This window comes from Lepidothrix coronata, unplaced genomic scaffold, assembly GCF_001604755.1.
Source record: "Lepidothrix coronata isolate B3197 unplaced genomic scaffold, Lepidothrix_coronata-1.0 Scaffold5, whole genome shotgun sequence".
Classification (NCBI taxonomy): domain Eukaryota; kingdom Metazoa; phylum Chordata; class Aves; order Passeriformes; family Pipridae; genus Lepidothrix; species Lepidothrix coronata.
This window is the reverse complement of record NW_016690185.1, coordinates 10,847,065-11,084,716: the sequence shown is the minus strand read 5'-3', so window position 1 is coordinate 11,084,716 and position 237,652 is coordinate 10,847,065. Positions and strand designations below refer to the sequence as shown.

Here is a 237,652-nt window from a genome sequence, read left to right as displayed (position 1 = left end):
TCAGTACTTCAGATACTAATACGGTTAATGTTTTGAAGTGGCACAAATTAAAGATTACCATCACTTCATAATACTATGATCACTGAGAGCCTAATTTAATAATTTTTGTGGTTTAAAATGGTTGGCCTGACTTTTAATTTGCAGAACGATGAATTTTCACTACTTTCTCCTTGCATGAAACATTATTTTCTTTTGTTTTAACATTAATCCTGAATTTGCTAAATAGGGTTTCTAAGATGAGCTCTGAAAGTAGCAAGAATGACTTATCCGCGATGCTGCCATGTGCATTTGTAACCACAGCTTTGGTGCTTGAGAAAGAATGCCTCATTTTCTTTCTGAATTTGTTCCCCAGAACGCATTAGCCTTCTCCACATGATGACTCTCTCTCTGCCCACACAGAGCAGAGGCCGTCTCCTCTCTTTTTTCACAGCCTCCTCTTTTCCCTAACATGCTCCTCTTAACTTGTGCATGTCTGGAAATCCCAGGGGATACTGCCTGGCAGTGCACAGCTTTGGAAAAGTGCCTGGCAATAAACAGTAGCAGCAGCCAGCAGACATAACCCATTGCATTCATTAGAAATAAAAAATGGCTTTTTATTACAAGCCTATGTTCTATAAGAGACCAATCTCCAATCAGTTCTAAAATTGTCAGTGTATGCAAAGCACAATTCTTTAAACACTCCAACACACAACCTGGAAGACTACAGAAGCTTTGTTAAAGCTTGGTTGTGCAGGGGTGACTTCAAGGTAGAGAATACAGTGGAAGATACTCCCGTATGAGAGGAGATGGCTCCATTTAATGGCCAAACTCTCTTGCTAAAGTCTCAAGACTTTTCACATGGCTCCCATGGAAATGAGGGGACAACCTCGAGCAGTGTGATGGCTGGGCTATCTCCAATCCAACACACAAAACAAACCAACTGCCATTTTAAAGATTCAGTAGGCCTCCTGAATGTTTTTAGTTTCTAAGTGAATTTGTTGGGCGCAGTTTTTGTAACAGAGGTGGCTACACCCAGCTACCTCATCACATAGGATACAAAAGTAAGGATTATATATGCCCTCACTATTGTATGTGATAGCTGTATGAATAAAAAATTGGGCTCTTTAACACTTAAGTGAGCTTTAGTCTACATCTTATAAACACTGTTAATTCAAACCCATTTCTTAAACCACAATACTTTGTAAGTAGGTGTATATAAAAATTCAGGGAGCTGCAAACATCCCCAAGTAATCTCTGTTGAGCTGCAAGTCTCCTCACTGGTTATCACTGCAGTCTATAGACCTGGCACACAAGAGACACATAGAAGGTAAAGGAAAATAAACTACATGGAAGTACAGAATGAAAGAAAATGGAAGAATTTGACATTTTAGTGGTCTGCTAGTGCAACTTCAGCTGCTGCCGGTGACAAAGTCCAGGTCTATAAATGGCATTCTGACTATGACGGCAAGGGCCCTGTAAGCCTTAGGAGTAAGTGCCAAGGGAGAGGGCAAACAGGAGTAGCCAAGCTGCTCTTTAAAACTCATGGCCACATTAAGCTACAGTGAGGAATTACTCCACAGTACCATCAGGAACAGCTGGGGTTCATGTGGGAATCCTGGGCACAGACAAAGGTAACAGACGGCTCCAGTTCAGGTTTTATTGGTATTGTAGTACAATAAGAGTGCAATTTGAATGTACAAATATTCAACAAAATGTAAAAATATTATTTATGCAATGCTATGGAAGGAAATTAACAGAGCAACGCAACTTACTTCATACTGACCCTGTTTCACCTTGTATTATGGCAGGTACCAGTCACCTACACGATCTGGAAGGGGCATAGAGTTCTTGAAAACTTAAGAACTCCAGCCAAAGAACAGCCTAGCAAAATCTGTGGGAAGATGTAAAATTCTCCCAGCTCTGTGCAACGGAAATACTGTTTGTTCTCAGCTCTAAAGGCTGAGCAACTGCCCGCTGCAGCTCTAAAAAGAGGGCTGCCAAAAACCTTGATCCAACTCTTCTCTCTTTTTTTTCAAAAGTAACATTCTGGAACAGTCCTTGGTATACAGGTAGCTAGGCTTTCTCCCATATAAAGTGCATCTGGTTTACATCTTATGTATATATACCAAGTGCAACGACTGTCCCTGACTTTCCCTGACAAATCGTTATAATAATCCTCCAAGAAAGGAGGTTGCCTCACCCAAGTACCTGCTGGTAGCATCTGCAGCCTGCTGATGACCCAGTGAAATGCATGCATTTTACACCTAGGATGTGCCGTGCACTAAAGGCATTTAAGCATCCTTTTCTTTGAGCTTTGTCTTTCCCCTTATGTTTTATTCATTTACAGATCAGACTTTTCAGCTAGGAAGTGGTGAGTGAAGTAATTCTCCCATCACTGGGAAAACAAACCTATGCTGAATATGAAGTCAGAGTAGCATGTTTTTTCTCCACTGTTGTGGTAACTGTACTGGAGACTGAGAAATGCAGTCATTATTAAATGTAATTTCTGTTTTGCTAATCTCCTTGTCTCAAAATCCACCTATTTTCGTTCATGTGCTGAAGGTCTGTAGCAGGCTCCCGCATAAAAGGCTGGGACTCTACTGCGCAGCATAAACAAAAGGTCTTCTGTGAAGTCAAACTTTATTTTTCAGTTGCAGCCTTCTCTACACTGGACTTTTGATAAAATACATTAAAGATGCTGGTGGCAAAACTCACGTAACATTTCTGTAATCGTGCAAAAGTAAAAACATTCAGTTATTAAAAAAGCATTGTAATTTCAACCCCAACAAGGTTTGTTTTGTTACAAGCAAAAAGACAGTTTTATAATCTGTAAAGTTATATGCTGTAGCATAAAGTGTCACATATGTAACATTAAGTGTTTCATTTTTAAACTGTGGCACAAATACATATTAGCCATAACAGTCTCATCTGGCTACCTGTAGCCTAATTTTTGGCTAATCAGTTTTTCTTTTGATAGAATGAAGTAAAAGCTTCTGAAAAGTAAAATGGATACATGAAGTAGTATTCAAGAATCCTTAGAAAATATTAACGTTCCCTTATATAATACAGCATAAATAATTTTTCTTGAATTTTCTTGATGTCCAGAGAAAGTTAGGGATCCTAACCATCCACAAGAATTAGCGCCATTGGTTTGGTAAATAAGACCAGCTGACTCAGTTGTTACACAGTACCTTCTCAAAAGCTTGAACACTTCCCAGAAGGATTCAGATATGTACTGGCTCTAGGAGAATATAAACAGTCCACCAGTGCTGAACTTATGTTTCTTCCTTTCTGAGAGTCCTTAGTCAACAGTTCTAGTGAGTCTTTGTGCTTTGAATAAAACATGAGCTCCAGTGCAGAAAGCTGGCTCGTGCACATTTTCCATTATCTTCAAAGTTCATTGTGTGAGTTTTTCTCTGCAGCTTTGAACATCAGAATGGAATTAAAGATTTTTAGGGCTGGTCCCAGTTTAATGCTCATTATTTTCACTATGTCTGATTGGGTCATTAGCAGAAATGCTTCTCCATCAATTTGCTTTAAAAGAAAAACACAAAGCTATTAATAGGTCTGACAGTGCAGCAGTATAGACGGTTTCAGAAAACATGAAAAGTCCCAGCAATTTCAGACAATGTAAAGGACTGTCTGAATACAAACATTTTCAAATGCTTTGAAGAGAGCTTTGACTTCAACCTTTTAGGCAGATCAGCTAGTCCAAAAGAACAGGATGATCTTCCTTCTGCTTGAAAACAACTGTCTGGCTAATTTTTAGCTAAACAATTCTCATTTTCATACTGACAGTTTAAAAGCTATTGGAAAGTAAAATGGGTAAATGAAGTATAATTCAACTGTACCAAAGCACAACACTGCTCTTTAACCTCTTAGCTATTCCTTTTATGCAAGCCTCCACAGACAAAGCTGCCGGATTTCACTCCCAGCTACAGAGCTGGAACCCCCTTAAGGCCACCACTTTCTGTTCATTAAACAATAAGTTAAAATGAATTTTGATCCCACATGAAAACAGGGGCCAGGCTACATAAAACTGCCTCTTTGACATGAACACAATAGAACTTTTAAAAACGTGGAGTATTTTTTTCTGCCAGCTTGGTACTGTTGCTATTTTAGTAAACAATAAAAGTGATCATTCTCCTGTAAGCAAATCATTCTGTCAGCAGGAGTCCTAAATCTGAGCATGAAGAGACCCAAGGTTCTCCCTTCCAAGGGCTTCAATGGGGCCAACATTTTCTGTGTATACTTCAGGTCACTTAGGTACCTAGAGGTAAGTTTTCAGTGGAACCTAAGCTGGATAGCTATACATAAAAGGCAACTGTGGTTAAACCAGGAGTACTGATTAGGCTTAAAAATACTAACCTGAGATAAAAACAGTGTAAGTTTCTGTAGGACTAGAAAACAAACTTTCTGAATCAGACACACTGCAAAGGTATACCCCAGCACTGTAAGTTAAGGAACACTGCAGTCAGAACAGCATCACGTGTCACTACAATTACTTTCTACTCATTTTGTACACAAAGCCAGACTTGGTGGGCTCAGAACCTGAAGTGTGTGAAGCTGGGTGTGCCCAGATAAAAAGCTGCAGCATCTTAAAATAAGCAGGATGAGGGTTCATTTCCATAGCAGAAGTTTGAGCCAGCATCTTCTTCCTACTGAAAGACCTACTGATGTCAGCCAGTCCATGCCAGTTACTAGTCACAGAGGAAGCCTGAGGCTGAATTCTGAAGAGGGGAAGTATTTTCTTATATCTCTGAGAACAGAAGCGTTAAGGATTCATCCACCTCCATGGCACTTGCCACTTGCTGACTTGATTAGCAATATGCCAGCTTTTATTCTTAAACTCATTGATGAGACACCCTAAGTGACACAGGGGATGATCTAGCCTTGCATATCTGCTGCAACCCTAAAACACCCAACATTTGAGCAAGTGCAAAATGCCCAGAGATTCAGCCTGTTCGTCCTTTGATATGCAGCCGTATTAGCCATTACAATCTACAGCACAGCCTGAAAACTTGTTGCAGGAGATTGGCAGGGCCATCTGTGTGCATTTTTCTCAGGAGGTGCCTTCTCAAGTCTAAATACCACAATTATTCTTCACTTGAAAGGCTGACTGACTCTGCCTATTCACATTGTCTGGCTGGGATAAGCACCTCAGCTATTCACTCTGGCATCTGTGATCAAACTACCTTCTTCAAACTAAGCATTAACAGGAATAACAAACTTCTGAGCAGAAAAGAAAAAGCCAACCTAGTTTAAAATGGCCTATTGTACCTAAAAGCCATATCCATTTCTAATGACAACTTTGGAACAACAATCTTCTCAGATACTAGAAATGCAAACCTGGCATGCTCAGAAAGTGAATAATTCCCCTTTGAACTTCATCAGAACCTTCAGATCTTCTCAATTCCTGCTCACTCAAATCATATTCATAAACTGACTATATGAGGAGGAAGAGCATCAGGAGCCAAGTGTGATCAGACAAGATGCAAGGAGTTACGTTGAACCACTGTTCTGCTTTATTTTACTTATTAACATCCTGCAGAACTAAAATTACATACCTGCTTATTAATTTCCTCAGACCAGATTAAGAGACAACAGTAGTCAATCAGAAAGTTCCTAAGTAATTTCAATTGGCAGGAAAAAAGCTAGAAATGCACAAGAGACCTCACTGACACTTTTCTTTCCTCCCACTTCACGAGCTGCAAACCAACCTAATCTTCCATACATTTGCATCTGACTTTAAACAATGTGGCATTGGAATTGCTTGCCCAGGAAGGTGGTGGATTCACCATCCCTGGCGGTATTTAAGGAGGTATCTGAATTTACAGGGTTACGGTGATAATGCTGGGTTCAGGATTGGACTTGATGATTTATAGGTCTCTTCCAACCGTGACAATTCTGTGATTCTGTGCACTTCATCCTACTTCTTTATATGCATTTTTAGTTATGACATAAAATTAGTATTTCCACCAAGCTTTGTACTCTGTGTCTTTTTGAAATAAAATTCACCCACCTCATCTTTAAACACCTTGCCATGTTCTTCACATCCTGGTAAACTCCGTATAAACTCAGAGACCTATCACCAAAGTATACAACAGAAGATTTATTAAGACCTGTGTTTTCTCAAATGGTCTTTATGATTGACAATCATTAAAGTCTTTTAGCTATTGTTTTTATAGCCTCATATTTGGTGTTCCACCTTCTTCGGTAAGTGCATGGCGTCATGCAGATGGGTGTCTAAGGACAGGATTCACAAAATCAGCAAACTAAAGGAATACATCCCACTCTAGTCCACAGGACTTTTTTCAAAGTCCATGCTTCTTTTTTTCTCTGATTAGAGGAGATCTGACTGCCTCAGGCACGGAAAACTGCCTTAAGTCATATGTGCTTCTGAAAGTAAAGCAGTGACAAGACTGCCAGTGCAAGCATTATTGCATACTTGAACAGAGGCAGGGCTCTAATCTTAAAATCAGGTGTTATGGCCTGACCATACCCATACCATTCCTCTCTGGACTATATTCTCACCCTCCAAAGCAGTGTGCCACATCCAAACTATGAACCAGGTTCATAGTTGGTTCATGTTGACCCCTAAACCATTCCTCAGAACATTTGTGTGGGTACTAGCTATTAGTAGTGTAGACTGTGAGCACTTGATATGCTGGGCTGTACATTTAGCACTTTTCTTTCCCTTCCCTTATTAATGCCAGTTAATACGTTTTTATATACATACACATATTTATCTGTATCTATACATATATGAATTAACACTTCTGCTTCCAGGCTGGAAGGAAGAAGAACAGGCATTTTGGGGATCAGTTACATTAGGTCTCGCTGAGTCTAATCCTCTGAGTACTAATATATTATTCTTAATATATGGGAATAATTTAAACCTCTGAATCAACCTTCAAGGGCAGTGGTAGTAAGACAGAAGATAAAGGGTGAACCTACCTCATCAGTACTCCACTTAGAAACTTTACTGGCTGGAATTCCAGCTACACTTGGAAGGAGCTTGCTCTGCTGTTCCCAGCGCAAGGGTAGGCCAGGGATTTGCAGCTTGGAAGACACAATAACTGGTTGAGAAAGAAGCCTCGGTGCGCTGGGTTCTTCAACATCTTCAACAACAGGAAGCAATAAACAAGCATTAAATCCTTCAGTCAACGATTAAATCAGTCACAGTAAAAGCACGTTCATTTCTATTGATAGATATGGGCCTGCCTACACAAGCTGTACAGTTTTGACTACACCAAAATTAGAGTACCATGAGCATTCTTCCACTAGTATGACTATCATTATATTGGCTCTATATAAATATAACTACTCTTACTTTCAACAAAACACAATTCTATGACAACTGTTAGCATACCACACCATAGGTCAAATAATTTAAAATATTTTAGTACAATAAATCACACACATATTTAATAGTTGTACAGCAGTACAAGAATTAACTTAATTCCAGGGTTGAGCTGTTACAAATTCATCAAGAGCAGAAATGCACTGCTACAAAATTCCAAGTGAATCAGTTATACAGTTCCAGCCCACGCAACATTTATGGCTCATTCACAAGAAAAAGTTTTTCAGTTCTTCTGAGGAAAAAAACCACAAATGTCTGCAAATTCTCTGCTTTAATGGAATGGTTTTTTTTGGAAAGTAACATTTAACTCCTTCATGCTGATTTTTATCTTACTCATCCATAACGGAACGGATGATCTCCCACCCCCCTGGCCTCACAGGTAATGTACTGGATGGGAGGGTGTCTTCAGCCACATGCTGCTGTTGCTGCTGTTGTCTGGATAAAAGCAGCAGTCGCAGATGTGCGTAGGAGGAAAGAGCGAAGAGACATGCCTCGAATGATGTCAAAATGCATAAGACATCTATGTTCATTTAGATCCATTGGAAATGCACAGTGAGGCTCCTCTAGAATATATAATATGGCCAACATAGGATGTTATTACACTTGCTTGGGCTGTTCTGCTCCTCTGGCTTAATTTTTTGTTACTTTCAAGACTTATTCTCATTTTATACTGATGTCTATTATTCAGAAGTTGGCTGATAAGCCATTTAGTCAGCACTGTCAGCCTACTCATCAATTTTTTTAAACAGACTCCTTGATTTTTTACTATCATCATACTCTCACTCTTGGAAGTGAGTTCTCCAAGCGTCTGTTTACATTTCACTGTTGTTCTTCAAATGTTCCTTAGAGACTCTAATACTAGTAAAAGTCTCAGTGAGAAAAGAATGAGTCTTGTAAGGCAGCAAGCATGCTGAATGTAAAGCCTATTTTACAGAATAGTATCTTTTTAATTGTTCCCTTGAATCTCATTCCCATGCTTATCCTCTGACTTTTTCATTCTAAAAAAGATCTCTTAATAGTTGAACATAAGTATTTCGCTATTTTTCTGTCTTTCATTCACAAAACATATAATTCATTGATACTGCCACATAAATAGCAGACTACAGTACTGTGTGAAGATAATATCACACAAATTATACCCCATATTCACACATCTAAACAAATTGTACATAACAGCATGTAGGTACATGCATAGCAGCAATGACAGCTGAGGTTATTTATGTCTCTGTTTTCAATACTTTACAGCTGTGTCAAACCCTAACAGTACCAGATGAAAAATCTATGCTGGTCATCTGTCCGTGCTTTGGGTTTTAAATTTCAAGCAAACACAGGTCAGCTGTTTATGAATGAGGTTAGCAGGAAATAAGTTAGCTAAGGTAACACTGCAAAATGCCAAACCTTGTACTTCATCTACTCACATTCAAGAGCTCTATTTACTGACATGGAAAAGAACGCAATACCTAATGCCTTTGAGGATTCGGACATAAATAAATAACTCTGCTCCTCAGCCTGTATGGTATCTGCCTCACAGATAAGATGAAGAGCATGAAAGGACCACGTAAAGTGCCAATTAACCCAACTAGATGGGAGGAAAGAAAAGCTAAAAGTCTCTAACCCTGCAGCAGGTATAACCACGTCACTGACAAAAGGAAGTTCAGGCTTAGTGTGGGTAACCTTCTTGTAACAAAAAGTCCAAACCACAGCATTTTGGCTACAATCTATGTAACACCAGACACCTGAAAGTTCTCCCCACTCTCATTCTCTTGTATTCCTTGCTCTGCAAGCCCTGCTTCCCATTGAGAGGCAATCTCTGTTTCTGGGCCAGGGAAAACAGGACATGTACTCAAACTTATGTCTCAATTGGGACATTTAGGAGAGGAGTAACTTGAGGCGCAAAGGTTAGCCAGTTTCATCACAGAGCCACAAACAGCTTCTCGAACTGTTTAAGTGACTGAAGAAACAAAATCTGCTTGCCAGCTTCACATGAGATAGCAGTCAGAGGCAGTAAGTTCACACTTTTAAACCTGACCCATTATCTGCTGACATTTTGCTTCAGCATCAGCCCACTTGCCTTTACATTCTTCTTCATACTTTATGTCACCTCATTATCCTTCTCTCTGGACCATATCATTCTTAATCCATCTCTATCTTCTTAGCGAGAACAAAATATAACCTTACATTTCAAAGAAGCTAAACAGCAAATACTTTCTAGCATTAACGAGAGACCATTAACACTGCTCTATTTCCTCCTGCATGGTTCTAGTCCTTACCATGTATAAAGTTTTTAAGCGCAAAGTTTATGTCCATAAAAAAAAGTTAGTATGAACGGACCATGATTTCCATGAAGTTCTTCACCTCCAAATAATCTTTCTCCAAAAAAGGGAAGATAGCAGTACACATTTATAAAGTTACCAGTAGAGAAATAGTCAAGAGAGCATGGCAAAAGCAGGTTGAAGAATAATTATGTAAGTGACAGGCAGGAAAAATAAGGCAACAAGCACAGGTACCAAGAGTCACAGTTCCCAAAACCCACAATTATTTTATCTTGAGCTTTCCATGAGTATGATAGCAAGAACTCAATGACCCATTTTCATCCTACAGATTAAGTATTATGGCACATTTAAACACATAACAACACAACATTACATTTATAAAAAGGACAACTTTTCTAGACAGTAATGTAAGAAAGTGTTTTATTTTCATAAATCTTATTATGCAAGAACCTAACAAGCAGAGCTTGTTGGTGAAACTTTATCCAAATAGTCAATTCTGTCAAACTCAAAATGCTTCACAAAATCAGGTCAGTTTTCTTAGAATTAAAGAAGAATTCCAGACCATTTAAAATGCTCCCAACTATTTGAATTTTTTTTCTCTTTTGAATAATGCAAAGTCAAACAAAAACTGCATGCTTCCTTTCTGCTGAAACAAAATACTTAAAATGACCAAAACCTCTCTTTCTTTATTTGCTTTAGAGACTTTCTTCTTTTAATGCTTCATTTTCTCTAGAATTCTGAACTACATCATGTTTCAAAACACCATAACACCTTTTTCACAGCTCTTACAACAGATGGAATCTCTCACACTTTACACGTTCTTTAGAGTGCCTCTTAGATCTATCTCAAAAGTGCTGGCAGATAAATGATATTTTAAGATTAAAAAAAAATGCATCAGAGGTTAATAATTAAAAATAAACCACTACCTTAATTTTATTTTTATGCAATGCTCTACTAGTCTCAAAGAATTTTCTGAATTTTACAAAGATGAGATCACTTAGAAGGTAAGATACATAGCCTTTAAAGAACCACAGTTACTCAAGACCTATGAATTTTGATAAAAGCCCTATAAACTTTGTGTTGTTGCACAAAAATTGCTGAATAAAATCTAAAAATTTAAGGAACTAAGATTAGGAAATTAAGACATTTAGCTTTGTACTGACCTTGCATGAGTTAATAAAATACTGCAGCAAAAGCTGCACTGAAACAATGCACTGACTCAATCCAGTAACTAGCTTGACATATTAAGTTTCACACACACAAAATAATTATCAAATATAAGACTGTGATGTTCTGCATTTGTGCTGTATTCTTTCTGAACAATGAGGATAAAAATGAATAATGAACAGCTACCTCAATCTGCCCAACTGGATCTGTGAACAGCCAAGAGTTTTGACAGAGCAGTACATACAACCACACAGAATCACTGAACGAAAGCAAAGTCCATGTTGGAAGGGGCCTTTGGAGACCATAGGATGCAACCTTCTGTTAAGAGCAGGGCATTAGACTAAGTTACCCAGGGCCCTGTCAAGCCAAGTCCTAAAGATTTTCAGCAAGAAAGATTCCACCTCTTTTCTGAGCTGCCTGTTCCAGTTTTCCTCAGGGTGAATAGTTTCTTCCTTATATTGACACAGAACTTCCCTGAAGCAACCTCTGTCCATTCCCTTTTTCCCCACCACTGAGCAGCCTGGAAGAAAGCATACCTCCATTTTCTCTGTAACTACCTTTTAGTTACTGGAGGACCGACACTACATTGCTCCAAGACTTCCTGTCCCAAATTCTTTCAACGTTTCTTCACATGTCAAGTCCTCCACTGGACTGTCTCCAGTTTTTCAGTGAGGTAAAAATTTTAGCAATTCTTTAACACTCATGAAAAATAAAGAGTCTGCTCTGCATATGGGCTGCTGGAAAGTATCAGACTGCACAGAAGACTGTTAAGAAATTTTCCTGTCTGACCAACCAGGATCCACTCTGGCAGTCACCCTCAACAAGATTGAGGCTGGGCTGAGTAAGTGAATGTTATACTTTTACAACTTGGACTGGTTTAATTACCTGTTTTTAAAAGTCATTGGAAAAACATACTTAAATTGAAATTTTTTATATCAGTATTTATTTTGCACTCCTCTTTACAACTGCGATAAAATTCTTGGCAAAGCCTTTGATGATAAAGAAACAGTGCTGCAAGGGTTGCTGTCAAGAAATTTTTGGACACAAATAGTGAATGTGGAAAATAAATTGTAATGAGAATTCTCATGAATAAGTTTCATGAGAATTTCAAGGAACATCACACTGCTTCAATTCTGCAGATTTTAATACGAAACAAATGAAGTACTGACAATTTACCTTTAATTTCATTTGAAATTAGCAGGTTATTTTCTGTCTCCTCATCTTCACATTCTTTGTTCTTTATGGTGTCCTTTGTTTGTAATACTCCACTGAGGAAAATAAGATGTTCAATTTTTATTAATACATCATAAAAATCACTAAGCATGATGACATCTCTTGCTAACAATGCTATTAATACACCAGGATTCCCACATAAAGGATGCTGTATCACCATAAAATAAAAAAACAGAGAGGATGTAATTTCTGACTTGATTTCCGGTATGACTACAGGCATGAATTTTGTGAAGTCTCAAGAATACTGTAAACTAAGATTATGTAAATCACATCAACACATTTGACTTCATAATTGAAACTGGAAAATATACAAATAAAGGCAGTGGATGTGTCCACAGCACAAGACGGGAAGCGTAAACCCACATATATACCTGCATGTCCTACAAAGCCTTACTGGTTATCCAGGCCATTTTCAGGAGCTGTCTGAAATAACATCTAATATTTCTCTGCCCAACCTTCATCTCCACCCGACATCAACTCCTTTACTATACTGACACCCTATTGTGCAGCAGTTAAATATCTACTGAAAATATCTGTATTCCTTTGTATGTTTTTGCATTACTTCTTACCCAGCTAGAAAAGTCACTCTTTGCCTGCTGCCTGTGGCTCCTCCCTCAGCTTTGCCAGCCCAAATATTTGCAGAGGGAACATCTTCCCCCTATTGAGAAAAATTGGGCAAGAGAGGTGGAAATAAGAGAATTTCTCAAGGTGGGTCTGGGTGCATTTGCATCTTAAAATCAGACCCTGGGAAATTCCTTTTTAAACTCTGCCTTCAGAAGGTATTCCCAGCCTTGTTTCTTACAGACATGAAGCTGATATGAGCTTGCTGACATTACGTGTGTATTTCCTTGTGCTTTTAAGAACTTGAGAACACTTTGGCCAAGTCTTACTAAACCATCACAGATGCAGAGCTCTCGGCGATACTAAGTACATAATGAGCGTTTTCTAAAAATAGGCACCAAACAGAAATCTTAGAGTCAAGACTACAAGAAAGCCTACTACTATATGAACGGATGCTTCACCTACGTACCAGAGAAGCAGTCAACAAGAACCCCTTTACAAATGTCACAAACACAGATAAAAAGCCAGTCTAGACTAACAGCTTGTTAGACATCAAGATTAGCTAACCTCAAAACACAAATCCACAGAAGAAACAGACTTGTTTAATTACACTGTTTACATTTATGCTATTAAATATCATTTCTATATTATATACAAGAAAGTATTTGTCATTAAATCAACTAGGAGCTTCGAGGTCACTGACATCAATAATAATGTAATTAACACACTATTAATAGTGAAAAAATGAACACTGAACACAGCAAATCAGAAAATCCAGCCTTTGTAGTATAGCAAACAATACCAGTGGAATGCGTACAGCAGGCATGCCTTCCTGTGCCACAAAGGCCTCCTTCACAGTATCTTCATCAGAAACGTTACCTTGACTTATTTACCTAAAAATTATTTTCCTAACTCCACAAACACAGACAACTTCTAAAGTAACCTGCTACAAAGTAGTGCAATTGATCCAAAGGCAAAGGAAATGACAACTGCAATTCAACGTGAGGAAAAGAGATCACCAAAACCTGTGAGGAAACAGGTACCTCCCTATTTTCCTGAAGACGATTTTCATAGCAACATGCATCCCGAAATTTTACCTCACTCGTTAAATACAAGATAGTAGCATGAATTGAAGGTTTTGGGGAAAAGGTTAGAAGACAAACGGAATTGCCTTTTAAGAAGCAGTATAATTTGATTCCCAAGTGTGAGTGTTCACCTTCTTTCACCGTAAAGATTTCCAGAGTGGAATTCCTATTACAGGGAAATTCTTCTGCTACTTGGAAGATTCTTTAAAATTAAACTTGAATATGCTATAGGCATGTAATTTTTATACTGAATTTTCATCCTAGGAACATTCCAGAGGGACAGACAGCAAGCAGTAATTACATACCTAATTCTGCAAACCAAAATATTCTAGTATAATTGTTTGATGCACAGAAAGCTCAAAAAAAAAAGAAGAAAAAAGAAAAGGAACAAGTGGAACTGGAGATTAGCTGAGTACCACTTAGATTTAACACAACATAATAAAACTCATGTCTGGTTTCCTGTGTGGTTGGATCCTCAACCAAGGACTTCTTTGAAAAAAGAGATTACCTGGAATATGAAGGTATACACAACTGAACTGAAGTCAAACAGAATTAAACCCACACTGTGAACTCAGCAGCTAAAGAGCACACAAGAGTATGTATCTATGTCGTCAATTATGCATGTGTACTTTGAATACACATCTAAAAAGATCCACTGGGTACTGCAATAACCAGATGCTCAATATTTTATAACCCAAGCAGTTCATACATACCTAATGTTGTGAACATTATTTTTTATGCCCTTTTCAAAGGAAGATTACTCATATGAAAGTCTTCTATGACTATGCTGGATATGTAATTAATATGGAAAGCTAGATGATAAAATGCAGACAGTCATCAGTGTATTCAAACAGTTCAAATACAAACTGAGAAGTCTCTGGGTAGTTCAAAGTTGGCACAGGACTGTTAATTCTCTTAATGAAAATGACCCAACAATGAACAGAGAGCACATGTATTGGTTATCTTAGGTCTTCCAAGGATAACACCCTCTATAAAAATCAAAGACAACAAAAAAATTTTCTTCAATTAATTGTAAGAGATAGTCTGTAAAGCCAAAGTATATTTAAAAAAAAAAAAAAGGTGAATTTACTATAACGATGGTTAAAATGATGAATGACAACTATTTTGTAACACAGGTTATTTCAAAATTACACTTGAAACTGTCTTTTTCTTTTTCTGTTTATATTAACTGGAGTATGACTACTTTATGCTGCTTATTTGCAGTATAAAAATTATACCAACACTGCTTGATGCTCCTACTAGAACTTTTCCAATATAACTTGAACACTATAATCCGACTGAAATAACATGAAAGAATGTTTTAAAGAAAAGTTGGTCAAAACTAAAAAGACGCAAAAAGCTATACACTAAATTTAGGATAGGTTTTTGCAACAAAGGAAACAATTAATAATAGTCCAGAAAAGAAAACTATCTAGTGGAAAAAGGAAGGGAAATCATAAAACACTGCCAGATTTGGTTAACCCAATTTGAAAAACAAGTTTTTAAAAAAATCTTGCAGTGTCTTCAGAGGATTTAATTATGGAATATCCTGAGTTGGAAGGGACCCATTAGGATCATCGAAGTCCAATCCTTAAAAAACAGTTAAGTTTCAATCATCAGCTTTACTGTGGGTTATTTATCATATAATACCAACTCTCCAGTGTTTGTCTCTCGAGACACTATTATTGCTAACACAGTTCATATATTATGAGCACAAAATAACACCACATGTAAATATATAACACATAACACTTCTTGTTCCAGGGTGTCATCTATTTCTGTATGAAAACAGCCAATAAAATAAAGCAGCGATACCATAACTAATTAAAAATGTAGGGAATCCTATTGCCTCACATATTTACCCCATGAAAAAACCGAACTGCATCTTTTAACTTCAAAAATAACTTTTTTTATACCATAAATATTATTTTCCAGTGCAAGCTTGGAAACTATCTCATGTCATTTTCTGTCAAAAATGTACTCCAGATGCTGAAAGTTAAGGAACTACTTTTAATTTTCCCACATTTCTACGTGTTTATTCATACACAATAACATATTTGTACACAGACCTAGGAAGAAGGATCTCAACTTCCAATAACTGATCTGTATTGTAGGTATTTTTCCTCTCGTCTGATACATGTTTCTTATTTATTATATACGTTGTGATACTCCCTTTCCCCCTATTTCTAATATAAAGACAGATGAAGAACTTCCATCTCCTTCCCTGCTGCTTTGAAGAATTCCACGGACAAACTACTGGACTGCATTGCCTGGTAAGTTACATTTTACACTGACTGACTCCAAACAACCAATAGGTTGAAAGGAATTGAGAGTTACCCAGGTGCCTTCTTTTCTTTCACAATGCACAAGAGGGGCTTCTTGCAAGGAGATTTACTTTCTGCATCTTCCAGCTTAGTTGTTTCTGGTCCAGTCTTCCCAGATGGTCGATTGTGAGCCGAAGATTTCATACCTACGTGACCAGGGCTGGGGCATTTTCTGTCACTGTTTAAAACAAATTAACACAGCGTTTAAAAGTTGAAGCAGCTAAGCTGTTGTTTAAGTTATTTTCTCTATGGAGAAAGAGTCATTAGTATAACAGAAGACATACAAGGTGGGTTTTTTTGGTTTAAGAAATACATGGTTTACTTGCCACCAAGAAAATTGTATACCTGGGATTTTCAGAAATCACAATACAGAATCCTCTTCTTCATTAAATCAATGGTAAAATGATTAGGCAATTCAATAGGAACAGAATTTGTCCAATAGTATTTTTGATAATAAGCTATCCACTTCAAATACTTTTAACACAAGAACACTTCGAAGTATCATTTTCCTCCTATCCCTTCTCTCCCATGATATACCGCTATGCATCCTTTAACATGTCATATGTAGCCTCTTAATTGGGACAATGAAAAAAGTAGCACTTGACACAGTTCCCATCACAGAGGACACTCCTCAAACTGCTACTGGATTCACTGGGATGGTACCCGAGCTACCTGGCAGTGAGTAATTAGATCACTTCAGATTTCTAAAATCCTACATTTTATAAGAACAATTGAATCAAGCAGTGCTCTTTGACAGTGTAGTATTTTGGTTTTTAAAGCATGAAGCTGAAACTGTCTCCAAGAATGCAATTTAAAATACCTTCTATTGAAAATATGTGGTCATTACAATGGGAACTGGAAATCTTCACTACAAAAATTCACATTTTTACATTTATATTAATGCAGCCCTGAAAAAGAATGGAAAGCCTCTCTTCTTCTCCTTTCCTTCTTAAATTCTCTGTGTATTCCCATAGCCCAAAATAAGCACAGGAATCAGTATCCACAATGTCTTACATAAAATCATCATCAGAAAATAATCATCTTAGTATCACACTCCTTTGTTTTTTCCCAGTGCTCCTGCTTAAAAGCTTCAGCTACAGACTTTAGCATTGTTCTTGCAAAACTTAGTCACACTAGCTTGATTCCTCAGTCCCACCATAATGACAGAACAGTGGCTGTTCCTCACAGAGCAACATTACTTTACAGTCATGTCTATAAGGCCACTCCAGCAACTAAAGAACCACAAATAATTTTCTTAAATGTGAAACCAACTGGTAAACATTCAATTTTAAATTCCAATTAACCAACTAGTGGTCTAGATAGTTACACTGAAGATAAAATCAAACTCTTGTTAAATCCTAGACAGTAAAATCAGTATCAGTCTTAGACAGCTTGGTGACCTTTTTCATAAGCACAGAAAAAACCATTTTTCCTCCCTGTAAATGAAAACGTAGATAAATAGGAAGGCCTTTCTCAAACATTCAGCCATTGCACAACTATAAACTGCACTGCAGAACACAGAAATAAAGTACTGCTGTTAGTCATGGACATCGCTTTAATCATAATTACTTGATTACAGGAGAGGTGGATCTTTCACTTGCTTCTGCTTTTCTGTTTCTGGGGACAGGACTGGCTGCAGGCATCTCCCCACTCAACCGGTCAGGTAAGAGGCTTTCTTTGTTCAAGTTCAACTCTGAATACGGGCAGCTGAATGCACTAGAAGTTGAAGAAGAAAAATGACTCCTTATTCTCAGACACTTTACAGACTTCATTTACTTCAAACAAAATGACATTTGAGTTTCCTAGAAGCAGATGCAATAATTTAATATAAAGAAGATTAGAAAAACATGCAGTAAGTAGTCATACTTCAAAATGTTAAGAATTCCACCAATTAAAAACCTCAGTCTGAATGACTTTTGCATCTCCTTTCGACGGCAACTTATGTAATGCAAATAGTATTAATCTGTATTATAACATTCATTGCAGAAAATTGCTTGATGAATATTTAGCCTGTTCTCCCCTAATCTTAATGGTATTTATACATAAAATACAGGGCGTCTTGGACTAAAACCATCTCTCTCCAAATGAAGTCATACTACCATTTTTATTGCGAAGGAGGGTATTTCTACTATGTAATGTCTACACAGAAGCTGCATTGCAAGGCCACAACATGAGGAATGGTGCACATCCTCTTACTGCAGCGAGTGCCCCATCTTTGCAAATGCCCTTTTGTGATATTCCATTAAGGGACTGTGATATTTTCCCAGTCTTTCTTAATATTCAACACTTCCTATTTCCCTGCACTCCAGCTAGGGAAAGAATTTGACACTGTGCATTGATATAACAACTTGTAAATATTACTCTAACAAATGTGAAAGCTGTACCTCTCAAAGTCAGAAAAAACTGTTTGCATAAAAAGTAGGGGAAGGAAAAACGGCAACACAAAACAAAACACATAGGGCTGAACTAGGATTTTTTCTTTAGAAGAGTGCTCTGCAGTGTTCAACTGATCATCAGCCAGGCTACATACTAAACACATCAATGATAATATCTTAAACTCTGAATAGTATATATATGCCACAACAGTGAATAACATCATGCTCAAGTTTTCAAAACATGAGCTACGACACTAACTCTAATATGAAATTATGCTTTCCTACTCCTCTGCATTATTACAAGCGCCTCTATAATGTTAACTGGTAAAAAACCTATGTTTTGCAATTTCACTTATTTTCTTTTCAAGAATATAACTACTTGCCTTTCCATAAACCACTGCAATGTCTTATTTGTTTCACTGATAGTTACTTGCATGATTTCCAAACAGAACTGTCTACCTTGACAGCCATATGCCCTGCCACCTCCAAATTACAAAAACAAAGAGAAAACCAATAGCTTTCACTATCATGTTCTGTTTACAAAGCACAGCATTTTAAAAAAGCGACTTTTTTTCAAAATATGCAGTACACTTTTCTTTTCCTTTACCAAGGCAGGTCTGGATTCAGGAGTATCTAACAACTCCTATAAGGGGGCTGGGCTGCATCAGTGATCTAATTTTGGTCTCACCAACATAAACAACAAGTTGGTGGAAATTTACATTTCTCTCAGCACTAGCATAAAAGGAGAAAATTCCTTAAGGCTACACAGGCCAAATCAGTCAGTTCTTGCTAAGGTTATCAAGACAGGAGTCCAACAGCATGTCTGATTTTTTCAGTTGGTTCATTTGAAAACAAGAACTTTTTAAAATCCTTGAATAGCTATGCTGAATTTGAATTAAAAAAAAAAAAAAAAAAGAACACAGTTTCTGCTTTTCTAATCAAGATGAGATCCCTGTTAAAGGGCACTCTGAGCAGATGTTGTTCCACAATAGCCTGTATGGTGTTTTCAAGGGTCATGCAGTCATATCCCCAGGTGATCTAATGAAGCACAGAACAGTCATCTTTGCCTTCTTCTGAGGAACTTTTAGTTTACAAAGCCAAGTAAGATATAGTCAAATGAGTGGCTGGACTCTAAAACACTATACTTGAAATTGGGTATTTTTTTTAATGAATTTTTTAAAGACACGGAACAAAATATACAAACAAAAATTAACTTGGAGCATTCACCTTTTATTTCCGCTTTCTCTTAAGAAGAATCAGGCATTTTATTTTAAATCTATATATATATATATATATCTACTTACATTTATTCTTCAATCTACTGTTTTTGTCTGTCTGAGGACTAGCCTCTACCAAATGTCTTAAAAGCACAAAAATAATTAACTGAAATATGGGGAAGAAATCAGGAACATTAGGAAAGAAGGGAAGTTGCTTTATACTCCCCATTCCTTATGTTGCTGCATCTATCACAATGATGTCTTCTTTCCCTTTCAAACAAACTACAAGATGAAAGACACAGGCTTCTACTCAGAAAGAGGTTTTAAGGTACCAATGCTAGTGTGATGTAAGTTCTTGCTGTGACAAACACATACCACTGTGATGAAATACAGTTATCAGAAACTCATGGATATATTGGTTAATCTCAGTTCTGCCATTGCTATAAGGCAAAGCATATAATCATCTTTTGGCTTCCTATGTTTACAGGGGTGTTTTAAGACTTAGTGTTTCTGAGCAGTTAAAGGGCTGGGCTGTCACAAGGAAACACTGAACACGAGCAATATGGTATTTAACTTCAGTTGTGTACTATTAAGCAAGCCTTACACCACAATGAAATCCGACAATAGGATTGTCAAACTCCAGCAAGTTTTCTGTTTATCAACACCAATAATGCATTTTAAATTAAAAGAAGGAAAAGAAAAGAAAAGAAAGAGCCTCAATATTCAGTCCTTTATTATAACTCACCTGCTTATATAATGCCTTTTCCTTTAGTATTTTCTGGAAAAACAGAAGCTGAATGACAATTTCATCAACAATAGTTATAATATTAATGATGTTTTAGAACACTAGATTCATATGAGTTTTTCTTTGTAATTAATCATTCAAGTTGTTGTATTATTTTTTAAAAACTCATTGATAGCCCTTAGATGTTACTGTTACTTGAGGCAATAAAAAGAGTCCTTATGGTTTCCACCGTTACCTTTGGTACAACAAAACACAGCATGAATGAACCTGTGTACAGGTTACACAGCTTCCAATTAATCAGTAAATCCTCCTGAATCTCAATGCCTCCAGCCTTCAGTTCTGTTTAACTTGTCTACTACAAAGAATAAAGAAATTAATATTTCTATTCCTTCACAATAGAAGTATTTGATTTATATAGGACTAAGTTTTTAAGACAACTCATCTCAAGGGCTCAGAACTCTTAGGTTATTTAATATTAAACCAGGACTTTTAACTCTTCTGTCACCTTTAACCTAGATTTCTATTCCAGCTTACAGTTTGCTTTAGCACACCATTTTGAAAATAGCAGAAGGTCAGAATGCAAATTCCAAACTGATCAGATGTCCTTGGCTTTGGGGTACCAAGGTCTGCCAGAGGCTCAGGAAGAATAGTAAGAAGCAAAAGCAGCAGGTACTTAATGTGAAACCTCTGCTATGCATCTGACAGGGCTGTACACCCTCCAGCACTGCTCCACAGCTTTGAAACCAGTCCAGCACAAACATCTCAATTATCATCTGAGCTGTTTCAGTAAACAAACATTCACATTCATACCACCTGACACATACACACCGCACAGGAAAGCAATCAGCCATCTCTAAATGTTGAAGGAACATAGCATAGCAGTTAGCTGCCTACAGTACACTACTAAAATGGCAGCAGATTGGCTGGCAATATGTACGTCCATGACATGGTTTTCCGAGGAAAGGGAGCCACTGTTTCCAGGGTCCTGCATACACTGAGTAAAAACTGAACCTTAAAATTAAGTTTCTGTCCTTACTGAATCATGAAAGACGAATTAAGGAAAAAGCCAATGCATGCATTACTACTTGTATATACAATTCTGATCACAGGCCTGGGATTTTCAAGTCAACAGAGGTTTTACATAACCAGCCCTTTCCAGAACTGTCCGATGGAACACAAGTGTTGAAGTAGCATATCCCACCTGTGTTTATTTTGCAACTGCTCTTCTATCATACTCAAGATCTATGTCTAGATAGAGTCACACATATTTCTCTTTTCTATAAAGTTCAAGAGTAGGAAGATAAAACTGGGCTACTAATAGGTAGGCATGGACCTTGGTCTTCTCCAGACATTTGAAGATGCTCCTATATTGTAGCAGTATACAAATTTTCTGATGCAGAGTTTAGATGGATTACTCAGCCTCAGCTACACCTAATATCAGAAGAGAACATAAACCAGGATTTTCTCCTAAAGTGAAAAAGAGTAAGGTAGCACTCTGTTCAGTCTAAGAACTTTAATAATGAAGTACTTTTAAATTCAGATTATTAGTCTTTATGACCACTTGGACTTTGCAAACCTGCATCAAGCCATAGACAGGTCTCCTGATTTAGCTGTATTGGTAAAATGACACTTGAGACTGGCATCAAAATCAGACAAGTTACTTTAGCAGACACTGAACAAACAGGTGCAACATCCTGCTGAACTCAGGTTTCCTGTGTTTCTGTCCTGCGGTTCTCTTACAACACGGCCTCCACTGTGGCACATTCAGTTCACTTCAACTTACACAACTAATACATGTGAAGTTTCTGGCAAAAATCTTTATTCACGGAGACTCAAACCACTAATGAAGTATTTACAACTGACCTCTTTGCATTACTGCTTGAACTGGAGAATTACTGCATGCATTAAACATCAGAGTATACAATTCACAACCATAAATATGCAGGTGATCTGCATAATGCTAACAACCTGTACACCAGGTTGTTTCAGCTGCACGGCACATAACCCTAGATCAACTGTTGATAGATATTTAGTCCTTATTAACATCAGCTTTTCCAAAAAGTAAGTGCTTTAGCCCTGCTACCTAATTAATCACCAAGGCTTTCATCTCATTCCTAAGGAACAAGCTCTCAAATTATTTCAGAACTACTTAGCATTTTAAATTATCATCTTTTCTGCACACAGGCATTTATGCTGGAGACAGATGTTGTACCTCATCATGAAAAAAAAGATAAGCATGGTTAAATACATTTCAAGGTTGCCAAGATCAAAGAGTCAAGGGAATGGTACCTGATGTGGATAATTACACCAATTTTAAAACCTCTCTGTTAATTCAGGAAAAAAGTGACAGTACAATGTCAGAAGTTTTGGGGTGACCTAGACCCTCAAGTTTGTATGCTCCAGATGAATAACAAATCTCTTTTACTTTCCTCAAAAATGCTCGAGAACAAAACCAGAATATCAGCACAGAGAGCAAACCAATACAGCTAATGAATAAGATACTTATCGGTGTTAATTTTTTTGCTATGGAACAGCAAATGGCTGTCTTATAATCAACAAAGTCTCTTTGGTTATATTTTTATACCCTAGAACTACCAGTTAATGTGCAAATAATAGGATTGCTAAGACTGCAGTAAAACTAAAAGACAGTAGATTGTCATGAGTTTATTTCTTTTCTTAATATTGAGAATGAGTAAGTATAACAACTTTAAATAGCATGGAAAATGTAGCTATAAAAGAAAGGCTACAAAAAGTAAATAGACAAAGCTCTTACTCATCCCTTCCTCTAAAACATTTGAACTTTTAATGCCAATGTTTATTTAGAGAGATCATAAATTAAAAACTTCTGAGACATTCATTTTCTTTTATTTTAAGTTTCAGCCTTGGGCTGAAGCCCATAGTTATGTTCACCTGATTCTAAGTAATCGAGATAGCACATGTAAGGAATTGGAATTTATTGCCCTTACAGATCAGGTGCATTAATAAATCATACAAGACTCAAGTTTACTAGACTGTGAAATGAAATGAGTTTCAGACAAGCAGCCAGGAAGCTTTTTAGGCAAGTCTAGTTTACTGCACATTTGCAATGGACTAAGCACATGAATGCAGTAGGTTACCATATGATAGCTGAAAGATGGTAACCTCTTAAGGACTGACTTGGTTGTTTAAGGAGTTATTCTAGTTATTATGTGAAATAAAAGAAAGGTATTAAAACTGGGAAAAAAAACAAAGAAAAATAACATGGACAGAAAAATACAACAGGAATAGGTTGAGAATAGCCTGAAACACAATGATGTGGCAGACTGCATCATGACAACTTCACCACAGTCCATACTGAAAGAAGTTCTGTCACTGGAGCTAACCTAGCTTTGTCCCCTTCCTGGGGACAAAGCTTGTCCTAGCATCAGGAGCTCTTTTGCCTCCTAACAGCACAAATACCATGCTTCTGCTGTAGATAGGGAAGAACTTGCAACAGAAGATGCCTTTCGCACACCAAACATGTAAGAACACAGTGGGTTTTGCTGGTCAGGTACCTCTGTTAGGGATTAATTAGGACTTCAGCCAGTGCTGATATACCATCAAAACCTTGTAGCATAATTCTATTCGACAGGACATAATTCTCTCATGAAAACCAAAATACTGCAGAGCTAACTTTTGGATCACAGGAGTTTAAAAAGATACTTTAAAAACACAAATAACCAAAGAGCAATCCCCTAAACATATGAGAGCAGAAAGAACAAAGTGGTATGACATTTGAGAATCCTATGACTGTGTAATGGAAAAATTAGAAGAAAACTTCTGGAAGCTCTAATTTGCAAAAACATAATAAGATGATATTTATGACACTTAATTCTCAGCATAAAATATTACCACTGTATCCGTTACTGACATATTCAGGAATCACCTCACACTAAATATTTTTAAAATAATAGAAGTTTCACTTGGCAAATATTTCCCATTTACTCTGTTTTTGTCTCTCTGTCCCTCCATTCCATTCTCCCATGCTACTGCTTTTCCTATGTCAACTCCTCTCTAGGACGGGATGTCCACATTTCTGTATTATACTTCAGAAGGGGTTCAACAAAGCATCTTTAGAAACACCAGATACAAGCAGCAAGCTGTCATTTGGGAATATGTCAGTTGGAATTTCCTTTCTAGCATTTTTGCAAGCCAACAAGCAAATCCTTACCCCTACAAACCAAGCAGAACAAATACATCCAAGCCATAATAAAATCAGTGGCCTCTTATTTTAAAAAGTTCAAAAGTTATTGCTTTATACATATCTGTGTAATATTTGCAATCTGGACAGCAAGACAAGGAATCCTCATAGGAACAAAAGACAGAGTAATGGAATCTACCAATTGTGACAAAAAGTAATGTACAACAAATCTCAGCACATCCTGATGAAATGAAGTTACAGATTGCTAATGTTTATTTCAGCATGCTCACCATGGCAACTGAAATCATGGCATATTTAGGTTTACAAGATTTCCTTATTCTTTCCAGCTTGGATCTGTTTTCTTGTGAATAACAATTTAAAAAAACCATCTGCACACATCCCTCAAATGAAAGAATAAAATTAGTTTCACAGAACATACCTATGATGGCCAATATGTCTTGCTCTTTTAATGTGTCCAACTCCCTTACATCCTGCTGTGGGACATCCTCCATGCTCTAAAGCTTCCACCAATTCCAAGGGACCTGCATGTCAGGTGAAATTACAAATGAGATTTTAAAAAAATTATCTAATATTTAAAAGCTATATAAATATGCAGAAATATCAGCGCATCGTAGCAAACATGAAGAAGTAAGTAAACAGAAGTACTTTAATAATGCATTCTGCAAAAGCATGATGGAGATTCAAACAACCTAATTCACTGGAAGAATGATTTTATTCTATGTGAGTAAATCTCTATGAGAGAACTACATCTATATAAAGAACACAAATCTTGGAGGAACTGCATGACATCAAATTCCTCTTCTACTAACTACATTTAGTTGGAACTTCATTGTTTTTCAAGAGCACAGAAGAAATAAGTTACTCTATCCTTGTTCCTGAAGACAGGGATGTCTTCATAATGGGTACTGACCTCATACATTTTTTAGCTAAAGTTTTCCAGTGAACAAGATGTGAAAACAAAGGCTGAAAAATACTACTAAAAAGAACCAGCCATCAGGAGATTGACATTTTTGCTTATCTGAATTTATGTGTCTATCTGATTTTCATCAACCTGTAACAATGATGCCTGCAGAAACATTAAAGCATATACCTGTCAAAACTGCCTTTGACACTCAAGCAAACGTAGTATACAACCCATAGCTTCATAGCAAGTGAGAGACAGACGTACTCCGGTACATAAAACTGAGAACATATCCTGCACATCTGCAAGCATGCACTGTCCCTCTCCAGTACTGGTTTTACTCGAAAAGTACATGAACCTGTATCTCCCTCTACAGACAACAATATAGATATGAAAAGGTCTATTTACATAAATTTTTCTAGATGAAAGACAGATTCTTGCTCGCAAATGGATAATGAAAGAGAGAATTATTATGTATAATTAGAACAGTCCAAAAGGATTTTTTACCAAATGTTCAAGCCATGCAAATGTTGCAACACTACAACTACACTGAAGTTCAGCGACTTCTCTAGCCTTTAAATAGTGTAATGAATGAGAGAAGAGAGATTTTACCTCTTGTACCTTTAAGAGAAAATTGATGCTTAAGACGTAACAAGTAAGTGGACTCAGAGAAAGAGTTATCTGAATAGGGGTGCTTTTGTAAAGGGAAGTCCTGCCTGACTGATGTTCTGGTTTTGCAAAAACTAGCTCCCTATAAATCTTGTCTTCACTTAAAAAATTGAAACTCTTTAAAAATGTAATTTAAAAGAACTGCAACTGGTTCTCCCTGTTGTGAAACAATATTAAGAGCCATGTATTGGTGATTTTAAGTCCCTAACTGCTATCAAAAAAGTCATAATCCATCATGACAACATTACATGTGAAAAGACTATGAACACATAAATACTGGTAACTGCTCTAGAATAATACTGCTAACATTGCACAGAGTTCACACAAAAAGCTTCTAGTGTTATAGACAGACCTAGACCTCATTGGTAAAAGGACTATCATACTGACTGAGGCAAAAATACTGTCTTGCAAAATATTTTCTTCCCTCCTTATGAAACTCTTTCACAAGTCTGGTAATGCACTTTAACTTACTTGGAAACGACATTAATATTTTTATAATATTCTATATGGTAATAATACAAAGTCATATTGTTGGAAGACTATATTATTCAGCAATCATCCTATTTTATTAGTGTTTGTGTAGCTTATTTTTTCTATTTCATAGGCAGTCAACTTTCTCTCCTGTCACATTATCCATCTTCATTTTTGTAGCCTAGCAAAAAGTCAATTCTACCAGTTACTTCCTAAAAGAGATGAAGCATGCCTCCTAAGCCATCACTTAGAGGAGATGATATGTTGTATGTGATGGATATCTGTACCTTGCTTCTTTTAATATCTCAAAAAAAATCAATTTATATATTTTATATTCCCACCTAGGCTAAGATTTTGATTTTTATTTTTGCATTCTTAGGTAATAGAAATGCTGCAACCTTATTCAGCTCTTTTGCCATATGATACAATTTTTATTTATGTGGCCATAGACTACTTTTCCTATTGGGCTGCTCGTTCAACACACAGGACAAACATGTCAGATTAAGAAGTGGATATGCAGCACCCTATCTTCTCCTCATTACTCACTTTGTGCTCTGGCATTTACAGCACTCTATTCAGACTCTGAAGGCAGAATGATTAACTTCCTAACAGGCAGTCATCACTGCACTGTTGGAGTGCTCAGAAAAGTAATGAATATACTCTGATCACACTCTGGATAGGAATTATTTCTTCTTGACATTTTAGAGACACTGAATTGAGGTACTATAATTTTCAGGTAATACATTCACACAGTCTGTGCGTGACTTATCCCGGTTATTTCACATTTAATTTTTTCAGAGTACTCGGCATTGCTCAGCATTTCTTATTTTCCAAGTACAGTTCTTTCTGATCTTGTTACAGCTGTGAATGCTCAGCACTTGTGCAAACTTTACCTCAGAGTCACTATATAAAACAACCTCAGAGAAGAGCACTACTTAAAAAATCACCTGTTCAAAGTTTGTCTAAAGTGATTTCACTGCTGTTACCTAGAAACACAGTGGCATAGGCAGGGATATATTTACTACAAAAGTCTCTTCTTCCTTTAACCTTCAGTCTCATTTATCAGATATCTCCCACTTCTTCAACAAGTAAAAAAAAATCCCCACAGAGAGCAAGGTGGTAAATACAGTGTTATTCTTGGCACCAAGCTTCTGTTACAATTTATTTTTAACACAGGCATCATTAATCCCTCTTTGCTCAGCTGAAGAAGAAAATGAAGTTAGCTGGTTTTGAGGATTTCTCACAGCATTTGAAAGGAGTGCCTTCTCAATGCAGTCTGCACTCCTGGAGCCAGAAGTCCACTAACCATCAAGAGGATGTGAACAAAGGAAACAAAGGATCTTAAGAGTGATACCCTATCCCTACTGAGTACCACAGCAGTTTCATGACTGGCTTTGAGAGGGCCAGGATTTTACAAAACAGATCTTTAATATTACTTCAGGTTTTGACTGTGGTTCTTATGCGTACCAAGAAACATTGTATTTCCATTACAGTAAGGGTCAGTAGAGCAATCTACTAAAAAGTGATTAATTACTGACTGTTGATTTTGATCTAAATGTCACATTTACATTATTTTGCATATTCTAGTTGCTTCTCTTCCTTAGATGGCACTGACAGGGAAAAAGACAGCACAGTACATATGCCTTTTACCATCATAATATCACAGTGTGTTTCTCTTACTAAGAGGGGGCTGAAGAGGGTGTCCGGTTTTTGCACACCAGCCTGCAGGATGGATATCAGGGCTATCTACATCAGTCCAATAATCATAAATATTATCCCAGCCATCAAAATGAACCTAAAATACAAAAAGGAGAATAATACATTTTAGATCAGGAATATTCTTCATAAAATTAGTTTACCTAAGTAATCTCTAGAAATGACATGTCCATTAGAGAAATCACTTTCAGAGAACTATTTAAGTTACACAGAAAATACATGTACATTACATTTGGGATCCAGGCATATTCTAACTAAAGTAAAGGGAATAAACAACCCTATATTATATGGTTGTTTACTGCATTATCAAGCTCAAATCCCAGGAATAAAGCAGTTCTCACATTAGTTCTTACATTAATACTTAAATTAAACATGAATTTCTGCCCTTTTCATCTCTCAAAAAAAATGCCAAACAAAAAGCCAAACGTTTTTTAATCTCCTGTTTGAACAGGATTTAAGAACAGCAGAGCAGTAAGCAAAGGCATTTGCTTACTGGCATAAATGGCATTTATCTATAAAAACCAACAACCCCCCATCATAAAAGAAACAGTATTATTAAAATCAGACTACACATGATGTAGAGTTGAAACTGAAGAGAAAACGAAGGATGTGACTTCCCAGAAAAACACCAGTATGGGTTATACATGCTTTTTTTTCATGCGAAAGCTAAATATCTTCACATCTTACATGACCTCTGTCGTAGTAAATAGCTCAGATCTCTCATGCACGCATGTGTGGATGCACGTAAACACAGATACATACAGAGCTCTTTCAGCATATGCTACACAGTTAAATTACTACCCTAGAAGTGACAAATTCTGTCATATAATAAATTAGACTGAAGAGTGGGTTTTTTATTTGCTTTGGTGGGGTTGTTTTGGGGTTTTTTTCCATCACCACCTTAAAGTTAAGGTAGAAAACATGTAAGTGTGAAGATATTAGTTCTGATGACTCCCTACCACCAGTTAATTCAAATGATTCAAAATGAAACATCAGCTGCATTTCCTACTTGAAATAACAGGTATGCCTAATAAACCTGTACAAACTGCAAACACATATAACCTTCATTCCTATCTAATTGGGTATCTGGTATATGCTAGCCCTCCCAACAGTTAAGGGCTTCAGAGTGTAAACTGGTTTTCTACAATAAAAGAAAATTAATTCAAGTATACAACTTCTGCAAAATACATTAAAAACACATTAACTTTGATTTATCCAATCTAAAGTCCATAATTAATAAAAACCATCAGAATTTCAGAAATCATTGATGAAGCACAAGAGATCAGGGTTATTTCTATCATATCTCACATATATATCTCTCTTCTCCCTTTGGAAGTTTATAGAGACAGATTCAATTAACCTAGACCAAATATTTTATATTTTATGTAATACAATTTTATTTTATATAATACAAATATCCAAGCAGCCCTTTGACACTTGATATTAAATAATCACATTTCTTCATAAAATCGACAATTGTCTTCTATCAACTATTCCCAAAGCAATTTTCCAACATACTCAACTCTGCTCTCTAATTACTTACCTCAACACAAGTAACTAAGAGCACAATAAAAAACCTCCTTCTGAAGGAATTATATAATATTAATCAGTGAAAAGCACGAGCAGAGATTAACAGTAGAGAGCAGTGTGACTCAATTCTTTCTATAGTTAATTTTACAACTATAGGATTTGAATTGTACAAAGTCAGTTAAGCAGAGTAGTACAATAAGAAAGAGAAACTTACTTTTATTCTGTAGTCATCAGTATCTACAATGGTTGCTACTCTGATAAATACTGGATTTCTCTTGTCAACCACTTCAAGTTTCATGTTTTTCTGAAAGCTATGAGAAGGTTTCTAGAAAAGAACAATATTATACGAAACAGAACAAAACCTCAAAAATCTTCTGTAGCTGTAAAATACATAAAATCCATCAAAAACTTTCTGCCCTTATTTTCTCAAATCTGCCCTCCCTCTACAAAAAATTCAAGTATAAAAACATAATTCAAACCAATTAAACTAGCAAAATAAAGTAATTACTTTGGAATTCCAGGTTCTCCTGGAATGGGCTGGATTCAATTCATCTAAGCAAGAAAGTGGGAATCTGTATTTTTAATCAGTTTTTTTCCTAAATTCTCTAGGAATGTTTTCCTAGACATTTCAGCCAACAGTTTCAATGCAGTATTTAATAAAGTATTATATACTAGCAGCCTGAAACCTTTATGAAATTATCTACAGGAAACATAGTTGTGCTCTTTAGTATGTGTTTTTGTTTCATGAATCAAATTTTTTTAGATTCATACTGAAAACATAACTAATTCATAGTATAATAGAAAATACTCAGAACAAACAGGACCAAACACGAGTTTTTTAAACACTATTTTGGCAAAAATGGTGTCTTTGGTAGGAGTATCAGATTTTATCTTTCTCATCTACAGCTATGAAAGCTAAAGCAAAATTATTTCCATTTTAAAGGAGCATGCACAAGATGTTAAGGTTTTTATTCTAGTTTTCTAGGAAAATAATGTATCTGTCCCTCTAGGACCTTCCAGACCACTGGTGTTTTTTCTTCATCTGCAGCTTAAGGACTCAATTTTCTCCCATAATACTCAGATATAACTAAATACCTTCCTAGTCCTTGCTCAGGGTATTCTTGGTGAGAATGTAAGATTAAGAAATGTTATTAAGCCAGATGCACCTTGGGGTGATAAAACTGCAGGTCATTAATAAACTCTGGTAATCTGCTGACCCCAGGAACCACTATAAACACCACAGTTTTGCTTTTGTTAATCCAGCTGCTCTGGACTAACACTCTGCGAAGTGTTATTCAAAATTAGTGTCCCTCATCTGAAAAGCTGAGGCAAATGTGCTTTAGTGTGCTGTGAGACAAGGGGCTGGGAGCTACCAGCCATCTGACACTGGCTCCCACTATCAATCCAAGATGATTAGAGAGATGGAGCATCTCTCCTATGAGGAAAGGCCAAGAGAATTGGGTTTGTTCAGCCTGGAAAAGACACAGTTTGGGGGTGACTTAATTGCAACCTTCCAGTACCTGAAGGGAACCTACAAGAAAGATGCAGGGATTTTTTTACAACAGCATGTAGTGATAGGGCAAGGGGGAATGTATTCAAACTAGAGAGTAAGTTTAGATTATATATTAGGAAGAAATTCTTTCCTGTGAGGGTGGTGAGGCATTTGAACAGGTTGCTCAGAGAAGCTGTGGATGCCTGATTGCTGGAGGTGTTCAAGGTCAGGTTGGATGGAGTTCTGAGAAACCTGGTCTAGTGAAAGTTGTCCCTGCCCACAGTAGGGGGCTTGGAATTAGATGATCTTTAAGGTTCCTTACAAACTAAGCCATTCTATGATTTTAAGATTCCTTTCTGCATTAGTGACCATCACTGAAATCTTAAGAGCTCAAAAAAGACAGCTGTCACTGAAAGAAACCAGCAAGAACAAAGATAAAGGAAAAGGATGTTGCCCATGAGCACCACAGCTAAGCTGGAGAAGCTGCCTGTGGACACTGCCCATGGGCCTTAGCTGCAAGCTTGTAGAAGAAGAAGTCTACTAAACAGTGTTAAATACAAGCTCTCTCTTGGTTACTGCCCAAGGCAGTGGACTAGATGGACAAGTAGACTAATCTCTTACAATCATTTTTACACTGTATTTATTGCATTATATAAAATGTACAGATAAAAATATGTATCTTCAAAACATGTTATCATGACTCAGTAGCTACCTCATTATTTCTAATAAGTAGGCAGTAATTTTCCATAGCAAATTACATTAATTGGTAATATATTTGTAGCATTTAATCTCATTTACAATAATTAAAATAATAAAGTAATAGTGATTTATAATAATCTGATTTCTAACAGTGAACTGCAAATTTGCATAAAAATAAACCACCTATTATGCAAATAATTAACTGGACACATTTGGAAACACAGGAATACCATATATGTATTTTCTTCTTAAAGTACTTAATTACATGAACTTAAAAAAATATAAGCATTTTCTCACCACTTTAAAAGCCCTTGCAGGTGCAGGTAATGAACTGGTTTCTTCCAAATACTTCTCCCAAGAAAAATGCTTAGCATGTGGATAATCTGGCACAGAAGAAATGTGACCAAAATTAAACACAGCAGTGCAAAAAAATAAAGTTAATGTCTAATTTACAGAGTGCCTAGCACTTTTATAATACTGTTCTCATTTATGGTTTGGACTTATAAAATAATTACAAGAAAGGCTCTTCTAAAGTGTCTTGGACACATTCACCATACAGGTCAAAAAAGCCAACAGCCTTCTAATACACAATACTGAGAAGCTATTGTACCCAATTGCTTTGGATATGGCAATATTCTCTGATTCTCTCACTAATATAAATAATGTGGACTGGAAAAATCTGTCCATTTAATTAAACAAATTAATTCAAGTAATAAGCAGTCATCCACTGGCAAGGACAATCTAATCAGTGATAAGTTTGTACTACAGTTGAGCACACCTTACTACTTGTTACTCTTTTAGTGAGCTCTTTTTAACTAAATTTCTCAAGAAATACCCTGGACCTTTATGATAAGACTAATCTACAGAAAATGTTGCCTTTTTCAGCAAGTGTTGTGTTTATAAACACTTTATGCAAGAAACACAAAGATATCTTGGCAGGGCCTGTCCTTCACCTTTAGTCTGCACCAAAAGTTTAGCTTGAAGTTTACACATCATGATTCGCAATCTAGAAGAGAACAAAACCTATTCTAATTTGTTTTACAAGGGATTTAGCTGAATAATGGGCTGCAATAAACCTCCTGACAGACAGGCTGCTTATAACTTTTCAAGACTGCTGGCTATTAGAATTACTGCCAAAGTTGGTTTTAACCAAGTAAAATTTTCCATGTTCTCAGACCATAGATGCCAGATAAGGGTTATTTAGATCATCCAGCCAGACACAACAGTCCTGGAAAACAGTGGTGGTCTCAAGTTTCATTCTAACGAATACACTTCCATTCTTCTGTATTGTCTCTCTCAGTGTTTTCCTCCCTTCTAAAGACTCTTACAAGTTTGATTCCTTGATCAACCTTGACCACGTAGGGCAATTTTCTCATCAATCCGTTACCTTGCATATTCAGTTTGCATGAACATGTTTTTCTTATGCAACGGTTTCACACACCTGGAATATGCTTTATCAGCATTTTTAGAATGTGAGTCTTAACAATAAGTGGATACAGTCAGCCAAAAACTTATTCAGATTTCAAGGGATATCTTTTGTGAATAGACATCTCTACTAAAGCAGTATACATCTGCATACTTAACACTTAACATCAGTTACACTTCTACTTCCAATATATTATGTCCTGTAAAAAAAACTTACAACTCTACAAATATTAATTTTTAATTGCAGAAAGAAAAAATTCAGGAGAGGTAACAGTAAGATTATTATAAGTTTTAACGATGTTAGCTGATTATAACTCTTTAAATCTTTCAGATATGTAATAAGATACAAACCTGGTGGGGTGATGAGAGTTCTTTTATGTTCTTTACACCATCCAACAGGATGAATATGTGGGCTAGCTGCCTCACACCTGGAGGAGGGGGAGAAAAATAGGGCATGATAATGCAGTTCTTCAGACATCTTATGCTTTCAAAACTAAACATACAAGAGAGACTTAAATTCCAAACAACCCTCGACACCTTCAACTTCCACTTAAAACTGCAAACATAACTTCTTAAACTGCAAACATAACCTGCAGACATGAACACATTTAACACAGATTTGTTACCACTTATACAAGCATTAGGTTTTATTTACAATTTCACTGGAAGATCAAAAAAATCAAGTCCTTTAAGTCTGTGGTAGATTTCCATCGAGAAGTTATAATGCTGGACCTGAAAAATTCACATATAGAGATTCTTGGTAGAATCATGTTGGCTGGTTGCAAGAACACAGTAATCCCTGTCCAAGACAGATGGAGTCTTGCAACGCTAAGACCAAAACTTTAAACCAAAAGCTTAAGTATCTTGATTAATGATCCAAGTTGTACCTGAAGACAGAGGGGAAAATCACACATAATTGCAATGCATGTCAATAACAAGCAAAAATTCAAAACTGTATTCTGAGTAGTTTAAATGGAGCTATAAACGATTTATTGTAACCCAGCAGCACATAAGCAAAGTCTGAAAAAAACTGTCAGGAAAAATAAAAGCATTTTAGGTCCCAAGCTGCATGAAAGAATCCAGAACTAATCCATGATCCAAGACTGCAAACTGCTCTAAAAACACTGACCAAACTCTTTTACTTAAGGGGTTAACCATGTCCCATATTTACTGTCAAGCGCATCATAATTTGTATTAGTGCTGTTGTCTGTGGCATGCCACAAGAACCACAGAATACTAACAGAGGCAGAGTGAGATACACTTGATGTGTTGGCATCTGTCTGAAGCAAGGAGAGATCGCTCTCACCGTGCTCACTGAGTCAGTTACACTGTGCGTAGAAGAAAGTTGGGTGCTGGCTATCAAGTTCTCTTACAAAAACAAAACAAGACACACACACTAGAAAAAAAAAATTTATATAAAAGTAGATGAGAGTAAACCCATTTAAGCGTTTTGTAATATTATATGTAGAACTATACATTCATGCTACATTTTGTTATATTATTTCATAACAATACATTTTGCACAATAGAACACACATTGTACATAATATATAATGTATATACTATAATTATTATATTACTACTCAATATTATTAGGAATGGCAAAAAGACAGACTGATATACAGGAAAAGTAAAAAGCTATCAGACTCTGCTGTGAAACATGTCTGCAGTGATACTTAATGATTGTTTTTGAGTTGGCCAAACAATTAACTGGGCTTTTTTAATGAAGAATACAGCATTTATGTAGTCAGGATGACTAAGAAACATGATGCTAACATAAAAAGCCAGCATTATTCTGGATGGCACTGTACTACACTGTGCAAACATACTATTTGCCCCTGCAGATCTGCCCTTAAGGACCTCACTTCTCTGAGGAGCCTGCCCCACCTAATTTCTTCTTTAGTTAGATAAATTCCATATTACAGAGCACTCTCTCTCTTTTTCACTATTTTCTATGCCTAAAGGTATTTCAGTAGCTGACCTTAAATATTTCCATCTACACCCTCTCTCTCTCTTCTGGAGAACCCCATCAGCATTTTCACCTCTCTAGTGATCACGAGCTCAATTTCCCACTCACTACAAGGACCCATCGAGACGAACAAACTGAAGCCTGAGTATGTGGAAGTAGCTAAGTCCTTCATTCCTGGCTCCTCAGGGAAGGATCGTGAAACCAACCTTAAGTAGCCAAGCAGTGGTCCAGACTGAAACACCATCTCCCCCTCCTGCTGTTTTCCAAACACTTCTCAAATATTTAATGAGAAAAGAAAAGCAGACAGCATCCATGCATGAAGACACTACTTCATACACAATAATAACTGCATAAAATACCTAAACACTCACGATCCAGTACCTATTTAATCCCTCTCTGAAGTCAATGTCTCCATCATTAGGCTGGAGAATAACAGGTATTCTCTCCACTTTCCCTCAACCCAAGAGTTACTAATGCAAAATATCTGAACAGTGTGGATCTGCTCTCTCTGAGTGTTATAAGCATTATTTGTATCTACCCAGAAAGTATTAGCATGCTGGAAGTTTAAATTAAGTTCCCTTAATTAGCAATACTAATTTATATGTTTTTAAAATATCACATGCTGATAATCTGCAATACCTAAGAGGATGCAATAAACCATACATGACAGAAAAAGGAGTTAAAGGTAAATTAGCAGGCACTCTACCATCTTAAGGCTCAGATTAAATGTGAGGTCTGTAGATCTTGAACACAAACATATTTTAAGGATTGCAAAAGGAAACACACCACAGAAAAGACTGTAGACTGAATGCTGGGCTATTACCACATCAGAGTTTTAAACCCAGGCTGCATAAAAGAAAAACGAAGGAGAACTACATGGAATAACACTTTTTTTTTTTTTTTCTGAAAAGTACTTTTACAAGATGCCTAAAATTCAGTATGGATATACTTCAACAACAGAAATGCAGGTTGGGTATCTCAGAACGTTGTCTCACAACAAGCACTTCTCTAGCCTTCTACCTAAACAGGGTCAAACACTAATGATGAAAAATACTGGCCAATGTAATACAATTATCTTATGGCTATATGTATAAAACAGTTCCACTAGTATTTCTTTGTAATGATGGCAAACAGAAAATTCCTAGTAGATGACACCTTGAAATCTACCTTTGATCCAGTCTGTAATGGCTCTGACAATAGCTAAGGATTCAACTTAGTTCAAGAATACCAACCTTTTTTCCTATTACACTACATAAAGCTATGCTGTATGTATTTATAGTATCACACCAGGTACTCTCTACATCACTGAACTTGCCATTAGCAAAAAAGTAGCAAAGGAAGCAAAAGAACTTTTGTGATAATCTTGCACTGTTAAAACTCAGCACCTGACTCCTAGAAATAGTTTGCCCCAAACAAATAAGAGGAAAAAGGTGAGTGCTTCATGCTCCTTCCGGTCTCTTTTAGTCTCATTACAGTAGCTAAAAAGAAAAGCAACAAGCCTGTGGGGCAGCACTTCTCTCTTCCATCTCTCTCAAGTCAGAGTTTTACATGGGTAAGGTATGCTTCTGCACTGAGAAGGCATACCCTCTTACTTCCTAAAATGTTTTGGAGTAAAGTCCACAAATTCTTTTCAAAAGTCTCCTGAGTTAAATTTGGGAACAAGACCGGTGCTCATGAGTCACTATGGTATTATCAGTATTATACTTAAAGTAACTAGGTAGAAATGTAAAAACACTTACCAGGACAAACCTTCTAAATGCATTTGTTTTGGTTTGCCTTTTCAAGCATAGTTTCAATACAAATTTTAATAAAATTCTGAAACGTGAATGCCACTGCACACACTTCTTGCCTTGAAGATTCAAGAAGAAAATGACCAAGGTATGTAGCAATGAAAGATGCACTCCTGGAAGATGCTCTGACATTACAGCAATGGGTGTGAACACGGAATACAAAGCAACATGTGCTACAATATCATTGCACAACATCACTACAAAACATGCACTAATTTTGATTTGCTTTAAAACAAAACCCCAGTCATTACAGATAAGCCTATATGAAGATTCTGGAACCACACTGGCCTCAGGAAAAAAAACCCAAAACTGTTCCAGCAAAAACAGATCATACAGTTCATCCTCACCTACTGATTTCATGTAGTCTTTTAGCTTCTAACAGTTCATTTAACGACAGAAAGTAGAGATCAGTAAAAGTCACATACAATTTGAAGTAGAACTATTATGCTTTAATGTGTGTTACTAAATGGACATAACATCTAGTTTTGAAGAAAAACAACAGTCTATCAGACTAAGCCCAAGTCTTGTCAACTGGAATGCTAAGGGCTACGCTGACCTTTCACAATCAATTTGTAATATCCCACAGCTTTTTATTTCCTTTGTTCCAAAACAGAAGGCAGATCACCCAGCTCACACGCTTCATAAAACACAATTATCCACAAATTGGGAGGATGCTTGCTAGGCCAAAAAAGGTTGCCAACACTCGCAGGAGCTGAAGGACTTTGCACCTCCAAACCTTCCTAACCCTGGACCACAGCAGAGCACCAACACCACCTTCCGCCAGTGGAGAGGTGACAAACACATGCTCAACTAATAAAACGAGATTACAATGTCCACACAATTCATGCCACTTGTGAACCATTCTTTCTGTTGTGTGAGAACACGCAGACAGAAAAAGGTATCTATTATCCATATGGGAAACTGAAGCTAATCCAGGAAGCTTGAAGTGGAGCCAAAAGTAGCAGAGTGTGCCAGCTGAATCTGTAAGAGAGCTATGCAGAGGGACAGAACAAGTGACAGCTTGCTGAGTTATGGACATCTTAACTGCAGAAAAAACCTCAAAGCAGGTAAGAGCTACATAATGTAAAAGGCCAGGAAGTAGTTCTGCAATAAGGAAAACTGAGGGCAGCTGACAACATGACCCCCTGGTGCATGCACTACTTTGCATGAAAGGAACATGTGTGCAGTTCAACAGTCCTTAACTCACAGCAGGAGAGCATATCCCAATGGGAGACTCACACATGTTAAAAGACTTAGTATTTTTCTATTGATCACTTTCAGCCCTGTTAATTTTTCCCCAAAATCTGTTCTATATAAACAGCTCATTATAACTAGATCAAGAGAGATGGATAATAATGCTAGCTGTTGAAAAAGTTAATAGGCAATTATTTTAGAAAAATATTTTCCAAAATAGGTCTCCACATCAAGTTCTGGACAGACTTTTTTACTAAATAGTCAACATTTCCTTTAAAATAAGCTGTATGTGTCATACTCATTTTCTGTTTTGAAATAATTTATGATTTTCCCTTTTGGGGAAACAAACCCTTTGATATTTTGATTTTCACTTTATTAAATGTAGATACAATCCATAATGCAAATGTTAACTATAAAAAAACCACTCAGACACATGCCCCATACAACCATAAATAACAATATGCCCTCAAGAATCATACAAGTTCTTGATTGTGAGATGTTAGTCATTGAACTGTGCATAAAAAAAAAAAAAAGGAAAACGTAAAACTCATCCTGCAGCCCCATCTAGTGCATAATTGAGAATACTTCATCACTGGCAAGTATAAAACTGGTATTATTTTACGTCATGACTTCCCAAAACATGGTCCATGAGGTTATGGCATGCATCCAGAAGTGGTATAGCAACATTACCATATTTTCTATTTAATGTCTGCTAAGACAGCTGCATGGTAATTTGCATAAAATTTTAGAGCTTCAGGGTCAGAAAATGGTTCATTATTTATATCATTAAAAGCACGCACTATGACTCATGGTTCTATAAGATTGTTTTACCTTCTTTTTGACATAATATAACCCCTTGAAAAAGGCTGTTCCTTTCAAAGAGAGAGTGGAGCACATTAATTATCTAAAAAATGAAACAAGCAGAGCACAACTTTTAAGGACTTGGCTGTTAGCAAAGTAGTAAATACTGGTGGAGAACAAGGCTGGCCTCTTAGTCTCACACCAAAATCCAGTACGTTCCAAAACTCAGACTGACCAGAAAATGGTTCAGAAAATCAAAACCTAATTTGTTTTCATGAGACACTTCAGAAATCATTTTTCTATGCAAGACAGACAGGAACAGAGCAATGAGTGACACATAGCCCATCATATTTTCTCATACTCCTGGTAAGCTGATCCCAAAAGCTGACTGCACCACCTTCTCTGCACGGGAAGTTCAAACCAAGACAAGGATGAGTGAGGGCAGCCAAAGCCCTATGACGCAGCAGGTTTGGCTGCACCATGGCCAGCAACGGCCATCGCTCCACTTCCCCTGTGGGCAAGCAGCAACAAGCTAGCACAGCTTGACCTCTTTCAAAAGCTCTGGCTGTGTTTGGATTTGGTCACAAAAAAAAATTAGGAAGCTGAGGCAACAAAGATCTGTGTGTAAGCAAAACTGGTGTAAGAGAATCGAGGAATATAGGATGGACCTGTAGTTGATTCATAGTTCTGATATACTCAAAGATTCCCAATGCTATTTCCAGATTCAAATACCAATAAGAAAATTTGGAAGTTCCATTCAGAGGGATGTTTCTGGTTTTTAAAGAAGTATTACTTGTTTCATCAAAAGAGATGGGACAGATGGAAACGACCTGAAGGCTTGTGTCATATAGGTCAAAATTCTCCTTTGAGAAGTAAAGTATTACATTTGACAATTTTGTTCACTTTTCTTCCATCTAAAAGCCACTATTCAAAGGAAAACTTAATAGGATTTATAATACAGTGGAAGTATCATGACAATGCATTAAAGAGCTGGTGTAAAGACTAATTCTAGCCAGACTACTTATTTTCAACCAATAATGTATTTTCTAATGCTCAGAAAAATAGTAAGGAAGAGTATCTTCAGGTTGAAAGCCTAAAGCCTAAGTAAGCTTAGGTGATGGTTAGATTTTTGTTGCCTGAAGTCCAGTAAAATCAGTCCAAGAACAGGAAGGGTTTTTGTAACCTCAATGAAAACGTTCAATCTACTCTAAATAAATCACAAAAGGTATAGAGGAAAAAAAAAGGTTTTTGTTTGAAAAGAACCAACATACAGTAAATACATTTTTTCACCTTCATTATAGTTCTGAGGTTGAAAATTATATGCAGGTGCAGGGAAACTGTGAGGCTCTGCACTAGGTAATCTCAAAAAATCTTTTTGGTTTTAGTTACAGACAGCAGTTGATAGACATGACATTTATGCATCTAAGATATCTTAAGGCCCCAACAAACCTGGTATCTAAAATTAAAAATGTAAGTGGGATGTATTCAGATTGCATTTTCGCACACTCTGTTGGTTGGACATTCCACTGCTACTTTCATTTGCTGTTCTTTTCTCCCATTTTCTTTCCTTCTTCCTCTATTCACTCTTGTCCTCAAGCCCATCAATGCAGAAGTAGGCCACACTACTCAGAATTTCCATGCACAGTACTTCCAGTACCATCTTCTTGCCACTTCTTGTGTTTTACAATTTCATCAAGAGATCAAAACTTAAGTTTGACTTCAGTGTAAATACAGCTCCAATAATTTCTCAAAACCTAGAGGAAAATCTATAGATTTTCCACTTCAATTTTCCCTCATCCTTTAAGAGGATATTATTTCACATATTCTACACATGGAATTCAGAAAACCCAGTTCAGAATACTATAACTGCAAAAATGTAAAGCCTGGTTATGTACTTAAAAACTGCTTTTCCATCTCCTGAGAAGATTAGTGGACAAAATTCCTGCTGATATTGGTACATTAACAAGCCTGAAATTCAGTGTATGTCTGCTATATACAGTGCACTATCTTAGAGAGATATCGATGCCACCTCTGAACAAACTACGGTTATATTGCATTGTGTTTCCCCTAAAAGCCTTGCAAACTGCCATTTTAATTATTAATTAAGGGCATAACATATTTTAGTGAACGTTCAAATATCAGGAAATTCAGAGTACCTTTTCCCAGTCCCCAGTTTCTTGATGCTTTGTAGAAGAAATGTATGTTCTGTGTTACTTCTTCATGGAAATAATTATTAATCTGTCTGGTCTTTGACTCATATGGCCTATTATCTCAATATTCAGTTCTTGACTTCACTGAAATGCCTGTTCACCACTGCTTCAATAATGCAGCCATACTACAGTTGATTTGTCACACAGGGCACACAATTATTATTTCAAGAGATGGACTCACAAAGTTTTGAAGCTATGTAATAGTCTTGTGCCATTTTTATTGACACAGTGCCTGAGCAGTCATCAAATACAGATGAAGAAAATTTCCTTCATTTATTTTTACAGGCTCACCTATACAATTAAGTTGCTACTGATGAACCCCAGACATAGGCTTACAATGCTCTACCTGTTCTGCAGTAAGTTACTCTTCAAAGACTGTAAGATATACTACATTGCTCTAAATTATCTCCTAAATGAAGAACCAAGTGCAAATACAAACCTGCACTGTGACAGCCTAAATCTACTCCATTATCTTTATTCTCCTAGTATGTCCTTCTCCATCACTGACTTTTCCGTATAGAAACACAGAGCCCCTCTACCATCCAACGTGCAGAAAGGTCATCCCTAACACAAGTCAGGACAGCAGGATTCCAGTTTTCAGCAGAATGCAGAACACAAAACACTAAAACCAGGTTTTGCCACTATTCTGATGCCTTATGGAAGATGACTAAGGTTCAGTTTCAACAACATAAGTGAATCAAGAACCTTATGAATAAATGCAGCCTTTCTTTCAATTTACAACTATAGGTAAAACTAATTCCAAGTACAACTACATTATCATAGTGCATATTCTGCATTGAAAATATCAGACCCGGAGATAATATGTAACTGAAATAAGAAATCAATCCACAACTCCAGATGCAGCAGCACACATGAAGCTTCATTTAAGACAATCTCAGCATTTTTTACATGCAACTTGACATGGGACATTTAATTCCTTCAGTCTGCCACTGAGACATACTTTGGTGGCCATAATTACAAATCTAGCAAAAGTTGGTATGGTAACTGTTTCAACAGTCTGGAAAGTATCACAGTGCTCAAAGCTAACACATTTCTGATAGGTCTCACTAGGAAACAAAACAAAAACATCATACCAGTAGTCATAACTCTCATCCCAGTTGTCAAAATGAACCAGAAAACGATTGTCCACCATGTCTGTTACCGTAGCAACACAAATGAAAGTCGGGTTCTTCTTGTCTACGGCTTCCAGCTTCATCCCCACTCGAAATCCCGATGGGATCACTGTCTACATGGAGAAAGACATTTAATTGAAGATAAATACTATAAATCCAGAAATCTCCCCAGTGTCCACAATCAATATATTCATGTCATTTCTAAGTTTCCCAATCAGCTGTTCCAACAGTGGCAGCAGCCTAATTAGTTGACATGAGAGATGCTCAAACACAAAGACCTGCGGTTTATGAAAACGAAAGTCCTGAACGTGCTGCTAAAATTAAATTCATTAGTTTTAACTCTGCCTTAGATACTCTCTCTGAAAGACCATGGTTGTTGCACAACACTATGGTGCAAGACCCATCTTAAATTTAATTTATTGTTTTAGAATGTACTGGAAGTTTAAACGGATAAGTCAAAAAGTAATGAATCAGAATTGCAGAGGTCAGCTGTAGTGGAGATTGTTATTGAATTTGTTGTAGATGTTTTTCTTAAATTTCAGGTCTCAAGTCTGCCATCACTGAAATGTGCTATGAGTCTCTACCACACACATGAGCAAACCAGGAACTTTCCACACCTAAGTTACAAGTGAGTACTTACTGCATTCTGGTTTTCAAACAGTGATTTAGGAGCAGCTTGAGCCTTGCATGCCTTCAAGTAGGAGGGCCAGCTGAATTCTTCTTCCTTATATCCTACATGAAGGTCATAAAAGAAGGACAAGAAATGACAAGTATGAGACACTAGGTGCATGTATCAGTAAGACATCAATTTTTTACTACAGTCTTCTTCCCTTTGAACAAACATCTCCAAGCAGCACAGGCTACAAGCCACCTCTTTGTCTCTCCCCAAGAAAACTGCACCTTACCACTTACCTGCCTTGCAGGTACCAACCAACTTCCCTTTGGTGATCTGACTGACACACGCAAAGGCATTTCTCCGCGTCTTTTCAGTCTGTTGCTACTACTTCAGAAACAGCAAAAGACCTACAGATCCCAAAGCCCTCTCCTCTATGCCAGTCAGTCCAATAAAAACACCACCTCCTCCTCCAGACTTCGCCCTACTACATCCTCAGGCTATCACCAATACAGTGTGATCAGTACTAGCTTTAATACAAACCCCCTAGGTTACATCAAAACAGTTGCTTACACAATCAATGCTCCTTATGTATTCACAGCGTAAACTGTCCTCTGCATAGACTTCATGCATTTTTTATTCTGTGTATACAGCACTTGGAAAGAAATCTAAGTTTCTGTTGATGGAATGCCTCTTTTAGTTTCTTAGGGGAAAAAACCACAAGCAATTCATAATATATTGATCTGCATAAAATAATCTACAAGAAACCATTTGTAGTTCTAATCCACAAAACAATGCCAAGAGTCGGAAGCAAACAGACTCCCTTCTTCATTCTTCTGTTACGAAAAAGTTATAGAAACATCTACTTTAGTCAATATGTTACAATCCAGTAAAGCAAGCTCAAAACCACAACAAATTTCAGTGACTGACTGCCTTTACCAAAATGTGTCACCTCTTGACTATTTGAAGTATTACTTAAATATGCCAGAGATAACTGCTCTGTTTAACCTGAGAATCTCGTATTACCCGAGGAACCATCTGCCACTCTTACCTTTTTTTCTCACTACTGATCTATTCATTCCTCTTTTTGTCTTTATTTCAAACTTACTCTTTGTGGAAAGTGCAGTCTTTATTAGTCTGTGCCAACGCATGTACAGTAATGGTGATCAATATCCAATAACAAAAATGTGCTAAGACCTTCCACTAAAGGATTCTCAGTTGCTTGTGAGACCTCAGTTTAAGCATATGTGTCACCAATATGCTGCAATTTTACTGGCAATAAGCATTCATTTGGGGTCTAGGTTTGTTGCTCAATTTTTTTTCCTAATGCTTTATAAATTACTCTTATGGTGCACTTTGTTTTCTTGGTTTCTCTGAATTTCCATTGAACAAAAAAGGTAGGATTTTGACCTTGAAATTTTAGGCAAGACTTAGTGTTTAATTTGCCATTTTCAAATACTCTTGACTAAATAAACCATAACATTCCTGCTCCCCCAAAATTACAGCATCACACAGGTAGTCTCGATCTCAGAACTGTGTAAAACTAAGCAATACCTTTAGGTGGATGAAGCTTGTGACCTGTTTTTTCACACCATCCAACAGGATGAATATCTGACGAATCAGCGTTTACCCAGAAATCGTAACAATCTGGGTATCCATCAAAATGGAGTCGTATTCTGTAGCCACAAACCTAAATGCAAGAATTGAAAACATAAGACACTATGTTTTAACATGGTCGCCCTACATATAACAGCTTCTGTTCAATATTATGTATAATCGCTGCGTGTTTTCAGTCAGCTTTTTACTTCTGCTCAATCCAGCACTGGATTGGAATAAATTCATTTGATAAAAAGGAAAGAATGAAAAGACAAAGCTATTCTCAGTCTGAGTGCATCCTCTTCTGGTCAAAAGAATTAACTAAAAGCTATTAGTGTTCCAAAACTTGAAAATGGTTCAACCCAGCATTAGAATAAAAGAGAAACTCCACAGAAGAGCATGATACAGCCATGGACAAACTGCAGATAACGACATTCTCAAGCTATCACGATTAACCAATATACAAGGGAGCACTGAACAATAACAATGTTTGAGAGGTTCTCCAGAGAGATACTGAAAACTGTAACTAAAGATGAGAAGTCAGTGGAGGTATCCCTCAGAACTTTATTATTCCATGAAGTAGTAAGTCAACTACTGAGAGGAAGAGAAAAACAGGACACAATACTCTCTCTCTACAAAAGTTCTCTACATCTGCCTGAGTGCCAAATGCCATAAATTTACTGCAGTCATCAGTGAAAATCTCTTGACATTAATGTCATCCTATCTTATATTTAATTTGTATTCTGACATAACTTTCAGTTTGCCATCTCATAATTCTGTGGAATTCAAGTGGAATTCAGGCAATCCTACTGTAAAACATGACCCATCACCTAGTGCTGAGCACAGGGTACGCAGGGAATATTCAACCACTGACACACCATCTGCAAGAAAATGAAAGAGATATCCACAGAAATGGGATATGACTACAGGCCATGAAGAGATCCTGAAACAGGAACACAAAAGCCTAGACTATTAAAATATAAACTGCAAAATTACAGCTGCCTAGAATAACAGTGCTACAGAGCAAAGTACCTACCTGTTTTCTGTTTCCCCATTTTAATTCACAAAACAAATCCAGAAACTCGGTAAAACTATGTAAAAACTAAAGTAAGGTATGTTTGAAAGATATACAAAATGTACCTGAGAAACAGGTTCTCTAACAAAAGTAAAGAAGTTATTTATTAGAAAAACTATTTTATAAACCACAGCAAAAAGAAAAACTGAGTTTGTATTTTATGTTAACTTGCATAGGTTACCAATATAGGCAATTTTTGAAGCCATCAGTCTGAAAAAGTTGTAGCACAACAGCAACACAAAAAATTATTTATTTGTGTCAGTGAATGGACCAACTGTAAACACTATCAAACTTCTATAAAACTGCTATATATCAGTTGTCATACTTGGGGTGGGGGTAATTTATTTTCCCTTTTAAATACAGATTTAAACTACAGGATTACAGATAAACCCACACATCATCCAAGTAGTCTAATACTGTTTTCTCTAGCTGTCTATGTTAAACATATGTAAATAGTCACTGCTGCATTGGCACTGGATTCTGCATATTCTTTGTATGTCTGTCAGGCAGAATTAATACAGCATTATTAATTTAAAAGCCATCTTCCCACATACGGTTTTTCTTAGGAAAGAGTGAGCGTCTTCATTTCTGTCTCTTCTGTAATCCTGCTCCATAGCAGTTTGCAACCTCTACTTACCTCAGCTACTGTGAGAACACAGTATATTGACTGGTGCTCGGGATCCACGCCCTCCAGCTTCATCCCTACTTTGAATCCATTTTTGTTGTATGGGAAAGACTGATACTGCAATGGAAAAGAACAGTTTCAGTACTTCTGATTATTTATTATTCATGTTTCCGAGTGAACTAATAAATCACTTAAAGTTTCGCATTTTCAAAAACGCAGAGCGGAAAAGAGAAATTGATGACTGTTTGAAAAACACATTGATACTAGAATGACTTGAAACTTGAGAATATGTAAGAAAATTAGAATCAGCAAAAGAGCTAGTCAAGAGAAAGATGATGACATGATTTGTCTTCAATTTTTTTCATTAATTGTCAATAAAACCTTTTAACAATTTAATTTTTTATTTTTCAGCCTGTACAGTGACACTGACCCCTTCCTGGTAGACATCATTCCTACAATAATCACAACAATGATGCCGTATTGCCTTTTCCACATTTCAGGCCACGAAAGATGAACTGAAAGGCAGAAATATGAAACATTGTATACAGAGATGGCCTATTTGATGTCCTTTATATGTTGAATACAGACTAGTTTTCCAGGAGTATTTCTGCATCATAGGAACATGACTACCCTTACATCATATTACAGAGAACCCAGTAGAACATCTTTCAAAAAACAGAAAGTGAAAACAAGGCTAAAAATTGATGTTTTCAATCAGAAGGCCTCAGCATCCCTCTGGTAAAGATGAAGGAAGGTAGTAAATATTAAGGTTAAATTGGAAAGAATAACAGAAAAAAAAGTTTTTCCACAGGTTTGCAAATTCACAGCCAGACCGTTTTTATGTCTCAAATGGTTACAGAAAAAACCACAGGAGAAGCATCCTAAATGTTCCCCCTTCCTTCTGTTCCTGCCTAAAAGCTACACATTCTCCCCAGTCAACTGCAGTATCTCTTCAGTTAATGGGAAGAGAAGGATACCAAGGGAGGTAGTCAGAGAGGTATCACCTACTCAGAAGGAAGGGAAACCTCAGTTTGGTGGCTTTGGGTGCAACTGATACAACTGAATAATAAACCCAGGAAAAAAAAAATGCAGTGCATGGAACAAGAGCAGGAATATGGAGTCAAGGGGAAGGGAAATGGAGAACCAAACCAGTTTAAACTGGCCTGCAGTGGCCAGCTAATAGATGTTTAACCACAGTTCTAAGTCCCTGTCTAAAAACAGCTTAGAACATCTGGTAGGCCAGAGTTAAGGGATCAGAGTACCTGTCTGCAGTACATGCATTTGAAAAGTTATTTCATACTAACATCACCACACTTAATATTTTTATTATCAATGAAAGTTTAATGAAGTTACATTATGCACAATTCTAGATACTTCCTCAAAAGGAAGGTATCAACAGGAGAATTTTTCTTAAAAACAATAAACTGATATAATAAATTCAACACAGTCCATATTGTTGCACAGACTTCCAGCTAAGACATCTACATAATAAATAGTTTACAGATAAAAAAATGTCAGTGGAAAACTGAAATGCTAGAAATACTGACACACTGAGGAATACTGCTCAAAAATATAATGGAAAGTTTTCAAAAGCAAGCGCAAGTAAAATTACAGAGAGAGGAAACAATTAAAAAGTCACACATCTATTATTTCACTTTTATAATAAACATTACTGTACAAATTGTACAAAATTCTGCAAAAAATACACTAAAAATTAAGCAATTAAACACGTGTATTTCCTGAAATTTAAGACATGAATTATTTACTATTCTTCCTATTGCCAAATCTATAACTTCTAGTTTGGTTTCTGTTACAGCCAAATTAACAGGTAACTTTTAGAAGACTAATAACCTTAATACTATTGAACAGATTTCAATTTTTTGCACAAATCTCAATACATCACCAAAAGTAAAGCTATGATAAACTTAATAATCACACATTATTTTTACAACAAACATTTAAAGATATTTTGTTCAGGAGGGATACAAAAAGCAAGTAAGATGAAAGGTTAAAGTCAACAAATAAGCAGATGGCACACTGAGGAACAGAAGAGTCAATAATTTTGTTTTAATGGCGTAACCACAGCTTGTCAGACACAGCTTAGAAATTACTCTAAGTACCAGGAAGTGGCAGGGACTCTCCATCATCCTGACCATTTCTAACTAAGGTTACGAAAAACACAGTGAAAAGTACCACTTCTGAACTGGAAAAACAAAAAGAAAAAAAAAGTAATTCTCACAATGAACACAGAAATAAAAGGATTCAAAATCATTTGGTTTAGGTTTTTTTAACGTTTCTGTACCTGTGGCTTGCTTGTTCATCTCTAAAATGGAGAAATATTTCCAGACCACTTCTGGGTGTTGTTAAGAACTCTCTTTCTGCTACAGGCTTTAAATACCGCACACTAAATCAAACCCTTGCATTACTCAGGTGCTAAAGACTTGGAAAGAAAATACTAAATAAGATGCACTGAACGAGAAAGGTACATGGTGGAGAAAAGTACAGGAGACATTGTGTAACGCGACTTTACCACCATGTGCAGTGCCCTGAAAGGTTGGTGGTATATATGTCTGCGCATTGCTATAGCATTTCATGAACTTCAGACAGGGAGAGCAATGCTTTATAAATGTACCTTCCCACTAAGACACTCATTATCCAGTTTGTTCTCTTGTTAATTTTCAAACCAGTACATAGCACAAGGGGATACAACCNTTCTGTAGAATGCAATCCTAGTTCTTCACTTTTCAAACTCAGTAACATCTAAAAATGCCAATTAAAGGTCAGCATCACATGCATATGTAAGCTGAAAAGCTAATTCCCAAACAAAAGATTTAACAGTTGAAGTATGAAGCCTACAGAAAGAAATGGATGCAAGAAACAGACTACAAGTAAGAACAGAATTATCAAAAAAACCAAAACATAGCAGCAGTACAGTAGCTGAGACACATTCACATTTCCCCCGGTTTTGTAAGAGAAGATAATAGCAACGAAACTTTGTGGAATTGCACACAGAGCTCTCTTCCAAGTAAGAGAGACAGCAATAGCAAAAGCACTGAAATGACAAATGAGAAAGACTACCATAGCAGGCAAAGGACAAGCAAGAGATGATGATGTGACATCCAATCAGATGGCAGGCAAAACGGGAACAAGACAAACTAACATCTGATGCAGTAACAAAATATAATGTCAGCAGGAGCTGCAAAAAAGACAGGTAATGTAATTGAAGTAACAAGCCAAAAGATGATCTTTATACCAGCTTTCTAAATATATTTAAAGAACATTATATGGCATGAAAAAGTGTGGGTATGCATCAGATTTTTAGCTTTAGAGACTAGAAGGAAAGGCTAGCACTTGCAGATTTTGGAAAAGCATCTCCTTTCCACAGTCTGATTTGACAGCATTCACTTACAACAACAGAATTCTCTGAAAAAGAAGAGAAAGATAACTACTTTCATATTTCCCACTCTCTTGATGACTGCTGATGGACAGCATTACTTTATCATGTGGGTTTTCCTCCACAGAAATGTAAAATCTTCAAATTATTTTTGTTTATTGATTTCCTAGAAATTTTACAATCTTAGTTGGTTGACTGACTTAAACTTCAGAAGATCATACCTCTTTAAAAAGCTTAGTAGGTACTGCAATGGCCCTTTCTTCCTCCAGATAGGATGCCCAACACCATGCTTGCCTTCCTTTAGAGGGTACAGCTGTAAAGAAGCACACAACAGTGAAATAATTCTGTAACTGTTAAAGTCTCAAGAAAAAAAAAACCACAACACTTTGAAGTATCAAATCTACATTTTATTAAATGCACTCATGGTGTTGCTCAGGACTTATTTGAGAAAAAGAAGTAGCTCTGCAAGTTTAAAGGCATCAGGAACACGAAGGTTCCTGGTTTGTCCAGAAATGTTTCCAGCAGTTCAAACCTTGATTAGGAACAAGAAAAAGCACCTGCAGGTGACAAGGGAAACTTAACAAGTCCAGCCTCAACCCCTTTTCATTACTGATATTAAGAAGCACTAATGTATACAATTTACAAATGTGTGAAGAGATCGGTTCAAATCACAAGATATCTCAATATTTTAATTTTTTTTCCCCCAAGAATTTCTTTTACTGGAAAGCATTTTCAACTGGATAGCACTCGTAACATGTTTTTTTTATCACAGTTGAAACACCCTGTTCTTTAACAGTACTCACAATGTTTCTAACCTACTCCATCACTTGGTAGTCTGATGTTTTTGGGTGGAGAGGCAGTTCCAAGCCATCAGAACTGTCACCACTGCTTTTTCCCCCCATCATGTAATTAGCACGTGACAGAAACCTCCAGTTTCAGGTTTGCTCATATAGTGTGAACACTTGCATACGCTTGCACAGTAATTGTAATATTGCCTACAGTCCAGCTTAATATTGGCTACAGTCACATCAGTGAGTAACAGTTTTCAGGCCTTGAAAATAAGGCACTAACTGCACCAGCAATAGCGAGGAACTTCAAAAACAGATGGCCTGTGAGGCTGGCCATGTATGTATCTATGTTCATACACTTCCACTCTGCTTTACTGATCTTCACCTAAAATGCCTCCTCTGCATATGCAGCTTAGCATTTCAGACCATAAGCTCACACTGCCAGTAGGATTCATCACAGTTCACACTATGATTCTAGCTAGATCCAGATTGTAGGCTACTCATGAGAAAAATAAATCCCTTAAGTAACAGTCTGGCTAAGCATTTTTATTATTAAAACATGAACCATAACAATAGTGATGCCAAACTCTTCAGAAGAAAGCTTATAACATAACCAAAAGATAAGAAATTTCAGAACGACAGCAATCACTCAACACTATTAGAGCACATTCATCTTATTTGGGATTTACCTAGTTTTTATCTATTCTATGTAAGAGATTAGTGGCTCAGCACAATACCACAGTTTCATAGTTGGTTCTGAATACAAATTGGTCTTTTTTACCATATCTCTTGTGCTGAACCGGTATTTTCCCAAATAGAAATAAAAAACCTGAACACAACAGAAGAAATCTGTACAGATCATTCTGTCAGTGAACAGCAGTGATTTCCACAGAGCATCAGCTCTGTGCTTGTGTCTCACACACTTCTTATCTCTTCAGACTTGAAAACAACTGTAGAAATAACATTTCAAGAGTGATTCTACCTTGGGAGGGGGATTTTCCATAACTTTTATTGTTGCATCTTCAATCAGTATTTCATCTGCCTAGTGTGCATCAAAGCTACTTGGAGTTCTGTTGATTAGTGGCCCGGCAACTTCTGTGAATATCTCCCCTCTACCATAAGAAACCCTCTGGAGGGCAAGATGTCAGTCTGTGGTTAGTGTACCACTGAGGTATCATAGCAGCTCATTCTCCAATTTTTCCTAAAACTATTTGTCATACAATTAGCTTGAAAAAACAGCACTAATTTAAAATATGTTTTATTATGCTGGTTGATGCAGTGTACGTCTCTTTGGACTGATTATAGCAATTATTCCTGAACAGTTCCACAAACGTGTCTATTTCCAGAACATACTGAAGATGCAAAACTGATCCCCAAGGAAACAAAAGTAAACTTCCACTTCTGCTTGATACATGTCTTTCAACATCTGGAAACTCAATGGGGCTGATTTCCTTTAATACTGTCACCCTCTAGAGGGACGAAAAAACCAAACCTAAAATGTACATCAACTGCATTTACACTTACTATATCCTTCTCAATGCTGTTTTGAAATTTAATTGCCATAAATAACACACTGGCACTCTCTTTTTACAGAACTGAAAAAAAAGTATTAAATAGGGAATATAAATTCAGTGAAACAATGCTGGAAATTCACAATAAGAGATAAGTATTACCTAAAGAATTGATAATTTTTGTTTCATAATCTAACTTACTTTGTTTCAAAACTGTTATTTCCCCTTTTCTTTTTCTCCTGGCTCTCTGTGAGACTCTCAAGATCCTTCCTTCAGGTTTGTCCTCCTAAATTAGGAAAAAAAAAAAAAAAAGAAAAGAGTACAGTAACCTCATTAGTTTAGAAGGCTAGGTACAAAAAAACTTGAGACACCAAAGGTTAAATTGTGATTTCATTTAAATGGCTACTGACCTAGCTCCCCCCTACCTCAAACAAACCTGCAGATGTCTAATCAAAGCTAGTGAGCCATCAGTGACAAACCACAGCGAACACAGTGAGCATGACAGACAGAAGGACTCTCAGCACCCACCACTCAGCCAGTCAGCCATGCCTGACCCAGGGACAGATCATGAAGCCTTCAGCAAGCCTCACTGAGACACTGATAAATAATAGTATCTTCAATATGTTTATGCTTCCAAAATAATTGAAAGGAAAACCTCTCACACTTTAGCCCATTCTTTTTTCAACCGTACAATTGCTTTATTAAATGTAAAAAGGATCAATCCATTTTATTTACTTCACTGTTTGCCTATTAACAGTTTTGTAAGCACCCAAACAGATGAATGGAATAAGTACTCATTTGGGAGGGCAGATGTATGGAGGCAAAAAAGGTGTCCCCTGACTTTTGCCTAATATACTGCTATACAGGGATCTGCAAATTCCCTTCTGAAAACTCTAGTGTCTTCAGCCTTCTGACAATCTGGCGGATAAAGAACTCTTCCCTTCTCCCTCAAAACTGTGCTCCTTCCAGTAGTGTTACAGCTATTCGGAAGCAAACAAATATTACAGGAAAAAAAACCATTACGGGAAGGTACTGTGGTAAGTTTTTTCTAAAATGAAGAACAAATCCCAAAGGAAAAAAAAATATGCCCCAAAGCACATTACACTCCAACACAACAGAAAACCAAATATTTGGCTGTGATTTTCTAAGGCAAATTACACTAAGAAAATCCAAAGTATTCCCTTCTTAACTGTAATGTAGCTTTCTTTGCAAAATAAATTTTTAGTCTATAGTTATTTATTCATGTGCAGAGTGACAAAGTAACAAGTGTTGAGAAATATGTACTTTTGTTTTTCCATGCTGAAGACATGGCAAGTCTAGGTTAGCATAATTTTTCCTTTAAATTCTTTTTGTTATATTCTTATAAAGCAGGGAAAAGAGATAACATCTCTTATCAGTTCATTGTCAACAATTACAATTTATTGGTGAGACATAATTAAATTGGTAAATGAACCAACTACTTATTGTGCCTCTGAAATAGAGATGCAGTCACTTCTTTTTGTAGACTGATGAAGTTACTAACATTGCAATATAAGGCAAAACTTCCACCAAAATACTTGCAGGAATGGGTTTATTACACATACTAACAATTTCATCGGGATTCTCTTTCTTCTCTCCATTATCCCGGGACTCTTCTTTGAGAGGTAACTTTGATTTTCTCTTCCGAATGCCTTTAGAATCATCTTCCCCATTGCATTCCATGCTGAGATTTTCCTCCTTTGGTTCTCTATTACAATAGTAACACAATGACACAAAGCTAACATTATTCCACTTCTAATATGCATAAATCAAGTAAAAAGCAAGTAAATCTGAAGGTCAAGTACTTGTGGGTCTCATGGTATTATACCAAATATATTCTTAGAAATCCTACTGAAAATTACATCTGTCAAAAGAATTAATCTGAAAGACACACAATAGCAACTGCAAAAAGAAAGCTGACAGCTTATGCTGAACAAGTTCTGCATGTTTTAATCAGTGTGTCTTTTCCCATGTATCATCAAATCTCCCAGAGAAGCAAACTGTGAAATGTTTAGGACTGTAGGGCAGTTTACAGAGAGGAAAGGAAAGGTAATTGTTAAGACTGACAAATCCAATTGGAGAAAGCTGGTATGTGAGTGTACAAATTGCTAAACAAGGAATCAGGACAGAAAACTTTGAAGCAATTAGCTAAAAATGAAGGAAAGTGCAGAAAATCACACATGTTAAAACCTGCCATAATGTAGCAATATGCAACAGAGAATGGACATACTAACATAAACATGTTTTTATGATGAGATGAACTGCATTAGCTGAAAAAAAAAAAAAAGGAACTGAGAAACTACAATATGCTCATGTTTTCACTCACTGGCATCTATAACACAGCTCTTGCACTTAATTATTATAGTTAACTTACCATCCCAACTATCTCTTTACTGATTAGCTTAATTCCGATGACTATGAAACAAGGTGGGAGTCTGACATTGATTCATGCATCTGATAGACTGTTTCACTGTTTGCATCTCACAGCAGAACATAGCACATCGAGCAAAAAAGACTGCCTTCAACATCAGTGTTAGACAAACCAAATGTTGTTAAGGTATTTACACGAAAAACAGTGAGAGAACATTTTAAACTAATGAAGACACCAAAACCAGCTACTTAATACCTCCCTTTGCCCACCACTTTTATATTATGTCAAATTCTTTGTTTCTATGCTTTATTATAGCACCTACTTGTTTTTTACTTGCTGGGCACATTTCTGGCTGCAAAATTTCCCTTCAGGAACAAATTCTTCTAAGGTACCATAGCGGTAACAGTTTTCACAGAAAACAAGTCCATCCACTTTTGCAGTTTCCTTCAACCTTGTGGGGATCCCTGTCTTTTCTGAAAAGGCTGCACAATGACAAAAGTTAACTTCACTTAGGTAGAGGTGATACATTTCCAACCATCCTCTGCAGGCCATGCCAAGCAAACAGAAAAATGCCAGCCACACCACTTGTGTCAGAATGAAGAACTAGGAGTTAGTGTTTGTATGGAGTCCATATTACTGACAAGCAAGTTGGGTTTTCATATTGCAACATGAGAGAGGAATCCACTGATATGATTCTGTCACAGTGGCACACTGACACTGCTTCATGTGGCTACTCATGGAAGGACTGAATTTTGTGACAGGCACTGGGCTGACTGCCGACAGTCATCACTGCTCAGAGTCCATGACCTCATCTCCTGCTGATGTGCCTCATTTTTGACCTATACTTGGGGAAAAAGGGTTGGGAGGGTTGGGGGGAGTTATCTTTCATTAGGTGAACTTATTTCTGAAAGCAAATCACTGACTACACTTTAGTCTCTGGTAGTACTGGCTATTGCTCAACCTGCCTGAGGCCTACCAGAAGTGAAAAATCACTAAACTTGTAACAAAGCAATCTTCAAATACTAAGTAACTCACTCATCCTAAGCTACAATTTCCTCACAACAGAAATGTAGCCTAGGAAAGGACACAGGTTTTTTTTCCCTCACAAGCAGGTATGAAGCACTGTGTCAAGTACTCCAGCTTCTAGAGCAGGTCATTGTCTTTGCACTTCCCCAAAAGACAAATTTCAATCACAAACTACTTATTTTGCTTAAGCACTTTACTGCCTTTGAAAGCAGAGTCAAACGAACACTTGAATACAGAATATCTCCCCTAGAAGAATATATAAGATATGTGTTATATTTACACACCAGCATCATTAGCGGTTCAAAACAACTATTTCCTCTCACAACGGAAAATTTTAGCAATATTTTTATTTTTGGGGAGCACTAAATTAATCAATGTAAGGTAGAAGCACAATGCTTATTTGGTATACTTACATGTCCATAAACACACCTTAATTTAGTAGAAACACTATTTTTTGTTAGGTTTGTAAGGGATGCAGTTGCCTGCTTTACCTTATGTAACTGTGATCTCAGTCTGAGGAGATCTGATCTCAGTGTTGTGCTACTACACTATCACAATGTTGCTACTCTCACTGCAGATCTGAAACTTGAATAACTATCACTGCCTTGGATACAGACCTACAGAACATATTTGCTGTGGTCTGAAGATTCAGACCTCACAGAGGGGGGCCAAACTACTTTCCCACTGGTGTAAATGATTCACCTATTCACAAAAGTCACGTGACAATTATGATTTAATGGTGAGGGAGTAGCAAAGGAAAGCTTTCATTGACTTCACTTCTCACGCTTATAGTAATGATTATTAAACAAAAATTGTGAAGTCTGCTTTTCAAAGGACTTACAGAATGTGTATTTTAAAAGAAAATTGTTAAAATGCAGTATCAACAGGGGGAAAAAACGAGGTAGTTGTAAGTAATCGCAAAACCAATTGTGATATTTTCATTCATGCTGCTCTGTAATTACTGAAGTTAGTGTAACATGATTGCTATAATTTATGATCATGTAAACCAACTTTCCTTGAACAGAACAGGTGTTTCCTTCACCAGTATTTTAAATCCAGGAAATACCTTATTTGGTAGACAGGTACTAAAATTATTAGAATTTTACCATTCAAGATAAAACACAAACTGTTACTACACGCTTTTAATACTGTAAGAAAGCACAGTCAGCAGCAGCAAGGCAACTGTGCAGATACACACTGCACATCTAACACTGACATAGGTGGTAGCAGCTGAGCAGCAGCCAATATCATGTGAAGGCAGTTTGCAGTGCACAGTACTTTGGTCACAAATGAACTCTAGTAAGTCTGTGGGCAGTCTGGAAAACCAGCTCAACAAAAATTACCTCCAAAAAATTCTCAATAATTTAAAGAAATTTACTATTTTGCTAATTAAATAGAGGGAAAATATGGATTTTAAATTTAGAAAAAGTTACCATTAGGAGAAATTGTGGCTGTAATTGAACTTCAGATGTTTAACAGTGGAATTATTTCCTTTTAACTTAAAATGCGTTCACATGCCAAGAAACAGGTAACATCACCAGAGATACTCTGTCCATTAAAGCAAGTAAGTTGGTTTTTTTATTTAGAGGGGGAAAGCTTTAAGAAAAGCTAATATATTAAAGAAAGTACGGTCTACCACAGAAAATGTTTACTGGCTCTTAACTGACCTTCTTGAGCAGTTGGAACCATCCAGGTTGTGGTAGCAGTTGCCTTTTTAACACTTTCCATTTCAGTTTCATCTGTAATCACTTCCAGGGCCCCAAATTCATTGACTCTAAACTGTAAGATAAAACAAATGGCATAGAGCACAGCAAAAATTTACTCTAAGTCTCTTGGAGCGTCTGCTTCCATTCACCAATATAGTTTTTACATGGTGTCCTCAACATATTGCCTATTTTCTATGTGTTTCTACTTATCCCCATGGAATTTGAAACAAGCCATTCTTGTTTCTTTCAGGCATAATGCAATTTCAGTACCTAAAAATATTTATTTGCAATAGTTACTGATAGAGATGCCTCCACATACAGATAGATATCTAACTTACACACAAAAATCAAAAAAATCAGCAACACAAATTCATGGGAACATCCCCTAACTGTATGCTTTTTATTGCCAGCAAAATGCACTTCAGACACTGAGTATTTTTTCTGAGGAAAAGGGAACTGAACATCACATACCGAATGCTTCAGAGCACAGAAATTTCAGCATCCTCCAAAAACACAGTACTTCTCCACTATAAACTGCACATAAACAAACATCTCAAGGCAGTTTATGAGCTGTTTAATTACATGCTGAATGTGATATTACTATAAGCTGGAAGCAAGGCTCAACAATACCCCCTCATGCTGTGCTTACACTGGAGCACCAGGAGTTTTAAGCCATCCTGCTGCCAGAAGAAAAGTTTCTTCCCAATGTAGTAGTGATTACAGCACTACCACATGAAAATAACTTCAGCTTCCTAATCACTATGTGGTTTGCAGACCCAGTTGGTTACATGGGTTCAACTCAAGGCAGTGTTTTGTCCCTGGTCCTTTGCTTTGAACAGCAAAGAGGTGTCTTTGCCACAGAACGGGTCTGTATCAGTAAGGTACTCTCACCAACAGTTTTCAACAGGGAAAATGATGTCTGAGAGTGGCTTTCAAAGCTCCGCAGCACACACTGAAGAGAATACTCCTTCAAGTCAGTGGCATGAAGCCTATTTTTCCCTGGTCAGGCAACTTTACCTTGGGAAAATGAGAAGGGGAACAACTGCCTGGCTCAACACTGACCCTCTCCATACCTGCAGAGGCTGTCGAATGAATCACTCCCACTCACTTTGGACCCCACTACGGTACAGTACTGAAAATAAGGTGTTCTGGCTGAAAGCAAAGGTGAGCCCCATAATGTACATACCACAGCAGTGTGCTTTCACTAATACAGTCCTTCCAGTCTCAGCTTTTGCAAAGAGTCAACAGGTCCTAAGGAATGTGAACAGCTAAGAAATAAGAAGCTGAGGGAAGGGAGAGGAAGAAGAGGCCCTCACACAGTCATAGCACATCTGGAGCAAAGATTTTTGTTTGTGATCAGCTATGCTCACAATAGGTATAAAAGCATGGACAAGCTGTTGACAAATCCATCTGGACTGAAAGACCATGAGTTCAACTTCAAAATGCGACCAAATGCAGTAAACACCACGTGCTCATACTCCAGTTTGTGTACAGACATTCATGCCGTTTCACTCAAAGAAAAGCAGTAGAGTTACCATTCAGAAGAGGATCCTTGTGTCTTACAGCTGACTTACGCACTCCAGTCTTGCTCCTATTTTGGTTAAGCTCCTTTTTGCTATTGGTGCTTTGCTGCCTCTGCAATAGGTGGATGCCCTTCTGGCTTTGAAGGGCTGACTGATAGGCACCAAGCAATGGAAGACAGATGACCACAGGGATGGCTGCTCCCAGCTACTCTTTCACTGGAGGCTGTTAATGGTAGCCATTAAGGAGAAGCTTTTCAACAGTTGGGCCACCACACTAAGTTGGTCTCAGTGATGGAGAGTAACAACTTGCTACTGCCTTAGCAGGCAGGAGGGCACAACAGTCCTACTGGGTCACTCACTGACCACTGTAACTCCTGTTTTTGCCTGCAGCCTCCCCTTTATCAGTCAGAGGCCTCCAGCCCCTGTTTGCATGCAAATTTGAATTCACATCTGCTTTTGCTCCCTACTTCCCCAGCTACAGCGTCAGCATTAAGGTGCACACCATTAAGGTGCACACCAAGCTTTTCGTGGCTAACCAGAACAATGCCTCAGACCTGGTAGTCATACTCCAGTTTTAGCTGGGGAGGAAAAACAACTAACAACTTGTAATAAAGGTTAATTGCTTAAGAACGGGATAAACAGATGTACAAAGCAGCATGCTGCATAAAGCCATCATAGGATAAGAGCTGTCAGAGCAACACGTCAACTACTGTCTACTGTTGGAAGCATGTCAAAAAAAAAAATCTAAGCTAATGGTAGTTTATGTGCCTATGAAAAAATTCAACATACTTGTAAGTCTCTTCTACCTCAAAAGTAAGCAACAAAAAATCTAGAAGTAAAGGCTCTGTCATAATATTTCCTCCAAGCCAAAATACAGTAAGAACAGTTCTCCCATACACTTCCCTAGGTGTCTTGACAGTCTGCAATTTCACAGCAGGTGACATAGAGGGAAAGAAACAGTGCCATTGAGCTAACTTCTGAGGATGGATCCATAGCTTTCTGAGAAGTAAAAATTTGCTTTCAAATCACAGAACTCCTTAAGTAAATATATAAATTTGCATTGGAGGGATTTTCCTTAAATCTGTCTTCACTGCATCAAACAGTAAAATTCTCATTGACAGAAACAAAGTCAGACCATTACCAAGTACTTTATAAATAAATTCACAAAGAAGACTGACTTTTGTCACTTCAATGTTTTAAAGAGAATAAATTATAAGGCTTGTTGGGTATGAATTTCATCCACTTGACTTTTGTCAAATGCCTGTTTGCAAATTTTACGTAACCCCTTAAGATAATTCTCCGTCCCACTCAAGGGAACCAACGGTCTTAAAAGATCAAAGAGTAAAAAAGAAGAAAAAGAAACCTCAACAGTTTTTCTGAGCAAATCCACAGTAAGATAAACAGGAATAAATATAACATTTGGATAGAAAATTTAACTTACAAAGTTTCACATACAGGTGAGCAACAAGGGCAAAAATACACGTTCACGTAATTGCCATTTGTTTAACACAAATATATTGTAACTGAGTTGGCAGGACAAGTCCAACTGTTAGTGGCTAAATATACAACACAGAACTTACTTAGCTGCCTTATCTGCAGTTTCCACAAGGATCAAACCCAGTAGCTTCCATTTAAACATCATTAAAAAGATTCCTTCCATTCAGACTTGAGATACATTTTCATACATTCTCAGGAAACAATGCCCTGATATACTAAAACTTCAGCTTATATGACTGTTGATTTTATCCCCAGGAACATTTTATCTCCAGGAACATTTTAATATTCATTCAACAGATAACGAACACATTGAGGGAAGCCAAGGCTTAACAATCAAACATTATAAATACTTTCTGAACCAATTGTGTCTGTCCACATACTAAGTTTTTCTACAGGGACCAAAATTACTATCAATAAGCGTTTTCAAAAAAATAATTGCATGAAAATTTACACAGGACTGGAATATCTATCCTAAGTCACTAATATGAAGCCTTTGTCCACTGCAGGTAACAGTATCACACAAAATATCCCAAAAATGTTTCAGTTGCAATGGAGAAGTGGCCAGATTTTCTGTTACCAGTGTCTCTACTGCAAGTCCATTCCTACATTTTTTTCTTGAAAAAACACCTTTCATGTTTTACTTTCCATGTATTCATAGTCAGTTTATACCCATTTTTTCTTAAGCCAACATTACCCTATGGATTACACAGCTCTAGTACCCTAACACTTAATTATTTTCTCAGTATACGATAAAGCGAGGAATTATGTAGCCCCTCAAACTTGATTTTACTAGCTAAGCACAAAGTTATTCTGTTCTTATGAAAATGGTGCTCCATTTCTTCTTGTTCAGCCTGTCATTCTTTGCCCACCATGTGCTATGCTGAACCACGGAAATCCATTCTCCCAGTGAATATGACTAAGCATAACACCAAAGGTGGACCTGCTGCTGTCTCTCCTCTAGTGGCTTTAGAACATTTCTATTTCTAATGGAAGTTCTTTGCCTTAACATGCTGGCTGGAAGACACTCTGTAGTTTCATGTCGGCGTAATTAAGTGTTAAAAGGGCTTTCAGTTATCTTTCTCTACATTTTATAAAAATACTCTTGTCTCTATGTGGGATTAAAAAAAATTAAAACAATGCAAAATGTCTATCATATTGCAGATTAATTCTCAAACTCAAACCTGTTGGGAACAAATATATACATCCCAGTTACAAATTAAGTCCTCACTGTTGAATGTGTCTAACTCAGAGCAACAAAGACCAGACTATCAATGTTTGCTGTTACCTGTGCCCTCTTAAGAGAGTAGAGCATCTCATCAGTTCCTACAGATTTCAAATCAGAATAAGAGTTGCTATCATTTTATAAAAGGTAAAATTATTATTTGGGAGAACAGACAAATACAAAGGAAGAAAAAGGAAGAACAACTGAAATTCAAAGGACCAAAAAAAGAAGAAAAAACCCACATATGTTAATGCACAGCTTTAAAATAAATTAGAAAAATTAGCCAACACTACCATCTACTGGGCAAGATAAAGACAAAGAGTTCATTGCAATAAGGACAATTGTTGCTGCATTCTGACATTAACTTCAGCAACAAAACATATCTTGACCCCACAACAGTGTGATCATAGACTAGCTTAAAAGAAACCTGCAAAATTTTTATTATCCAAAAAGTAAATTGCATAAATGTTCTTTATGCCTATGAAGCAGCTAAACTTAAAGTAGCAGAATTACAAAGCAATTTGTCCAGAGGATTGACACCTGAGATTCCAGCGATATAAGCCAAGAACTACACTCTGACCTCTGGTTAGCAAACAGTTATCATCATTCTTGATATTAATCACCATTTAATCACAGTGGTTTCCATGGGACTGTTCAGATAAATCCGAGCTTTTCTAGCATTTTACAGACCCTCCCCTCTTTAAAGCAAAGGAGTCATCTACAGACATTGCATTGTCCAAACACATCCCACTACACGTCAAACTACTTTTTATACATTACTTAAGTCGAATAAGTTATTAAATGCCAGAGCTTGTCGATTCAACCAGTCCCCTCTTCTCTTTGTGTGGATACAGTCTTTACATGCACAATCACATACTATTTTCTCCACAGAACCCCTGCCCCAGGCAGGGGCTGGACAGCATTCAGAAAAATGAGGCAGCTGTTGGTATTTTTATACTTTCTTCAAGTGGTAAAGCCAATCTTATTTACATGGTTTGAAAGCAGAATGACTGTTTATTAAAAAAACCAACCAAACAAACAACAAAAAGAATGTACCTAAAAAAGCTTTAGGTACTCTAGAAATTACTGTTACAATGCAGTGCAAAATAATTCCTGAAACAAAAATCTCTGTTCTCAGTCACTTACCAAAAAAAAAAACCCAAAACCAAAACCAACAAAAGAAACCTTTTCCTAGCTCTTCATCCCTCTGCTCCCATCTTATTTTAAAGCACTGGGTAAACATGTAACCCCTTACACTTGCCTCGACACAAAATTTTTACTCTTTCAGGGATAGAGATTAGGGAAATGTGTTCCTGCACCTGACTATTCCCTTTCCTTAATGATGAGAAGGGATCCTGCCTGCATGTTACTACTCTGCAAGTATGGCAAAAGACAAACAACTAAAGTAGGATCCCAGGATACCTAGGGCTCCCTAAAACATAATCAGCAGGGAATAAATTCCTCACCACAACCAATGGGCAGGGCCAGACCCACTCATTGGAATGATGTTGTCAGCAAGAAAGTCAAGCACTTCCACCAATATCAGATTGATTTTAAGATGCTTCAGTAACACTGTGATAAGCTAATCCTGAAGTAATGAAGGAGAGCAATTCGCAGATAGAAGGAAAGGTTTTTTCCTATCTGGGCAGGCACAAGCAGGAAGGGATTACTATCAAATTATATCCTTCCAAAAATAAAAATAATAGGAACATTCTCTCATTTCTTCTGAACGGAAAGCTTAGGTATATCATCAGAAAATATATACCTCTAGCAAGAGAGACTGACATTTCCCCTGCAAACCACCAATACCTCAGTCTTGTCTGCAGCAATATTTATCTATTTTATTCTTAGACACTCCTCAGGCTCTTCCAAACCCCCCCATCCCACTCCAAGTGCTCAAGAATTATCTCAGTACCAGAGGGCTTCTCAATGACTTCTCTGCACTGCAAACTCAGTCTGCCTTATTATCTCCACTTGAGTAGGAAACTGCAGCTAAACAGACTTTCTTAAGGTGACACATAAATCAGCAACAGAGCCAGAAGTCAAGGTCTGCCAAGATGACGCTTATTGATCCAGAAGTTGACCTACAAAGCAACCCTGGCTCTGAATTATGTTGGCCAGAATATTTCTACATACAAAACGCTGATATCTCATGGGGAACTCAAGCTAGCAACAAATAAGAAATGAATGGCTATCTGCCAAAATTTTGGTTCCAGTGAGTTGTTCAGCACTGCACAGGAAGGCTGTGGTAGAAGCAAGTGCAGTGCGAAGCTTTCTTATGTGGGATTTATCAGCACTAATCACAAAACTATCCCTTTTCCACCCCAAAACCCTCTGCCTAGTTATTTACATGTTTAACAGCATCTACAGCAAATGATTCAGCAGATTTTGTGGTAAAATAACATGTGATAACTTAAGGGAAGACTCTACCATGACTACACATGAGGAAACCCAATTAAAGATCCAAAGGCAAACCTAAATGCAGCATTTCTTGGCTTTGGAATTTTAACAATTTTAATAGTGAAATTTCCTTTTTGGTCTTTCTTTTCTTAAATAAGGTAGACTCTTATGACAATGCAAAGTTTTAACCGAGAACATATGGTAATGAAGCACAGCGTGAGCTAATTAATTGCACTAGATTGCAACATAATAAAGTCAACTTCATGTGGAAAAGACCAGGCCACTAGATACATCTGCGGCAGCTCACACTTGGTCACAGAAAGTCCTCTCTACGTTGCCTTCTGTTTTCTGCACTACTCCTTACCACCTTCCCTGAAGGGAATCTACCTTCTCTCTGAAACAGCACCTGCCCACTGTAGGCAGTGATTTAACTAGTTCCCAGTAGTTGATATTTCCTGTGGACACCCTCAAGGACTCTCCCTGAGAGAGAAACGCCTTCCCAGACTCAAAGTACAGCACATGCCACCGTGTGAGAACAGAAATACCTTTGCACTGAAAAAGCACTGTACTTACTTATCACCTGAGACCCTACTGATATTTTCATAATGTGAGAAGAGAAATAAGTTGTTCTCATAATCATAATTATCTCAAGCAAGCTTCAACACAATTTCATAAAAGGCAGGTGGAAGAATGTACTTTACTGCCTTGAGTTGCTGCACCCCTGCACCCAGAAACACAGCACTCTGAATCACTGTCCTTCTTTACAGCACAGCTGGAAACACCGAACACCACTGACCATTATTCCACCATTCACGTTCCACTATTAGAGTTGGTTTCCTACAATATCTCCTGCCCAACTTTATTTACAGGCTAATTTCTTCATCATCAAATTTTAATTTTTTTTCTTTATGTTCAACCACAATTTGCAAGCTGCAAATAATGACCAAAATTCAGTCCAGGTAGTATATTACTGCTCACTTTCCAAACACAGCACTAGAAAATGCATTAAGAAGTACTTCATAAACTTCTGTCACTGCAGTAGGAAGTGACTGTAAATTATTACAGCTTTTTCAATTTAATGAGTACATTTAAATCTTGAAGCTATGGTGTTACTGTGTGCACTCAGCACAGAGATTTAAAAAAAAAAAAAAAAAAAAAGAGAGAGAAAAGAGGAGTATTTCACATTTACATTCACACCACGCAGAGTAACTGGTTAGCACTGATGTTTTTCAGATGAGCATAGATTACTTAGCCTGCCACATGAAGGCATTCTGTAAATTGTAAACTATTTTAAATTCTACTGGAATTCAAGTTTTCTGTTTTATTTAAACATCTTGAAAGAACTAATATACAGCGCTAACATTTTTGTTCTCAGTCTTCGGTCCATCATACTGCACAATTTTTAATTCTCCCTATTCCCTGTGTAATTTGAAATTCAAGCATTTTCTACAACTACTCACTATTTATCTCTCACGCAGCACGCTCAAAGCAGTGTTCAAGAAGCGTTAGCTATTTGCTGAAGATTTTTAACAAAATCTGTATGAGAATATATTTCCACAGCTTTCTCCAACTACAAGTGACAAAACACTAACAATTAACAGTGTTCAAAATCATGGAAGAACATTTTCAGCATTTTACCAATGTAGAAACAGATGCAGGCATAAGAGATAGCAGTATGGCTGAGAAGAGAGATTTGGTATCTGATTTGGCTCCCTTGTTTTGATTAGACTGGGAAGTGAGTGCCCCCTGGTGCAGGTTATCAGTGAAGTCTGGTAGGCATGAAACTGCCCACAGGACTTTATAACAAAAAGAAATAATGCAAGTTTCTATTTCTGATTTAGCTGTTCTTCTGTATCATGATTTAGATTTAAGCAATGATAAGAAAATACTGAGAAAAGTTAATTTTAAATGTTTCAAGAAACACTATTACAATAGGTTTTTACCGACTTCTATTTATTCAGGAACTTATATTCACAAAAATGAAGTGGTTCTTCAGAAGAATGGTTGTTCATATATACTTGCCTGACAATCTCAGGCTGGATACTAATATAGCACACAAGAAAAGAGATTTCTTAAAACATGCGTATGTTAAAACAAGCATGAAACTTCACATGCAAGCAGTAAAGAGAAGCAAATGCCACAAGACTTACATGACTAAAAATAAGGACTTCAAGTAGGTAACTCCCCAAAATGCCTACATTAAAAAGCAACATTTCAACATGGCACAGGTTTAACTTAAAACATCCTCTTAAGTTTACCAAATCTGAGTGTTCACAGACAATTTGCCCTAACATTTTAGGAAGAGAAAACACTAAATGTAAGAATTTGAGCAATACATTGTCTGCAATGAATAGTTCAGCTATTGTTTATTATTTGTTATAAAACTCCTCAGACGTTGTATTACCAAGCTGTAAAAATAGAATATTTGGATTTCTGTATTTTGCTATTACATGCTTTCACAGATTTTTCAACTGCATTTCAATGTAAATACATGGCAATGGTTTGACACCTTTAGTTTTAAGACTATTACAGGCTAGAACAAGTCTATTATGATTTTTGAAAGCTTATATGCAAGCTTACAAGAAGTTACTGCTATGTAAGGTCATCTACTTTAGGTTCAGGACAAAACAGTAAAATAATCTGTGATCAGGACAGTTCTGGTAAATCATCCACATAAACTCTATTCTGAGAATTTCACAAAGAGTATAACATATCTTCCATGATCACATTTATAGTTTCAAGTGCTTAGTCACCCTTTTAGCCATAATATTTAGAAGCAGCCCTGAAATATGAGTTGTCACAATTATCATAAAAGCTTAAAAATCCTTACTATTCTAACAGCTCAAATTATTTTGGTATCTATGTAAACATCTAGTCTTTCACTGACTCTTAATGCTCTCTAGTCCAGCTACATCCTGAGGCTAATTTGGCATTGTTGGAAAACATTCTTGCTTCAGTCAGTCTTAAAGTGGCTCCATTTCAATTTCATCCAGTAACCCCTTGCTTCTGTATTTAAAAAAACACAAACAAAAAACCTCCGAACAATAACCCAAAGAGAAGGAGTTGCCTGGCCAATACTCTGTATCTTTCATTATTCTGAGTAGATAACTATTGCAGCTCTGACTGTGCCTTCCCTAATGCATGGACCAAAGAAAAAATCTCTAAAAATCAAATGTATGGTTGTTTCCAAATTAAAATAAATAAACAAATAAACAGAAGAGTAGCCTTAAAATTAAGCTTATGCTTTCCTGAACAGGACATCATTAAGAATCCTCTTACGTGGTTTCTTGAAGTTACCCTGAGCTACACTTCCCAGTCCCTTCCCTCACTTTACATGGAAACTTTCCCATTTCTCTACTAATTAATTACTCAACCTTTGCTCCTGTTTTGTTTCTTTTGACATAGGGTAACCACAACTGAACAAAGCACAAACCTGTGATTTATATGAGACTATTATACTTTCCTGCATTGTTCCCTTTTGTATTGCTCAAACATTTCAATATTACGGTTGCCTTTCACATAATGTTGCTTATTAAATTAGAAAGAAATTTGTAAGGCCTTTAAAAAAATACAGCAGTGTTCAGGGATGTGGAGGGTGGTGATAGTCTTGGCTATCACTATAAGATAGTGAAGTCTGAAATTCTGAAAACAGCCAGCAAAACAAACACTGAAACAGCAGCACTGGACTTCAGAAGAGGCATATTTTGGTTTGTTCAGAGATCTGCTTGGCAGGGTCATACAGGAGACCACTTTAAAAGGTAAACAGGCCTAGGAAATTTGTCTCCCTCTCCAGGGACTTCACACCAGGAGAATAATGCGTGTCAATGTGCAAGAAGTTAAGCAAATGTGGATGAAGGTGAACACAAATGAACTAGGGACTTCTGACTTACTTCAAAAGAAAAGGAAGGTAAGCAGAATGTGAAACAAGTAACTTTATACAGACAAGGTGTATGATGATATTGCTGTAGTGTACAATGATGGAATTAGGAAATCCAAAGCTCAGCCAAAGAATAAACTAGCAAAAGCAACAAAAAAGGCTTCTCTGTGTATACGGGCAGCAAAATCAAATCACCAAATTGAAGGGAATGGCTGATAAACTGAAGGGCAGCTTTGCTGTTCAGATAGACCTCAACACGCTGAAGAAAGCTGGCTAACAAGATACCACGAAGGTCTACCAAAGCAGACACAAGGCCCTGCACCTGGAAGAGAGCATCTGAATGCACTCGTACAGCCCAGGGGCTGACTATCTGAGAGCAGCTCTGCAGAAAACCTACAAGTTGAACATGAGTCAGCAATGTGCCCTGGTAGCAAAAGTGGCCACGAGCACCCAGGGCTGCCTGAGCAAGAGGGCAGCCAGCAGAACGAGGGAACAGATCATTCCTCTCTGTTTAACACTGATGAGACCATATGCAGGCTACTGCATCCAGTACAAGAAAGGCACTGACATACTGGAGCAAGTGCACCAAAACAAGCAGGGACTGTGGCAGATGATGTGCAAGGAAAAGCTGAGTGAAGCCATTTGTTCAGTCTTAAGACAAGGAGAGATTTTACTGCTGTTTTCCAGTAGATAATGGGACGCTATAGAGGAGATAGAGCCAGGTTCTTCTCAGATGCACACAGTAAAAGGACAAGAGGGAAGTGGTACAAGCTACAAAAGTGGAAATTCCAACAAAGTACTCACAAAAGGAAAAAATTACTATAAGTATATAAAAATGCCCAGAGAGATTGTGGTATCAAACTCTGGAGATAACCAAATTCTGAGCAACCTGATCTAACTCGCCCTGAGGTGACCCTGAGGTCTGGGTTACTTAGTCTGGGTGGTGTCCTGAAGTCCCCTGCAAAGAAAATTATTCCGTGAATTTATTCTATTGTTCTGTGATTAAAAAAAAACTCAAATGAACACAAAAACAAACACACAAAAAACCAAACAAAAACAACTTACAAAACACCTACACAAAAACACATTTGCAACATGTCTGTCCTGAATTTCAAACATTTTTTGACTCTTCACTTCAACAATAGAAATCCTATCAGGCACCAAAAGATATAAAGTTCTTTTAAATGCCACATGTTTTCTTGTGAGATTCGTTTTAAAAAATAAACTATGAGAAAGCCTCATCAGTGTTAGTCTAAATGGAACGATATGAAAATATTGATTTTAATCAACGGGAAATAGGTGCAAGACAGTCTCTAATATCAAAATTGCAAACACAGCAAAGGACACCTTCTGAGGACACAGTAAAAAGTAAGAGATAAATAAAAAAATCTGAAAACAAAACAAAATTGTTATAATTTACTTCAAACACCACCAGTGTGAAAAATATAATTAAAAGTACTATTCCAATACAATTCAAATTTCTAAACTCTACCAAGCTCAGAAGCACTTACTTAATTCATTTTTTCTAGGCACCCACATGACAAAAGCACAGCAAAAATAAACTATTTTTAGAAATAAAAAGAACTAAGAATTGAGACCATGAGAGTCAATGACAGTATGAAGATTCTTAGTGATACAGTAATATAATGCTTTAAGTAGACTGAATTTTCACACTTCTGAGATTTCTTTGGGATTTTGTGCACTTGATTACTTCTGTCTACATAGTGAGGCAGTGCTAATTTATGCCTTCCTACGGGGATGTCGGCTGTCTGTGCCAGCGCCATAAACTGAATCAAGGAACTCCAGAGCTAAAACGTAAGTCTCTTAACTCAGAACCGCAGGTTCATGTTTTATTCATAAAAGCAGATACCTACACACCAGCTTTTGAAATGCATTCTTTTGTCATTTAACATTTTTATTTTGCTTATGAAAAAAAAAAAAATCACAGATCTTACCTTTAGGTCACTTCCTGGTAAAGTACCTATGCCATCCTTCCAGTCCATTGCACTAAATACATCAAACTCTTGACCATTTCCACTAGAGGCAGATTCATTCATGATGCATGTACTAAAAATAAATAAATAAATAAATAATTTGAAAATTCTGTACGTGGTTTAATGCTTATATCGCCAGATTTCTTCCAACTCATTTCACAGATTATTATCAAATGCTTCGTTCTGCACACTGGCAATGTGGACAAGAGATAACAAGGGTGATAATATACACTGATACAATAAAAGCAAGGGAAAATCTTTTAAAAACTTTGAAAATAATACCTGTTTCACACACTAGGAGGCAATGAGGCTGTATTGGAGAGGAAAGAAAAATTTCAACCTGCAAGTAAATTGACATGAAGAAAACATACTTCAAGTACACCTAAGAAAAACATCTGTTCTGGGAAAGGCAAGACATGAGTGCATGCCTATAATAAATAAATTAAGGACTGATTAACAGAACCACATTTCCTTAATACTGGATAACATGCTGACGTGAATGCTTTACTCAAGTTCAAATGAGAATCTCAAAATGAATTTGAAACTGTCATTTTCCCTGTCTGACTCAGGGCACTCAAATATTCTTTATCTGTTTCCCTACAGTTTCACTAGACTTCAAATTTCATTTGTAAAAATCTATTTTCACATAGGAAAGCACATATACACCAGAAAAAAATGGTGTTTTGCAAGACTTGATCCTACTGGATCCCTCTGTTTCGGAACAGTGAAGGGAGAGAAAATAAATATTGTGTTCAGAAATAGTGGATCTGGACATCCCCTTCTGTGGTAAAATATATGCACAAGCAACAGAAGTATACCACACTTGTCTCTGACTCCTGGCTTTGGCCAACTGCTTGTCACTGCCACAAAGATGACACCAGCGGCACTGAATTGCAGGTGTTTCTAGCAGCCAGTTGTGACTACCACCAGCTTTTCCTTTCCACTTCTCACAAACCCAGCAATCTTTAAATCTGTGGCCTGGCACCAGATTTACCATTTGTTCAATGTAGAATCTGACTCACTAATTTTGTCTCTGAAGAACTTCTGCACTACGCCTAGCAGGTGAAATAATTTGCGGCAAAATTAGCTCTGTCATTGGTTTGTGAACTAGTAGCCAAAGCTTGTCCCTTTTGAAATTTACACTTTCCGAACTTTTTGAAATTTAAACTTTCTGAACTTTCAAATAGATAATGAGCTTCCTCAGTGCTTAACCTTGTTTTCTAAAATCTAGTTTCTAACATAGGTCCCACTGCCCAAATCTACAAATATCTATTAATACTCTCTGAATATCCTGAATTTTCACCCCCCCCCCAAAAAAAAAGAAAAAGAAAAAATGGTATTTGATCACTCACAGATAACAGAAAAAGATGCAAACCAAGCAGAAGTAAACTCAGGTAGTCTAGAAGTTTTTTAGTGAAAGTTAGAACAGAAAAATGCTTAGTTAACTTTGTTACATGAAAAATAATTGAATTTACATTGTATTTATCAGAAAAATTGTACCAATCACTGTAACACCACCACTACAGACAGATACTACTCTGGTTTTGGGCATACAGTGTGAACTCCCTTGTATTTCTCCTTGGTTTCCTCCTCATTTCTAGCAGAATTCTTCAAAATCCTGAGCAACATCTTACTCCATGGGTACTTTTGTTACACTACAGTAACTACACAATATCAACAAGAGGAGCTGGACCTCAGTCAGTATCCACTGCTAAGAGTGAAAGCTTCTGCATTCCTCTTCATTTCATATGACAGACAGGGTTCACAGAAGGCTCTTTGAGAAAACTTCATGTATTTCATATGACAAGTTTTAAGTAGGAAGAACCACATGATTCAATGTGTCTTCTCCACCTTTCAGTAATTCTCTATGAGAAAACCATACCGTCAATGCACAAAATTTTAAAAAACTTCAATAAATCTAAACAAATTCAGTGCAAACTGATAAATTCCCCAAAGCCATAGATCTCATCTTTTAAAATGACTCCCATACAAAATCTACCATCCTACCTCAGGGCAGTTCCTGCAATAAAACTCGGGATCTCTGCTTTATCTGAGAGCACAGTACACTGCAGAGCTCCAGCCTATCAAGCACTGCAGCAGACCAACTCAGGCAGGCTTCCACCAAACTGAACCACAGGAAGATGGCAGAGGTGCAGGCCTTCCCTCGAGAACACAAGACCCAAGTCGCTAAAGAGTAGCTGAAAAATTGGATCTCTCCCGACACCGGTGAAGTTTTAAGGACATGAAACATGCTGGTTTAAGAATGTTGGTATAACAAGCTTCCCAAGATTAGCCTGGATAAGCAAACACAAAGTTGTGTTCTGTATTAACTGAAGTAATCTTAAATTATTGTCCTGTTTAGAGGACACTTCACTCAACCCTCCTGTGTTTAGTTACTACAGAAAACATGTTGCAATGAGTTCAGCAGAAGGCATGACAGAAGACAGGAAAAGACTCGAGAAGCTGTGTGGAAATGTTTCCTCACAGCAGCCGCTGTACCATGCAGCAAGAAGCACAAGACAGGACAGCTGCTCCATCAGATGCTGACATCTCTGACTGTGCCACTCTTGTTATTGACATGAAAATTACATGGGGGGAAAAAAACTCAGAGCCTAGCCTACTTAAGCAGGGTGTAAACCATGAAAGTAAATAAAAAATTGGTAACAGAAATGTTCAGGGCATATTTGTCTCAAAAAAACATACAAATTCTAACTTAATTACACCTAAGAAACTTTGCTTGGGTAACAAACAGCAATAATGATATAATTTTTTATAAGGTATTCATTATTGCTTTCCTTTTAAAATTTACTCAAAGTCAAAGGCATAATCTGTATTTTTCACATTCTGCAGCCTTCAGGAGTGTTCTTGGTGGGGATGAAAAGGTCACAGGGCAATGCAGACAGAAATTAACTTACTAAAAGGAAATACTTTTAACAAAATATCTGTTTCCAGGTTTCCTGAGTTTAAACAGATAAAAGATAGAGCTATATCCCTCTACTAATGATAATGAGGAAGGAGATACAGACCAATAAAATTGTTATGGCAATGAGGTATTAAAAAAGGATGAAATCATTGCAATATACACACCTAAATCTCAGTACAAAGAACACTAAAGAATGTCTTATCTACTCATTTTAATTTTTGTTTTTAAAGCTCTGATGCAGTTCTTTGAACTAGTATAACTCCTTCCATAATGATTTTATCTGCTATCATTTCTGTTACTGCACTGCCAAAGAAGTAGTAAAAATGCTACATGAATATGGAGCAAAGTAACTACAATACTGTCCTTATGCCTGTCACTGCCATCTGATGTGAAGGAAAGGACATAATAAGGAAGAACTTGGAACAGTCGTTATCCAAAAGCATCTCCAAAATCCATTATTAGGGATATAACTGTATCTAAGTCTTCACAGCCAGAAGAGAAGTGTGCTGTATGTTAGTGTTTCAACATGTTGTTTTAGACTTATGTAATAAATTCACTTAAATAAACAAGCATATAAAATAAGATTAGACACATCTTTTGAAAAACCTTCATTTTTACCAAGTGGTTCAACAATAAGTGAGTACTCACAGAAAAAATACTTATTGAGAGTAACAGCACTAAAAATGAAATAGTTTCATCAGGTGAAAGACTCTCTAAAGATATAAAGCAAAGAAACAGGATAGCATATGCCAATTAAACTTACAAGTAGTTTTTGAAATAATTATAGGGTTATGTACTGAATACATCAGCAAGTAGTAATAGGACTCTTTCTTCCAGTCAGTGCTTTGGAAAAAACTACCTGACAGCTGTCCAAACTTTTAAAATCTAAGACGCCAACTGTGATATGTCCATACAATTTCTAATCAGCAGGGTCAACTCAATACCAGTCACTGGGCAGCAGAGAGAGATTTCAGCAGTAAAGCCACCAGTCATCTGGTTATGCCAGATTAGCATAACCTGTCTGCAATGATTTGCCTTTTCTTTTTATGCATCCCTGTGTATTTTTATTTCTACTATCAAGGATTTCTGCAGCTACCATGACAAGAGAGCCTAGCAGGTTTGCCCCATACTGATCGTCTCCCCAGCTGACAGCTCCTGCGAGAAGCAAAACTGGGCATGTAGAGCCAGGGGAGGTCTCAGCAAATGACACCAAGAGTGAGGTCCAAGGGAAAAAGAGGTCCCAAGGGAGGCGATGTCCTTATGGAGTTGAGCCATGGGTCCTCTTCCCCACAGTGCTGGGTGACACCAGCACTGATGAGTGTTCAGACACCAAGGCAACAGATGAGGTTTTTTGTCCTAATATTGTATTCAATTATTTTGGACATCTCCAAGGCTGCCTGGTGTAGCACCCATGAGCTAAAAGGACATATTTTCCCTACCCATTAAATTAGGAAAATAAAATGGATCTGCAGGGAACAACTCAGTGTACCAGAGCTGCAAATACACCAACTTCTAGAACCGGGGACAAGTGGATACTCAGCTTAGCTTTATTTAACATGTAAGAATGTGAATACTACCAGCACTGACTTGTTACACTGCTGAAGCCACATGAAGCAGAATTACCCCTTGCAGTGTAAGCTCCCTCTATTTGCCGACACTAGTAAACTTGCTTCATAATGACAGCAAAAGCAAAGTCAATTGACTGTAAACCCACTGGGGGCGAGCCCTGCTTTTTGCTTCGCAATCCCCTCTTTGAGCTGGGCACGCTCCATGCTTGCCTCTTTCTCACCCTTCATATTTTTGCACCAAATTCTTCACTTAAAGAAAAACAACCACAACAGGAACAGTGCAGGAAATGGTAAAATTCTTTGATGCTACCCACCGCATTTTAATATGTGCTTTTTCTTGTATCTGTTTAAAGGTGCAATTATTTTAATGCTTCATTAAAAGAAGTATTTGCAGATTCCACATTTTCCTCAAAATCTCATTTTTCATTGCTTAGGAACTACTTTACTAGTCCTGCCATGTTTCTATTCTGCATGTTGAAAAGCTGTTTGAGTAAATTTCACTACTTTGCCTGTTGTTCATGAAGTTTATTACAAGTAAGCTATTTTAAAGATAAGATACATAGCTTTTTTAAGAATTCACAAAGGGACCCCAGGTTAAAATTCTTTGCCATTCTTAATACTTGGAATAGAAAATGGACCAGAGTTCCTATTGATGTCTCTGTAGCATTATTTCCTCTTATTTTATCTGTTGCTACATTTCTGACTGTTAGATTCTCCAGGGGTACCGCATGTGCTTACTCCTGGTTCCCAATACTTTGGTTTTAAACCTTTTTCCCCTCAAAGAAAGAATCTGGTCACAAATGCATTACAAAATGCTGTGCTAAGGGAGGTTCTTGCTGTCTTCACTCGAGTCTAGTCTCTGTCAGCAAACTAACATGGTACTGCTGTACCATTGCTAGAGACCAGGTAATAGTTACAGCCTTCCTCTACTACTTCATTTGCAAATATCCACAAAACACTATAACAACAATAGTTACCCAACAGGAAAGCTATCCCATCATCTAATGAAACTTACCAGTCATAACCTTTTCTTGTTTATTAACAGCCTGTACCTCACACCAAATAAGTATTTCCTCTGCAACCATTACTCCTTTATTTCTGTTACTGTCTGTGCAGGCCTGAGTTGAGATTTATTATCTGAGTAGATTAAGAGTTGCATATAACAACTCTGAAATGTTTTGTCTTAAATTCTCTTAATTGCCTGAACTAGGCACAGAAAGTTACCGAACACTTCTGCCTTTATTTGTGCCTACTTCCTTCCCCTGTGGAAACACCTTCTTGAGAAGAACTGTGATGCACGGAATCTTCACACCAAGTATCACCTGACCTATTTCAAATTGTTAATTTCTACCCCAAGTTAATTCAATACACATCGGAATGTCCCTTTTGTTTGTCGTACCCTCCTCTTCCTCGTCTGACAGTTCTTACCAGCTTCCATGAGCTCTGCTGTTCTTAAACAATTAATTCACCTTCTCTAGCGCCTAAATACAATTCTGCATATATAGACTTTCCCTTCTCTCCAATTCATAAAGAGCTGGTATCTCCCATTGTAATGAGCAGTCCTACTACTGGAGCACTAACAAGCTATGACTACACACATGCTATCACTTTCTTCAGTAAGCCTCATGCCAACTCATCACTGACTCCTCACACCATCACTCACAATCTACCATCACACTTAACAGCAGTATTAAAAAACACAGACAGTAAATTGAACAGCCCATAAAAAATCAACCATCTCTCTTCACAGAATAGGTGATGCCAAACAAAACTCAACAAGTCAGAAGAAAAAGAGTCATCACAATCATTTTCTAAAGTTATTGAAACTTAAAAGCAACACTCTAGCTAAATTCATTAATCTGAGAGTGAAACATACACCACAATAGCAAACAAAACCCAAGTTCACTGCAATTGCCCAGCTGACAACAAACACCATCCAAGACCATTGCTTCAGCCACCTTTACTAGAGCACCATTCACAAGAAGACCAACTCGACCACAGCCAAAGCTGCTGAAATAACACCAAGAAAAAACGTACACCTGGCACGGCCCAGAATAAAATGGAAAGCTTTACTGCCTTCAGCCACTACTTTCAGGGAGTTTCTCTCTTACAGATATTCATCATATAAACTTCTGGGAACATGATAACTTCCTTGGTAAAAAGCACCAGTTTCCTGAACAGCTTTAAAATTTGCATTAAGAAAACTATGTTACAATCCTGAACATAGACTACTTCCTAAAATTGCATATGCTGAACTTTTTGTATCATGAGCTTTATGCTCACCACTACCTGATTTTTAGCACCGACGACTTAGCATCCATTCATAAGTAGAAACAGCAAAAATGATCAGTCCAATGCCACTCAGCTACACGGAGGAAATTAGAAAGAAAACAGAACAAAACTGACAACTTAACTCATGCTGCCTTTAGCTGTGAAGCTTACACACCACGCTGCTAAGCACAGGTAATTAAAAGACCTAGAAGAGGCCACGACCCTCACCCCCCCAGGGAGACTGCCGCATCTCCGGGGGCTTCCTTTCCAAGAAGCGTTATTCAAACCTAAAAACCCTGACGGCTCAAACCGCGCTCTCGAGTGGGACAAGTGGCACAGCCGCGGGGCGCGCCCCCCGCCGCTCCCCACGCAGGCCGTGCCCGCGGGCGGCAGGAGCGGCGGGAGCGGCGGGCTCCGTTAGCGGCCGCCCCGGAGCCGCCCGGCCCGCCCGCTCTCCCGGCCGCCTGCCCGCCCGCCCGGCGGAGCGGCGCGGCAGCCAGAACGCTGCGGCGAGGCCCGGCGGGCGCGGCCGCCGCTCCCCGGCGCCGGCAGCCCGCGGCCTACCAGCAGAGGTCCCTCCTTGGCCAGTTTTGCGGCGTGTTTTTGCTGCACTTGAAACTTTCTGGAGAAAACCCGGGCTCAGGTCCGCGTCTTCTCCAGGCTCGGGCAGAACCGCCGAGACAAAAGCGCCCGCCCGCCCGGCTCCTCGGGAGCAGCGCTCGGGGAGAGCGGTTCTCGAGTCGCTCCGCTTCCCTCCAGAATTTGCCTTTTTTCCTTCGCCCCCGCCCCGGGCAATTAAATGGAGCGGGGGAAGAGTGCCCCCCTGCCCCGGCGTGGGGGTGGCGGTGGGGGCGAGCGCGGTGCGGGCGGGGGTGGGAGAGGAACTGGGTGTTAAGTGTTCCTGAGGAAGTTGCACAACGAGAGAGGGACTCTGCTTGTTTACCGGGTCTTTCGCTTTTTTTTTGATTCCCACCCCCCCCCCTCCACCGACTGGGATCCGGGAAAAGGAGGTTGCCTCCGAGTGGAAAGGAAAAAAAAAAAATTAAAAAATGTTACCTTCTCCTCCCTCCTCCCCTCCCCCCGCGCGGAGGAGAAGGAGGAGAAAGAGGGGGGCGAGCTCTTTTTTTTTCTAGGGGACTGCTGGGGGCTCGCTCCCTGGCCGCTCGCAGCCGATCTCCAGGCATCCCTCGGCGGAGAAGTCTCCCCTTCCCGCGGGAGGGGCCGGCACACGCCGCCTCCCCGGAGGGCTCGCCCCCGCCCGGCCCCGCAGCCGCCAGCGCCCGGCCCCGCGCTGCAACTTTTTCTCTCACGCTCTCGCGTGCGCCCGCTCCGACGGAGAGGGGGAAAAAACATGGGGGTGGGGAGCGGGCGCCGCTGCGGCCCCGACGCGGCGCCCCCCGCCCCAGGCTCTGCAGCCCCGGCGGCGTCTCCACAGCCCCGGCCGGGGACGGGCGGCTGCTCCGCAGGAGCGCCTTCCCGTCGGCCGCCGCTGCCCCCCTCCCCCCCAAAAAAAATCGCTTTCCTTCCCCCCACCCCCCGAAAAAACAGCGCCCCACACACGTTAATGAGAACAAGTGTGCCTATATCCTGTTGTTATATGCANGTTATATGCACCGGCAGCGGAGACGGGGAACGAGCGGCTGCTCCGCAGGAGCGCCTTCCCGTCGGCCGCCGCTGCCCCCCTCCCCCCCCAAAAAAATCGCTTTCCTTCCCCCCACCCCCCGAAAAAACAGCGCCCCACACACGTTAATGAGAACAAGTGTGCCTATATCCTGTTGTTATATGCACCGGCAGCGGAGACGGGGAACGAGAGACAGGCATGTGCGCGGGGGGCCGCTCCCCCACCCCGGCCGCACTTCAGGCGAGAGCGCGCAACTTAACAGAAAAGCCGCGTCCTATTCCCTGCCCCTGGCCCCCCTCCCTCCCCGCCCTCGTCGTCGGCAAAATACGCACTCACGTGTATGTGCGCTCGCACACACGGCCGGCAGCCCGGGGCCAGCCCCCGGTACCCCTCGAGGCCAGCCCGCGGAGCCGGCGGCGGTGACAGGCGCCGGCCCCCGCCGCCGCACGCAGCCCGGAGCGGGCAGGGGCCGTTCCCCCGCCGCCTCACATGTCTGCCGCAGCGAGCGCGGCGCACGCACCGCACAGAGGCAGGAACTGAGCACTCGAGCAAAAGACTTTTTTTTTTTCGTCTCTTAAAAAAAAAAAAAATTGCTAGAAGCTTGCGCTTTTTTTTTTTTTTGGTATGTGTATGTGTGTGCAAACTTTCCCCAAAATGGCGGAAATTGGGAGATGATTATATTTTAAATATCTCTCGCACACAATCACACAAAGTGCAGGAGCGAAGGAAAATACAAACTCTCCGCTGCGCGCTGGAGAGGCCTTCGCACACGGGCAGCCACGGCACATTCAACCGGTATATCCCGGCAGCCGCCACCTCTCGCCGCTTCCGACCAAAAAACCCGGAGCTTTTTCGCACCCCACTCCGCTGCGCATTGCCCCCTTGCAGCTCGCACTTCTCCCCGTCCTTCAGCCTGTGCGAACAAAGAGCCGAGGTTGGGGAGGGGGGGCTCGGGTGGCAGCGAGCCCCCTCCCTCCGCTCCGCTACCTCCCCGCCCGGCGCTCACACGCACACGCACACCCGTGCCCCCCCTGCCGCCCCCCCCCGCCGCCCGGCCGCGGCACCCGCATCACATTGTTCCCAACAGCGCGGCGGTGCCCCGTAAGTGTCATTAAATGGAGCCAACTGACAAGCTCATTGGTGGGGCAAGTCTGCAAAATGTCTCTCCCCTTCCCTTCCCCCTCCCTTCGGAACCCACTCCCCCCCCCTAAAAAAAAATGCCCCCCCAAACACATTTCCACAGCTCCCTCCCCCGTATATATATATATATATATATGTACATACACATACTTGCGTGCGTGCCTGTGTATGTATATAAATATTTAGCGCATATATATATATACATGTACTCCCTTCATGTGTTTGGGAAGAGAAAAAGAAATACCAGGCACCTCTCTCTTTCTTTTGTTCCTCTTTCACACTCGTACACTTATGATTTAGTGAGATCCCCGGTGCCTCGGCCGCTCCCCAGCCACTTGCGAGTCACTTGCCCACTTTCCCCGGCATTAACTTCCATCCTTTCTGCTCGAGGTGGTGGGGGAGAAGCCCCCCTCCCCTTCCCCAGATACGTTTCGTAAGGGAGGGAGAGGAGGTGCGTCTCTCCCTTTATCTCTCGCGCTCTCGCTAACTTTCATCCTCACCTAAGGGGAAAATTAAAACCCGTCACCAGCCTTTGCCATCGCGGCTCCCTACACGGCTTGCGGATCAGATCGGAACCCGCCGCTCCTTACCCCCCCAAATTCTCTCTTTCTCCGTCTCTCGAGTAGTCCTGACAAATATGGTCCAGGGCTGCGGGCACAGTGAGCATGCGCCCGCGGAGCCAGGGCTGGGGAAAGGGGAAACTGCCGCCGCCGCCGCCGCGGCTCCTCTTCCTCCCTCGCTTGCGCTGCCGCTGCGCCCCGGCCGCCCGCACCCGGCACCCGGCGACCGGCGGCAGGCATAGCCCTCACCCAAAACGCGGCCGCCGGCAAGGGCTCCGACGGAGGTGCATCCTCCCCCTGATTCACTGCCGACGCTGGAGGAATAATAAGTAGACTTGTGCAGCAGACGCGCGCTATTTTGGGCGCTTTCAAAAATAATGCCTTCTTGCACTTTTCGGGGAGGGGGGAGGTGCGGCCCTCGAGGGTCCCGCCAGGTGCTGCTGAGGTTGGGTGGTGAGCACCAGGGGACCGGGGTGAGCCTGTCTGTGGCTCTTGGCCCCATCCTCTGCACAGAAGAGACGTGGGGAGAGGCAGGACAGCTGGGCTCCAGTAAGGAAAGTGCGGGTCTTGCGGGAGAGGGGCTGCCCTGCGGTGCGGCCGGCGAGGGGACACCCGGGGTGGAGGTCTGAGGCCGGGCAGCGCGGAGCCAGGCTCCTTCTGCGCTCCCAAAGTACAGCATCCGTTCAGTACGGACACGGTCCTTGTGATGAGCCTCGTCTCATTTGCAACCTAGCCAGCTTACAAAATAAAACTAGTTTCAAATGTGCCACCTGCCTGAATCCTCTCCATCGGGGCCCTGTATTCTCAAAGAAAAATGCCATCCTCAGCATTAGTTTTCTGTCACTGGTTCAGAGAACAGTAAAAACTGAAGGCCCTTTTTGTTTCATGGGTTTATCCTGGATGGACTTCCTTCACCTGCAAGGAGGTCTGTTAGCAAAAGAACATTACACAAAATAAACCTACATGAGGCCTAACTGGAGAAGAGGGAAGATGGAGGACTGCAATCAGATGTATATAAGATACTTTTAAAACTGTGTATACATATATATATGCTATCTCCCTAAGATCACTCTGTCCTAGAGGCAAAAACTTGCAAAGTGAACTTTGAATTTTTAATTGTTTGGCATATTATCATATATCTCTTAAAACAACTCTTAAATCTCAATATATCTTTTGTTAATCCCAGTAGAGATCAATGACCAAAGTTTGTCTTGATTGTAAGTATGCTCTCTTCTACAATTACACTGCCAACTTTGGCCCAAATTACTGGAACGGAAATAATAATAAATACTAATAGATAGCCAGGAATAAATATAAGTTAGGTATCAATAGAAGTAAATAGAAATAACAAGACTAAAGAAAACCTTTTTGCTATTATGGGTATATACTGTATTAGCAAATGATCCCCACGATGAGGACAACATTGTACTGGACACAGGATAGAGATGGGCCATTCTCTGACAGGACTTCCTAGTCTAAGCATCTGTTCAGTAGAGTATTTACTTCAGAATGTGTGTTAAAATATTTAAGAATCCAGCTGGACAACTCTTCTCCCTTAAACTATGCCCATGCTCAAAAAATTGAGACAACTAGGCTTTTACCATACTGTCTTGACAGTTTCTATTTATTTAAATTATTTTTTTTCACAGCAATAAAATGGGGCTCATGCCTAAGTATTTGCAGGATCGGTGCCTAAGCAAAATACATTGTAGTTATTTTATGAGGAGCTATGATGAGATTCTCCCACCCCTTCAGCTGAAATGGCATTGCATATAGGCTGCAGTTTTCATCAATAAACATATGTTCATTAGAAACTAATTACAGAAAACAGTATTAACCTAATTGTAATAATTAGCGATAACATACACTTTAACTCTTCTAAAACACAGATGCAAAAAATAGTGAAGGATGAGAAAATTCCTACTTTCCACCAGTGAACTCTTAGTTGAGGAAATTTATGTGTTAGAAACAAAGAATAAACTGTGACTGAAGTACTTCAGTGCTTTTTTGAAAATAATTTCCCAGTGTTGGGAAATGTTTTAAGTCAGATAGTTGACAAATAACTAGATCATTCTATTGTAACATTAAGTTGGCTGGTATTTAAAACTCTTTAGGATGCTCAACCTGTACTGATTATTCTCCAGACGATATTGATGTTTTGGGGGAGGGTGTAACATACCCTGTTACAAAAATACATGTCTAAGAATACAACTGATGAGTTATCTGCTCTTATTTTATTTATGCTTGAAAAGTTTTGTCCCTTTCCTCTGAAAATCTTAAAAGGAAACATAGTCATAGGAGCGTAGCCCCTTACAGAAAATGATGACACAGGTGGAAAATGATGTATATTGAAAAAGTGTATATTGATAACTGAAACCATGGATTTGAAACAGCACAAGCTGCTTTATTGTTTCAGTAGTTTCAAATGGATACTCTTTGGTTAAAATAAAAGGACCTGTGAAATTAGTAAAGGTATCTCTGTTGTTCTCTGTCTCTTCTTTGATCTTTGCCCTAATCATAATATGTTAGCTTGTGATGTATAATAAACCCATTATTTTGTCAATGGAAATTTATTGAATAAAAATAGATTAAACATTATTCAAATATGCTCTTTAAACATTAGTTCTGTTGCCATTTTATTTAATACTAGACTTCCATCTGTATTCCAAAGGCAGAGATTTTTGAACACTTGTTTTCTATATGTAAGTATGGCATTTAATATGATTTTGGCAGTATGTTTAATGACAGATTTTGGAGTATCTAAATTTGGACTCTCTCTGAGTATTCTTGTAACTCACTGAATAGGTGTTTGTGCTGTAGCCAAATACTGATTATTTTTCTAAGAGCATGTACATGAACATCCAAATACATGGCTTCCAAATTCCAAATCTTGAATACCATTTAAGGGAGTGAGAGCAAAGAAATATATGTTATCCATTCAGTTGGGTTCATACCATTGTGTGATCTAATGGTTCCTCAGCAAGTGTCTACATAAACTGAGAAAAAGAGAATCAGTATTTACATTTTACCAAATTCCTGACATTTTGGGGGTCTTGAGTTCTGCAATACAGATAAAGATACCTTAAAGATGGTTTTATTAATAAAAAATAGCCTGCATGGGCTATCTTTTTCTAGGAACATGTGCAGCTGATTGTGTGGCCTTTCTCACCAGTGACAGTCATTTGTCTACCATGTGATTCTTACCCAGCCTAGAGGACAGGAATGAGGGCTTGAGGGCAATCACTAGGAAAAGTATTGTGTACATTATTATGTAAAACTCTAAGCCAAGAAAATGGAAGTGTGAAGGCTTTAAGAAACTGGGGATGAGGAGAGATGGTGTATGTGCTCATCTAGCAATAAAGGCAAGCAAATTGCAGACCATGGTGATTCCAGTTCTCCTCAACAGTGCTGTCTCCTTCTCCAGAGAACTTGATGTCCACACTGATGTGAAGGAATAATGACTCACTTATTATCAATAGAATTGACTGGTTTTGCCACTAATCCCAGAATAATTATCCAAGTTGATTCAGATGTTACACTAAACTGGAATGCCAGTAATACTTCCTTAGCTTGAAAATATGTGTGCCTGCCCTGGCCACATCCCAATTCCCTACCGGAGTGAGACTTGGGTGCACAATGGTCTTTTTTTCCTGGGAGAGAAACACGAGCCTGAATACCTGAAGGAAACTGCAGCATTTTCCAGGCAGGCTTCAGCCCCATATGTACCTGGATGCAGTCTAGGTGCAGCTTTGGGTAGCTTCTTTTTCCAAAATTAGGTGTTTTGAGGCATTGTAAAAGTAGGAGTTTCAAAGATTTCATCAAAGTTGCAAGACTACAAAGATGTCCAGAGGTGGTCTTCATCCTGAAGAAATTCAAAGCCAGATAGGGCAGTTATGGGATTGTCAGTGCAGAACTTAATCCAAAGCAATATTGCCTATGAAAAGTTTCGGAAGCATTGAACCATCATAATGAATTGTAAAAGCAGAAAAAGTAATTTGTAAGAGTGGGTCAAGTGCAAATTATTAATATTGATGAGGACTCTTGAGCCAGGAGAGGGCTGAAGTTAGAAGCTTGGATATATGGGTTGGACATTAGGGAAGGGCTTGGAGCACTGGTAAATCTTAAATCAGTTGAAGGAAGCAGAAGAGGGCACCGTTTCGCGTGCAAGAGAGGAGAGGTACCAAGGTACAGCAGAGATTGTGCAATCTGGAATGGATGATACGTCAATGAATAAAGGTCTTGTGGGAGGGGAAAGGTGAGGGGAGTAGTAAAAGAGAGACTTACCACAGAGGAGAAGTGGTGTGGAAAGAAGTAAACAGAGTGTAAGGGAGTAAGGAAGGAAAGGGGGAAGAAGGGAGGGAGCCTGTGTCAGGCAAAGCTGGAAACGGCAGGAGATTTGCAGTCTTTAAAAATGGAGTTTACTAGATGAAGTTTGAAGGGATAGTAATGAGCATTATCTTCATTATGAGTGGGAAAGAGGGCAACCACCACAGGGCTTTTTTTGATATAGAGCTGTATTCCTGCATGCTCTTTTCTAAGGTGTATATGGCACACTCTACATATAAGGGCCATTATCATTTCCCTTAGTAAAAGGCTTTGACTCCAACTGTGCTTAAGATTACAACAGCCTTGCAGCAGAGCATTACATTGGACAGCTTGTTCAGGCTGGATACTCCAGACCTGTCATCCAAAAGCTAGTAGTCACTCTGAGAGCTAAGGCTGTATTTTTAATAAGCACAAAGAAGGCAAGTTGATGAGGCAGCACAGGAACAAACATCACTCTGGGGAACAGGAGCTGAATGAGAAACGGTTGCAGTCTGCACTCCTTAGGTGGAAAACAATTCTGTTGAAATAGGCAACAAAATCAGGGGTTATTTTGATAATTGTTTGTGGAATTTCTGGATCTATAACTGCTGCTGAAAAATGTCTAGAAGTGAATAAATAACTCATGCTGTGGGTCTGCTTGTACAGCAAAGCCTGACAGCATAGGGAAAAGAGGAGGAAGTCCCATCCAAGATCCTTAAGACACAATGGCAGGGTGAGAACTTGCTCTAACTTGCTCTCCCTGGAGAGCAATAGAAGAGTTTTTAGAGCAACATGTGTCAGACTTAGTGACTCACAACCACATGTGGACATTCCTAGTAAAATATAAATTGGTACAGCAGTAGATGAAGAGGAAAGAATCCCAAATATTGCTTATATTAGACGTAAGAGCAGATGACTCAAAGTATGCATGCAGACCCTTCTTTCTTTATTTTCAATCCTTTTTGTCTAATAGTGTGTTCCACCAAGTAAATAACTCACTTTTTTTAAAAAAAAGATACTGATGATGTAAGACAGATCGCATATAACAGGCAATACATGCTTGATGTATGTGGGATACAGGTTCACACTGAGCAAAGAGATTTTTCCTTTTACACTGGCTAATGCAAAAGCCTGATGCCAACTCTTAAAAGGCAGTAGAAGAAAACTAGAAATCAGCTAGGCTGCAGGAAACATTGAATTAAGCTTTTTTGGACGTTGAGAAGAGGTTTTCCTTACCTGAGAATTCAGAGTTAGGATTGCAGCAGAATGTGTATTCACTAGGCCTACCAAATATGACTGCAATTGAAGCAACAGACAAAGCATCTCCTTTTTGCTGTTAGGTCCAACATCCCTTGTAGAACAAGATGAGTCTTTTATAACATTTTTCCACTGATGTTGTGTCATGTGGATATGCAGCAATAGCATTCCCCTCTTTGACAAGCAACAGAGAATATTAATGGGACCTGTTTCTGAGACTGACAACGAATGGATTATTCAGAATCTGAGAAATTTATATGTCATTGCCAATGACCCTGAGTCATCAGGCTTTGTGGAGTCAACTCGTACAACTCCTGGGCTGGAATAGTGGGCACTGTGCTATCAATATGTACATATATGTAAATAGTAAATGTAATGTAAGTGTATATGTAAATGTAAACTGTGGCTTCAGTAAGTGAAGGGGAGTTTTTGTACTGGACTTTTAAACTATGTGCTAACCCCTCGTGCTAGGAAATCAATCTGCCAAAATCTCATTTATTATCTAGAAAATAATGATGAGTGTGAATTAATATTCTTAGTAAAATAATTACACACAATAGTAAGAGGTAGGAGTACCTGTTTGCTGTAGAATTCAAGGTTTAACAAACACATTTCAATGGAGAACTCAGTCTCCTGTCTATCACAACAAAGCAGACAGGATATTCTTTTTGCTCTGAGTACTGAACTCTGTATGTTAGTAGTCCGTGCAGGCTAATGCCTATTTGTGAAAGAACCACTTTGTATGGGTTTACATTTACAGTTTCCCACAACATGATTTGATTTCAGTATCCACTGATAATAGAACTGATGCCTGCTCTTAAGCTTTCAAGAGGAACAGAACTTCAAAAAGGATACTTTTGCTGAAACTAGTTCATTTTCACATGTTCCAAGATAAGCTTCACATAACACTTTGCATCAAGCCCTCCTAACTTCTTACCCCCCAGGGAATTCTTTGCAAATCGAAATCCTCTGTGGCTTAAATTTTAGAAAGAAGATGATGTAGTATAGAAACATCAACTGTATAATCATTAATATTATTATAGTATTGTGCTGAGAAGCATGTCTACCCTTTTCTACCTAACCTCCAAATGCTTAAACTGGAAAAATTAATCTAAGACTAAAGGACTTTTAGATTTGCAGTGCACAAATACTGCATTTAGGAGTGTTGGCAAGTTCCAGGGGAACATTTAAAAGTTGTAAGTGTCCAAGAAAGCACAGAAGAACTTTGAGATCATTGGCTAAAAACCAACAATGGACTTCTCTGGCTCCAAAGAGAAAGTCTCTTCCCCTCTCACCAGTCCTCTGAGTAAGCATAGATATAACTAGTAATTTCATAAATATTCGAACATCCTGAAAACACCATGCATATTTTTCACTTTATTCACAGACATAATGGCAGTGATGATGATGTGTAAGTGTACTGCTAGTACACAAACCTCACCTAGGGGCTGTTCTCAGGGGCTAACTTATGGTGTCTCTCTTATGTACTGAGTTTGGAGATAAGGCTTCATAGAAAGTCAGTGGATGAATGTTCCTCAGAGTGGGATTCAAACATGTACATCAAAAAGTTTATTGCTTTTATTAAGTATGCAGTGAATTCAGATATGCACCTTACATTACACACTATGTGAATATCTGAATTGCAATTCTCAGTTCAGAACTTTTTGCCAAAAACTGTCTGCTACCTGATGATCTCTTTCCATTCATAATATTTCTGACTTCATGTGTTTTGGATGAGATAGTTCTGAGCATCAATCCAATGAAAAAGAGATATAAATGTATCTTAATGAGAAAGAAGAGTATATACTCTCTCTCTCTATTTATTTATTTATTTATATTAAACTACTTAATCTTTCGGTAAATTACAAGGTTGCTCTTCTTTATGGAATGTAAGCCAAGTTTCAGCTGGAACAAATAATTGAGTTATATAAGGACACATAAAAATAGACTGACCCACATCTATAACAACAGGCACATATTATAATAAAATGCTATTTCTTGTATAATTTACTGAAGGCAGAAAGCACCTATATAAATGGACTTCTATAAAGAAAGCCATGTTATATTTGGCCTATATTAGGCATCCATGGAGCTCTGCAATATGTTGGGTTACAATCACGTGAGCCAAAACACGAACAGTTTTTCTTCCTGGTGCAACACCATTCTGTAGGGAAGTTGGGTATCCAGTTCTGAGTATAAAGATTTGCATTAATATCAGAAGATTGATATAAGATGACATGGTATAAGAAGAAGAAGAGTCTGCATACAAAAATATTATGCAAAATTAAGATTTTTTTTATTTCTGGAATAGGCCACAGTGCTGTACAGTTTTGTTTAGCTTCCTACAACCCATCAGAATAGGTCTCTAGTGAGCACAGTTCTGCACAAATCAGGGAATCTGCAGCTGCAGATTTAAATCGGGTAAGAAACATTATATAAACTTACTGCACATGCTGCTTCACCTGCTGTAATAGCTAATATGTCAAGACATGCTTATAGAAACAGACACATGCATATGTGCACGGCAGACAAGGTAGATGCTCGGCTGGAATTCAAACCAATGTGTATTTACAGCTGCTGTTGCCCCCCCTCTCTTGCACAGCTTGAAAATTCACAAGCTGATATGGTATATTCCAAATATTTTAAGTTGTAGTTCTCTCCAAAGCTAAAAAATGGAAGTATAAGATGGTAATTGTGAATATTTAATACTTTACAATACCCACAGTCTAATTTTACCAAGAAATATATATTCCTAAACCAAAAAACTGTGTACAACAAGAACACCTTTCTTTAACTATAGCTGGCATTACTGGTGCCCAAAGCCAACTTGTGAATGCTTAACACTTAGTTAACTCAGGATTAGTTTTCTTCACAGTAAGAGCATGATGTACTCCAAAGTAATGAATATTTCCATGCCATTTTCTATTTCAAATGCTTAATTTTATTGTCTATAGCATTTATTTATTTACAATGTCACAAAAATCCTTTCACAACAGGTAAACTTTCCCTACTATTCTTTCATAACTATTCACTGGTACTCTAATAGGTGAAAAATAAATGTTGGTAGAAGCTAAGCACGGAAAATTTCAGCCTAAAATATTTCTTGAAGTAATGAGTGACTGAAAATAGGGAATTAGAATGAAAATCGTTTCTAACCTCGTTGCATCTCCTTGTACCTCTAATGTAGAGTTCATAATATGAGGCAGGAGGGGGCAGGAGCAGGTGTTTCTGCAGCCTAGATCTGGTTGTTTCACCAATTACACAAAAATCTAACCAATCAAGTACAGCATCGAAATGGCAAAACCTGGCCTTCTTTTGCACTGGTTAGCCTCTCTGCATTAAAACAGATGTAAAAGTAGCCACTCGAGGCAAACTAAGGCTCCAGTTGCCGCCTGAGCTTAGCTGAGAGAGCTTCATTTCAGCATGCGTTGACTCAGACGTGTTTCAGTTGACTGTTAATGAGAGCCAAACCCAAGCATTCTCCATGATATAGAGCCCAGTTCTCTTAAAACTAGTCTAGACCACAAGGTCATCTTGCACTGGCTATTGAAGAACCATCCAAATAATTTTTTTCTTGCTTCTGTATCAAAGTGGACTGAATTAAAAAAGAATTCTACATCAGAAATTTGCAGTAGTTCAGGATCAGTCAGATATGTAGTAAATCAGTTCTGCATAATAACTGATGATTTCTCCAGATAGCACCTATGATCAGATAGACCCAGAAATCATGCCAATATTTCAAGTACTTAGTGGATTAGAGAGCAATGCTGATGTTTTAAACTAAATTCAACACTATAGTCAAGAGGACCCTGATCCCTCAAACAATGTGACTGCCTTATTCTCTGTTTATCTGTATGAGATTGCAACAGTGTGATCATTATATATGTTTTCGAAATTAGGCAAAATAAAAAATTAGAAGATAAAATGCACTTGTAAACCCACTCAGTGACTGGTCAGCCAAAAGCCCAGAGAAATCAATAGGATAGTAATTCCAATTGGGAACTGGGCTCAAAAAACCTTTATACCATTTTGAAAATTTTGCTCAAGTCTAAAAATGATCGAGTATTTCTGGAGCCAAAACCTCATGGGTTTAGTGGATCATGTGTTTATACATTGGAACTTTAGGATCTGAAAATACCTCTGACATTGTGAATGTTAAGAAAAATAAAAATCATTGTGTTTTACATATGCTTGGCATCAGGAAAGACAGATCTATGAGACCAAATATAAGCTACGTGAATTAAAACAACTAAACCAAGTTACAATTGTATTTGTATGAAACTTCTGCGTGTAACCCTCTCTACAGACTGCAGTGACCAGGACAGATTCATCTGATCTTATATATCTGATCTTTCCTATTGGACTCAATGGCTTTGTGAAACCTTAACTAACAACTTTCTAAAAGGAAACATCTGAACAACTGACCTGTAAGCAAAGTTAGAATTCTGTGGACAGATTTGTCTTACAAGGGTATACCATTCACTGAACTGATTTAAAATTTGCCTGCAATTAATTCCATACCTGGCAACTGGAAAACATAGGAAATCTGGTTTAAAAGCATACTTTTCAAATTGCAGAAGAGAGGAATTCAATTGCTCAAACCTGAATTGAAGTCTCAATAGGTGTTTGCAAATTATTTCTTTGTTTGTGTAAGGATGGCCATTCAACAACAGGGGTATAATGTTGCAGATCACATAATAAAAATTTAATTTCCTTTCCTTAATCTGTTCTCAGCTTCCAAATGTTCTGGGGCTCTCAGCTCAAGTGTCCCTTTGATGGTCATCCCTAAAAAGCTCACCCAGTGTGATGCAGTGTTATGGCAGCCCTGGCAACTTGCAGTGACTTTACACAACTGTGCAGCCTGTGAGAGAGCAGCTGAGGTTCACCCAGGTCTGGAATGCACAGCTGGGAGATTTCCCCAGCTCCAGTAATAGCTCCCATCCCCACTCATCCACCCCCGTCACTCCAATCCAATGTAACCGAAGAGATCCTGTAGACTCAGATGGCAAATTTAAAATGTCTCTGTCATCCACATATAAAAACCTCTGTGGGCTGCAAATAGCTCATTGGGGATGGGTAAATAAGTAACTCATTCAAAGACTTCCCTTTTGACTTCTGAACCTAGCTTTTGACAACAATTCGTCTGCCAAGTAATTATTCCCAGCAAGCAGGGTCACAAAGAAGAAAGAAGTTCTTGATAAACAAATTGACAAGAATCACTGCTTCCTGACAAAACCAAACATGTCCCATGCCCCTCTGGCAGTCCAAAGACATGATGCCTTGACTGTGAGGATATGAATCACTTGGTCTTTTACAAGCAAGCAAGAAAGAGTAAAGCACAGATCCAAAGTACAGGAAGTATTGATGCTCTTGGACTCAGTAGAGTCTGAGCAGTGAGCTCTTCCTGGTGACTCTCCAGCCAGCTCTTCATTGCTGCCATAGGAAAAAATATCAAAGGAGTCACGCAGGACATTTTGCAGTAACATGTGCTGGGATTCATTAGATTCTTTGAAAATTTGGATTATATCGTTCAGATATCTTGAGTTAAAAAAGTCATATGAGTCTTGACAAGTAGCTTAAAAATCAGCAGTTCTGATCTTCAAGATGAGAAAACATTTCACTTTTTCAATATGATAATTGTTCATTCCTATGTATAGAAGCTGAATTAAAAAAAAACTCTCAAGTTTGACCTGTCTGGAATAACTACTAAGGAACCTGGAGCTAGGTGAGTGACGAGCAGTCTAAATTAAAACAGATAGGAATATGAACTTATCAACTCTGCATATTCTGTGATTCTGTGGTAAGTATTACATATATAAGAATATGTAACAGTTTTCATATATATCAACATACACCTTAATTTTTGCAAACTGTTGGGAAGGTGGAACTTAGCCTTGAGTAATTCTGTGAGGATGGTAAAAAGCATTTGGAAGACACTTCTGATGCATACATTTTTGTTTGAATATTCTTCATCTTTTTAAACACAAAGCTTGAAGTTGCTTTGAGGTTTGGCACCTTGGAAGTTACTCCACTGGAGCCAATTAATACACAATGCTTGTGACTGTATATAGTGTAATTGGATCTGATAGCATAGTCTGTAGTGAAGATGTCCCAACATTTCTCACTTCAAGACACCTCTTATTGTTACTTTGTCAAAGGGTTTTGACTGAAAAGTTTCTTACTAGGTGCTTTTCTTTAGCATTATTTTCTTCTTGTTTGTTTATTCATTTACAGATAAAATATTGTAAGCTTTTATGAGGACAGGGCTAGACAAAAAGTGTGTCATGTTACCAGAGCTGAAAATGCTGTAGGTTTTTACATTGAAAGTTTTACTCCATCCGGTTATTGAAGTAAAAATATTAAATTTGACAGGAGTGGAGGTGCCTTACGCTAAGGAATTATTCAAGGCTACTCCTCTTAAAACCTATCTACGTTTGAAAAATTCCATTGTGCCAGGGTTCAGAAAAGACTAGCTAGATATTTAGCTGAAAACTCTGAAGAGTCTGTCTCTGCTGTGGACCTACTCAAGGCTCCAGAGACTTAATTGTTCATGTGATTATAGCCAACTTCCACAAAGTGTGTGCCTCTCAGGGACCTTTCTATTGACAGAGTGCAGAAGAGAAAACAAATTCATTTGAATGCAATGTAGACAAAAGTGAAATTTAGGAGTTTGTGACTATATCCATGGAGAAAGAAAGGAAAGGGGTGTGATGAGTGAGAGGGTGGGACCATAAATAGCCATGTGTATATACAGGAGACTGGGACTGGGAGCTTGTGTGGAAGATGAGGTTTAAAGGATGACAAACAATCTAGGGGAACAAAGGAAGAGAATTGAGGTTAGCTGAGCAAAGTGACCCGGACAAATATGTGTAAAGAATTAGATGAAGATTTCAAGGAATGGGGACAAAAATTAACACCAGCCATACCACGGGTTAGGTAGTGCAAGAGGGCTTTCTGGTAGTTTGGGAGCTGGTCAGTGTTTAAGCTGAACTATTGAGGTAGGTAAGAAGACAGAAATGTAAAAGCATGAAGAAAACTGTGAATGAGAGTCAAAAAACATTTTAAAGGTGCAATGCAAGGTTAAATGCAAACTTTTAACACATAGGAAATGCCTGCATTGACACCGCTTTTGAAACTTTAATTTGAACCCTTGTGCGCAAGCACAATGATACACTCTTGTGGCATGATGATAGACTATTTCTTCCACAGAAATCCAGCCTTACTCAGGGAACCCCATTATAAGAAATCTCCTCTGGGTTTCCACAAGGTTATATATTGAAGGTTACAAAACTCCTGCTTCATTGAGTCTGGCAGCCAGAAAGTGTGAAATGCATTAAGCAGTGGATTGCTAGAAGGGAAGCCACCTGCATGGAGATGCTGAAGATTAGGTTCCTTCTTTTCCTCCAACAGTTCTCATATGATACTAGAGTAATTTCCAAATGGCCACTAATTTCACATTTTCAGAGAGCTACCCAGAGATCTGAGATCTAGTTTGAAATAGCGTTGGCTAGTCATAGCTGAATTCTGCTGGAATAATGCTTCAGACATAAGGACTTGAAAAGTTGAGTCCTTGGTACGTTGGACAGTTAATTTTACAGAATAGGTTTGGCTTTCCCGTTCTATGGCAGTTAATGCTTCTCACCTCAAACTGATCTTCAGGTCCAGATGTTCCTCCAAATAGAGAAGCAGAATTAATTCTTTTGTTCCAAAATTGATTTAAACTTGAATACTTCAATAAACAACTCTCTTATTTATGCCAAACTACATGGCTTTGTTTGTTTCAACTTGAACATTTAGTTCAGTCCTACAGGGCTTTTGGCACTCTTTTGGTTAGCTTGTGATTCATCTCATGCAAGGGGTCAACTATGTTCTTGAATTAAATACATAAGGAGAAAAAAAAGTAATAGTTTTGGAATGAGAAAGCCACTGTATCTTGCATTTACTGAATAAAAACCTATGTGGTTAAGCCTTGTAACTAAAATAGAACCTCCACTTTTGGACTGAAACTGGACTACAATTTGGAGTTACAGTAGAATATCGTATAAACAAATTAATTTAAATGGAACGATAGTCTGAATATTGTATTAATTTTATTTTCAAACTCAAGAAACACCGACTGTGATTCTCTCATACCAAGTAGAGTTCATTAAATGACAGCTAATGTAGGAAGATACAGAGTCAAAAATGTGGGATAGAAAAGGAATATTTTTTGTAGTAGTATGGGAGGATGAAACTCAGAGGAGTGTTTTATATCTTTTAGTGAGTCAGGTATCACATACTGAGATGAGTGCCTAACAGCTGAACAGTTTGCTGTGTAACTTCTCAGGCTAGAGGACTGAAAGCAAAGGGTTACATGAGGGAAACCATAAGCATGCTTGGTTCAGCTGAAATCAAACTCAGGGCATTCCTAGTCCTGGAGGGGTGTTTACAGCTCATGATGTTATAATAAGAAAAAAAAAAACCAAACCAAAACAAAAAGAAATTCAGACACAAATAACTGCATCAGAACTGCAGATAGCACAGACAAATTTAAATTTATTACTCACTAAGAGTATTAAATGATGGAAACTTCAGATAGAATTGGTAAGTGTGTGTAATATTTTTTTCTTTTTTCTTTTTTTTCCTGTTGTGGACATATGCAGTGTGGCACCTTGCATTAAGAGATCTCATATCACCTTCCCCCAACCCAAACATTCAGAAAATATTGTTCTCCCACATAACTTTAGACTGATGGCAGAGGCACAGGAAAGCTCAGGGCTCCTAAATTCCCCAAAGAAAGTTTAAGGAAGAAAAAAGAAAATTCCTGAGACCCTGTTCTGTTTCCTAACACAACTGTTCTCATAGCAGAGACAATCCTTTCTTTTCTAAAGAGGTCACTCAAAAAGAAGGCATGTTTTTTGCTATTTTAAATGTGTATGAGGATGTATGCTCACAGTCTCAAAAAAAATTCCTTTTTCATAGGAAAAGTTAACAATCTGTTACAGAAAAATGACTTCAACCTTCTAGGTTGTGAGAATGTTACTGAATTTGGACTACAGATTTAAAATATTGCAGGAGCTTTCTCTGAGCAATGTTCTTTCAAGAAAGACAATGTCTCGTGCTGAAAAAAAGTTCATGAGATTAAAATCAGAGACACTAAATAGTTTTTAAAACATTCATTTAATTTTATTTAAAAGAGTCACTTTAAACCATAAAAGAGATGATTTAAGGTGAGAACTGTATTCCCTTACCTTCTATATGAAAGAAAAGTCGATGAAGGGCCTAAATTTTCAAAAGTTATTAATCTGCACAGAAAAACTCATAACTGTATATTCAGATCAATGGTCCAGCATTTTGGCTAAAAAAATTGAAAACATTGTTTTCAGTGTTGCAATAAGGTGACCTTGCAAGTTCCAGCACTTATGATCTTTTGTTTTCACAGCTCACGGCCAGAAGGAGCCATTAGACCCTGTAGTTTTACATCCTGTAGGATACAATTAGGTTTCAGCCAGACGTGTTACTGTATTACATTCAAAATTAAGCTATTAAGTTAGATGAATAAGGTTTCAATGCCCAAAAAAGTAAGAGATTTGTTAGCCACAGTCAAAAAACAGGATACAGAAGGTTACACTTGTGCCCAAGGCCATGGCAAGAGCTGACAGCCCAGTAGGTGATGTGATCTCAGAAAGTGAACCACACTTTGCATAGCAGAGGAAGAAAAAGTCCTCTCCAGTCCCTGGCAAATCTAAGGTGGTTATTTCTTTCCACCCATGAAATGACTGAAAATCTCCATATATAGGGAGGACACATTGAGCATGACAATAGAAGCAGCACAGCCTTAAAGCATGAATTTGTTCTGCTGAGGTCCCATATCCAGGTGTGTTTGATCTCTGGTACTTAAGAGGAATATCAAAAGACTTAGGGTAACTTGCTTACGTGTTGCTAACTGTTCACAAGGCAGAAAAATGCCATGCTGATTCTTGCTGGTGAATAACTAATGGCACCATGCATGAGATCCCATTGCAATGATTTCTTTACTACACAGTTGAAATTTAACAAGCATGCTGAGGGTGATGCCTACACTATCCCTGAGGCCTGTAGAGGGTGGCAATAAACATCACTTCGCTGGACACAGACTTAGTAAAACTGGAGGGAACTGCACACCTATGCAGTCAGCTCAGTGAACCTACTATACTTTTTCTCAGGAACTGGATTAAAGCAAATCTTTTTAGCCTGAACCTTGCTTGAGGTTCTGACATGTCCTAAACCCTTTGCGTATTTTTAAAAACTGCCAATTTGCCACACTAATTGAAATTAAATCAGAACTCTAATTTTATTTTTGATAGCATTAAATTAATGTCAAAAAGAAATTGCAAGTATGAATTGCCAGCCTATTTCCATAAGAAAATGACAGTACAACTGCCAATCCTTTGTCTTTAAGAACTGTTAAATCTCAAACAAGATAATTCACAAAATAATATAGGTGAAAATTCAGATTTCAAAAAAAAACTAATCAAGATGGATACTAACATCAGTTAATGACACACCAAGGGCATAATATTTAGATATACATTTATATATATGTACATCTGAAATGTAAGAAAGTAAAATAAAACAAGCAAGATAGTTTTTGGCTAACTCTTGCTTTTAAAAGGGATCTGTTTCTGACAGTTGATGTCAGACCAATGAACAATAGAGAAGTATACTAACAGAAAGAAGGCCTATGCCAATTGTTTTTAATGTAGGATCACAAAATATTTTCTTGCATTATGATAGCAACAGTGAAGTGGTACTGCTGTGAAACTGATAAAAATAAGATCTTGAGGATGTTGATGTGTTAATGAATTTTTATAAGTGACCACAAATAGCACTTGTGAATGTGCAGCATCTACTTAGAAAATTCAGCCACTACTACAATATTGTGAGGGTAAAAGGAAAGGATAACATCATAAGAAGTCCCACGCCTAGCTGAGGCTCTTTGTGAACTGATGGATGCAAAATTCTCTAAATTGGAGATTTGTGGCACATGAAGGATTGGGCACTGTAAAATGTGAGCATTCACACAGGTACTGTACAACTGGGCACATATAAAAAGGGATTTTGATTTTCAAGTCTCCTTTGTCTCTGTTGGTATGTGCCACTCCCTATCTCTTGAGTCCCATGGAACATACCTGGTACCTAAAACTGAATGATGGGCCTGAACTCTTGCATTTTCCCTGTGTGATGTGAAGTTAAAAGGCTTAGTACAACAGACTTGATTTAAACAAGCAAACAGAAACAAATATGATATTTACTTACTGTAGGCGCTTTCAGAACCTAAGGTTAAAGAGCCATCTGTTTCTCTGGTGTAATTCCACTGGTTTCAACGGAATCAGGGCAGGATAAATTTGATGCAATACGTTCACCTGGTCACCTAGCACACAGCAGAGATGTTCCCTTTGTGTGGAAGGCTGCACACAATCAGTTTGCCATCTAGTGGCAACTATTTTGAACACAGACAGCACTTTAAACCAGTATGTGATTATTTTAAATAGCTGGATGTATTAAATCAGCTGAGGTGTATGAAAACACACATCATCAGGGAAAAAATATTTTGAAGCCTCAAACGATAACTGCATGTATACCCAGCATTGTGCATTCAGACAGGAAAAATGTCAAGCTGTCTAACAAAAACATTTCCAGTTGCGCTAATACTTTCTGTACAGCATGACTGGATATGTATCACCTGTAGTGTTTTAGATAAAAGAAGATGTAACAACATACTGATGATTAGACACCTTCTAATTCACCCATCTCCTGCTCCTGTCAGTCTCTCTCTGGGATAAAAAGAAATGCTATTACTGAAAATTTTACATAGCCAAACTGTGGCCCTACCTGAGTAGTCTCAGTGACTGGAACTGCAACTGTTCATGTGGGAAAAGCAATGACATGGCCAAGTCAGATTGTTTGTATTAAGGTTATGAGTTACTAATAGAAAGGCTACTCACAGCTAGAGATCATACGCCATAGCTACCCAAATCAGCTACCAGAGTGTGCTCAGGAAATGCAAAAAAGATGTACTTTTTGGTGGTGGGTGGCCTGGTAGTACTTATGCACTTATGTGAGTGGGTTTATTTTCCCTATTTTTAGTGTTCATTTGGCTGTTCTTAAAAGTAACTGGACATTTATCTGCTTGTAATACTTAAATGATCTTTGTTACTATACTATTCCTTGCTTGACTATTATTACCATGTGTATCATAACACAGGAAATGTACCTGACACAGAAAAATGCTATTATCTTTTTATAATTGATTCAAACTCAAAGTGGCAAAGACTTCTGCCCTGCCTTCTTCACAAGGATTTCCATAGATTTCATAAGAACCTCAAAACTCCATCAAAATCAGCATCAGCTTACAGGTCCCTAGACCTGATTTTAGGATAGTAAAAAAATATGAGTCCTGCATGTCTAAATTCTACTGGGAGCCATTTCCATAATGATGGAGACTAAATACTTGAAAGCCAATTGATGTCAGTCAGTCTAGAAGACATGCCAATAGCTAGCAGTAGCTAACATCAGTCAATGACAGGAACCAGAGAATAACAAAAGCTCAGCTATGAACACAGGTCCTCCAGTTTTAGAGTATCCTGAATTGGAAGGGGAAATCCCCCAAATGCTGGAAACTTGAGCAATGGGATGGGAAAAATTAGATTTAGAGAAGATTTTAGGCTGCTGAAATTCATATTAGGATGTCATTAGCTCTTATCCTGCAGAAGACCATTTAATAATGAAATCTATTAAACTGGAGCTGTACTAAAGAGCTGTTGAAATACATTTTGGAGATGTCATAAATACAATTTTGCTTGTTTGTTTTCTGACAAATATCAGCTGGATTTAATGTCAGAGGAGCAGTAAAATTGAGTAAAAATTCTTCAGATGACAAAATTTATCAGGTTTCACAGATTAATGATATGTCTGCTTACACTGTAGTAGTCAAAATATAAATATACACAGACTTTTCACTGACTTACTGAATGCATCTGTACTGAATCTCCTATTCAGTGATCACAGACAATTGCTCAATTTATTGAAAATATACTTTACCCTCATTTGCGAACCTAGTTGTGATAAAGTGACTTGCATTCTGTTCTGGGCCATGAATCATACTCACAAGAGTTAATTAAAGTTCTAATGGCAGGGTCAACGAGGTCAAGTGAATGAGTTTGTCTATATGTAATTAGGGCAGAACGGAAGATAATGAAGTTCAACAGGTGTAACCAAGAGCAGAAGCTGTCTATTGTATTAAAGTGCTTGACTCGAAGATTCGAAATTGTTTCTGAGTAAAAAGTTGGGAAAAATATCTTTTTACCTGTAAATTGAAGAAATTTTTCTCTAGAAATGACAGGTCTGAAAACAGACAATGTCCCAGTGCCATCTTCATTCTCATTTTCAAACCTGCTGAACTCAAGCATGTGAATAACACAACTGTTTCAACAACACACATTTTTATTTTCTAGGCAAATGCAGTGTATCTATGACTGCAGAAAAATCAAGATAAATGAGAAAATTTTGTAGATGGAAATTCACCCAGGATGTGGTTTATTTCACATCAGATCAGTTTTAGAATTCTTGTATTTTCTCATATTAGAAGGATGAGTTCAAACTAAAGATGGCAAATAACAAAATTCATGAATTTGTGGCGCTTTTCAATCTAATAAGAAAATACATAATTTATCCTTACTCCTCTATACAGGCATCTCTTGCTGACAAGCTTACTCTTTCTAAAACAATCACTTTCCTCAAGTACAGATAAACAGAAAAAGCATACTCCATGAACAGGACAAAATGCATGCAGAATAATTTACTGCATAATCCTAAGGACCCAGTGAAAAAGCACTGAGGCAGGTTTATTTAAACTCTCTCTTTAGACAGCGAAGGGAAAGGTGTGAACATGTAAGTGTCCCAATAGTCCTTCCCCAGCAATCCCCCAGCTGTATATTAACACATTTATGATAGCTACTGGCAGTGCAAATTTCTTTCTGCTACTTTGCCCACACTGGAATCAGCCCTTCAATCAGAAGGTACACTTCTGCAAATGAAAAAGGAGTTCAGTTTCCACGCCCAATCAATCCTGGTATCTCCCCTAAGAGCCCCAGAAAGAGAGGGTTAATTAGTGCCATGTATTACTGTGCTGGGGACACCTGCCTGCAGTGAACGAAAATGAGACCATTAGGTCATTTTGTAGAGGCTTTACAGTTACATCTATCCCAGTGAATTAAAACAGTGACTGGGAACAATCCCAGGAAGAGAAATGGGGTTGCACATTGAATTAAATGGTGTCAGGAAAGGTTCTTGCCGGTGCTGGCTCGAACAGCCGCAGAGGAAGGCACACGCCTTGGTCATGCTCCCCAGGCAGCTTGTGGGCAACCACTCTGTCTGGTGGAGTGAGGACACACTAGCGATGCCACGTCACATGGCCCAGGAGCATCCAGGGCACTTTTATGTTACCAGTATACACATAGTGTATCTTTACTTGTTAAAGCTTTCACATAATATATAAAATTTATAACTGAATCAATCATAAAACAGATAATCCCAGGCCCATCAAGGAAAACCACTGATCCAACTCTGCAAGACCAGAGGAGCACTGACATACAATGGCAGGCAGGAATACAAATTACATCTTCCTGAGGAGCGAACACCTTCCAGGTTTTTATCAGAAAAGGCTCAGCTCCTTTGCTCCTTTGTGAAACCCATCAAGATGAGTCACGGGGAGCTTCTCTCTGGATCACCTTTCAGGCTGAGGGAGTGGGACACAGTATGGGATGCAGGGAGAGAGTGTTTTTTGGGATTTCCCACATTTATTATGAGATGTTTAGAGGCAGAACCAAAGGCTCGAATAGGAGCGATTTAGGTGACTGGTGAAGGAATAAGTGTGGAAAAGGGTGTTTGGGAGAGTCTAGGCCTCTCCAGTCTGTGAGAACTGGAGTGGGTTTGCAGCATGTCCTGGCCTCAGCAACTGGACAGACTGGGATCCAGCGGCCAACTACTGGGCAGACCGAGTGCTGACCCAGCTGCTGGAGTTGGGTCACAGCTACCTTGCACGTGTGTATAAATATATCTTCTCACCAATGGGCCTTCAACCTACTCAGCCAATGAGGGGGGGCAGAATGAGACCATTGGTGTTGTCTGTGTTTGTGTAAGTGGTTTGTGGCCCTGTCTGTGACCTGTGTGGCGTACATGTATATATGTGCATATATATGCATATATGTGATATATGTGCATATATTTGCATATATGCAATGTATATGCATATATATGTGTGCTATGTGTGCGTGTGCTTACTTGGAATACATTTCAACCTTGCTACTGTTTCATCCTGGGGGCATGGAGCTGCAGCAGCCTATCTCCAACTGTTTAATCCAGCATGATATATTTTCCTCTAAATGTAGCAGCAATTTTACAGCCCACTCCTCAGTTTTTGTGGGCCTAGTCCTAAAAAGATTTTTCAGTGCTTCACTGTACTTACCAAAAATTCCCACTAACACTAGTGGAAATGTCAGAATATCTTCAAAATGTAGGCTTGAGCTAATCAGCACATTAAGCTTCTCAGCAGAAAAGCCAAATATTGATTTTTTTTTTAAATACAGGCAATTAAATTTGCTTCTTAGACATACAGTGGGGCCAGGGTGGAAAGTTTACATTGCTGCAATTGTGTTATAGCTTCTCTCTGGATAAACAGAAGACTTCATTTTCAGTTCTATCAATCTACACCATTCACAAACAATAAAATTAATTTCTAGTTTGAATAAATAAAGCTCACTAAATTGGTTTCTTTGCCAATACTTTCAAGCTTTAGATTGTACTTGTTCACAAAGCCAACAGTGTCAGTTAACAAAACAAAAGATGTTGTTTACTATTTTTGCTATTAATTAAGCCAGCTACTTAGATACAAGTAGCTCATTGGGGTTAATTATCTCTAAAAAGAATCCCATTCATTTGCAGTTTGCTAATCAGAAAGAATTATACCAATTTTTGAGTTGAATTCTTTTAGTGCTATGAACATTTTAGAGTTTGTGAGCTTTTACAAAGAAATTCAAGGAGACAACTTTTCAGGAGCTGAAAGTCCCTAAAATTCACATCTTTTTTAATCAATTATATTGAAAGCTCTTTTACAGTGTATTATCAAGAATAAGAACATTGTTAAAAGCAATTCAACAAAACTTAGAACTAAGAATAGACTGATACATTCAAAGCACATTCCTTCTTCCATTGATTCTCTGATTTCCCATCCCTCAAAATTTATCCATCTACAACAGAGGTTAAAGAAGGAAATAACCTAATTTCTTTAATCCTCATGGAGGTAGAGACTAGACCTCATACAATTCTGGCTCCTCCCATATGGGAGCCAAGCTGTCATATTAAGGCTGTATAATGTATATATGACCAATACCAAACTGTACGGGCTGTCTTTCTTAGGATACAACTAAGCTATATTTGCTAAGTTGTAACACTTTTTAAGTCAAGTTAGTTCCCTTCACTGCACTGACAGATTCTTCCAGTCACTGCAGTATAAGAACAAAAATAGTGGCCACCATTTATTTTTCTAAGTTCTTCTACCCTTGTACACAATGTAAATGTAGTTCCTCCCTATCAGCAGATGGAGACAGAGTACACATGTTTTGATGTCATCATCCAATTAATTAAAAATTTCTCACCACACAACCCAGTCAGCATCCATTTGGTTGATCTTTGTATTTTTTTTTAAAGATTACAGGATAATGAATGTAAGCTTGGGGTTTAGTAATTTCTCTGATTTTAAAACTGTTTTTCGGGTTTTGGAATTACCTAAGAAATATGATTCTGGGTCTAGTCATACTTTTCAAGGCACAGAGCTCTAGTGCAAACAATCATCAGAACAGCAACACAAATTCTGTGTTCTCTTTCATATGAGATATTCCTGTAATATTGCTGTATGATATAGTTCTTCAAATGGTTGTTAATTATTTTCACAGTGCTATTCGACAGCATGATAAATTGTGGGTGTAAATGGTAACATTCTAAAAAAACCCCAAATCCAAAAAACAAACCCTAAGTAATAAGCTTAGCTAGTGAACTTAGCTGTAAGCTTTATAAAAATTTCCTCACAATTCATTATTACATTTGACTTTTTGTTTTGGCCTAGGTAGCAGATATTACTTAGCAGGAACTAAGTATTGCCTTGGTGCCATGATCATATTCTTAAAAAGAGTTACTACCCTATAGAAGTATCCTCAATTTTACTTTTAAAAGGTGTTCTCCATTCTGCAATTTTCTGCAGTTAAGGTTTTTTGAATGTCTCTTACATCTTATCCATTACATATCACTACAAAGGAAGTATATGTGTACATCCAAATGTCAAATAACAGTTTTTATTAACTGTTCTCAAATATGTGAGGGTCAGATATTAATATCCTACCAACATAACTGTTTCCTGGGTGTTTCTGTAAAGCCAACTAGCACAAACTCCTGGGGTTCAAAAGTAATGGAGTACTACTTTTCCTAATAGCCCTAAAAAAATTCTATAGTGTAATGCTTAAAAAAATGGTATGTATTTAAAAGTAGGGCTTGTTGAAACCAAATTAGATCATTTATTTTAACTTCTATTAAAACTTGTCTTCCATCTCTCTCTGCTGAATAGGAGTTGTCATTTCTCCTAAATCTGGCCTAGTAAATGTTAAGAAAATAAAAAATACAAAAATTATTATTCCATTATCTCAACATATTGCTAACAGGAACACAACATCTTTATGCTTAACATTCACTATTGAGTGATTCCGCAAGTATTTTGGGTCACACACAGTTTCTGCCACTTCCAAGTTTGATTTGCTCCTATTCACTGGGTTACCAGGTGTTTCCAATCTTGAATTGGAATTCAGGTGTTTCCAATCTTGAAGCAAGGATGCAACAGAAATATTATCCATTCTCTCAGAATATTTAAAGTTTTCAACTGTGCAACAGAAATGGAAGGAACTTCTTAGTCTTCCCAACAAATCCATGCTTACAGCTTCCATTATATTTCAGTCAAAGTTGCTGACTGTTTCTATCATCAGTCTGGCTAAATTGACTCTTTGTGAAGAAGTAAGTCAGTGAATGTAAACTCTTGTTAGCTTTAATAATGATCTTAGATTAATGCAATCCATTACTTTTTCAATTATCTTGCTACTTAAAGCTACTGCAAAAGTTTCTGTGGGTTGTTTTCAGCTGATGCTTTGGGGTAGATAGTACGTTCTTTGAATGAACACTTTTCCTCCTTTTCAAATATTTTTTAATCATTCAAGCAAATATTTCTTCATTAATTTGCTACTTATGACTATTTCAACTGTTTAGGCAAATTAATTTGCAGGGTTTTATTTTGTTTCAGTCTATTTCTTTGTCATCACTTCAGCTCTCAAAATAGGACTTAACTGATGTACAGATTTTCATGCTAGTATTTTTGCACAGGAAGGAATTTCACACAGTACTACTAGTAATTTCCCTGACAGTATTCACAATCTGGAGCTATCAAATCTGTGACTGAAAGCTCTTGTTTGCTGAGCACAAACTGCATTTTAGAGCAGATAGCATTTATTTTGTATGACTAAAAAGGCATAAAAAATCCTAATGAAACTCACACATATTATGTTAGTGTCAGCAGAAAAAGAAGTTTTTTCTTGGTTCAGTTTCAGAAGTGTCTCCTTTTTCCAAATAACACAGCATTCTGAATCATAATGTGCCTGTAAAAAGTCAAATTTGAATCCATTAAGGAACTGCTCAGTAGAAGTTGGATGTACTCTAAAGCACATTAAATTTCCTTCTACTTTCTTAACCTAATTATACCTAATTTAATGTGTATTATACCTGATGTAATAAAGTGATAGTCAGAAGAAAAATGTTAGCAAAGAACATTGTGAAGAATGTACCACTCCACATCTACAGTCAATAGAATTAATGCTAGAAAATGTAAAGCTAATTAAAAGTAGGCAGTTACAATAACCCCAAGGAACTGTGATCATATGAATGCTGAAAAAAAGCAACTGAAAGGTAGAAAATAATAACAATGTTTGTCTAAATAGCCAAGTTATATTATAGATATGCTTTGGCTGACTGTAGCTACAAAAGTATGAGCATTAAATGAGCTAGTAGGATTTTCTCTTTGCTCTTCAGCGGCTTATAGTTAACTCACAGATGTCTTCTGTCTCAATTCAGCTTAATCCAATCAACTCACCTCACTCTGCCCTATACTTACCTATAAAATGTATTTTGGGGTGAAAACCAGCTGCTTCTTCCTGCCGATGCTGGCATACAGAATATAGCAACAGCACTTCCTTTCACTCATCATGTGTCCATGGCTCTCAAGGTCAAAACTGCTGAAACCAAGGTAAAGGGAATTGAGTTTATTTAGTGTTGTATGTCACCAGATAGTATTTAGAGAATTAGAAAACTACTGCGGGGCTTGAATGAGCTGTTGCTTTCATTCTTACAGACTGTTCTTTAATGTTCTCTTCCTGAGAAAACCCAAAATTAAAAGGACACTTTATACTACAGTGCTGGTAGTAAGTACTGCAAAGTGTTTTTTATAAAAAGGATTTTAAAATATGTGGTATTGTCCCATTTATGAGATATAATTCTTAGAAGTGTCTAATGAAATTCTACATTTGATGTCACCAGTGATTTCCTAAGATTGTTCCTTTAAGTTGTTTTGACATATAATAAATAACCCTGTAGTTTTTAACTTGTGGTTTTTTTGCTTTGAAATACCAGAAGACCTAGAAAGGAGAATATAGTTTGAAAACAGGAAGTATTCTGAGATTTAAAAAATGTATGTTTAAATTTCTGTGGCAAAGTCAAATAAAAATTGAAGTAGAATATGATACAACTAGAAAATTTTCAAAGTGTTTTCATTTTCATGTTAGTTGCATTTCCTTAGCTTACTCAACTGAGCAAAGCACACTATACTTAATACCTCACTACCTCCCTAAGATAGGGCCTAAGAATATTCTGGGTGCAAAGAGAAAACTCCTGTGCCTTTGATGCCAATGAAAGTTTGTCACTGACTTCAAGGCTAGGAATTCACCTACTGTAATTAGAGGTCAACAGGTCATCAGCTGACAGCCGTCCTTCAGTCCTGTGATTTTTCCCTTCACTCCTGTCTCCCCACTTTTATTACAGTAGGAATCTACATCTAGAGCAGATAAGGCTTCACAGAGGCAGTTGCAAGAGGGGGGGCAGTGGATAAAGGAGAATTACATGAAAAGTGCAACTGCTCAGAGCAGTGGAATGAAAATAATTCCCACCAAATATGTGCCAAAGATTAACCTTACAGTGCTTAAAATTACTTTCAGGGGAGGATGAGACAGCACGGCTGCCAAACTTGCAACTAGCACATCATTGTATTCAATTCACATTACTGCAGTAATGGTGTGCACTGTGGAAAAGAAAGGATCAAATGGGTTATTTGGACAATTTTCATTTAGAATAAGACTGCAGACAGTGAAAAAGACCTGTATTTAGCCCTCAGACCAACCTGGCTGAAGAGATTAATCATTCTCAGTTTTTGCTTGTCTTTGTTTTGATGTATGGAAAAAAGAAAAGAGTAAGTCTATCCTGGATGTTTTCTTATTGACAAATATCTGTTTGTACAGGCATGATGGCTTTCCCTTCTATATAATTAGAAAATAAAGCTCTTTACTCTCTTTTCTTGTGGGACATACATGCACTACTCAATATTTAGCAACTACAACATTTAGCAATATAAAAATAATTAGTTTGCTAAATTCACAGTATCCCCACTTCTGTCAATGTTGAATGCTTCTGTAAGTTCATTATCCACCACATAACCACTCACACAACCAAGACCAGAAGTGAGCATTAGAGTTGGAGTTTCATCCACAGAGGCATCTGCTTTTGCTTTGTAGGATCTCCTACTTCCAAAGGCAGTTTATTGTATTGTAATTGCCTTTACAGTTCAACATTTTCTTCATGGATCTTTTGAATTTGTCTAGCTAACACTTGTAGCTGTTTACTTCTTGTGGCTTTTCTGATAGATTAAGGAGCCCTTAAGTACCTGGTATTTTCTGCCTGTGAAGGTACTTATCCATCATAATCAAATCATCCCGCAGAGATAAACAGATTGACCTCTTTAGGGTTGTAGTCCTACTGAAGAAAAACCCCAAACATTTCTAGCCATCAGCTCCCTTTTGTGTCTTTTCTGTGTAGCTTTTTAATTTTTTAAATTACTTTAAAAATTGCTGACAGTAAAAAGAAAACAGAAACCAAAACCACCAAAACCCAACAACAAAACAAAACCAAACAAACAAACAACAAAAACCAAAATCACCTTAAGCACCAAAGCCTTAAGGGGTTTTTTTGTGTCTCAATATTGCAAGAGAAACTCATAAATATGAGCTAGTATGAGTTAATGTTCATCTGAAGCCCTTCTCAGTCTCTGCCTCCTTGAATAAGGGCTCCACTTACAAGCACAGAACAAACTAAATCAAAATGGAAATTGCACTTTAAAGCTGGCTTATGTTTTACATTTTTCACTGCAATCTCACCTGGCAACTGCGTTTTATTTAAAAATGAAGACTTAAAAATATTTTATACCTTAAATTTTCTCTAAAAAAAATTATTAATTTTGAATAATGTGTCAAGAACATCACCCAAATTTATCCTCAAAATCTATGGCAATAAGGGCACTCAATAACCAGTTTTAAAAAAAAACTTGAACAAAGGTAAATAAATAAAAAGAGCGGGCCTCTTTCAAGCATTGCAAAGTGGAAATTATTCGTGAAACTTCACAGTATCTTATATATTTCTTTTTTGGTTTTATTCCTTTAGTCTTAGTTGTTCTCCAAATACTTCTTGCTTTTACTATGAATATGCAATTCTTTTTCCCCCCTACTTTGGTCCCTAAAACCAACCTACATGATTCCTTTCACCTTTCTTTAGAACTGCGTCCTATTCTCTATTAGTTGTTACCTATTTTTTTCTAAAATTCATTTCTATTGTAAATATGGTGTCACTATTCAAAGAGGTAAATATTGGCTTATTTTGCATTGACATAATATTTCACTACATGCAATCTACAGTCTCTGCTTGCCATTTTGATACAGTCCTCGTTATTTTACTACTTCATTTAGGCACAGCCACTTCTTATAGATTTAATTCTGAATGAATACCTGTATTTGGTACATTTCATTATCTTAGTCTTCATTTTTCCATTTTAAATTTACTTTTGATCAACAGAGAAGAACTCCTGTAAAACATCAAAACTTTCAAACTCTCTTGCTGTTAGCTCAATTCCATTGATCTCAAGGGAAATTCAGCATGGCATCTTCCAGAGCACAATAAAATGTATGGGCTTAGGGCCTATATTTATACATCCAAGTGTATTAACTTAATAACGGAATCACTGTAATAATTATGTTCCTTTTAGATCATTATTGTTTAATGGTTGATAGTTTGGAGATCTATGGAGGTGTCTTACCAGATGAGTTGGGTAAACACATATTGCTGGTTTCAAATATTTGACAGCCAAATTGGAGGAAGGGCAAGAAGCCTTAACTCATTACATGAGTTGTACCTGGGCTAAGAATTTATAAAATAGTCTACTTCTAAAACAAAACCTGGAATGCTTTAATATAAGAAAGCAAAATACAGGCACCCATCCTACATGATGTAAATCATCATGTAGCACAATATTGAAGATGGACAATATGATAGCAATTCTATCTACAGACACTGTCTTTCTCATGACCTCTCTCTATCTGTATTTTTTTAGAGGAAAGTAGATCAGAAGATGCTGGATTGAGGGGATAGGCAGAGAAGAAAACAACCATATAGAAAGAGTGTAATAACTGTCAAGAAATGTCCTCATTTTCTGAAGACATGTAAATTCAATATATAATGGGTATACAGCAATATATGATAAAAAAAGCCATAAATTGTAACCACATTAGGAGCAGAAATGTACCAAAGAGGTTTTAGTACTTTTCTGTAATTAGCTACAGCAAAAATTCTGCCTAAATATTTCATTTTACAATTCTTTTTTCACATTATGGCTGATAGAAATCTAGAATTATTTTCTGACAATACCTGATGTAAACATGGCATTTAGGTTTTCCTGTCTTATGTCCTTTTGCAGGTTGTTCTGGTGAACCTGTTGATATGCATAGTAGTTTTCTACACTGTGTACTATGTGGTCCTATCTGTGTGCTTCGCAGTATTCAAGTAAGATTTCCTTTTCTTTAGTCTAATATGCTGGCATATGGCAATTGGATATCATGGGTAGAGATATGCCTGTTTAAAGGAAGCATCCCGACTGGAGGCATCCAATCCCAGTTATCCTGTGAAAATATTTTTCAAATTCAGTTAAATTTTTTTGCCTGAACCTTCTTTCAAATGCACAGATTTGCAAATAGAGACTCAAAACTAATATAAAATGTTGGTTCTAATATACTTGCTTGCACTTGCACCATGTAAATTATTGAACGTAAGAGAAAAGATGACATAAAAAAAGGAAAAGAAAGATTTTATAGTCAATAAAAAAGACAAATTATACTCCCTTTGGAAGTTATTGGTTAGCATGTATAGTGCCAAACGTCATAAATAAAAGTGGGCAAGGGCAAAACCACAACTTAGAATGGTACTCGAAGAGTATTCACTTTGAAACCCCATTTAAAAACACCCATAATATGTTATATAGTCACTAAGACATTACTAAACTCTCTGGTTAAATTTATTCATTCTGTTTCCACAGGATTAAAATGTTGGATGGTTTGGCACCTTTTGATTTTAAGACAAATCCCTCATGGATTAACCCATATTATTTAGGTAACTGAAGTTTGTTTCTTTTTTTTCCCCCTCAGTAAAGAATATATATCTGGATATAAACTTGTCTTCCAATGGACAGTATTTTAAAGCTGTTTTAATAACAACAATGATTTCTGTATTTTAACTACACTGCAATTAAATGTTTATGCACTTCTCATTTCTGTACTGCTACTTAACATTCAAGTGATTTTTAGGCTTTTTATTGAGTTCTTCTGATTTCATATCATCTGAAGGAAACACTCTACTTTGCCAGGATGCTTCATTTTCATTGCAGAACAATTACCTATTCTCCATCAAGTTCCTCCACAAAATTGTTTAATTTAATTTTCTTACTACAGCATATTCCTTATGAATCATTGGATCCAGATCTGAGGAGTAGGTCATGTTCAACAAATTGAAATTTTGCTTTGGTGATGCTTGAATACAGTGGGCATTAAAATATAAGGTTTTGATTATAGCTCAATCCCTAAACATCTTTATATATTCTAACACAAATTTCGGCAATTTTTCTGAAGCTCTCAAACTATATTCTTTTTCCTAAACTGTCATTCCTAAAAAATTACACGCATACATAAAATTTTACCAGATTTTTAATCTATTTTACAAAGGCAAACCTCATAACCCATCAGTAAAGTAAGAAAACCTCAAAAGTAAATTGGTTAGTTCATCAGGTTAAAAGAGTAATAAAAATGCATGGGTGTTTGTACAGTGTCAATACTTTGTCTGATTTCAGACAAAGAAAGAACATTTCTGTTATAGCAGTGGAAAAGAAAATTAAAGCATATTCCATTAGAATTAATTTTCAGGGCCCTAATGTAATTACTGTATCTCAATATGATTTTTCCCTAAAAATTTTATCAGTTAGTTTGATGCAACATGTGTATATGCCAAAGACAGCAGCTATGTCATGCAAACAGTTAGTACTCCACCCTTTGTTCTGTCCACCCAATGAAATAACATGGAAACGCAAAACTCAACAGCATCTGATTAATGTCTAAGGAAATAGAGTCAGAATTAAGATCTCTGAATGATGTTGCAAATTGAGAATTAGTTTACTCAGAGTTTCTCTCATGCTTGTTAAAAATGGAATTATGTCTTAAGACAACCTCAGAATAAAGATGGAAGTCAGCTCAGAAAGTGAAGTATCCTTTCGGACCCAGTTTTGTGAAAAGTTCCTAGAGCATTTGTCTACACCAAGCATAATTTAAAGAAATACTATCTCATGAAATATAGTAAACAAAAATACTATAATACATTGTCAAACATTTTTAAAGTGTTATTTCCCACTTTCCACGTGGAGTTTTTCCAGTTAAATTTTTCTTATTTTTTTTAAACTACTGGGTGAGAAATCCATAATACAATAGGAAGTAATAGATACTATAAATAAAAGAATAAAATAGAAAGGCACAAAATGCTGCCAAATTAAATTTCACTGTATAAATTAAATATACTGGAAAAATTAAATATGGTTTCTCTACTGTCAGCTACAGTAATCATAGGTATTATGTTACTGCAATGGTAAGAAAAACAAATAAATAATTCAAATAAAAATGTTGCTTTTATAAGCCTGTGTGATTAAAATGAAGAACAAATTGCATTTAGATGGACAATTTTATGAATTACAAATTCACAATTATGTCCTATTGTATGGGAAATCGGGACTAGAGCTAGAAGAGACATCACACATTTTCCATTCAACCCACTACTATCCCAGATTGCCACACAGCATAAAATCAAACTTTGCCATAAAAGTGATAATGTTTGATCCTGTTACCCATAATAGCAAGTAAACAAGCTGACAGCTAAGCACCACTCCTTTGATGTGTTGAAGAATACAGGTCACCAAATGCCATGTGAAGTTCCTCTGTGCTTTCCTGCCCACAGAACAGGTCTGGCTTGCCTGTGCCATGATTTCTACAGAGCTGCATCCCATGTCAGAGGAGATGGTCACCACAGGCTGGTGGCATGGCATGGTTCAACACACTCCAGAGAAAGCATCAGGGGACAGAAATGCACCATTCTGTCACCTAGAGAAGGAATTTTCTTGGTCAGATAACTTTAATAGTCCATTTTGGCAGCATAATTTTGTTATTATCACTGTGCTGGTAATCCCCATTCACAGTTTAACACAACACAGAGATAGCTGCTGAATGTCAGGCACAGTGACAGCATGATAGCTGTGGCAGCCCTGGTATCAGCACCAAGAAAAACCAGGCTCCTGGTTGTATGGATGGACTGCCTCTGCTCACCTTCCAGGCTCTCTGCAATATCTCCCCTTGCAGGTCTCTCTAAATGGTTGTGAGATATATATATACTCTGGTATATATAATATACAAATATATGGTGAAATGAAGGGACAAAGCTATGAAGTTTCTTATCAAACATAACCCCTTAAGCACAAAATTTTTCTTTAGATGAGAAAAATGTTACCTATGTCAGTATCAACCAAATCTATTTGGTACCATATACAAAGAGTGTATATGTCCCTGAGGAAAATTTCCATGAAATTTCTCTTCTAGGCTATCTAAATTATGTGTAATCCTGTCAATAGACATAATCCTGCTAATCCTCATGTTCTTACATAAAATAGATGACATTTTAAAGTCTATAGGCAAATCAGGATACAATCCATGCAGATGTCTGTGGCCAAATTAGAAATTATCTTTGTAATGGAAACATAAGCATAATATTTCACAGAATCATAGAATCATAGAATCATCAAGCTTCGAAAAGACCTTTAGGATCATCAAGTCCAACCATCAACTCAGCACCACCACCATGTTCACCATTAAACCATAACCTCAAGTGCCATATCCATATGCTTTTTTAAACACTTTCGAGGGCGATGACTCCACCACTTCCCTGGGCAGTTCCAATGCTTTACAACCCTTTCTGTGAAAAAAAATTAAGATCCTAATATCTATTCTAAACCTCTCCTGATGCAATTTAAAGCAATTTCCTCTCTGGTATAAGAGACCGATCCCCACCCAGCTACAATCTCCTTTCAGGTACTTGTAGAGAGCAATAAGATCCCCCCTTAGCCTACTTTTCTCCAGGCTAAACAACCCTAGGTCCCTCAGCTGCTCCTCATAGGACTTATGTTCCAGACCCTTCACCAGCTTTTTTCCCCTTCTCTGGTCACGCTTCAGCACCTTAACATCTTTCTTGTAGTGAGAGGTCCAAAACTGAACTCAGTGATCATGTAAGAAAATTTGCATAACTATCTCAGGTATTTTAACATTGCACTGCTATCATTTTATTTTGCATTGCTATCATTTATATGAGAGGAAGCCTTTCAAAACTGTGTTTGATGAAAATATCCTATTTTCCTTTACAGTTCTTGTGATATCATTGGAAATAACTTTCTTCATTTGTGGTCTGCTGTTTGCTCTGGTTGTGGAAGAATGGGTTTGGGATTATGCTGTAACAGTTACTATTATTCATATCATCATAACTTCAGTTGGTAAGTAGGTTTACTGCTAAATATTTGCATAGTATCACAACAAATCAACTATGATTCATCTACTGTATTACTGGTCTAACTTAATATTCTTTAAAGCTAAACAAATATATATCTCTATTTTCCATCCATTTGACTCATGCCTGTATATCAATCCTCCCATTTAAAACTGTTCTGGATTGTTGCAGAATTTTAAATCACTATTTTGTTATTAAAAAAATCACAGGTTCAGTTCACAGTCTAACACTTCATATGAAACAAATCCAGCCTAGATACAACTTCAGCATCTAGGACGTGGGGGTTATTTCAAATCAAAAAATTAATAGTTGTTCATGTCCTGACACTTTAAGATCTACTCATTTAACACTTTAACTCTAGTTCAGAGTAAAAAGGAGTTTGGCTTCAGCAAAGTCAATGCAAAGGTTTTGAGTTAAATCTTTGAACTAAATCTCTTTGAGGAAAATGAAGCATTTTATCATTAAAACTTTTTCCCCCCTGAAACTCTTTCCCTCAAAGGAAAGAAAAGAACTAGCTGCTGTAAATGAGACTCATCATCACTTTTTGCCAGCACCTGGTAACCTGCTTCCTCTTCTCAAGATGTTTAGCAGAATGCTTCTATGGCTAATTAGGAAATATAATTTAACTCTATCTTTGCCAGACCCCATTGGGGATTCTTTTCTCTTGTAACAGTGAGCTTAGTATGATTATTCTAGAATTTAGAAAAACGAAAAACACCACTGACAAATTAGGACTACTTTCCTACTACATAGTAATCAATCTTCCCTTTTCTGTTGCTTTGTCCATTTGTCTTCTAGCATTTTAGACAGATGGAGATTCCCCAGTTCCTATGACAAATTAAGCCAGAGACCAACAGAGACTTCATCTTAAAAAATTAAGCATAATTTCCCATCTACTGAATTTGATTTCCTGGAATTTAAACTACTGTTATTCCTCATTAATAACTTCTGTATTTAAATCAAGGAATTTACAAAAACTACAAAAGAATCTGCTTTGTACATAATTTATACAGGAAGATAGCATCTGTCATTAAAATAGATGATGCATTTTGATGTCCAAACAGCCCCAGATTTGTTATTTCTTCTTTCAGATGGCCAACCAAACCTCTGCTGGCTGACCTTGAGCAGTGTGCCTCCTAGCCCACTTTATTACCTCTACAGTTCTGTCACTTTTTTGGGGGGAAGAAATACTGAGACATATAATGGCCCTGCAGCTGATCATGGAGGGGAGATGTGGGTCAGCTTGCATGAGGCAGGGGCCAGTGCCTGGCCCAGGAGGGAGCATGCCATGCTACAGTGTTAGCCTGCGCTGTGCAGCCCCAGCTGTCTGTCACACATGGCATCAGCCATTACACAAAAACGTCAGGCTACTGAATTTATTTGGATTGTAACAGTATGTAGGCACTCTAGCAGGGAAATGGTGTCTCTGTAGCGCTAAACTGTGTACAGGTAAGTAATAAAAAAGGCATTTCTTCTGCAGGGTGTCTAAGAGGTCGGTTTAGCACACTTATTAGGTTTAGACTTGTGTTCCAGTGGGATCCTTCACGTGGCTAAGCTTAATGGTATGGTATCTGAATAATCAGGACCTAAAGCATTTGCCCTTTCATGTAAAATATATAATCTATGAAACATAACTAAGCAGACCTTTGATAACATGGCACACTGTTTACATATCCCAATTCTTAGTTTTAAAATTTACATTTCTACTTTTCTTCTTCTTGCAGTTATGTCTGAATTCCCCCTGATGTTACACTGGTGGCTGGCGTTAGGTATAATGACATTCTTTAAAGTTTAAGTTATTAGAATCTGTGTACTATTTATAGTATGAATTGTTTCTATTAACTGTCTGTTGCCTCACTAATCTGAGAATTTTCAACATTTAAAGAGGAAATATAGGTTTTTCATTTATACTTCTTTTAATGACACAGGTAAGTAATGCTGGACTAGCACTTGCCTCATCTTAACAAAAATCTCTATTAAAACCAGGATGTGCTCAGCTTATGTTAATCTTGCAAACAAACAGCAGACACATAACTTGAAATAAGTCATGATTAAGTCCTGACTAATCAAACTATCTCAATGCAGGTGTCAAAAAGACAGTTGTCCAAACTAGTCTTCCTTGATACCCTTTACAATCAATGGGAAAACCCGCACACTTCCAGAAGCAAGTTTTATAAAAACTATGTACAGGTACTTAAGATAGATGAGAAAAATTCCAGTCATCATGTTTCTTCAAAGTGAATGGCAAACGTACATTTCTGAATGTTTAATTTTCTGTAAAATTAAAAGCATAGATTTGTACTTGAAAAACAGATTATCTTGAAAAATAGTTTAGAGAAAAGGACTGGCTTCTGTTCTTCTTTCTTATATGATGGATAACAAAGATCAACAGCTGCAGTAAATTCCTAAATGATGGAGAGAGGCAAATAAATTCCCTGTCCTGCAACTAGTTTTGCATCAGCAGCTGCTGGGTCTCGTATCTTTGTGGGTACGTAAATCCTTGAACAAAACATTTAAGTAGATGGATCATTTTTTTAAAAAATTGAAGACAAAAAGAATGCCAGTTTAAACTTTTATCATAAAGCTTGTATTCCACTATAAAAATTAATACAAAACAGCCATATCTTTTCTTTCAGGATCTGGAGTAATTTCAATGATTTGTGGAGGACAGATTTTGGCATACTGCTTGTTCAAAGACAACTTCATTTACCCCATTCTAGATGATTTTTGAAAAGGAAAATTAGAACTTGCTTCTATATCTGTATGATTTTTATGTTTTCATTAACAGTGTAATTAAAATGAAGATAGCAACTCTCTAATGTTTATCTTACCAGACCTCTTGTGTCTTATGTTTTTTTGCGATGTCAATGTCATCACTTTCAGCTCTTGTATGTACATTTTCCATTAATCAAATAGTTAGATACACTCTGTTTTAAAAGAAAGAAGCCATAAGGAGAATAAGAGCAATGATGCAACATTCCTATAAAATCCAACAAGGAAAAGGAAAACATATGTTTGAATGTAATGTTTGGGTGCCTGTTATCTGTTGTATTTTATGAAATGCTGAGTCTAATTTAGGCTGCAGTCTGACCACTCACAAGCACTGCAAAACTTCAAAGTCACCCTATCTGGCATAAATCACTGTAGGTTTAAAGCAGTCTTTACTGGCAAACTCCTGGCAAAGAAGAATCAGTGAACAGCATATACCTCTGCATGTCATTCCATCTTTAAGTTAAAGCTCTCACTTAAAAGCTGCCCAATACAATAGGAGGGAGAGGTACAATCTCTAATGTTTGGTTTGACCCTCTTCCTTCCAGGGATGCTACAGACAAGTGTTTTCTACAATAGCTTCAGGCTATTTTCTCTTTGGCTAAGGATCCATTTATGGTCTGGCTGTGCTGGAGGGAGGAAAGGCAAATGCTACTGAAAGGCATTTTTGTATATATCCCTTTCTCTCTCCCTCAGCTACCAGTGGCCAATGCTAAAGTGTGAGTTTATGCATAGTGGTAATTAAAAACAACAAACCATAATAGTGGCTTCAAGTTACTCTTTATGTCTTTAATCATAATAAAATTGTAACAGGAAAATTGCTAGAAGGCAACTTCATCTTAAATATAAAACCAGTGATTGGATTTCAACTGGAGTTTGCTTAGGAGAGCAAGACTAGATTGCTGTTTGCACAAGAGTGTTAAATGTTGGATTTACCTTAATCTCACTTCACAGATAATGCCTCTGAAGAATCAGTCCCCTGTTGATCTAATCAAACATCTTTAAATTTATTGCAAGTTTTAAAATTTTCAATTAAGCTTCAGTACTGAAAGTACATATATAGTGAGAAGCACATTTCAGAAAACTCCTTAAAAAAGGAGTTTGTTTCTCATGAATGATAGATATTTAAGTCATTTTAGAGACAAACAAGGTATGTAAATCCTATGTACTTGATAGATGTAGACTTTAGAAGTTTTTCAGCATAATATGCTGCGTACTGAACTCAGAAGGGATAACTCTGGAGAGTGAATTAACTGACCTTCACTGATCACTGGGCTGAACCATGGATTGTTTTTAGTTTGTGGATTTGTATCTCCAGAAACACTAGTATGCAGATAACTGTCTGATATTATACATTTGGAAAATGTTTGCACATTTCTTCTAGGTTTGTTTCATTTCAGAACTATAGAAATGGATGGGAAGGAAGTAAGGTCTAATGTAAATTCATGCCTCTGTCCTTTTCCTCACAGAGTTTGTGTGTGTAGGTAGTGTGTCATGTGGTAAAACATAAGTGGATTAGATATAAAGTTAATCCGCAGGTGGAACACGTTTCTATTTTTAACCTGACAGGATTTTCCTCTACGCGTGTCAGCCCAGCCACAGCTTGTAGCCCAGCCTTAATATTTTTAACTTTTATTTTCTATTTAAAATCTTAAATCACCAGTAAGAGATACCTTCAGACTAGTATGAAGAGTGATTCAGTCCAAGTATTTCTCCAAAGCACATACAACTAGGCCAACCCTAGAAAAACAATCACAGCAAGAATTCTATTGAGGATTAAAAGCCCAAGTCCAGCTATTAAATGGTCATTGGGTTTTTGCGTTACTTTCAGATATGGAATGGTGAGACAATTTCAACAGTATTTATTTCATCTCTTCCATCACTTTTAGTGTTGTGCCCAATGATAAATATTACACATAATGTTAAAGTGTAGGCACATTTTGTATTATACAAATAAATATTCATCATGTAAGAAACATGAGCTATATCGGTGTAGGCGTTACCTGGTTAGAAGCCTTCAGAGTTAATATCTAATACTGTGTGATTTCTAACTGATACACCAAAATAGTACTTTTGAATAAGACAAACCTGGCTGTTTCTGGAATGACAGTAAAGTACCCACTCGAACAATCTGCATGTGACTAATTGATAACAGTCAAGACAAGAAAGAAGAGCCAAGGTGAGAAAGAAGAGCTGCTGGAGGAAATGAAGGGCACTGTATATTTCACAACAGACCTGTTGAAGACAGCAACAAAAGACCACCTCAGAAACCAAAAGAAAAACAGAGAAAACAACAGGGACACGTACTTGGAAAAAAAGGCACGTGAAAACAAGAAATGAGAAGACAAAACCAGACAAGATCAGTGAAAGAAGAAAAATCTGCAGACTGAACTTGTAGCACTGGAGTCACATGACGTGAGACTTGTATGCCTCTTGTACACAGCAATCTGGTTTTGGGCTGATGTATACATGATTCTAGAACAGATGGTCTCCACGTCCATAGTTACAACTATAATCTGTGGTGTAATGCCTGTGGCTCCTGCCCTGGGACTTTGAGAATTCTCTGCTCTCTGACTCAGCCAGTCACAGGAATGTTGTCTAATTTAGTTGGTGTAGGTTTGGTATTATTTAACCCTTCATGATACAGTCTGGTAGTCACAAGTTTACACAGGTATCAGTGGGGGTGTAATCCGCCTAGGAAATGTTACAAGCAGATGGAGACTTTATCCACTTCCAGGCAGAATTTGCAGGGAAGAGGATTAGAAGTTGCAAACATTAGGTACAGAAATCAGTGGAACAGTACACAAATGACATACCTTAATAATACCACACATAGAGTAATTTTAAGATTTCTTTTCAGAGACAAGAAACTCCTTTTCATCATATCCAACCACCTACTGAGACAAATTACAGTTTTTCTTCATTCAGCCCTCTCTCTAAAGGGCTCTGCATTCATCCTTGATCCAAATGGTGCAGTGTCTTTCTTGTAACAAAGAACGTGAATGAAATGAGGGATTTTTTTTTTGAGACTCTAATGCATAGGAGAGTGGCTAATGCCACTGCCTTCAATGTAATATCAAAGGGCAAACCAATTCAAAAAATTGCTCTGGGACAAACAAACTAACTCAATAATGTAAAAAACTGCCAAATATCAAACTATGGAGTACAGGAAACATAGTGGTTTTTAGTTGGCATATAGGTTAAAATCCTTATCGTTTCCTAGTGAAGTAAAGAGCTGGTTATTACAAACTAAGCCTGTCATTTTTCCAACTCTGCAAATGGCTTGATCAACATTTCCATCTCTTTTGTATTCAAACTTTAAAAAGCAAGAAAAGCAAAACCCTACAGTACTCATTACTTCTGTATTCCTAAAAATACCAACAATTGCACATTCAATAAATACAGAAAACACAGTATGAATAATACTATGAATAATACAAGGTAGATGAGTCACCTTCAGTCATCTACATTGGATATTCCTGTGGCCTATAGTCTTTTGACCAAGTGAGCTTTGTTAAACTGAAAAAAATGTGAAAGCCTTACACATTCTTTATTCCATCATCTGGTATGTATGTTGACACACCATGAAGTTAGATCCCTATTAATCTCCACAGCTATTTAAAGTTTTATTTAAATATTTTGTATCTTCCAAATGTGACGTACTTAGAATATTTAGTTCTTAGCTTAGGCTCCTGTGTAATGATCCATCTGCTCAGTAATGTCTAATACTCTAATCTCTCTTTTTTTTGGTGAGCTAATCATGGCCCCAGACAGCATGCACTCTCTCATTAATGGCAGAGAGGATAAAGGTCTTAGGAATGGTTATAAAATTTGATGGTGTAATTAATACCTTTATTATTGGCTTTAAAACTTTTAGTGTGAGACTATTCCAACCTCTCCTCTGCTCAAGGAGATCAATATGGATCCCTTTAGAGTTCCTCTTCAGATGTATCAGGATAATTATGTCTGTGTTGTAGGGCAGGCATGCACTGTGATAGACTTAAATCCTACTCCATCCATTCTCCAATTCAGGGGACAAAAGGATTACCTTGCAGTCCTCTCCCAGTTCATACATTCAGGTTTCCTCTGCCAGCAATGGTGAAAGAAGAGAAAGATGTGTGCTTAGACATTGTCCTGACATGTAGCATGGCGTGGGCTTGGACTGGGTATTTGTGAGGTGACACAATGACACCAACCACAGACAACCAAAACCTGAGGAAAGGCCTTGGCTACAATCTTTTCAGGTTGCCAACCCCTAGAAAACAGTGGCAATCAGAGCCTGTAAGGAAGATGAAAATTACTTTGAGTCCTTGTTGTCCTTGTCCTAAATCAAAGATAGTCACAGCCTGGCCATTTCTGTTACATACTTTCCAGTGAAAATAAGTCATAATACGAGAGTATTTGCTGTGCATTTGCAAAGTGACCTGTAAACAAATGGTCGACTCCTTCTTCCAAAGAAAAGTTCCTGTTCGTTACTTCTATTGGAACAATACTGTATGAAAGGACCATTTATATGTTCCCAGACCCTCTCTCAGAGCAATCTTGTCACCAGATTTGCAGCATCCAAAGGAAAAGTGCTTAAAAAAACCCACATGGGTGATAGCAAAATGTTCAAATACATTAAGAATTACCAATTTCTTAACAGTCTTCAGAAAATTTTCAACTCAAATTAAATCTACATCAACAGTGTTCAAAGTATACTGAAAAAAGTGCTTTGATTCACTTTATAAACCTTGATGGGGTTCCACACAAAGAGATACCATTAAAATGGACAAAAAAGATCAATGCATTTGATATCTCATATGGTATCAACTGAAAAAAATTGTAGATATTAGCCAAATTACATGAGCAAATTCAACAGCAAACCATATTTACATTAATTCAAATTTAGTATTTAAAACTAATCTGAATTCTAAGGAATTGTTTTAACAACTTCACTGGAAAACTATACCAAATACAAAAGTGGAGAGTATTCCTTAGTATACTCCCAGGAGAGCAGCAAAGGCAGAGGGTGTTTCAAGAGTGTGGTGGCTTCAATACCCAGGAAGATGAAAGAGAACTTAAGGGATATAAGCCAACTTACCTGCCTGGGACCAATTTTCCATTCTAACGGGAGATGTGCCGGCAACTAGTCCTGGTAAAACTTTTCAGTAAATCAACGACACACAAAAAGCATTTTAAGACACCCAAAATCATCAGTTTTGCTTGAAAAAGAAAAAAGGTGAAGAGTATTAATGCCAATCTGTTTCAGTCCCATTAAATTTCAATTGTTAGGTCAGACTCACAAGAGTACCAACAAGAAGAGGGCTGCAATGACAGTGAAGACATTCAGATCTAAAGCAGTAAACTCCCTAGATAGAATTCATCAGTTCAATTACTTGGTATGCGATATTTTCCAGCAGTTTTTTAAGCATTCAACACTTGTTTTAGAAATAAAATGTATTTTCTGAACATTTGCCATTGAAACATTTATAGAAAAATGCAATTGAATGTAATGTAATTGAAAAACATCTACTGTTTTTCCATTGTTAGGAAACAAAAAATTGGGTTTTCAGGTTTCGAGCAAATAAAATCAGTTTTGCACAAAAATAAGGTTACATTGAATTAATTTTTTCTCACAAAAATCTGCTTAGACCAGAAGGTATTTTTATTGAAAAAAAAATGTTTTTCATCCAAATGATAACGTTTCAGACTTTATTTGTTGTATGTATTTTTAGAATGTGTTAGTATCATTAGATAACATTTGCAGACTGTTCCAGTTGCCGAGGTAACTATGATATTTTAATGATCAGCGGAGAGGATCATTATGTAAAACATTATGTTAATTTCAAACAGAAAATTGATGTCTTGCTGTTACCTTGAAGCTGAACCTTTTTTTTTCCCCATAAAGTGCCTTTTCCCATGAAAATTAATGGTATAGCTAAGTGCTCAAGTGTCCTTTTCATAGAGATTCAGGTTGGCTTTGGAGGCAAATAAGGAAAAAATTACACATGACAACAAACTACTGGCAGACAAAAAAATTTCAAACCACCATATTTTTTACAGAAAGAGTACAGGAAAAATTGTTCCACATATTTTTAATATACATGGACAGTGGGTGGAACTTTTAGGAAAGCATATATTTCCTTTTTAACTTTAAATATATTATTGTTTAGTTAAGGAAAGTAAATTATAAGGCACATTTAAGTCCTGCTTATGATAAAGTGTGTGTATTGTCCATGATACAGATCATCTGATAAAGATATTTAAAAACTGACATTAAATTTTTGCTGCTTTTATTACATTATGTATCTACCAGATTAATAGATTATAGCAACAGTACAAATGCCATGCATTTATGAATCTGTTGCAATAACAAATGCTCTTTCTGAGCCTGAAGTGAGAACCTTGCAGATGTTAGTAGTTGGTAGCGCATTTCTGTTCTCAAACCTGCTTTCTCTATAAAAAAAAAATTCAAAATTATCCAAACTAAGTCTCACACAAATTCTAGAGCTCACAATGACAATTGCTGCTATAGCACACTAGCCTCACAAAGGCAAATTGTCTGGCTACCAAATGCAACTCAGTTTTGTTATCAGAGTCTTCTTTTTCTCTTCTCCAGAGTTCTGCCTGGAGATTGTGTTAAATTATGAACACTTCATTCTCCAGGTGGAACTGGATGCTTTTATGTATCAGAATATGATATGCTCAAGACATCTGAGAGCTCCTATATTCTCCTGACATTTCATCATAATCACCTGATCCATTTTAGAGTCAGTGAACTCTTCTGACAATACTCAAAGTGCATTTTGATGGAGTCTATATTTATACGGACTGTACCTCTTCATTCCACGGAGCTTACTTGAATCCTTTCCCAAGGATTTCCTCTGCAGGCAAAGCTCTGACTTCAAAAGGTGGTTGCTCTTTCTTAGATTCTTTACCCATAATTACACCTATTACACTGGTCTTCTGTTTCAACCTCACTACCCCGACATGCTTTTCTGACACGCTGAGGTTTGCCAATTTGTACATCCCTACGAGGACTGCAAGCAGAAATGTAAGAATGTGAAAAAAACAGAATTGTATTAAATGAACTAGATACTGTAAAAAGAACATATGATGACACAGCTGGAAATAAGCTGTCTATTAGCTAATAGGATTAGGAATTAATTTCCCCCTTCCAACAGCTTATGCCTCACTTGTCCACTATGGGCAACCAAATACCTTATCCTGAAAAGCTTTGCTTTCATCCCTAGTATAGTGAAAATAGTGGACTAAATTTTCAATCCTTGCAATTATTTAAAACTTTCTGATGGGTAGCTTTCTACTAGAAAATGCTAATTACACAAAATCTAAAATTTCTTTTCCTAGAAATCTGTTGACAGAATATAAGCAAACCACATATGTTACCGTTACCCTCTTTACTATGGAAATACACCCAAACATGATACAAAAACCCCTGAAGTTAAACAATGGAATAAAGCAATACTGAAACAAAACACATAAAGTGTATGTTTTACTCCAAACATTTTGAAAAGCCCTTTTAGAAATTGTAAAACAGACTTTTCAGAATTTTTGTTTCATGGAAAGTTTGAATTCTTGCAGAAAAAAAAAAGAAAAAAATTGAATAAGACCAATTTTTAGTCTAGCAAAACAATTCAAATATTTTTGGGAACAAACACTTTGAGTTATAACAGCATTTTAAGATCACAGCTACAACAGACTGTTGATATTTTTGAAAAAAAAATGTTATATGAATAAATACAAGCACGGAATAAGCAAGTGAATATTAGTTAAGGAATGGTAATGAGAGATAACCAGTTCTAAAAAGAAATATGAAAGGGGGATCATGAAGTACAAAAAAAAAAAAAGAAGGCAGCTGGGTTAAACCTGCTAGAGGTGAAACAGCCTACCTCTGCTCCACTGGAGCAGATCTGTAAATGGTGTAGAGAGCAGCACAGAGCATGAGAACAAGTTAGCAAGTGAAGGGCACATGTTTTGGAGCTTTCATTGACATGAGCTGAGAAACACAAGAAGTACAGAAAGAATTTATAGAGAGTAAAATAATAACAGTAATGAAACAATAAGCTTGAGGATGTGGGATGTAAAACCGTACGTACAATGGGACAAAAATATCCAACTTGCAGTATTTATCCATTATGGAAAAAAACCTATTTTAATTATTTACACCATCTCCTACATGTTTATCAGACAGAATCCGTATTCTGTCTACTGTCTAGAACTCTGTCTACTATCAAGAATGTGCAGACAAAAGGGATTAGTGACTACCGCAAACCATAGACCATCTTAAAATTCTTACTGCCTATGGGGATTTCTAAGCAGTTCTTTCTAGAAAAACTGAAATACAACTTACAGTAGCCAGTTTACTTCAAGAGGGCGTGGTACATGGTACAGCATATGTATAGATACGTGCACTGAATATGGGTATATATGTGTATATGAATATATATGTATATGAATTATATACATATATGAATAATTATATCTTGCAAATACAGCCTTCTAATTTATATCAACTATTTAAACTTCTTAGCTATCCATAGACACCAAATACTCCCTGGTGAACTGGAAATACTTCATGTACTGTGGCTTATCTTTGTTTCTAAGTTTCAGTAGTTTGAATGTTACCAACACAGTGAAATCCTTCAGCAGTACTAAGTCATTTATTCAAGCATTCTGAATCAGAAAATATGGAAAACATTTTTGTTTGTATACTTTCTTCATACAAGTTAATGTATGCATTATGATAGCCTTTGAGTTACACTTAGTACATACAAGGTTTTTCAAGTCTTGTCTGGTTCAGTGACTAGGGTGGATGCCAAGAAGGGGAGAATAAGGCTGAAGGGATACTCTTAATTTGGAGAGCACCACAAACTAAATAATAAATATTAATAGATTTGAAAACCTGGAGTTACTGTTCTGATCCCCTGCTCTGTGATCATCTAGGCCAATCTTCACAGCAATAAAGACCCACATTTTTTTCCATAACCCAAAACAATCAGATGCAGAGATGACTTATATGTGGTTTATATGAGGAGGTCAGCCATTGTATCGCTGAAATTTCACGAGATCCAAGATCCAGTAGTAAATTATTTCAGTGGTTTAGTACCCTTATGGTAACACCAAAGGTGTTTCATTGTTCCCAGATTGAAGTTGTCTACGTTCTGCTTCAGTCCTTTACATCTGGTAGATTAAAGAGCTATGGCAAATTCTCCTGCGTAACTGCTTAAACGCCATAATCAAAACATCTCTTCTTCCCCGTCCTCTGCTGAGCTGAACGGGGCGCAGACATCAGTTTGGTACGGCGAGGCAGGTTGCCCAGACCAACCTTCATTCCCCTTGCCCCTCGTTTAACTCTTCCCCACCGAGCAGCGTTTGAGAGGCACCGTGCAGGTCTCAGCCGTGCCATACGCCGGGACGGGACCGGCTTCCCACTCCCACGGGGCACTCACACCTCACCTCCCCGCTCGTACGCCCCCACACGCTCCCTCACCCCTACCCCTCGGCCCGACCCCATTCCTGCCAGGGCGGCCCTGCCGCCGGCGCAGAGAAGAGCGGGGGGCGCCTCGACGGCAGCGAGTGGAGCGGGACTGGGCCACCCGCGGTGGGACTCCCGGCGCTCTTCCCCCGCAAAGAGGCGCCGGGGACGCGGCCGAGCCGTCCTGGGCCTCGCAGCTCCTCAGCCCGCACATTTGCCAGACCTCGCCGCGCCGGGCGCGACCCCGGAGGAGGGGGGGGCGGCCCCGCCCTCTGGCCGGGCGGGGCAGGCAGGGGACGGCCGAGGGCAAAGCTGCTGTCGGCCAAGGGCGCTGAGGAGGGTGAATCAGCAGCGAGGAGCCGCTGACTGAGGAGTCTCTGGGAAGCGTCTCTCTGCTCGTCGTGTGTCCCTCCCGCGCCCGAGGCAGTGGCGGTGAAGGTGACTCGGGAAGATGGTGACCGTGGTGACGAAGCTGGTGCACTACCTGCACCTGAGGTAAGGGCGGGCGAGCGCGGCCACCGCGCTGCGACTCCCGCCGGGTGCGACACCTGGGCTGTGCCGAAGCCGCCGGGAGGGAAACCGCGGCGCGGTGCGGGAGCGAGTGGCAGTGGCAGTGGCGGGGGTGTCGCCGCGGGTTGAGCGTGTCCGCTCCCGTCGGTGCCTGACCCGCCGGCCGCTCTCCTGCCCGGGCTCTTCCCAGCCGCTCCCAGACGCGCGTACTGCGGCACAACAGGAGAACAAAGCGTGTCTGTGGAAAATACCCGTTATTAGTTTATAGTTTGGAAAGTTGGTGTCTCTAAAGTACTTGTGTGGCGTAATTATAATAGCATGGATTAGGCAAATTGCATATTTTTTCTTTTCTTTTTTTTTTTTTAATACGGCTTCTGTCATCCGTTTTTCCCAGTATCATGCATTCTAAATAGCATTTAGCCGATAAATACAACTATTTTTGAATTGAATGGAGAGAAAGCAAAAAAGTATGCAGTCTTGGTGATGTTCCACTTGTATTTGTTGAATCACAGTTTTCCTTATGTATATGAGTACTTTATGTGCATCAAAATAATTGATCAAGGGGAGCATGCACTGAGCCAGAAATTTAATTTGTGAAAGCAGTGATATTTTGTTGCAGCATCCTCACATAAGGCATACCAGCTCTGGGAGCTGCTTTAATTACCTAATTTTTTCCAAGTTAGCCAGAGAGTGGAAAAAAGGACAATCAATTGTACTGTAACTTTTTATTGGTATGATTTACAACTCAAGTCCTAGAATACCTGCAGTCTCTAGTTTTCTGGGTTTTTTTAAACAGTTATTAAGATAATAGTACTTTGACATGAATTACATGAGAGGAGTATGTAATGTCACCAGTTTTTAACCTGTTTTTTTCAATAGGATGTTTAACCACCATTTAACCTATTCTGCAAGTCTTACCAAAATCACAACTCTAATTTTATAAATTTGTGCAGTTTTATGCTGCATTCCTTTGCTGGAAAAATAGAGAAGGAAGTCAAGAAGGAAAAACCTCTGCCAGTTTCTTACTCCTGCCTCTCTTTTCTTGCCCTCCTCTGAACAGTGGTTATTTGTTTAGCAGCACATTACTGCTGTTTTTGAACAAGAGGTTCATGACTCTATTTGCTTTTTAAACATCAGACTAAAAGACAATCTCAGCCTCAAAGACTTAATAATATAACGGGAATTAGGAAACTGCTTAATGCATAAAGCTGGATGAAATTGGCAAAGCAATAACGTTGCGTTCTTTAACCAGCAGCAACCTGATCACTGTCAAGTGTTTTGTGGGTATCATGAGAAAAGATGCAAAGAGGCTAACAAGTTCAATAAACTTAAGCTCTTCTCGTGCTGCATGAGCATCAAGAGATTGAGAAAGCGTGAAGAACATATCTGAAAGTTTAATAAATGCGTGGTTAATGCCTTTTCCGAAGGCGGAATTTGAATAGTTTAGTACTGGGTGAAAGAAGTCAATAAAATTAGGGGAGATGTTAAAAAGCCCATCAATTTGCTTTTATAGGAGAAGAAGAGCCATTGGAGATGTGGCTGAAAAGGGATTCAGTAAATGCAACATTTGAAGGACTGGAATTTATTAGACCTGAATGTACATGAGTTAGGATAAAATTCCATTTGTCAATGCTAAATAAGGGGATAGCTACTTCACTGAGTTTTGCTGGAGTGGTAAATAGTGGCTGTATTTGACAGGACATAAATGAGCAACAGTTGTTCCCTGGAACCAGTACACATCAACAAGTGGGCATATTTGCACACAGAGCAGATCAGGGAAGGGTACTCTGTCATCTTTAGTGAGTCTGTAGGCTTAAAGTGCAGATTGATTTTAGCAAATTCACCTAATACTTTTGTCCATTCATATCACAAAATCGTGACAGATAGGGAGTGGATGTTTCAATCAATGTCAGTCAGGCATAAACAACTACTATTAGGCATTACCAAGTGCTTATTATTTGCGTCCCTTAGCAAGTGACCAGCAATATAAAAATGAATTCAGAAAACAGTGATGTAGAAAAGAGGGCATACATATGAAATTGTCTGACATATTCCCGAAATACTGTGATTTCTGATTAAGCCATTTTATTAGGATTCTGGCTAGTCATGCAATAATATTTTTTTTACTATTAATGAGAATGGAAGTTGTTAAAAACCAATTAAGAGCAAAGAACCCCAAAAAGTAAGCTGTCAGACTGAGTTAAGAATAGTTTGGTAGCTGGTGTGCTGGGAAAAATGCTTATCAGCAGCATTATGACTTTTTTCCCCCTACACAGAAATCCGAAGGGTCATTTGTCACTTTTGTATTCTGTGTAAATTCTTAACCATTGAGGCCTGGTCCATGAATTGGATTTTAAGGTTATGCCACAGTTAAGTGAATAAATACTGTGCTGATATATAATAAGAAAAATATATTTAAACATTAAAAACTCTACTTAAGAAATTTCTAAGAATACATTTTGTGACAAGATTAGATTATGCCAGTAAAATAGTACACTGGGCAGCCCAAACAATTAATATAATCAGATCCTAAGAGAATAGTAACTATGCCCTTAATTCAGTACTTACTGAGAAGCAGATAATTAATTCAAATCACTTTAGGACTTGCACAGTTAGCAGAATTGTGGACATCATAGCAATCTGTCTTTGAATCTGACACCTTGCGAAACATAGGATCCTGAAGCTATAGGAATAATACTAAAACCTTGGGCACTATACAACTATTCTGAAAAGTACCCTTTCTGAAAATCAGAAGTAAATACATTGAAATACAATACTCATAATGCTAGAAGAAATCGTGTAGCAGTACTTGGTCTCTTATACTTACCTCAGTTAATTAACCCTCATAAAGGATGATTCTGTGCCCATTTAAGTCCCATTCAGCTGAGTCGTAAACTTCTGATTAGTTTCAGTCAGACAAAAGCAGGCTCACTGAATGGGAATGGATCAGCCAAGAAGCTAATTGTAAAAATACTAAATTAGGTTCTCAGCAAGGCGAGATGTTCTCCTATAAATATACTTTATGTAATTATCTCTACATAAATGAAGGTTGTGCAGCAAGTGAAAGCAGAGCAGTGTACAAAAAAATGAGATGAGCAGTGATTCTTGAGAACAACAAACAAAGGAGATGGCAGCAGATAGAGCAGTTCCCAATGACAACACTGGGCAACACAAGCAAACCGAAGACAAAGACATAGACTTATGAATGTAAGACTTTCACGAGCAGAGTGAACATTCAATGCTACCAAGGAGATTTGCACAGTAAATTGTATTGCAGAAATTCAAACTGAAGCAGGTTGTGGTAGTTCTTCATTTTAGGAAATTCAAATGTTTAAGCTACAGAGGTGGAAAAGTGCAGTCCCAGGCTTGAAGTGCCTTTTTGGAAGTTCAATATTTTTATCAATTAACTATTAGTTTTTATAACCTGACTCTGAAAGTGGTCACATAATGTGTAACAAGATTTTTAGTTGAAGCAACAACTAATAAGGCTATTTTGGAGCTGTCTTGAGGTTCCTGCTTTTATATGTGAAATTTTTATATCTTTAAAAAGTTGTCCAGCAAATAAAAAAACTTCTTCTTGTACTATCAGTTACATCTTACTTCATTGCTCTGATTCCAACATCTTTACACTTAACCAAGAGATCTTACTGAGGTTGTGTGGCTTTGGTATGTGCCTGAACTTAACTGTCCACTTCTTTAAAATTCATGATTTGTAACTGCATGGTTTAAGATGTGGCTGATGGACTGAATCCTGCCTGAGGAATGTTTCTAACTGGCCTAGTGCATTTTTCTCAAAGGAGTCTAGTTTCAAAAATTTTGGACAAGACACTGTACTGCGGCTACTCCAACACCTCAGCATGTGGCTGTTCATGGTTAGCTTGAGGAAGGAGCATCTTTTCTCAGCCTCTCTCCTGAGAGGATGAAGAAGCAGAGAAAGGAATACCTGCTTAGAGGTCCAGTAAAGGTTGAAGCTGCTGCTGTTGCTGTTACAAAAGCACACAGTCTGAACCTCTTGGTTCAGCATCCCTGGCTACCATACTTGGGCAACGTGTTACCCTGTGAAACTTCTTTTTCAGAAGTTTCATGTCCCTCTTAGAGCATCCCAGGGAACAAACTACCATGATTTCTGAGTCCAGCTGAGTGGGGGCTTGGTACCGGTGTGGTCATCTCTGATAGTCAAGTAAAGGATACAGGGTTCTGCTGAGTGCTGCAGGTGAGGTTATAGAGCACAGGTGTTATTTTATGGCTCTTTATGCTCTTGCACTAGCATACAGATGGTCTGCATGGACCACTGGCTGGTCTTCTATTCTTACCAACCCCTCCTCCCCCCCTCAAGCCAAAGGTATACTTGTACATGATTTTTTTTCATTCGTAAAATTATAAATTAAAATAATTATCATATAAGGACACAATAGGCCTGAAGTGATGTTGTTGACTTCTGAAGTTCTTGAATTAATTTTTTTTTAGAAGCTTAATGAGTCTTTAACATATGATTTTTTTGATATCTAATGTAGCCACTCTCTGTTGTTTCTTATGCCTTAGTGTAGGAATACAGCACAGAAGGATGCCAGGTTGAAAAGAACTTTCTATCTCTCTGAGAGAGATAGAAAGCTTATAAAAAGGTTACCATCTTTTATCCATGTCATGAACATACTGAGCTTTTTCTAAAGGTTAGGCTTTTTGTCCTTCTTAATGGGTGCGCTAGAACCTTGTTCCTTTTGATATTTAGAAATGGATTTCTAATTTTCTACCTACAGTTACCAGTGGAAAGTTTCTACGTATTTCTTTTCCATTGACATTGTCCGTTAAGTGAAATTGATTGTCCCACCCATGATAGCTGTGTTTGTGAGGACTCACAAACAGCAGTTTTATTGTTGCTTGTTGGCTTCTCATGCTGAGTAGATTCTGCTCTTTCCCATGTGATTGTCCATGTTTGACCACCTTTCTTGATTTTGAGTGGTTGGAAGTGACACTATGATTTTAATTAATGTCTGATCAATGTTCGTGATTATATTAAAAGTCTGCTATCTAGTCCGATATAGCTGGATATACATAGAACTGCATATACCTTTTTTATTGCTGTACAACACTATGTTTGATGGTTGCCTTATGACCAATTAGTATTCATTTAAAACTGATGAGTCCCCTGGCTTATAGCATAAAATCTAGTTATTAAGTCTATTAAATGCATGCATTTGCGTATAATTTTTATTTTTCCAGTCCCCTTATTAATCTGTTTTTTCCTGTATAATATCCTGGACTTTCTCTAAATTGATATCCCTAATTTCATTCTGTGAGTAAATTTCGCGTGCTTCTTTCTGTGCCAAAGTTATGAATGAAAATGTTAAATAAAAAGATCATTAGTAAGAGGAAACCTTGAGAAATTTTAATAGTAAGACTCTCCCAATTCATCAGTTTGCTTTTCAGTGTAATATATTACTGTGTCTTTTCAGATAAACCTTTCCCCAGTTTACAAATTTGCACTGTTCCTAATCTGCTGTTTAACTGTGTACATAGTTATGTTCCTTATGTGTTACAGTATCAATTGCAATACTGAAGACCATATAGGATATATCTGCTGCAGCCCCCCCCATCCTTAATACAAGTTATTTTATTATCAAAAGCTGTATTTATTTTGGTAAAGGTAAATAATGTCTTGTATTTTATCCCAGGTTTCCATTCACCTCTGTGTCTCAAAATGTCCTTTCCTTTGAACTTCTTGAAAAAAGACTTGCACACTATCAAGCTCAGAGTAACTGGTGTAAAGTTGCCAGTTTTTCAGTTTTTCTCTTTCTAAATTATATTTGTTATATTGACATTCTCTGATACTGTGACATCACTTGAACTGATAGATTTTTGTAATTATTCACCACTGAATTCTTAGGGGAATTGTTTCAATATCTGGGGCAGAAGATTATCTATTCTGCCTGCCTTAATTTTACCAAACCTTAAAAACTTTGCTTCCGTCTTGAATGAAATTTAGTACTATCCACAGATTTTCATAGCTGTCTGGCTTTTGCTGTCATTATCCTGACGGAATATTGAGTCAGAAAGGTTTGGCGTGGCCATGCCAACATTGTCTTTTATCTCAACTCCGTTCTTACTGTGCAGCAACTTCACTGCCAATTAACTTTTCTTTTTCTCTATACTGTCAAAGAATAGTATACATAATTCAGTTTGTATTGCTAAGTGTCCTGTCAACTGTCAGGACTCAGGACTTTTGGCAATTCTCATTTTGTCCCTATACTTTTTGACTAATCCCCTGCCCTCCCTCCCCCCAACCCCCATCCTTTCTTGTAGACTTTTTGCTCACACCTTATATAGTGTTTAGATAAATCCATTTATTTTTTCAATCAAAGATGCTGCACAGTTCTTAGTTCTTTTTATGGAGCTGCCAACTCCTTTTCCTCAGAGCATACTGAACATCTGAGAAGCCTGTGGCGAGGCTGTGGGACAGAGAACTCAAGGTCTTACACTTGGAAATCATTTATATGTAAGCTTGAACACTTTTTTTTTTTTAAAGTGTCAGCTATGAAAAAAGCATGCACTCAGCAAAATGCTGTTAGTTGTCAATTCAGGTCATTTTGACTAAAAGGGATTACTAAATGATTGTATGTCAGCTCTGCAAAGAAGTCACCATCCTCTATCAGCACATTTGTCTCAAAAAAAGAATATTTGTTCATCACTGCTTTGAAACAGCTTAAACCACTTTCTGATCAATCTGTGATAAATGACAAAAAAGTCTTGAATTAAGAGTGCCGATCCAGCAGTTTTCCCTCAATTGAACTTAACTAGATCTTTGACTAAAGAAGGCCATCACTAATATTTTGTTATCATTTATCATTTAATTTCTCACCACTGTGCTCCAAGAAACATAACCTGGGACACTCACCACTTCTTTTTTTCACCAGGCTTGCCAGATGCGATAGAAGGGAAGAGAGACACTTGTACTGTTTGGAGGTGGTGAGTGACTCTTGCCACCGAGGAGAAGGCTGGATGGTGGTTATTCCTCAGACAGTGTTTTCTCTTTCTGGTACTACCTGTCAAACCAGGTGTTGCCTGGGTAGACCATGTGGTGGCTTTTCTAACACTGGAAGGAAGATGATTCAATAACCGTGTAGTCGTTTTCCTCATTCTGTTAGGGAGTAGGGAGTACAACAAGAGTATGTGTGGCATCCACTTACACCTTCATTCCCTCACCCTTTCTGCTCAGATGCTTACTTCCTTCAATCCTTCCTGACATATCCTCTCAGCAAAAGTGACTGCAGTAAGTAACTGAAAACCCTGATATTCTCTTCCCCCCCCCCCGCAACACTGATCAATAGAATCAATGGATACTTGATTTCTATCATTTAATATATATAAATTTTTATCAGCCTCGTTCCTTCTTTGTGTTTTCAAAACTTCCTTCATCATCTCTTGCTAAAAAAACCCAAACAGTGTGGCATCACAATCCATCAGCTCAGAGAGAAGGGCTGTATCACTTTAATAATTTTTCTTTTTGCACCACAAAGAACAAAATAACAAACAGTGCTGTATAAAGTAAGATTTCAGAGGTCAGAGATTTAAATCAGGAGCTTGAAGTACACTGAAAAGCAACAGAAAATCAACTCAAGAAAAAAAAACAGGCAGGCACATTTTAGAATGTGCTTACTAGAAGCCAGCAACCCAGAACAGCTCTTAGCCGCTGTGTGTCCTGCTGAGCTGTAGGAATTTGAATGGTTGTCAGATGGAATAATTAGAAATCAAGACATTTTTCAGAATTACTGATATGTAAATCAAGCGATGTTATGGCAAGAACTCAGTGACTTCGTGAAAAAAAACAGTATATAGTTGCAGTTGTAAAAAATATTGTTCCCATGGAGCATAGTAACAAATAGTGAGAGAAAAGAAATACATGTCAATGACAGTGACATTAAAAATATCCACCCAGACTGAAAAGCAGAATACAGGAAAAAAATAAGTGTCAAGCATGACATTTGGAGGCAAGCTGAGCACAAAGATGTCCAGCAGAAATGAAGTAGTCATAGGCATTCAATAAATTTAGCAGTTTTAAGAGCAGAAATCCTTATATTTCGTGTCCTCCCAAAAATAAACTTAAAGACAAGACAAATATTATTTATGGAGTTAAAAATTCTGTTTGTTTCTTCCTTATGGCCAGTCAAACCTGGGCAAAGATATTTTTTCTTATTTTGTTTAATTCTGTTTGTTTAATACTGTTTTCAAAGTTGGAATGTTTGTAGGTGGTGGAGTGGTGGATCTCCTCTTACTAGGGACAAGGGCATGCACTGACATCATGGACTTTATCATATTTCCTGAGGCAAAACTAAATGGCCTGGGGATTTAAACCAAGTAATGAGAACCAGACCTACTTCCCCTTGCTTACACGTATCTTTACCTTCATTCCCTTTCTCTGGAATTAACATTTCCTCTTGCAAAAATGAGAGGATCCCTTCCCCTCTGCAAACCAACCCCTGTAGTCCATTCTATAACAGTATCCAATTTTAAATTTTTCTCCAAAGCCCAGATTTCTGGAGATGGATTATATATTATTGAATCTGAGTGTCAGAACCTGCAAGGAAACATTAAAGCAGCCTGGGACACATCCTCAGCATTGTTTGTATATGATTTGCATTGCAGCTGTACAGGGCAGCTCGGTGACGGAGATGGATACGGAAACACCAAATCCAAGAACCGTATTAACAGCTTGGTGTATAGTGCTGCATTCGATACTTAACTTGTAAAGGCAGGAGTCAAAAAAAGGCAGAAACTTCAATAAAAGCTTAATTTTACCATGTAAAAGAAGAGTATATATGTATATATATAAAAATATTGTTCTTTATCTAGCATTGAATTGTCAGATTTTACTTGATGCTAAGAACTGGTAGTCATATTCAACTTTTTAAAAATACTAATTATAAAAATGGAGCATAGCTGAATGAATGTGACAAAAGAAGAATTTGTGAAAAAATATCAACTTCTGCAAAGGAATCCAGACTGCTAGAACATGTGTTTTTGGCACAGAAATTACGAATTCCAGAAATCAACATTCAACAGTGTGTTTATGAGAGTCAAATGCAAAGTTTAAAAAAACTGCAACAGTATGTACTCACTATTAAATCAAGCAGAAAACAGTAATTTCATTAAATAATACAACTGACAGAGGAACTACAGAATCAGAACTATGATTCTTGTCAAATATTTTGCCACATAAAGTTAGGAGGAGGAGTGGTTTTATAGTACTTGATTATCAAAAAATCACTATTGACTAGTGCATTTATTGGAATATTTATTGTTTGAAATAAGATTCTGAAACTCCAATATACAATTTATTACGATGGACTTAGTATGAAAAAAGCCTTAAGTGTCTATGAAAAGTTGTGCTAAGTGGGTTCATTAGATCCCATCAAAATTTGTAATAAGAGGTGGTCTCATCATGCAGGAAAGTGAAGTAGTGGTTCAGTTCATTCTTTGCCGAAGTGTGACTTTGAACTAGTTAAATGGTTCAGATGATCACTCATCTGAAAGGGAACTGCTTCAGTTGAGAATTGGGATACTTGCTGGAAGATTACACTTATTCAAATGACAGCCAGGAGAGATGACACTCAGTTATCATAAGAGTGTAGTACATTAGTACTTCAAAAAAACTTCTGTAATACTTTTGATTGGATACAAAAAAGTGAACAAAGATTGTAAGTGCAAATAATATTCAGTGTAAAGAGAGCTAGACCACTTTTAATAAGAATTGTAAACAAGATTAATGCTGTTGCAGCAGTATGTTGTATGTCCTCTTTGTCTTGGACCAGGAGAATCATTTTTTTCTTCTGAAGGCTGGTATGTGATACACATTTAACAGCTGTTAAGGAATAACAGAATTCCAGCACTCATTAGGGTTTCTGATTGCTGTGAATAAGAAATTACCTGTCTAGAAAGAAAGTAATGTCTGTTATTTTTTACTTCACGAACCTTACCCTTTCCTCTGCGAGGAAAGGAGTCTCTTTGAGCCTCTCTCATAGAAGAGCCAAACTCCTCTGGGTAGAGACGTCCATTACAGTCCAGGTTGCTCAGATATGCAGATGACTGTACATATGCAGAAAGACAATTACAATCGTGATATCATCTGACAACTAGGAGAGAAATGATCTTCAGAACTAGTATTGGTCTATCTCAGATGATTAAATTGAGTCTTTACCACAGAGGTGAGATGCAGGACCTTCACTCCTGGACATCACTGGTGTGGGATCGCTACAGCAAAGGCTAGGTGAAAGAAGAGAACTGATCACCCATGTATTTTTCCTGTAGGAATTTATAATTCTGTAAAAGCAATTTTGGTCCTCTCTGTTCTTCACAGTAGAGAAACATATGGCCCCACATTTGGTGGCCAGTACTAGCAACAGATTAACATCTTAAATAAACACTACATTCTGCTATTATGACAGTAAATGCTATTAGACCCGAGCATAATGAGACAAAAGATTCTATAGCCAGAGGAAAGCACATATTCTTTGCAAATTAGGGATGTGGTATTGATTTATAATTACATATATGAGATAGAATGGTTTATATCTCTGATAATCTTTAAAGGCTACCATCTGCCCCTAGACAAACTTAAGATGAAAACTTAATTTGGATAAAAACCTACTTGGATAGTTAATTCAGTTAAGGGATCATTTTCTAATAAAGTTGAAGGATTGGGCTGGATGATAATCCTTTGAACTACCTGCAACAGCAAATTTGTCCTAAGCTTTTGTTCCCCACTGTGGCATTTGGCTTTCTGGTAAGTGATATACCCAGTATGGTCAATAAAAGCTGACAGAAACAAAATTGAAGGAATTTAAAAAAGCTACTGCTATTTTAATATTAATAATAGCAATGAAACTCAGCAAAATACAAATGATAATCCTAAAAGAACATTAAAACATGTCTTTGTTAAATGCAGTAATGATATGAGGTAAGTAGATGTTTTAAAGATTAATTTAAATAAGAATTAAGAATGCATGCATGTGTACACATACTTGCTACAAATGGGATCAACAAAGATCTTCAGTGTTATGGGTTAAGACAGACATGAAATTAGGACAGAACAGGGATGTTTAAGTAAATGTCATTTTGAAGTGTCTTAGTCTCTCAGGACTGTGCTTCTGCTCCTAAGCAAAAGCAGTTTCCATGCAATGAACTGCCTGGTATTTACTGACTCCCCCTGTGCTCTTTACCCTCGGCAATTTCCACTGAACTCTCTCACACAGCAGAGTGTAATGTCCAGTTCAATTTGATAAATAGGAAATCATAGTAAGCTGTTTATAATAGATTTAAGTGTAGTACAGGATGTTATGGTTTTTTTCAAGGTGTCTTTAGAGCTAATGCAGAGATACCATTTTAATGTTCTGGCCTTTATGATGTTGTCAATTTAAGTATTTACATCAGATTTGTAAATCCTTCATGACATTTTTGCTGAAGGAAATATTACTTCATCTACTGTGCTGCTAACAACAGCATAGAGTTTTCTTAGGTAAGTGAGAAGTTCAGGCCAGTGTCAGAGCTTAGCTACATTAGCCATTTGCGGTGAAAGAAAACCCTCTATTAATGCTTATGCGGTAGGATTAAGATGACTTGAATGCTGTAATCCTTCCTGTTCGACTATTGGCATCATGCTGCCATCTGACAACAGCTGTTTCCTCCTTAATCTGATGGAAAAAAATGGTGGTAGATTGTTACTTGCACCATTACAAGCTCACTCATTCCAATTTATGTTTTAGTAAATATGCATATTGTATCATAATAAAAGGCTTTTAAATGTATCCATGTATTAAATATAGTATAGTCTTGTTTATTTTTGGTATCTGCTTTAGTAAGTACCCAAAGAACCATCAGACATTGTTCTGCACCAGCACTTTATTTTTAGTTCTGTAGTTAGAAGCATGCTGTATGGAACAGCAGGATCCAAAAGTTGTCATGAGGAAAAAAACAGGCATTTGGGGCGTATAAAAAAAAAAAAAGTAAGCATTGCATGTCATGAGACTTTGTAATCACCACTCTTGGCAGAAGGCCAAGCACAGAGTTTACAGAATCTTTTGAAGCCACTGGAGCTGGAGGGTCCTGCCTTCGAACTGGATATCAGGTTGATATTTCTGTATTTCCTGACAGCTGCTACTTTCAGGACACAAAAATATGTTTGCCTTAACTATTCCCTGAACTTCAAATTATTGAGATACTTAGGTGAATCTTGGAGTTCCAAAACTCATCCATGAGAAAGTGATTTGAACACTGTTGGATCATAGTCTCATTATAGGTGCTGCTTTGACTGACAGCTACTGGTATGTGCACATATATTGAATACATTTGGTATTGGAGATAAAGTAAAAGCTTGCTAAATGACAAAGTATTCCTTGAAACAGATGACTGAACATTTGTATTTTTTTAACAAAAGTCTCCTTTTGAGTTGGTGATGCACAGAAGAGTGACCACTGTTGGTCGTGAAGTAGGAGAACTTAGCCTGATGATCCTATCCCTCTTTATGTATGTTTTCTGACTTTAGTTTGGGGGCACAGTGAAATGCAGACATGGATAAAGGGGAGTTAAAAACGACTCATATTGAAAATCAGGCAAATAATTCTGTACCTTTCAAGATTATGAACTTCATTATAATTTCAAGTGAAGTCCTTTGAATAGAAAATGCAGATGTCAGTATTTACAAAAACAGTGAAGGCTACAGACAGCACCGGGTTTGCACCCACCGTTGTCCAGCACTGTGTATGTGTGCTGTAGATCATCCTAAGGTTACAAATCTCTCTAATACATAGGAAAGGGGGAAAGGAATATGTGAGTGTCAGCTTGGGAACTGTTGCGCTCTGATCCATTATTATAAAAAATCATGATTATTGACAGCAGAAATAGTCAGCTCTGAACTTCCAGCAGCAGAACTCCCAGCTTCTGTGTAAAATGAGCTTATGGCCAAGGTCTCCCAAAATCCATCTACACTAGCCCAATAGCTGTTGAGGAAAGTGAAAACAAACCTTCTGTCTATTTTGCAAAACACAAAATATTCCTAATAGCAGGACAGAAAGTTAAAATGGTCCTACTCTGCTGTCTACTCTTCCTAGTAGATAAGCACTACGAAAAACAAAATTCCTTCATGTTTGAGGTTGATGGTTCCACAGGCTGGAACACACCATGAACTGGCTGCACAGAGACTGAGCTTCTTATTCACTTCTAGAATCATGCTCTGGAATTTATGCAATACTACTTTGTAGTTCAAAGGATCTTTGAACATACTCTTGTATTAGCAAGATTCATGCTGAGATTGTTAACGTAGCAAATCATTTGATTTTGCAGTTCTCCTTTGTATTAGCTGCTTCCAGTAATGAGACTTTGCATGCAAATACGAATATTTGGGCAAAATAAAAAACTGCAAGCCCTAATAGATGAAATAAAACATTGCAGGTATTTTCATGACACTGCAGAATGTATGAATAGTGATAAAGTGTTTAGGAGTGAAACGGAAGGAAACAAAATACAGAGTGCTTATATTAAAGATCCTTTGTGTAAACTGTATTTAATACCATCTTAAAACAGATGAGTTCTTGTGAGTATTCTCAAGGGGATTTCTTTTATTTACACCATCTACCTTGGTTTAGTCTGAAGTAAATACAGCTTAAAATTCATTCTTAGGTTTCAGCCCTGCTGACTCAGATGTAACACCAAAACCAAACAATCAGCAAGATAGTCTGTGAATGTAATTTTTTGAAGGCATGTGATTTTTTTGAAGGACGTAGGAGCTGATAATATATACTGACATTTTACGGTGAGAACAGATCTTTTCTTAGAGAATATTCCAATCCAGAAGTATTCTTATTATTTTTACCTTTTGCTATTGCAAAATGTATTTCACAGTTTTAATTCTTTAACTCCAGATGTCACTCAAAAAGTTGGAGTGATGCAGAGGATGTCTTTCTGTTTGTCCATCGACATTTTTGATATTTACGTTTCCGATCAGGGCATAAATACAACAGTTTCACTGACTAAAATGCACCATTAAAATTTAAATGCATGTTTATTTTACAAATACATAATTCACTGAATTAAGATAACACCAAACATCCACTATGAGCTAAAAACTCGGCTTGCAATTTAGAAAGGGGCCTGTGTTCTGCAGATAAGTACACTGTCAGTGTTACTCCGTGTTTAAAATGTTTCAGCTACAGGGGTTAGAATTGAAGAAGTGCTTCATTTCTGCAAAGCAGGAGCCGGGCAACCTGTACATCACAAGATTGATTTTTAGGACTGAGTTCCTGAGAATTATTTGTGACTGCATGCTAAATGTGATCCAGATTTCCATAAAAGATGATGTTTTTAAATCTAATCAGAAAATTGTATCCTCAGAAAGTAAGTTCAAGAAATTCAATCATAATGTAAACAGGATGTGTTACTTTTTAAAAAAGTTAATTTTTAAAATAGTGCCGCATGATATAATTATAGAATATAAAAATATTTTTCCTAGTGTCCTATATACTGAATCATTATTTCTATTTTTTGTCATTCATATGGATTTACACTGCTTCCATTGTTACAGGAAACCAGAATTATTTAAATTATGGTCTATTTAAACAGACTAGTAGCTCTATTGGTTTGGATGAAAAGTTCATCTCCCTGGTATCCTACCATACAAGGGTTTTACAGAAGGGATGATATTCCCAATGCTTTCACCAGCTTGCAACCAGATGTAACCAGGCAATTCCTGAGCCAGATGTTCTTTCTATGTGTTTAGTAATAGTCCATGGCTATCTTTTCTACGAACATGTTCGGTCTTGCCGAGAGCTTGTGTAAGCTTTTAGCTTCACCAGCATCCTGTGGCAAGCAATAGCGCTGTGTAATGACACTTGATGTGAAATGCCACACCGTGCATTTTGTTCTGATTCAGTTTTTTCATTGTAGTTATACTTAATTCCCCCTAGTGCTGGTATTGGAAGAGACAGTGAACAATCCATTGAAATTACTCTTTTTTTTCCACTTTGATGTTTGTGTCTTGGTAATTTAGGTCCCTGCCTTCATCTGTAAACCACCTTCCCTGCTGTCTTTGGTTTTTTTGTGGTGGCTTTTTCGTTTTTGAGGTTTTTTTAATCGATCCTATAATTTTCGTAGCTGGCAGTCAAATCACTAGGATTACTTATATGAGCAAGGCATATTCAACTGAGCCATGAATTAGAAAAGGTATTTAATATAGTTTAAATCTGAATAGTTTTTAAACATAAACACAGCTTTCATTGTATTTTGATTGGATGTTTGGGACAATCAGCCTCTTAACAGGAAACCTGATCTGACTGTACAATTTAGGCAAATACTTATTCGATATTAATGCTCATTGTTTACTTCAGTAAGAATGTGTTATGCCAAAAGAGTTTGCCATGTACTTTTATGGCTTAAAAGTCTTTCTGACATACACCAAGAATAATATAGTAAATGCTATTGGTAGATTTGTAAGTGTATTCCCAGTATTCTTCTGTACTTTGCAGTATGCCAATAATTTAAGAATGAAACATTATCATCTATTACAACACTTCTGTACTTTCAGTCCCTAAATATGAGTAATACAAAATACAGTACACATACTGGGTCCTTGGAAAGCAACTGTGATGAAGCTTTATTTTAAAATACTAGCTATGCTTTTCATTTAAGTACTTATGTGCAGTCAAAAGAATGAGAAATTAGGTTGACTAAAATAGTTACAATATTCTAAACTGAATAGGTAAAACTAGGGAATTCTACTGATTAAAGCAGTGTACTTGAAACATGGCAACATCCTACAGTTATTACTCTTTCACAGCTTGTTGGCAGCTAAAAAATGATGTACCTGCTTCAAGGGGAAAAACATTGCAGTTTTGCCCATGTAGTAGTACTTCAGGCAGCACTTAAGACATTTAAGACTATTATGGTTATATATTGTAATATATATTTCTCCATAACATTACAGCACACATTATACATTGTGCTGATTCTTTGTGAAAATATCTTCCTGTGATTACTGTAATGAAATGCATTTTGGATAGATAGTAAACCGATGCTTCCACAAATACATAACTCTGACACTGGTGCTAGGAAAAAGCAAAATCTTCAGTTTAAAAACTGCTCCTATGAGCATCTGCTCTTAGAATAACAATAATCTTTTATAGCAGTTTTGTCTTAATTCTTAGTGATGCTCCAAAGCAACTGAAGGGAAGACACTAACAGGCTAAGAAAAGAAAAAAAGAATGATTTTGGTGGGCATGCAGCTTTCCCCCCTTAACCGTTTATTCATGGCCAGGATGCCCAAAACCAGTGCAGAGACATGTGGTGTTTGTGCTGTTGCTTTGGTAAAACTAAAACTAATAGATATCTGGAGGTTCAATGACTGAAGATTAATTTTCCCAGTATTTGCAAGTGCTTTTTGGGCTTTTGCACTCTTGAAAACCTGCCTATTTCAGTGAGAAAAGGGGTTTTTAGAAATGGTAGCTCTACTAGAAAAAACCCTACTCTGGCTGCAATAATTCATACTGATACAGCCACCTAAATACCTGAACAGGTGTTAAATGCTACAAGTACTTCTATATTGACAAAATTTATCTACACTAAGGTGTTTTTTCTTTACCCATGCTGCAAGAGTCAACTGGCAAAATTAAAGTGTAGAAGGCCACCGTGAGAAAGCCCCCATTCCGTAATTCCTCTAATTCTTTTGGGAAGTGCTCAAAACTTGGGTACTGTTGACAAGTGCCAAGCCTGAACTGTAAGTGCTATTCTGAATATGAAAGGGAGAGGGAGCTGACACATGGTAATCCCATCATTTTGGTGGGAGCCTTGGGGGGAGTAACATGAATCCTTGTGAAATTTCACATTGCTGTTCCTTCCTCCCGTCAGTCTTTTTTTTACCCAAAGGAAAGGGTAGTCTAATCTTTTACCTTAGTGCTATTTCTCAAAAGACCTATATAGTGTTAAGAATGATGTTGAAATAAATGGTGATCTAAGCAAAAAATGCAGAAAGAAAGCAGAATAAGGAAATATTGGTTGTCCTATACCCAATGAAAAAAATAAGACCAAAAAAAAACAAGCCACAGGGAAAAAAAAAATTAAATATTTAAATATTGCAAATCTTTTATGAATCCAAACCCCAGAGAGCAGACAATTCACTCGTGAATTTATTTATTTATTCCTCAGAAGAGAATTTACAAACCCGATAACAGGCTGGTGCACCATCCAGCTCCAGCAGCAACAGGCCAGCAGCAAAGCCAAGGGACTGAAGTCTTGGTAGGAGCCGACCTGGTTCCTGTCTCTCCTGTATCCCCTCAGAGACGAGCATGAAAGAGCCAAATGCTGAGCTTACACGACAGGATCTAGTGGCTGAAATATTAGTCCTGGAAAATCAGGAGAGGCCTAATGTCTGACTCTCGTGGCGTCACCATTTTGCTTCATGTTCTCTGGCAGTCGAAAAGCTGCAGTATTCTACTGTCCTGTCATTTATAACCCCATTTCCCAAGTTTTTTTCACCCTTTGATGAAGTAAGGCTACCTTCTTCACAAGCACTGATGATCTCAGCTATGGAAATCTGATAATTTCTTGTCCTACAATGTAGGCATTCTCCATATAATTTATCAATTTGCCTTTTATCTGTTTATCAATATCTATAATCTCTGTTGCCATAAAAATAGTAACTCATACAATCTGTGGTAATGCCAATTAAGCAATTAGAAAATTTGGAGTGCTGATCATTATATATCTGTATCTGCAGGCAATGAGGCAGAAATAACATTTGTATAATAGTTGAACCATGTTTGTTTGTGGCCTGTGTGCTGTTTTTGCCATGTTTGTGATTTGTCCTTCACCTTGCAGTTTGAGCTCTTAAATCCAGATTATATGTCATAGCACAGAAAGAAGCAAAACACAAATAATGTAATTTTCATGTGACTACTGCTTGATTGTCCCTAACCACCTAAGCTAATAGAAATGTGATTTTATGATATTTATAATAACAGTGTTATAGTTTGGGGAAAATTGTAAAGTCTTCAGGAGTGGAGGTACTTGTGTGTAACTGAAGCTTTTGTACATCAGCCAGCAGGTGATGAAAGCTCCTACAGGTGATTATCCCCTCATGTACTTCTTAAAGAAGTTCCAAAACAAAGTTAAAATAATTAGGTGCTAAATTCCCTCAAGAGCATCAGAGCTTATGGTATCAGAGTTATCTTCTTTGTAATGTTTTCCAACAATTTTCACTGTCATGCCTGCTGTCATACGGGATGAGTCTCTTCTCAATGAGAATTTGTGAAAAACTTGAATTACTGAAACTGCTTATTCCTTGTATCTCAGTTTTAAAGATGGTAGAAAATGTGCCTGGAAAAAGTGGTGAAACCAAAGGTTTATGCAGCTGATTTACTATACCAGGATTGTTAAAATGCTTAATTACTGACAAAGAGAGGATAGGCTGCCTGGAAACGATGTGCCCCTTCAAAAATGTTACCCTTTGTTAAAGCAAAATGCAATCCTCAGCTCTTTGCCTCTTCTGTCTGTCTCTCCTACACAAGAGTTCACAGTATAGAAGATAATGCAGCACTTTTTTATGGTCAAGAAAGGATACAAAGGAGATGCTGGTGGTTCTACGATATTTTAAATTGTCCTGAGATAAGAGATGGATGGACTCAGCTAAACTCTGAGATGGAAATATTAGTGACCAGATTATAGTGCCTTCTGTCAATGTGTGTTTATTATTCAGTGAAAATATGCCTCTCATAGGAGGTGATTGTCCCACTCTGCTCTTCACTGGTGTGGCCTCACCTTGAGTAATGTGTGCAGTTTTTGGTACCACAATATAAAAAAGACAGTAAGCTGTTAGAGAATGTCCAAAGGAAGGCAATGAAGATGGTGAAGGGCCTTGAGAGGAAGCCGTATGAGGAGTGGCTGAGGGCACTTGGTCTGTTCAGCCTGGAGAAGAGGAGACTGAGGGGAGACCTCATTGAAGTCTTCAGTATCCTCACAAGGGGAAGTGTAGGGGCAGGTACAGATCCTTTTACTCTCGTGACTAGTGATAGGACCCAAGGAAACGGCATGAAGCTGAGTCAGGAGCTGAGTCAGGGGACGTTTAGGTTTTTCATCCAGAGGGTGGTTGAACACTCGAACAGTCTCCCCAGGGAAGTGGTCTCAGCACCAAGACTGTCTGAGTCCAAGAAGTGCTTGGATAATGCTCTCAGGCACATGGTGTGATTCTTGGGATGTCCTGCACAAGGCCAGGAGTTGGACTCGATGATCCTGATGTGTCCCTTCCAATTCAGCATATTCCATGATTCTGTGATACTATGAAAATGTATAAGGGATAGTGTTCCCTGATCCTGGGAATAGCTTTCTGTCCCTGAGAAGGATGCATGCTTCCACTGATGCAAGTTAGTACCACTGTTTCTATTTATTTTCAAGTGCCAAGATGTAACCAAGGGCAGCCAAGGGCTGCAGATGGCTCCTCATCAAAGACCAAACACCAATGCAGCTGCACGTTGTGACTGCTCACTCTGACCCCAACTTCCCTGTGGCAGCCATATGGCTTGGAACCATTCCCCGGATACTCATCTTTGTCTGAGTGTACATGTGTGCATCCTCCTTTGCAAACCACCCCACTTCCACAGATGGTTTTGTGTTGTGCACTACTGTTCTGATTTTGTTTGAGACTCTATTAATGCCTCCCAGTGAACCTATGATTGTATTTGATAGATTGAAATTTCAGGAGACTTGATTGTAGATGCCCTTGTAGTATTTATGTTATGTATATGTCTACATTTACGTACATTTGCACTGCTTTTCCACATATGTGTGCTTGTTTAAAAGATACTTCGACTTCTCTCTCTCTTTTTTTTAATTTCTTGACATATGGTGAACAGTATTGTACATAATGTGAGTTATTAAATAGTAAGATACTATAGTAAATCAAAATAAATCTACCCACTATAACATAAATACAATTTTTGGGGGGTGAATATCTTCCAGGTGAACTGCAAATGTTATGTTTTTCCTGCAGAAACTACACAGATGCTATCCTGATGTGGCCAAATGTTAAAGTTTAGCCTTCTCTAACACTAGCAATTGCTTCCAAAATACACAGCAGTGGTAGTATATTCTTGCCTTGTATTTCTGCAGCTCTGTCTGAACCTTGCTCTACAAACCTGTCTATCACAATTGCTTTGCAATAAAAGATAAGCAAATTAGCTGCAACACACAATTTATTAAATTTAGTCATTTGTGAATGTCACAAATGTAACCCTAGAGGACTGAGGCCTTACAGGCTACAAATTTGTTGCTTTCTTTAAAATTCTTTGTGACTTGTGTGTGTGGCTATGCATCAGCCTATAAATACTTATGAACTTTATAGTTATTTCTTGGTACAGGGTATTATAGAACAGCTATAATAGTACTGTGAGGTGTTATTATTCTTGCTGTATGACTGATATTTTTTTCAGCTTTTTCACCGGCTTTCAATCACAAAGAAACAAAACCTCAAATATTTATTTATTGTACAAATTTTAGCACAAGTATTCATGTTAATTCTCCTTGTAGTTGTTATTCATAACAGTTACTTTTGAATACCTCTGAAGAGTAAATAAAAACATCAGAAGTACAATCAGGAACAATATATTTTTTTTCTTACAGTTTATATTTATAAATTGCTTGGTTCAAAATTTGGCCAATCCTTATTACAATAATGCTATTGAAAAGTAGCTTCCAAACATCATATACTTACATTCAATTTTTTCAAAATTGCATGTGCTAAATGTCATTGTCAAAGCTATCTTATAGAAAAGATGTAAAAAAAAAATTGGTTGTGTCTGTTGATGTTTTTTTACAGAATGCAAGTGTAACAGAAACAAGCCTGGTAAGTTAATGAAATAGGTGAGGCAAGCGAGAATGTGAGAACTTGTGTTCCTTCTTTCTCATTTGTCTCTGACACTTGCAAACATGTTAAAGAGTTATTGTCCCATTAATATGGTATATCTCAAACCGTAGTTAGGATTACATGTGTAGTCAAAGTATGGTTCCCTTCTTTTGGATTTTAGTTAAATTTCTGGAAAATGCAGTTATGAGTTGATGTGAACCATTTTTAAAATTCATGTTGAATTCAAAAGATTGTTTCAACTCAAAATAGCAAAAATAACACTGACAGCTTGAAATATTCTGTATTAAGGATGGCTGAATTTGATTGAATTGTGTAAAATATGAGAGAAGGAAACATTTTTCTACGATTTGTTTGGGATGAAAGAAGATGATGCAAAATGAATATTTTTCTCAGTAAGGAAGAACTAAGAATATTTTGCTTTGTGTTAACTTGAAGTTTTACTGGGTGATCTTCAACCCTTATAGAGAAGTGGTTTTCTTTCTCACAGCCCATGACTCAGTTGTTCCTTTCTTTGTTCTGAAGCATTTCTTCTCAGCGCATAGTGACATTTCTGGATAGCTCTGGCTTGCTCAGCTTAGGATTGTGTCACAATTGTCGTGAGCTTTTCTGACTGACTAAACTCTTCTCCTTTGTTGCTGCTCTATTTTACTTCACCAAATGTTTTTGTGCTACAAATTCAGCTGTGATCAAATCTGCAGGCAACAGCAAAATTAGAAGGGTAGAGGAAAAATCAATGTGCAGACTGACTTAGTTAACATGTGTGGGAGGAAGCATGATTTCAACCTCCCAGCCAGATGTAGACTGAAATCACTCTCCCAGCTCCTACTCAAACCTGATCTAAAGTGGGGGGTGGTGGTAACTGACATGGACTGTAAACCTGAGGGATAGATACAGCCTGTCTTTTAAAGCAGCAAATCATACATTTCTTTTCAAGTGTATTCTCTGCACTTGCTAGCACCCTCTCTGTCCTGCTTGATGAAAGTTCAGCTGCTCAGTTCATCCATTGTTACACCCCAAATACTGAATACAGGGGTCTACTTCCTGACCTAAAGGAGAAGAGAGGTAGAGCTGTGGAGTTGTGAGCTACAGGAGTCTTCTCCACTCCTGCCTCTTCAGTGGGTTTGGTGTTGTTGGATGTTGTTGTTCTCGTCCAAGAGAGAAGAGACAAACCCAGGGTTTCTGGCCTTCATGAAAGTAGCCTCACAACAACAAAGTGAATGCTCCCTACCACTCAGAAGCATAGTATCTCAGAAGACATTTCAGAAGCGGCTTCCTCTGTGTGCTTTGGTGTACAAACCATTCAGCGGTTCTGCTCCAACCAGATCAGACAATGCATTATATTCAGATCAGTCACAGAAGGGACTAGAAGCACCGGTGTGAGAAGCAGCCATGAGAAAAGCTAGTGTTTTCCACAGTACTGTGTAATATAGTCAGGAAAGTATCTGTGCTGTCATACAAGGTCCTAGTTGCTCTACAGAGTTCAGAGTCCTCATGCTCAGGAAAGATCAGTTCAAATTGGAACAGATGCACAGAGTCAGGAGGATGGAAGATCTCCCTCTGAAAGAAAACCAAAAGCATGTAGTGTGTTTAACCCAGAAAAATTCTTTTTGAAGAGTTATACAGCTGCCTTGTATAAATGTAAAACAGGATTGAACAGGAATATGAGATACCATGCTCCACATTTTTCATTTTCTCTTCATTTTCATATGCTAGCAGTGTTATGTCTGCCTCTGCAGTGAATGCATTCAGTGTGTACCACATCTAGGTAACACTTTGGGAGAATTAAGCAGGACCAAGGTCATTACATTGTGAAAATACAACTGTATTTTCATAATTGGTGGCATATGTGAAGTTACGGTTTATAAAATCAAAATTGTATCAAAACTAGCTTAAGAGAAAGGTGGCATTCAGAGTTATCAGTGAAAATCCTGTAGTTCCCAACATTCGTACTGACTTTTCCATTTCCAAAAGTGGCATAAAACATCAGTTGTGGTATTAAGTTTTCCGCAAAAGTTCTATACCTCATGTGGAGGTAGTGCAAAGTGTACTAGATTTATCATCTGTTCTGTGGGCTAATGGATACAGAAATCCGTGCCATTTTATCCCTATTAAATCACACACCAAATAAAAGTAAACATAGTGATGTAGCAGAAAATTACGTGCTGCATTTTTTGGTACCTTTCAATGTAATTGAACGTATGGTGAATAATCCTTATAAATAGCTAGATGTTGTTAACCCTCTTAGTATGGATGGGGAAAGGGAAGCAAGAATTGATGTGAGGGTTTATGCAAGGTCACACTACAAATAAATGTGGATAAATTACCACTACAGAAACAGATATACCTCTCTGGGTAAAATTCAGCAGCTGTTTGACCATGAGTAAATCATAAAGCAAATGAGATGAGAACTTCCACCACTCAACTCCTGTGCTGTGATTTACATAAGGTAAGCAGATGGGCTGCAATGGACAAGATCTGAATTTCTCCAGAGAATGCATTCAAGAAAAACCAAACTGGATAAATTAGATTAAATTCATGTACTCATTAGTTTTCATATAGTTAATCTCAAAACCAGCACTGGTAGTTACTGTTTCACCTTTTGCAAAGTCATCGAATTAGGAATTACCGAAGCAGCCACCAGAGTGCACCAGATACATTTTAGAGCAACTCGCAAGAAAAGCGAACAACCTAAGAAGTGTTACTCCCTTTTCTTCTGCTCTTTTTTTTTTCGCTATGGGAAACAAATCAGCTCTTTAAATATGTGTGTGGAGGGCAGTGAGGAAGCAGGTGAAAACTCAGAAAGCTGGGAAGGTATCACTTCTCTTACATTTGCCCATATCTTTGCAGTTGTTTCAGTGACAAGTGTGTCTTGCTTGCTAAATTCCCCCATGTATGGAACTGCTACCTTATAATACTGGACATCCTTTTTCATAAAAGAAAATCCTATGAAAATTTGAATATGGGTTACACATTAGCTTGTGGGATCAGACCATAAGAAATGTTCACCATGTGCTGGCTAGCAAACATGTTACCAGCTTTCTGTCTACACGTGTGACTTCATCCCTACTTTTGCTATTCAGGGATACATAAGCTGATCTGAAACACCTTCTACATATCAGTACTGTACATTTGAAATACTGACTGCTCCACATTGTTTATGTCATATGGTGCACATTGTAACTGAACACTGTGTCTTCCGTATTTTGAAGGTCAACATAAAAGCATTAAAGGTGTAACTTGTCAGACAGATGGGCAATCCTGGAACATGATTCATCTTTGTGTGCTAAAATGGAGGTCTAACATAAGGCAGAGGATTTTACCCTCTAAAAGTGCATTTCTTTCACAGACTTTCAGTGGACTAAAATCAGTTGTATGGCTGTAGACATCCAAGAGTAAAGTAACCTGTAATATACATTTTTATATTATTCATAGTATTGGTTTTTAACAGCTGCAGAACACTTTTCACATATGTGGTTCTTTAGGTAGTGGAGTGCAGCAACATGTGAAGTGTGAAGCTTAATAAGGGTTAGATTTCATCTTACGGTATACAAACAACTTTCCACTGCAAGTCTTTTCTGCCTGCTGGCTGGAACCCTGGAAACATAATTTGGACAAGGGCAGTGCTGCCGTTTTATTTCAATGTGAGTTAGACGAGTGAGCTGATGAGACATTTTCTGCTCAGTTTAAAATCCAGCTGAACAAATGTTAGAATAAATAATGCAAGGAAAAGGTTGAAACTCTCCTGCATTAAAAATATACTTTAAAAGTTCAGTTTTTCTTTTATTGCAGCACTGCACTGGTTGTCTAAACACTCTGGCATTGGTTCCAGAGGGATTTCTGGACGTCAGCAGGAATAAATCCATCTACTGCCATTGAAGTCAGGCTGTGAATTCAAATTTGTCAGCTGACCCGTTACTATTTCCTCAAGCCAATTCTTCTCCATGGGTTGCATTTTTACCTGCTGATAATTAACATATTAGGAACATGGAATGTGAAAAATCACCCTAAGCATTTAGATAATGTACACTCATATATTTATACAAAATATGGAAATAAATGTGATTTATTTTTTTATTTGGGAAAATTTAAAAAAGGAAAATAAATTGTTCTGCAGTGAAGACTCAAAAGCATGTGTTGAACACGTGCATATTCAAACCCCACAAAGCAGTGATGAAGGATGGCACTGCTGAGAAGTCATCTTTTTAGCAATTGCTTTGTAAAGAGAGCACCAAGCATGAGAACCCTACGTGATCTGCTTGGCTTTGGTGACTGATTATATTGAGTGTAAAGGCACTGCATGATATCTTAATCTAAATATTTAAACTCTTTGAAGGAGTCTTGGATTCTGTAGCAAGGTAGACTGATTTGCAATCTCCTTTCTCAGTGATGTCCTCCTTTTATCACATAAACGTAAATGCCTCAAATGATGCATTCTTATCTAGTTGATTATAGAATCATAGAATAGTTTGGTTGGAAGTGACCCTAAAGATTCCAACCCTTCTGCTGTGGGCAGGGATGCCACTCACTAGATCATGTTGGTCAGGGCCCCATCCAACTTGGCCTTGAGCACTTGCAGGGATGAGGCATCTACAGCCTCTCTGGGCAAGCTTTTCCAGTGCTTTACCACCCTCTGAGTAAAGGATTTCTTCCTAACATCTAAGCTAAACCTGCCCACTTTCCATCTAAAACCATTTCCCCTTTTCCTGTCACTATCTACCTGTATAAAAAGTGTCTCTCCCTCATTTTTATAAGCCCCCTTAAGGTTCTGGAAGGCCTCAATGAGGTCTCCCCGAAGCTTTCTCTTCTCTATGAACAACCTTACTTTCCAAATAAGCATGCCTCTGCCTTATTAAGAACATAAATATTAACTGCAAACTCAGGAATTAATGACTGTTTATACTAGTGAAAAAGATGAGTGATATTTTTGTGAGTTTACAGCAATAATATATCTGTAGGTCAAAATTGTTTATCTGGCTCTACTGTAAATTGGGAATAATTTAATGAAAGAAAACTATGCTAGTGTTGTGCTGTCATAACAGGACTAAGTTTGAGCCTATCAAGTTGTCAGACATAATATAGAAAAAATTGTGTCTAGAGGTAAGCTCCTAAATCCACTTCTATGTTTGAAGCGTGTCATAATATAGACACATATAAGGAGGGAATCAGTATCTCTGGTCGTTTTATCAGTAATTTAATCCCTATTTTCATTTATTAATAGAACATTTTTTCTTTCCAGTTCTTTACCCACCCTCCTTGTGATATACTCACAAAAACTTTCTTAGGCTTTCTTACTCCTTGCTCTCCAGTTGCCTGGTACAAACTCGTTCTGGGTTTTGCCATTCTTAACCTTCCCCCACCCCAAACAAGGCAGATTCTTCCCCTTCTCCATTTCCAGCAAAATTGTCTTTTGAGCAGCACCTAATAATGCTGCATTGACTACATCTTGTTACTGCATTCTTCTTTTTATGGCAGTGGTGAAGCATGTTATGGTATGCCTTAATTATGATGTGTTTTAAGATGCTTATCAAAAAAAAAAAGTTTACATTTTTGTTCTTATAACACCTAATATATATTTAGTTTGGGCAAAGGGCTTTGGAAAGCACTCATTAAACATGGAATGCTTTAAATGTTTTACTTTTATTTTGTTATATTTTAGCTATTTTTTTTAAAGGAAGTTTTATAACTAAGTGAGGTATTTGGCATTCAACCAATTAGCTGAAGTTTTAGACATGGCCGTGTCCTAACGACTCTGGTATTTTAATTTTTAGTTTTTCTGGTTTAGTTTAAAAGAAAAAGGTTGGATCCTTCAGAAAATAACTTTGCATTCTGCATATGCTGTTTAACAATTAACCACATGTGCATTTAAAGAAAGAGCCAAGTGCACCAGCATAGGAGTACTGACATACATTAATATGATGTTTTCTCTTCTCATGCTAATGTATTTCTAAACTGAGCAGTGAAAACTGAGGAGTCTTGTTTGTATGCTTATGTGAAAAGTTAGGCTAATTTTTGCCTTTTGGACACAACCTGAGATGTGGAGAGAGTGCAGTACCTTTGCAGGGGGAGTACAGGGAAATCTTTTCGCAGTACTAAGTTTTGCCGTGGTTTCATGTCCTTGTTTTTGTGAAAATGTAGGTACATGCAGACAGTTTTCCTGTGCTTGTAATACTGGGACTCTTCTCAAAATTTCATAGCAACTTTGCCCTTTTTAAAGAAATCGGGACTCCCTGTTTGGCACTACGTAAAAGGCCACCCTTTTAAGAAACCTATTGGATGAAATTATCCATTTAAATCAATGTCACAGTTCAGTTAGTCTGAATATGAGCCCTGTAAAGTCACCAGCTGTAAGTATCTGATGTTGCTCAGACATGACGGGAAGTTCTGCCTGTTTGCTTCTCTGCTGGAGCGAACTTCACAGTAGCCGTAGGATGAGATTTCTGTGCTGCTCCTTCTTGGCAGCTCTGTGCTGGAGAACAGCTGCACAGAAAGCTGTATCATCCATCCACAGCTTGTGTGCAGCTTTCCGATTTAGGTGTACAAGTTTTAAATAAGTGAAGGTTCAGAACTTGATGCTTGCGTGCTCCGGAACACCTCACATAGCCCAGCACTGAACTTTGCAGATGTTTAATTGCAAGCAAAGGAGTTGCATGATTTGTTTGTTTTAAAAGGGAAAGGTAAGCACTGCAAGTTACACTCATATTGAAGTTGATCCATTCACTTATAGAACCAACCAATTCAGACAAAATATATGCTTTTGTGAACTAGGGCACAGATTACAAACCTAAATAGTTTGTGTACATTTACATGTTGCCATGGAAAAAAAAACAAACAGGTTTGAGTGTTGTGTTACAGGTCTTGCCTCCCAATTCAAAACTAATACCAAGGCAGTGAGCCCCATCTCATCAGAGTCTGTGCCAAGGCGCAGAGGAGGTTGTGCCCACCAAGAAGTTCGACCCAACACTGCCTTACTCTGGCTCTTGCTGGTTGGTAGAGTGTGGCATGGTAGAGCGTGCTGGTTGGAGCTAATGGCAGCTGGTTTAAGGCCCAGTAGCTCTGAGGCAGCTCAGTCACCCGTGTTCTTGTGTGACGAAATCACCTGCTGTGATTTTTATAACCATAGTTTGTAATCTAAAAAAAACACCCCAAAACCCCAAACCCTACTTTTTGTGTATGAAAAGTTAAACCACTCACAGAATAACGTTGGGGTTCAGTGAAATGGATAATGTACATAGCACACCCTGAACACATTCCTTGTTTTTCTTATCACCGTGCTGCCTTTGCCACACTGCAACCTTGGAGTGCAGCAGTTCGCCCGTGGCACGCAGAACCTACGGCCTGGCCAGCTGACCCGGGGCTGAAAGGGCAGCGACTTTTCTTTAATTGTCGGACTTCACGATGCCTTCAAGCAGACTGGACCCTGCCCGGAGAACGCCGGTTTCCCGCACCCCGCTGTGTGTGGAAGCGCACGGAGCTCTAAAGCGGCCGGGGCGCTCCGGGCACCGCTCCCGGCAGCCGCTCGGTGCCGCCGCCGCCCGGGCTGCCCTGGCCCTGGAGGCGCCCGGGTGCCCGAGCCGGGAGGAGGGGCACGGCCCCGCCGGGCCGCAGGAAGCGCTGCCGTCACCCGGCCCTGCCCCGCTGCGCCGTCGGCGGGAGGCTGGGCTGCGCCGGGCCGGGGCCGAGCCGCCCCGCTCCGCCTCGGGATCTCCAGAAGGGATGCGACGGCGTACGCCATGAGCTGGCGGTCCAGCTCCCGCGGCGTGGTCCTCACCGCCTACCACCCCAGCGGCGGAGGAGGCGATGCCCCCGGCGGGTGAGTGGGGTTGCGGGGAGCCCGGCGCGGCGGTGGCAGGTGCGGAGGCGGTTCCAGCTGCGCGCCCGCCACGGAGGAGGAGCGGAGCTGGCTCAGCGGAAAGCTGCTACGCGGGAGAAGGTGTTTTCTCCGAGCCCGGGGGCTAAAGGGCTTGCCCATTTCTGCGCCCTGTCCCGGAGCCTCCCAAACGGATTTCCCTTTTTTTCCCCCTTCCTTTCCACCCCTCTCTGTACTAAGCTCTGCACATCGTGGAAACCCCAGGCATTTTGCTGATCTGCCGAGAGCCGACTGCAAACAGCAGCTGCAGGCTGTTGTTAAGGTGTTGGTAGATGAGAAGAGCCCCGTGGCCGCCCGAGTGCGTTGTCGGTGCGAAACCCAAACTGTTCCTGGTCGGTGTGGTTTTAGGCTCGGAGTGTGGAGGGTCTTGCAGCGGTGAACGCTGCTCCGGGCCCTCGGGGGGCTGGACCCCAGAGTCTTTGGGATCAGGCTGTGGGTGGGATGCAGTGCATAGATTTTCGTATAACCTCTTTGCGCTTTACTGCTTTGCATTGCTATTATTTTTTTTTTAATGTGATAAATGGGAGGAAGGTGCAGGTTAAGGACGAGATAAACTTTTTAAAGCATTTGTCATTGAAACTGATAATGGGCAAGAAGACAGTTCCACATACTTGAAGGCTGAGGACCTCCTAGTGCTTCACAGCATGTGTTTGATAGAGGCAGAAGGCACTGCTGGCTTTTCCATAGTAATGACCAGAGATACTGCTGTGTGAGTTTTGTTTTTGTGGCCCATTCAGTCTTGCCTTTTCCTTGTTGAAAACTGTCAACAAAGGTCCCATTGATAAAGATGGGACTTTTAATAATGCTGAGAAGTCAGCTGAAACTGGGAAGGTATTGAAACTGGCACAATATTTCCATATGTCCATAGGAAGAGTGTGTGGTCAAAGGGATTATGGTCTGGTTAAAAGAAGATAGAAGGAAGTACAGCAGGTCACCCTGGACAAAAGATAACTGGTGCAACATGATCTGTCACACCAAGAGTCCACAACAGAAGCAAGGACTGAACTGAGAAATACTGCCTACACCGTGTTAGAACCACAAAGCTATGCCTCTCTTTTTATTGAGGTGCTTCCTTTTCCATGACTAATGCTATTTATCAACACCACTTTAATTCTGATGTCGTCTTAGCTACATCTATGAGGGCACTGCAAACCTAGTTGTTTCCTACTGAATGTAAAAGATGTACTTTTTTGTAAGAAATCACAAAATACGCAAACTCAGTTATTGTTTGTGGTGTTTTTTACCTCCCATAACTCTCCTCAAACTCCCCTTGGAGGAGGAATAAGATAAAAAATGCTTTCTTTGCTCCTTGGGATAACTTCTGAGTAAAGATCTGTGTATCTGTAGACTGTTAAGATTGGTTCCCCCTTTTGACATGTAGCTGCCTGAATACATGGTTCTAAGCTGTCAGGCTCTTAGCCCCTAGAGGCCCTGGGTGCATGAGGACAGTCCCGGGGGCCTCTCTGTGTCTTAGAAACTTATTTCCTGTGCTCATACCACGCTATTAGGAGCAGCATTCTCATGAGATTCCCACTCCTCTGCAGCTGCTTCTAGGGACAGCCTCCTGGGTAAACTGAGATATTGCAGTGCAAGTAATAGTGATCCTTCACCAATTTTTCTGTTTTGGTATTAAGGGATGGGGAAATAAATGTGAAAAGTGGTTTCATTTCTGTAGTTACAGCAAACAAATGTGCATCTTTAAGCTGTGCAGAACAGAGGATTCCCACAGTTAGTTTGCCTGAGTTCCATCACAGCAGTATTACAGTTTTCCAGGCCATGCACATTTGCCACTTAGTTCATTAAACTAAAATCCTAAAGGACACCTGTCCACCTTTCTGCTGTGCCACTTGCCCCTCTAAATTTGGACCTTAGGTATGTGTCTCTTGTTTTCATTAACCAGGATCTCAACTCTGTGATCCTGATTGATCTGCTCCCTACTGCCTTGCATCCCCAGTGTCTTCCCACTTCTGAAGAGAGAGAAATTGCAAATATTTTCATGAGGGCAAAGAGGGAGGAGAATGACCACTTGTAACTTTTTGGTCTTTCTAAAAGCAAACAAACAAAACTTTCCTGAAACCTTGTAACATTTCTGTGGGATTTCTCACCCCCCCACACACCCCGTTATTCTAACTCCTTTCCTTCTTCATCAGCATTCCTAAGATGTGCAGAGATGCGTGATAATAGTGTCCAAGCCCATATCATTCTGAAACATATTGTGGAAATAAGTTTTTCCATTTTGCTCTTCACAGTGTGTAAGTGCACCAGTTCTGCTGTCCAGATTCTGTATTTTATTGCTGATGTCAAATTGAGCTTATTTTGCCTTTTTAAAAAATAACAAAATGAGAGCAATTTTCAATATCTAGGTTAGCATCTCTCTGCTAATTTGAAAACTCTGCAATTTTTAAGAGGAGTCAGAACATTAGGAAGCCAGTGTTATACAGTGCCAGCTGTAATGAAGCAGCCCTTTTGGAAAGACTAATAGAGACACTATGTTGAATTATTATTTTCATGGGCATTCAAAACAGTGCATGTTAGAAATTGCTTTGTCTTTGGAGGGTTGGGGAAACATGAGCCTGGTACATGCTGGAAAAAGTAATACATTGGTTGTGCTCCAAACAAAGTGACATCCTAGGAAAGGGCTGTACTTCCTATCCATTTTTTTTCCTTCAGGCATATGAGCAATCTTGTTTCATAAGACTTCAAAATTTTACTGATCTAAGAGATTGTTGAGCTACTTGTCTCTTCTGGTTTTTTGGTGCTTTTAAGGCTCAATAAGCCTGTGAAATATTTACTTTTTGGAAAGGCTTAGCTTACCATTGGTTCAGTAGGCTAAAATCTAGAACAGTCTCAATGTGACTACTTCCAAGTTTGTCCATTTAGGATTACCTTAACAGTGGTGATACATAAGATGGCATCAGATCTGTTGTCTTTGCCAAAGGGAAGATATTGATTGTGGGTGATTTTTGTGGTATACCTAAGTATTTATCTTAAGAGCTTTCTCAGAGAAATCAAAAAGGCAGAATACCCAGTATGAAATTCAATTTCAATTGCTCTCTTCTCCATATTGCCTAAGTTTCCTCACTTCCCAGTTTTAACCTGTTAGATACACTAATGCCTTATTGGTTGTCATGCTGTTTGCATTTTGGAGTAATCTCTTTTTCTTTCTAATATCCACGCACAAACTTTTAAATACATCCTTCTTGGTCTTCCCATGAAAACATTTGTTGTTATATGGGCTGTGGAAAGTAAGAGTGAATCAGATAGGTTTCGGTCCAATACCCTGTTTCAATGACTGCCTGTAGGTATGTCACCCTCATACATATGAAATCCAAACCCTTATGCATAGATTTCCAGTGCCATTTAGGTTTCTTGGGAGTTTTACCCCTTCTACTCTGGCAGAAAGGACCCAAGGTCCTGTGTCATATTTGCCAACCACACATAGGCGTTTCAAGTAACAACAGTCAGTCTTCTCATATGGCTGCGTGGGCTTACCCTTAGGCAATGAAATGCCATCCAGAGAGTCTTCTGTAGGACTATTTCTGTCCTAAAGAGTGAGCAAATGTGTGTGTATATGCAAATATAAATGTATGTAAAAATTTTTTTTGAATGTGATTGTAAGACTAAGACCAAGCCTGGAGTATTCAATGCATAGGGAATAGGTTCTAGCAAAACTACAGGTGAATGTGCATGAGGCAAATAAACTTCTGCTACACAGCATTTGCAAGAGCCAAGCCTAAAATGCAAACTGAGTAATAGATAAATGATTTTAAATGTGTTGGCCGCTGGAGGTTGGCTTGATTTTCTCTCCGTACCTCTGTCATATCTGGGATGCTGCTATTTTGTGTTTTCTCCTGTGCTGCACTAGACTGTCATGTGACAGCTGCCCTGTATCTCTGTTTCCAATGAGTCACTGTGCTTGCTCACCACCAGCCAGCATGTGCGCTTTTGCTGCCACTTCAGTGCACTGTATTAACTTACATTGGAACACCAGTTTGAGTTTTGAAGCTTTGCAAGCCAGTGCCTGTTTAACTTCGTATGCTTCCAAAGGGCCTGTGAATCTTTGTTTTGCTGATGACTTGTTAAGAAAACCTCCAGTGTGTCATAGAGCCTAGGACACGGCTACTTCTCCTCAGAGGCTCTGCAGTTATATGCACTCTCCCATCTTTGCCTTATTTAAATCTTGCGTTTGGTTTACTGGTGCTCACTTGCAAAATGAGAACAATAACTTGAGTTTCCCTGAGATGGAACCCCAGACCAGTTCTAGAAAGAGTTTTGTAACCCTTACGGACACTGTAAGAGAGAAGATTGCTGCCACCCTAGGTCTCCTCTTTTGAGTGACACCTGCTAGGCAGGACCTGCAGCCCCTGAACTTCACCATCCAACTTCATTACTGAATTCGCCTCTCTCTGGGAGAAACCACCTGAAGCTTGGATTTGTGTGGCAGTGAAACCAGGCGGTCTCAGTTGGGTTTTGTTGTAAAGAAATGCCCCTTTTTGTGGGTTACTGTGTAAGTCAGCGTAAACAAAAATATTTAGTTTTATATATCTTTGTAAATATGGGCTTTACAGATTTAGTAGTGGTAGCGTCTGTATTTACTCTGGGGAGGGCTGACAAGTGAGGTGTTTTCTACAGACAGTTGTGGTCTAAATCCCTGACTCGCTTTTTGATCTCCCTGAGTAAGAAACCAGGTGATAGATGTCCTTTGAGCCTGGAAAAATGACAGACTTCTGCTATGAATTGCCTACAATATATGATTTTTTCAAACACTGACCATAATAGACATTACAAATCACACATATAAGTGGAGTTTATTCTTTACTTACCAGAATAATCTGCCTCATTCGTTGTTCAAATGTTTGCTCAGTTTAATCTCTGAAGTCTTGATAGTTTGCATCTTAAGCCAAGAAGAAATCTAGTAGTAAGCATGAAATCATGCCTTTTTTCAAGGGCATTTTCCATCTCCATTATTTCAGAAAGAAAAATTCTCATTCATTTCCCCCTCTTCTTCTGAGTGACTCACTCTTGGAATTAAAAACCAGAGAAATCCAGTATGAAGGACTAAAGCACTGTGAGGGGTACATATAATGCTCAGTGTACAAGCAGTGAACTCACAAGCTGATTACTCACAACTACCTTAAGTTGGTGGAGCATTTTTCAGTTTCGTTTGCAATCTGCTAGTACAGCACGAATTTCAGGTCCCCTGCATCATCACAGTAATTATTGTTCCTAACCCCTGTAACCTTTCATGATGCCAGTATGGATGGCTCAACACAGTACCTTCCATGTGTTGCTTTGCCTCTACAGAACCAGAAAGATCTATCTGCAGAGCAAAGATCTATCCCACTACAGCTGACTTTATGAAATCATAGCAGTCTTTTTATCTGCTACAGGTTTTACATGAGCACAATCCTTATCTGAATGCATTAGAAAAATCTTTTCTGCCTTGGGTTTGCCTGCTTATTTTAGCAGTGTTTATTGTCTGATGCTTACCAGCATCCTCAGATAGAGCTGACAGGCAACAAGTCACTAAACTGCTTTATTTAGAATAGCTTTTGTGTCTTTTGTACTTCATGCATGGATAAATATGTGGTATACAGCAGACCCTTAATGTGTTGCTTAGATACTGGTGTATTAATCCCAGTAACTTGATCTACTGTCAGCAAGATGTGATATCTCAACATTTCCTGCTTCCTTGATTCTGGATTCCCATTTCATGGGGTTCCCCATTTCCCAGTTTGCACCTTATTTCTTCTATGAATTTATCTTGCTCCTGCCTTCAGTTCTTGCTATATCTCTCTGCTCGATTAAAAAGCCCTCCTAGTGCCTGTTACCTATTGTCAACTTGCTGCTCACTTTTATCTTGGTAGGTGGAACAAATAATTCTGTCTGAGCCTTTGTTTCTTCCATCTGAAAATCCTTTTTGTGACACTTTTCTTCATCATTTTCAGCATCTGTCTTTACACTTGTCCTGCTACTTTTCTTCTCCTTCAACCCCCAGCCTGAATTACATGCAGTGCTTCAGTGTCAGTCTCATGAGTGTCACCAACACAGGTAAAATCACTTCCTTGCTGATAATTACCTCCTTAGCCCATTGTATATATTGCAGTAATGCCATGTTGTTTTTCTAAGAATCTAGAACTCCCTTTTTAGTTGCATGCCTTTTCTAAGGCCTAAATCTGCTGAAACTTTTGCAGTGCAGTCTTCATTGTGTAGACATGATCTCTGTTTCTTGTGCTTGGACATCCATTTACCATCTGTCAGTATGATGAAACAACATAATTTCAACAAGCCCAGTTCACTAGGTGACTTAGATTATTCTGTGTCATGGGTGTAGATTTGATTTAATGTCCTTCGCTATCAGTGCCAACAGTCTATTAAGTTCTACTCCGGGTCAGGCCCTTAAATAGATACAAAATGAGAATAACTGCTGAATCAGTAGAGCTACATAGCAGAAAATAGGAAAATCAGGGCTTCCTGTATATAGGCTTTCTTTTTTATTTTAATGACATACAGAGAAGGAGATGTCATGCTTGTCTAGCTATAAAGAATGTGAAACTTAGAGGCTTTTTGAATATTTTAATTATGGGCTTTCCCTTTTTTTGCTCGAGTGTGTACAAATCTAGATGATAACAGAGCATAATATATTATATTACTAGTTGTGCTGTTGTAAGCCTGTAGACTTTATATAAAACTGGAATGGAACTGAACTTCTGATGAGCAACGTGCCAGAGGAGCTGTGTAAATCTGAACTCCGGCATTCGCTCTAAGTGTGGCATCAAACAAATAGTTTTTAATTGCTTCTTTAAGTTACTTTTCTTTGATAAGCAGAATTGTTGAACTTGTTTTTCAATAAGACTAATGGCATTTTCAGTCTGCTGATATTGGCCCCTGATTAAAAGTGTTGTAAACTATTATTATTGCCATTATTTTACTCTTGTTTCGTAACTATTACTAGTGAAGCTGGAGATAAAAGCTGTGTTTTAAAAGGTTTTAAAAGGTTACTCACGCATGTTTGTGTAACATTTGCAGTGCCAGCACTTTTCTCTATTGTTAGTGCTCTTTTCACTAAAGTTACTAAATGTGCACCTTGATTTTTTTGTTTCTGAAATGCTACTGCTGAACGGAGGCCATAATTTACAGCAAGTGATAACAACAAAGTTACTGCTATGAGCAGGATTGCGGATTCCTGCTGCCCATGGGTCACTGACTGTCAATCCAGACTCCTCAGTAGATCTACTTAGCCAGGGGAAGAAAAATTCCCTGCTTATAAGTTTTGAGTACTTACAATGTGCCAACAGTCTGTTTTGTGAGGGCTACTGGTTTTGCAGTGAACTCACCTCCACCTTGGAGTTGTGATCTCAAACCAATCATGTTCAGGCAGGGAATTTAAATATTTATAGCAAAATAAATAGAAAAAAACCCCACAGGGTTTGGGTTTTAGTATTTGGATGTGTAAAAAATAGACAGGCTTGCTTTATTTCATAAGAACAATTTTAGACATCATTTTCTGAGGTGTATTTTTGATGATATCCTGAGCAGCATATGGGATAAGCATTCCTGCATTCCCAAGAAATCTTATGTTATGAACTTATTCTTTGGTTATTGTTTCATTCTAGGTCTCTTGTATTACAGCAAAGTAAAAGCATGCACAGAAATAATTACTTACCTGGTAACACACCTTCCTGTGAGGGTAAGCTGATCAAAATTCCCTTGTTCTGTGACTGTTCCTTGCCCTTCCTGATACAGCATCTCAGTCCTGTTAGCCTAGAAAGGCTTTCTTGATTATTTCATATACTTTATCTGTCATCTTTCTGGGCCGTGCGGGGCCACGCTGCCCTCGCTGGCCGCATGGCGCTGCCACTGGCGGGGATTGCGCCCTTGTGGGAGAGGAGAGGGGGAGCTTTGGAGTGCACAGAGGTTTGCCAATCCGGTTTGGGGGAGGGGAGGGGTGTCAGGCAGGCCGTGGGGGTCCTCAGACTGGCAGGAGGGTGGGCGGGGCAGTCCTGTATGGAGTGTCGCAGTGTGAGGGAAGATCTGTGGTAACATGATGGGGGGAGGATAAGGTTAGGGTGGATAGTGGGTTCTTCTGGAGGGTTGGGGGATTTTGGCCAGGCTGGGGCCATGGGAGGCACCTGAGCCCCGGGTGGATGCGGGGACCGAAATGGTTTGGTTTTGGCTCACCTGCGGCTACTGCCCAGGTTTGGTTTGTTTTGGATTTATTTATTGCGTCCTGAAAGGGTGGTCAGGACAAAGGGATGTTCCTGGGTATTTCCCTGGGATTGAGTATGGATGGGTAGCAGAAAAGTAGTGAGTGAAAGGCTTGCCCTAACCGTTTTGGTGGGAAAGAAGCCTGTGTACCCGTATGTGGTTGCGAGCTATGCTGGTGTTGGTACATGCCTTCGGTAGGGTCTCCCATGCCACACAGGTCAAAACTGAAGGGTCAGATATAATACGTCCGTGGGCAGGATGAGCTCGTTAGCCTTTTGGCAGTTATCGTAGGAGAAGGACAACTCTAATTCCAAACCCAGGCAGATGGAGCTCACTTAGCCCTGTAAGGCCATCCATCTAAGAGAAGGTCACTCTAACTAAACCTACGTCCTGAGGACCTTGCTGCCACCGTCCAAGCTTGCTCGGCCCTGGCAGATGAACCTTAGGATTAAAGGGTGGGTTCAGTTCCGCGCATACTGCATCTCACCTAAAAAATCCATTGTGCAGGCTTGAAGGTTTTACCCACATTTGTAAAGCCCTGCAGCGACGGGCGAGGGTTGAAACGGCAGGTGAAAGGTGCACTGGAAGCTGCAGACCCAACCCTGCATGCAGGCGGTTCATGATATTGGTCGCTAGAGACTGACCCCGGAGATGACAGTCTCTTTCGCCAGCATCCTGGATGACCAAGCAGCCTTTTTCAAGGACAGCACTGCTTGCTCCACTTGGAGAGGGGCCTAGAAAAGGTGACCTAACCAAAGCTCATCTCCACCCTCCACCTGGTTGGTTAACCGCAGGCCAACGGGCATCTTCTTCTAATGCGGTCACACAAAGATCAAGAGACAAAGGCACAAACCTGCCCCCAAAGGTGTACCCAAATTGCCCCAAATCTTCGTTCACGAAGCCTAGCCATGATGATGATCTTTCTACAACAACCTTCTTTCTTAGGGAGGCTTCTTAGGCCAAAAGATAATAATAAAAATGTGTTAAAATGTTTCCTCTGCAGGGCCCCCCGTATGCTTGGAGGACTTAAAACTGAGGTGAAGTATTTGAGGAGGAGCAAATGTGAATATTTTTATCGTAATTAGAAAAATGGTTGAAAAAATGAGAAAGCACCAAAGTAGGAATAGCATTGTTTTCAGCAAATAAATAAATACTTTATCATGTACTCAGTGCCAAAATGCAGCAGAAAAGTTGGCTTGTTTTGCTTGATTTAGCATAAGTACAAATCTTTGATTTCCCACTGCTCTAACTCCTTCTTCCGGTTCAGCAGTCCCTAAACCACCTAGGCAGCTTTTACTCTGGCTTTAGGAAGTCAGATATTTTGACTTTGCATCCCTGTTTGAAAGACAGGAAAATACTTAGGATGGTGTGTGAGAATTCTTTGGTCAATGTTTAGCAATATGTGCTTAGTAAAGTACATTGCTCAATTTTCAGTATTTTTAATCAGTTGATTGTTTTTAGCAGATTTATATGTAATTGTCAGAACAGTGGTGGGACTCAAGGCCACTGATGAAGTATCATCTTTATCAGAAATTCTCTGCCTTTAATAAAATACAACAGCAAGGTCCAGGAGTATACTGTATCCAGAGGAAACAGGGAGCTTTGCCCCAGTTTAAGAAAGTGCAAGATTAGATTTTAACTGCACATATAAAGCAGAAAGTTCTTATAGGCTTGTAGTAGCCCAGGAATTCATATAATAATTGTGGTTATAGCTGTAGTTATGAGTCTGTGATCCCAAATACAAAGCAAGAGGCTTGGAGCAGTACCCAGAAGCTTTGGCTTCTGAACAGTGAGGAAGCCCTATTGGTGCTGTCACACACACAGCTGTGACTCACTGGCTGGTCACAGTAGGAGACCAGAGCTATGGTTACCATGGGCCAGTGGAAGATGTTTTCTTTCTCAGCAGTTGCTAAGAGGATGAGAGATCTAACAGCTCTGTAGTGTAGCTTCTGGAGCTTCACATCCTGCTTGCCTTTGCCACAACTAGATAAGGGAACACTAGTAATGTGTTATCATTGTGGGAATGGTCATTCTCAACATTTCCAGGTGTGGGCTTTAATGTCCCACTAAACTCATTCTGGTGGCTTGGCTGTATATCTGCTCACGAGAAGCCTGTATTTCAGGTAGACTTGAGGAATATCTTCTTGTTCTGTTGAACAGAGACAATATTTCATGAAACTTTTTTGTTCCTCTCAGAGTGTCTCCCAAGGCGTGTTCCAAACCAGCAGAGGTTTTGATGTGCAGTGACAATGGGTGCAGGTCATTTCCCTACTAGGCTAAGTGTAAGATGAAAAGAGTGAGGAACACCACTGAAAATAGAGTTTCTTTTCATCTCTCACACCTTCCTTTTCTTGCCCAGGCATTGGCATTTCCAGGCTGACTGAAGTAGACTGAGCTGGATTAAAAAAAAAAATCCAACTGAAAGCAATATTTTTTGCAAGTGTTGTTTTCAGGCAGATTAGTTCCATAACTGAGCTCAGCAAGTTACTGCATTAGTGGTGGTGTTGGTATAAGAGGAGTGAAGGAAACACACAGTGAAGAGAGATTTGACAGAACCCTCTGGCAGCAGCCTACATCTGTGCCAGGTTAATGTAATCATTATGGGGCTGTGATTTGACAAGTTAACTCATTTTTATGAATCCTAGTAGTGGCTATGGCCACATCCTGTGAGAGGCTTATCTGATATCATTTAGCTCCATTGATTCAGTTTTGTTAAAAAGATATTTAATGGCTTAACTTTGTACTGACAGGTTTTTAGTCAGTTCAGGTACAGCTTGTCCTTTGATAACCACTCTGAAACTACCATAAGCTTCATCTCCAGCTTGTTTAGTCCTGACTCATACCATTCAGTGATTCAGTTATGTGCATGGCCTCTACCTGCAAAAGGCAGGCTGTGATGTGAGAGATCCTTAGGATCCAGGTACACTGCACAGCAGGGAACACCTGAACTCCTCCTACAGAACTGCTGATAAGCTGCCTTCCCCTCATGTGTCACCATGCAGCCTGCCTCAGCAAAAGAAACAAAAGCCCAGCTTGGATTCCCTTATACTTTAATGAGGTTAATTAAACTGCAGTTTCTAAATTATGGTTGTTCGTCCATTGATAAGCTCTTAAAAGCTTGCTGATTTATGCCTTGTTTAAACACACCTTTCTTTGCTCTGAACTTTGCACCAGAGAGATTGCTTTGGTTTCCTTGTGCCCAAGGCAGTGCATGAAAACAGTATTGGAAATGAGCAGTATAATCAGAACAGCTCATATGATTTCCTGTAGGAAACACAATTAACTTTTCATTTTAGTAATATTTTTTAGTTTAAGAGTAAAAAAATATATAAGACACTTTACGAATATAAGTAGTTGATAATATTATGTATTAATGAAGATGTCCAAGCATCTGTCCTGCGGCCCAAATTCTGCCTGCCTTCTCCTTTCTGAGAAGGGTATTTACACTGTGGTACTTGTTCTCCTTTGAGGTGAAAGCTAAGAAAGAGACTGTATTTGCTAGAACTTCTTACTGTGGATGGTACATAAAAGAACAAACTAAAACAGAATCTTTTCTCCTATTAAGTAGGAACTGCTTATGAAAGTTTATGGGAAATGATTAGCTTCATGCTGTGAAACCTGGTATTTGGCACTTTGGACTTCGAATTAGAAAACAGCTTATGAAGATGTATGATATTAAAAGTTATATGATGTGTTACAGTGTTTTGGTTTTTGGGCCTTGCTTGAGTTTTTGAAAAGGTTGTTTAAGAAAGCTTTGTCATCCTGTTTTAGGGGGTGTAAGGAAGACATTAACGTTGCTCACTGTCCATTTGGAGAACTATTTTATATAGATCTCAGTAAACACAGACCTCAGTTTACGTTGTTATAATTTCTCTTAATTTTAAATATAGGTATGTACTTAATCTCTCTGACATTTGGATTAGGCATAAATTCAGTTTTGATTGCATGATTTTGAAGAAGTTGCTAAGTGAGATCCAGTTCATTGCTGAACATGTTTTGTACTTACCCTTTTTTTTTTTTTTGGATACATTACTCATTTTTTAATTGAATGATACATTTATGCCAGTATATTCTTTGTAACATTGCTGAATGATTTTCTGTCTGGTGTTAAGAAATTTTAGTCACTTACCTGTATTTTAATTTATAACATGATTCTTCTGAAGACTGATGAAATTTATCTGAGTCAAAATATTAGTATGAAGTTAGATTATTTTTACTCAAGGTGGAAAATCAAAACTGTTCAGGGAAAGATACCCTAAAATCATAAGATGCTTTTACAAGTAGGATCAATGCTTTTTGTACTGTAACCAGTGAGGGAATTGTAGTATTTTAAAGCTTTGATTTTTGTTGTTAACTTTTACTGTGGTTGTGGGGCTTGTTGTGAGCTACCCAGAGATGATTCTTTGTCCCATTTCAACCTGCTACTGTCACAAGAAGCCATTGTTAGTACTTTAAACAAGGAAATTACTTAAAATAACTCCCAAAGTGCCATGTTATCTTCAAGAGAAGAAGCTTACTGATATGTAAGCTGCTTCCTAGCTGACTTCACCAGCTGTGGAGGTCAGAGTGTAAGTTTCCAAGCCTTCCTCCTGATCCCCAGAATACAATGTATCCCCTACTGACAGTTGTCCACCAGGATCAAAGAGCAGCTTGACAATTTTACCTCAGGATGTCCACCAAAATGGTTTTCAAGCACTGTGAGTCCGTGTGTCATCAAGTCGGCTTCTAGCTGCTTGCCATCTGAGAAGGATGTGAGAGTACAGCTACAGTGAGTTGTCATGGGACTGTCAGCTGTGCCAGGCTGCTAAAAGGAGATACATATACATTTGGTTTCTTAAGGAGGAAGCTTGTGACCTTATGAGCAGAAGAGGATATTGTGAAGGATCCCTCATGCCACAGGTTTAGCTTTCTCAGAGCACTTGCTTTGCATGTTTGTCAGTAAGCTGCTGCTGCTAGGCAAGTGGGAGTTTGCCTGCTTGTTATCTAAGTGAGCTCTTCATAACACTGAGGAAATTGTTAAAGGTAAGGAGGTATGAGCAAGGGATCTTGCATGTTCCTTCAACTGGGTACACTGAGCTCTGTTGGCCTCTGATTCTCTGGCTTAATAGTTTGGAAGAAGAGCAAGGTGTCTGGCATATCCAGTTATTGGCAGGCTCTTTATGTGGATAACTACCGCACACATGCGACTCTGGACAGTCTGGTTCACTAAAGAATACCTTGTGATAGGGTGCATTAGGATACCTAATGAATTTGGGGATTAAATGGGATTAAGGGAAAGCTAAGGGCCATTCCAAGTCCTCTGTAGAGTTCTGGGAATCCAAGTCTTCTACTGTGTCCTGATTAATGAGCAATATTTTGTGGGAAGTGGCTTAACGATTCAAAGGGTGACTGTATCACTTTGAATGTCTGCTGGTGGAAGAAAGTGGAAGAAAGCCTATCTGATGGCTGGAGGTGTAGTGCTGAGGTGATGTGAGATGCTGATGCCATTTTCATGGATGTAGACCCATCACTATTTCTGAATAAAGAATTATTCTCTGCTGTGGCCTCAGAGGGTTGTCATTTGCATTGGGCTGGTGAAATGATTGAGTTGTGCGTTTAGCTGGCTCTGCTCAATGTTATCACATGATCATCTGGTAGTCCTGGTAGCAATTTCCCATTTAATCTCTCCTAGTAAAGAGATACCATTCCATGAATTGGACTGAATGTACAATGGGCTGGCTGCCTTACTGCTTGTGCTGTCTTGGAGGGGTCTGCCAGTAAGGATGGGGAGATCCCAGGGTCTGGCACATGATTGTTTTGGGGTGTGGATTTAGGCTGCTCTGAGAAGAATGCTCAGAGGGTAGTGTTGGCCTCTTGCAAGGTGGGCTGGCCTGGAGAAGTTTTGCCTGGGGGCATCCCCATGGGACACTCTGAGGTTGCACTGGTGTGAAGCTTGTGCGAACAGAGAAGGAATTAGAGCCAAAGAGCACTATTTGGGCACTACTGGGGAAGAGGCAGCTTCAGTGTATTACCTCATTGTTTAAAAAGATAGCATATATACTTGGTAATAAAAAGTCATATTTATTGACAAGCGTTGTACAAACAATTTTAATGGATTTACTTCCAAGTAGGGTGTAATGAAACAGCAAAAAAGGGAAAATTAAGTTGGTTCTTAGAGGGCCCAGTCCATGAAAATATCCCTAAATTTGTCATTGTACCTCCCTGACTTTTAAAGATGAAGAAGATTTGAGCACCTCTGGTGAAAACATTCAACAAGGAGGGCGGAAGCTATAAAGTACACACACTGGTTTTGCATTTAGAGAACTGAGAATTGAGAAAATAGAACTATTTAAGTATATGGACATTTGTTCTTTGAAAGTCTCTTTTTCATCTTTATGTTAAAATGTGTTGTAAATTTCCTGTTACAGAGTTTCTACATCAGTTGCTATTGCTATGTTGACTTTCATTATATGTTTTAAACCCTTTTCATGCTGACAAGTGTGTGATTCCAGTTCTGTGTCAGTCTGTCAGCACTTTTTTAGTTCTTTATAAATGCAAGACTTCGTCCAGGTGCATTATTTTGGCAAAGGAATTATTCTTTATCCTCTGACATGGAACTGGCTGCTTATATAATCAAATATTTCTTGTATCCAAGTAAACTTTTAAGGTCGCAAGTGTGCATTTTCAGTGGAGACAATATTAAAAAAGAGTTTACTTTAATAACTCTGGAAGGAAGGGACTTAACTGTGTCACCCTGCCTAACCTCAGAGGGTGTATTTGTCACCCAACTCGGGCCCAGAGATGTTCAGTCCCTTCATTGCCTCCCCAGCAGTTACGCTATGTACTGGTTCCCTAATTTTTAGTGTGTATTAGAGAGCACTTCAGAGCTGGAAAGTCAGTGGGATCCTGCCCAGCATGGTGAAGTGGCATGAGGGCAGAGTGGGCAGGTAGAGCAGCTGGAAAGCTGGGTGTGGCACCATTCAGCTTCTGCCCTAGTTTGCCTCACATCTGGTTCCCTTTGCTATCTACAAATGTCTCTGCTCTCTACACCGAGGTCAGACCCATTCAGACTGCCTTTTGTTCCTCCACTCACCCATGCCCTGCCCCTTCCCCCCAAATTGCAGGCTGAGAATACTGTCATAATATGATATTTTTGATTTAATTGAAATGAGAGTTTTCATATATGACTTAATATTGCATGCAGCAACTGTTTTTTATTTCCCTGTGTACATATTATACTCTATAAGAACATATGGTATTCATTTGTAGATGTGTCTCATAATGGGAAGTACAGCTGTCTAGCATGAGGAATTTGGTCCTGTAACTAAAAATCACAGATAGCAATACTCAAGAGTGCATTAACATTGCTCTTGCTCTTCTGTACACTGTTTATGTACATATGGCAGGAGAAAATATGCATTTGTATTTATAGAAGCATCTGCATATGGACTATGCCTTATTTCAGGCTTTCTGTTACATGCAAAGCATTGTATTTAATTTTCCTTGATTATTACTGGGATCTGTAATCATAGCTACTTAGTGATACAAGTAAGTGCTATTTTTACCCTGTTTACACAAAGGAATATGTTTGAAGTTGAAGCTGGGGATATAACCTCTAGATACACAGGGAGAGTTAAAAGAGTTTTGAGTAAAAACGATATTGTTTTTACTTGCATTTTTTTGCTGGCAGTTAACCCTCCACTCAAGTGTTTTGTTTGGGAATGCAGAGTAAGAGTTCTGGCTAACATTAGTGATGCAATAATTTAAAAAAGGCAATATGTTTTATATAATTGATTGATATCTTTCAAAATAGAGTGGTATTTTTTTTTTAGAAAAATAATCATGGGGAACGTTATCAGCTGAAGAACCACAGGGGGCACCTATATGTTAACTTAGAAATTGGTATCTCTCATGTTTGTAAAATGCTAGTAAACAAAGGTGTGTGGGTTAGGAAAGAAAACAAAGGATATTCCTAAATAATTTCTATGAAGAATTATCAACTAGGTAATTTATAAATCTAAAAAAGGGCTTTTTTTTATTTACTACCAGTATTTAATACTGAAATCCCAGAATTATTACAGTCCTTGTCTGCATCCTCTTTGATGAGTGTAATTTAAATTAGAGTTGATAAGAGCTCTTTTGGTTTTCTGTTTCTTTTTTTCTCATTTTACTAGTAGCAGATTTCACTTTCTGACCAATCTTGAACATTTCCTCTTGCCACCTTAATATATGAACAGCCAGTTTTGATGAACTGGCTGCCTACGTACCCACACAGAAAGGAGACTACTTACACCAAAAAGAATCATATCTAAGAGTTAAAGAATAAAAAATCATTTGTGATCAACTAATAATAAAATACATATGAGTTTTTTAGGTTTTATTTTTCTTTTTGAACAGTTGTTTCTGTTAAATGAAACAACTCGGTATTTAATTTGCATGTTTTGTTTACTTTTTCTTAATTTCAGGTGTTCATTTCTTGTCTGTTTTCCCCGTTGTTTGGTTTGTATTGTGTTCTCTTTGTTTTCTCCTCTCTTGGAACAAACCAAGACCTCTTTCAAATCCTTTCCATTGAAGTTTTGGTTTTGTATTCACATCCTGATGCTCAGACCTTGTGGACAGGTAGCACCGTACAGGTAGCAAGCTTTCTGCTTGCTCGGTTGCCTACCAATATTTAAAAACTACCAGAAAAATGAGGAGGGAGGTAATATATTAGTGTAATTCTGTTTTATTTAGTGGGTTCCTTGCTTGGTCATAGGGCACTAAATTTTGGAAGTACTCATTAGCATGACTCATTACAGAGAGTGCTGCAGACAGTTCAGCTGTTGCACCCCAGGAACAGGAATTTCCCAGGAATATTTGCTTAGAAGAGGGAATTTGGTAGGAAAGGAGATGTTGCAAAGATGCACAGCTTTGGCAGTTGCGCCCTGGAGGGTAAAAAGTAAGAACTGTGACTGGGTACCCTTTTCAGTCTCTTTTCTTTTAATGAGGTGACAGTGGACTCTTCGGCTGCCCCCTTTGTGTGGTGAGACTGTGGGGATGGGTTGTGAAGGAAACAGCTGGATCAAGGCAGATCTGCATTGCCCTCTGCCTCTGCCATGGCACGCTCTGCCTGAATCCTACTATAGGAATTCCTCAAAGCAGCTTTGCCCCATGTGCACAGGCATATGCACCATTATTGTCTTGGCTCCTCTGACAGTAGGTGAAATTCTAGTGACCACTTTTGAAGCTGGTTGCAAACACCTCCTTGCTTATGCTAAGCATAAACTAAACCCAGATGGTCCATCTCTTGCAGCATCCTTGAGGTCTCCCTCTCTCCTATTCCCTTGCCTTTAAGCATCTCTGATGCTTTGCTTCTGAATAGACCTGTATCCCTCAGAATACTTGAGTACTGGCCCACCTTGCACATACTGGTCTTCTCAGCCCTTTTTGGTTTTGCCTCTCCCTTTCTTGTCCAGCTTCTGTGAGATCACTTTTATCTGCTCTATCTTACTGAGAATTTGTCGGTGGTTTGTTTGGACAATAAAAAAATTTTCCTTACAAAACGTCTTTAGATTTCTGCATGGATTTCCTTGCCTACTGTTTGGGAATGCTCGTACAAATTCATTTACAATTTATTCTGAGTGTAAGGATTATATTGTAATAAATTGACTATGAATGTGTGCCAGTTTCCTTCAAGCATAAACAAAATTACTGAATTGTGCTGTAAGCCTTATTTTTGCAAGTAACAGGGTTATAGGCCTAACTAATAGGTCCTTTAGCATGGTAAAGAACTAATGATTTTAGAGAGCTAATTGCTTTTAAAGACACAAAAGTGACTTGAGTACCATTTCATGGCTGTAACTGTACTTTACTAGATGGTCTTGGTATTTGCCAGGATAGTTAAATCGGGCTTTGTTGCCATGCTTATTTTTTCCAGTGTGAAAAGAAAAATAAATTATTTAAATCTTTCCTCTCTATGCCTCTCAATAATGGAATTACAAATACTGTATCTGTTTCACTTCCTGGTTTATTCTCTTTGATATTTGTGGAGCCTGAAGTGATCTCAGACAGGCTTTATTCTCTTCTTTGGGAGAAGATTAGTTCCATTGGTTCTCTTAGAAGATTACAAAAAAAAGTGTACTTTTAAAATGTGTATTATATGCTTGAGTACTTTCCCAATAAGTAGCACGAGGGTGCTTACAGAAAACATATTTCCCATAGACTTTTGTCGCTGATATGAAGTAGAGAATGAAAGAATCCAAACTGCAAAGGAAAACAGCTGTGCCCATGTGAAGCCAGGTGATGTAGGAGGCATTTGGAAGCAATGAGAAAGGTCGATCATGGGACAGAGCCAAAAAGGTGACAAAGGAGATTCAAGTGAGGCCCTTCCTTTCCTTATTTTCCTAGCTGTTGGCATTTTTTTTTAAACTATAGCTTTAAACAAAATTAGGCTTGAACATACTGGAGTTTGGAAATTGCCTTGTGTTTTTCGTTCAGTGGGACTTGAGGTTCTGTAAGCTTTTCCGGTTCTTCCAAAGGTCTGCACAACTTGCAAACCTGTTCCTGACATGTTGCCACTCTTGTGATTTTACCTGTACAGGCCACCCACATTCCCTTGTCCCCTTGTTTTCTCCTCTGGTGGATTTTGCTCTCTCAGGAATAGCTGTTTCTCTTTCTGGAGTGTTAGATTTTGAACAGCAGTTGATGCATATGGGCAAAAAAATAACATTGTGAATTCAAAACCTTTGAGACTCTTCATTCAAATGGTATGAAAGTTTAGCTAAATTGTGATAATTTTATTGCAAGTCTGATAATATGTTTTGTTGTGATGTTTTGGAGTTCTAAAAAACTTCCGAATCTGAGTCCATGAGACTTACCTTTTACTAAAAGAAATAAGCGGGCTTTTGTATTCTATGGTTGGAGAATAAAACTAAAAGCATGCATTGAGTCGAACAGCTTGGATGCTGGAATGCAGCAGTCCCCCCACAAATGAGGAAACACAACTGCTGTAGTCATTTTGTGGTGGATGAGCTTTATGGCTGCAGATGTCAATCCTGAATTCTTTCTCACTTTGTGTGGAGTGGAACAAGGTCATGTCTTTCCTGAAACAGCCTGGGATGGCATATCAAATAACTCTTTTGGCAACCGTTCATATATGTATTTTGATAATAAATCATTTCACATCATCAATTATACACAGGGGGGCCAATGATCTATATGCTCATTTAAGATAGGGTGTGTATATGTCCATGTACCATAATTATAAAGTATCTAACCAGAAATAGAAAATGGGTAGAGTCTAAATGGCTGTGTAGGAACATCAGGTCCTACTAAAGGAAATGTCATGAAATATTTTAATCTTCTTAGAAGAGCTGCATATAGTTCAGGCAGATTTAGTTTTGGCATCGTATCTGGAATCTTCCATTTCTGGTATAGTGGATTAGAATATTAAGTGTAATAGCCTGTGTCATTGCCACAATTTCCTTCCTGTTTTCTTTAGTGACAGGCTAGGGTTGCAAAATCAGGAATGTGCACTAAAGTAGAAAAAATCTCATATAAATAATAATGAGGATGTGGCTGGAAGCAGTACAGTGTATATATATACTTATAGTCTGGCAACCTTAACTTTGGCCTGTTTTCTGCTTGTTATTTATGGAGGGATTTAAAATGCCAGTAGGTGTGGTTTCTAGTTTTTTTGTTTGTTTGTTTTGTTGAGTTTTGGTTTTCTCTGTTGTCTTTTTTGTTGTTGTTTTGTTTGTTGGGTGTTTTGTTTTGCTTTGCTTTGTTTTGTTTGGGGTGGTTTTTTTGGCTTTTTTTTGTTTGTTTCATTGTTTGGGGTTTTTTTCGTTAATCTCCAGAGCAGTTTTGAGCAGGTATTAACAGCAGCTGATGGAATTTTAAAAAAATTCCTAAGAGACCTGATTCTCTTTGCTCAGCCTTTTTTGTGCTCATTTAGAAAGTGAGTACTGTTTTATACCCTCTCTGTTCTCTTTGGAAAGAGAACAGAACTTTGCCTCAGTTTCTACTTCTCTGGCTTTTTGTTGGAGCTTAATGGGGATTTGGGCAAGTTTGATTGCAGTTGATGTTCAGAATGTTCCATAAGGTCACAGAGTAGCCAAAATAAAACGATTTAATTATGGAGAGAAGGAGTGCTAAGTGTCAGTTCACCAAAAATACTGGAAATTATGTTACATCTTTACTGTTACCTTTACATGTCCTGTATGATTGTCTTGAAAAGACTGAGTTGCAGGAGGGTTTGCAGTCACTCATGGAAAGAGTAAATGACACAAAAGGTAGAAAACAGAGAGTTCAGTTGTTGCAATGAGTGACAGGTTTTAGGAGCTAGAATGAAAAGCAGCAATACAAGCCCACACTGAAGGTTCTCTAATGCCTTCTGAAAGTTATGAAGCATTTTAAAAGGAGTGAGAAATATTTTTGCATTGTTCTGGATACCAAATGTCCAGACTTGTATCTTCGTATTGCTCAAGGATTACATGCTGCTTATGAGAGGTTGTGATACTGGCTTTTGTTTGATGGGAGGATTTAACTATCAGTGAAATAGAAAGAATCTTTTTAATATGTTAAGCCTTGTAAAAAGTTGAAGATGTTTCCATTTAAAAAAATAAATTTATCTTCATTTAGGTAGTGTCACTACTCTGTGGCTTTATGCAAAATTCAGTTATTTTAAGACAACCTGCTTTGATGGGCATATCAATTCCAATTTGATCTTTTTTTTTTTTTTAACAGAAGACTTTGAAAAATGCTCAAAACTTCACTGAAAAATCCTGGATATTGTGTGAAGGGGTGGTGTGACAAAAATTTCTCAAACATCAGGTTGAAACCATTACTAATAGTGATTTGGTAATAAAAATTCCTGATTTAACACAGCCTTAGAATCAAGGCCTTGCATTATCTTTGGGATGCACCTTTGCCTACAAACCGTGAAAAATCAGGATGCCCTTCTGGTAGACACCACGGCTATAGGAAGGTCTGGCAATTGCTTCCCAGGCCAGTGTCCTAGCCAGGAATGGGAAGCTGAAGCCAGGCAACTGCTGTAGCCATTAGATTAGAGCTTTCTTGATTAATTCAGTTAAGAAGTTTTTGCACCTTGCAGTGCTGGTTGGCTTCTTGAAAGAAGGGGAGGGATAGGGGGAGCTTTGGGTTTCGTAGCTTTACTTATTCCCACACTTCTTGTAGCTCAGCATTCAGGATGAGAAGTGGAACAGGAGACCACACTGTTTCCCTCTTCTTATCTGTTTAGTTGTTTTGATTTAAAAGGACTTAGGAGGTCCTGTATTTATATTTGAGATCAGAACATCTTGTTGATGCGATTGCTTGGTAAATAGTTTTCCAAATGAGCCACTGTAGTCATAGGCATTTTTTTGTTGTTCCAATCTAGCTAGCCTTTGTACAAACTTAAAATTACTTACACAGATTACTGTATTTGTAGCTCCTATGTCAACAAGACAATTCTGCTTTGAGAGTGCTACTCTATGGCCACAGTGCTGGAGCCTATCACAAACCCTCAACAGCAGAGCTTCCTTTTATCTGCCTTGCAGTATGCTATGGGGTCAGATCTCAGTCTTTAACACTCAGCGGTCCAGTGGTGAAAGACTGCAGAGATCTGAGAATTATTCTTGTTTCTGTCACTGATTTACACCATGAGCTTGAACAACATGCTTCACCTCCCTGAGCCAAGTACTCACCCCTTTTTTCCCTCTTCTCACAGTCTTGTTTATGATATTAACACATCTAACCACGTGTTGGTATCGTGCCCAGAATCAATGAGCCTCAGTATCACCTGAGGTACGGCTGCAATAATACTGCTCATAGCTTTTATGTAAATGACCAAACTTAGACTAGCTTTGGGAGCAATGACTCCCTTTACATAGGCATTTCAGAAGTTGCTGCTGTAGTGCAGCTATAGTCAGATGTATTTTTGTCATTTTATATAACTCTGGAAGTAAAGTGCTAGTTTATTGGAGAACTGTAGAGTGCATCCGAAGGGGCAGCAGTGCTCAAGACATTGACTGTACAGGAATTCCAATAGCAATGGTTAATGGCTAGGATTTAAAGAAGCCTCTAAAGCCAAACATTATATTTTCAGTGTACAGCTTAACAATGTGTAATAGTTCAGTTGGACAAGTAATTATCTCACTTAATGTTGTGGTTTAACCCCAGCCAGCAAACAAGTATTATCACACAACCACTCCCCACCAGCATCATGGGAGAGAGAATCAGAAGGGTAAAGGCTGGAAAACTCATGGGTTGAGATTAAGACAGTTCAATGGGGAAAGAAAAAGCTGTGCATGCAAGCAAAGCAAAACAAGAAATTAATTCACTGCTTCCCATGAACAAGTAGGTGTTCAGCCATCTCCAGGAGAGCAGAGCTCCATCACATGTAAGGGTTGGGAAGGGTTTGGGAAGAAAAACACTATCACTCCAAACATCTCCCACTTCTTCCTTCTTTCCCCTCTTTATATACTGAACATGATTTCATGGTATGGAATATTCCATGTATCATGGATATTCCATGGATCAGTTGGGGTTGGCTGTCCTGGCTGTGTCTCCTTCCAACTTCCCATCCACCCATCCTCGTCACTGTAGCAGTATGAAAAGCAGAAAAGGCCATAACAAAATAAAAATAACAAAATATCAATAACAAAACCATTTCTATATTCTCAGTCCTGTGTTCAGCACAAATCCAGAACACAGCCTCATACTAGCCACTGTGAAGAAAATTAACTCTACCCCAAACCCAGCACACTTGCTGATGCAATGCATTTTCTATACTGTTCTCAGTGTTGGAAATCAACTGATGCAAATGTTTGGAGAACTCTTAGTCTTGTAGAACATTGAATTAAAGGCAATGTTTAAAACTCACATACATTTTGTTTGGCAGCTGTGGAAAAAGGACCGTATTTGTTTAGCACCAAAGAATTTAATCTGAATTGAAGATAGACCCAGTAATTAAGCAGATGGTCTCTTCCCTTGTTGCACTTATGACACTTTTTATAGGTGTGAAAGTTTTTATTCAGGAAAGATCTAGGCCTGAATTTTGAATTCCAAGATTTGCCAAAAGTGGGTAGAAAAAAGGACCCTGTACGGAAATTCCTAAATTGTAGGCTGAAAAGGTGTTTCCCACTTCTCCGTTTCACTTGTGTTTCATCCATTGTTGCATTTGTTTTAAAAGAAGAGGATAACAGATTTTAGAAACTGGTGTCTTTTTGCTTTAGCTCGTACAGTATTTAATAGCTGGACTTTGTCCTTTCCTAGAGTCGATGTGCTCTTCCGCAATAATCCTGCTAGAGGAACTGCACATCTCTTTCAGCAGTGTTAATCTTTTCTGTTTGACTCAACAGTGTATTTATATTCCTTAGTTTTTATGACCATAAATGCCCTTGCCTTTAGTATTTCTTTATCTATATGCATACCCATATGTGTAGTATATAAGAATACCATAAAATTACAGTATAATTATAATATACAATTACAATGTTTGTATAGTGCTGTAGAAAGGTCCAAAATTATTACCTAGCACTACAAAAATGACAAATATTGTATTTTTTCTCATCACTCGTTTTAGAACACAACATGGTCCTTAAAAAATGAGAAAAATGGAAGTAAGGGCAAAATTAGCTTTCTGCACTTAATCTGAAATGAGAGTGGAAGTGCACTTTACTAACTGATTAATCTCTAACTGTTGTAGTTTACACATGACAGATATCAGTTATGAACTGCTAAAAAGGCACTGAAACAGACAGGGAGATTAAGCCTTCACAGGAAAGAAAATTAGGAATAAAGACAAATGAAGTATTATAAAATGACTATTGTTGAAATCCAAAATCGGGTTAACAGAGCCTGAAAAAAACAGCATTTTTGTTACGGTGTAAAATAGTGATTAATGTAAAGAGTCATATTTACTCAGAGGCTGAGAGGGGACACAGTTGGTCACAAAAGTAAATGCTGAAGAAAACATTTTCACACAGTTCTTCTCCCTTAATTACTTGACACAGTATGAAGCAAATCAGTACTTAGTGAAATAACCCAAATCTGGTTTCTTTCCTTGTAAATGTAATGAATGGTGTTCATTACAAGAATTGTTTTTAATGGTCCCCCTCCGGAAGAGCTGGAGTGTTTCATGTCACATCCTTGGTGTTTCTAATACATAAATGCATGTCTGGTGCATTTAGAAGATTAAGAAGATTAAGTCTGGTGAGAAACTGCAATAACTATATTGAAGAATGAGTTTTATACCTGGGGGCTCAGTTTTGTACTGAGATAAATAGGCAAAAGTCTCATTGGCTGTGAAGGGCATGTGTCTGAGTATGAGAGGTCAGAACTAACTGTGTCATTTGCAAGTGAGAGTGTTGCACTGCTCCCTCTAAAGCTATTTGAAGAGTAAACTATTTACTAATGATTGGGAATAGATGTTAATAAGATTTTAATAGAGTTTTGAGAGTGTTATAAGTGAAGACCTTAATGGAAGTATGAGTTTTCCGGAGGGAAAGAAACTGCTGGTGAGTAAACTTACTGTTTAGTAATCTGAAATGCTTGAAAATTACTTGAAGTGACTGTGTATGTTAGCAGTACCCTACATTTTCCGTATGAAGAAAAGAGATCTCCTTTAAGATACTTGTGAAAAGCAGCTGCTTTTTTCACATTTTAAATAGACAAAGTGGATGCTTGACAACAATGTACTGGAAAAGTAACCTATTTTCTGCAACTGCACTAATAGCTTTTTTTTTTTGTAATGAGCTGTATTTATTTCCTACTGATAGTTTTTTGGATAGCAGTCTTCTACAAAACTTTAAAGCTTGTAACGTGAGGCATTTGAAATACTTCAAAATTTTTTTTTATTAATCTATAAATGTAGATTAATTATTTTAAAAAATATATCTCTTGTCCAGATTCCTTAGAATATTATTACTAAGAGTGATCACTTTTCCCTTGCTCCTCTCTGTTCTTCTTGGCCTTAACGTGCTTCCACCTGTGCATTTTTATTGTGTAATATGCAATTAGTGCTTACTAAGCATAAGTTTGGAGAAGGATTGAATTTAGTGGAAGGTCACAGCAGAAACCCCATGTTCTTGCTATTGTCAACAGATATCTGAAAATAAAAATCTTAATTGGCAACCTATTTTTCCATATGCTGTGAATTTGTAAAATTATTTTTGTTTTCTCATCTACACCAAGCCTATGGTATCAAGACTGTCCTCATTATCCTCAAAAGGTCTGTTTTGTTTCTGCCTCTTTGTGCACAGGAAGGAGTTCATAGTAGAGACAGAGATGAAGATGCCAGGAGCCACTGCTGTGCAGATTATGCACCAAATACTGCTTCACCGATGTCTTTCTCTGGTGGAGTATGCAAGGCAAGAAACCTTGAACCAAGTGAAGTGAAAATAAGATCTGATGTGCTCTGAGAGCTAGAGCTTTAGCAGTTGTTTTCTCTCAACCAGAACCTCTCTCTGTCCTAGCCCACAAAAATATGAAGTGTGGCTGTGGACAAATGCAGATGGCTTTGAAAGGGTTTGCAGTCCAAACCATAACTGGTGATAGGGATTGACTGAGTCTGATGAGAGAAGACAAGGAATCAAGGAATTTGTGAGTGGAGCGGGAGTGGTGTGTCACTTGACTCCTGAGGAGCCCAAACGCTGCTGGGGTTGGGGTTGGCAGCTGAGAACGGGCCTAAAACAACACGTTGAAGGAGAGATTTGAAGATTCACAGCAGAGTGGTGGAGGTTTTGTGTGAATATTTCTTGTCAGGATCCTTTGGTCATTCATGTCCTTCTGTCTCTGAGGGCTTTCATGACAAGAAGTGGTGTTACTGCCCGCCTACAGTTGAGAGTTCCTGTATTGGTTCGTTAATGGCAGATGGAAAGGTCAGGCTGGGAGGAGCCTGACAAGAGAAGCCGCTTACCTTTGGTGGAGTAGAGCAGCCCTGTGATCCTGTGATCAGAGACTGAAGGGCAGGGCGCTGTCTCTGAGAGTTAATGCAGTGTTTGTGATGTACAGCAAATTCTCGCAGGACCCTGAAAATGGCCTTGAGTGCTCTTTGTGAGTGTCAGCTGTGAATTTTGGGACACAGGCTTCTCTTCTCAGAAAGAGGACTTAGTCTGGGGAAGGTGACAAGCTGGCTTCTAAAGAGGGATCAGAGGAGCTCTGCCTTCAGCATGGTGCAGAGCCCATGACATGCTGCAGTGTATCCCAGCTCAGCCTGCCAGAATCCCCCAAAGTGCATGCTTTTAACTTATCCACTCTGTTAGTTTTATTTTTTGCATTGTGTGCTATGATGGTTAAATTTCAGCTGAGGTGGGTCAGTGAGAGCAGGTTGTTCCAAAGGTAAAAGGCCACGCAAGAGTTGCCTTGCAGCTCCAGAGGGCTAAACTAAGTGACAATAAACTGAAATCTCACCTCCCTTAGGCAGCAGTTCAAGTGTCCAGAGTCTGTGAGAGAGACTCAGTCTGCTCTGAGCACCTCCAGCTGAAGAAGGTAGGAGGCCTGGGCAAGGGCTGGGAAGTCTGACCTGCTTTGGCCACACTCAGTGCTCATGTTGCCTGGTGGGGACACTTCTGCTGTGTCTCCATGAACATCTTTCTGCAGTGATTAGTGTTGGATTCACAAGCAGCACATGTCATGGGTGGCACACACCTGTCAGGAGAGGTTAAAGAACTGAGGTAGAGATATTGTATTTATTGGGTAACATGTACTACTACCATGATGGTGTTATTGCCATTAATGCAGAAGCTAAACACTCCTTTATGTTTTTTTTTTCCCGCCGGGCTTTCAAGTAAAGGCAGGTTAAGGAATGGTGTTAAGGCGCGTATTATCTTGGTAATTAACTATCATTTATTAACTTGCACTTGGAGCAAAGAGGCAGGGCAGGTGGAAACTCAGTGTCCTTCCGTAAGGCTTTTTACCTTTAAAGGCAAAGTCCATATGGTCAGGATTTCTTATCAGAGAATCGAGCATGTGTGGTGTGAAAGGATTTGCGACTTGGACACACAAGGGGCTTATCTTCAGAGAGAAAGGTATGGCTTTTTTTGCTTAGGAGCAGCTAACAAGCGTCAGTTGTCCTGAGATAAAATGCAAGGACGAGAGACTTTTGTTTTAATACTATATGAACTCGCCAAGTCAGCCAAATGGGATGGTAGGACTTAATTTACTGCGGTTACACTCTGATAAATCCACAATGCTTGATCTTTGATATGTTTTTCTCTTGGAATAAGTGATACTTATTATTAAAGCCCAAACCATGCCTTCTTTTTTAGAATATGGAGATAAATTCAGACATAAAAGACTCTGAGGCTCTTCCTGAAATACTAAGAGCTTACTATCTTTTAATACAAGGAAGAATTTAATACAAGGAAGAACCAGTTACACTAGTAGAGTAACTTAGTTTAGAAAAAGATCACTGGAGATCATCACGTTCAATCTGACCTCCACTATAAGTAGAACCAACTCCAAAGTTGAATCAGGTTGCTACTCATGTAATGCATTGATACGCTGGATCAGTTTGTGGCTTTTGATTCAGTATATTTGACTGTAAGGGTGACCTGTAATTTCAGTGATATCATTAAAACCTTTGCCCTTTTTAAGATGAATTCCCTACTAGGTCAGTGGTCATTTTTGCCAATGACTTAATGAGGTCAAGATGAGACCTGGAGGTTTCAGCTTATTGGTTCCTTTTTTTCTAGTTGCAGCTATACTTAAGATGAAAGATTCCTTTTGGAAGCCTTAGCAATATACATTTGGTGGAGTGAATCAGAAACTAGTAACACCAAACTATAAAAATGGTAAGGTTTCAGTCAAAGAGGCAGCCAGATGGAAACAAATAGTTTCTGTGGCCCTTATTAAACATTCGGACTTGCCAGTTTACTTCACAAACTGTAATTGCAGTAATTCTACATTGTCCTTTCCCAGCTGTAATTAAGGTCATAGATACCAGAGTAAATATTAATAAAAAATAAAGGTAGAATAACAAAGGGAAACAGTAATTGTACTGTTAAGCTATAAGATTTTACTCAGGCAGAAAAACACTTTTGAAAAATTTTTTAAGCGGTGATAGGAAGATATGTACCATAAGGTTTGTGGAACTGACTGTTGTGAGTTGAATTAAAGATTTGGTAACCAGGATTACTAGACCTTGGATTCATTATTTCCTTTTTAAGACTGACTCCTCTGTCATTCTGGATTGGAAGATACGTATAGCAGAAATATTAAATTAAAAATACATTCCAGATATTAAAAGTATTTTTTGATATCTTGGTTTGCTTGTTGATAGTGGTTTGCTTTGATACTTTGGCACAATTCATCACCAGTTGCCTTCACAGATATTAATATATCTTGTATCTTAAGATTCTAACCAAGAATTGCTTTTGGGTTTGTTTATAGCCGTCGATCTGGCCAGTATACAATGAACCATGACCATGCCAAGAAGATCCCCGATGGAGCATCGTTTGACCGCTCGGGATCCCAGGACTCCTTGGATGAACTATCTATGGAGGACTACTGGAAAGAACTTGAAAACATCCATGAAACCAGAGGAAATAACCATGAGGAAGGAGTAGCACTTGTAGTGAAAGAGCCAGATGGTAACGAAATCCATTCCTGTGAATGATCATCAGTTTGCTGATTTAGGAATTTCTCTTCAAATCTTATTTCAAGAGATGGCACCCACTAAACACAAATCTTAAAAAAGAGGTCATGAATATCCACTTTGAAAACTCTGTTGCCTCTGATGCATATCACCAGAAACAGGCAGTGCTCTGAAAGAGTTTTATTGGACATAAGTAAAAATATCATTTTCCTTTGAATGGTATTTGCAGAATATCAGAAAGGTGCCTGTTCTTGCGAATCACAACAATTGAAGCTTTATTTGCAGTTTACTGTTAAACTAACTCACTCTTTCACTCTTTGTGTATGTTGTTCGTTATTGTAGCTATTGTGGATAGAAACCCCACGCTTTAGAAGACAAGCCAATGATTAACCAGTTTAAGTTTAGTGAGTAACTTTCTATGCTTGTAACTGTTGTGATTGTTCAGTTGTATTATTTTGTTTCTCAGAAGCATCAATTATGGGCCACTCCTTAGGTCATGATCTTAGAGGTTGGGCAGTTTCTCTTTTCTTTTTTTTTTTTTGTCTCTGACAAAAGAGGAGCAATGTCCTTAATTCCAGTCTTCTCTCAAAAATTACTTTTTAACAGAGCAGTATCTGTCTCTCTCCTATTCTTACAAGAGACTTACAGTCTCATTAAATTAAAATGGTGAATTTTGCGTTTTGATATGGCCTCCACATGAGTGAGAAGAATGTGCTCCATGAGCTTTCAAAGGGATTTGCACTTCTGCCTCCTTAAGCATTTTGAAATGGCGCTGCTATTTACAAGTACTCTGAAGAGTGTAACAACGTGGCCCCTGGAGAAAGCAGCAAGGCTCCCAGCCCTTGTGCCCAGGGAGCAGGGCATCTGACAGAGCTGTGAAGCTTTCTCCAGAGAAGCAGAGCCCATTGTTCTGCAGTGCATGAGCCTCTTCTATTACCCCAGCTCACTGGTGTGGCTGTGCCTTTAGGCTCTACACCCCATTTCCTTTTTTTTTTTTTTTACATAGCCTTCTTCCCCTTAGTTACTGCAGCTGACTCTGGCACGAAGCCCAGGTGAATCAGCACAGTTGAGTTATAAGCTCAAGCATATGTTGCTATGCCCTGCACCTTGCCTAATGTGCAGCAGCTTGCTTGGATACAAGTACTCCTGAATGTGTGGGATGCTGCACCTGGATGCTGGGCCTGCCGAGGTGGGGGGCATGCTTGAAACACGGCCATGCAAAGGCAAGGCAGGGGACAGATGAGATATACCTTACTCACACCTGCTCTGAAGAATGGGTGCAGCCCTTCTTTCCAGCCCTGATAAAATCTGAAAGTTTTGTCAGAGGTTCAGGGTTTGGCTGCTCAGCCATAGCAAAATCCATACTTAAAATCTGTTGTCTGTTTTCTGAATGCTGTTAATATTCAGGTGCCCACCTGAATGTGCACTGGGCACAGTGGGAAACTGCAGTCAGTGGTGAAGTAGACATGCCAGATTTGGAGTATTTTTAGATATCTGATAAATGGAAATATTGCTTGAACATTTGAGAGGGTTGCTGGCATTCAACACAACCTCAGCTGCTACAGACAGAACTTAGGGTTTCAGAATCAGAAGTTTTGCCATCAGTAACAGTATTCAATAGCTTTCTCATCTTTCTTGTGCAGTGATCTGTCAATAAAGGATACCTTATCAGCTGTAAGAATAAAGCAAAAATTGTTTTGTGGGCTGTCAGCAGGCTGGAGACCATGTCATAAGAATTGATGAAAAAATAGCATTAAGGTGACTCCTGTAGCCTAGTTTGCCCTTCGTTAAATTGAGCTAGTGGAGGGCTGTAGGATTAATGTGTCAAGAAAAGTGGGCAGAACCATGTCAGTAAGGGAGCAAAAAAGATTGAATATTGAACTGAAAATCAATGAGGCAGTGATGATCAGAGTCTTTCAGACTTCCCCATACAAATTTATATCTAGGTACATTTTTAAAATGGTATATGATTTAATAGAAATGCTGTAGATTATTATAAAGATTGCCACATAGCAATCTGTATTGGATTAACTATTTTAAAAGCTTTGATATCATATATTAAAGCTTTTGAAGCTCTTCAGAAACAATAGCTTTTTTCCAAGTCATGATAGTATAAGTAATTATTCTTAATTGCGTATCCCCGTAGTAGTTTCCCTGGGATCGTATTAACTCTATCATGTCATTAACATCCAGTGTGCTTGGCAGTACTCAAAAGCCAATTTTTTGCCTTTTTCCCTTTGACTTGCTCAGAGGGAGAACTAGAAGAAGAATGGCTGAAGGAGGCAGGTCTGTCAAATCTGTTTGGAGAGAGCTCTGGTGACTCCCAGGAAAGCATGGTGTTTCTATCCACACTGACCCGAACCCAGAGAGCAGCAGTGGAAAAGCGAGTAGAGACTATCACACAAACACTGAGGAAAAAAAACAAACAGCACCAGATTCCTGATGTCAGAGATATCTTCAGGCTACAAAATGACTCAAAGGGAAAAGTAAGTTCCTGTCTGTTGTTTTGTTTGATTCTGGCAGAGAGAAGAGGAACATGCAGGGGTGGGAGGAGAGGAGAATGACACACAAAAGGGATATTTCCAGAAGATTTTTCACTGATTTCCAAGGGAATTTTTGACTAAATTTACAGGAATGGTGTTCTTCCAGAGTTGACATTGCATTAAGTGATTTTAGTAAGTAAAAAGAAGTATGTATATTGGCCTTGTGTTGCTTAAAGGTGATGAATAAAACAACCAGTCCATAGTCAAGACATTAATCTGAATTAACTAGACATTAATCTGAATTAACTTTCATGTAGATGCAAAACTCATGACAACAATCACCCAAAGAGCTACCAAAAGCCCACTTTTACCTTTGGGTGGTAGTAGCTCTTACTTACTGGTGCTCATTTCCTTTTTTTTTAAATAAAAAAGGAAAAAAAGAGACATCAACCTAACCTCCTCAGTTTTGGCTAGGTCTTTATGCTTATCACCTGAGGGCTTAAACCCTGTACTAACTCCCAGGGCCTTTGTGTGTTGTTAAACTGTGTATGGGAAGTTGCTCTGACAGGTCCTGAAAGGTCCCAGTCTCCTCTCCTGGAATGTTGAACAGAGTTCCTCTCCCGTATGTAGGAAAGGGAAAGGAGGGAAATGGAGACTATGATTAGAATTCCTTTTCTGTGGAGAAGGGTATATGTCCTGTCTGCTCCCACAGAGCACTGAGATCTTCAACCTGATGGATATGCATGGCAAGTTTACCCGACCTCAGCTCTGTCCCTTATTGTCACTGCTGACGGTGCCATTCAGTGCAGTGGTGGTGGAAAGCACGGTGAATTTTGAGGAGATTTAACTTCCTCCTTCCCTCAACAACATCTTCTCCTTCATCAACTCCTTTCAAACTCAATTGCAGTGAAATGTAGTGGGGGGAGTTTGTAAGCTCAAATGTGTGTTCCAGAGGCACAGCTTCGCTTTCATTCTTTTGCCGTGCTTGTGATTACAGAAGGGATATTAACTCCATAAAAGCTTCCCAGGATCTGATTTGTAATTGACTCTACCTAAAAATTGCACGATCTAATAGCAGAGCAATTTAGGTAAAATATCATATAGCTTAAAGCAGTATAATTTCTCTTTCAAGGGTGTTATTTCAGTAAAGCACAATAAATACTCATGTTCCTGTATTTAAGCTACACACTGTAATGTTTGAAAATCCTACGTCACTGTTCAGTAGACTTGTGTGTCTCTTAAACTGCATGTTTTGATATTGAAGACATCAGTGAGAAGAAATGCAAACAGACAAATGATTATAGCCATATAAGAAGCATAACACAGAAGGTTAAAAAATGTCTTAAATTCAGAAATAATGGAAAAAAATCCTTCTAAACCTGTTTCCTTAACAGAAATAAAGTAAAACAAGTGTAGGCCCTCAAACCTGTGCTGCATTCCTTTCTCCAAAGCAAGATAATTACTCAGAAATCGTTGCTTGTGGTTATTCATCTAATCTGTCACAGAAAGTGAAGTAACTTTTACAACCTCCCTAGGTAACTTGTCTCAGTACTTTGTTACTTTTCCATCCTTAGAAAGCTTTTTATGTAACAAAAGAGGACTGAAGCCATCTGCAGCTGTAGGAAGTCATTCCAGTTTAACAATAGCCTCCAAAAATCCTGTAACTTCCCTTCATCTGGAGGAAAGCAGGAGGAAAGGTAAAACAATAGTGTTGATGTTTTGCATCAGCACAACAACTGTGTTGATGTCGCTCCTAAATTTCCTGCCATATTCCCAAAGAGAAACTAGGCTTTTGGTACCTTGACAGCTTCCCAGTCTGCTTCTGCTGCTTTATGAAACAATAATAATTTTTGGGGCAGGAGTGCTATATTTTTCCTTCTCTCACAATCACGAGTTAAAGAAAAAAAAAAAAGAAAAAAAGAAGTGAATATACAGATCATGCTGGCAGAAGAAATCTTTAAAACTTGAATTTTTCTTCTCAGTAAGTATGGAGTTATAAATTGCTTGAGTAAAATACAATTAGAAATCTAGAGTGCTAAACATTCATTGTTAATTTGAGTTGCCAAAAACACGGTAAAAATAATGCAGGGGTAAAAACGTATATGGGTATATGTATACCCGTATATATGGGCATAGATTTTCTGCATGTTCTGAAATATTTTTGCCTATAGTAGGAGTCATCCAGTTCATGGAATCTGACACATCTTGAGACTGGGTAGGTCTGCATTTTAGAAAGGAGAGGATGGTTCAAATCCTTTCCCATTTTGAAGTCTCTTCACAGTGTCCTGGCTTTGCTGTTGAAAATCAAAGCTGAAAGCACAGATAATAATGTCAGGCTGCCCTGCAAAAGGGATGAGATTGCTCTGTAGGGGGGGTGACTAAGATTTTGCAAGAGGAAGGAGTTTGGAGTCAGTCAGTGAAGTCAAAATGTCAAGTCAGTCAAAATGTCTCCTCCGGATTCCCTTTCGATATCCTTTCCAGTGCAAACTATGGCTTCAGGTCAAAGACTGCATTTTCTTATTCTTTGTCGCTCTGGGAAATTAAGTCTTTCACCCACTTAGCCTTCTAGGAAGAGGAGAAATTGACTTAACTACTTCTGTTTTAATTACCTAGATTTCAGATCCCCTTGGACTTTGGCAAAGGGTTTTCTGCTGAAACTCTTCTACATACCCCTGTATTGCAGGAGGGTGTGGTTTAATCCTACACAAGGTCAAAGGAGTTTCTACAAGCATGCATTTGGTTTTTATAGGCATGCATATTTATTGTTTCTTTCTTAGGTCTGTGATGGAGGTGAACCCTCAACTGTGAGAACAAGTGAAAACAAAAATGAAGCACACGATGGAACAAAAGGTAATGCCAAATGACTTTCTTCTTTATTTTTTTTTCCTTTTTGTTTTTGTAGGCATTCAACTACACAAGCTACTACATGAGTCCATATTTCAAATAACTTTCAGCAAAATAAATTCTAATGAGGAACCTGTTCTGAACTGCATTGTTGGGGTGTAAAATTTTAAGCGTGGCTGTAGATAGTGTCCTTTGAGCCATCTGAGAAACCCGGTTTACTACCAGGGATCGTCTATAATTGAGCTATCTGAGAGAGGTCTCCTCTCACAGTTTATGCTTAAATCTTTCCTGATCCTTAATTTCTCTCTTCTGGTCTATCTCTGTTATACTGTACGTAAGCTCATCTGTGCATATGGGACAATAAACCTAAATGGACTATAAACATGAAAAAACAGTGAGAACTGGCTGTATATCTGCAGTTCAAATTAAAAGAAAATTTTGGGATGGAAGAAAAATGGTTGCTTACCTTCTTAAGGAAAATGGAAAGTAAATAACCATTCCCTGTGTGTGGGACTGGATTGTGTTCAATGGTGTGTAGATCACACAAGAAGGGTGCAGTACCCATGAAAGACCCCTTCATCTCACTGCCAGGATAAAGCATCACAGAAGGCCTTAGCTGATTCTGTAGTTTCTGTTTTGAGAGTGTGAATTTTGAAGAAAGACTTTGATAGAGCTTTCTGCTGCTCTTCAGATCCAGTAATGAAAAGGTGGCTGTCCTGCATCATCTTAGGTTTCCTCAAAGTAGAGGTTGCACTATGTCTATTATACCACCATACCTACCACTGTAGAGATCAGGACATTTACTGGCAGCCATTTAAACTTTAAGATTGTTATTCTGCTTTGTTTATATGTTGGGGTTTTCTATTCTTCTGGGGGGCTGGATAGCACATAGGTTTTAGACTGAACCCTATAGCCACTTAGAGCAGGCAGATCAAGTTCCCTACTGCAAGTTAGTTATCTGTAATTAAGCCACCAAATAAAATTCTGCTCCAGATCTAGAATACTGATCAGTAGTATTTTGGAAAAATTTTTAGTTTAGGATTAGACTCGGGAAAACAGCAATGGACAATACAGGATATGCATGGAAGTTGAAGTGGGAGAGATTAATATAAACCAGTCCTGAATAGCACCAATACTGTGTGTTTTCAGAAGCGTGTATTTCCTTCCTTCCTTCTCAGCAAACCTCACTTCAGTCAGAACAGTAAAAAATTGGGAGGACTGCCAGACAGCTGGTTCAGCACAAGGGAAGGAAGATGCCTGGTGCTTGTGTCAATAAACTTCACTGCAGGATTCAGAGCTGGAAAATTACCAAGCAATTATTACAGAGTTTTTATCACATCTGGTTCTTTTTTTCCCAGTGGCCCTGATGAACCCTTCAGAAATGGGAAGTTCTGAAAGGCAAATCCCATATGCTAGCTCTTCTCAGCACAGATTGTGATGCGGATGGCAAATGCAGCCTGCTTACATCCTGATACACTTCTGCATTTGTCAACATGCTGAAATGGGCTCTGCTCCCAGGATTGGAGCAGGAAGGAAAAATCAGTTCAATTTGCAGTCAAACCATGGAAGTTTGGTGGTGTTAAAAGCACTGCACCTGTTTCAGTGCTGTGCTGTGATCTTTCCTCCAGAATGATGAGCAAATTAGTGTTATATAAACAGTGAATGAATTTAAGGCAAAAGCTAAGCAGTGCCTGATATTTCAGAGGTACTAAATATTTATGAAAACCAAATCCAAAGATGTTATTTTAAAATGGAAAACCTCTTTGACAGAGAAGTAGTCCTAGTTTTACCTGAAAAAATGTGAACATCATCTCAGACATTATTAAAAAAGCTTAAATTGAGATATCTTAAAACTGCTCTGGCAAACAATCTTTCTGGCCATAGTCCGAAGGTGATGACTCTGTTCCTAATTTGAGATTTGAGTGCTGCATTCCCAAGTGCTTCTGCCAAACTGAAGATGTTAGTTGTTTGCCCTTAGAGCACATTTGAGCTGTGTTCACTTCTCCTTTCTTACCAAACTGACACATCTTGTTTCTTGACCAAATAGTGCATGCAAACTCATAGAATAATACAAAACCATTACATTTTTATTCTTTTCTGCCTAATCCTGCTCAAACAGAACAGTTTAATGAGCTCCTTAGACTTTTTATTTGTAGCTGCATATCTGAGTTTTTTTGGAAGGATGCTCACTTACTGGCTTTAAGTGCCTTTGTTTCGTATAGGTACGGAGTATGTCTACAGGAAACAAAAAGAAAATTCAGAATCGTGTGTTAAGCTCTTAAAAGACATTATCAATTTAACAATCCATGACACTCACTAAAGGCCTGCAAAGGTAGCAATATGTTCAACAGATACAAAAGAAAAATGACTGTGTTGGTTGAGACCTCTCAAGAAATAAAAAAGAAAGAATAAAACAGATAAAAAGTCAAATAGTCATTATCTTAAATAGAGTAGCAGCAAAAATCAGTTTACTGTGAGACTGCAGTTGTCTTTATGAACACAGGATTAGCTCCAAGGGAAGAATGATAGATAAAAACCTTTGTATAAGGGCAGTTTCAAAGCATAACAGTCTAGAAAATGGATGAAAGAATTGTGTGTACCATGTGTAATATGAGGGTAAATAGCAGTGATGTTTGCTTCCTGATAGGGAAAAAGACTGAAATGTGGTTGTGTTTTTTAATTAAAGGGTTTATTTTTGCTTTTCATTTTACATGATAAGCAAGGAACCTATAGCCAAAGTGATAGTGTCAGTGAAATGATTAAAAAGTTTTTTATTTTCTATTTATAATCATCTATGAACTGGCATTTTAGAGAAATGCTTTGTCGGTCAAAAAAGATTGCTCTACCTTTCCAATTATAAATTAAGATCTATCAGCATAGCTCCATTGGGGTATACTCTAGATTCTCTAGCAAAACTAGGAAATAGCAAAGTTGACACTTGTGATGTTTCCTTGTTTTTTTTCTCAAGAATTCCCATCATTTTATGTGAACTTAAAATAGCTCTGTGAACCAAGGAAAGGGTACGAAACTCATGTAAAATATGGTTTCCACATCCTCATAGACAGTATTTACATTTTATGTATCACATTTACATTTCTCGCATGAAATATTGCATGTAGTTGACAGATTGGCAGAACATCAAAGCTACTTCCTCTTACAGATGCTGCCTAGTTAAGGAATGCACAACAATAGGAGCAAGGCTATACGACCAAGAGGAAACTCCCTACAACAGCAGCATTTCCAGACCTCTAAAATGTGCACAGCATTACCAAGACATCTGCTTTACACAGCACCTTGGTAGGACCAGAGTACTGAAATAGGAGCTACTGCGTTTTTGTTTGTTAACACCAGATCCCTCCTAGGCTGGTAGGAAGTATGTAGGTCAAGTATAGGCCAAATTAGCACGACAAAAGTCTTGGGGGGATGGGGAACTGTTTTCATTCAGTTCAGATGCATTAAACATTTTACCTGGTATATAGGGATACACATAGGGAGGCCAAAATTGGAGTCAGAGATGAATTTGACCTCGGATGTGTTTGCTTACTGAGGACTCATGTATCTCTGTACCAAAAGGAACAGCTCTAGTTTCAGGATCAGCTTAATCTTTAGCCTATGCCCTAGGTAATTTGGGATCTATGGAAAGTGAGCAGAAGCCACTCTGGAAAAAGCAAGTAATGAGTAACACACACAACAGGCAAAATTTGGAAATGTTTCTTAGGCTAAATTGTCTTTGATGCTTTGTATTAAACAGTGTTATTTACAATATAATTTTCTTCTTGCTTCTTTCATGATATATTTTAACTTCAAACTGAAAAGCAATGGTTGATTTACTGTGAAATTGGGCAACTTCTTTTTCTAAAAGCAGAACTGCCTCTCCCTTTTGTTCCTTCTTTATTTTTTTTTTTAACAAAAATGTTCTAAGTTTATCTAGTATTTTCTTTAAGGAACAGAGAAAAAGAAGTAAGGCCATTGTTGTGTACTTAGTCCTTCCCTGTATCATGGAAACACGCCCAAACAGTTTTGAAGAATCTAGACTTCTCGGTCTGAGGTGAGGACAGGAATGATGGAACAAATATATGATCTGTGTAATCCCTGTTATTCCCAGATGTTAATGCTTTGGGTCATAGAGGACACATTCTCTTTTGCTTTTGAAATTTTAAGAGCAGAAATATTTGCTGATTTGGTTGTGGCATGTTACAGTCTTTGAGGCTGGAAAGTGTTTGATGGCAAGAAACGTCTGAAGTCAAAGCTCTTTGGCTCTGCAAGACTCTGGGAGTCTGATGTTTGTTTGAAGTGGATTGCTCTATCTTTTCCTAATGGATAAATAGGAGAAAACCCCATGCCTTGGCAAAATTATTGAAGAAAACCTACAGAAGCTGAACCCTTGTCAGAAGCTAAATTTTCAACTGACATAAAAATTGCAGAAAACAGCAGATTTGCAAACAGAAAGTCCATCCCTTACACAGCATTTACTTCTACTTAAAACTTACTGTTATGCACTGAATGGTGCTCACTGGTGCTGCTGTTGATTTTTAGGATTTTTTTATGGTGTTTTCAGGTCCAAAGTTCAATCTTGGAACAGATGAGCAGAAGAGCATGCTTGAAGTCATGCCATCTTCGGACACTGACATCAACTTGGAGATATCATTTGCTGAACAGGCAGCTAATCTCAAAGACAGCTCAGTAGGCAATATGTGCAAGGGTGGAGGGGGTGACACTCTTCTCCCGGTAGGTGTTTCCTATTTTTTCCTCTTTGTTTTTATTAGAGGTACTGTTTGCCTGAAATTTATCTGATAGTGAATGAAGTAGATTTAGAAGAATTTTGCCATATTCGGCTTTGTGGAGATAGAGCTTCTCAAGATAACTAATTTTTTGGAAATAGTATTCTCAATAACATGGAAATAACTACTTTGATGCCTATTTATATCCTTGTATAACAAAATTCACTCTGTATCTAAGCAATGATGAACTGGTAATATTAAGCTGGAGTAAATGGCTTAGTGGTAGTTGTACACAAACTGTGTCCTTACTTCATTTGTTTTCAGCCCTTTTTCCTGTTATCTGAGGGGAGATCCTTTATCTCTGTAATAAAAAGCTCTGTTGTCAATTAAAAAGGGTTGGTGGATGACTGTGGAAACCTTGTGCAGTTATCCAGTGCAGGTAGGCAAGAGATGAAAATGAAGAGCAGAATGGTCTAGGAAATTGAATGGCAGGAAATTAAGGATTAGTTTGAACTGTTAATAAAAAATGGCTCTTTCTGAATGAATCCATATAAATACAAAAGAAAATCCTCTAAGGGATTTTGTTGTTGATCCTCAGAAATCTCTTTGAGGATCTCTCCCTGCCTAACAGTTCATGAACATGCAGTTCATGAACATGCAGTTATGACCTGTAAACTACTGACTGGTGTGAAAATCCTCTGGTTTGTTTTGTTGTTTGTTTTTTGTTCCCTAACATTGCATGCAAACACCTCTGAGTAAACACAGTTTGTGAAGTAATGTTTCACTGTTCTTCAGACAGTTAATTTAGATAAGGACATGTGCAGTTCTTCAAGTAGTAATTACCCAATGTATACTAGTTTAAACATTATAAACCAGACACTAATGGATACTTACAAATGGATTCTAAAGTGTTTGAGTCATGTTTCTGTAATGCAGCCTATAACAAGGAGATGAAAGCTCTACTCTAACTTCTGTGTATATGTATATATGCATAATACATACATTAGCTCTACTTCTAGCTAGGCTTGTGAAGGATTGGTCAAAAGACATGGCTATAGGATTTCTTAGTGATAAAAAGAGTGGCAAAATTATAGGAAAATGAAAGGAGTTACATATTAAATTCTACAGTTTGTATTTATTGGTTGCAGTTTGTCATTGGCAGCTATTTTTAAACAGACTTGTTTGTGCAAGTCAATGAAAGCTCAAGGTGGGAAACAGCTACATATCTGCCATTTGTAAATTGTGTTTATATTTTGATATCTGCCCTTGTAGTCATGTGCCATAACCACCAATCATCTGTGCTATTGCTGGGTTTGTATAGGATGAGAAAATAATTCTGGAGTATAATATATCTTTCCAAATGGAAGAAAGTCTTGTCAGCCTTCCTGCTCTGAGTCATGTGTACTGCTAATGTCAGGAACAGGCAAGAGTCTTACTTAGAAGCCTGCTGGTGAGAGATGGAGTTAGAAAGCTCAGTGAGCTGGGAAGTCCCTCTTGCTCACCTTTTCAACTAAATTCCTTATACTGATCTCTGACTGCAGCCTCTGAGCATTTAGCACAGTAGAAATGAGCTGTAATTAAGTATCCCCCTTCCCTAAGAAGAGAACCCTTTTATCATTATTATTTATATGGTAGCCAAATATTTTATTTTGTGTGCATAAGTGCAGGGGGATTTCTCTTCCAATTTTGCATGCATAGGATTGTTCATGGACAGACATTTCCACCACTATAAATTGGAAAAAGATGCAGAATTTGGAGGAGTGGGTAGGTGGCACGACAAAGCCAGACTTTCCTTGGGGGTGCCAGGTAAAAGGACAAGAGATAATGGACACGAGTGACTAGCGGAGAAATTTTGTTTTGTAAGGTAAAGAAAGTCCCCATGAGAGCATTTAACAGTGAAACAGGTGCCCACAGGGGTTTTTTGGGAGTTTTCAAAATTCATTTGAACAGCACAACAAACAACCCAATCAGACTTTGAATTTAGCCTTGCTTTGAGCAGGCAGTTGAATTAGATGAACTCCAGAAGTCACCAGGAACCTGAATCTTCCTATCATTTTACGATCATCTGCTTTTCAGCCTATTTGAGGGATTCTCCTGTGATTTAGTCAGTAACAGGAGGCTTCATGATGAAAGGCTGTGCCCTGAAGGAAGCACAGCCTTTGAGCTAAGTAATTTGTCATGACTTGGATTATTCACCCTGCTGCAAATCTCTGCTTTTAGAATTTCAGACTGCCGAAGGACAAAACAGGTACCACAAAGATTGGTGACCTGGCCCCTCAGGATATGAAGAAAGTCTATTCTTTAGCACTGATTGAATTAACTGCTCTCTATGACATACTTGGGACAGAATTCAAGCAACAAAAAGCTGTAAAAGTCAAAACCAAAGGTGAGTTGGTGTTTTGTGTTCTGAACAAAATGCATCTGTTTTAATCCCACAGAACAAATGCAGTTTGTTCAGAAAATCACAGAATTTTTATTTAGTATACGAATGTAATATAGGTCCTGAGCAGCATTTAATTTTACATCTTAACTGAAGGCACACTCTAAACAAGTGTACTGACATAGTCTCTCCAGCTACTGCACCCTTGTTTATTGTCTAAAGTTAAAACTCAAGTCAGTCACTAAGCAGATAGGCTAAGGAGTGAAAAGAGTAAGTATAGTAGCATGCTCTGCAGCAAGAATTGCCTCACAGAAGTTTGTATGTGCTGATTTATTCCCGAAGAGCTCTTTGAGAATGTGCTCTTCATGTGTATTCTTTTCCAGCTTTCCTGAAGGTACATATTGGACTACTTTCACGGTTGAACTTAGTGGTCTTAAATGTCTTTTCCAATCCAAATAATTCTGTCATTCTGTGAATCTACCTGACTTTTGCCCTTAGTGGGAGATGCTGGGAGCCTTTGTCACCTACTTTCTTGTTCTGTCTGGCAAACTTTCCTGTGTCATGTAGGCCTTGCCCAACCAGTATTAGGCTATAATGCAGCTTTTATGCAGAATGGCATCATATTAAGTGGAAGATTTAATCTGTAGCAGAGGATGCAACTCTGCATCAGCAACAGCTGCAACACATCTCGTTTTGCTCTGCAAGTGATTGGAGCATATGCATAATCACAGTGCTTTTCTTGGGAACACAGAAAACATGGAAACTAATTTCAAGATGCTAGAGGTTTTCAGTGCTTTGTTTTGTTTTCATATTTTTGGCTTCTGCTAGATTCTTTACAAGAGCTCAAAATGTGTTACCAGTTAATCACAAGCCTCCTTTGGCCATAACTCTGTTGTCAAGGTTCTGTGAATGTGATAGTGCAATAGCTCACTTTAAATAATTGAAAGGAACAGAGAGCATTGAGATATACAAGGTACAATGGATTCTTCAGAATACACTCTTCACTTTACAATAGTAGAAAATAGCTTTTTAAGTGCAAAAGGCATACACAGAAACATCTACAAGAACTTTATCCCTTAAATGCATTTTCTTCTTGAAGAAGACAGCTTATGGTGCCATTAATAATGAGACAAAACGCTTTCTTCTCATGTATTTTGGGTCTTGATTTTAACTGCTTCTTCATACAGAATTTATTGGTTGAATTTCATTATTATCTGAATGGCAGGAATTCATGTAATGTTGAATTGATTAAAAACTTTTTTAAAAGTTAAAAAAGGTGGGCTAGACTCATGGAAATGTGTAGGAAATAGACAATGATCTGTCACTTTTTCTCCCAAGCAAATCTGCTTTTGCAATATGCTGTCTTCAGTGCCTTATTGCTCTACCTGACCGTCACCTCATCACCCTTGAAGTGTTCTTGGACCAATTGATTCATATAGTGGTGGGTCTATTGGCTGTTCCCCTCAGTGCTGAGTATGTAAAAGATGATGAGAATATAGTTCTTTTGGGGAATGCTGTGCTGTTCCCAGCCCTGCCTTTCTATTGACCTTCTGTAGTTTGTTTTTTACTTTTATTATTGACAAGATCTTCAAGATAATAAAGCTATGGGGTATGGATATTGACTGTATGTATGAGTCTGTTGTATTTTATAGATAGACTTTTTATGCTCACAGAGATACAAGAACTTTTTGATTTGGCATTGAAACCGATCTTTCTTTCATGTATATCACATTTCTTCAAGGGCTGACAATTTTTTTTAGTAATTGCAGCTGTTCTATGTTCAATATTGGCATGGCATCATACCAAGCAGCAGTTTTTAACTACCTGTAGTGTTATATGCGGTTTCAGAAAAATTGCACATACAGCAATTATCAGTACTTCTGACAGAGAAGTTCTATGTCAGCAGACTTTGGGTTAGTTATTACTAGTATAGCTCTCTTTTAATAGTCATTTACTTCTGGGTCATAAATACATGGGAGTCTCATTTACTTGAAGAATAAGGGTGGTTTTGCATCAGGGCTAGATTAACTGGCACTAGATTTCATCTTCTTTTTCTTTATTTTAATTTGCATTGCCTTAGCACTATTGTAAAGGCTATTTTCTAACCAAGAATTAACTGTACTTTTGCTTTTTTGAAAAAAAACCACAAAACCAATGAAACAAACCTTTGGTGAGTTGGTTATCTTGCTCTTCTGCCAGTGTTGTATAAATCAAGAACATGGAAGTTGATACGCTCCTATTTCAAAACTATCATAGAGCGAAGTGCTCAGAGTAACACTGAGTGATAATTATATTTGTCTCATTTTAGTAGCCAAGTTCTGGGTGTTTTACTCTTTCCATTTGCATCTTAACTATAATAACTTGCATTGAGTAATGAAGATCTGCATTGCAGGGTCATCATCACACCCATTCTGCAAACCAGAACCACGCAGATGGTTCATTTATGCAGTTTGTTTCACTGTGCTGCAGAATGTGTGGATGGCAATTTGAAGTCAAAACAGAAGACTCCCGAGAAAGAGATGAATGAATCCTTTTAGCCAGAATTCTTTGTGTAATAACTTGATTGACAAAGACATTAAAACACTTTGAACAAAAGGTCAATAGCTCTGAATGTATTGAATAGACTTATTGCTTAAGAAATACGGGTTTATGCCATTATCACATGTACTGGAACAGATGTGGATAATATCTCCATTTCTTTTGCTTTATTCTTCAGACTCTGGCTTGTTTGGTGTCCCACTGTCAATTTTACTGGAACAGGATCAGAAGAAGGTTCCAGGAACCAAGATCCCACTGATTTTTCAAAAGGTAAATAGGCATGAACAAGTCAACTTGTTACATGCCTGCAGATGAAAAACATAACCTTTTGTCCTGGATTTATTTGCTTCCTGTAGCAGTTTTCAGTATAATACTCTAATCTATGAAAGTTATTGTAACTTTTATTTGCAACTTTACTTACTAATTCAGTAAATGTGATACTTTTCTTTGTATCAGACATATTTTGAGTCAAAGTAATAAATTTAATTTTTTATTACAACTGATCTTCATGATTTAGTCAAGTTTACTAGTAAGCCTGTGAAAACTAAAAATCAGTGTAGGAACCTGCTTCAGCCAAATTCCATTTCATAAAGGTGGTGTAACTTCCATCATCAGTAAGGCTGCCTCCTTCTTTTTTTTTTTTTTTTTTTGTTTCCCAGAGGAAATACTTGAAATTCTGTAGAAATTCTCAGTCCCCCAGGCTGAACCTATATTTCTAGGAAGTGGTTTTCTCCTTTCAGAAATTATTTGGACCACAAGATGGATGTTATGGGAGTGGGAATCATGCTGGATAACTGCCTCTGGTGGTGACAGCAGTCCTTTTCCAGAAGACTTGTTGCCTTAGTACATGGGGGGATGCTTTGGCCCGTATCACCTTGTAGTAATGGGGAAGATAAAGGGAAAGATAATGGAGACCCTGGATTTACTGCCCATGCACAGCAAGTCTCATTTCGTGAGAAGAAAAGAGACCACAGTGTGTGGACCTGTCCTAACACTGACAGAAACTCATCAATGTTTCAGTGTGTTTGTGGATGTACTTGTTATTTTTTGAGAAACAGAAAATTCAAAGTAGTTTTGCATCATTCTCTGAAAACTACTGCCGTGTCATTCATGCCAGAAATTACTTCCTCAGGATCATAAAAATACATTTCTGGAAAAGAGGCTATCTAGAAAATAAGAAATCAAATTGAAAAAAGTGATTGATCACGGTGCTATCCTAGCACTGTCATAAGCATAGTTCTGCAGGAAGAAAATTCTACATAAACATTAATCACTTATAGATGTGATTTGTTTTGCAAGCTGCAGATGTCATTTGGAATATAGTTTTACTTTAAATGAGAATATGAAAATAAAAAAGTTTCCCATTTCTTCTGCCTGTTCTATACAGCACATGCTTTCCAAGAATGGGGGTTTTATATAAAGTGCAAGAAAGAACATTTTTGTGCATTCTGCTTTTTAAATGTACCTTGTTTATCACTAAAATGAAACAAAGCAAGTTAATAGGAGTGCTGCTTAATTAAAAACACACTGCATTTTTATTTAATTGAGGAATTTCAGTTAAAAATAATGACATAATTTAACCTAGGGGGTTTCTGACTGGAAAATCTGAGGGTAATAGCAATCTGTGTATCTCTGTCAGAAGTTTCTCCTGACAGTAATTCAAATCTCTGGCCTGCTAATGAAGCCATGCAAAGCAGCCCTGATAGAGGTGAAGAGGGGATTTCCCATAGACAGGAGGCTGGTGGTTGCCAGCAGCCACCTCTTGGCCAAGGGGAGGCTTATCACTGTGTGTGAAGGAGTTGTGGTCACCAGTAATGCCACCAGATCTTGCCTCCCCCAGACATTGTAATGATGGCAAATCACAAAACGCCCAAAGCGTCTTCATGGTCAACACATGAGAGTGGCAGCCACTGATCTGGTGCAAGCCAGATACAGTGAGAGTTGGATAGGGCCAGTTAGTACTTTTTTTTTAACCCTGGAGAATACACCAGCGTGACACTACTAGTGCTGGTTTCGAACTTTGTAGTTTTTTCTGTCTGATCTTTTTTATGGCATTTATCTGTTACATAAATACGGTGGTAGGTAAACCCCCTTTAATTTCTGTAACGAGAGAAAGCACAACTGTGTTGCATAATTTTTCTTATTCAAGAGCTGGCACAGGAAGGCATGTAACAAAGGCACTGCCCTAGTTAAACATCGTGAGAACTATTTGTGCTAAAATGATGTCATCAGCTTTTGACGTTTACAGATTTCTTTTGTATACTCTTAAATCCCTCCTTCAGTGAATGCTTCTAGGAATATCTTTTAGAGAAAAAGAATTTATGGTACCTGTTTGAAGTACTTTTACAGAATTTCTGCAGATTAGCCATGTGTAGGATTGCAAACTGTTGAGTTTGTTAGAACATCAGAATTTGCAAATTGGAGATTTCTTTAAAGCCTAGAAGTTCTTAGTTCTTCTCTAGTAAAGTCCTGAAGAAGAGTATTTATGAGAAAATTAATACTGCATCTCTAATGTTACCTTAATTGTTTTGATTTGGAGACATTTTACAAGTGTAGTAATTGGGATTTGATTTTGAAGGTAGAGTAATTTTTGGAAAAAATTCTTCTGTCTTCAGAGAACACTTGAAGGAGGTAAAAAGCATACAGTTTTCTTTTAATAAAATAGACAAACTCTTCTTCAGTAGTACTCATAAAAAAGGTAAGAACCATATTAAAGTTTTCTTTTATAACAACTGTAATCCATTTACAAACTGTTTGTTCCTCCACTTGTTACACATCTGTGTGCACAAATGCATGCATACACATATGCTTACGGAGATACAAGCATAAAGGCTCCAATATATCAGAACTGTCTTCCAGTAATTTTTAACTGGCATCTTTGTTCATGCAGTTTGGTTTGTGTTTGACAGCTGATTGCCCAGATAGAAGAGACAACTCTGGAAACAGAAGGACTTCTTAGAATACCAGGAGTTGCAACAAGAGTAAAGGTAAAACGTTGCACAGATTCTTAACATCCCCCAAAATGTATCCGTATTTTCTGATTTTATTTTGTCATACAAATATATTCTAATTTCACATTGTTATGAAAATCTTCAAAAACAGAAAGCAAAATCTCTTTACAAAGAAAACTGAGTTATATTAGCTAGAGAGCTGATGGTTTCATCCAGTGTAGTCTTAGGGAAAAGACTGGTGTCCAAAATTGAAGGAGAGTTCAAGCTGCATTTTGAATTCAATTGTGCCAAAATATCATTAATTCTTGGCATGAGCTTTTCAGCCCTTTGCTTTTTCCCTGAACCAGCTTAATCATATGAACAGTTCCTACACAGTCTTTCTACCCCAGGAGGAAGCTTTTCTCTGGCATTTTGAGCCCGTTTCAGTAGCTAGACTTAACCTATGTTATAGGGCAAGGCAGGCAGCAAGCACTGAAGAACTCTCACATTTGTTTTTATGAACAGCAATATAACTACTTGGCTCACCAAGTGCAATCATAGAATCGTAGAATCAGCTGGAAGGGACCTCTGAGATCATCAAGTCCAACCCTTGATCCGCTACCGCCATGGCACTAGTGTTAGGCACGTCTGTGCACAGGGACACTTGCAGAGTGAGTGCCAATTACATGCAGACTCTTCCCCAGTATTTGCCTTAATGCAGGAAACTAAGTACACAGTATGATTCTTGCCAAGAGTCAATGTGTTAAAAAGACGATCTGAACTGGCCTTAAATTCTAAACAGAAAGGACCGTTTAAGTGGATTCAGCTGTCCAAAGATGTCTGCCAGCCTCTGTTGTGTAGAACTTGGTCCAGCAGCCGGTTCATTAGAAACAACTAAAAGAAGGGAATGTTATGGAAATTGGTTTTCTTTATTTACCAGTAACTAAGATACTAATTTTTTTCAGTTTTCCTCTGTTCTTTATTTTCCACTTCTAATCAGTTCCACAAACTGGAATGATTTCTGAGTGATTTTCTTTATTTAATTGTTTATTTGTTTATTCCTTGATTTTATTAACTCAATATGATTTTCCAGTGAGGGGATCATTCACTATTTGGCTTTCATTAATTTTTTTAATTGCTTCTTTAAATCAAGCAATTGTTTTGTTAGCAAATATGTTAAGTTCTTTTACTTATGCAAATAGAAAATTTTAAGATAACTAAAGACTTGAGTTTTTTCTTTGTTTTCTTAACCTGGAAAAAGAAAGTATTTTCCTCATTATGTAGTTTTATACAAAGACACAGAAAAAATATTTTACTATCATATTCTATAGATTTTAGAGTTATTATTAAAAGATGCATTGGTTATACCCATAGCTAAATACATTTACTTTAAAATCCAGGCATTGGATCACTAGGACACAATTGAAATTTCCACTCTTGCCTCTCATATGAAACAGTTCATTTTATCTGTATGTTTAATACTGCATTTGCTGCAGTGATTTGGTCTGAATGTGGATGGAGGAGCTGATGAGCCTCGGGGGAGAATTTTCACCTCTTTTTCTAAAGCTTGCTTTTTTTGATGATCAGGAAATCATACCCACTTGACTTTAGACATCTGAGTTACAATCATTGCACCTTTGAACCCCCAGCATAGTCAGTAAAGACAGATCTCTCTTGAGGACACTTGAGAACATCCAACTTTTAACATCAATCTAAGTGTCCACATTTTCTTTGGAAATAGATCTTTTTTCCATTTTGACAAAGTTAAATTTAATAAGAATGGTATCTTAAAAATGTATCTGGTATCATGTCTCCAGTGTGCCCTTCTTTTCCAGATTAATAATTATGGCCATATTTTTCCATAGCACATACTTTGCAAAACAAGCCAATATCTCTGTCCTCCTTTTCTGTCCAGAGTAACTGAGTCTAGAAGAAGGGAGTGACTTGTGAGAGGTGCCTCAGGGCCACTGGCCCTATATGGAGGCTACTTCCCACTCTGCCGGTCTAGGAAATAGATGAAGTGGATGTGAGGCCTGGACTAATGCATAGCAATAGACGAAGAAGGACTTGGTCTTTGCAGCGTGTTCCCATTTGTACGTCTCTGAAAGCCCAGTTGTAGCACTGCCATGGGAGCAGGGCAGGTATATGGTAATGTCTGCTGCCAACAATATTCCACCCTTTCCCAACCGTTAGGATGTACCACTGAGACTTTCAGTACTGTTTATTCTGCTGTATAACCTCATGATTTGCAGTACAGCCCCCTTCCATAGAGGGCACATTTGACACGTGCAGTGCTAGGCAAAGCTGTATGTGCCCAGCAACATGGAGTTCCCTATAGATGGCAAGACCCCCAGCTATTGAGTCACATCTTTTCCCTATGTTTTAAAAAGAGAACCAGCCTCACCTTACCGTGTATTTTGATAGGAAACTGTGTGCCAACACACGTAATTGCCATATTTTTTTCTATGAAAATGTCTGTGCATACATTACAGCAATACTTTCGGTAGTAGTTTCAGAATTGCTATATATATCAGACATGTCTTAATATTTGAGGGGAGAGAAAGTCATGACTCTTACGTGCTTGAGTGTGTTATCTGTTTCTTATTGTATATTCCATACAGCCCTGAGGCAGGCGCTTGAGATTCTTCCTATATGATTTGACTACTGCCTATTACTACATGTTTGCTTGCAGTACGTCTAATCCCCAATTTATCTTTTCGTAGCAAAAGATCAGTGGCAGCTGGAGTTAAATGATATGTCAGATGTCCTTTTTCCCCCCTGTTTCAAAGTATGGGAAGCGTTGCTGCATGTGTGATGCGTGACTTCCAGCAGCCAAGTGTTACTGGTGCTCTCTGTATCTACTGCCTTTCAGACTCTTTGCCAAGAACTGGAAGCAAAATTTTATGAAGGGACTTTCAACTGGGAAAATGTAAAGCAGCATGATGCAGCAAGTCTTTTAAAACTCTTCATCCGTGAACTGCCTCAGCCACTTCTCACTGTAGAATATCTCAAAGCTTTCCAAGATGTACAGAGTGAGTAGTGTCCTTTCTGTCTCAGCTGAAAGAATTGATACCTGTGCAAACAAGTGCCTCTATGCTGTAGCAGTATTTTCACTAATAATATGCAAAACTGAGAAACAAATTGAATAACAACAATGCGAGTTTTCCTGAGTAAAGACTGGCCATATTTTTACTAATGTACAAATAACATTTTTCATGTAATGACTATTTTAGTAGTTAACACAGAAAATGAAAACACATTGCCACTTTCTGATGGTTCTGATAGTCGTTAGGAGGTGTAGAAGGGTTGTAAGGAAATTGTGTATGACAGTATCAGTTTATAAATAGTGTTTGCTTCAAAAGAAAACCACAGCAAAGATAAGTAGTTCTGCAGAAAATGTAACAAATTATAATTTATACTGTTTACAGTCTTTTATCTGTTTATAATGGGAGAAGTTAAAGCAGAATAGTCAGAACTGCTGATCATCCATGGTCCCATGAGGTCAGCAAGTTCCAGTGTAAATGTCCTCCTTGCCAACTGGTCACAAAGACAGCAAACATACCAGCTGTAATTGAAAGAGACTGGCTTGGTGATAATGAATCAGGAGTCAGAACCCACATGTGTTAACTTCCCGGTCAACACAGGCATGCAAGTTCTGTTTCACTTCCCTCCAGTCAGAGCAATGGCTCATTCCTAAGAGACACTTTCACAGAATCACAGAATATTCTGAGTTGGAAGGGACCCACAAGGATCATGAAGTCCAGCTGTTAGGTGAATGGCCCAAACCCATGACCTTGGCATTATTAGCACCATGCTCTAACCAACCGAGCTAATCTCAGGGTCAGGGAATTCCCATGGACAGGCAGACAGATGAATATTTTTAAAAACTGTGGGCTATGTCAGTCTCCCAGTTGTGAGCTGCCTTTCAATGCCTTTAGGTTGGTGGGAGTAGGGGGCTGGTGCTTTGTCCTGTTACATGTATTGTTGATTCTGCAGTACTGAGTGGCAAGTTAAAACTGGCCAGAATGCTTTCAGATGATGCTGGCAGCAAATGACTCCAGAAGACTGTTCCATTTACTGGATAGTGATTGGAGCCAAGAGGGTTTCTGCTTCTCGCTCCTCAGCTGTCTGAAGGCTTATGTGGTTTTATTTACCCAGAAATACTCAAGTGCCAGGATCCAAACCACTTTCTACATTGAACCAAAGGATTTGATTCAAAACAGACACAGTACTTCATAGCCTCCCATTGTTTAAATTGTCTGCCTGTCTTGTTGGTTTCATGTAATAAGATTAGGTGGAAGAGAAAGAAGACATCATCTTTGTGACAGTAATCGGTGTTTTTCTTGATACTGTGACTAAGTAGTGTTGTTAGAATTAAATATTTAAATGACATAATTTAAAAATTTAATTGATTAATTTAAGTAATGTAAGCAGCTAAAATTCAATTGTTATTAAGGTGAGCAGACAGAAGCCCCCAATTTAGGTAATGAATTTTAATGTTTTGCAATTGTAGTTTTGCTTGCTTTCCTAGGAAAATGTTGATTCTCATTGCTTTTGGAACACTGTGACATATAGTGTTTTGAAAATGAATTTAAACCTTACTTTTAATGTACGTATTTCTAGAGCAGGTAGATACACTGTTCTCACTACTTTATATTTTAAATGACTATACCATTTGCCACTCATTTATTCAGTTCCTTAATTTTTATCATGGTATAAAGTAGTCAGTAATGGTTTGGTTTTTTAATTTCCTCAATGACCTTTATTATTTTTGTGGTGTCTCCCAAATTGATTTGGGTGAAATGTATTTCAAATAGCAATTCAGTTGGAATCCCAGCAGGAAGCATGAGAATAGTGCTGTCAAATTTTGAAATAGTGTGATAAAACTATGTCAAGTGCAGGTACCTCTTTCTTCACTTGTTTTATGTATGGCCTGATTCATTAGGAGTCTGCTGAGAAGACTTGCCAGAGCATGTCCTCTAAAGCACGACAGGAGGAAGTTTATCACAAGTGGCAAATATGGGAGAGTTAGGGCTTCCTGCTGCTCAACACTGCCGTAATGTAGGAGCTCTTCTAGGAGGTGGAGGCGTGTAGGGATGCACTCATTGTGCATCTTAGGTGAATGACGCGCCACTGAGCAATTGGTAAAAGGCAGAACTAATGTTAGATTTCTTTAATTATAGCTTGTATCATTTGGTACAGCATTTACTGCTGTAGATAAGTGTTAAGCTTCTCTGCTCTTGGCTTTATCCCCATTGCCATTGCAGCTGCTGCTGCTTATGTCGCTGAAGGCCTGCCTTATTCCGTGACATGCAATATTCATTCTGTGACTTGGGAGACCATGCAACTGTGAAGGCAATCAGAGAAACTGTGAAAGCAGTTTTGAATATACCTTTTCATATGTTGGGGCACAGGCTCAAAAAGGGAGGAACCGTTAGCTGACTATTTCTTCTTGTAACATTGCAAAATAAAGAATCACAAGGCATCTAGAAAATATTGCCAGAAGACTGCTGAGTCATACAGCAACTGAATCCTAAAAGAACATTTGGAAATGAGTATCAGAAAACCAGGGTCTGCTAGTCCTTTCTCATACTGTGACAATTAGCCATGTGTATGCATTCAGCATTTTGTAAGAGGTTTCCACTTATGCTTTTTGAAAAGTACAAAGAACAATTTCAAAATACTGAGGTTCATGTGCTTCACTGGCAGATCTTCCAACGAGGAAACAGCAGCTGCAAGCTTTGAATCTTTTGGTTCTCCTTCTACCTGAAGCAAACAGAGACACTCTGAAGGTTAGAATTGTTAATACTATTTTCCTGCAGAAATATTTTGTCTGTTCTTTTGAATCCACTGTTATGAATGCTGTTGTTTTTTTAACATTCTTTTTTTTTTCAGTTCAAAGTTAATGCTGAAACTAGTGATTCTTTTTTTTTAATATATATTTCACAGAACTTCAGAAAAAAACACCCTTAGGACCCTAATTCCTCCCAAATGACTTTTAAGAATGTGACTTGAAATTTTTCCAGGAGATTGCAGTAATACTCTCCCAGCGAGCAACCTTTTCCCTTAGAAGTTTTGTTCCTTTTTTTTCAGCAGCAGTCATTATTTCCAATGCAAAAAATAAGCAGAATACTATGGATGTGAGTTTGCTTTTATGAAGTGGGTTTAGCTCTTCATTTTTATTCCCCACTTTTCTCTGTGCTGTTTGTTTCTACTCTCAATAGACTAGAAATTTACTTCCTGTTGCTATTTATAGCACATTATCTGAAGTCTTCCAATTTGAGATTGTCCTTTTGTAGCAAAGCTAATAATCTTTTTTCAGAATACGCTTACTATTAAAACTGCTACAATCAAAAACGAATGCAGGATTTGTGTAGGATGCAAAAGATCATTTATTACAGGCAAAACCCCCCTACTAGGTCTTACTGTTCAAACAAGACTTTCTTTTTGAGTTAGTAAAGAGGACAGTCAAGAGGGCTTCTGAGCTGAGTTACAAATATCTGGAACTGAATTAATTTAAAATTGCCTGTCATTCACAATGCTTTACTCACAAATTGTTTACCTTACAGAACTAGCCACTCCATGTTTCCATAACCATGACAGCTGGCAATTTAAGAAAAGCCAACAGTAACGTCTTCACAAGCATCTGTGGGATACTACTTATGTACCTCTACAACAAGGGTTTTGAAAAAAAATCTTACTGTGCAGTGCTTCAAATGAATTGCTTTTGAAAATGTTATCTATGATAATAACAAGAATGTTTTACTTCATTACTTGAAGGAAACAAAACTTGCATTACAGTCCTGTGAATAAAGATATACACACTCATATTATTGATTGTTTTTAATGTGTGTTAGGAATTAAGAGCTTTTTCAAAAAATATGTAACATCATGTTTCACTTCTATGTTCATGTTCAATTCTGCACGTTTCACTTTTCATGTGCAGAGTTGAGCTGTAAGTTCTGCTGTTATTTCAGGTACTGCTTGAATTCCTCCAAAGGGTAATTGATCATCGAGACAAAAATAAAATGACGTTAAAGAATGTTGCAATGGTGATGGCCCCAAACCTTTTCACGTTTCATGGGTTTGGCTCAAAGACTATTGAACAAAGCGAGTTTGTTATGGCAGCTGGAACAGCAAATGTCATGCGTTTTATGATTCAGTACCAAAAACTTCTCTGGACAGTAAGTACATTTTTAGGCGGGGCGGGGAATGATGAATTTCACAAACAAGTTATTTGAACAAAGAAGTAATATGGAATTACATCCGTGATTTAGAGAAAGATCAGTCCCATCCAGCTGGGTTCTTGCTTATAGGTAACTCTTATGGGAGCAAAACAAAATCGTTACATCTGATGTTAAGCTCTGATGGTCAGTTTTAATACAGTATGTACTATATGTGAACTCAAAAATAAGTCCTTGGGGGATATTTATATTTGGTCTACCAGTATACAGTGTTGTGGGCAATTCTTTTGAGTTTGAAGATATTAGTAGGAAGTATTTTAATTCATTTGCATTTTGGTCCGAACTTAATATTATATAAAACACGTTTTGATAAAACATGAAGTTGTATCATGGTCTCAAGCAAAGTTCTAACTTAGATAGACTGGAGAAGTTGAAGCTTTGTTGTGCGTTAGCAATTTGAAACAATTTTGACCTTTACTGCGTATGAGGAAAAATAATTATCATCATTGTGCACACTAACAGTCAACTAAATTTTGTTGGCTGAGGAAAGTAAAAACACTGTATGATTCCACCTCTCTTACCCTCCACACAAATAGAGTGGTTTTAAAATCATTTCACAGTTTTATAGTATTTGAATCCGTAATTATTACTGGAAATAAATACTATTTTTTGAGTTCTACCTGATAATTTGTCCATTTACAAACTATTGATAACTTAGTTACTTAAGAAAATTACATAGCTACTACTTACTATCTATATTCACCTAGATTCCTAAGTTTATTGTTAATCAAGTGAGAAAACAAAACACTGAAAGACAGAAGAAGGAGAAAAAGGACAAAGCGATGAAGAAACTTCTGAAAAAGATGGCATATGACCGGGAAAAGCATGAGAAACAGGAGAAGACTCCTAATGATGTAAGGAAGCATGCATCTGAAATACTTTATTAATAAGACCATAATTTATAGTGAAAAAGTGCATATGACAGAGAGGATATCTACATTTATTTAACTGAGAATTTCAATAGATAGCAAGTTAATGTGGCTTTCATGGTTTGTGGGTTACCAGCATGACACATTTAGAGGACTGTACTTTTTTTTTGTTTGTTTTCTCAGATTTTTCAAAATATTTCTATTCTGAAAAATTGTATCTCACAGGTTGTTTCAGTTTGAGCATCTGAAAGAAAAATATATTAGTTCTGTATCTGCAGAGGAAGTTAAGTGTTGTGACGACTTAGTATTACTCTATACATGTTTAGGTTCTGTGCGGCCCAATAAAAGTCACAGCAGATCATGTGTTTACTTAAAAACTAAATATCTAGATTTCACTATGTTATATTTAATAGTATTTGGAAACAAATCTAACTTTTAATTATCCTTCCATCTACAGAAGTTCCCCAACCACTGAACTCTTTGTCTCAATCTTTAGCTAGAACACACAGAACTTGCCCAACCTAAGAAACCCCAAAGGACGAAACAAATGTAAAAAGCTGATTAACTGCCTCTTATGCAGCTATTGTCCAATTGTCTACTGCCAACTTACTCCAGTGTATATGATCTACAGTTCAGAATCTCTCCATTAGGTAATTAACTTCTGCCAGACCCATCAGTGATCTCAAGGCATAAGTTTCAGCACAACACACTTCACATATTCTTTAAAATAAAAAAAAAATCCTGTGGCATTATAGTGTTAATTTCTCCCGTGGTTCAGAAAGATTTTAGTTGGACTGTTCCCACTGCCACCAAAAGCTTAAAAAATACATATCATGTACATTGAAATTATTTATGATTTCAAAGGGGTTAGTATTTACAGTTTTTTGAAACTTATTAGCCTGGGGTTAGTATTTACAGTTTTTGAAACTTATTAGCCTATACATCATTCCAAAGTTAGTTTAAATACACAAACAGGTAACACAAAATACGTGTATCCTGATAACATAATGAACATGTATCAGATTTGGGTGGTATGAAAATACCCCCTTGAGGGTTGGAGTCACAGTGAAGATTCTGGTGAGGTAGAGACATCTTGTGGTCACTGGTAGAAATTCAGCGCTATGAGCAGTCCACACCTTTCTTATCAAGTGTGCGTGTATGACAGACTGTTACAAAAAAAGAGTTGTCATATGCTCATAAAGGCATTTTTTTAAGCTTTTAAGCCAAAAAAGAAAAAAAGAATGGAAATGAATATGCTATATTATCTCTCAAATCTGGTATGTATGCTACCTTTTTTTTTTTTTGAATGTGTAAATAGGTAGATTCTTTGAACAACTATATCCAGAATTTGCTGGAGACTTACATTTCAGTGTTCCGACCTCATTTTGTATGCAATATTTGACACATATCTTAATGTCCAACATTAATTAATTCTCCAGCATCACTTTGCCTTACTTTCATATCTCTCTATATGAAGGAATCTGTACGCAGAATGAAGACTTACATAAAGCTCATTAAACACTGGTATTTGTTTTTCTCAATCTAATAAGAAGAGAATTCTTTGAATTCAGTTCAGTTGAGTTATGATGAGATGACACTTAATGCTGCCATCCTGTGTTCACTGTAGAAATAACAGCAAATGCACCGAAGTAGGCAAATGCTGTTGCAAGTTCAGATATTGGATTTTTTTGTAATTCAGCGCTGTTGGTCTTCTAGACTAAGATATGCCTTTTTAATCCACTGGGGAGTTAGTGCTGAGGTCTTTTAGAGTAAATTATGCCTTTTCAATCCACTGGAGAGTTAGAACTTAAGCCTCATGTAATTCATTCTTGCTCAAATATAAATGTAAAGTTACTATTCAATAATTTTCTTTAAGCTGTAGAATTCTGTGGGGCTTTGGTTCAAAATTAAATGGTACAATTTTTCAAAAATCCTTCATGCTTATTTGAAGCATTCAGTAATTTTGGGTGCCTGGGAAGATATTACTCTTAAAATCATATTAACAAATTGATAAGGCTTCATTGTGAATGACAATTTTATACATTCATTCTTTAAGGAGAATTTGTGGGGTTTCCCCCCCACACTCCAATTTTCAATTTATACTGCTTTAATTTAAAATTGAGGTGATTTTTCCTCTGCAGTTCCTGAACTGCATTTCACTATTAGATGGCAAGTGAGGCACCCAGACTTGGGGTGAATTGCTGCTCCAGTGAAAACTTTGCAACTTTTGAAAGCTAATTTTCTTGTGTGCAGCTGAATAAAAGCTAAGGAAAAGTTGCTATTTTCTACCACTTGCTGTGGCACCCCACATGATTAAACATAGATGGACAGAGCTTGAGTCACTTCCATACTCTCCATAAATCAGTATTTGCATTCTTAATAGCAGCTCATTTGGATAGAATTTCATCTTATCTCTGATGAGGCCTCTCTATCAATCACGTTTCCCTCTTTAAGACAGAGGTTAAATAGCATTTACTGCAAACTGCAGGTGAGATCTCTGTACAGTGCTGAGAGTGGTTAATATTAGAGGGCTTGTGAGGGTTAATTGCATTTTGAGATACCTATGCATACCTATGGCTCCAAGTCAGTGTTGGGGATTTTTTCTGGTGTTGTTGGGCTGCATAATGCTCAAAAAAAGATGCCCTCAGGACTAGAAATTTACCCACTAGCTTTACCCTGATTTATACCATCTGTCATTGTATTCCTCTGTATGTTGCAATTGTTCCAAAGAAAGGAGCAGTCATGTTAAGAGCACAATGCAATTCTAGTAGACTTAGCTGCTACAGGTTAGTAAAACCATTGTATCCTATAGCCCTTCTACACAAACAAGTTTGTATAACCTGTTTGAATTTACACAGAATAATGTTTCTGACTCTTGCTAAATTTGTTGCTCACTGCAGTGCCAAATTATTTACTAAAAAAAATTGCTACCTGCTAAATCATTTCTCTTTGTATAGTTTTGCAGGTTTTTGTCCCAAAATAGGTGCAACATTTTGCAACTCAAAGAGAACAACTGTTTTGCATATTTTTCAGACTTTGCTTCCCATGTAGCAAGATCCTTTTTAAAATCAGTTTTGTTCTTCATAATACTCATGTCCCATTCCTGCTTGGTGTAATTTGCAATTTATAATTATATATAATATTCCATCATTACTGAAAATACTGCATAGTCACTTAATTTCTCTCTTCATCTAGCCTGATAAATATTTAAGTGTGTCATGCCAAATGGAATAGGGGAATCTGGAGGAGACCTACCCCAGATCCTATAGCCAGTGAGCTGCTGTTCTTTTGTGATATATAGATTCAAGTCCCTCTGACAAGAAGGGGTTTGAAAGAAGATGAGTGCCTCCCAGGTGACTGCTCTGCCTGCTGCAGACTAAGCATTGTAGGCCAGTATTTTCCATCAATTAAGTATGTATCTTCTTCGTGTTTTTTCTTAAGAGGTTTTCTAATTCAGCCAGAGGCTGCAGTGTTTTAAATCTCGTCCTGAAAGAGCCTGTGGGGCAGCAGAAGGAACTTGCGAGTGTAGGTGACCTCTCTTTAGTGTATTGTCAGTCATCTAATGGCTTATATATTGTGATGTGGAGCCCCTAACTTGCATGTTTTGAGCTGTGCTGTGCAGAGAATAGGCCCTTCTGTGATTCTGTTCCTAGATGTGTTAGGCCACATTTTTTTTACCACCAACTAGCACAGTGAATGGGGTAGGGGATGATTTGGTTCTGTTCTCTCTCTAGTTTGGCATGATTTCTTCTGTAAAAGAAGGTGGTGAAAGTGGCAAAATGCATTCATTAGCTGAGCTAATAATGATTTTATCTGAATAAACAAAGTAATTATTCTGTTTGATCTGTGACCATAATGTTAGAACTCTGTGGACACTTTTTAGTCTTTCTCTCATATACTCAAAGCAGGTTATTTTTTAAATAATTTATAATATGCCTGCTGTATATATTAAAAAAAGAAGTTATCCAGCTGAAAGTTGGAAAAACCCCATTAAAATCAACTGAGACAAAATGTTAAAAGATCTCTATAAAAAATGAAAGCTAATTTAAATTTGCTATGCTGAATTTGGTGAAAGACCAGCTAGGGATGTCTGTGATGTCTGTTCAGACATAAAAATTTCATTTTGCCAGGATATCAGAAGTTTGGAAAGAGGCAAAAAAATTTTAAGTGAGAGTTAGCTTCCTAGCAGATGACTAGAGACACTTTTTCCATCAGTGAAGGCCCTAAAAAACAGATTTGACAAATTTAGGCATAAATCTCAGGGAGATCTCATGGAGATCTCTTGCAATCTTATGAACCTTTGATTCCATGATTACTACATAGCAAATTCTCAATATGATTTTTCTTTTAATGCTCTGGACAGAAATAGATATTATGTCTAATATTTTAAAATCAATAGATAATAAGACTAGATATAGAAGGATTGTTTGGTTAAAATTACTTACTGTAACTCCTCATTTGTGTAGTAATGAGCCTTCAGCTTTCTCAGGAAGCTGTCCTCCTGATTCTGCTCACGTTTATGCTTGTTCTATATTCATTTAACACTGATGGCTTCAGAGAAGCTATTCTAGATTCACAGGTGCCCAGACTTGTTCACTGATTATGGAAGAAGAAATGTTCAGCTTTGCAATTGAGTAAATGGAGGTGGGGGGGAGAAGAGAATGAACTCTCATAATCAGCCTTGAGTACTGAGTCTCTTACTTTCTTTTCCTATCAAAATGAGTACATTTGAGTAAATGATAATGTGATATGAATAGAAAAAATACCTCGAGATTTCCAGGAACAGAAATTAGGACCTTATTCACAAATAAATTATGCCTTTTGTAACTTCAAGTGTCATGTACCTGCAACTTGAACAGAGAAACTGTTCTTTGGAGCCCTCCTTCTCTGTAGCTAATATGATTGATATTCATCATCCAGGATTTGTGGATTGAAATAAAATACAAATCCATTATATAGTCAGACTTGCAGGTTGGCTAGCTGAATATATTCTAGAGAAAAAAAAACAGGGAGAAGAAGCTGCAGTAGTGAATATCTATTTTTAAAAAAATGAAATTTACAAAGAGGAAAGAGGAATCACTTAAAGTATACTGAGCCATGAGTACTTTGTGATTTTTTTTTTTTTTTGGCATGAAGTTCAGATTAAATGAAACTGGAGAGGTTTCTTCTGGAAGTTTTAGCAGAGGGTTGGTGCAGGGCCATTGCCTGCTTTCATGCCTACAGCAAGACTTTGCCATACCAATCTCACATGCTTCTTATCATACCAGAGTGTGTTCTTAATATAGCGTAATTGTTACTGTTATTCATAATGTCTTTGAAAAATAATTAAGCACTACTGTTCTTTTGTTCTGAAGTTCTCCCTGTTGTTAAAAAGAGCTTTGAAGGTCTGATGTAATTTACTGAATTACTGCGTAGTTATCATATTTTTGTAGTGAAGTGTAGTAGATAGTGAAGTACAGAGCACTGTACTTAGTTACTTATTCTGTACTGTATTTCGAGGAGCTCATCAAAGCCAGCTGCTAGCAGCTTTGTTCCAACACCATTATTGCTTTGCAGACTGATGTTCCTCAGGGAGTGATACGGGTGCAAGCGCCTCATCTTTCGAAAGTTTCCATGGCAATACAGCTGACAGAAGAACTGAAAGCCGGTGATATAGTAGCCAGGTTTCTCAGCCAAAAAAGGTATAAACACGTTTTTGTTTTGTTTCAAGAGAAGTGTCTTTTCATTTATTATATCAAGAAAAAAGTTTTAAAGTACTTCAAGTCCTGGTCAGTTGATGAATTTTTTGGCTGAATGTAGCCATCAAAATACATGCTTGAGGAATTAACTTAATATTTCTAATGTCATTAAAGCTCATGAAGCCTTAAGGAATACATGAGTGCTGTTAGTAAAAGATTGCTGTTGAATCTGATGGGTCAGGAATAGTTTTGTAATTTTCTGGGGACAAGACAGAAGGGAACTCCAAGAAAGTAAGTCTAGAAAACAAAGAGATGAGGAAAGGAGAAAGTAAATATTTTGTAAAATAATGCATTGATATATAGCAATATAATAGGCATTGGGGTATAATAATGTGCAAATGTCACGCACATGCAATGATTTAAAAGGAAAGCTACGTTTTAGTCATCCAAATCCATTTGGAAGGGGAGTTTTAATTAAAAATAAAAAACATACATGTTCATCATATATAACTATTTAGCTAAAGCAATAGTATGGTGCACTAGATGAGAATAAGAAGCTGCTTTTTCCTAAATGCTGTTTTGAGGTTTGCATTTTTGTCAGAAAGTTATTTTCTGGCTGTGCCTTAGCCTATATTATTACTATTAAACAGTGAGAACAATAGAATCCTTTTGTGATATAGTCACTTTATTCTTCCACTCTCTGTTTTTTACTTCTTTTAGTTGCAGTACAATTAAAACAAGCAAAAATGTGGTTTCTCCCACCCAACCATAAGACTTTTTCTGAAATATGGAGTGTTTGAGGGGAATACTTATTTTTGCAACAGCAGTGGAAAAAAAAAATCAGAGGGTAAATATCAGGCTACCCGCTGATAACAATGACATTCTTTTCTAAACCCTGCAGTTTCTTCACATTTATCCTATTTTACCTTTTCTGTAGTGTATTACTCACTTGCAGGACTATTCATTTGCATTAGTGTGCAAGGGTATTCTTGTTCACTGACTATCGGTAAGTATACGCACAAATGATTTGTGACAGGTACACTGCTGATGTTAATTAGCATAATTTTTCCCAGACACGTCTAAGTGGCTGATCTACAAGCTCTTCTGCAGTATCATCACTCACTGTGCTTTGTTCCTTACAGTGGAAACGTCCAAACACTCAACAAAGAAGAGGTCTTTCTTTATGAAATAGGAGGAAATATTGGTAAGAATGGCTTCTGAACAACTCATTTTGCTAGAATAGGATTCCTTGGCACACTGTCCATGGGCTTCACTGTGGTTGCATTTTTATTCATGTCCCTAGTTCTCCCTGACACTAAAGCAGACAGTTAACCTTGTGGAGAAGGCAGCAGAGATGTTGCTGTGATCATTATATTAGTAGTAGCTTATTATCTGTCCCAGAGAAAGATGGCAGCTGAAACAGATGTTCCTGATATGTATGTACAGTGAAGAAGCACAAAAATGTTGGATAGAAAGGTACTTGAAGTTCATTTTATTCATCCCTTTGTATTGAGGGATAATAAGTGAACTTACAGTCCTTCATGCTCTGCATTTGAGCACTGCTTGCAGGTTCCTTTGGGGGAAAAAATGCTCAACCAGAAAGATGACCTAGTGATAAAATTTTCCAACAGTTAGTCTTTCCTGCTCTGTCTATTCCCGGCTCTCTTGATGAAAGCAAGTAGGAGATCAGCAAGGTTAATGCCAAGGATAATTCTGAACACAGTTCTGAAATTTTCTTTGACAAATGCAAGAGGATTTTTTCATTAGGAATCAGTTTCTAATCACAGTATTTTTCATATGCTCAGGAAAAAAACCAAAAAAACCCAGTATTGGATTGGACTTACATTTACTTTTTTCTTGTTAACTGTGACTGCTAAACTTTATTTGGAGTTATAAAATTCCATGCAGTACTTCTGTGCTCTGCAAGTTTAAATCCTGTATGCAAATTGCTACTTCTAGCATTTTTCCTTTTTACCTAATCACTGTTATAAATCAAGTGTGTGTCTTAACCAAAAGACTTAATTAAAAACAGCACTTCCGTATTTTCCTGCAACAAATATGTTTCAGTGTTTTTACCAAGTTAGATGGTGAAAAAGAGGTTACCGAGATAGCTGGAGCCCAGATTAATGTATTATATGTTCTCTTGCATATCCAGTATGTATGTACATTTTCTATGCCTTTTAAAGCAGGTTGTGATCCCAGACGTAAGAGTTTTTTAAAGCAGAGGAATATCTTGTTTATTGTACATAAGTGTAATCATTGCAGAAAGAAAGATTTTGTAACAGAATTCCAGTGAAACTGAAACAACATACTATTACTTTAAACATGTGACAGAAATTGTATTTCTCTTAGAGAAAATACACAGCTAGTTGCAGATTTATTTTGTTATGAAATAGATTAGAAAGCTTAGATGTTTTCTCTGTCTGAATAGTTTACTTCCAGACAATTTAAACTTTAATCAGCCCTTACAAATCCTAGTCCTTATTAATACTCTCAGTTCAGATAAGAGAAACTTCCAGACTTTAGCTTGCTGTACAGGCTTAAGTAAACCAGCTGTCCTGACCTTTGCCATTTGTCTCTCTCTGCTCGATGTGACTGACTCATGCAGAGGAAGCCCAAAGTGAGAAGACTCAATGGGCTTCTCAATGATACGCTCACATCTGTACACTTGAGCTCATAATTGTAACGTGCACAGTGCTGTGATCCTGTCCCCTAGCAGATGGAGTCACTGAAGTCTCCGGACATTTTTTGAGTACTCAGTACACTGTAGGGCTTCAGGGTACTGAAAAGGACTTCTGCCACTGCTTTGTGACTGGGACTGGCTGGGCAGGGATATGGCAAAGCACTATCCTTGTGCTCTCACTGCCTGAACATGCTGCACTGTGTAGAGGAGAGAACCCAGTTCAGTAGTGTGGGCGGTACAGGTCACATAGGTTGGTATTAAAATCCTGGAGGGACCAGTGAGACCGAGCTTGGTTGAGCAGGAAGTTTTGGTTGAGCAGGAAGTTTTGCCTTCTTGCGTGCCCTGCTAAGGGAATCCAAAGAGCTGGCAGAGAAACTCAGTTGCAGCATTGCACCTCTGCTTGCCTTCTGTATCAGGAGTACACATACCGGAAACATCTGTCTGGCACATGGGCCATCTACCCCAACCGTCTGCACAGTGGAGTAGAAGAGGGGCTGTGATGTAGAGCTGCAGTTGCATGAGATAGTCTTTGCCTGTAGGGGAATGGGAGGAACATGCTGATCTTGACGGATCAGCATATGCTATTTTCATCATAGCTACTATGCATAAATTAATTGCTTGTAACGCACCAAGAACAGTGTATTACTTTTCCCTTCTAGGACAGAAACTATTACAAGTACTGTGCAGAACAGCATAGCAGGACCAGGATAGGGAGTAACACCTTCGTAGCAAGGACAAACCTTGCACTTAAAGAGGGGAAAATAACTTGAAATTTTAATGGGCTTCTATGCAAACGTGAACCTTGTATTTGCCCATGAGAGGACCAGGGCATTGCTCCTTTTTTCCTAAATCTTCACAGAGGGGGGCTTCCATCTATATGGTCTGCGTGAAGAATCTGACCTAGAATGTGCCACAGAGGTGGCACAGCCTCTACTCTCCTTCATTTTTCCTCCTGTCCCCCTTCTTCCTCAAGGCAGATGGACAGGGTAAGATTACTTCTAGCTTTTAGGTGCATTGTCCTTTGTTTAATACCATAGAGAGACCTTGAAAACCTAAATGAAATGAAACAGTGACAGGACCTTTGAAAGTTGATTCCTTTCTTTTTTGGGACTGATGTAACCACATATCTCTCACATTTCTAGGGGAACGCTGCCTTGATGATGATACCTACATGAAGGACCTGTACCAGCTCAACCCAAATGCTGAGTGGGTTATAAAACCTAAGCAGAGCTAAGCTCACAGCTAACAGCAAAAAAAACAACCTGTGGACTTACATTGTAAGGCTGAATGTTTCAAAGGGATAGTGTATCCTTTCAGCATTCAACTGTTATTTATATTAATAGAACCTTATCCAGTTTTGAAAAAAAAAAGTGATGGAAACTCAGCAGTGATAACCAGTAAATGTTCAGTTTTACTTGCAGCAAAATTTTGGAGATAGCACAGTTTTCCCATTCATATTTGAAACAAGCATAAGTACCTTAAATATTTTAATGGCACTAATCTACCTCCCATCTGGTAGTTGTTGCATAAGAATTTATTTTTCAAACAGATGTTTAACCTGTTTATATTAGAGATTTACAATCTGTTTGTGTAGACGTTTGCATTCATATAGGTCTTTTCAGCGCCAGTACAATAGAGGACCAAATTGTTATCAGCACTTCTGAATGGTACAGTATTAAAAATACCTAAACCCAGTCATATGAATTTCCCAAATAAGTGTGAATTTCACAGGAGACAACTACAACGCAATATATTTTGTCTTTGGAAGTCCTAATTTTAAAGTTTTATGAAAACTATTTAAAAACAACTGTGAAAATGCTTTCTGTGCAGCTTTTTTTTTGCTAGATCTTTAAAATAATTTTATTGTTATTCTGGTTGATTGTACTCTTGAGATTATTAAAAAAAAAAGAAAAAAGAAAGAAAGAATCATGTGACAAGGTGAGTAATTTTTAAAGCTCACCACTCTTGGCATTGTCCATTCTGGCATATTGTCATGCACTAAAAAGACCTTTAGGTTTTTCAGCAGTGATGTGCAGCCATGTTACATACACTGGTTTCAGGTTTTTTGGACATCTGATATATTGAATTTTGTGAACTGCCAAAACTTTTCAATTACTAGCAAAATAAAAACTTTCAAGAAGAATAAAATAACTGTGGAAGGAAACTGTAGTCTAAATTTCATAGGTAGGAAACCACCATACCTTTCTCTCAAAACCAGTGTAAGGGTCTACTGTGGAGTTCACGTAGGCTTTTTGGATATTACCTACCATCAGCTGTATGTCTGGTCTATCCTGGATGAGGCTAGAAATCGAATTCTGATTTCCCTGATGCTGATAGATGCTGCCTAAACCACTTCCAAAATTAATAGTCCAATGGAGAACTATTGCAAATCCATTGCTTTGCAGGAAAAGACTGAAAGCTCCCCATGGAATTTAGTGATAATGAGTTATAGTCTGATGTGGCTTGTTGCAGCACAAAGAGCTGTGGCCTGGAGCTCCAGAGCCCCACTCCCCCAGCAATACTTTGGGCTCATGAGCTTGTGTACTGCTTTACAATTTATTTGTAAACTAGCTCAGCTGTGCTTAAGTGCTTACACCTGCGTGCTGACTACCTGAAATAACTACTGTGAAATTATATCCATGGAATTAAATATGTTCTTTCAATGCACACACAGAATTTATATTGACCTCATAGGGAATATTCTACATACAATCAAGGACTGAATTACATTTTTTTTCGTGATCAAAGATGATTAAACGAATAAAGCTCTGCTGAGCTTTGGATATGGGCCCTGACTGTGTTGACAAAATAACTACTGGAATTCTCCCTTATATATACAAGCAGTGAAACAGAACTCTGAAAGGTCATAGAAAAATTAAACATCTGCTGATTAGCTATCCACAGCATATGAACAATTTTGGGGGCATGAGTATTTATTGTTTTTTAAAGCCAAAGTCTGTCTTCATATGAAAAAGAAGCACTGACTGATTCTGAAAAGCAGGATGAGTAGAATAGAAAATTGTTTTAGTATGACTGTACTGCCCTCAATGCTCCATCTAGTTGGGCACTCCTGCATGGTATAGTGCTGTGCCACTATGGGCAAATCCATCAAGACAAATCACTTTTGTCAAAAGAACAAACAACACTCCCTGTTCTTCAAATGTAAGGACTAAGTAGAGTAGAAAAACAGTACAGTGCTTAGGTAAACCTTTATAAATCTAATGTAATAATAATGTAATAAATATAAGGGTTTTTGTCAGGTAATACAAAAATGAAGTGTGTTTTCATAGTACATTATAGTTCTGTAAAAGATTACTTGTTACTGGAACTCTAGATGTTATTTTAATCAGGAGCGAAGTGCAGATGATAGGAACAGCTGTACAGTTTCAGTATAAAATTGTAACTGCCCTGTGGCTATGATCTTTTAAATAACTTTGTTTCTGGTTTAGTGCCATTATCTTTTTTTTTTTTAATTTAAAAAGCTCTTTTATAATTAAATGTTGTTTTTTCTGACTTCTTTTCTCATTTGAATTCTTATATTTGTATGTGAAACATATCCAATTAACACTAAGCAATGGTTATTTTTTAATTTCACACTTTACATCTTTGTAGATAGCTTGTAGCTTTGTGTATGACAAGAAACATTGATAAGTTAGGAGTCCTGCAACATGAATGCCTGCTGGAAAAGGAAATAACTAGCTAGAAGTTTTGAACTTTGGTGCAATCACACTACACCTTAGCTAAATACATAATATAACAATTACTGAGTATATGTGAAGGAACAGCAACCTTCTCAGCATTTATCAAAAATACTGGCTCGTAATTCCTTATAATTTAAGAATTAAATTAGGGCACTGTGCTGGTTTAAAGGTAAACCAGCAGGAGAAATGAACCCAACTCCAAAGAGATTATAAGTCAGAGTTACAATTTAATAAAAATAATATAATAAATGCAATTATATGGACAAACAATTGGTTTTAACCCACAAAACCCAGAGTGTAACTCAGCACCCTAGGGCATGAACAGAATGGTGTTCATTGGCCCCTGTGCTGAGCCCCACGTGGTCCCCCTGAGTCCAGAGTAAGAGGAGAGGGAAAAACCTGTTGATGAGAGTGCTGGTCACAGTCTGGTTGAGGGTGGCGATTGCAGTCTGATCGAGAGTGGTGGTTGCAATCCAGTCAAGGTTCTGGTCCTCCTCTTGATCCAACAAATGGTATCAGAAGTCCCAAAAGCCCAGATTATATACCCTCAGGTTCAGGCAGGAATGCCCAGTATCTCTCCCAGGGCGGGGAGTTTCACAATGGGTGATTGTGAGCCGTGGGCGTGAGGACGGGAACATCCTCCTATCTCACAGGCCTCTTAACACCCAGTTTATAGTCTGAGGGGTCAGGTGTGCTCTGGGCAGCTGCTGCAAATGGTCTATTGTTAACAGTTTCTGAAAAATTACATGGAGGATGTAGAATACGCAGTTTGGGTTACACCCACACAGTGATGAACTGCTCTAGGCTGCTCTAACTAGGACAGGCACAAGGGAGAAGTCCAAATCACATTCAGGTAGGTTGATAAGAATCTTTTATAATTAAAAAGACTGTGCTGCATGGGTCGCTTATTGGGGTAATTTCGCAGCCCATCATCGTTTGACCGCTGACTTGGAAAACATGTACACAGGGTTTTTTCACCCAGCTGATGGATTAATAATTTTCACACTAAGTGTGCAACTCTGTGCCTGCAGAGCAGCAGGGATGGGGGAAAGGAAGGAAGAGAAACAGGCAGTGGCCCCTCTTACCCGCTGCCTGAATGTGGTGGAACACGTAAGGATGGTTTTGTGCTCAAAAAATCATCTTCTGATGTATATTGGAGGAGGGAAGAGGGAGGGGAAGGGTCCACAATGCTTGTATGGGGTGTAGATCCCTTTCTTGCACTTCCTGTTTGACTTCAAAGACTGCAGAGTTTGCACTCATTTTCCGTAGCTTCCTGTACTTCCCCACCTTGTGTGAAGCACAGGCATGTCCCTGGCTGTTCATGGATTGCAACAAAGAAAGGTGTCATCCCAACCACCTGCCCCCTGTGTGAGCAGCAGCAAGGCAGGAGGCAGCATGGCAGGTTTATCTCATGTTGCAACTCAACAAGCAGCATCTGTGAGTGTACCTGTGAGACATCAAGAAGGCAGTAGGGAGCAGGAAGATGAATGTGTCTGGATGTGTTGGAAACAGTGGCTGAGTTTCCATTGGGCTTTTACTATGCAGTGGCATGACTGAGATGAATTCAAGGGTAAGGAGATGCACTTTTATGCAGTGACCACCAACAAAGAAGGAAATATTTGAGAAAGGCTTGCTTGAAACTTTTTCCAGACCATTATTTCTTTGTCAAACATTCTTAAAAGCGACGGAATGGTCCAGTAAAATACACTCTTTTCCTAAGTATTGAGATAAATTGCAGCAGCAAGTTAACTTGGCAAAAGATTGCTAAATGAATGATTTCCTTTGTGTCACACATGCGCTTCTGTTTTTGAAAGGTTGCCATTCAGAACCTAAATGCTAATCTTATGGCAATATTTATAATAATATTTTTTTATGTAGAGCAATGCTTTAAAGATCTTCAGACCACTGTGTTTTCACACAGACCACATCTGAGGCAGGTAAGTACTTATCGTCCCCATTTAACAAATGGGAAAAGTGTTCGTACATGACTGGCCTGCAGCTAGAAGGGGTGAAGTCAACCTGATTTGTAGAAAGCAAATATCATCGTCCAAAACTAGTTTTAAAAATCTGCTATATTGCCAAGAACATCAGTATGGCAATGATGAATATGACTACAGGGGACTCTTTTAATAAATACAGTGCTGTAATTTTTAGCTTGGTTTCCAAAGGAAATTTGTCTGGGGTAATCTTACTGCTTTGTGTGTCTTCCTCTAATTACTTCTGAGTCTGTTGGCAGACTGCAGTCATTTTTGGCAAATGGAATGGGAGGGAGGGAATGTCTGAAATAATAAGCTTCTATGAGCTTCATAAAACTAGGTACTATGAGTCCTTGGTTCAATGGGAAGATGACAGCATAAGCTCCACTTTTATTTAGGTACCAGAACAGAAGCGGGAGAGACATACACATGCTCTGGCCGTGGAGGAAGACTGTGCTTAGAGCTCGCAGTCAGCCAGTGGGAAGTGGCATTGGGTATTTGGAGGCCTGAGGAAACACTTGTGTTGCCTTCTGCTTTTTGAATTTTCTTTGCTGACATGACGTGGGCGATTGTTGCTGAAACTACAGTTGTCCTCCTGGCCTGGCTTTTGTGGTGCAGCTTCTCTGTAATTTCTGGTTAGTACAACTCATCTCCATCCCCTCCTTATGGACTTAGCAACTAACTGAGCACTTTACCAGCCTGAGCTGTACCCGCAGCTGATGGCATTGGCGCAGGTGAAGAAGTAGGTGGAAGTACCTCTCTCCTCTCTGCTTGTAGGGCTGTTGGGAATTACCTTAATCCTGGAGAATAATCAGGTCTAAAACTGGACAGTATCAAAGGACAGCGTTCACATGCAGGTTTTAAACTGTTGTGGGAATATAAATTGCGATTCAGAACTGTTCTGAATCATATGGAGGAGGTGGTGGTGGTTCAAAAGCCCTGCAGATATTACCACTCTGTGATAGTACCTTTTGGGATTACTGAAAGGATCCCTCATTCTCCCTGTGGCACTGTAAAACCAATAGCCAATGCCCATTGGCATGAGAGCCTCAGTCTCTCTGTTTTCTCTGCCAAGTGAGCTTTGCCCTCTGTGTTACCATTATGCCTCGGTAATGCGGTTACTCTTGAAAATGAATTGGCTCCGTTCCCGTGAGCAGTTTGCTCACATGCTGTGTTACTAGATCAGGTCCTGCAGGTCAGTCGGTTCTGTGCTTCTTTCCCGAGGGATTCCCTGTGCCTTCAGAGAGGTGAAAGTGCCACCTGGCTATTATGTGGGCGTGTATTTGCTGTCCGCTGTCATTCGCTGCCCGCCGGGGAGAGGCGGAGGGTCAGTCCTACAGCACGCGCCTCTATTCCGCGTCCGAGGGCCACCCTCGGGGGGAGAAATCCCTGGAAGCTGACACGGGCGGCTGTACCTCGGTGTCCTGGCCTGACCCCGGCCTGCCGCAGCCGCGCTTAATCCCTGGTTTTTCTCCCTTGGCCACGGCGGGGCGGCGGCAGGTGGCGGTGCCGGGCCGTGCTCTGCCCTGCTCCGAGCCCCGCGCCCCTGGCTGCGAGGCGAGATCGCCTCCCCCGCGAAATTCGGGCTTGCTGAACGTCGAGCCGCGAAACGGAGTATGTACTGTCTGATCATCTCTTGGCACTCTTTTTTTTTCTTTTTTTCCCCAGTATAAAAAGTAGTAAACCACTACCTTTGGTACTCCCCAGGGGAGACCTTATCAGTTTCTATGATTACATGAATGAAGGAAGGTGAGGGTTGGTCTCTTCTCCCAGATAACAAGCAACAGGACAAGAGGAAATTCCAGGGAAGGTTTAGATTGGATATCAGGAGAAATTCCTTTACTTAAAGGGTGCTTAGGCATTGGAACAGGCTGCCCAGGCAAGGGGTAGAATCACCATCTCTGGAAGTGCTCAAAAAACGTGTAGATGTAGCACTTGGGAGCAGAGTTTAGTGGTGAACATGGCAGTGCTGGGTTAAGGGTTTCACTCAATGATCTTAGAGGTCTTTTCCAACCTAAACTATTCTATGATATTGTACAGCACTCTAACTACATATACCTCATCTATACTAGTGGTCACTCATGCATTCCTGTCTGCTTTCATGCCATCCATCCTGTCAGCTGCACTAAGAGCTCTTCCACTTCTTGAAGTCATGCATTTAAATTAATGTGTTTTTCTCATGCCTATGGCTGGACATGCAATATGTACCTGATGTATCTCTGGACACAGTGGAACTGTGAGGATAGAAAGCTTTGCATTAGCAGAGAATCACAAGCTTGCATGGATTACTGGAGTATCCCTTGCTGATTGTCAACATGCAGATGTACAACACACTCCAAATGATCCAGAATAAACAAGGGAACATGTAATTGCTTGGAAGTGTCTAGGTTCCGGATCCTGAGCTGTGTTGGATTAGCAACTGGAATCTGGTTTCTTGCTTATTCACTTTCCCCCCTGACGTGAGAAGAATTGTTTGTTTTAAATCTTGCCTTCTGAAGTTTAAATTTACAGTGTGTCTAACCTAATTTGGTTGTCTTGATTATATTCTAGTATGTTCCCACCTTGTGCTCTGTAAGTTGTAAGGCAAATGAACTTCTGAGCCCTTATTCTGGATGTTCCTCCTCTGCTACAGTCTGCCAGAAGCTGTCTTTATCCATAACTCTCATTCAGCATGTGCAAATGGAGTTTCTTCCAGCAGGAACTAGAGCCTGAGTAGGTGAAGTAGCGCTGAGACTCTTGTAAGGCTTTGCATATCTGTGAAATATAGAGCTGAGAGGTGCCCACTTCAGTATTCCAGTCTGCCTGCTATTGGCCTCATTCAGTGCATCATTTTACTTTTCTGACTGCAAAATCTTAGGATGCAGCCAGGTGACATGCATCTGGAATGCTATTTTTGTTTAAAACACTTGATCTTGAAATAAGGATTTTTTTGTGGGCTATGATAAGACTGAAACTTTATTGTGCAGTCTTGGAGTACTGGCAAAAATATCTGCTGGTGCTTTTAATATGCCATTTTGAACAGAAAAAAAAAGATTTTTCTTCTCATTGTGTTTAGCAATGAGAGAGCAGACAATTCTGACACAGTTAGGAATTCAGTTGTGTTTTTGCAAAAAGTATCTCAGAAAACATACTATGCAAAATCTTCTTTAATTGTTCAGGTTTTTTTCTACAAAGATGGTGTATTTTTATTTTTTTGTAGATCTCTGCTGGGAGGTGATGGTAATTTTTCGTACATTTTTGTCTTAACTAGATGGTAGAGGGAATTGTGAGAGAATTACTCTGTTCTTATTTTGGGTTTTTTTGGTTAATAAAAATCTTATTGTTAAAAGTATAGTTAATGATAGGCCAGTATGTGAACATGAAATGGAGTACTTGAGAAGAGGATTTTTATTTATTCCAGTTCTCTCCAAGTTGAGAAAATGTGACAGCCAAGTCTGTAGACCAAGTATTTCTGTCATCCATGCAGAACTGTTTCACCACAGGTCTTCTAGGAAGAATCAGAAGGAAATACCCACATTCCCAGCCACAGGATTTAGAAGATGTTCTCCTGTAGGTGGTGTTACTGGCACTCAAGAACAGGCATGGGAACTGTGTGAGTTTGAGAGGGTTTTGGGATTTTTTCTTTTTTCTTTTTAAATTGGCTAATTTTTCTCTTTGAATGCTGTTGCTGTTGGGAATAATGAAAATATTGTGAAAGCTCAGCATAATTAGATTTTTTCTATGCAACCAAAATGTGGGTGTTTTGGGGGTATGAATAGAATACATGGGATTGCAATATTCTGCTCTGAATTTTTTCCAAATAATTTCTAAGTTGCTTATATCAAATTCTCTTGGATCATCATAAAGAGGAATTGAGCTATTACAGAAATACTTGCTAAACCAGTGATACACCATTGGTAAAGCTGGGAACAATATATATTTTTTTTCTCTCAATACACTTGTGACTGTGGCACAGTAACATCTAAAAACACTTACTTGATTCTAGGAAAAAATAATTAGTGCATAAGCTGTATAACTAAACTGCACAATTAGATATGCTGATGATGACAGGACTGGTATCCCAGGTCTGCCTATTAGGTACTGTCTCAAGTCTGTGTAGTGGTGAGACTACACAAACTTAAGGTTACAAAATAACTTCCTGAAAATTCCTTTAAGACATACTGAGTGTGAGCAATCCTGTTTAGTGTGCCTATTCTTCATTTGTCTCCACCCTTACTTTTAGGTAATTTTACCCCTCTTACTCTTTTAGAAAGCAGCTGGTAAAAAGAGGTCTACCCTGTATGGTGTTTCTGTCTGTGCCAGTGTGCTTCATCTACATTATGTTTGGAGGAAAAGACCAGAAATAATATTCATTTATGTAACCCCAGAAGGCTTAGCCATTCCAAACAAATATGTTTTAAAGAGGATCTGGTGTTCTCAAGGGATGTTCCAAAAGGCATTCCTGAGCACAGGGAGTCTCTACATATGTGTAGGAGTGGTTACTGCTAGAAGTGTGCATGTATGCTGTTGTGGTAGTTTGGTCTAGGCCTTCCTTGGTGACCAGTTTGTAACCAAGGAAGGGTCCAGATGTACCCAGTATTCCCTACGATTTTTACGTAAGCCAGGCTATAAGAAGAAAGAAGGAGAGGCCTTCGCTCTCTTTCCTTCCGGCGGCTTGGAGGTGCAGGTTCCCTGCTGTTGAGTCTGCCGTGTTGGGGAGCGAGGCCTGGTAAGGCCTTGTCGACCTTGGGAGGCGGAGGTTGCCGGCGATCGTTCCAGAGCGACTCTCGGTTGTCCCAAGGAGAGTAGTGAGATATTTCTTTGCTAACTCTTTTAGTTGTTAGATATTGGGTTACTAATCGGGATATATATATATTTTATTTTGGTTTTGTTCCTTTTCCCTTCCCTCTTCCCTTTCCCTTGTGAAATTGTATATATTTCAATAGTGTATAACTGTAAAAAGTATAAATATATTTATATATATTTATATATATCACTTTAGCTGTCTCTCTCTCGTTTCGGGTTTTCTTAGTTGTTTTTTCTCCCTCTTCTCCCTGAGGTTTGGTGGGTGGGGACGACTTCTTGTGGTAAGGTTTGGAGACTTGGCAGGGAGCCAGCTTCAAACCATATCAGCTGTGTTGAAGGATGATGTGCTGCTTCTCAGGCGTTGTTCAGTGAGTGTGAAGTGTTTGCCTATTTTTGGAGTGAAATGACCTCATCCATGCCATTAGCAGAATTGACAGAGTAATTAGTACTGTCTGCTTCAGCATGATGTCATTGGACTTGGAAAGCTTTGATGAAGTTTGTATGTATCATCTCAGCTTGTGTGTACACATGCACTTTGACTTGCCATCTCAGCCTCTCACCACTGGTCTTTGAATCAAAGTTGGAAGTTTTCAACAAAATGTGTAGGCAGTAAGAACAACAGCATTTGGCTAGATTGAAGGTCTCTTTAGTTTTATTACCTGCCTATTTCTGATGGTAGTCAATGGTAGATGCTTAAGGAAGGATCAAAGCACAGAACAAACACATAGTTGTAGTTCCCTAGTATGCTTTCCCAGTAAGCTTGTCATTTACATCGTCCTTGCGTTCAGTAGCCATTACAGAATCACAGAATATCCTGAGTTGGAATGAACTCACTAGGGTCATCAAAGTCCAACTCCTGGCCCTGCATGGGACAGCCTCAGGAATCACACCATGTGCCTGAGGTTTACTGAGGTAATGAGGTTTAATGAGGTTTACTTCCTCTATTTTTCATAACTGCTTTTGAACCCCTATAAACTCATGGCTTTCAGTACATCCTATGGGAGTAAGTTTCCCAGTGTAACTGTGTGTTGTCCCTTTGGAAGAGACCTTGCTGAGTTAACAACCCTACATATTTACCTTTGCCATGCTACTTATGGTGTACTTTCAGGTTGTCCCCTCCTCTGGTCAAAGAGACTGTCTTGTGTGTGGAAGCCATTGCAGAACACTGGTCGTCTCTGTTGCCCTTCTTGAACTTATTCTACTCTATTATTCTTCTCAGGTTATGGGAAATCAGAAACATACCTTGCACTCCTATCTTACCAGGAGGTGCAATGATCTGTATGGTGATACAGTAATTTTGTTGTTCTCTGTAGCTTTGGCATGGTTTAACCCCAGCCAGCAGCCAAGCCCCAGGCAGCCGCCCACTCACTTCCCCACCAGCAGAATCTGGTAGAGAATTACCAAGGGGAAAAGCTGGAAAACTCATGGTTTGAGATAAAGGCAGTTTAATAGGGAAAGCAAAAGCCACACAAACAAGCAAAGCAAAACAAGGATATAATTCACTTCTTCCCATGGGCGGGCAGGTGTTCAGCCCTCCCCAGGAGAGCAGGGCCTCATCACATGTAAGGGTTATTTGGGAAGAGAAACACCATCACTCCAAATGTCCCCTCCTCCTTCCTTCTTCCCCCTACTTTACATACTGAGCATGATGTCATATGGTATGGGATATCCCTTTGGTCAGTTTGGGTCACCTGTCCTGACTGTGTCTCCTCCCAACTTCCAATTGCACTCTCAGTTTCTTTGCCAGTGCTGCAGTATGAGAAGCAGAAAAGGCCTTGGTCTGTGTAAACAGTGCTCAGCAATAACAAAAACACCTCTGTATCATCAACCCTGTGTGCAGTACAAATCCAAAACATAGCCCCATACTAGGCACTAAGAAGAAAATTAATTCTACCCCAGCCAAAATCAACACAACCTTGATGATTTCTGGTACTTGTTTGGGGTTTTAGGCTATTTTAAATCACTGAGTTAACATTTTCATAGTTTTTAATGTAGTGATCTTTCATTTCTAGTGGTAGACAGTTCAAATTCAATCACTGTGAATGCAGTATGGTACTTTTTCTTATTTTCTCAGTTCTGTATACTCAACACTGAGTTTCATCTTCCATTTTTTCAGTAGTCAGTCGTGAGGTCACCAGTATCATGAGGTCTGTCTGGAGCTCTCTGCAGTTTGTTTCTTTAAAGCCTTCAATAATTCAGTATCAGTAACCTACCTTATCAGTTCTTTGAGATCACTTGAGATCAAGTGTATGTTGAACAGCATGAGCTCAAGTGCAACACTATGACCTGCCTGCAGTGAGGCAGTTCCTAGCTTTTCTTTCTTATCTTTTAAACTTTTTTATCCATTTGAGTACTGTTTTTTCCTTTTTTTTCCCCTTGCAACTTAATCAAGAAATGTGGTGTTTATTTTTATTTTATGGGTCTTCATTATGCACATGCTTATAAACTTCCTCAAAAAATCCAATAGGTTCCAGAGTCATGACTTTGTAAAAGAATGGTGTTATTTTCAGTAAGGGGTTACTACAGTTAGCAATTTGGCTGTGTCATACTTGGGCTCTGTTTAATTTGTGGGTAAAGACCATCTGGTGCTGGTAACTAGCCAGTGTTAATTTTCTCTGTGTTAATTTTGTATTACAAAATTTTACCGAAATTCAGTTTGAGATAATTCCTCTGGAGTTACTCCTGTAAATCCTAAAGAGATAATACAGAATCATAGAATGGCTTGGGTTGGAAGGGACCTTAAAGATCATCTAGTTCCGATCCTCCTGCCAAGGGCAGGGATACCATTCTTTAGACCAGGTTGCTCAGACCACCATCCAATCTGATCTTAAACACTTCCAGGGATGGGACATCTACAGCTTCTCTGGTCAATTTGTTCCAGGCTTCACTACCCTCTGAGTAAAGAATTTCTTCCTAACATCTATTCTAAACCTGCCCACTTTCCATGTAAAACTGTTAGCCCTTGTCCTATTGCACTATCTGTGCATGTAAAGAGTTCCTCTCCGTCGTTTTTATAAGCCCCGTTAAGGTACTGGAAGGCTGCTATAAGGTCTCCCCAGAGCCTTCTCTTCTTCAGGTGGAACAACTCCAGCTGTCTCAGCCTTTCTTCGTAAGGGCTCCAACCCTTTGATTATCTGCTGACCCTCCTCTGGACCTTACTCTGACAGGTCTGTGTCCTTCTTATGCTGAGGACCCCAGAGCTGGATGCAGCACTCCAAGTGGGGTGTCACAAGAACAGAGTAAAGGGGCATAATCACTCCCTTGACCTGCTGGACATGCTGCTTTTGATGCAGCTCAGGATGTGGTTGACCTTCTGATCTGTGAGCACACAGTGTTGCAGATGATGCAACAGTGTAAAATGTAGATGCAGAGAATTTAGTTTTTCTGTTGCGATCTCTTCTTTGGTCACTCCATTTATGCATTAATTAATGGCCCTACCGCCTACTCCTGAGAAAAGAGTAACTGCTTTTATGCCTGTTTAGCAGGTTGTTCCTCAAAAGCCCTTTTTGCTGCTCACTATAATCTTACATAAAATATGACAGTGGGGGATTTGGGGGGGGTGGTGGAGTTGGTTTGATTTTTTTTAAAAATATATTTCCTAGATGGACTTGTCTTTGTCAAAGAATTAGTTCTTTCTTTGTTAGAATGATTAAATAACAAAATGTTAAATGTTAATTTAGTGAGCCTTCACTATAGTGTTCTTGCCACCTGCAAACACTTTAACTGTTGACTTATATCTTTGGGGTTTATTTTTTTTAAAAGCTGATTTTTTTTTCTTTTTTTTCAGTCTTGCTTAAAGAAAACTCAATTGTATGCAATAGGAGATGATACTGCTTCTGGTCCTGCAGCTTAGTGTATCAGGGGCATGGCAGAATGAATCTTTCCACCGTTTGTAACAAGATCCTGCACATTCCTCAGAACGAAGTCAGGAATTGCTTTGCCTCTTGTGCATTTTCTGAGTAATTGCTTTGCAAGGCAATTGTTTGTGTGTTTAAATGTGTAGCTTCATATCTTATACAGCATATATGCATAGGGATAGTTGGCATTCTTCATTGTTCAGCTTGCAGCCTCTCTGACCTCCAAGCCTCTTTCAGTATATGTCTCTTGCTGTTGTACTCATGGTACTCCCTAGTACCCCATTCTTTCTCTCTGCCTAGAACTTACACCCAATGGGAATCTGTGTTTCTCATAGGGAATCTGTTATTTCTTTGTGCATGCATGTCTCACTCCCTTGTGTATGGAATTTTATCTATTATTGCTCTGCAGCCGATCGCTCTCTACTTCCAGGTGTTCAATATACCCATCATAGTAATATTCTTAATCAAATCTATGAATGTGTGCATGCACATAAATAGTCATCTTCTAGTCATCTTTATAGAGTGCATCTCTTTTATCCCCAGGTTTCTCTTGTCTTGGTCAAAGAGATTGATTTTTTTGTCTGTGTGCACATGTCACTTGGCCACAGGGTGGACAATTACGTGTGTGGCAGTCATGCAAATGTCTGGGAAACATTTTATCTCTTGATGGACTTCCATCATTATTTCCTTTTATGTGATGTCCAGCAGATCTATTTAGTTTCTTCCTTTCCTTCACCATATTGTGTCTGTGGCTTATTCATGGTGGGAGTGGCTGCAATTGTGTTGACTTTGTGTATTGTTGTTAGCATTCAGCTGAAGAACACTATCCAAGCACCTCAAGTGGACTCTCAGTTTCTAACACACGGGTAGGCACAGAGCTGCTGTGACGCACAAGCTGCTGCCTGTCTAAATTTTTTGGTCCTGGGCAAGTTGAGCCAGGGAAGTTGCTGGTGCTGACACTGTTGGATTGCCCTGGGGCCAAGCTTTGTGCCTAGCCCAGCCTCAGCAGAGTACTGAGGCCCTTGAGGAATCACTGTTACTTTTTGCCTCCAAGCTGTGCCTCAGCTGCTTTTCGCTCTTCTGCAGTGTAGAGGGTATGTGTTTTGAGGCTGCTGCTATGATTGGCATTTTGGATATTGTTTACAGGATCAGCAGCGTTGGCCTATTCCTTTGCACTATTATAGTACGTAGAACACAGTAAAGGAAGTTAAAGAGGGTCCAGATCCCTGTGAAGTTTGCCTTTGAATGCAAATGCTTCTACTACTACTAAAAATATATATGTGTAAATTTTACTTCAGCCACATCAGTGCAACTCTAAGACCCTTCTATACACCTTCCCTGTACTGTGCTACTCAGAAGGATTGGATTGCCATATGTGGGCGGCTCTGCTTTTCTTGCCTTTAACTATTCTTCTTTTAGGCTTTGCTGCCAGTCTATTGGGCTCCTTGCTGGAGTAGCTCCCACTTCACAAAAGCACATTAATTCTCTCATGGAATTCAGGTAAAGAGAAAGTGTCTGGGGCTCTGGCACCGTAACAGCCTGACAGTTTAATGTCACAATGTGCTTTGGTAAACCAAGGCAGGATCTGTGCTTTGTGGATAGCATTTTATAACCATTTATAATGGCTAGCAAAGTACCTTTTTTTTGTTTGCTTCTGCTTCCCCAAGTTGTGCAAACAGTTATGATGACTCTAGAGATGGAGGTTTTTCTGCTTTAAAGTCTGTATTGGGAGTGCCAGTGCAAGTTTTGAAGCGCTCGTTCCTTTCTCTTCAGTTCACATTCAGAACTGTAGGTCACATTTGAAAGCACAAAAAACCTTCCCACCATCCCTCCCCCTACCAAGAGCTTGCCCCAAGGGCTCCTGCTTAAGAACCAAATGAGCAAGACTGAAGTGAACACCTGTTTTCTGGCTACTTTTTAAGAAAAGCGAGTGTCTCTGGAGTGTCAGTGTTGTGCCCAGGAGGGCCTGGACTGCGTCCCTCCAGGGCACGTGTGTTTTGGTGGAGTACTTCAGAGCAACATTTCAGAAACTGAGTCTCACTGGACTGTTTTCTTTCTTGTCAAGGTTTTGCTCTGACATTGGTCTGCTGCTTCTTCATAATTTAATTATCAATTAGTACTTAAAAAAAAAAGAGTTAATCTTGATGGAATGCAACATTTTCTCTTCTTGGACTGTTTGAAATCTAATGTTGTATTTCTTTATGTCCCTCCAATTTAGAAACAGTTTATTTTCTTTCCCACCTGATTCTGTTTTCTCTCTTTCTCCTCCTTTCATCCCTTTTGTTGTCTTCCAGTTCATCCATGCTGTTCCAGCATTCCAGTGGCATGGCAGCCACATCATGTGAAAAGAAGAGGGGCAGCTGTTTTGTCTCCACAGGAAAGCTGCTGCAAATATTCCGTGGATTCAGAGACTGCAAAACACCATCAGTCCTCTACCTTTAAGCTTTGTCTCTTCATTCTCCTAAATAAATGATCATTCAAAGACCTGCTTAGAAATGTTAAACAACTGCTGTAATTACATAGTCTTCTTAAATCTTTTTTAATCTGTGTCATACTTCCCACAAATGCCATTCATTTCTGAATGAAACAGCATAGGTACAAATGATCTGTTCTTGAGCTACTAATTTATTTTTCCTCTGACCTTCTGTACCACTTTTAAGTGGTACAGTGCCAGGAATGCCTTGGCTCACCTCGCTTTAGTGCAGCTTTTATCTGCTTTTGGCTTCATTTACTTTAATTGGTCCCCTATTAATGCACCGCCTGTCTACCCTCTGGCAAGGGCATATGACAACAAGGAAATGGTAGTTTTTAGAGTTGGGTACAATTCCTGCTCTCGGAAGTTATGGTAATGGCAAGGTCTCCAATATTGACCCCTAATTTCTCCCCCTGGTTTAGTGTAGAGCTCTGGTTTAGCTGGGAGATGTGCAGTAATTTCAGAAGACAGGGCAATTTGACGCAGAGTTCGAAGAGAACTGTTAAATCTATTTCTAAAGTAGAAATCTCTGCAAATTTACCCTAATATTGGAATTCCTAGTGTCTCCTCTCCCAGGAATAAATTGTTTTTACTCCCCTTCAGACTGTCCTTTGAGTGTAGCTAGCTGTCTCTGAAAAAAAAAAAAAACAAACCAGAAAAAGCTGACTAACCTTCTATCAGAAGAACAGAAAACATGAAGTGAGCAGAATTATTCAACCTAATTGTTTCTGGGGTCTCAGTGAGGTTTATTAAGGAACAGAAAGGTCAGTTTCAACTTTTATGGACCAGATTTTCTTGAGAATTTAGTATATTATGAGCTGTCTTCTTTATACTGGATATGCCACACTGGAAACTTGGTTCTGAGTGTGTGGTTCATTCCTGTTTTCCCCAAAAGCATGATCCCTCATGCTCACTGAACAGTGACACTGAACAGTGACACTGAACAGTGAGAGGCCAGTGGGCGAGTAGTCAATTAATTATTCTTTGTAGCAATGAACTTATAGTAATGGCAGCTTTGGGGGCAGTTTCTCTCTCCTTGCATTTAGTAAATTATTTGGCATAATTTGCTATAAAATTTTCACCAAAAAATTTTAAATTTTATATTCATTTGCTTTTATAGTTGGCTCATGGAAAATATTTCTGTTTTGTGTTGCATTGGAGTGTCTTTGAGAGCTGCAGGAAACTAACTGGTCAAGCAATTTCCGAACATAGACACTTGAGTACATTTTTAAATGGTTACTTTTTCAAAATTTCTCTGTCCTTATCTCTAAAGCTGCCTTTTCATGTTTGGAGTTCGCATTATAGGAAGATCTATTAAAAGCAAATCAAAAACAAACCACCCACCTGTATTGATCAAATATCATCAGTACCCTGCAGTCCAGAAGTGTGCACTTTGAATAGCCTGCATTGCAGAGTGAGTTTCTTGTTTTCTTTGCTTGGCATAGTAGAAAATGAGATTACGTCTCAGTTCTGTAGGCCTGAAAAAGATTTGTGCTGTGAAATGTAGTCCAAAATGGAGCATACCTGTTCCACGTTTTATTATATGGGCAGAAAGGAACGTTCAGTGAAACTAAACACTGCGAAATCAATATCAATCAAAATCAGAATTTGAATATTTATATAAATAATAAGGCACTGATGATGTAGCAAATGAGGGCAAATTTAAACTAGCTTATTACATAGTTTGGTCTAAATGTTAGTTTGTTCAGCTAAAAGTGACAGGCTGACATTGCATCTTGTTTTCTTCAAACTGAATGAGATTGCCTCTTCAGAGAGGCATGTAGAAGTTGGAGGCTGGTGTACTTTGTTCTGTTGAGAAGAGGTCCTTCTAGCTCCCTCTGAGCCTCACAGACATATAGGCTACCGCGTGACCCAGACTGGCAGAAAAAACTAAGAAGGAAGTGGTTTTGAATAAAAGCTTTGGGGGTAATGAAAACAGCTGCGAAAGTGGGTATATTTTTTCATCTGTTTTTATAAACTCTCCTGTGTTATATATATATATATATTCCTCAGTGGGAATAATTCTTTTCCTGGGAGACTAAGACCTTTATACATAATTTCCATAGCTTAGGGAAAAGTGAAAGTGAGGCCAGTCTGTGGGAGAGTCTGCTGTGTGTGCTGTGTTGAAGCTTTGGAAGAGAGCTCCTTCTGCTTACTCAGCCGGTATGGGCCTGCAAGAATTGATAGATGCAGGTTAACCAAGATGGCCACAAACCATAGCTACAGTGTGAAAGAAAGTTTTATTCCACTATTTGCTGGCAGACAGGGACATTACCCTGCAAGGTAGCAGCAGGCTGAACAACACGTGCGGTGGCCGTTCCTGGGCTCTAGGTAACAACAACCATGGCACATGCACATTACCTCAAGCTTGTGTTCTCCCCTGTGCTTTTATGGTCTCTCTCTCTCCCAGCAGAGGCCTCAAGAATGTCTGTAAGAAAGTGTTATCTCTACACAGGAATCCTACTTCTCAAAACAGGCAGAGGATAAACATCAGTATGTGTAAAAAATGGGATTTTCCCACACTGATCTTTTCCAGGCCTAACATTCTCAGCTGCAAAAGTCTCTTGAGTGAAATCTACTGCCTCCTTGCCAAGTCTTCCACTTTTAACCCTTTCCTCCCAACAGGGCCTTTCTGTAGTTGCCAGAGGCACTACTGAGTCGGGTCATCCACGAGGACCCATGAGTCCCTTGTCAGCCTTTTGCACTATCCTTAAACCTAACATGGGTATATCAGTGGCTGCCTCCTATGTCTGTCTGTAGGTGAAGCCTGATTGAAAGTGACAGTTCCTGTGTCCTAATGAGCTGCTGATGCCTCACAGTCCAAGAGGCTGATAGAAATTTATAAACTACATTGGCAGTGATGTCAGAGGAAGACTAGACCCATTAGAGTAACGCGACCTAGGTACAGTTGCAGTCCTTGTAGGGCTCTTGAGCTGTTTGCTTCCAAACTCCCAAGGTTATGGTAGAGAGAGAACCGGCATATATCACTCAGTACATTATAGGACTTGCAGCTTAAGGAAAAACATTTTGCTCTCAACTCCCTTCCCCTACGAATGGTGGAACACTGTTATTATCAGTGTGACTTAGAGGAAAAATCATTCAAGCTCTCAAAAAAAAAAAAAAAAAGAAAGTGTCTTGTAACAACATGATCAGTCTGTTCTTCTGCAGACAATAGCAGCAATATACATGAAAGAAGGGAGATTTATGAAATACACACTGTATAGAGCTTTGTTACATATTAGTAACACTTTCCAGATTTTCATCATTAGACTGGATCAAGCAGCAATAATACACAGGATGCCATAGATAACATCCTTTCTACCAGTAACATGGTGTCTTGGTTTAATGACAACATGTCCGGCAGGTGAGACCTCTAATGAGATGAGCCTTCCTTTTTTTTTCCTTTTATTTCCCTTTCCCCAATACAGACAGGGTAAAAAATTTTGAGGAGTTTGAATGAAGAAGGAAAAATAATAATTTTAATAAAAGTGGCAAGAAACAACAACAAAAATCCCCAACAATAGCAGAAAATAT

At 38.3% G+C, this 237,652-nt stretch overlaps 3 protein-coding genes across 11 annotated transcripts; 2 read left to right on the top strand and 1 right to left on the bottom strand.

Annotated features, from left to right (window-relative positions):
* Window positions 1-1,622: 1,622 nt before the first annotated feature.
* L3MBTL3 (l(3)mbt-like 3 (Drosophila)) lies at window positions 1,623-79,928 on the bottom strand. Of its 6 annotated transcripts, none has more exons than XM_017829725.1 (22): window positions 79,852-79,928; window positions 69,700-69,811; window positions 57,187-57,298; window positions 54,816-54,975; window positions 53,692-53,830; window positions 52,306-52,390; window positions 50,027-50,118; window positions 46,424-46,528; window positions 44,670-44,805; window positions 43,143-43,234; window positions 42,464-42,615; window positions 33,757-33,833; window positions 32,278-32,363; window positions 30,004-30,114; window positions 28,224-28,338; window positions 24,921-25,023; window positions 17,555-17,701; window positions 15,999-16,163; window positions 11,959-12,050; window positions 6,937-7,100; window positions 6,002-6,064; window positions 1,623-3,513 (listed from the first exon to the last, which is right to left on the bottom strand). In XM_017829725.1, exons 1-22 carry the CDS (start codon window positions 79,926-79,928, stop codon window positions 3,370-3,372), a joined length of 2,529 nt encoding a protein of 842 aa, XP_017685214.1. In that variant the 3' UTR covers window positions 1,623-3,369. The 6 variants fall into 6 exon arrangements, with proteins under 6 accessions (XP_017685214.1, XP_017685230.1, XP_017685223.1 ...); XM_017829741.1 differs by having other exon boundaries at window positions 79,762-79,871; XM_017829734.1 differs by lacking the exon at window positions 79,852-79,928 and adding an exon at window positions 78,458-78,544.
* A 20,536-nt stretch (window positions 79,929-100,464) lies between these two features.
* On the top strand, window positions 100,465-115,402 carry TMEM244 (transmembrane protein 244). Its single transcript, XM_017827469.1, has 6 exons — window positions 100,465-100,540; window positions 108,506-108,591; window positions 109,121-109,194; window positions 112,532-112,657; window positions 114,396-114,440; window positions 115,308-115,402. The coding sequence occupies exons 3-6, from the start codon at window positions 109,128-109,130 to the stop codon at window positions 115,400-115,402; spliced, it is 333 nt and encodes a 110-aa protein (XP_017682958.1). The 5' UTR covers window positions 100,465-100,540; window positions 108,506-108,591; window positions 109,121-109,127.
* Window positions 115,403-125,254: 9,852 nt separating this feature from the next.
* Window positions 125,255-220,780, top strand: ARHGAP18 (Rho GTPase activating protein 18). 4 transcript variants are annotated; one of them, XM_017829602.1, is made up of 15 exons: window positions 125,255-125,413; window positions 182,752-182,951; window positions 185,207-185,442; window positions 188,217-188,289; window positions 192,842-193,011; window positions 195,225-195,390; window positions 198,101-198,192; window positions 200,832-200,909; window positions 203,725-203,884; window positions 206,562-206,644; window positions 207,830-208,036; window positions 208,804-208,950; window positions 214,522-214,646; window positions 215,786-215,847; window positions 218,469-220,780. In XM_017829602.1, the coding sequence occupies exons 1-15, from the start codon at window positions 125,370-125,372 to the stop codon at window positions 218,558-218,560; spliced, it is 1,935 nt and encodes a 644-aa protein (XP_017685091.1). In that variant the 5' UTR covers window positions 125,255-125,369; the 3' UTR covers window positions 218,561-220,780. The 4 variants fall into 4 exon arrangements, with proteins under 4 accessions (XP_017685091.1, XP_017685080.1, XP_017685068.1 ...); XM_017829591.1 differs by lacking the exon at window positions 125,255-125,413 and adding an exon at window positions 154,001-154,134; XM_017829579.1 differs by lacking the exon at window positions 125,255-125,413 and adding an exon at window positions 181,292-181,388.
* The last annotated feature ends 16,872 nt before the right edge of the window (window positions 220,781-237,652 follow it).

Excerpts from the sequence above, each read along its gene's own strand:
- L3MBTL3 (XM_017829716.1), bottom strand. The coding sequence starts at position 77,684 with ATGCCTGGAGATCGGCTGCGAGCGGCCAGGGAGCGAGCCCCCAGCAGT. Across the intron at positions 33,834-42,463 it reads GATGAGAGTTATGACTACTG|GTGTGAGGCAGCTAGCCCAC; the intron begins GTATGATGTTTT and ends CCCCTCCTCCAG. Across the intron at positions 28,339-30,003 it reads CTGATGACTACAGAATAAAA|GTTCATTTTGATGGCTGGGA; the intron begins GTAAGTTTCTCT and ends TTTGTATTTTAG.
- TMEM244 (XM_017827469.1), top strand. The coding sequence starts at position 109,128 with ATGTTGGATGGTTTGGCACCTTTTGATTTTAAGACAAATCCCTCATGG. Across the intron at positions 112,658-114,395 it reads TATCATCATAACTTCAGTTG|TTATGTCTGAATTCCCCCTG; the intron begins GTAAGTAGGTTT and ends TTCTTCTTGCAG. Across the intron at positions 114,441-115,307 it reads ACACTGGTGGCTGGCGTTAG|GATCTGGAGTAATTTCAATG; the intron begins GTATAATGACAT and ends CTTTTCTTTCAG.
- ARHGAP18 (XM_017829579.1), top strand. The coding sequence starts at position 181,297 with ATGGTCAGGATTTCTTATCAGAGAATCGAGCATGTGTGGTGTGAAAGG. Across the intron at positions 181,389-182,751 it reads GCTTATCTTCAGAGAGAAAG|CCGTCGATCTGGCCAGTATA; the intron begins GTATGGCTTTTT and ends GTTTGTTTATAG. Across the intron at positions 206,645-207,829 it reads CAAACAGAGACACTCTGAAG|GTACTGCTTGAATTCCTCCA; the intron begins GTTAGAATTGTT and ends CTGTTATTTCAG.